The following is a 243,793-nucleotide window of genomic DNA, read 5'->3' as shown; positions in this document are numbered from 1 at the left end:
GCGGCGAGAGGAGGCCATCTCCCGCTCCGCCAGCACCCACAGGCCCAGCAGATGGGGCAGCATTCTCAGTTATAACTGGGTCGGGTGTCTCCTGGTTGGTGGTGGACTCCGGCTGGGAGGCCCGACCCTCCGGGGCCTCGCCCTCCCCTTCATTCAGGGCACCCGACCCAGTAGCAGTGGCGGAATGGGCGGTTTCCCCAGGCTCCCCCACCACAAGCAGGGCCCCACTTACTCCTTCAGGAGGGGCCTCATGTACCGGGGCCATCCCCTCCCCTCTATCCTGAGGAATAGTGTGCTCCTGCCCGGACTTTGCAGCCTTGGTGGTGGCAGTAGGGGGAACCTGAGGACCAGAAACAGGAGGCAGCTCCCCTCCAACAGATGGGCCCTGCACCTCAGGGCCCTGTGTTATTTCTGTGGAGGGGTGCCTTCTCCTCTTTCTCGCACTTGGGCGCGGAGACTCAGAGACCTCCATGTCATCAGAGGCCTCCACCTCCGCACCCTTTTTTCCCTTTTTAGTCACCCTGTGCCTGAGCCCAGCCCTGGGACAGGTGGATTCCATGGGAATGGGCTTTGGGCTGAGCTCAGGCTCGGGTTGAGTCAAAGTGTCCAGGGGACGCGCCTCATGATGTTTCTTTTTTCCCCGCGTCTTCCTTCCGCTCGGACGGACGCTCCCCTCCCCGCCAGAGGCTGTGAAAACCACAGCCTCCGGAACCGACTGAGCGGTGTCTGTTGGATTTGCGGGGGGAGTGGGAGGAGGTGCTGTGGAACCACTCTGGGCCGCCGAGGTGGAGCTGGCGGCCGGGAGGTTGGGGCAGTTCTTACGAACATGCCCCACCCCCTTGCAGACGTGGCACCGCGCTCCATCCGAGGTCCAGAAGACGCGGTAGGCCGTGCCCTGAAACTCTATACCGAAGTGGCCCTCCAAGACCTCCTCCCGTGCCAGCTGCATGAATAGCTGGCGGCGGAAGGAGTAGACATGTCGGAGGCTGTGCTCCCGAAGACCGAGCGGGACTGGGGTGATCCCTGACCTCACCTCCCCCAGATGGTGTAGATGGGGGAGGAGGGGCTCATCAGGAATAAAGGGTGGGACGTTCGACAAGGTTACCCGATGTGCAGTGGCCCCCAGAGGGTCCACTGGCAGGAAAATCCCACCCACTGTGAGCCCCGTACTTAGGGCGAGGGACACAGCCCGCTCGGTCTTCAGGAAGAACACAGCCTTCCCATACATCTTTGAGGCTGCAACAATGGCCGAGGGGCCGACAACCACGGCCATTGACTTAACACAAGCCTCAATAGTCATATTAGGATGGGTGTAACTCTTCACCCCATGCTTTGATGTTAAGATTTTAAATGGTGACGGGGCTACAGGAGCAGCTGTCGCAGCTGCTGCAGCATAGGAGGGCCCCGCCACCGGAGAGGACTGAGAAGTCATGGGGTGGAAGAGTTACAAGTACTTTGCTGAGAGAAAAAAAAGAAAAGAGCAAATACAATAAATCAAAAATGTAACACTTAAAGGATGTAGCACAGGGGAAGAGGCTGAGGGAGAGGAAGGCCAAGAGAAATCAGTCTTTGTTAGTATTGCACAAGTCTTGTAGCTGGTCTTCCAGTTGGGAGGGTGGGGTGATGTCTTCACCTGGGTCAGCTGTAAGCTGCCAAGGCACACGCCTCCTTTGATGTTCAGATAATAAGTCTCTTCACCTGGGCAGCTCCAGCTGTCCCAGGCTTAATAGTTGGGGTGGGGAGGGAGCTCCCTATCCAAAGATGTTAAACACAGGAGCTCCCTATTGAACAATACAGCCCCACCCAAGGTCTTCAGGTCTCTTCTTTCCCCACCCCCAACAATCAATGAAAAAGACTTTCAGTACCAAGCAAACTCACAAAAAGAGCTTCCAGTTTTTCCAGTTCTCTGCCTTCCTTCCTTTGTAGAAATTTGGAAAAACCTTTTGTTTCAGTCTCAGTCTCAGTCTCAGTCTCTCCCTCTTGCAGCAGTCACACAGCCTGCAGCCTCCAACCTCTGCACACAGCCACAGTCAGCTGCACCTCGTTGATGCACTCAGGCTCCCAAATCAGAGAGCAGCCAATCCCAGTGCTGTACCTGTCCTGAGAGTGTGTGATGGGGGACAGTGTCGAGGGAGCTTTACTCCATATCTAACACGTGCTGTACCTGCTCTGGGAATGTTTGATGGGGACAGTGTAGAGGGAGCTTTACTCTGTATCTAACTCATGCTGTATCTGCTCTGGGAATGTTTGCTGGGGACAGTGTAGAGGGAGCTTTAAATAACATAAGGAATAGGAGCAGGAGTAGACTATGCAGCCCCTCAAGCCTGCTCCGCTACTCAATATGATCACGGCCAATCTTCTGCCTCAACTCGACTTTCCCACCTGCTCACCATATACCTTGATTCTCTGAGAGACTAAATCTTCTATTCCAGCCTTAAATATATTCAATGATGGAGCATCCACACCCCTCTGGGGTAGAGAATTCCAAAGATTCACAACCCTTTCAGTGAAGAAATTTCTCCTCATCTCATTCCTAAATGATCAACCCCTTATCCTGAGGCTATGCCCCCATGTTGTAGATTCCCCAGCCGGGGAAACAACCTGTCAGTGTCTACCCTGTCAAGCCCTTTCAGAATCTTTTATGTTTCAATGAGATCACCTCTCATTCTTAAATTCAAGAGTATAGATTCAATTTACTCAGCCTCTTATCATAGGACAACCCTCTCATCCCAGGAACCAATCCAGTGAACCTTTGCTGTACGCCTCCAAGGTAAGTATATCCTTCCATAAATATGGAGACCAAGACTGCACACAGAACACCAGAAGTAGTCTCACCAAAACACTGCACAATTGTAACCAGATCTCCTTATTCTTGTACTCCAATCCCCTTGCAATAAAGGCCAACATGCCATTTGCCTTTGTAATTACTCGCTCTACCTGAATGCTAACTTTTTGTGCTCCTTGTATGAGTACACCCAAGTCCCCAAGAACACCAACACTTAGAAGTTTCACGCCTTTTCAAAAAATATTCTGCTTTTCTATCCTTACTACCAAAGTTAATAACTTCATATTCCCCACATGATTCTCCATCTGCCATCTTGTTGCCTACTCACTTAACCTATCTATATCTCTTTGCAGTCTCTGTGTTCTCCTCACAGTTTACATTTACACCTAGCTTTGTATCAACAAACTTAGATACATTACTCGTGGTCTCTATCGAAGTCACTGATAGAGATTGTAAATAGCTGAGGCATCAGCACTGATCATTGCGGCAATCCACTAGTCATTGCCTGACAATTTGAAAATGCCCCATTTATCCCACTCTTTGCTTTCTGTCCATTAACCAATCCTCTATCCATGCTAATATATTATCCCAAACTCCATGAGCTCTTATCTTGTACATTAACCTTCTGTGTGGCACCTTATCGAATGCCTTAATAATAGAGTCCAGCATTTTCCCTGACGACTGATGTCAGACTAACTGGCCTGCAGTGACCGGTTTTCTTTCTCCCTCGTTTCTTGAATTAGCGGTGTTAGATTTGCTAACTTCCAATCCACCGGGACAGTTCTAGAGTCCAGGGAATTTTGGGAAATAATAACCAATGCATCCACTCTTTCTGCAGCTACCTCTTTTAGAACCCTAGGATGTAGGCGATCAGGTCCTGGGGATTGCATGATTTTAGTCCCTTAAGTGTCTCCAATACCTTTTCTCTTATGATATTAATTACCTTAAATTCCTCACTCTGATTAGCCCCTTGGTTACCCTATATTTCTACTGTGAAGACAGACACAAAATATTTGTTCAACATCTCTGCCATTTCCTCGTTCCACATGATAATTTCTCATGTCTCTGCCTCTAAGGGACCAACGTCTACTTTAGCTACTCCCTTCCTTTTTATATACTTGCAACAACTCTTACAATCTGTTTTTACATTCCTGACTAGTTTCCTCTCATTCTATTTTTTCCCTTTTGATCAACCTTTTGGTGGCCCTTTGTGGTTTCTAAAACATTTCCATTCCTCAGGCTTACCACTATTCCTTGCAATATTATAAACCTCTTCTTTTAATCTAATATTGTCCTTAACTTTTCTATGAAGTCACGGATGGATCTTTTTTGCTGAGTTTTTTTTTTAATGAAATGTGTTTTTGTTGAACATTCTGTTTCTTGAAATGTTTCCCACTGTTTATGAACTGCCATACGTTTTAGTCTATTTACCCAATCAACCCCAGCCAGCTCTACCCTCATACCAATGTAATTGGCTTTGTTTAAGCTTAAGATTCTTGTTTGGGACTGAAGTACTGGGGTATGTCGCTTTCAAACTTAATATGGAATTCAATTTTATTATGATCACTTTTTCCCAGTGGATTTTTTACTATGATATTACTAATTAACCCTGCCTCATTACACAATACTAGATCTAAATTAGCTTTATCCTTAGCTGGTTCCACATTCCACAACATATTGTTCCAGGAAACTGGAATTCTACAAACTCATCTTCCAGCCTACCTTTGCCAATTTGATTTGTCCAGTCGATATGAAGATTAAAATCCCCCACAATTATGATATAGCATTGTTACAAGCTCCAATTATGTTTTGTAAAATGCTCTGTCCAATGGTATAACTGCTTAAGGGGCCTATAAACTACTGCCACCAGAACTTCCTGGCCCTTGTTATTTCTAATCTTCACCCGTACTGTTGGAACTTCCTGATCTTCTGAGCCAAGATCCTATTTCACTCCTGTCCTTATGCCATCATTTACTATCATGGCTACTCCTCCTTTTCCATTCTGCCTGTCTTTTCAAAATGTTTTACTCTGTGTCTAACCCATGCTAGTACCTGCCCTGGGAGTGTTTGATGGGACATCACAGAATCACAGAATCGTTACAGTGCAGAGGGAGGCTATTCGGCCCATCATGTCCACACTAGCTCTCCTAAAGAGTAATTCACTCAGTTCCATTCCCCGCCTTCTCCCCATAACCCTGCACATTCTTCCTTTTCATATAACTGTCTAATTCCCTTTTGAATACTTCAATTGAACCTGCCTCTGTGAATCTGAGTTCTTTTTGCCTTCAGTCTGGTTCAGTAAATATACCGAGTCGGATGTGTCGTTAAAATCAATTACTTTATTTGCGCAGTTGCCAGCGGACTTACTCTGAGAACAGCGGCACTGACTCCACCAGAGTCTGTCGGGTCCCCCCCCAGAGTAAGTAAAGTTTGTGATACAGGTACCACTGTTTATACATTAAGATTCATGCTACACCTCCTTGTTTAACCAATCAGTGCAGTACAATTCAACTTCACCCACGTGGTGACATGCAGTACATCTGTTACTGAGGTTACAATACACTCCATTCTCAATACATACTTGTTACTAATAAAATATTGTTTTGTACCAGCAAGATAAAACAAAGCTGATAAGCAAGCTAATTAGCAAGAGCATAGGAATCATCAATAACCATGCTGGTCTCACTCCCTACATGGATCATGAGTCTGTCTCTTCCCTGTGACAAGTAATTGCGGCGCATCCTGTGTACATTCCTGAGTGTTTCGTGCCGTCTGCAGCAACATCAACTAGTGGCAGTTCACGAAGATAAGAGGGGCCTAGCACTTCTTATCACTCACACAGGGATGGACATCCTTTGATTCATATGAGTCCATCTACTTCAAACCACAGGGAGTCATACACTCAGGCCATAAAGAACAGATGTCCTTGCAATTACCAGTGTCGGCTAGTCTTTACTGTCTCACACGCTCTGCCTTTACTTTTAACTATTTCATTGAGGTTTCTGCCACTTAAAATCAAAGCTCAGCAAAGCTACTATTCCTAACTTGGCTATATTTCCCATTAAGCATAGTGCCATACCTTTCTGCTCACTTCCACACCTCCACCATGTTCTCAGGCAGCGCATTCCAGACCTTAACCACTTGCTGTGTGAAGAAGTTTTTCCTCATGTCACTTTTACCAAATACTTTAAATCTGTGCCCTCTCGTTCTCGATCCTTTCACAAGTGGGAATAGTTTCTCTCTATCTACTCTGTCCAGACCCCTCATGACTTTGAATACCTCTATAAAATCACCTCTCAGCCTTCTCTTCTCCAAGGAAAACAGTCCTAACTTCTCCAATCTATCTTCATAACTGAAATTCCTCATCCCTGGAACCATTCTCGTGAATCTTTTCTGTACTCTCTCCAATGCCCTCACGTGTTTCCCAGAACTGGACACAATACTCCAGCTGAGGCCAAACTAGTGTCTTATACAAATTCAATATAACTTCCTTGTTCTTGTACTCTCTGCCCCTATTAATAAAGCCCAGTATACTGTATGCTTTATTAACCGCTCTCTCAACCTGTCCTGCCACCTTCAATAACTTATGCACATATATACCCAGGTCCCTCTGCTCCTGCACCCCATTTAGAATTATACCCTTTATTCTATATTGTCTCTCCATGTTCTTCCTATCAAAATGAATCTCTTCACATTTCTCTGCATTGAACTTCATCTGCCACCTGTCTGCCCATTCCACCAACTTGTCCATGTCCTTTTGAAGTTCTACACTATCCTCCTCACAGCTCACAATGCTTCCAAGTTTTGTATCATCTGCAAACTTTGAAATTGTGTCCAGTACACCAAGGTCCAGGTCATTAATAAATATCAGGAAAAGCAAGGGTCCCAACACTGATCCCTGGGGAACTCCACTATAAACCTTCCTCCAGCCCAAAAACATCTATTAACCAGTGCTCTTTGTTTCCTGTCACTCAGCCAATTCTGTATCCATGTACCTTTTATTCCATGAGCTGCAAGTTTTCTCACAAGTCTGTTATGTGGCACTGTATAAAACGCCTTTTGAAAGTCCATGTACACTACATCAACAGCATTGCCCTCATCAACCCTCTCTGTTACCTCCTCAAAAAACTCCAGTAAATTAGTTAAACATGATTTTCCCTTAAGAAATTCATGCTGGCTTTCCTTAATTAACCCGTATTTGTCCATGTGACTATTAATTTTGTCCTGAATTATTTTTTCTAGAAGCTTCCCCACCACCGAAATTAAACTGACTGGCCTGTAGTTGCTGGGCTTGTCTTTACACACTTTTCTGAACAAGAGTGTAACATTTGTAATTCTCCAGTCCCCTGGCACCACCCCGAGTCTAAGGAAGACTGAAACATTATGGCCAGTGCCTCTGTGATTTCCACCTCACTATCCTTGGATGCATCTCATCTAGTCCTGGTGCTTGTAGAGGGAGCTTTACTCTGTATCAAACCCTGTGCCTTACCTGCCCTGGGAGTGTTTGATCAGACAGTTTCGAGGAAGCTTTACTCTGTGTCTGAGCCATGCTGTACCTGCTGTGGGAGAAGTTGCTGTTCAGATTGAGTATACAGTATCAATATTCCACTCTCACATTGGCCTGCTTCACCTTGCTGGTCAGTTGGATCCTGGGCCTCCAGTGATGATGAAGGGCATTAGTAGAGAAATACGAAGACCGTTTTCCAGCCTGAAGAGTTTGCAGTGAAACTTGGTATTTGTGAAATTCCACTGTGCTGCTAACACTGTACCTGGGGTGTTTGTACAAACATCTGTTAGAGTTTGAACCCTGAAGCTTTACCCTCTGGGATGGAACAAACTGGTTTGTTTTATTTGTCGGTCATTGTATTCATGAAGTGTCAGTGGAAGGAGACAAGGATCATTTTCATCACAGATAAAAACACAATGCGGGAAATACACGGAGCGTTCGTGACAGAGATTCTTCCTTCAAAGGCGGTTAATAATTTCTTCCTCGTATATTTCTAGCTATTCTTTTTATCCTCCTCATTCAGTACGTTTTATGATCAGTGTTCAGTTCGTATGTAAAGAATGGTATTTGCTGTCTGTTCACTCGGGAAGCTGTTTAAAGCCCAATAATGTGCTTGTCCTGCTTTCATCTGCAAGAGGCACTGGTGTTGCATGTTGGTCACGGTTCCACGGTGCATATCCATGTGTTGGCAGTGCACCGCACCTCCTGCCATTAGGGCAAAGACCCCATCCTGCTCTGGCGCTACCTGCAGTACCTCCGCTGCCTGGCCTCTGTTCACCGGGCAGTACTAATGTGCAAGGATTTCTTGGTGTCTTTCTACAACAAGTGCGGTTTTAAGGAGCTGGGGCCCTCTCAGATCACCATGGGATCATTGACTTTTGTCGAAATGGAACACGCAATCTGAGGACATGCGCTGATGCGCCGCAACAGTGGCTGTTGCACCCTGCTTTTCAATGTTAGTGCGGCTTTCACTGGAGCTCACTCACTTCCCCTCTGTCCAAACCGCCTGTAGTTCCTAGGTTAAAATTTATGCTGCGTCTGGACAAAGCCCACAATCGATGATATCCTGGTGAGTGAGACAGCAACATGGAATAGGGTCACTCAGATTAAACTATGGATTCCAGCATTAAACTGTCATTTAGTTTGCTACCAGTTTTACTTTCAAGTTTAGAGTTTGAGTAGATGTCACACACACTCCAATATTATTAGGTAGGCTCCTGGTTATACTGTGCACTCAATCCTAGCGTAACTGCAGCCAGCACTGTGAACCTTTTATCAGCTCCCAGCTGTTTGCAGCCCAGTTCCATCCATTCGCTGCACCTTTAGCCACTGTTACCAGCAGTGGATACACAGGCCTCGTTTCTCTTTAAAGCATCGAGCCCGTATGCCTGTTGTTTGATCAGCTCAGAGCTTCATTGTATTTAGTGCTAAAATATTAAAGCATCAAAAGTGTTCTGTGCTCCTGCTGTTGTAATTTGAGTTTTGAGTCAATGCTGAATCTGATTGAGAAATTTAAGAATTGAATTTGGCATCGGGAGAGAGAGTAAAGTGAGCAGTCCATATCATTCTAGTGTAGGGAATGTAAACTAGTCCTGGTCTAAGCAGCTTCAGGCAACACTTGACTTCTTGAGGCTTCGTTCAAGAATTTTTTATGTTTAGCAAATAATTTTTTTTAACATTTATCGATATTCTGCTGATGGAGGTTCTCCTCTGCTGCTAATCCCACTCTTCAATTGTAAGTATTCCAGTGCAAGCCATTCATCCAGTCACAACTGTGCTCGGTCTTGAAGTACTCTAGCCTAATCCCCTTTCTCTGCCCTCCACCCATCATTTCACACTCTTCTGCTCCCAATATTTCTCCAAATCCTCTGTAAATGATTTATAGTCACAGTAGCCTCATGGTCAAGTGTTCGAATAACCCTCTGACAATATTTCCTATAACTTCCCCCTTCTTGTGAAAATCCTCAATCTATACATAACTACCCTCACAACTACAAAGCCCAAACCTTTATTAGATTTCCTACACTTTGGTTTTTCAAACTTTTATTCTTTCATGGGATATGGGCGTCACTGGCTAGGCCAGCATTTATTGCCTATCCCTAATTGCCCTTGAGAAGGTGGTGGTGAGCTGCCTTCTTGAACCACTGCAGTCCATGTGGGGTAGGTACACCCACAGTGCTATTAGGAAGGGAGTTCCAGGATTTTGACCCAGTGACAGTGAAGGAACGGCGATATAGTTCCAAGTCAGGATGGTGTGTGATTTGGTGGTGGTGGTGTTCCCATGCATCTTGAGTACTGTGTGCAGTTCTGGTCGCCTCATTATAGAAAGGATGTAATTGCACTAGGGAGGGTGCAGAAGAGATTTATGAGGATGTTGCCAGTACTGGAAAAATGCAGCTATGAGGGAAGATTGGATAGGCTGGGGTTGTTCTCCTTGGAACAGAGAAGGCTAAGGGGAGATCTGATTGAAATGTACAAAATTTTGAGGGGCCTGGATAGAGTGGAGGTGAAGGGTCTATTCACCATAGCTGAGAGGGCAGTAACGAGGGGGCATAGATTTAAAGTGATTGGTAGAAAGATTAGAGGGGAGATGAGGAAATGTTTTTTTCTCCCAGAGGGCGGTGGGGGTCTGGAACTCACTGCCTGAATGGGTAATTGAGGCAGAAACCCTCAACTCATTCAAAGGAGTCTGGATATGCACCTCAAGTGCCGTAATCTGCAGGGCTACGGACCAAATGCTGGAAGGTGGGATTAGACTGGGTGGATCGTTTTTCATCCGGCACAGACATGATGGGCCAAGTGGCCTCTTTCTGTGCCTTAAACTTTCTATAACTCTATGATCTGCTGCCCTTGTCCTTCTAGTTTAGTTTAGTTTAGTTTGGAGATACAGCACTGAAACAGGCCCTTCGGCCCACCGAGTCTGTGCTGACCATCAACCACCCATTTATACTAATCCTACACTAATCCCATATTCCTATCACATCCTCACCTGTCCCTATATTCCCCTACCACCTACCTATACTAGTGACAATTTATAATGGCCAATTTACCTACCAACCTGCAAGTCTTTTGGCTTGTGGGAGGAAACCGGAGCACCCGGAGAAAACCCACGTAGACACAGGGAGAACTTGCAAACTCCACACAGGCAGTACCCAGAATTGAATCGGGGTCGCTGGAGCTGTGAGGCTGCGGTGCTAACCACTGCGCCAGGTAGTACAGGTCACAGGTTTGGAAGGTGCTGTCGAAGGAGGCTTGGTGAGTTGTTACAGTGCATCTTGTAGATGGTACACACTGCTGCCACTGTGTGTCGCTGGTGGAGGGAGTGAATATTGAAGGTGGTGGATGGGGTGCCAATCAGGTGGACTGCTTTGTTCTGGATGGTGTCAAGCCTCTTGAGTGTTGTTGGAGCTGCACCCATCCAGGCAAGTGGAGAGTATTTCATCACACTCCTGACTTGTGCCAGGCTTTGGGGAGTCAGGAGTTGAGTTCATTGCTGCAGGATGCCCAGCCTCTGACCTGCTCTTGTATCCACGACTTGTATGGCTGGTCCAATTCAGTTTCTAGTCAATGGTAACCTCCAGGATATTCCTGGTACCCTTCGAGTAAACATTCGCTCTCCCTTTAAAACCTCCTGAACCTCCAGTAGAATCACAGAATCTTACAACACAGAATAAGGCCATTCAGCCCATCATGTCTGTGCAGGTTTTTGAAACAGCTGTTCAGTTCAATTTTCCCCATAGCCCGGCAAAGTAGGCCTCTTCATGTACAGGTCCAATTGCCTTTTAAAAGATCCTATAGAATCTGATTCCTCCATCCTTTAAGTAGTGTGTTCCCTTACATACCCCTCTGTGTGAACGAATTTCTCCTAATTTTCCCTCTAGCTCTTTTCCTAATTTTCCTTATTTGGGTGACCTTTGGTTACCAGTCCACTTGCCAGAAGAAACTGAACCTCTCCAATAATGCGGTGCCCAGAACATTTTTAAAATTCATTCATGGGATATGGGCATCACTGGCAAGGCCAGCATTTATTGCCCATCCTTAATTGCCTTTAAATGAGCAGCTTGCTAGGCCATTTCAGAGGATAGTTAAGAATCAACCACATTGCTTTGGGTCTGGAGTCACATGTCGGCCAGACCAGGTAAGGACAGCAGATTTCCTTCCCTAAAGGATATTAGTGAACCAGATGGGTTTTTACAACAATCCTGTAGTTTCATGATCACCGTTACTGATACTAACTTCTTAAAAATTCCATATTTATTTAATTAAATTTAAATTCCCCAACTGCCATGGTGGAATTTGAACTCAAGTTTCTGGGCCATAAGTCCAAGCCACTTCGTTAATAGTCCATTAACATAACCATACTGCTACCAACCCTACAACTAATCTCACTATTCCAGATGTGCTCGATCCAGTCTCTTGCTAAAGATGCAAAGCCAATTTTTAAAAAGTGAATATTTTATCCAGATTATGTAAAGGTGGGGAGCATTTTCTGTCTGTCTCTAGGCTGGAGTGGGGGTGGGGGTGGTGAGTGCTGTCTGTCTCTCTAGCCTGTGAATGTGGGCAGGGTGGGGAGCACTGTCTCTCTCGTGCAAGAATGTGAGTGTGTCAGTAGCATGTCTTGTGAGGTACCTGTCATGATTGAATAATGTTTAAGTATTGTGTAAGCGGTGTGAGGAAGGGAGGGATGAAAATAGTGGTGGAAGTAACAGGTGCAAAGTGTGTACATGAGTAGAAGGAGGTATGGTGAAATGTGATGCAGCAATTGTTGGAGAGTGAGGATTCTTACCTTGAAAACTCAGGTGAGGTCATTGAACTTTTTTTTACATTGCAGGAGTTTCCCGACAGCTGAGTTCAGGTATCGACCCCTCAGTGACCTCTTTCCATTGGTGATGGAGGGTTCGCTTGGAGGGTCTCTGCCCCTTCTCCATGAAAGAAATCCCCTTCCTCCCAGAATCGGAATCCCCCTCCTGTCCCTGAGAAGTTATGATGCAACAAAATCTGGACGAAAGACAGTGGGGCGTCAGGGAGCATAGGCTTTACACCTCAAACTAAATGAGCATTGTCCAAAATTCCTTCCACTGGTAACTCGACATATCCGTTGATGAAGATGTGAATATGGAACCGGGTATCAACCCTTCGAATGTCCTACACCTGAATGTGCATCTGAAAGAGAGCTGTAATCAGAGACAGCAATAGGGCAGAGTGAAAATCCCTGATACCAGCACCCACCAGGAACAAATCAATCGTGTGCCAACCAGCACACACACGGAACATAGGATCATAGGAACAGGAAGAGGTCATTTAGCCCCTTAAGCCTGATCTGCAAACTAGTTCCATATACCTGCCTTTGCCCCATATCCCTTAATACCCTTGGTTAACAAAAATGTCCCAATCTCAAATATAAAATTAGCAACTGTTTCCTAATTTCACTCCTGAATGGTCTGGCTCTTAAGCTTTAGACTCTGCCCCTTAGTCCTAGACTCCCCAACCAGCAGAAATAGTTTCTCTCTCTCTACCCTATCTGTTCCCCTTAATATCTTGAAAACTTCAATCCAATCACCCTGTAACTTTCTAAATTCCAGGGAATACAACCATAGTTTGTGTAATCTCTCCTCGAAATTTAATGCTTAAAAAAGTCCAGATATCTTTCTAATGAAACTAGGCTGCACTCCCTCCAATGCCAATATCTTCCTAAGTGGTGCCCAGAACTGCTCACAAATCAACCAATCAATCACATGCCAACCAGTCCAGCTGCATGTTACATCACTGACTTCTGTTGGCAATGTCAGTCTTGTACTCATGCTGGTGTTCAGAGCTTAAAGTGATCTTGCCAGAAACAACTCATTTTGGAAAAGAAATATTTAATTGTACCACCATGTATTTTCACAGTTCAAATGGACACAGTACAAGCCGCCTCTCCCTGCCACCCCCCCAACATGCTAGTACTGACTCCCCCTAGGCACAATGATCGTTTGAAACATCACTGACCTGTACAGTTACAACAGAAAAGATTCAGTCAAATCTTTGACATCACAAAAGATTATAATGTCCAGAAGTGGAATTTACAGGCAAATGCAGGTGTTTCATGTTTTATATTAGTTTCACCCTTTCAATGGTTTGTGGAGAAAAGATATTCAGTGGTGCAAAACAATAAATAAATCTGGTACAAACATTGTGTAGAATATTTGTGGAGCAGAGCAGTTGATTAGGCAGTAATTGAAATGATTTTCTCAAATATTCAGCATATAAAACCATTACACGGACGACAATAAATTCCATTTTTCAATTCTCCCGTCCAACAGCAATAAGATTTGATTATTTCTCCAATTCTCAGCTTCTGGCACACTGGGCTATGCTTCTGTAAAATTTACAAAGCCCCATAAACTGGTTCCATTCCCACTGCACAATGCCTTTTCCAGTAAGGCACATGGTCATTTATTCCAATAGAACATACACTGAATTCTTGCTCAGTGTATTATTTGATCAAGGTCGTACTTTTCACAGAACTTGCTGGTGAATGGGATGCAGGTGAGGTATTCACACCAGTGACAGTTAGTAGGATATATATACAACCAGATCACCAGAGATGCAGCGAGGCCAACAAAGACCAGGAGGGAGACAATGATCATTATTCTCTTTCTGTATTTATCACTTTGACCAAAGGTTATGTATGGTAAGAAGGCAAAGGATAGCAGGAAACCACTAATGAATCCAAAGATATGTGCAATATTGTCAATCCAAGGCAGCAAGCCAAAGACAAAGAGCAAAAATACAATTCCGATCAACTTCGTCAAGGCTTTCCATGGCTTCTCCAGAATCGGCCAACTCTGAAACAATTCTACAAAGAGACAGGCCAACAAACCAAACTGGGAGCCTGCAGGGCCAACCTGGTGTGAGAGAAAGACAAAACCATTGTGACAGTGCACTCCTCTAATTCTGGCCTCTTGACAACCCATGATTTTAATCGCTGCATCCTTAGCGGATGTAACTTCAGCTGCTTGGGCCCTAAGCTCCGGCATTCTCCGCCTTTCCACCTCTCTCTCTCCTCCTTTAAGACACTCCTTAAAACCTACCTCTTTGACCAAATTTTTGGTCACCGGTCCTAATATGTGGTTCCACGTGAGATTTTGTTTGATTACACTCCTCTGCCTTGGCACGTTTTACTATGTGAAAGATGCTATATGAATACAAGTTGTTGCTGTAATGATGCAGGAATAGGCTTTAGACACCAGTTTACTGTAATTCATTCTCTGGTTAGAAACAATTGATGGTTTCTTCTACAATCCTGGTCGGAGAGAACATTTGTCACATGGTGCTTGGGTCAACTTCATGTCTCTGTACCATCTGCTCTAAATCCTATTTTCATGTTCTTCGTTTCTTCAAATTTTAATTCTCTCAAACATGACAATAGACAGCTTCAAATCCACTTATGCTAAAGTATTCCACATTCTAATAACCTTTTGGGAATGTTTCAAACTCCTTTTATGTTTCTGGCATCACTGTTTAACCTTCTCAAACCCAGCACAGGTGCAATGGGCTGAATGGCCTCTTGCTGCACTGTGAGATTCTATGATAATAGCCGGAATTTTACATTGGGCGGAAGGCTCCGCCCACCATCCAAAAAGTGGGGGTGAGCCTGCCTCTGCCAGGCCTGGGGAGCCACACCAGGATTTCACGCTTCCCAGGCCCTTAATTGGACTTGGGTGGAACTTTGACATCTTTGAGGCAGGAAGTTCCGCCTCCAAGCTCTACTGGCCAATCCATGCTGGCTTTCCTTAATTAATCCACATTTGTCCAAATTAATGTTAATTTTGTCCTGGATTATCATTTCTAAAAGCTTTCCCACCAGCCTGTAGTTGCTGCATTTATCTTTACACCATTTTTTGAACAGATGTCTAACATTTGCTATTTTCCAATCCTCTGGCACCACTCCTGTATCTAAGGAAGATTGGAAGATTATGGCCAGTACCTCCTTACTTCCCTCAGTATCCTCAGATACATCCCATCCGGTCCTGGTGACTTATCAACTTTAAGTACAGACTGCCTTTCTAATACCTCCTCTTTATCAATTTTTAGCCCATCCAGCATCTCAACTACCTCTTCTTTCATTCGGACTTGGGCAGCATCTTCTTCCTTGGGCACTCACTTTGAACCTCAGCCATGCCCCGTGCCTCCATGTGCAGATTCCCATTTTGGTCCCTCATCAGCCTGACTCTTCCTCTTACTACCCTTTTAGTATTTCTATGCCTATACAGACTTTTGGATTGCCTTTTATGTTAGCTGTCGGTCTCTTCTCAAACTTCCACTTTATTTCTCTCATTTCCTTTTGCACTTCCCCTCTGAGCTTTCTATATTCAGCCAGGTTCTCACTTGTATTATCAACCTGACATCTATCATACACACCCTCTTTCTGCTTCATCTTACTCTCTATCCCTTTCATAATCCAGGGAGCTCTGGCTTTTGCTGCCCTACCTTTCCCCACATGGGAATGTACCTTAACTGTACCTGAATCATCTCCTCTTTAAAAGTGGCCCTTTAAAAGCACTGGTATTCCATAGGGTTCAGTGTTGGGTCCCTTGCTGGTTGTGATATATATTAATGATTTGGACTTAAATGTGGGAGGCATGATTGGGAAGTTTGCAGATGATACAAAAGTTGATAATGAAGTGGATAGCTGTAGACTCCAGAATGATATCAATGGTTTGGTTGAGTGGGCAGAAAAGTGGCAAATGGAATTCAATCTGGAGAAGTGTGAGGTAATGCATTTGGGGAGGGCAAACAAAGCAATCCCGGTTATTGAGGGGTGAGGATGTAATTGCGTGGTGACATCGGCGCGCACACTCATAAGGGCAAGCTGGCAAATGTTCGCACGCACAGATGATGTCCGCGATCACTCTGCGCATGCTCTGCATTGTCAGGAGTCACTCCATTCCCTAAATGTTCTGTCACTGACACCTGATCCACTTCATTCCCCAGAACCAGATCTGGCAATGTTGGGCCAGAAACACACAGATAAAGAACATCCTGAACATACTTCAGAAATTCTTTCCCCTCTCTGCCCTTTACACTACTACTATCCCAGTCTGTATTAGGATAATTAAAGTCTCCTACTATAACTGCTCTATAATTCTTGCACCTCTCTGTAATTTGCTCCTCTATATCTTTACCACAATTTTGTGCCTCTGCAATACACACAGCAATGTAATAGCATCACTATTGTTTCTTAGCTCTAACCAAATAGATTCTGTCCTTGACATCTCCAGGACATTCTCTCTCTCTAACACTGTGATATCCTTAATCAATACTGCCACCCTTCCTCCTTTATTTCTTTCCCTATTTTTCCGGAACACCTTGGAATATTTAGTCTCGAAAAATAGGCTCCAAAATCTGGATGAGGAGGAACCTTGGGCTGCTTTAAAAGAACATTTTTGGGGGGCTCCCACTTCAGTCTTCAGGGGAGAGGTAGACCCAATCTCATCACACTCCCACTCCTCACCCAACACCCCTTCCACTCCTCATCCCACTCCCGCTTCAGCAGGTGTGTACCTCAGCTCTATACGGCAGGAATATTGCACTCGCCAAGTTGCCCATAATTCCACTCAGGATGTAGATGATTGAAATGCGCAGCCAACCCGCCAACTTCTCCAGGTCCCGAAGAACACTCATTTGGAATAGCACGGAGACCAGGCAGTGAATAATCCTGCAGAACAAGTGTGAGGAGAAGGAGAAAGGATGTGAGGAGAAGGAGAAAGGATGGGAGGAGGGAGTAGAGAGAGGGATAGAGAGAGCGAGTAAAAGCAAGAGACAAAGAGACAGAGAGAAACAGAGAAAACGAGTTAAAAAGTGAAGATAGGGAGTGAGAGGAAGGCAGCAAGAAAGATAAAGGGTGAGAGAGAGAGAGAGAGAGAAAAATCTATTAGCCGGATACAATGTCATCGTCCTCTCACCAAGACAGCCCTGACATATAAACCATATCTGTATGAGATGAAATTTAATGTTTATATTAGGATTATTTTGTCAATTTATATTCTTTAAAAGAGATTCTAAATGTTCACATTACACAACAGGAATTGAACACGAGTACACAGTTATAAAGAATTTACAGCAGAGTAACAGGCCATTTAGTCCAACAGGTCCATACATACCAATATACATATGAATTCAGAGCAGGAGTAGGCCACTCACCCCCTGCTCCGCCATTCAATAAGATCATGGCTGATCTGATTGTAACCTCAACTCCACATTCCCGCCTACCCCCAATAACCTTTCACCCCCTTTCTCATCAAGAATCTATCTACCTCTGCCTTAAAAATATTCAAAGACTCTGCTTCCACTGCCTTTTGAGGAAGAGAATTCCAAAGACTCACGACCCTCTGAGAGAAAGAATTTCTCCTCATCTTTGTCTTAAATGGGCAACCCCATATTTTTAAACAGTGACCCCTAGTTCTAGATTCTTCCACAAGGGGAAACATCCTTTCCACATCCACCCTGTCAAGACCCCTCAGGATCTTATTTGTTTCAATCAAGTCGCCTCTTACTCTTTTAAGTTCCAGTGGGTACAAGCCTAGCCTGTCCAATCTTTCCTCATAAGACAACCTGCCCATTCCAGGTATTAATCCAGTAAACTTTCTCTGAACTGCTTCCAACGCATTTACATCTCACCAATTCCCTGTATAACTGAAACATACCCTTCCTACTTTTGTATCAAATTCTCCTCGCAATAAACAATAACATTCTATCTGACTCATAGTCATAGAGTCATACAGTATAGAAACAGGCCCTTTGGCCCACCGCGTCCATGCCGACCATAATGCCTATCTATACTAATCCCACCTGCCTGCATTAATTCCATATGCCTCTATGCCTTGCTCATTCAAGTACCTGTCCAGATGCCTCTTAAATGTTGCTACTGTTCCTGCCTCCACCACCTCCTCAGGCAGCTCATTCCAGATATCCACTATTCTTTGTGTGAAAAATTTACCCCTTTGATCCCCTTTAAACCTCCTCCCTCTCACCTTCAATCTATGCCCTCTAGTTTTAGTCACCCCTACCATGGGAAACAGACTCTGGCTATCTACCCTATCTATGCGTCTCATAATTTTATATACCTCTATCATGTCCCCTCTCAGCCTCCTTCGCTCCAGGGAAAACAGACCCAGCCTATCTAATCTCTATAACTCAAGCCCTCCAAACCAGGCAACATCATTGTGAATCTTTTCTGCACCCTCTCTAGCTTAATCACATCTTTCCTGTAGTGCGGTGACCAGAACTGCACACAGTACTCCAAATGCGGCCTAACCAACATTATGTACAACTGTAACATGACATCCCAACTCTTGTACTCAATGCCTCGACCGAAGAAGGCAAGCATGCCATACGCCTTCTTCACCACCCTGTCTACTTGTGTTGCCACTTTCAGGGAACTATGTACTTGCACCCCAAGGTCCCTCTGCTCAACAACACTCCCCAGGGCCCTGCCATTCACTGTATATGTCCTGCCCTGGTTTAACTTCCCAAAATGCATCACTTCGCACTTGTCTGCGTTAAATTCCATTTGCCACTCCCTTGCCCACTTTCCCAGTTGATCTATATCCTGTTGTAACCTTAGACAATCTTCTTCACTGTCCACTATACCACCAATTTTGGTGTCATCTGCAAACCTACTAATCATGCCCTCTACAGCTTTCCAGATTACGTGCTGTATCTGCATACTAACCTTTTGCGACTCATGCACTAGGACACCCAAAATCCCTCTGCATCTCTCACCATTTAGACAGACATGGTGGGCCAAAGGGCTTGTTTCTGTGCTGTATAACTCTATAACTCTATGTCAAAACCATATTGACTCTGCCTGATTATCTTGAATTTTTCTAAATGCCCTGCTATAACATCTTTAACAATAGCTTCTAACATTTTGCTGATGACAGATGTTAAGCTAACTGGCCTGTAGTTTCCTGCTTTCTGTCTCCTTCCTTTTTTGAATAAAGGAGTTATGTTTGCTATTTTCCAATCTGATGGAACTTTCCCCGAATCTAGGGAATTTTGGAAAATTAAAACCAATGCATCAACTATCTCACTCGCCACTTCTTTTAAGACCCTAAGATGACGTCCATCAGGACCCGGGGACTTGTCAGCCTGCAGCTCCAACAATTTGTTCAGTACCACTTCCTTGCTGATGGTAATTTTCTTAACTTCCTCCCTCTCTTCCATTTCCTGACTTACAGCTATTTCTGGAATGTTATTTGCATCCTCTATAGCAAAATATCTCTTTAGTTCATCTGCCATGTTCTTATTTTCCATTATTAATTCACTAGACTCACGTTCTATAGGACCAACACTCACTTTGTTAACTCTTTTCTTTTTAAAATATAGAAACTCTTACTATCTGTTTTTAATATTTCTAGTCAGCTTTCTCTTGTACTCTAATTTTACCTTCTTATTAATCTTATTCATTCTTTGCTGTTTTTATATTCTGTCCAATCTTCTGACCTGCCTCCCATCTTTGCGCAATTACCTGCTTTTTCTTTAAGTTTGAGACTATCTTTCACTTTTTTAGTTAATCACGTGGGATAGTGAGTCCCACCATTGGAATTTTTCTTTCTCGTTGGAATGTATCTATTCTGTGTATTCTGAAATATCCCCTTAAATGTCTGCCACTGCATCTCTATTGACCTATCCCTTAACCTGATTTGCCAGTTCACTCCAGCTAGCTCTGCTTTCATGCCCTCATAATTTCCCTTATTTAAGTTTAAAATATTCATCTTAGATCCACTCTTCTCTCCCTCAAACTGAATGTAAAATTCAATCATATTATTATCACTGCTGCCTAGGGGAGCCTTCACAGTGAGGTCAATAATTAATCCTATCTCTTTGCACAATACCAGGTCTAGTAAAGCCTGCTCTCTGGTTGACTCCAGAATGTGCTGTTCTAAGAAACTATTCCCAAAAACATTCTATGAACTCCTCATCTCGGCTACCTTTGCCCATCTGATTTTTCCAGTCTATATGGAGATTAAAATTCCCCATGATTATCACTGTATCTTTCTGACAAGCTCCCATTACTTCTTCCATTATACCCCGTCCTACCATGTGGTTACTGTTGTGGGGCCTGTACACTGCTCCCACAAGTGACTTCTTGCCTTTTTCATTTATCATCTGTACCCAAATCACTTCTACATCTTGGTTTCCTGAACTTAGGTCTTCCCTCTCTATTGCACTAATATCATTATTAAATTAACAGAGCTACCCCTCCACTGTTCCTGGCTTCCTGTCCTTCCTAAATGTCATGTACCCTTCAATATTCAGGTCCCAATCTATGTCGTCCTCCAGCCATGTCTCTGTAATGGCAATCAGATCGTACTTATTTATTTTTATTTGCGCTGTCAATTCATCTGCTTTGTTTCAAGTGCTGCATGCATTCAGATACAGAGCCTTTAGTTTTGTCCTTTTATTATTTTTGTAACCTCTAGCCTTGACTGCTGATTTACTGTTAGATTTGTACTCACTGTCCCGGTCTGTTTATTATTTTCCATATTAATATCTTCCTCTCTTGCCTTAACTCTACACTTTGATTTACCACCTCTTCCCAAATTTGATCTGTTGCCCCCACTATTTAGTTTAAATCCCTCTCTACTTCCCTAGTTTAGCAGCTCGCTAGAACACTGGTCCCAGCACGGTTCAGGTAAAGACCGTCCTGGTGTTTATGGTCTACATGAATCATCTCCCATCTTACTTCATCTCACCCTATCACCATATCCTTCTATTCCTTTCTCCCTCATGTGTTTTCCAGCTTCCCATTAAATGCATCTACGCTATTCACCTGAACTACTCCCTGTGGTAGCGAGTTCCACATTCTCATCAATTTCGGGATGAAGAAATTTCTCCTGAATTCCCTATTGGATTTATTAATGATTACCTTATAGTATGGCCCCTAGTTCTGGTCTCCGCACAAGTGGAGACATCTTCTCTACTGCTACTCTGTCAAACCCTTTCATAATTTTAAAGACCTCTACAAGATCACACCTCAGCCTTCTCTTTTCTAGAGAAAAAAGCCCCAGCCTGCTCAATCCTTCCTGATAGTATAATATCTCCGTTCTAGCATCATACTTGTAAATCTTCTTTGCACCTTCTCCAGTGCCTCTGTATCCTTTTTATAATATGAAGACCAGATCTGTGCACAGTGCTCCAAGTGTGGTCTAACCAAGAATCTATACAAGTATAACATAACTTCTCTGCTTTTCATTTCTATCCTTCTAGAAATGAACCCCAGTATTTTGTTTTTATGACCTTAATAAACAGCATTGCTAGTTTTTGTGATTTGCGTTTCTGTGCCCCTAGATCCTTCATTTCCTCTAGCCCATTTAGAATTTTGTTTTACAAGGAGTATTTCTTTTTTCTTATTCATTGTTTGGATGTGAGTATCGCTGGAAAGACCAGCATTTGTTGCCCATCCCTAATTGCGCGTGAGAAGGTGGTGGTGAACTGCCTTCTTGAACTGCTGCAATCCGTATGTTGTAGGTACACAGTGATATTAGGGAGGGAGTTCAGGATTTTGACCCAGTGACAGTGAAGGAAATGCAATATAATTCCAAGTCAGGATGGTGTGTGACTTAGAGGAGTGGTAGATTTTGTATATTTGGAAGGTGCTGTTGAAGGAGCCTTGGTGAGTTGCGGCATTGCATTTGTAGATGGTCCATTTGCTGCCAGTGGAGGGGGTGAATCATTAAGATGGTGGATGGGGTGCCGGTCAAGTGGGCTGCTTTGTCCTGGATGGTATCGAGCTTCTTGAGTGTTGTTGGAACTACATTCATCCAGGGAAGTGGAGAGTATTCCATCACTCTCCTGATTTGTACCTTGTAGATGGTGAACAGGTTTTGGGGAGTCAGGAGGAGGGCTATTTGCAACTCTTGTAGCCACAGTATTGATATGGCTGGTCCAGTTAAGTTTCTGCTCAATGGTAACCTCCAGGATATTGATGGTGGTGGATTCAACAAAGATAATGCCATTGAATTTCAAGGGATGGTTAGATTCGTTCTTGTTGGAGATGGTCATTGCCTGGCACATGTCTGGTGCAAATGTTACTTGCCACTTATTGGCCGAAGCGATATCCTTATTATTCCTACTGAAAGATACTACCTCTCACTTATCTTATGTTAAAGTTCATTTTCCATTTACATACCCATTCTGCAAGTTTATTAATGTCTTCCTGTATTCCATCACAGTTCTCCTCTGTTTTGATTATAATCCCAGTTTGGTATCAGATACACACAATTAACAAATAACTACTGTCCATAGAAATCTTAGTCTTACATTGGACATTGCTTGGCATCAAACGAATTAGTGATTAGCTTTTAAATATGAATGTGTGGATATTGCATCTTACCCGGCATGAAGGAAAAGGGAGAGCCAAAGCCTGTAGATCTGATCTGGAACATCTGGATTCAGGAATGGCAACAACCCACACACTTCATCCAGACAGTGAACCTGCAGCAAAGATATGTTATCAGTCACTGACCATGTCAAAAAATGAGCTTCACTGCAGGGTCATTGCTCACCCATAGCTCATTGTGCGCACCCCCGTTGGGGCAGAGCAGCTACCCCTTACACACCACAGCCTGTAAACTGTGGGCCAAGTTGTGTGTAGGCTTAATAGAAAACCAGTGGCATGGTTTCTACAGAGTGGATCAATGAAATCCACTGTTTGAGTATAAATGAAAGGTGATGTTAGCTGGTTCAGGTTCCTCACCTATAAACCCCATATTCATTCCTCTGGTGTGGTGCCGGAGGATTGGAGAACTGCTAATGTTGTGCCTCTGTTTAAAAAGGGAACAAGGGATAGACCGAATAATTCAGACCAATCAGTCTAACCTCAGCAGTGGGCAAATTATTGGAATCTATTCTGAGACAGGATAAACTGTCACTTAGAAAGGCACAGGTTAATCAAGGATAGTCAGCATGGATTTGTTTAGGGAAGATCTTGTTTGACCAACTTGATTGAATTTTTTGAAGTAATAACAAGGAAGATAGATGAGGGTAGTGCAGTTGATGTGATCTACATGGATTTTCGCAAGGCTTTTAACAAGGTCCCACATGGCAGACTGGTTAAAAAAAAAAATCCCATGGGATCCAGGGGAATGCAGCAAGGTGGATACAAAATTGGCTCAGTGGCAGGAAACAAAGGGTAATTGTTGATGGGTGTTTTTGCGACTGGAGGGCTGTTTCCAGAGGCGTTCCGCAGGGCTCAGTACTGGGCCCCCTGCTTTTTGTGGTGTATATTAACGATTTGGACATAAATGTAGGGGGCATGATCAAGTGGTTTGCAGATGACACAAAGATTGGCCATGTGGTAGATAGCGAGAAGGACAGCTGTAGGCTACAGGAAGATATAGATGGTCTGGTCAGATGGGCAGAAAAGTGGCAAATGGAATTCAACCTGGAGAAGTGTGAGGTGATGCATTTGGGGAGGTCAAACAAGGCAAAGGAATACACGATTAATGGGAAAAATACTGAGAGGTGTAGAGGAAGTGATCCTTGGAGTGAATGTCCACAGATCCCTGAAGGTAGCAGGACTATTCGATAAGGTGGTTAAGAAGGCATATGGAATCCTTTCCTTTATTAGCCAAGGTATAGAATATAAGAGCAGGGAGATTATGCTGGAACTGTATAACTCATTGGTTAGGCCACAACTTGAGTACTGTGTGCAGTTCTGGTCACCTCATTACAGAAAGGATGTAATTGCACTAGAGAGGGTACAGAGGAGATTTACGAGGATGTTGCCAGGACTGTAAAAATACAGCTATGAGGAAAGATTGGATAGGCTGGGGTTGTTCTCCTTGGAACAGAGAAGACTGAGGGGAGATCTGATTGAAATGGACAAAATTTTGAGGAGCCTGGATAGAGCGGAGGTGAAGGGTCTTAGCAGAGAGGTCAGTGACGAGGGGACATAGATTTAAAGTGATTGGTAGAAAAATTAGAGGGGAGATGAGGAAAATCCTTTTCACCCAGAGGGTGGTGGGGTTCTAGAACTCACTGCCTGAAAGGGTAATTGAGGCAGAAACCCTCAACTCATTCAAAAGAAGTCTGAATATGCACCTCAAGTGCCGTAATCTGCAGGGCTACAGACCAAATGCTGGAAGGTGGGATTAGAATAGGTGGATCGTTTTTCAGCTGGCACAGACACGATGGGCCAAGTGGCCTCTTTCTGTGCCTTAAACTTTCTATGATTTCTTTGGTGCATTCTGCAGATCTCAGGATTCACATTCCCGCAGATTCATATATTCTGGGAATCTTCCTGATCTTCAAACCCACGATGCTGGGACAGAATATTAGCCCAAAAATCCCGAGTATAAGATACAGTGAACATCAACGCAAGCTCGAGGAACAGCATCTCATCTACCGATTAGGCACACTACAGCCTGCCGGACTGAACATTGAGTTCAATAATTTCAGAGCATGACAGCCCCCCACTTTACTTTCATTTTTAGTCATTTTTAGTTATTTTTTCTTCCTTTTTTGTTACATTCCTTTTTACATTTTTTACAATCTTTTTTTGCATTTATTTCATTTCATCTTAGTTTGTTCAGTTTGCTTACCCACTGTTTTTTTCAGGTTGTTTTTCTTCAGGTTTGCACTTGCTGCTGTTCAATATTCAGTATATTCACACCTAATCTGTACTAATGCTTTGTCTTTCAACACACCATTAACATATTGTTTGCCTTTGCTCCGTGACCTTTTGGTCAGCTATGTGGCCTGGTCCAATCTGCACCTTCTCCTTTGTTATCTCTTGCCCAACCCCCACCTCACTTGTTTATAATCTGTGACTTTTCTAATATTTGTCAGTTCCGAAGAAGGGTCACTGACCCGAAACGTTAACTCTGCTTCTCTTTCCACAGATGCTGCCAGACCTGCTGAGTGATTCCAGCATTTCTTGTTTTTGATAAGATACACTGATCTGGGTCTGAGTGTAGACAACAGAATGTGGTTCATTACATTTCAATGTTACCTGTGAACACAAGGTTGATTCCTCATGGAAATATCCATTCTTAAACTGGCAGTACTCTCTGGTAGTGATTTCGCATCTACACAGTAGTTCAGAAATGGGAAATCAATGAGAAATTAATGGAAAATCAATAAGAAATTAATGGGAAATGATCTCCTCCCTAATGTAGACTGAGGGTCACTAACCTGCCCTTTGTCCCAATGCAACAGGGTCTGCCTTTGATGACACAGTCCAGGTGTTTCAGCCCCGTGTGATTCTTCTCTGGCTGGTAGGTGCAAATCTGTACAAAGAACATGAATTTAGTTATCATTCCATCTCACTCTCTAGATTTCTCCTAGTGATCATTTAAATCCTGTAGTTTTGTAGATGAGTTTGAGTGTGAACAAGGTATTTCTTGCTCCCAGTACAACAGCAGGAAGAATTGCAAGCCAGAAGTTAAGCTACATGTCAGTACCAACGACATAGAGAGAAAAGGTTTTGAGGTCCTAGGCCCAACCATCTTCAGCTGCTTCATCAATGACCTTCCTTCAGTCATAAGGTCAGAAGTGGGGATGTTCGCTGATGATTGCACAATGTTCAGCACCATTCGTGACTCCTCAGATACTGAAGCAGTCCGTGCAGAAATGCAGCAAGACCTGGAGAATATCCAGGCTTGGGTGATAAGTGGCAAGTAACATTCGCGCCACACAAGTGTCAGGCAATGACCATCACCAACAAGAGAGAATCTAACCATCTCCCCTTGACATTCAATGGCATTACCATCACTGAATCCCCCACTCTCAACATCCTGGGGACTACTATTGACCAGAAACAGAACTGGAGTAGCCATATAAATACCGTGGCTACAAGAGCAGGTCAGAGGCTAGGAGTCCTGCAGCAAGTAACTCACCTCCTGACTCCCCAAAGCTTGTCCAACATCGACAAGGCACAAGTTAGGAATGTGATGGAATACTCTCCACTTGCCTGGATGGGTGCAGCTCCAACAACACTCAAGAAGCTTAACACCACCCAGGACAAAGCAACCCGCTTGATTGGCACCCCATCTACAAACATTCACTCCCTTCACCACCAACACACAGTGGCAGCAGTGTGTACCATCTACAAGATGCACTGCAGCAACTCACCAAGGCTACTCAGGCAGCACCTTCCGAACCCGCAACCTCTATCACCTAGAAGGACAAGGGCAGCAGATGCGTGGGAACACCACCACCTGCAAGTTCCCCTCCAAGTCACACACCATCCTAACTTGGAACTATATCGCCGTTCCTTCACTGTCACTGGAACTCCCTTCCTAACAGCACTGTGGGTATACCTACCCCACATGGACTGCAGGGGTTCAGGAAGGCAGCTCACCACCACCTTCTCAAGGGCAATTAGGATGGGCAATAAATGCTGGCCTGGCCAACGATACCCACATCCCATGAAACAAATAAAAAAAAGGTCCTATGCTCAGAGTTTCAGGAGCTAGGAAGGAAGCTAAAAAGTTGTACTACCTTGAAGATAGTAATCTCTGGATTACTCCCAGTGCCATGCACTAGCAAGAGTAGAAATAGGAAGATGGGGTGATCAATGCATGGCTTGAGGCATGGTGCAGGAGGAAGGGTTTAGATTCTTGGACATTGGGATCAGTTCTGGGGCAGGAGGCACCTATTCAAAAGAGATGGGTTGCACCTCAACAGGACTGGGACCAATGTGCTCATGGGAGGTGCACTAGTGTGTTTGGGGAGGGTTTAAACTAAATTGGTAGGCAGGGTAGGCACCAGAATATAGAAGTAGAAAAGAAGAATAAGGTGCATACAGGAGTGAGAGTGATGGATAGTGCTAAAGAAGGACATCATGCCAGATTAGATAGGAGCAGACTAATGAGGAATGCAAAAACAGGGTTAGAATGCATGTATGCAAATGCACAAAGTGTGAATAAGGTTGGTGACTGACAACCGCAAATAGCTGAGAGGGAATATGATAAAGTGGCAATAATAGAAACGTGACTTAAAAATGGTGAGGATTCGGCACTTAATATTCATGGGTACAAGTGTTCAGAACAGTTTGGGAAGGTGAAAAGATCTGATGAAGGGTTATCAACCTGAAATGTTAACTCTGTTTCTCTCTTCACAGATGCTGCCAGACCTGATGAGTATTTCCAGCATTTTTTGTTTTTATTAAGGAAAAAGAGGAAGTGGGATGATTAGGGAGATGTTGTAATGTTGAAAAGAGAGGATATTCTTGAAGGGGTGAGGACAGAATCCATTTACTTAGAGCTGAGAAGCAAAAAGGGTTTGATCACAGAACTGGGGGGTATTCCATAGGCCTCCAAATAGTGAGAGAGATAGAGAAACAAATCTGCAGGGAAATCACTGAGATGTGCAAGCCTATACAGTGGTGATTTTGAGGGACTTTAATTACCCAAATATCGAGTGGGATAATATAGGAGTAAAGTTAGAATAAAGAGAAAGGAGGTGGAGGAATTTCTGAAATGTGTTCAGGAGACTTTCCTGGATCAGTATGTTTTTGACTAAACTAGGAAACAGACATTGCTGGATCTGGTGCTGGGGAATGAGGTGGGCCAAATGGACTGAGTGTCTTCGAGTCATAGAGAGATACAGCACTGAAACAGGCCCTTCGGCCCACCAAGTCTATGCTGACCATCAAGCACCCATTTATACTAATCCTACATTAATCCCATATTCCCTACCACATCCCACCTTCCCTCAATTATCCTACCACCTACCCACACTAGGGGCAATTTACAATGGCCAATTTACCTATCAACCTGCAAGTTTTTGGCTGTGGGAGGAAACTGGAGCATCCGGCGGAAACCCACACAGTCACAGGGAGAACTTGCAAACTCCGCACAGGCAGTACCCAGAACTGAACCCGGGTTGCTGGAGCTGTGAGGCTGCAGTGCTAACCACTGTGCCACTGTGTCTCTGGGAGAACACTTGGATAAGAGTGATCATTGTATCATAAGATTTATATTAGTAATGGAGAAGAGCAAGCAACATCTAAAGTAGAACTTCTAAATTGGAAGAGGGCTAACTTCAATGGGATGAGAGGGGATCTAGCCAGGTTAAAATAGAACCAAAGATGACTGGAAAAACTGTAACAAATCAACTGAGGATCTTTAAGGAGATGTTTCAGGTACAGGATAAGTACATTCCAACAAGAAGCAAAGGCAGAGGAACCAAAGCCAGGAATCCTTGGATGATGAAGGAGATAAAGAATATGATGAAACAAAAAAAAAGAGGGTGTATGTCAGGTGAATTCTTCAAGTGAGATTGAGGTCAAATACGATAGGTTAAGAGGGGAAGTGAAGAGGAAAATTAGACTGGCAAATAAAGAATATGATAATAGAATGACAGTTAACATCAAAGGTAACCCAAAATTTTTATATCGGCATGTGAATAGTAAGCGGGTAGTAAGAGGTGGATTGGGGCCTAATCAGGACAAAGAGGGTGATAGATGCTTTGAGGCGCAGGACAAGGCTAGAATACTTAATGAGTACTTTGTATCGGTGTTTACTGAAGAAGAGGATGCTGACAAAATATCGGTAGAAATTGAGATTGTAGAGGTAGTGGTTGGGGTGAAAATTGATAGTGTGAGAAACGTAGCCCACTTAATAATAATTTACACCAAGTCAAACTCTGAAGAAGTAAGTTTATTTAACGTTCTTGCAAGATCGGGTGTCCTGCAAGCAGGCACACCGATCAACATATTCAGTTCATGTTTATACAATACAAATCCATTTGTCCACGCCTTTATTTTACATTATTGGTTATAACGTATTATGACACTAACCTATCCTATGGTTGCTACAGTCTCCTCCTCTGTTTACTTCTCCCCCTACTCTAACTTTCTAGCCCCTAACTCTTGTTTTTGTTTTACCTTATTTGGCTCTCCATTGTGTGTTTTAACTTGCAGCTGTCAGCCTTTATCTTAGTGGGGCAGTTTCTTATTCACTACATCCTTTGTTCTAACTCTTGCTGTTTCTCTTTTATCTGCCTAAGCACAATTTTTAAGTGATGTACTGTCCCAAGGTCTGTACTTACATACCCTTATCAATTCTCTTTTTCAGTGATGTACTGTCTTAAGGTCTCCACTTACATACCCTTATCAGTTCTCTTTGTCAGTGATGTACTGTCTTAAGGTCTCCACTTACATATCCTTATCATTTCTCTTTTTCAGTGATTTCATTATGTTGTGCACAAATGACTTCTTGGTAACTTTCCACAAGCTGTAGAAACAACATTTCAGTATTTCTTATTCTCACAATAGGCAGGATGTACTGGAAAGGCTGGCTATGCTTAGAGTGGATAAGTTGCCTAGTCCAGGTGGCTTGCATCCCATGTTGCTGAAGGAAGTGGGATGGAGATAGCTAAAGGGCTTGCCATAATCTTCCATAGAATCACAGGATGGTTACAGCATAGGAAAAAAACCATTTGGTCCATCGTGTGTGTGCTGGCTCTCTGCAAGAGTAACTCACCTAGTCCCTCTCCCCCACCTTTTTCCCAAAGCCCCTAGATACAGGGGAGATGCTACAGGATTGGAGAGTGGCAAATGTGACACCCTTGTTCAAGAAAGGGTGTAAAGACATTCTCAGTAACTACAGGCTGGTCAGTTTAACATCAGTGGTGGGTAAGGTTTCAGAAACAATCATCAGGGGAAAAAAATCAACAGGCACTTGGATTTGTTTGAGTTAATTAAGGAGAGACAGCAAGGATTTGTAAAAGGCAGATCATGTTTGACTAATCCAATTGAATTTTTTGATGAAGTAACAGAGAAGATTGATGAAGGGAATGCAGTGCTTGTTGTCCATATGGATTTTAAGAAAGCATTTGACAAAATAGCACATAAAAAGCTGGCTAACAGAATTGAGGCTCATGGGTAAAAAAAAATTGGCTTAAGGACAGAAAACAGTGTGTTGTGGCAAATGGTTGTTTTTCAGCCTGGAGGATGGTACACAGTGGTGTTCCCAAAGGGTCAGTGCTAGGACCACTGCTTTATTGATATATAGATGACTTGGATATTGGAATACAGAGTAAAATTTCAAAATTTTCCAATGATACCAAACTTGGAGGTGTGATAAACAGTGAGGATGATACCAATTGACTGCAACAGGACATGTTAGCCTAGCAGAAATGGGCAGACAAGTGGCAGATGAGTTATACGTTTTTTTTCTCTAAACCAGGGTCGTAGTTTAAACAAAGACTGGGGAGATACAAGTATTGTATTAAATTTATAGCTTAACTAGTTAAACTACTTCATATAAATAATTCATTGAATAACATTTCAAAACTTGAAACCCTAATTCGCTAAATAAAATGAAATAGACATGGCAGAGACAGTGATGTGCTGGAGTTGGAACATGTGGGAAGCTGGTGAACACCCGTGTGTCTGCGGCTTGAGGAACTCTGGACACTGCGATGCATCAGGGAGGCAGGAAGTTACCTGGACACTTTGTTCCAGGAGGTGAACTACTCCAGAAGTGGCCCGTGGTTAGGGACAGGAGGGTGTGGCTACGAGTGAGGCAGGTATGGGGATCTGGAAGGTACTGTGCTTGCACTTGTTTAACAGGTAACAAGAGAAGGGACTGCAGGGAGGATGAGAAAACTGACAGCAGCACTGTGGTACAGGGGGCCATTCAAGTTGGGGAGTAAAAAGGACTGTAGTAGTAGTAGTATGGGACAGTATGGTTAGGGGGATAGATGCTGCTCTCTGCAGCCAGAAGTGTGAGTTCCAAAGTCTGTGTTGCCTGCCCGGTGCCAAAGTTATCGACATTTGCTCGGGGTTGGAGGGGAACTTGAAGAAGGAGGGGAAGGATTCAGTTGCCGTGGTCCATGTGGGTACCAAAGACATAGGCAGGACTAAGAAAGAGGTTCTACTAAGGGAGTATGAGCAGCTAGGGACTAAATTAAAAAGCAGAACCAGAAAGGTAATAATCTTTGGATTACAACCTATGCCACGAGCAAATTGGCCCAGGGTAAATAAGATCAGAGAGTTGAATGCGTGGCTGAAAGATTGGTGTGGGAGAAATGGGTTTCAATTCACGGGGCACTGGCACCAGTAGTGGGGAAAGAGGGAGCTGTTCTGTTGGGACGGGCTTCACTAGAACTGCGCTGTGACCAGTGTCCCAGTGAATCAAATAACTAGGGCTGTAGAGAGGGCTTTAAACTAAATAATGGTGGGGGGGGGGGGCCGCGGGGGAGGGTTCAGGTGAGGGGAAATTTAGAAAGTTAAAGAGAAATGACAAAGCAATAGTGCAGGGCAGGGATGTGTGAGGTGATGCATTTTGGGAGGACTAACAAGGCAAGGGAATATACAATGGATGGTAGGACCCTAGGAAGTACAGAAGGTCAGAGGGATCTTGGTGTACTTGCCCATAGATCACTGAAGGCAGCAGCACAGGTAGATAAGGTGGTTAGGAAGGCCTATGGGATACTTGTCTTTATTAGCCGAGGCATAGATTATAAGAGCAGGGAGGTTATGATGGAGCTATATAAAATGCTAGTTAGGCCACAGCTGGAGTACTGTGTACAGTTCTGGGCACCACACTATAGGAAGGATGTGATTGCACTGGAGAGGGTGCAGAGGAGATTCACCAGGATGTTGCCTGGACTGGAGCATTTCAGCTATGAAGAGAGACTGAAAAGGCTAGGGTTGTTTTCCTTAAAGCAGAGAAGGCTGAGGGGGGACATGATTGAGGTAAACAAAATTATGAGGGGCATAGATAGGTTAGATAGGAAGAAACGTTTTCCCTTAGCGGGGGGGGTCAATAACCAGGGGGCATAGATTTAAGGTAAGGGGCAGGAGGTTTAGAGGGGATTTGAGGAAAAAAAATTTCTCCCAGAATCTGGAATGCATTGCCTGAAGAGGTGGTAGAGGCAGGAACCCTCACAACATTTAAGAAGTATTTAGATGAGCACTTGAAACGCCATAGCATACAAGGCTATGGGCCAAGTGCTGGAAAATGGGATTAGAATAGACAGGCTTGATGGCCGGTGCAGACACGGTGGGCCGAAGGGCCTGTTTCTGTGCTGTATAACTCTATGACTCTATAAGAGTGCACCAGTTAATAAGGTCAGAGTAAATAAAAATGGTAAAAAGACAGAATTGAAGGCTCTTTATCTGAATGCATGCAGCACTGGTGACAAGATCGCTGAATTGATGGCACAAATAGAAATAAATGGATATGATCTGATAGCCATTACAGAGATTTGGTTGCAAGGTGACCAAAGCTGGGAACTGAATATTCAAGGATATTTGACATTTTGAAAGGATAGTGTGACGGAAATCACACCTGCCAAAATGAGGCATATTAATTTCATCAATTGGAACATTATTATTTGAACGTTTACTGGACATTGAAATAACTTGTTTTAAAAAAGACCACAGAACAGTGGCTGAAAACATGGCCGCACATTTATATTCACAAAGACAGTGGTACTGAGAGACAATGGGAGTACTCCCAGATTCAATTAGCCAGATGGGTTTTGTCAATAGTGATGATCAAGAGACTTTGAGAGTCATTGAATGTGTAAGAGCCAGCATTCCACCCCCCACTGAGACTGTCTGGTAAGCTTGGAGGAATCCAGAAACCTCGCAGGCGAGGCTGTCTCAAGCAAAAAGCTAGTCACATGACTAACCTGCTGGCCAACCTGGAGTTGATTGAATTGTGCTCACAGAACAGTTTTTGGAAGAGACTGCAATTGAACCTCAAGAACGAAGGTTTCCCTCTCTCTGTCTCTGTCTCTCACATGAAGTTCCAGGGACCCCTGGAAGTAACTTAAGCCTCGAAACAGAAGACCAGCGAAACAAGTTTGAAAGTGTGCACTGGGCTCCAACGAGAACTGCAAGACTTAACTTCAAATAAAGACTTTACATCCAACCCAAAACCAGTAACTGAACTCCATCTATTACTTCAAACCTTCCCCTTTAATTCTTTCTCCTCCTCTGTCTCTATTTGCATGTGTGTTTATTGCATATGCACACTTGCATGGTCATGTCATATTTTTAGCAGTTTTAACTGAGGTAGAGTTTTAAGGTTAATAAACTTACACCTTTCTTGTATAAATCTCAGAAAACCTGTCTGGTTGATTTCTTTGCAATTACAATTGGAGAGCAGTGTTTTAAAAGTTAAACCCAGTTAGGGCCAAACTAGGAAAAGGCAGAGAGGGGAGTCCTAGACCCCTTCATCACCTGTTCGTAACAATAGGAACAAAGGAAAAGGAGGTGGGGAAGCTCAGTTAATAAAGGATGAAATTAGTACAGTAGTGAGAAATGACTTTGGCTCGGAAGATCAAGATGTAGAATAAGTTTGGGTGAAGTCAAGAAACAGCAAAGGAAAGTCACTGATGGGAGTAATTTATAGACCCCCTAACAGAAGCTACACTGCAGGACAGAATATATATCAAGAAATATAATGGGGGCTTGTCGGAAAGGTACTCAATAATCATGGGTGATTTTAATCTTCATACAGATTGGACAAATCAAATTGGCAAAGGTAACGTGGAGGATGAGTTCATACAGCGTATTTATGACAGTTTCTTAGACCAATACATTGTGGAACAAACCAAGGAACAGGCTATTTTAGACCTGGTAATGCATAATGAGACAGGATTAATTCATGATCTCATAGTAAAGGATCCTCCAGGGAAGAACAATTATAACATGATAGAATTTCAAATTCAGTTTGTAGGTGAGAAACTTGAGTCCGAAACTAGTATTAAACTTAAATAAAGACAAGTACAAAGGTATGAAGTCAGAGTTGGCTAAAGTACACTGAGAAAATAGGTTAAAAGGCAAGCCGGTAGAGAAGCAACGGCAGACATTTAAGGAGATATTTCATAACTTTCAACAAAGATACATTCCATTGAGAAAGAAAGACTCGATGAGAAGGATGCACCATCCCTGGCTAAATAAGGAAGTTAAGGATGGTATCAAATTGCAAGAAAAGCCGCACAATGCTGCAAAGATTAGTGGTAGGCCAGAGAAACCAGCAGAGGATGATTTAAAGAGAGAAATTAGAGAATGAGAGTAAACTAGCAAGAAATATATAAACAGACAGGAAAAGCTTCTACAAATATATAAAAAGGAATAGAGTAGCTAAGGTAAGTGTTGGTCCCTTAGAGGATGAGACTGGGGAATTAATAATGGGAAACAAGGAAATGGCAGAGACTTTGAACAAGTATTTTATGTCTGTCTTCACAGTAGAAAACACAAAAAGCATCCCAAGAATAGTAGAAAATCAAGAGGCAAAAGAGGGAGGAAATTAAAACAAACAATCACTATCACGAGAGAAAAAGCACTAGGAAGACTGATGGGACTAAAGGTTGACAAGTCCTCTGGACCTGATGGCCTGCATCCTCGGGTCTTAAAAGAAGTGGCTGCAGAGATAGTGGATGCAATGGTTGGAAACTTCCAAAATTTTCTAGTCTCTGGAAAGTTCCCAATGGATTGAAAAACCACAGATGTTGCACCTCTATTGCTTGAGCTTTTTGGTGAAGTAACAGAGAGGGTTGATGAGGGCAATGTGGTTGATGTGATGTACATGGACTTCCAAAAGGCATTTGATAAAGAGCCACATAACAGGCTTGTGAGCAAAGTTAGAGCCCATGGAATAAAAGGGACAGTAGCAACATGGATACATAATTGGCTGAGTGACAGGAAATAGAGTGTAGTTGTGAATGATTGTTTTTCAAATTGGAGAAAGAAATATTGTGGAGTTCCCCAGGGTCGATGTTAGGACCCCTGCTTTTCGCGATGTATATTAATGACCTAGACTTGGGGTTGCAGGGCACAATTTCAAAGCCTGCAGATGAGACAAAACTTGGAAGTATTGTGAACTGTGAGGAGGATAGAGATAGACTTCAAAAGGACAGAGACAGGTTGGTGGAATAGGCGGACAAGTGACATATGAAATATAATGCAGAGAAGTGTGAAGTGATTCATCTTGGTAGGAAGAACAAGGAGAGACAATATAAATTAAAGGGTACAATTCTAAAGTGGGTGCAATAGCAGAGGGACCTGGGGGTATATCTGCACAAATCATTGAAGGATGCAGGGCAGGTTGAGAAAGCGGCTAATAAAGTATATGGGAACCGGGATTTTATTAAATAGGGGCATAGAGTACAAAAGCAAGGAAGTTATGGTGATCTTCATAAACACTGGTTTGGCCTCAGCTGAATAATTGTGTCCAGTTCTGGGCACCACACTTTAGGAAGGCTGTTAATGCATTCGAGAGGGTGCAGAAAGGATTCACAAGAATGGTTCCAGGGATGAGGAACTTCAGTTACGTGGATAGATTGAAGAAGCTGGGGCTGTTCTCCTTGGAGAAGGAAAGAATAAAAGGAGATTTGATAGAGGTGTTCAAAATAATGAGCAGTTTTGACATAGTAAATAGGGCGAAACTGTTCCCATTGGCAGAAGGATCCAGAAACCAATTTAAGGTAATTGGCAAAAGAAGTAATGGTGACATGAGGAAAAACGATTTTACATAGCAAGTGTTTAGGATCTGGAATGCACTGTCTGAGACTGAGGTGGAGGCAGGTTCAGTGTGTGTTTAGGATCTGGAATGCACTGCCTGAGAGTGTGGTGGAGGCAGGTTCAGTGAGTGTTTAGGATCTGGAATGCACTGTCTGAGAGTGTGGTGGAGGCAGGTTCAGTGTGTGTTTAGGATCTGGAATGCACTGCCTGAGAGTGTGGTGGAGGCAGGTTCAGTGAGTGTTTAGGATCTGGAATGCACTGTCTGAGAGTGTGGTGGAGGCAGGTTCAGTGTGTGTTTAGGATCTGGAATGCACTGTCTGAGACTGAGGTGGAGGCAGGTTCAGTGAGTGTTTAGGAACTGGAATGCACTGTCTGAGAGTGTGGTGGAGGCAGGTTCAGTGAGTGTTTAGGATCTGGAATGCACTGTCTGAGAGTGTGGTGGAGGCAGGTTCAGTGTGTGTTTAGGATCTGGAATGCACTGTCTGAGAGTGTGGTGGAGGCAGGTTCAGTGTGTGTTTAGGATCTGGAATGCACTGTCTGAGAGTCTGGTGGAGGCAGGTTCAGTGAGTGTTTAGGATCTGGAATGCACTGTCTGAGAGTCTGGTGGAGGCAGGTTCAGTGAGTGTTTAGGATCTGGAATGCACTGTCTGAGACTGAGGTGGAGGCAGGTTCAGTGAGTGTTTAGGATCTGGAATGCACTGTCTGAGACTGAGGTGGAGGCAGGTTCAGTGAGTATTTAGGATCTGGAATGCACTGCCTGAGAGTGTGGTGGAGGCAGGTTCAGTGAGTGTTTAGGATCTGGAATGCACTGTCTGAGAGTGTGGTGGAGGCAGGTTCAGTGAGTGTTTAGGATCTGGAATACACTGTCTCAGAGTGTGGTGGAGGCAAGTTCAGTGAGTGTTTAGGATGTGGAATGCACTGTCTGAGAGTGTGGTGGAGGCAGGTTCAGTGAGTGTTTAGGATCTGGAATGCACTGTCTGAGAGTGTGGTGGAGGCAGGTTCAGTGAGTGTTTAGGATCTGGAATGCACGGTCTGAGAGTGTGGTGGAGGCAGGTTCAGTGAGTGTTTCGGATCTGGAATACACTGTCTCAGAGTGTGGTGGAGGCAAGTTCAGTGAGTGTTTAGGATCTGGAATGCACTGTCTGAGAATGTGGTGGAGGCAGTTTCAGTGAGTGTTTAGGATGTGGAATGCACTGTCCGAGAGTGTGGTGGAGGCAGGTTAAGTGAGTGTTTAGGATCTGGAATGCACTGCCTGAGAGTGTGGTGGAGGCAGGTTAAGTGAGTGTTTAGGATCTGGAATGCACTGCCTGAGAGTGTGGTGGAGGCAGTTTCAGTGTGTGTTTAGGATCTGGAATGCACTGTCTGAGAGTGTGGTGGAGGCAGGTTCAGTGAGTGTTTAGGATCTGGAATGCACTGTCTGAGAGTGTGGTGGAGGCAGGTTCAGTGAGTGTTTAGGATCTGGAATGCACTGTCTGAGAGTGTGGTGGAGGCAGGTTCAGTGTGTGTTTAGGATCTGGAATGCACTGTCTGAGAGTGTGGTGGAGGCAGGTTCAGTGAGTGTTTAGGATCTGGAATGCACTGTCTGAGACTGAGGTGGAGGCAGGTTCAGTGAGTATTTAGGATCTGGAATGCACTGCCTGAGAGTGTGGTGGAGGCAGGTTCAGTGAGTGTTTAGGATCTGGAATGCACTGTCTGAGAGTGTGGTGGAGGCAGGTTCAGTGAGTGTTTAGGATCTGGAATACACTGTCTCAGAGTGTGGTGGAGGCAAGTTCAGTGAGTGTTTAGGATGTGGAATGCACTGTCTGAGAGTGTGGTGGAGGCAGGTTCAGTGAGTGTTTAGGATCTGGAATGCACTGTCTGAGAGTGTGGTGGAGGCAGGTTCAGTGAGTGTTTAGGATCTGGAATGCACTGTCTGAGAGTGTGGTGGAGGCAGGTTCAGTGAGTGTTTAGGATCTGGAATGCACTGTCTGAGAGTGTGGTGGAGGCAGGTTCAGTGAGTATTTAGGATCTGGAATGCACGGTCTGAGAGTGTGGTGGAGGCAGGTTCAGTGAGTGTTTCGGATCTGGAATACACTGTCTGAGAGTGTGGTGGAGGCAGGTTCAGTGAGTATTTAGTATCTGGAATGCACTGTCTGAGAGTGTGGTGGAGGCAGGTTCAGTGAGTATTTAGGATCTGGAATGCACTGTCTGAGAATGTGGTGGAGGCAGGTTCAGTGAGTATTTAGGATCTGGAATACACTGTCTCTGAGTGTGTGGTGGAGGCAGGTTCAGTGAGTGTTTAGGATGTGGAATGCACTGCCTGAGAGTGTGGTGGAGGCAGGTTAAGTGAGTGTTTAGGATCTGGAATGCACTGCCTGAGAGTGTGGTGGAGGCAGGTTAAGTGAGTGTTTAGGATCTGCAATGCACTGCCTGAGAGTGTGGTGGAGGCAGGTTAAGTGAGTGTTTAGGATGTGGAATGCACTGTCCGAGAGTGTGGTGGAGGCAGGTTAAGTGAGTGTTTAGGATGTGGAATGCACTGTCCGAGAGTGTGGTGGAGGCAGGTTAAGTGAGTGTTTAGGATGTGGAATGCACTGTCCGAGAGTGTGGTGGAGGCAGGTTAAGTGAGTGTTTAGGATGTGGAATGCACTGTCCGAGAGTGTGGTGGAGGCAGGTTCAGTGAGTGTTTAGGATCTGGAATGCACTGTCTGAGAGTGTGGTGGAGGCAGGTTCAGTGAGTGTTTAGGATCTGGAATGCACTGTCTGAGAGTGTGGTGGAGGCAGGTTCAGTGAGTGTTTAGGATCCGGAATGCACTGTCTGAGAGTGTGGTGGAGGCAGGTTCAGTGAGTGTTTAGGATCTGGAATGCACTGTCTGAGAGTGTGGTGGAGGCAGGTTCAGTGAGTGTTTAGGATCTGGAATGCACTGTCTGAGAGTGTGGTGGAGGCAGGTTTAGTGTGTGTTTAGGATCCGGAATGCACTGTCTGAGAGTGTGGTGGAGGCAGGGTCAGTGTGTGTTTAGGATCTGGAATGCACTGTCTGAGAGTGTGGTGGAGGCAGGTTAAGTGAGTGTTTAGGATCTGGAATGCACTGTCTGAGAGTGTGGTGGAGGCAGGTTCAGTGTGTGTTTAGGATCTGGAATGCACTGTCTGAGAGTGTGGTGGAGGCAGGTTCAGTGAGTGTTTAGGATCTGGAATGCACTGTCTGAGAGTGTGGTGGAGGCAGGTTTAGTGTGTGTTTAGGATCCGGAATGCACTGTCTGAGAGTGTGGTGGAGGCAGGTTAAGTGAGTGTTTAGGATCCGGCATGCACTGTCTGAGAGTGTGGTGGAGGCAGGTTCAGTGAGTGTTTAGGATCCGGCATGCACTGTCTGAGAGTGTGGTGGAGGCAGGTTTAGTGTGTGTTTAGGATCCGGAATGCACTGTCTGAGAGTGTGGTGGAGGCAGGTTCAGTGAGTGTTTAGGATCCGGCATGCACTGTCTGAGAGTGTGGTGGAGGCAGGTTCAGTGAGTGTTTAGGATCCGGAATGCACTGTCTGAGAGTGTGGTGGAGGCAGGTTTAGTGTGTGATTAGGATCCGGAATGCACTGTCTGAGAGTGTGGTGGAGGCAGGTTAAGTGAGTGTTTAGGATCCGGCATGCACTGTCTGAGAGTGTGGTGGAGGCAGGTTCAGTGAGTGTTTAGGATCTGGAATGCACTGTCTGAGAGTGTGGTGGAGGCAGGTTCAGTGAGTGTTTAGCATCTGGAATGCACTGCCTGAGAGTGTGGTGGAGGCAGGTTCAGTGAGTGTTTAGGATCTGGAATGTACTGCCTGAGAGTGTGGTGGAGGCAGGTTAAGTGAATGTTTAGGATCTGGAATGCACTGTCTGAGAGTGTGGTGGAGGCAGGTTCAGTGAGTGTTTAGGATCTGGAATGCACTGCCTGAGAGTGTGGTGGAGGCAGGTTCAGTGAGTGTTTAGCATCTGGAATGCACTGCCGGAGAGTGTGGTGGAGGCAGGTTCAGTGAGTGTTTAGGATCTGAAATGCTCATTCTGACAGTGTGGTGGAGGCAGAGTCAATTGAGGTCTTCAAAGGAGAATTAGATAATTATCTGAAGAGAGAAAATCTGCAAGGCTATGGGGAAAGGGCTGGGGAGCGGGTCAATTGTGAGTTGCTTTTGCAGAGAACTGGCACAGACATGACAGGCCAAAGGGCCTCGTTCTGTGCTGTAACTAATCTCTGATTCTGTGAAGTTATGCTGAACCTTTATTAAGCTCTGGTTAGGCCACAACTGGAGTATTGACTCCAGTTCTGGTCACCAAACTTTCGGACGGATGTGAGGGACCTTGAGAGGGTGCAGAGGAGATTTACCAGAATGGGTCCAGGGGTGAGAGATTTTAGTTACAAGGTTAGGTTGGAGAATCTGGGATTGTTCTCCTTGGAGCACAGGATGTTAAAGGGAGATCTTATAGATGTGTACAAGATTATAACAGGTTTAGATAACGTCGACAAAGAAAAGCAATTCCCTGATAGTACATGGACTACGGAACACAGATTTAAAGGTTTGGGCAAGAGATGTGTCAGGCTTTGGGGAGTCAGGAGGTGAGTTACTTGCCTCAGGATTCCTAGCCTCTGACCTGCTCTTGTAGCCATGGTATTTATATGGCTACTTCAGTTCAGTTTCTAGTCAATGGTAGCCCCTCGGGTGTTGATAGTGGGGTATTCAGCGATTGTAATGTCAAGGGGAGATGGTTAGATTCTCTTGTTGGGGATTGTCATTGCCTGTCACTTGTGTGGCACGAATGTTACTTGCCACTTATCAGCCCAAGCCTGGATATTGTCCAGGTCTTGCTGCATTTCTACACGGACTGTTTCAGAATCTGAGGAGTCACGAATGGTGCTGAACATTGTGCAATCATCAGCGAACATCCCCACTTCTGACCTTATGATTGAAGGAAGGCCATTGATGATGCAGCCGAAGATGGTTGGGCCTAGGACACTACCCTGAGGAACTCCTGCAGTGATGTCCTGGAGCTGAGATGATTGACCTCCAACAACCAGAACCTTCTTCCTTTGTGCTAGGTATGACTCCAACCAGCGGAGAGTTTTCCCCCTGATTCCCATTGACTTCAGTTTTCTTCGGGCTCCTTGATGCCATACTCGGTCAAATCCTGCCTTGATGTCAAGGGCAGTCACTCTCATCTCACCTCTGGAGTTCAGCTGTTTTGTTCATGTTTGAACCAAGGCTGTAATGAGGTCAGGAGCGGAGTGGCCCTGGCGGAACCCAAACTGAGCGTCACTGAGCAGGTTATTGCTAAGCAAGTGCCGCTTGATGACACTGTTGATGATGCCTTCCATCACTTTACTGATAATTGAGAGTAGACTGATGGGGCGGTAATTGGCCAGGTTGGACTTGTCCTGTTTTTTGTGTACAGGACATACCTGGGCAATTTACCACATTGCAGGGTAGATGCCAGTGTTGTAGCTTCACTGGAACAGCTTGGCTCGGGGCGCGGCAAGTTCTGGAGCACAGGTCTTCAGTACTATTGCCGGAATATTGTCAGGGCCTATAGCTTTTGCAGTATCCAGTGTCTTCAGTCATTTCTTGATATCACACGGAGTGAACGAATTGGCTGAAGTCTGGCATCTGTGATGCTGGGGACATCAGGAGGAGGCCGAGATGGATCATCAACTCAGCAATTCTGGCTAAAGATTGTTGCAAATGCTTCAGCCTTATCTTTCACACTGATGTGCTGGGCTCCCCCATCATTGAGGATGGGGATATTTGTGGAGACACCTCCTCCAGTTAGCTCCAGTGAGTTCTGAAGAAGGATCACTGACCTGAAACGTTAACTCTGCTTCTCTCTCCACAGACGCTGCCAGACCTGCTGAGTATTTCCAGCATTTCGTGTTTTTATTTTCTCCAGTTAGCTGTTTAATTGTCCACCAGACAGCAGAGCTTAGATCTGATCCATTGGTTATGGGATCGCTTAGCTCTCTCTATCGCATGCTGCTAATGCTGTTTGACACACAACTAGTCCTCTGTTGTAGCTTCACCAGGTTGACACCTCATTTTGAAGTTCACCTGGTGCTGCTCCTGGCATGCCCTCCTACACTCTTCATTGAACCAGGGTTGGTCTCCTGGCTTTATGGTAATGGTAGAGTGGGGGATATGCCGGGCCATGAGGTTACAGATTGTGGTTGAATACAATTCTCCTGCTGCTGATGGCCCACAGCGCCTCACGGATGTCCAGTTTTGCATTGCTAGATCTGTTCAAAATCTATCCCATTTAGCACGGTGGTAGTGCCACACAACACGATGGAGGGTATCCTCAATGTGAAGATAGGACTTGGTCTCCACAAGGACTGTGAGGTGGTCAGTCCTATCAATACTGTCATGGCAGATGCATCTGCGGCAGGCAGATTGGTGAGGACAAGGTCAAGTATGTTTTTCCCTCTTGTTGGTTCCCTTACCACCTGCCACATACCCAGTCGAGCAGCTATGTCCTTTAGGACTCGGCCAGCTCAGTCAGGAGTGGTGCTACAGAGCCACTCTTGGTGATAGACATTGAAGTCCCCCACCCAGAGTACATTCTGCGCCCTCGCCACCCTCAGTGCTTCCTCCAAGTGGTGTTCAACATGGTGGAGTACTGAGTCATCAGCTGAGGGAGGGCGGTAGGTGGTAATCAGCAGGAGGTTTCCTTGTCCATGTTTGACCTGATGCTATGAGACTTCATGGGGTCCAGAATCAATGTTGAGGACTACCAGGGCAGCTCCCTCCCAACTATATACCACTGTGCCATCACTTCTGCTGCCGGTGCGACAGGACATACCCGGGATGGCCATGGCAGTGTCTGGGACATTGTCTGTAAGGTATGATTCCATGAGTATGACTATGTCAGGCTGTTGCTTGACTAGTCTGTGGGACAACTCTCCCAACTTTGGCACAAGCCCCCAGATGTTAGTAAGGAGGACTTTGCAGGGTCGATCGGGCTGGGTTTGCGTTGTCGCTTCCAGTCCCTTGGTTGATACCGGGTGGTCTGTCCGGTTTCATTCCTTTCTATTGACTTCGTTGTGTTTAGATACAACTGAGTGGCTTGCTATGCCATTTCAGAGGACATGTAACAGTCAACCACATTGAGGAAGAACTTAACATTTTTACGCATCGAATGGTAATGACCTGAAACCCGCTGGCTATGAAGGTGATGGAAGTGGAGACAATCAATGATTTCAAAAAGAAATTGGATGGGCACTTGAGGGAAATAAACTTCCAAGGCTATAGGGAGAGAGCAGAGGAATGGGACTGACTGGATTGCTCTACAGAGGGTATGCATGGGCTCTATGGGCCAAATGGCCTCCATTGCTGCCATGTCGACTCTTTGATTTTATGATTTACAAAGTAGCCCAAACATTGAGGTGATTAATGCTGGGGTTCTGACCAAACCTCTTCTCGTGAGATTTGTGTAAAAGCTGGATTTTCAATACTCAAAGGTACACAGGAACCTATGCAACCTAACACCTGGCCCCCAATGCATGGGTCTTTAATTGTGTAGACAAAGCTATATGGGACCCACTCATGGAACGTGCATTAGCTTAGTGAATGCCTTCTCATTAAAAGACCATTTAAAATTGGTTTCCTGAATTTTAAAAAAATTTGTTCATAGGATGTGAGCATTGCTGGCAAGGACAGCATTTATTGCCCATCCCAATTGCCCTTGAGGAGGTGGTGGTGAACTGCCTTATTGAGACATTGCTGTCCATCTGGTGTAGGTACACCTACAGCGCTGTTAGGAAGGGAGTTCCAGGTTTTTGCTCCAGCAGCAGTGAAGGAACGGTGATATAGTCCCAAGTCAGGATGGTGTGTGGCTTGGGGAACTTGCAAATGGTGATATTCCCATGTGCCTCCTGCCCTTGTCCTTCTAGGTGGTAGAGGTCACGGGTTTGGAAGGTGCTGTCGAAGGAGGCTTGGCAAGTTGCTGCAGTGCATCTTGTAGATGGTACACACTGTTGCCACTTTGTGCCAGAGGTGGTGGGAGTGAATGTTTAAGTTGGTGGATGGGGTGCCAATCAAGCGGGCAGTTTCATTTTGGATGGTGTGGAGTTTCTTGAGTGTTGGAGCTGCATTCATCCAGGCAAAAAACAGTACAGCACAGGAACAGGCCATTCGGCCCTCCAAGCCTGCGCCGATCTTGATGCCTGCCTAAACTAAAACCTTCTGCACTTCCGGGGTCCGTATCCCTCTATTCCCATCCTATTCATGTATTTGTCAAGATGCCTCTTAAACGTCACTATCGTATTCCATCACACTCCTAACTACTGCCTTGTAGATGGTGGCTTTGGGGAGTCAGGAGGGGAGTTTCTTGCCACAGAATTCCCAGCCTTTGACTTGTTCTTATAGCCACGGTATTTATATGGCTACTCCAGTTACATTTCTGGTCAAGGGTAACATACGAACATAAGAAATAGGAGCAGGAGTAGGCCATTCGGCCCTTCGAGCCTGCTCCGCTATTCAACAAGATCATAGCTGATCTGATTGTGACCTCAGCTCCACTTTCCTGTCTGCCCCCATAACCCTTGACTCCCTTGTAGATCAAAAACTTGTCCAACTCAGCCTTGAATATATTCAATGACCCAGCCTCCACTACATGCTGGGGAAGAGAATTCCAAAGATTAACAACCCTCTGAGAGAAGAAATTCTTCCTCATCTCCATCTTAGAAGGGAGACCCCTTAATTTGAAACTTTGCCTCCTAGTTCTAGATTCCCCCACGAGGGGAAACATCCCCTCAGCATCTACCCTGTCAAGTCCCCTCAGAATCTAATACATTTCAATGATTACCTCTCATTCTTCTAAACTCCAGTGAAATTAGGCCCAAACTACTCAACATTTCCATCTTAAGACAAACCCCTCATCACAGGAATTAGCCTCGTGAACCTCTCTGAACTGCCTCCAATGCAAGTATGTCCCTCCTTAAGTAAGGAAACCAAAACTGACATAGTACTCTAGGTGTGGTCTCACCAATGCCCTGTACAGTTGTGGCAAGATTTCTCTACTTTTATACTTCATCCTTTTTGCAATAAATGCCATTTGCTTTCTGAATTACTTGCTGTACCTGCATTCTAACTTTTTGTGATTCTTATACAAGGACACCCAGATTCCTCTGCACTGCAGCATTCTGCAATCTCTCTCCAGGATAATATTCTGCTTTTCTACTCTTCCCAGCAAAGTGGACAAACTCACATTTCCCACACTATACACCATCTGTCAAATTTTTGCCCACTCACTTAACCTATCTATATCTCTTTGCAGGCATTTTGTGTCCTCCTCACAACTTGCTTTTAGAAACCAGCAAAAAGTTGATAAAAAGGGAAAAATTAGGATATGAGAATAAACTATCCAGCAATATTGTAAGAGCTTTTATAAGTACATAAAAAAGAAGAGAGTAGCTAAAGTAGATGTTGGTCCCTTCGAGGCAGAGACAGGAGAAATCATCATGGGGAATGAAGAAATGGCAGAGGAACTGAACAAATATTTTGTGTCTGTCTTCACAGTAGAAGACACAAGTTTCATACCAGTAATAGGCAGTAACCTAGGGGATAAAACATTGAGGAAATTAAGGAAATTAATATCAGCTGAGAAAGAGTATTGGAGAAACTTAAGGGACTAAAATGGGACAAGTCCCCAGGACCAGATGGCCTACATCCTCGGGTTCTAAAAGAGATAGCTGCAGAGATAGTGGATGCATCGGCTAGGACATTCCAGAGTTCCTTAGATTCAGGGATGGTCTCATCAGATTGGAAGTTGGCAAATGTTATGCCACTTTGCAAGAAAGGAGGGAGAGAGAAAACAGGGAATTACAAGCCAGTTAGCCCAACATCAGTCGTTGGGAAGTTGCTGGAAACTATTATTAAAGAAGTCTTAACAATGCACTTGGAAAAACATAGTATGATTAGAACAAGTGAGCATGGTTTTAGCTAAAGGTTTTTAAACCAGGACAGGACATATGCTGTGAATGGCAGGGCCCTGGGGAGTGTTGTTGAGCAGAGAGACCTTGGGGTGCAAGTACATAGTTCCCTGAAAGTGGCAACACAGGTAGACAGGGTGGTGAAGAAGGCATATGGCATGCTTGCCTTCATCGGCTGAGGCATTGAGTACAAGAGTTGGGACGTCATGTTACAGTTGTACATAACGTTGGTTAGGCCGCATTTGGAGTACTGTGTGCAGTTCTGGTCGCCGCACTACAGGAAAGATGTGATTAAGCTAGAGAGGGTGCGGAAAAGATTCACAAGGATGTTGCCTGGTTTGGAGGGCTTGAGTTATAAAGAGAGATTGGATAGGCTGGGTCTGTTTTCCTTGGAGCAAAGGAGGCTAAGAGGGGACATGATAGAGGTATATAAAATTATGAGAGGCATAGATAGGGTAGATAGCCAGAGTCTGTTTCCCATGGTAGGGGTGAGTAAAACTAGAGGGCATAGATTTAAGGTGAGAGGGAGGAGGTTTAAAGGGGATCAAAGGGGTAAATTTTTCACACAAAGAATAGTGGGTATCTGGAATGAGCTGCCTGAGGAGGTGGTGGAGGCAGGAACAGTAGCGACATTTAAGAGGCATCTGGACAGGTACTTGAATGAGCAAGGCATAGAGGGATATGGAATTAATGCAGGCAGGTGGGATTAGTATAGATAGGCATTATGGTCGGCATGGACGCGGTGGGCCGAAGGGCCTGTTTCTATGCTGTACAACTCTATGACTCTATAAAGGGAGATCTTGCTTGACAAATTTATTAGAATTTTTTGAGGATGTAACGAGTAGGGTAGATAAAGGGGAACCAGTAGATGTAGCATACCTGGATTTTCATAAGGCATTCGATGAATCACAGAAGGTTGGTCTGCAGGTACAGCAAGTAATTAGGAAGGCAAATGGAATTTTGTCCTTCATTGCTAAAGGGATTGAGTTTAAAAGCAGAGAGGTTATGTTGCAGCTGTATAAGGTACTGGTGAGGCCGCACCTGGAGTACTGTGTGCAGTTTTGGTCTCCTTACTTGAGAAAGGATGTACTGGCACTGGAGAGGGTGCAGAGGAGGTTCACTAGGTTGATTCCGGAGTTGAGGGGGTTGGCTTATGAGGAGAGACTGAGTAGATTGGGATTATATTTATTGGAATTCAGAAGAATTAGGGGGGATCTTATAGAAACATATAAAATTATGAAGGGAATAGATAAGATACAAGTAGAGAGGATGTTTCCACTGGCAGGTGAAGCTAGGACAAGAGGGCATAGCCTCAAGATTAGAGGGAGCAGATTTAGGACTGAATTAAGAAGGAACTTCTTCACCCAGAGGGTTGTTAATCTATGGAATTCCTTGCCCAGTGAAGTAGTTGACGCTTCTTCAGTAAACGTTTTTAAAGCTAAGGTAGATATCTTTTAGAACAATAATGGAATTAAGGGATACGGTGAGAGTGCGGGTAAGTGGATCTGAGTCCACGAAAAGATCAGCCATGATCTTATTGAATGGCGGAGCAGGCTCGAGGGGCCGGACGGCCTACTCCTGCTCCTAGTTCTTATGATCTTATGATCTTATGATGAGGTGCCACATAAAAGATTAATAGGCAAGATCAGGGTTCATGCTGTTGGGGGTAATATATTAGAGTGGATAGAGGATTGGTTAACAGACAGGAAGCAGAGAGTGGGCATAACTGGGACTTTTCAAGTTGGCAGGCAGTGAATAGTGGGGTGCTGCAAGGATCAGTGCTGGGGCCTCAGCTATTTAATGACTTGGATGAAGAGACAGCGAGTAATGTATCTAAGTTTGCTGATGATACAAAGCTCGGTGAAAAGGTAAGCTGCGGGGATGATGTAGAGAGGCTGCAAAGAAATATAGACAGGTCAAGTGAGTGGGCAACAAGATGGCAAATGGAGTATAATGTAGGGAAGTGTGAAGTTGTTCACTTTGGTGGTAAAAATAGAAAAGCAGAATATTTTTTAAAAGATGTGGAACTGGTAAGTGTTGATGTTCAGAGACATTTGTGGGTACTCGTACAAGGAACACGCAAAGTTAACTTGCAGGTGCAGCGGGTGATTAGAAAGACAAATGGCAGGTTGACCTTTATTGCAAGGGGATTGGAGTACAGGAATAAAGAAGTCTTACTAAAATTGTACAGGGCTTTGGTGAGACCACACCTGGAATACTGTGTGCAGTTTTGGTCTCCACATTTAAGAAAGGATATACTTGCACTGGAGGCAGTGCAGTGAAGATTTACTAAATTGGTCTCTGGGATGAGGGGGTTGTCCTGTGATGATAAGCTAAGTAAATTAGGCTTCTATTCTCTGGAGTTTCGAAGAATGAGAGGTGATCTAATTGAGATATACAAGATTCTGAAAGGGTTTGATAGGGTAGAAGCTGAGAGATTGTTCCCACTGGTCAGGGAATCTAGAACACGGGGACACAGTCTCAGGCTAAGGGGTCAATCATTCAGGACTGAGATGAGGAGAAATTACTTCACTTAAAAGGTTGTGAATCTTTGGAATTCTCTACCCCAGAGGGTTGTAGATGCTCCATCATTGAATATATTTAAGACTGGGATAGATAGATTTTTGGTCTTGCAGGGAATCAAGGGATATGGGGAGCAGGCAGGAAAGTGGAATTGAAGCCCAGGATCAGCCATGATCGTATTGAATGGCGGAGCAGGCTCGATGGGCCCTATGGTCTACTCCTGCTCCTATTTCTTGTGTTCTTGCTTTCCTACCTATCTTTGTATCATCTGCATATTTGGCTACAATGCACTCAGTCCCTTCATCCAAGTCATGAATATCGATCCTAAATAGTTGACGTCCCAGCACGGATCCCTGTAGCACTCCACCAGTTGCCAATCTGAAAATGCCCCATTTATCTTGTGCTCTGTTTCCTGTTAGTTAGTCAATCATCTATCCATGCTAATATATTACCCCTAATAACATGACCTCCTATCTTGTGCAGTAACCTTTTATGTCACACCTTGTCGAATGCCTTTTGGAAATCCAAATGCACTACTTTTTTGTATTTATTCATTTGGGGGATGTGGGCGACGCTGGCCAGGCCAGCATTTATTGCCCATCCCTAATTGCCTTGAGAAGGTGGTGGTGAGCTGCCTTCTTGAACCGCTGCAGTCCTAGGAGTGTCGGTACACCCACAGTGCTGTTAGGAAGGGAATTCCAGGATTTTGGCTCAGCGACAGTGAAGGAACGGTGATATAGTTCCAAGTCAGGATGGTGTGCGGCTTGAAGGAGAACTTGCAGGTGGTGGTGTTCCCATGCATTTGTTGCCCTTGTCCTTCTGGGTGGTAGAGGTCGAGGGTTTGGAAGGTGCTGTCAAAGGAGACTTGGTGAGTTGCTGCAGTGCATTGTGTAGATGGTACACACTACTGCCACTGTGCGTCGGTGGTGGAGGGAGTGAAATTTAGTGGATGGGGTGCCAATCAAGCGGGCTGCTTTGTCCTGGATGGTGTCGAACTTCTTGAGTGTTGTTGGAGCTGCACCCATCCAGGCAAGTGGAGAATATTCCATCACACTCCTGACTTGTGCCTTGTAGATGGTGGCCAGGCTTTGGGGAGGCAGGAGGTAAGTTACTCGCTACAGAATTCTCAGCCTCTGACCTGCTCTTGTAGCCATGGTATTTATATGGCTACTCCAGTTCTGTTTCTGGTCAATGGTAACCCCCAGGATGTTGATAGTGGGGGATTCAGCCATGGTAATGCCACTGAACACCAAGGGAAGAGGGTTAGATTCTCTCTTGTTGGAGTTGGTCATTGCCTGGCACTTGTGTGGCACGAATGTTCCTTGCCACTTATCAGGCCCAGCCTGGATATAGGCCAGGTCTTGCTGCATTTCTACACGGACTGCTTCAGTATCTGAGGAGTCGTGAATGGTGGTGAACATTGCGTAATCATCAGCGAACATCCCCATTTCTGACCTTATGATTGAAGGAAGGTCATTGATGAAGCAGTTGAAGATGGTTGGGCCTAGGACACTACCCTGAGGAACTCCTGCAGTGATGTCCTACAGCTGAGATGATTGACCTCCAACAACCACAACCATCTTCCTTTGCGCTAGGTACGACTCCAACCAGCGAAGAGTTTTCCTCCTGATTCCCATTGACTCCAGTTTTGATCGGGCTCCTTGATGCCATACTCGGTCAAATCCTGCCTTGATGTCAAGGGCAGTCACTCTCACCTTACCTCTGGAGTTCAGCTCTTTTGTCCATGTTTAGACCAAGGCTGTAATGAGTGCAGGAGCTGAGTGCCCCTGGTGGAACCGAAACTGAGCGTCAGTGAACAGGTGCCTCTTGATAGCACTGTTGACCACCCCTTCCATCTCTTTGCTGATGATCGAGAGTAGACTGATAGGACGCTAATTGACCGGGTCAGATTTGTCCTGCTTTTTGTGCACAGGACACACCTGGGCAATTTTCCACATTGCAGGTGAATGCCAGTGTTGTAGCTGTACTGGAACAGCTTGGCTAGTAGCACGGCTAGTTCAGGAGCACAATTCTTCAGTACTATTGCCGAATGTTGTCAGGGCCCAGAGCCTTTGCAGTATCCAGTGCCTTCAGCTGTTTCTTAATATTATGTGGTGTGAATCAGATTGGTTGAAGACTGGCATCTGTAATGCTGGGGACCTCAGGAAGAGGCTGAAATGGATCATCAACTCAGCACTTCTGGCTGAAGATGGATGCAAATGCTTCAGCCTTATCTTTTGCACTGATGTGCTGGGCTCCCCCTTTGTTGAGGATGGGGATATTTGTGGAGCATTCTCCTGTCAGTTGTTTAATTGTCCACCAACATTCACGACTGGATGTGGCAGGATGGCGGAGCTTAGATCTGATCCATTGGTTATGGGATCGCTTAGCTCTGTCTATTGTATGCTGCTTACACTGTTTGGCATGCAAGTAGTCCTGTGTTTTAGCTTCACCAGGTTGACACCTCATTTTGAGGGATGCCTGGTGCTGCTGCTGGCATGTCCTCCTGCACTCTTCATTGAACCAGGGGATCCCCTGGCTTGATGGTAATTGTAGAATGGGGGATATGAGGTTACAAATTGTGGTTGACTACAATTCTGCTGCTGCTGATGGCCCACAATGCCTCATGGATGCCCACTTTTCAATTGCTAGATCTGTTCGAAGTCAATCCCATTTAGCATGGTGGATATCCTCAGTGTGAAGACAGGACTGTGTGGTGGTCACTCCTATCAATACCGTCAGGCACAGATGCATCTGAGACAGGTAGATTGGTCAGGATGAGGTCGAGTAGATTTTGTCCCTCACCACGTGCCGTAGACCCAGTCTAGCAGCTATGTCCTTTAGGAGTCGGCCAGTAATGATGCTAAGGGGGGATGCTAGGTGGTAATCAGCAGGAGGTTTCCTTGTCCATGTTTGACCTGATGCTATGAGACTTCATGAAGTCCAGAATCAATGTTGAGGACTACCAGGGCAGCTCCCTCCCAACTATATACCACTGTGGCATCACTTCTGCTGCCAGTGCGACAGGACATACCCGGGATGGCCATGGGGGTGTCTGGGACATTGTCTGTAAGGTATGATTCCATGAGTATGACTATGTCAGGCTGTTGCTTGACTAATCTGTGGGACAACTCTCCCAACTTCGGCACAAGCCCCCAGATGTTAGTAAGGAGGACTTTGCAGGGTCGAAAGGACTGGGTTTGCGTTGTCATTTCTAGTACCTCGTTTGATACCGGGTGGTCCGTCCGGTTTCATTCCTTTTCTTAGGCTTTGTAGCAGTTTGATACAACTGAGTGTCTTGCTAGGCCATTTCAGAGGGCAGTTAAGAGTCAACCACATTGCTGTGGGTCTGGAGACACACGTAGGCCAGACCAGGTAAGGACAGCAGATTTTCTTCCCTAAAGGACATTAGTGAACCAGATGGGTTTTTACAGCAATTTTTTAATTGTTTTTTTTAAATTCCAGATTTATTAATTGAATTCTAGCATGGTGGAATTTGAACCCATATTCTAGTCTAGTGACATTCACTCTACTCCACCGCCTCTCCTGATCTACTGGTTCCCCTTTTCCACCTGCTGTTACATCCTCAAAGAACACTAATAGATTTGTCAAACACCATTTCCCTTTCATAAAACCATGTTGACTCTGCCTGACTGCATTATTATTTTCTAGATGTGCTGCTATGACTTCCTTTATAATGGATTCCAGCAGTTTTCCAATGACAGATGTTAGGCTAACTGGCCTATAGTTTCCTGCTTTCTGTTGCCTCCCTTTCTTGCACAGATGTTGATGGTGGAGGATTTACTAATGGTAATGCCATTGAATGTCAAGGGGAGATGTTTGGATTCCCTCTTGTTGAAAACCTAGAATGCTGTCATTGTGCTTTGAGGTACATAGATTCTCCCCACCATCAATCAAACATTATCACAGCAAAACTCACAGGCCACTGAGTGATGTCATCCTCCCAGATGTGTGGTTCAGCAGAGGCAGGCTCCTCACATGTCCTACACAAGACAGCACAGTTAGTCACACAGTCTGTTTTGAATTCATTCTCAGGTTATGGGCCTTGCTGGCAAGATCAACATTTATTCTCATCTTTGATGGTAACTGAGTAACTTGCTAGGCCATTTTAGGAGGCAATTAAGAGTCACCCAGATTGGTCTGGAATGGGAGTCACACACTGGGTATGGATGGTAGGTTTCCTTCACTGAAGAATCTTTGTGGACCAGATGGATTTTTATGACAAACTGATGGCTTCATGGTCACCATTACTGGTACCAATGTTTTAATCCAGATAAAATTGGGTAGGTATTGGGAAAACGTTAAAGAGGCATCGTGGCAATATTGGGGTGGTACCAGGAGGTGGTATGAGAGGGAGATATTGCCAACAAGTGCTGACTAATGGTAACTACCAGATATCAGGATTCACTTGCCTCGGATCCTGATGACAGACCGCCCCTGACGATCTACTCCGATTGGTGGACTCCAGGTAGGGAGCGTCAGCATTCGGCCATTTTACAAACATAGCGAGTGTTTCCTGTATTTGCAAATAGAAAAGGTCAGCAGGTCACAGGAATAATTTTGTGATTGGACAGCTGTACTCCTATGGTGAGGAAGCTAAAGTAACAAACTGTACAACAAGATGACCTGAGCTGGGTTTCTGACATCATACTTTGTCAAACTTGATCAAAAACACATCAACCATTGGAGAAACATTGTGGAAAGGAATCAAAGAGTTCACAAACAGCAAATGGATTGGAGTTATACACAACACATCACTCCAGTACACATGGAAGCAATGCTCTTCAACAAATAGATACCTCCAATGCAAGGGAGACAGTGGTAAATCAGCTTCCTGGTGACAAGGTCAGTTCCTGGGGTTTAGTCACTAATATTGGAATGAAAGGCAAGGTGTATGCAAATGACACAAGCTAGTCCAGGTGCTCAAACATACCGAACAATCTTCCTTCAATGTCTGCACACAGCCGGAATTATCATTCTGAATACAACAGCCAGAGTTCCTCTCCTGATCTCTCTCTTTCTCAATGAGTTTTGAGATGGATTGATCCCTCCGTAAGCAGGGAGAAAACTTTGCTCCAAGATGAATGAGAGCATCCTGCAAAGAGTCGAAAGTGTATAGTATCTAACTGTGTTGTATAGTAAATCAGATCAGTTGCAGCTTTTCACCTCATTACATACTCACCGAGCTGGGCCCTATCCAAAAGTTCTCTTGCTGCACATGTTCCACACTCTCATACGTCCCTTTATTCCTCAACACCTGCAAAAATTGAATGAACACAAAATTTTTGCTGCTATTGTTTCTCCTCTTTGTCATCTCTCTTTAATTTTAATTTATATTCACTAAAGCCCAAAGTTGTGGGAGAAAAATTGTCTTTGAGCACAACTGTAAAAACTGTAAACAGTTTAACAGCCTGACATCAAAGCTTGTTGGGTCAAAGATCTCTTGCCATTCTCCAAATAAACAGCTCAGAAAGGAAGAATCTTAAAGCAGCTCACACGTCTATTTCTCCCTTATAAAGTATATATTTTTTTAAACAGGCAATTAATTTTGGGTGAAGGGGAAAATAAAAAGTAACAAAATGCAGTGTTCAAGTTCCATCGCCTTGTCCGAGGGCTGCCGTCTGTAACAATCCTGGATAAGGACAGCTCCTCAGCTCCCTTGGAGAGACCATGGGTGACCCTCAGCTTCAAGGTACCTTATTGCAGGAAACCCTTAGTCAAATGTTCCTCTGTTTGACGGTCTCACCGCACTGAAATTGACAATCAGTAGGTTTGTTCCAGGATAGGAGGGGGATAGTGTTCAATTGCAGAATTAAAGGTAGTTACTAACGGGGTTGGTAGGAATGGATTTTGATGAGATATGTAGGATGCTTGAGTAAGCATTTGAGATCATCTCATAGCCTAAGCTCAGCCCATAGCTCACTGAAGTCTATCCCTCCAATCCGCTAAACTCGTATTGAAGCCCATTCCGACCGAAACATTATCCTAATTCTCTTAACTTTTTTTATTCATCCATGGGATGTGGGCATTGCTGGCGAGGCCAACATTTATTGCCCATCCCCAATTGCCCTCGAGAAGGTGGTGGTGCGCTGCCTAAGAGGAAGAGCAGGCAGGGAGATGTTGTGGAGCACAGCGGGACTGGTGGTCTGAAGTGCATTTGTTTCAATGCGAGAAGTATAACAGGTAAGGCAGATGAACTTAGAGCTTGGATTAGTACTTGGAACTATGATGTTGTTGCTATTACAGAGACTTGGTTGAGGGAAGGACAGGATTGGCAGCTAAATGTTCCAGGATTTAGAAGCTTCAGGCGGGATAGAGGGGGGATGTAAAAGGGGTGGGGGAGTTGCATTACTGGTGAAGGAGAATATCACAGCTGTACTGCGGGAGGATACCTCGGAGGGGTCGTGCAGCGAGGCAATATGGGTGGAGCTCAGGAATAGGAAGGGTTCAGTCACAATGTTGGGGGTTTTCTATAGGCCTCCCAACAGCCAGCGGGAGGTAGAGGAGCAGATATGTAGACAGATTTTGGAAAGATGTAAAGGTAACAGGGTTGTTGTGGTGGGTGATTTTAACTTCCCCTAGATTGACTGGGACTCATTTAGTGCTAGGGGCTTGGATGGGGCAGAATTTGTAAGGAGCATCCGGGAGGGCTTGTTGAAACAATATGTAGATAGTCCAACTAGGGATGGGGCCGTACTGGACCTGGTATTGGGGAATGAGCCCGGCCAGGTGGTCGAAGTTTCAGTAGGGGAGCATTTCGGGAACAGTGACCATAATTCCATAAGTTTTAAGGTACTTGTGGATAAGGATAAGAGTAGGCCTCGGGTGAAGGTGCTAAATTGGGGGGAGGCTAATTATAACAATATTAGACAGGAACTGAAGAATTTAGATTGGGGGCGGCTGTTTGAGGGTAAATCAACATCTGACATGTGGGAGTCTTTCAAATGTCAGTTGATTAGAATCCAGGACCAGCATGTTCCTGTGAGGAAGAAGGATAAGTTTGGCAAGTTTCGGGAACTTTGGATAATGCGGGATATTGTGAGCCTAGTCAAAAAGAAAAAGGAAGCATTCGTAAGGGCTGACGAATCCCTTGAGGAATATAAAGACAGTAGAAAGGAACTTAAGCAAGGAGTCAGGAGGGCTAAAAGGGGTCATGAAAAGTCATTGGCAAACAGGATTAAGGATAATCCCAAGGCTTTTTAAGAGGGTAACTAGGGATGTTGAGGTTAGGGATAGATGTTTGATTACTCTAGGTCAAGTCGGCATAAGGAGGGAGGAAGTGTTGGGTATTCTAAAAGGCATTAAGGTGGACAAGTCCCTAGGTCCGGATGGGATCTATCCCAGGTTACTGAGGGAAGCGAGAGAGGAAATAGCTGGGGCCTTAACAGATATCTTTGCAGCATCCTTAAACACGGGTAAGGTCCCGGAGGACTGGAGAATTGCTAATGTTGTCCCCTTGTTTAAGAAGGGTAGCAGGGATAATCCAGGTAATTATAGACCGGTGAGCCTGACGTCAGTGGTAGGGAAGCTGCTGGAGAAGATACTGAGGGATAGGATCTATTCCCATTTGGAAGAAAATGGGCTTATCAGTGATAGGCAACATGGTTTTGTGCAGGGAAGGTCATGTCTTACCAACTTAATAGAATTCTTTGAGGAAGTGACAAAGTTGATTGATGAGGGAAGGGCTGTAGATGTCATATACATAGACTTCAGTAAGGCGTTTGATAAGGTTCCCCATGGCAGGTTGATGGAGAAAGTGAAGTCGCATGGGGTCCAAGGTGTACTAGCTAGATGGATAAAGAACTGGCTGGGCAACAGGAGACACAGAGTAGCAGTGGAAGGGAGTTTCTCAAAATGGAGACATGTGACCAGTGGTGTTCCACAGGGATCCGTGCTGGGACCACTGTTGTTTGTGATATACATAAATGATTTGGAGGAAAGTATAGGTGGTCTGATTAGAATGTTTGCAGATGACACTAAGATTGGTGGAGTAGCAGATAGTGAAGGGGACTGTCAGAGAATACAGCAGAATATAGATAGATTGGAGAGTTGGGCAGAGAAATGGCAGATGGAGTTCAATCCGGGCAAATGCGAGGTGATGCATTTTGGAAGATCCAATTCAAGAGTGAACTATACAGTAAATGGAAAAGTCCTGGGGAAAATTGATGTACAGAGAGATTTGGGTGTTCAGGTCCATTGTTCCCTGAAGGTGGCAACGCAGGTCAATAGAGTGGTCAAGAAGGCATACGGCATGCTTTCCTTCATCGGACGGGGTATTGAGTACAAGAGTTGGCAGGTCATGTTACAGTTGTATAAGACTTTGGTTCGGCCACATTTGGAATACTGCGTGCAGTTCTGGTCGCCACATTACCAAAAGGATGTAGATGCTTTGGAGAGGGTGCAGAGGAGGTTCACCAGGATGTTGCCTGGTATGGAGGGCACGAGCTATGAAGAGAGGTTGAGTAGATTAGGATTATTTTCATTAGAAAGACGGAGGTTGAGGGGGGACCTGATTGAGGTGTACAAAATCATGAGAGGTATAGACAGGGTGGATAGCAAGAAGCTTTTTCCCAGAGTGGGGGATTCAATTACTAGGGGAAACGAGTTCAAAGTGAGAGGGGAAAAGTTTAGGGGGGATATGCGTGGTAAGTTCTTAACGCAGAGGGTGATGGGTGCCTGGAACGCGTTGCCAGCGGAGGTGATAGACGCGGGCACGATAGCATCTTTTAAGATGTATCTAGACAGATACATGAATGGGCAGGAAGCAAAGAGATACAGACCCTTAGAAAATAGGCGACAGGTTTAGATAGAGGATCTGGATCGGCGCAGGCTTGGAGGGCCGAAGGGCCTGTTCCTGTGTTGTAATTTTCTTTGTTCTTTGAAAGGGTTGGCCCGCTCAAGGACAGAGAAGGGAATCTATGTGTGGAGCCAGAAGAAATGGGCGAGGTACTAAATGAGTAGTTTGCATCAGTATTCACCAAAGAGAAGGACTTGGCGGATGATGAGCCGAGGGAAGGGAGTGTAGATAGTTTCAGTCATCTCATTATCAATAAGGAGGAGGTGTTGGGTGTCTTGCAAAGCATTAAGGTAGATAAATTCCCAGGGCCTGATGGGATCTACCCCAGAATACTAAGGGAGGCAAGGGAAGGAATTGCTGGGGCCTTGACAGAAATCTTTGCATCCTCATAGGCTACAGGTGAGGTCCCAGAGGACTGGAGAATAGCCAATGTTGTTCCTTTGTTTAAGAAGGGTAGCAAGGATAATCTAGGAAATTATAGACCGGTGAGCCTTACGTCAGTGGTAGGGAAATTATTAGAGAGAATTCTTTGGGACAGGATTTACTCCCATTTGGAAACAAATGAACTTATTAGCGAGAGACAGCATGGTTTTGTGAAGGGGAGGTCGTGTCTCACTAATTTGATTGAGTTTTTTGAGGAAGTGACGAAGATGATTGATGAAGGAAGGGCAGTGGATGTTATCTATATGGACTTCAGTAAAGCCTTTGACAAGGTCCCTCATGGCAGACTGGTACAAAAGGTGAAGCCACACGGAATCAGAGGTGAGTTGGCAAGATGGATACAGAACTGGCTCTGTCATAGAAGACAGAGGGTTGCAGTGGAAGGGTGCTTTTCTGAATGGAGGGATGTGACTAGTGGTGTTCCACAGGGATCAGTGCTGGGACCTTTGCTGTTTGTAGTATATATAAATGATTTGGAGGAAAATGTAGCTGGTCTGATTAGTAAGTTTGCGGACGACACAAAGGTTGGAGGAGTTGCGGATAGTGATGATATAGATCGGTTGGAGACTTGGGAGGAGAAATGGCAGATGGAGATTAATCCGGACAAATGTGAGGTAGGGCATTTTGGAAGATCTAATGCAGGTGGGAAGTATACAGTAAATGGCAGAACCCTTAGGAGTATTGACAGGCAGAGAGATCTGGGCGTACAGGTCCACAGGTCACTGAAAGTGGCAATGCAGGTGGATAAGGTAGTCAAGAAGGCATACGGCATGCTTGCCTTCATCGGTCGGGGCATAGAGTATAAAAATTGGCAAGTCATGTTGCAGCTGTACAGAACCTTAGTTAGGCCACACTTAGAATATTGCGTGCAATTCTGGTCGCCACACTACCAGAAGGACGTGGAGGCTTTGGAGAGGGTACAGAGGAGGTTTACCAGGATGTTGCCTGGTCTGGAGGGTATTAGCTATGAGGAGAGGTTGGATAAACTCGGATTGTTTTCACTGGAACGACGGAGGTGGAGGGGTGACATGATAGAGGTTTACAAAGTTATGAGCGGCACGGACAGAGTGGATAGTCAGAAGCTTTTTCCCAGGGTGGAAGAGTCAGTTACTAGGGGACATAGGTTTAAGGTGAGAGGGGCAAAGTTTAGAGGCAAGTTCTTTACACAGAGGGTGGTGAGTGCCTGGAACTTGCTGCCGGGGGAGGTGGCGGAAGCAGGTACGATAATGACGTTCAAGAGGCATCTTGACAAATACATGAATAGGATGGGAATAGAGGGATACGGTCCCCGGAATTGCAGAAGGTTTTAGTTTATGCAGGCATCAAGATCGGTGCAGGCTTGGAGGGCCGAATGGCCTGATCCTATGCTGTTCTGTTCTTTGTTCTTCGTTATTCTTGAACCGCTGCAGACCTTGTGAGGTTTGGTACACCCACAGTGTTCCCAGAGCAATACCCTGAGTCTCTGGGTTACTAATTCAATGACAACGCCACTACGCCACCACCTCCCCATCCTTCTTCTCTAATCCTCCTGTTACAGCATTATGCATCACATTGACCATCCCAAACAGGTGTGACTCGGCTCCCCGACTGACACATTACTCCGTGTATTGGTCACTCTCAGAGCAAAGCGGATGCTGATGCAAGCCTGAAATGTTCCTTTCGCAAATTTAATCCCTGCCCTATAGAACAACTTTCCTGACTTAATTTGAAGTAACATTCCGGAGTAAAAATGGATCTGACGGTTGGGAGGAGGTTTGTGTGAAACAAACACCGTCATAGAACAGTTGGTCTGAATGGCCGGTTTCTGTGCCGTACATTCTGTGTAACTGGGAATACACTTACTAGCTGTGTTTTCACATGTTGCGCAAATCCCACTGGTGCGATTCCATATATACCAATCGTTAGCAAGCTGATCAAAATATGAACGAATGTGATCCAGTAGGTGAAATAAGGCCTGGAAAATAAACAGCTATTAAACAGATAAATAGAGAGAGACACACACACACGCAAGCAAACTGACAAACAGAGCCCGAGCCAGAGCCAGCGAGACAAAACGAGCACGGCTGAGCCAGAGTAAGCAAGCCAGAGTGAGAGAGCCAAAGTGAGAGAGCCAGAGCAAGCGAGCCAGAGCGAGAGAGCCAGAGTGAGAGAGCCAGAGTGAGAGAGCCAGAGCGAGCGAGCCAGAGTGAGAGAGCCAGAGTAAGCGAGCCAGAGTGAGAGAGCCAGAGCAAGCGAGCCAGAGTGAGAGAGCCAGAGTGAGAGAGCCAGAGCGAGCGAGCCAGAGTGAGAGAGCCAGAGTGAGAGAGCCAGAGCGAGAGAGCCAGAGTGAGAGAGCCAGAGTAAGCGAGCCAGAGTGAGAGAGCCAGAGCAAGCGAGCCAGAGTGAGAGAGCCAGAGCAAGCGAGCCAGAGTGAGAGAGCCAGAGTGAGAGAGCCAGAGCAAGCGAGCCAGAGTGAGCAAGACAGAGCCAGAACCAGAAAGCGAAAGGGAGAGAGACAGACAGACAGACAGACAGAAACAGATTGATGAACCCCCTCCACCTGTGACTCCTGACATCCTGTAGTTTGATTTGGATACGGTGGCTCAGTGCCCGATATCTGCGGTTCAACCATTTCCCAACCACCCCCAGTCCGTATTGCCGCCTCCTCTTATCAAACGCAAAGTGCTTGACTTGTGACATGATGCGTTTTCCCCTTCTGTGCCCTGTGTCACAGCTCGAGGTGGGCGTCCAAACTTTCCTGGTGAAAGCACAACAGGCATTAGGAGTAAAAGAACTCTACTTGCAAACATTGTCTCAACCATTGTATTAATAAGAAAGGAGACCAGTAAGCAGGGTAAATATCACACACACAGCCTCAAACACAGTCACACTCACACACAGCCAACCCCACACACACAGAGTTTGAGAAAAAACTGGAAACTAATACAAAAGGAATCCAAAAGTCTTCTGATAGGCTTATAAATAGTAAAAGGGTAGTAAGAAGAGGAGTGCGGCCAACGAAGGACCAAAAAGGGAATCTATACATGGAGTCAGAGGGTATGGCTGAAGTATTAAATGAGTATTTTGCATCTGTAGCAAGGAAGAGAATGCTGTCAAGTTCACAGGAAAAGAGGAGGTAGTTGAGATACTGGATGTGCTAAAAATTGATAAAGAGGTATTAGAAAGGCTGGCTGAACTTATAGTTGATATGTCAACAGGACCGGATGAGATGCATCCAAGGATTCTGAGGGAAGTAAAGGTGGAAATTGCAGAGGCACTGGCCATAATTTTCCAATCCTCCTTAGACTTGGGGGTGTTGCCAGAGGATTGGAGAATTGTAAATACGACCATACGAACATACGATTTAGGAGCAGAAGGAGGCCATTCGGCCCATCGAGCCTGCGCCGCCATTCAATAAGATCATGGCTGATCTGTTTGTGTCTCGAATTCCACATCCCCATCTACCCCAATAACCTTTGATTCCCTTGCCTAACAAGAATCTATCTACCCCCGCCATAAAAATATTCAATGACCCCGCCTCCACCTCCTTCTGAGGCAGAGAGTTCCAAAGTCTCACAACCCTCTGAGAAAAGATTTCTCATCTCTGTCCTAACAGGGTGACCCCTAATTTTAAAACAGTGTCCCCTAGTTCTGGACTCACCCACAAGAGGAAACATCCTCGCCACATGCACCTGGTCAAGACTGTTCAGGAGCTTATAAACTTCAGTCAAGTCTCCCCTCACTCTTCTAAACTCCAGTGAAAACAAGCCCAATCTGTCCAACCTTTCCTCATAAAACAACCCGCTCATTCCAGGTATCAATCTATCCTTCCTGAAATAAGGAGACCAAAACTGCACACAGTATTCAAGATATGGTCTCACCAATGTCCTGTATAACTGAAGCATAACATCCTTACTTTTATTCTCTATTCCTCTCGTAATAAAGGATATCTTTCCATTCATAAAAATAAAAACAAGAAATGCTGGAAATACTCAGCAGGCCAGGCAGCATCTGTGGAGAAAGAAGCAGAGTTAATGTTTCAGGTCAGTGACCTTTCTTTTTGACTTGCTGTACCTGTATACTAACTTTGACTCATGCACTAGAACACCTAAATCTCTCTGCACCTCGGAATTTTGCAGTCATTCTCCGTTTAAGTAATACTCTGCTTTTTTATTCTTCCTGCCAAAGTGAACAACTTCACATTTTCCCACATTATACTCCATTTGTCAGATTTTTGCCTACTCACTCAACCTATCTATATTGGTCTGCAACCTTTTTCTGTCCTCTTCACAACATACTTTCCTACCTATCTTTGTGTTATCTGCAAATTTAGCTACTATGCCATCACTCCCCTCATCTAAGTCATTGATATAAATTGTAAAAAGTTGAGGCCCCAGCACAGACTCCTGCGGGACTCCACTCGTCACATCCTGCCAATCAGAAAAGGACCCATTTATACATACTCTCTGTTTTCTGCCAGCCAGCCAACCTTCTACCCATGCTAATATGTTACCCCCTACACTATGAGCTACTACTTTGCACAATAACCTTTTATGTGGCACCTTGTCAAATACCTTCTGGAAATCCAAGTACAGTAGGTCAACAGGCTCCCCTTTATCCACAGTGCATGTTACTCATAGAACATTACAGCGCAGTACAGGCCCTTCAGCCCTCGATGTTGCGCCGACCTGTGAAACCATCTGACCTACACAATCCCATTTTCATCCATATGTCTATCCGATGACCACTTAAATGCCCTTAAAGTTGGCGAGTCTACTACTGTTGCAGGCAGGGCGTTCCACGCCCCTACTACTCTCTGTGTAAAGAAACTACCTCTGACATCTGTCCTATATCTATCACCCCTCAACTTAAAGCTATGTCCCCTCGTGTTTGCCATCACCATCCGAGGAAAATTGGGAAATGAACCCGGCCAGGTGTTAGATTTAGATGTAGGTGAGCACTTTGGTGATAGTGATCACAATTCGGTTAGGTTTACCTTAGCGATGGGCAGGGACAGGTATATACCGCAGGGCAAGAATTATAACTGGGGGAAAGGAAATTATGATGCGATTAGGCAAGATTTAGGATGCGTAGGATGGGGAAGGAAACTGCAGGGGATGGGAACAATCGAAATGTGGAGCTTATTCAAGGAGCAGCTACTGCGTGTCCTTGATAAGTATGTACCTGTGAGGCAGGGAGGAAGTTGTCGTGCGAGGGAGCCGTGGTTTACTAAAGAAGTTGAAGCGCTTGTCAAGAGGAAGAAGGCGGCTTATGTTAGGATGAGACGTGAAGGCTCAGTTAGGGTGCTTGAGAGTTACAAGCTAGCCAGGAAGGATCTAAAGGGAGAGCTAAGAAGAGCAAGGAGAGGACACGAGAAGTCATTGGTGGATCGGATCAGGGAAAACCCTAAGGCTTTCTATCGGTATATCAGGAATAAAAGAATGACTAGAGTTAGATTAGGGCCAATCAAGGATAGTAGTGGGAAGTTGTGTGTGGAATCAGAGGAGATAGGGGAAGTGTTAAATGAATATTTTGCGTCAGTATTTACAGTAGAGAAAGAAAATGTTGTTGAGAATACTGAGATTCAGGCTACAAGGCTAGATGGGATTGAGGTTCACAAGGAGGAGGTGTTAGCAATTTTGGAAAGAGTGAAAATAGATAAGTCCCCTGGGCCAGATGGGATTTATCCTAGGATTCTCTGGGAAGCTAGGGAGGAGATTGCAGAGCCTTTGTCCTTGATCTTTATGTCGTCATTGTCGACAGGAATAGTGCCGGAAGACTGGAGGATTGCAAATGTTGTCCCCTTGTTCAAGAAGGGGAGTAGAGACAGCCCTGGTAATTATAGACCTGTGAGCCTTACTTCGGTTGTGGGTAAAATGTTGGAAAAGGTTATAAGAGACAGGATTTATAATCATCTTGAAAAGAATAAGTTCATTAGAGATAGTCAGCACGGTTTTGTGAAGGGTAGGTCGTGCCTCACAAACCTTATTGAGTTTTTCGAGAAGGTGACCAAACAGGTGGATGAGGGTAAAGCAGTGGATGTGGTGTATATGGATTTCAGTAAGGCGTTTGATAAGGTTCCCCACGGTAGGCTATTGCAGAAAATACGGAAGTATGGGGTTGAAGGTGATTTAGAGCTTTGGATCAGAAATTGGCTAGCTGAAAGAAGACAGAGGGTGGTGGTTGATGGTAAATGTTCATCCTGGAGTTTAGTTACTAGTGGTGTACCGCAAGGATCTGTTTTGGGGCCACTGCTGTTTGTCATTTTTATAAATGACCTGGAAGAGTGTGTAGAAGGGTGGGTTAGTAAATTTGCAGATGACACTAAGGTCGGTGGAGTTGTGGATAGCGCCGAAGGATGTTGTAGGGTACAGAGAGACATAGATAGGCTGCAGAGCTGGGCTGAGAGATGGCAAATGGAGTTTAATGCGGAAAAGTGTGAGGTGATTCACTTTGGAAGGAGTAACAGGAATGCAGAGTACTGGGCTAATGGGAAGATTCTTGGTAGTGTAGATGAACAGAGAGATCTTGGTGTCCAGGTGCATAAATCCCTGAAGGTTGCTAACCAGGTTAATAGGGCTGTTAAGAAGGCATATGGTGTGTTAGCTTTTATTAGTAGGGGGGTCGAGTGTCGGAGCCACGAGGTCATGCTGCAGCTGTACAAAACTCTGGTGAGACCGCACCTGGAGTATTGCGTGCAGTTCTGGTCACCGCATTATAGGAAGGATGTGGAAGCTATGGAAAGGGTGCAGAGGAGATTTACTAGGATGTTGCCTGGTATGGAGGGAAGGTCTTACGAGGAAAGGCTGAGGGACTTGAGGTTGTTTTCGTTGGAGAGAAGGAGGAGGAGAGGTGACTTAATAGAGACATATAAGATAATCAGAGGGTTAGATAGGGTGGATAATGAGCGTCTTTTTCCTTGGATGGTGATGGCAAACACGAGGGGACATAGCTTCAAGTTGAGGGGTGATAGATATAGGACAGATGTGAGAGGTAGTTTCTTTACTCAGAGAGTAGTAAGGGCGTGGAACGCCCTGCCTGCAGCAGTAGTAGATTCACCAACTTTAAGGGCATTTAAGTGGACATTGGATAGACACATGGATGAAAATGGAATAGTGTAGGTCAGATGGTTTCACAGGTCGGCGCAACATCGAGGGCCGAAGGGCCTGTACTGCGCTGTAATGTTCTAAAAAAAAAAGCTCTCACTATCCACCCTGTCCAACCCTCTGATTATCTTATATGTCTCTATTAAGTCACCTCTTCTCCTCCTTCTCTCTAACGAAAACGACCTCAAGTCCCTCAGCCTTTCCTCGTAAGACCTTCCCTCCATACCAGGCAACATCCTAGTAAATCTCCTCTGCACCTTTTCCAAAGCTTCCACATCCTTCCTGTAATGCGGTGACCAGAACTGCATGCAATACTCCAGGTGCGGCCGCACAAGAGTTCTGTACAGCTGCAGCATGACCTCGTGGCTCCTAAACTCGATCCCCCTACTAATAAAAGCTAACACACCATATGCCTTCTTAACAGCTCTATTAACCTGGGTGGCAACTTTCAGGGATTTATGTACCTGGACACCAAGATCTCTCTGCTCATCTACACTACCAAGAATCTTCCCATTAGCCCAGTATTCTGCAATCCTGTTACTCCTTCCGAAGTGAATCACCTCACACTTTTCCGCATTAAACTCCATTTGCCATCTCTCAGCCCAGCTCTGCAGCCTATCTATGTCCCTCTGTAACCTACAACATCCTTCGGCACTATCCACAACTCCACCGACCTTCGTGTCATCCGCAAATTTACTAACCCACCCTTCTACACCCTCATCCAGGTCATTTATAAAAATGACAAACAGCAGTGGCCCCAAAACAGATCCTTGCGGTACACCACTAGAAACTATACTCCAGGATGAACATTTACCATCAACCACCACCCTCTGTCTTCTTTCAGCTAGCCAATTTCTGATCCAAAGCACTAATTCACCTTCAATCCCATACTTCTGTATTTTCTGCAATAGCCGACCGTGGGGAACCTTATCAAACGTCTTGCTGAAATCCATATAGACCACATCCCCAGCTTTACCCTCATCCACCTGTTTGGTCACCTTGTCAAAAAACTCAATAAGGTTTGTGAGGCACGACCTACCCTTCACAAAACCGTGCTGACTATCTCTAATGAACTTATTCTTTTCAAGATGATTATAAATCCTATCTCTTATAACCTTTTCCAACATTTTACCCACAACCGAAGTAAGGCTCACAGGTCTATAATTACCAGGGCTGTCTCTACTCCCCTTCTTGAACAAGGGGACAACATTTGCTATCCTCCAGTCTTCCGGCACTATTCCTGTCGACAATGACGACATAAAAATCAAGGACTCCTTCAAAGAACTCCAATAAATTGGTTAAATATGATTTCCCTTTCACAAATCTGTGCTGACAATTCCTGATTACCTTGAGTTTTTCTAAGTGCCCTGCTGTAGCCTCCTTAATGATTGATTCGAACACCTTTCCCATGACAGACAGCAAGCCAACTGACCTATAGTTACCTGTTTTCTGCCTCTTGCTACTTTCCAGTCTGATGGAACCTTTCCTGAATCTAGAAAATTTTGAAAAATTAACACTGACACATCTACTATCTCATTAGCCACTTCTTTTAAGACCCTAGGATGAAGCCCATCAGGACCCAGTGACATGTCAGCTCGCAGCTCCATCAGTTTGCTCAGTACCACTTCCCTGATGTTGCACCCTTGTTCAAAAAAGGGAGTTAAGAATAAACCCAGCAAGTACAGGCCAGTCAGTTTAACATTGGTGGTGGGAGAGCTTTGAGACACAATAATCTGGGACAAAATTAGCAGTCATTTGGACAAGTGTGGATTAATGAAGGAAATTGATATGTTAAAGGCAAATCGTGTTTAACAAATTTGATTGAGTTTTTTGATGAAGTAACAAGGAGGATTGATGATGGTATTGCTGTTGATGTGCTGTATATGGACTTCCAAAAGGAATTTGATAAAGTGCCTCAAAATAGGATTTTCGACAAAGTTGAGGCCCATTTTTCTTTCATTCATTCCAGGGATGTGGGCATCACTGGCCAGGCCAGCATTCATTGCCCACCCCTAATTGCCCTTGAGAAGGTGGTGGTGAGCTGCCTTCTTGAACCGCTGCAGTCCATGTGGGGTAGGTACACCCACAGTGCTGTTAGGAAGGGAGTTCCAGGATTTTGACCCTGTGACAGTGAAGGAACGGCGATATAGTTCCAAGTCAGGATGGTGTGTGACTTGGAGGGGAACTTGCAGGTGGTGGTGTTCCCATGTATTTGCTGCCCTTGTCCTTCTAGTTGGTAGAGGTCGCGGGTTTGGAAGGTGCTGTCTAAGGAGCCTTGGTGCATTGCTGCAGTGCATCTTGTAGATGGTACACACTGCTGCCACTGTGCGTCGGTGGTGGAGGGAGTGAAATTTTGTGGATGGGGTGCCAGTCAAGCGGGCTGCTTTGTCCTGGATGGTGTTGAGCTTCTTGAGTGTTGTTTGAGCTGCACCCATCCAAGTAAGTGGAGAGTATTCCATCACACTCCTGACTTGTGCCTTGTAGATGGTGGACAGGCTTTGGGGAGGTAGGAGGTGAGTTACTCCCACAGGATTCCTAGCCTCTGACCTGCTCTTGTAGCCACAGTATTTATGTGGCTACTCCAGATCTGTTTCTGGTCGATTGTAACCCCTCGGATGTTGATAATGGGGGTTTCAGTGATTGTAATGCCATTGAATGTCAAGGGGAGATGGTTAGATTCTCTCTTGTTGGAGATGGTCATTGCCTGGCACAAATGTTTCTTGGCACTTATGAGCCCAAGCCTGGATATTGTCCAAGTCTTGCTGCATTTCTGCACGGACTCTTTCAATATCTGAGGAGTCGCGAATGGTGCTGAACATTGTGCAATCATCAGTGAACATCCCCACTTCTGACCTTATGATTGAAGGAAGGTCATTGATGAAGCAGCTGAAGATGGTTGGGCCCAGGACACTACCCTGAGGAACTCCTGCAGTGATGTCCGAGAACTGAGATGATTGACCTCCAACAACCACAACCTTCGTCCTTTGTGCTCGGTACGACTCCAAGCAGTGGAGAGTTTTCCCCGATTCCCATTGATCCCAGTTTTGCTAGGGCTGCTTGATGCCATACTCGGTCAAATGCTGCCTTGATGTCAAGGGCAGTCACTCTCACCTCCCCTCGAGTTCAGCTCTTTTGTCCATGTTTGAACCAAGGCTGTAATGAGGTCAGGAGCTGAGTGGCCCTGGCGGAACCCAAACTGAATGTCAGTGATGGCACCTTCCGTCACTTTACTGATGATTGAGAGTAGGCTGATGGGGCGGTAATTGGCTGGATTGGACTTGTCCTGCTTTTTGTGTACAGGACATATCTGGGAAATTTTCCACATTGCCGGGTAGATGCCAGTGTTGTAGCTATACTGGAACAGCTTGGCTAGGGGCGCGGCAAGTTCTGGAGCACAGGTCTTCAGTACTATTGGATTCCAACTGCATTTTCACCCATCATGTTTTGAATTCACCCAGGACTACAGGTATCTCCGAGAAATACAACGTTCCTCGGACCGTTATTCTAGCCGCATGCTGAGATCCACACTCAGTGCTATGCGCCGCCACATGCACACACTGAACCTCTCTCTCCAGCAGCACTGCCTCACCTTATCTCAAAGCTGTTCTACTCCGCAGTTTCATTTCATCTTTCATCTCATCCGACGCATTAACAAAAAACTTTTTTTCTTCCTTTCAGATGTCAAGGAACGCAAGCTCCAGCAGCCGATGGGGACGAATGCTCCTGCAGATCCTCCTTCCGCTTCACTTCCCTCTGACCCCACCCCTTCTGATCTGACCCCTTGCCGTGTGTTCACCATACCCTCTGAATTCCCCCTCTCTGATGCTGAGCGTTCTGTACTCAGCAAAGGTCTCAGTTTTATCCCGTTACGCCCCCACCTCAATGAATTTCGCGCTCGGCATGACGTTGAGCTCTTCTTCTGTCGCCTCCGTCTCCGGGCTCACTTCTTTCACCAGGAGTCCTCCCCTCGAACAGCACACCCATTCACCCGCCTCCAGCATTCTCCCTCTAGCTGGACCCCTCCCCCTGGCCTCTTACCCACTCATGATCTCTTCAATGAAAACTGTCGGCGAGACATTGGTCATCTCAATTTCTCTGCCCCCCTCACTCACTCTAACCTGTCCCCCTCTGAACTTGAGGCACTCCGTTCTCTCAGGTCTAACCCCGACATGGTCATCAAACCTGCAGACAAGGGTGGTGCTGTTGTTGTATGGCGTACCGACCGCTACCTTGCAGAAGCTCAACGCCAACTCACGGATACTTCTTCCTACCTCCCTCTGGACCATGACCCCACCACCGAACATCAGTCCAAAGGACTGTCACTGACCTCATCTCCTCTGGAGATCTTCCCTCTACAGCTTCCAACCTCATAGTCCCACAACCCCGGACAGCCCGCTTCTACCTCCTTCCCAAAATCCACAAACGGGACTGTCCCAGCAGACCCATTGTGTCAGCCTGCTCCTGCCCCACTGAACTTGTTTCTTCCTATCTTGACTCTATCTTTTCTCCGCTGGTCCAGTCTCTTCCCACCTACATCTGTGACTCTTCGGATGCCCTAAGTCATTTTGACAATTTCCAGTTTCCTGGTCCCAACCGCCTCCTCTTCACTATGGACGTCCAATCGCTCTACACCTCCATCCCCCACCAGGATGGTTTAAGGGCTCTCCACTTCTTCCTGGAACAGAGGCCCACCCAGTCCCCATCCACCACCACCCTCCTCCGCCTGGCTGAACTTGTTCTCACATTGAACAATTTCTCCTTCAACTCCGCTCACTTCCTTCAAGTAAAAGGTGTTGCTATGGGTACCCACATGGGTCCTAGTTATGCCTGTCTTTTTGTGGGATATGACAAACATTTCTTGTTCCAGTCCTCCTCAGGCCCCCTCCCCCAACTCTTTTTCCGGTACATTGATGACTGTATCGGTGCCGTTTCCTGCTCCCGCCCTGAACTGGAAAACTTTATCAACTTTGCTTCCAATTTCCACCCTTCTCTCACCTTTACATGGTCCATCTCTGACACTTCCCTTCCCTTCCTCGACTTCTCTGTCTCCATCTCTGGGGATAGGTTGTCTACTAATATCCATTATAAGCCCACCGACTCTCACAGCTACCTCGACTACACTTCTTCACACCCTACCTCCTGTAAGGACTCCATTCCATTCTGAAACAAAAACAAGAAATGCTGGATTCACTCAGCAGGTCTGGCAGCATCTGTGAAAAGAGAAGCAGAGTTAACGTTTCGGGTCAGTGACCCTTCTTCGGAACTGACAAATATTAGAAAAGTCACAGATTATAAACAAGTGAGGTGGGGGTTGGGCAAGAGATAACAAAGGAGAAGGTGCAGATTGGACCAGGCCACACAGCTGACCAAAAGGTCATGGAGCAAAGGCAAACAATATGTTAATGGTGTGTTGAAAGACAAAGCATCAGTAAAGATTAGGTGTGAAAAAGACAAAGCATTAGTACAGATTAGGTGTGAAGAAAGACAAAGCATGAGTACAGATTAGGTGTGAAGAAAGACAAAGCATTAGTACAGATTAGGTGTGAAGAAAGACAAAGCATTAGTATACACCATTAACATATTGTTTGACTTTGCTCCGTGACCTTTTGGTCAGCTATGTGGCCTGGTCCAATCTACACCTTCTCCTTTGTTATCTCTTGCCCAACCCCCACCTCACTTGTTTATAATCTGTGACTTTTCTAATATTTGTCAGTTCCGAAGAAGGGTCACTGACCCGAAACGTTAACTCTGCTTCTCTTTCCACAGATGCTGCCAGACCTGCTGAGTGAATCCAGCATTTCTTGTTTTTGTTTCAGATTTCCAGCATCCGCAGTATTTTGCTTTTACTCCATTCCATTCTCCCAGTTTCTCCGTCTCCGACGCATCTGCTCTGATGATGCTACCTTCCATGACGGTGCTTCTGATATGACCTCCTTTTTCTTCAACCGAGGATTTCCCCCCACTGTGGTTGACAGGGCCCTCAACCGTGTCCGGCTAATTTCTCGCACCTCTACCCTCACCCCTTCCCCTCCCTCCCAGAACCGTGACAGGGTTCCCCTTGTCCTCACTTTCCACCCCATCAGCCTCCATATCCAAAGGATCATCCTCTGCCATTTCCGTCACCTCCAGCGTGATGCCACGACCAAACGCATCTTCCCCTCCCTTCCCCTGTCAGCAATCCGAAGAGATCATTCCCTCCGCGACACCCTGGTCCACTCCTCCATTACCCCCACCACCTCGTCCCCGTCCCATGGCACCTTCCCCTGCAATCGCAGGAGGTGTAATACCTGCCCATTTACCTCCTCTCTCCTCACTATCCCAGGCCCCAAACACTCCTTTCAGGTGAAGCAGCGATTTACTTGTACTTCTTTCAATGTAGTATACTGTATTCGCTGCTCACAATGTGGTCTCCTCTATATTGGGGAGACCAAGCGCAGACCGGGTGACCGCTTTGCGGAACACCTCCGCTCAGTCCGCAAGCAGGACCCTGAGCTTCCGGTTGCTTGCCATTTCAACACTCCCCCCTGCTCTCATGCTCACATCTCTATCCTGGGCTTGCTGCAGCGTTACAGTGAACATCAACGCAAGCTCGAGGAACAGCATGTCATTTTCCGATTAGGCACACTACAGCCTGCCGGACTGAACATTGAGTTCAATCATTTCAGAGCATGATGGGCCCTCCTTTTTACTTTTATTTTTAGTTATTTTTTCTTTTTTCTTTTTTTACATTTTTTACAATTTTTTTCTTTGGTTTATTTCATTTCATTGTAGTTTGTTCAGTTTGCTTACCCACTGTTTTTTTTTTCATGTTTGTACTTGCTGCTGTTCAATCTTCAGTTCGTTAACACCCTATCTGTACTAATGCTTTGTCTTTCAACACACCATTAACATATTGTTTGTCTTTGCTCCATGGCTTCTTGGTCAGCTATGTGGCCTTGTCCAATCTACGCCTTCTTTGTTATCTCTTGCCCCACCCCCGGCTCACTTGCTTATAACCTTTGACATTTCTAATATTTACTAGTTCCGAAGATGGGTCACTGACCCGAAACGTTAACTCTGTTTCTCTTTCCACTGATGCTGCCAAACCTGCTGAGTGGTTCCAGCATTTCTTGTTTTTACTTCAGTACTATTGCTGGAATATTGTCAGGACCCATAGCCTTTGCAGTATCCAGTGCCTTCAGTCGTTTCTTGATATCACGTGGAGTGAATCGAATTGGCTGAAGTCTGGCATCTGTGATGCTGCGGACCTCAGGAGGAGGCTGAGATGGATCATCAACTCAGCACTTCTGGATAAAGATTGTTGCAAATGCTTCAGCCTTATCTTTCGCACTGATGTGCTGGGCTCCCCCATCATTGAGGATGGGGATATTTGTGGAGCCACCTCCTCCACTTAGTTGTTTAATTGTCCACCACCATTCACGGCTGGATGTGCAGGATTGCAGAGCTTAGATCTGATCCGTTGGTTATGGGATCGCTTAGCTCTGTCTATTGCATGCTGCTTACGCCGTTTGGTGTGCAAGTTGTCCTGGGTTGTAGCTTCAACAGGTTAACACCTCATTTTGAGGTCTGCCTGGTGCTGCTCCTGGCATGCCCTCCTGCACTCTTCATTGAACCAGGGTTGATCTCCCGGCTTGATGGTAAGGTAGAGTGGGGGATATGCCGGGCCATGAGGTTACAGATTGTGGTTGAGTACAATTCTGCTGCTGCTGATGGCCCACAGCGCCTCATGAATGCCCAGTTTTGCATTGCTAGATCTGTTCGAAATCTATCCCATTTAGCACGGTGATAATGCCACACAACATGATGGAGGGTATCCTCAATGTGAAGGCGGGAGTTCGTCTCCCCAAGGACTGTACGGTGGTCACTCCTACTGTCACGGACAGATGCATCTGCGACAGGTAGATTGGTGAGGAAGAGGTCAAGTATGTTTTTCCCTCTTGTTGGTTCCCTCACCACCTGCTGCAGACCCAGTCGAGCAGCTATGTCCTTTAGGACTTGGTCAGCTCGGTCAGTAGTGGTGCTACCGAGCCACTCTTGGTGATAGACATTGAAGTCCCCCACCCAGAGTACATTCTGCACCCTTGCCACCCTCATTGCTTCCTCCAAGTGCTGTTCAACCTGGAGGAGTACTGAGTCATCAGCTGAGGGAAGGCAGTCGGTGGTAATCAGTAGGAGGTTACCTTGTCCATATTTGACCCAATGCCATGAGACCTCATGGGGTCCGGAGTCGATGTTGAGGACTCCCAGGACAACTCTCTCCCGACTGTATACCACTGTGCTGCCACTTCTGCTGGGCCTATCCTGTAGGTGGGACAGGATGTACCCAGAGATGGCGATGGCGGTGTCTGGGACATTGTCTGTTAGGTATGATTCCGTGAGCATGACTATGTCAGGCTGTTGCTTGACTAGTCTGTGGGACAGCTCTCCCAACTTTGGCACAAGCCCCCAGATGTTAGTAAGGAGAACTTTGCAGGGTCGACAGGGCTGGGTTTGCCTTTGTCGTTTCCAGTACCTAGGTCGATGTTGGCTGGTCCATCCAGTTTCATTCCTTATTGACTTTGTAGCAGTTAGATACAACTGAATGGCTTGCTAGGTCATTTGAGAGGGCATTTAAGAGTCAATCACATGGCTGGTATAAACAGAAAGGATGTAATTGCACTAGAGATGGTGCAGAGTGAATTTACGAGAATGTCGCCAGGACTGGAAAAATACAGCTATGAGGAAAGATTGGATAGGCTGGGGTTGTTCTCCTTGGAACAGAGAAGACTAAGGGGAGATTTGATTGAAATATACAACATTTTGAGGGGCCTGGATTTCGAGAGAGATCAGTTGGGTACATAGATATAAAGTGATTGGTAGAAAAACTAGAGGGGAGATGAGGAAACATTTTTTCACCCAGAGGTGGTGGGGGTCTGGAACTCACTGGCTGAAAGAATGGTTGAGGCAGAGACCCTCAACTCATTTAAAAGGAGTCTGGATATGCACCTCAAGTGCTGCAACCTGCAGGGCTACGGACCAAATGCTGGAAGGTGGGATTAGGCTGGATGACTTGTTTTTCAGCCGGCACAGACACGATAGCCCAAGTGGCCTCTTTCTGTGCTGTAAGCTTTCTATGATTCTATAAAAGGAACAGTGACAACATGGATACAAAGTTGGATGACTAACAGGAAACAGATAGTAGTGATGAATGGTTGTTTTCAGACTGGAGGAATATAGATAGTGCTGTTCCCTGGAATTTGGTATTCGGACCATTGCTTTTCTTGATAATGACTCAGACTTGGGTGTGCAGGGCACAATTTCAAAATTTGCAGATGGCACAAAACTTGGAAGTACTGTGAACTGTGAGGAGGATAGTGATTACTTCAAGAGGACACAGGCTGGTGGAATGGGCAGACAGATGACAGATGAAACTTAATGCAGAGAAGTGTGAAGTGATACATTTTGGTATGAAGAACGAGGAGGGACAATGCAAAGTAAAGGGTAAAATTCTAAAGGGGGTGCAGGAACAGAGAGATCTGAGGGTATATGTGCACAAATCATTGTATGTGGCAGGGCAGGTTGAGAAAGTGGTTAAAGGTTATGCAGGATCCTAGGTTTTATAAATAGAGACATAGAGTACAAAAGCAAGGAAGTTATGTTGAACCTTTATAACACTCTGGTTTGGCCTCAACTGCAGTATTGTGTCCAATTATGGGCGGCACAGTGGCGCAGTGGTTAGCACCGCAGCCTCACAGCTCCAGCGACCCAGGTTCAATTCTGGGTACTGCCTGTGTGGAGTTTGCAAGTTCTCCCTGTGACTGCGTGGGTTTTCGCCGGGTGCTCTGGTTTCCTCCCACAACCAAAGACTTGCAGGTTGATAGGTAAATTGGCCATTGTAAATTGCCCCTAGTGTAGGTAGGTGGTAGGGAATATGGGATTACTGTAGGGTTAGTATAAATGGGTGGTTGTTGGTCGGCACAGACTCGGTGGGCCGAAGGGCCTGTTTCAGTGCTGTATCTCTAAATAAAATAAAATAAAGCATAAAAAGAAAGCTTATGACAGTCACAAAAAACTTAATACTTTAGAATAGCCATACACTGGAGTAGCCATATAAATACCATGGCTACAACAGCAGGTCAGAGGCTAGGAATCCTGCAGCAAGTAACTCACCTCCTGACTCCCCAAAGCCTGTCCACCATCTACAAGGCACAAGTCAGGAGTGTGATGGAATACTCTCCACTTGCCTGGATGGGTGCAGCTCCAACAACACTGAAGAAGCTTAGCACCATCCAGGACAAAGCAGCCCACTTGATTGGGGGGCTCTAGATTTGGCAGTACCACCCTTTATCTTTGTGGGGACATGTCTACACTGTGCCTGAAGAATCTCGCTTTTGAATGCCTCCCACTGCTTTGCCACTGATTTTCCTTCAAGATGATGTATCCAGTCCACTTTCACCAGACCACCTCCTAGTTTCGTAAAATTTGCCTTCCCCCAATTTAGAACATCTACTTTGGTCTAGCTTTGTCCTTTTCCATAATAATGGTAAATCTAACTATATTATGGTCACTATCTCCAAAATGGTCACCCACTGCTACTTCATCCACTTGCCCAGCTTCATTTCCTCAGACTAAATCTAGAATTGCACCCTCTCTTGTTGGGCTTGTTACGTGCTGGCTAAAAAAGTTCTCCTAAGCGCAGTTCAAGAATTTTGTGCCCTCTGCGCTCTTCACACTGTTTGTATCCCAGTTGATATTGGGGTAGTTGAAATCCCCAACTATTATTGCCCTATAGTTTTTACACTCTGAAATTTGCCTACATATTTGTTCTTCTATCTCCCTCTCACTATTTGGGGGTCTATAGTACACTCCAAGTGATGTGGCTGCCCCTTTTTTATTTCTCAGCTCAACCCATATGGCCTTGTTTGATGATTCATTTAGCATATCATCCCTCCTCAAAGCTGTTATCGATTCCTTAACTAATAATGTTACACCCCCTCCTTTTTTATCCCCCTCTCTATCCCGCCTGAAAACTCGATATCCAGGGATGTTGAGCTGCCATTTTTACTCCACTTTAAGCCATGCTGTCATGTGTCTATCTGTGCCCTCAGCTCATTGGCTTTATTTACTATACTCCTTCCATTTAAATAAATACCTTTTAACACTGCCAGATTCCTGTGCTGCACACTTTTTAACCTTTGCTTCTTCTGTCTTTCAGAGTCACTCGCTAATTTTCTGCCTCATGATCCCTGCCCTGAATCTGTCCTATCTAAGACTGCCCTCAGGTTCCCATCTCCCTGCCAAGCTAGTTTAAACCATCCCCAACAGCACTAGCAAACGTTCCTGCAAGGAAATTCGACCCAGTCCTATTCAGGTGTAGACTGTCTGGCTTGTACAGGTCCCACCTTCCCCAGAACCGGTCCCAATGCCCCAGAAATCTGAAGCCTTCCCTCCTGCACCATCTCTCCAGCCACGTATTCATCTGGTGTATTCTCCTATTTCTATACTCACTAGCACATGGCCTTGGGAGTTCTTCTTCTTCTTCTTTGGCCTCCTTGTCTCGAGAGTCAATGGGTAAGCGCCTGGAGGTGGTCAGTGGTTTGTGAAGCAGCGTCTGGAGTGGCTATAAAGACCAATAGTAGAGTGACAGACTCTTCCACAGGTGCTGCAGATAAAATTGGTTGTCGGGGCTGTTACACAGTTGGCTCTCCCCTTGCGCTTCTGTCTTTTTTCCTGCCAACTGCTAAGTCTCTTCGACTCGCCACACTTTAGCCCTGCCTTTATAGTTGCCCGCCAGCTCTGGCGAACGCTGGCAACTGACTCCCACGACTTGTGATCAATGTCACAGGACTTCATGTCGTGTTTGCAAACGTCTTTAAAGCGGAGACATGGATGGCCGGTGGGTCTGATACCAGTGATGAACTCGCTGTACAATGTGTCCTTGGTTATTCTGCCATCTTCCATGCGGCTCACATGGCCAAGCCATCTCAAGCGCCACTGACTCAGTAGGGTGTATATGCTGGGGATGTTGGCCGCCTTGAGGACTTCTGTGTTGGAGATACGGTCCTGCCACCTGATGCCAAGGATTCTCCGGAGGCCGCGAAGATGAAATGCGTTGAGACGTCGCTCTTGGCTGACATACGTTGTCCAGGCCTCGCTGACGTACAGCAAGGTACTGAGAAGACAGGCTTGGTACACTCGGACTTTTGTGTTCTGTGTCAGTGCGCCATTTTCCCACACTCTCTTGGCCAGTCTGGACATAGCAGTGGAAGCCTTTCCCATGCGCTTGTTGATTTCTGCATTGAGAGACAGGTTACTGGTGATAGTTGAGCCTAGGTAGGTGAACTCTTGAACCACTTCCAGAGTGTGGTCGCTGATATTGATGGATGGAGCATTTCTGACATCCTGTCCCATGATGTTCGTTTTCTTGAGGCTGATGGTTAGGCCAAATTCATTGCAGGCAGCCGCAATCCTGTCGATGAGTCTCTGCAGGCACTCTTCAGTGTGAGATATTAAAGCAGCATCGTCAGCAAAGAGGAGTTCCCTGATGAGGACTTTCCGTAATTTGGTCTTCGCTCTTAGACGGGCAAGGTTGAACAACCTGCCCCCTGATCTTGTGTGGAGGAAAATTCTTTCTACAGAAGACTTGAACACATGTGAGAGCAGTAGGGAGAAGAAGATCCCAAACAGTGTAGGTGCGAGAACACAGCCCTGTTTCACACCACTCAGGATAGGAAAGGGGTCTGATGAGGCACCGCTATGCTGAATTGTGCCTTTCATATTGTCATGGAATGAGGTGATGATACTTAGTAGCTTTGGTGGACATCCGGTCTTTTCTAGTAGTCTGAAGAGACCACGTCTGGTGATGAGGTCAAAGGCTTTGGTGAGATCTATGAAAGCAACGTAGAGGGGCATCTGTTGTTCGCGGCATTTCTCCTGTAGCTGGCGAAGGGAGAACAGCATGTCAATGGTGGATCTCTCTGCTCGAAAGCCACACTGTGCCTCAGGGTAGACGCGCTCAGCCAGCTTCTGGAGTCTGTTTAAAACGACTCTAGCGAAGACTTTCACCACTATGCTGAGCAGGGAGATTCCACGGTAGTTGTTGCAGTCACCACGGCCACCTTGTTCTTATAGAGGGTGATGATATTGGCATCGCGCATGTCCTGTGGTACTGCTCCCTCGTCCCAGCACAGGCAAAGCAGTTCATGGAGTGCTGAAAGTATAGCAGGCTTGGCACTCTTGATTATTTCAGGGGTAATGCCGTCCTTCCCAGGGGCTTTTCTGCCTGCTAGAGAATCAATGGCGTCACTGAGTTCCGATTTTGTTGGCTGTACGTCCAGCTCATCCATGACTGGCAGAGACTGGGCTGTATTGAGGGCGGTCTCAGTGACAACATTACTACCTTTGAGGTCCTGCTTGCTAATCTCTTTCCTAACTCCCTAAACTCAGCCTGCAGGACCTCATCCCTCTTTCTTCCTATATCGTTTGTACCAACGTGGACCACAACCTCTGGCTGTGCACCCTCGCCCTCCAGAATGCTCTGTAGTCGCTCGGTGATATCCATGACCCTTGCACCAGGGAGGCAACATACCATCCTGGAATCACATCTGCGACCACAGAAACACCTGCCTGTTCCCCTAACTATAGAATCCCCTACCACTATTGCTCTCCTTTCTTTTCTCCTCCCTCCTGCACAGCTGAGCCACCCATGGTGCTCTGGTCATGACTCTCGCTGCACTCTCCAGAGGAACCCTCTCTCCCATTACTACTCAGAACTGAATACGGTTAGAAAGTGGGATGCCCTCCAGGGACGACTGCACTATCTGCCTTGTCCTTCTTGTCTGTCTCTCAGCCACCCAGTCCCTCTCTGCCTGCGCTCTCTTAAGCTTTGGGGTGATCACCTCCTGAAACGTGCTATCTACCTATCTCTCATCCTCACGAATGCACTCAGTGACACCAGTTGCTCCTTGAGTTCCAAGGTTCGGCACTCAAGTTTTTGCATTTGGCACCTTATGCACATGTAGTTGTAGATGTTACATCTGCACTTTTTCAATCTGCTGGGACCTTTCCAGAATCTAGGGAATTTTGGAAGATTGCAACCAATGCATCCACTATCTCTGCAGCCACTTCTTTTATGACCCTAGGATGGAGGCCATCAGGTACAGAGGCCTCGTCAGCCTTTAGCTCTAATAGTTTTCCCAGTACCCTTTCCCTAGTGGTAGTGATTGTTTTAATTTCCTCCCTCGCTTTTGCCTCTTGATTTTCTGCTATCCTTGGGATGCTTTTAACAGATGCAAAATACTTGTTCAAAGTCTCTGCCATTTCCTTGTATCCCATTATTAATTCCCCAGTCTCATCCTCTAAGGGACAAACACTTACCTTAGCTATTATCTTCCTTTTTATATATTTGTAGAAGCTCTTACTGTCTGATTATATATTTCTTGCTAGTTTACTCTCATACTCTAATTTCTCTCTTTAAATCATCTTCTGCTGGTTTCTAAAATGTTCCAAAACTTCTGGTCTACCACTAATCTTTGCAGCATTGTTTGCTTTTTCTTTCAATCTGATACCATCCTTAACTTTCTTCATTAGCCACAGATGTTGCATCCTTTTCATAGTCTTTCTTTCCCAATGGAATATCTCTTTGTTGAGAGTTATGAAATATCTCCTTAGATGTCTGCCACTGCTTATCTACTGTCTTACCTTTTATTTAACTTATTTCCCAGTCTACGTTAGCCAACTCTGTCTTCATACCCTTGTAAATGACTTTATTTAAGTTCAAGACACTAGTTTCAGACCTAAACTTCTTACCCTCAAACTGAATGTGAAATTCTATCATGTTATGATCACTCTTGTCCAGAGGATTCTTTACTATGAGGTCATTTATTAATCCTGTTTCATTACACATTACCAGGTCTAAAATAGCCTGCTCCTGGGTTGGTTTCACAACGTACTGTTCTAAGAAACTGTCCCTAATACACTCTTATGAGCTCATCCTCCAGGCTACCTTTGCCAATTTGATTTGTCCAATCTCTATGAAGATTAAAATCACGCACGATTATGGCAATATCTTTCCTACAAGCCCCCATTATTTCTTGACTTATATTCTATCCGACAGTGTGGCTACTGTTCAGGAGTCTATAAACTACTCCCACTAGTGACTTCTTCCCATTGCTATTTCTTATCATCACCCAAACTGATTCAACATCTTGAGCCATGATCATTTCTCACTACTGTACTGATTTTATCCTTTATTAACAGGAGGTGACCCCACCTCCTTTTCCTTTTTTCCTATCCATCCGAAATGTCAAATACCGTTGATTATTTAGTTCCCAGCCTTGGTCACCTTGCAACCACGTCTCTGTAATAGCGATCATATCATACCCATTTATTTGTATTTGTGCTATCCCTAATTTCCTTCAGAAGGTGGTGGTGAGCCACCTTCTTGAACTGCTGCTACCTATGTGGTGTAGGTACACCCAAGTAGTGTTAGGGAGGGAGTTCCAGGATTTTGACCCAGTAACAGCAAAGGGACAGCAATGTAATTCCAAGTCAGGTTGGCATGTGACTTGCATCAGAGAATTGCACTCACTATTTTAGCACCTGCCCAAACAGTCAAACCAAACCTAATAAAAGGGACAATACATATTTTATCATGAGCATTAGGCATATCTGTGCTGTGTTAACACTTGCTTATTACACCATCCAGTGTCCCATCTAACATTCCCGGGGTAGGTACAGCATGAGTTAGACACAAGGTAAAGCTCCCTCTACACTGTCCCATCAAACACTCCCAGGACAGGTACAGCACGGGGGTTAGATACAGAGTAAAGCTCCCTCTACACTGTCCCACTGGCCCCATCAAACACTCCCAGGACAGATACAGCACTGGGATTGGCTGGGCAATTTGGAGCACTTCCTGTCAATCGGGGGAGCAGCTGCATCTGTGCTGCAGCAACTGCAGAGTGGAGACGGGAGACTGGAGACTGCAGCAACTGGAGAGAGGAGACTGGAGTAATTGGAGAAAGTGGAGAGAGGTGAATGCAGAGTGGAGAGAAACCATCAAGGAAGGCTGCAATTGTTTTGGAGAGGTGGGTGTCAGGGCAACTGAAGAACTCTTAAGTTTGGACTGTTTGGGGGAGGGAGAAGAGGCCGGAAGACTTAGGTGGGGCTGCCAAATCCAGGAGGGGGCCCCTGTATTTGTATTGGTGCTTGCACACAGGGAGCTCCTTCCCCACCCCAACTGCCTGCTCGGGACAGCTGGAGTTGCCTGGGTGAAGACTTTTTTTGTTAAAAGCAGAAGAGGAGAGTACCGGGCGGTTCCAGCCATTCCGGGCGAAAAAGCCTACCCCAACTGGAAGACAACAAACAGTTTTGGACTAATTGTTACAAAGATGCTCCAACTGGCAGTTGGATCAAATATCCCTTTCAGCCTTTCTCTCCCTTCTTCCACTCAGTCGCCTCAGTCACCTATTCTCCCCTTTTCCTTTACCTTCCTACCCCTATCCTCCTCCACTCCCACTCCACTTTGTTTAAAGTTTGTTTGTTTTTTGTTTCAATTGTGTAAATTTGCTTTGTTTCTTGGGGGTGGACGTGGCTCTTAGACACCATGGCAAGCCCTCCTTCGCCGGTGGCGGGGCCTTCCCGTACATATGCTGCTGCGGCTGCTGCAGCTGCACCTGTTGCCCCGTCACCGTTTGCTTTATTAACATCGGAGCATGGGATCAAGAGCTACATCCACCCGAACATGACTATAGAGGCATGTGTGAAAGCAATGGCCGAGGTTGTCAGCCCTTCGGCCATTGTTGCAGCCTCTAAAATGTACGGGAAGGCAGTGTTATTCCTGAGGACCGAGCGGGCAGTGTCCCGGGCTCTGAGCAAGGGGCTCACCGTGGGTGGGACCTTTCTGCCAGTGGACCCCCTGGAGGCCACTGCGCAAAGGCTCATTCTATCCAATGTCCCGCTGTGGTTTTCACGGCCTCCGGGAGGGAGGGGGGTGACCATCCAAGTGGAAGGAAGGCGCGGAGGAGAAATAAACGTCAAGAGGCGCGTCCCCTGGACATATTGACACAACCCGAGTCTGAGCTCAGCACAAAGCCCGATCTCGGGGAGTCAACTTGCCCCAGGGCTGGGCTCAGGCCCAGGGTGAATAAAAAAAAAGAGAGTGCGGAGGCGGAGGCCTCTGATGACATGGAGGTCTCTGAGCCTCCGCACCCAACTGGGAAAAAGAGGAGAAGGCACCCCTCCACAGAGGTAACAAGGGGCCCTGAGGCGCAGGGTCCACCTGTTGGAGGGGAGCTGTCTCCTGTTTTGGGTTCCCAGGTTTCCCCTACCGCCACCACCAAGGCTACAAAGTCCGGGCAGGAGCTCCCTATTCCTCAGGATGGAGGGGAGGGGGAGACACCTGTACATGTGGCCCCTCCAGGGGAAGCCAGTGGAGCCCTGCTTGTGGTGGGGGAGCCTGGGGACGCCGCCCATTCTGCCACTGCCACTGGGTCGGGCGCCCTGAGTAGAGGGGAGGGCAGGGCCCCAAAGGGTCGGCCCTCCCAGCCGGAGTCCACCACCAACCAGGAGACACCCGACCCGGTTATAACCGAGAATGCTGCCCCATCTGCTGGGCCTGTGGGTGCTGGCGGAGCGGGAGATGGCCTCCTCTCTCCGCCTCTGGTCTCGGCTCCGGCTGGATTTCCGGAGTCGGGAACTTCTGTCTCCCCTGGACCACTCATTGGCCTGGGGACGGAGGTGGAGGGGGGTCCTGAACTGCTGGCGCCCACAGGCTCCAGTTTCACAATAGAACCCAGAGAGGACTCCTCCGCCATCGATCCTGGGGTGGGATCGTGACGGAGGGGGGATCAGCTGGCGCGGCCGGGACTTCCGCCCCACAGTGTGTGGTGGATGTGTCAGCCGCTGGCGGTGATGACCCGGAGGAGGATGGGGATTCGGTGTGGGGCACGGAGGATGACCTTGATTCCAATCCCAGTGAGGTGGTGGAGCCCCTCGTGCCTCCCACCGAATCTCCTCTCATCCCCACGGCGGAACTCCGGGATTTCCTCGCGGCTTGCAGGGGTTGCCGCGATAAAGTTCAGCTGGCCCTCGGCCACTGGTCGAATCTGGTGCTGATCATACAGTCCGTCCGTGCCGCCCTGAAGAAAGCGGGCAAGCGTGCGGACGTGAAACTGGTTGAGAGGCGCCGTTTTAATGTGTTCCTCAATGGGTTGCTGGGGGAGTGGAGGGCCAGGTGCACTTCAACTCCCTCCTCACAGTGAGTTGTTGGTGACGGGTTTTAAGTACCTTTGACATGAAGATAACCATAGCCAGCCTCAACATCAACGGCAGCAGGGGGTCTCACCGCAGATTTCACAATCTCTCAGTCCTCAGGGAAGGGAGATACGCAGTGAGCTTTCTGCAGGAAACCCACACCGTTCCGGGAGACGAAGCCACCTGGCTCCTGGAGTGGCAGGGTGGGGTCTACATGAGTCACCTCACCCCTATTTCTAGTGGGGTGGCTATCTTGTTTGCCCCGACTTTTCAGCCGGAGATCTTGGGGGTCAAGGAGCTGGTGCCGGGCCGCTTGCTCCATCTCGCCGTTCGCCTGGGTAGCATGCCACTCCACTTTGTGAACGTGTACGCGCCCAGGCCCGGCGCGTTGCAAGCGCGCTTCTTTGAAGAAGTGTCCGCTCTCTTGAGCTCCATCGATAGCGGCGAGTGCATCATCCTTGGGGGGGATTTTAACTGCACCCTTGAGGTGGGGGATCGCTCCGGTTCCCAGCGCGGCCAAGCGTCGGTGGAGAAGTTGAGGGGACTGATCAGCTCCCTTAACTTGGTGGACGTCTGGCGGAACCTCCATCCCGACTCCAGCGCCTTCACGTGGAGGTCTGGAGGAGGAGGGTCACGACCGCCTCTACTTTTCACAGGCGTACGTCTCCCGCGTCTCGGCGGCCTCCATGCGGCTGGTGCCGTGCTCGGACCACCGCCTGGTGTGGGCGGAGTTCACTGCGCTCCGCACGCGGGCGGGGTCCGCGTACTGGCACTTTAACAACCGGCTGCTGGAGGACGAGCGATTTCGGGACTCGTTCTGTCGATTCTGGGCCGACTGGAGAAGGAAGCAGTGGGGCTTCCCCTCCGTGAGGCTATGGTGAGATGTGGGCAAGACTCACATCCGCGTCTTCTGTCAGGAGTACGCGAAGGGGTCGACCAAGAGGCGCGAAGCCTTGAGAGGGAGGTGCTCGACTTGAAGTCCCGCCTCGGTCATGCCGTCGTGGACCCTGTGGCAGGCGTACAAAGAGAAGAAGGGCGCGCTGAGGGACCTGCAGCTCATAGGGTCCCGAGGCGCGTATGTGAGGTCGCGGATCCAGATCCTGGAAGATTTGGACCGCGCCTCACCCTTCTGCTACTCGCTGGAACAATGGCGGGGTGGTCCGGAAGCAGCTCGTCGAGCTGCTGGCCGATAACGGATCCTCCATCACGGATCCGGAGGGAATGGGCCTCCTGGTCAATACTTATTACAGTGCGTTGTTCTCTCCGGATCCGTCCAGCGAGGATGCGCGCAGAGTTTTGTGGGAGGACCTGCCGCAGGTCAGCCCTGAGGGCGCCGAAGGTTTGGGGGCTCCGCTCACGTTGGCGGAGCTGACTGGCGCCCTCCACCAGCTCTCAAGGGGCAAATCCCCAGGGCTGGATGGGTTGACCATGGAGTCCCTCAGGGCGTTCTGGGACGTCCTGGGGGACGATTACGTGCGGGTCCTGGGGGAAAGCCTGGAGACCGGGGAGATGCCCATCTTGTGGCGCAGGGCGGTCATCGTCCTGCTGCCGAAGAGGGGCGATCTCCGCCTGCTTAAAAACTGGCGTCCGGACTCCCTCCTCAGCACGGATTATAAGATCTTTGCCCGGGCTATGTCTACCTGCCTGGGCTCCGTGCTGGCCCACATGATCCACCCCGACCAGTCCAACACGGTATCGGGCCGGTCCATCCAGGACAACATCCACCTGGTCCGGGACCTGATCCATCTTTCCCAGAGGACTGGTCAGTCGGTCGCCTTTCTCTCCCTCGATCAGGAGAAGGCGTTCGACAGGGTGGATCACGAATATCTTTTCGGGACTCTGCGCGCTTTCGGACTCGGGCCGCATTTCGTGGCCCGGGTCCGACTTTTATACGCCGCCGCAGAGTGTCTAGTCAAAGTTAACGGGTCCTTGACGGCGCCCCTTCGCTTTGGGAGAGGAGTGCGTCAGGGGTGCCCCATGTCCGGCCAATTGTACACCATCTGCGTGGAGCCCTTCCTGTGCCTGCTTCGCAGGAGGTTGACGGGATTGGCTCTGCGCGAGCCGGCCATGCGGGTCGTCCTCTCGGCTTACGCCGATGACGTGCTCCTCGCAATCACAGATCCCGTTGACTTGCGGAGGATGCGCGACTGCCAGCTGACCTTTTCGGCCGCGTCCTCCGCGAGGATCAATTGGGAGAAATGTTCCGGACTCCTGGTGGGTCAGTGGCGGGTGGACTCCCTGCCGGAGGAGATGACACCTTTTGCGTGGAGCACCACGCACCTCCTCTATCTGGGAGTTCACCTTAGCCCCGCTGAGGAAGCCTGGCTGGCAAACTGGCAGGAGTTGGAGGCGAAAGTCACCGCTCGGCTGGGGCGCTGGACAGGACTGCTCCGAGTGCTTTCCTACAGGGGCCGAGCGCTGGTCATAAACCAACTGGTGGCCTCCATGTTGTGGTACCGGTTGGTCACTTTGGCCCGCCCCCTGTATTTGCCTACAAGATCCAGAAGAAACTCATCGATTTCTTCTGGGGCAAGAGGAAACACTGGGTCTCTGCCGTGGTCCTGAGTCTCCCGATTGAGGAGGGTGGCCAGTCGCTGGTGTGCGTCCGCACCCAGGCTGCGGCTCTCCGCCTTCGGACCCTGCAGAGATACCTGTACGTCGAGCGTACTCCCAGATGGTGTGCGCTGGTGATGTATTTTTTCCGCCAGTGTCACTGCCTTCAAGACGACACGCAGCTCCCAGTGGAGTCTGTTAGCCGTGCCTCTCTGAGGGAGTTGCCTGTCTTTTACCGGGATCTATTCCGAGTCTGGAACATGGTCGCCTCCAGTCAGGGCGCTCCCCCACCGGCGGAGGAGAGCGCATCAGCTGTCCGGGCGGCCGACTCCGGGGACGGTCCGGCTGGCGGAGTAATAGCCGAAACCCCCGGGACGCCCCTCACTGCGGGTGGCGAGGGGGCTCGGGAGTGCGGAGCGATCCCGGCCGAGCGGGGGTCAGCTTGGCCGCAACTGCTCATCGGACCCAGGCCCCGAAACCCTCCTCGGGAGCCGGTCCCGCACAACCTGAGCTGCCTCTCGGAAATGCCCTCCGTGCCATTCCAATCGGAGCGGAGGGGCTTCCTGCACGGGCTGCTCCTGCACACTCTCCACTTCCTTGCCCTCGTCAGCCGGCCGGACACACCCTGGCGGTCCGCGTTGCCATCTGGTGGCGAGGGGAAACCCCAATGGAGGTCTCTCTACGCGGGAGTCTTCCCCCTTTACATCGGGGACCTGGGGTGGAGGGTGCTGCACAGAGCAGTCCCGTGCAATAGGCTTTTAAGTAGGTTCACGTACTCCCAGGCCGCCTGTACTTTCTGCGGCCTGGACGAGTCCGTGTTCCACATTTATACGGAGTGTGCGAGGTTGCAGCCCCTATTTGAGTATCTGAAGGGGCTGCTCCTCAAATTCTGGCTGCACTTCAGTCCCACACTCCTGATCTTTGGGCACCCGGTGCGGAGGGGCTTGGGCCGGGAGGAGGATCTCCCCGTCGGTCTGCTCCTGGGCCTGGCCAAGGTGGCAATTCACAGGTCCAGGTTGCGGGCCGTCGGGGGGTCCGTCCTCCCCGATTGCCTGCCCCTCTTCTGCGGTTACGTTCGCGCCCGGGTGTCCCTGGAGAAGGAGCATGCGGTGTCCGCCGGTACGCTTGAGGCCTTCCGCGACCGGTGGGCACCGCAGGGACTGGAGTGCATCGTTGACGCCGAGAATGGCATTTTAATTTGAGTTTTTTGTTTATTTATCTGGTTTTAATAAAGTTATTTTTTTTTAAAACGGGGTAGAAATAGAGAATGGAGTCTTGAACTCTTAGCTCAATTGTGAGAAACCAGTCTCAAACCCTCATTCATACTGTTATTACAATTAGGATTTGATGACCATGAGGTTCTGCCACAGGATGGGCTACGCCGAGGTCACTCATACAAAATCCCATCACCCAGGCAAGTGGTGAAACTGGAATTCAATAAATCTGGGAATTGATAGACTGGTATCAGCAAGATCATCAGGAAGTTTGTAAAAACACATCTGATTCACAATAGTTCTTAAGGGAAGTGATGCGCCACCCGATCTGGTCTGACCTATGTGTGACTCCAGTTCCAGTGCCACATGGTGTTCAGTGTAGCTGACTCTTACTGAAACCTCAGGGTGTTCAGTCTTGTCTGACTAATATCACCCCATCCCTTGTTCAATACTGCCAACACATCAAAAACTCTACAGTGAAACTTGTGGTGAAACAAAGCTTTTTACATACAATGACGATTGGAGCCTCTCAACATACTGGAGGTCCTGCATCGGCCAGGAAGCAGAAAGTGGTGGAGATTCAAACACATCATCCGGCATCGAGTATGTTTCTTCTGGGACATCCATCTGTGAGCAACAGTCACACAATGAGTCACTGGCAAACCTCATCAACTCATCTCATTCAGTTCCCCACGAAAAGTACGAGAATATTTCAGAAACATTCTTGCCTTACTAAAAAACGAGGAGTCCAGAGTATCTGGACCATCGACTGTATCTTCCTCAAAGTAACTAGGACGTACGAAGCTTCTTTTGATTCTGCTGTGTAGAGAACTTTTCAGAATAGGACGACCCTGGGACAGAAATCAGGTACAGGTTAATTCCTCCTCCAATTCTGCATTCCTGATTTTACTCGCTCCACCATTGGCGGCCGTGCCTTCAGCTGCCTGGGCCCTAAGCTCTGAAATTCCTTCCCTAAATCTCTTCCCCTCTCTCCTCCTTTAAGATGCTCCTTAAAAACTACCAGCTGAAGGTGCTATATAAATGCAAGTTGTTCTTGTTATTTGGCTTGGTGAGCTTGGGGAAGGGAGGGATGTGGCAGAGGCAGCTGAATAGATGACCTCAATCTTGGTGACATTGAAGTCCATGAGTTTCACAAACTTGTTTGAGATGAGGTTGGAGAGGGCAGAGGAGAGGAGTTTAAAATGACAGTGGGGAAGTGAATGCAGGGGTTATCTTTGCTTTCCAAGATGATCTTGGAATAGTGAGCAGTTTTGGCGGACAAGAGCAGGACCCGATAGTACTTGGCGAAATCAATTTTCTGTCATGAGCATTCAAGCCTGCGTGTCTCGGACTTAAGGAAATGGAGATGAGCGCTCTACTGGGGGAAGGGCCAGGGTAAAAGGGAGGAATGGTTTGAATGGGGACTCTGGCAAAGGTGAAGGTGAGGGTTAGTTGAATAAATCAGCAGCTGCAGAAATGTTACAGTGAACAGAGGGCTAAAGACTAGATATTTGGGATTTTGAAAGGACAGTTGTCACTGAATTGGGGCTAATTTTTTTCTGGGGCGGATACAGAAGGAGGTAGGGTAGGAGCATGGAAGGGGAATGTGGATAGAGAGTGATACAAGGAAGTGATGAGAGATGGTCTTACTATAATTGTTACAATGGGACTAGCAAGACCATGTGAGCTGGCAAGGTCAAGGAGGTGGCCAATGAATATGGGTTGGTGAGTTTACATGGAGGGAGAGATTTAGGAAGGATAAGAGGGAGTGAACTCAGAGGAGAGAGAGCATAAGTTGAGATGGAGGTTGAAATCTTCGAGGATGAGAAGTTGTGTGGTGCAGAGGTTGAGGGAGGACAGCAGTGAGGATATCGGTGAGAAACTTGGCATGGTACTTGGGTGAGTATTGGAGAATGTGGATTTTAAATGAGAGGTGTGGGTGGGGGGGGGGATGGTGGGCGGGGGGGTGTGGAACAAAATGCTCAAAGGAAGAGAAAGTGCCAGAGGAGTAAGGGGCTCAGGACAAGGTGTGATTTGGTGATAAGAGCTACACTCCCACCATGACAGTCTGGACAAGGGAAGTAGCGAAAGGTATAGCCAGGCGGGGAAGCTTCAAGTAGAGAGGTGTCATCACCCTTCAGCTAGGTTTCCGTCAAGCCCATGATGTCAATATAATCATCCACAAAAAAGCTCATGAATGGCAAAGGGCTTGTTCACAAATATGAAGGGAAATGCGGAGAGGGCTGGTGATGGTGAGATTCGCCTCCAGTGTGTGTGCTGCGCTGAAAGGGCAGTGAGAGAGTAGGATGGGGCAGGTGGGGTTGCTGCACATGAGCAAGCCATGACCAGGGCCTTGATGAGCCCTTCAGGAGAACAGACAATCGCACACAGCCCACCCTCCAGCTTCTGGCTCTTATTAAAGTCACAAATGAGATCCTAAGTGACTGTGACAAAGGCAAACTATCCCTGCTCACCCTTCTTGACCTGTCTGCAGCCTTTGACATGGTTGACTACACCATCCTCCTCCAACATCTCTCCACTGTTATCCAGCTGGGTGGGACTGCACTCACCTCGTTCCATTTTTAACTATTTAATTAGAGCCAAGAGCATCACTTGCAATGGTTTCTGTTCCTGCTTCCTCACCTTTACCTCTGGTATCCCCCAAGGATCTATCCTATGCCCTTTCCTATTTCTCATCTCATGCTGCCCCTCAGTGACATCATCCGAAATCACAGCATTAGTTTTCACAAATAAAAATAGAAAGTGCTGGAAATACTCAGCAGGTCTGGCAGTATCTGTGGAGAAAGAAGCAGAGTTAACGTTTCAGGTCAGTGACCTTTCAGGAGGAAGAGTTTCTAAAGGGTGTTCAGGAGAATTTTCTGTTTCTAGTCAAACGAGGAAGGAGGCATTGCTGGATCTGATTCTGGGGAATGAGGCCGGATCAAATGTTAGTAGGGGAATATTTAGGAGACAGTGGTCATAGTATCATAAGATTTAGGTTGACTACGGAAAAGAACAAAGAGCAATCCAGAGTAAAAAATAATTGGGGAGGGCCAACTTCATTGGGGTGAGAATGGATCTGGCCCAGGTAAATTGAAATCAAAGATTGGCAGGCAAAATTGTAATTGAACAATGAACTGACTTCAAAGAGGAAATAGTTTGGGTAAGTCTATGTACATTCCCATGATGGGAAAAGGTAGGACAAACAAATCCAGAGCTTCCTGGAAGATGAAAGAAATAGAGAGTAAGATAAAGCAGAAAAAGGGTATGTTTGACAGATGTCAAGTGGATAACATAAGTGAGAACCAGGCTGAAGATAGAAGGTTCAAAAGGAAAACCAAGAAAGTAATGAGAAGCAAAGAGAGATATGAGAAGATACTGGCAACCAACAGAAAAGGGAGAAGGGAATCCAAATGTCTTCTATAGGCAGATAAATAGTAAAAAGGTGGAAAAGGAGGAGTAGGGCCAATTCGGGACCAAAAAGGGGAATTATGCATGGAGGCAGAGGGCATAGCTGAGGTACTAAATGAGTACTTTGCACCTGTCTTTACCAAGGAAGAAGATGCTGCCAAAGTCATAGTTTAAGAGAAAGTAGTTGAGACACTGGATACAGGGGTGGTGCCATGGACTGGAGAATTGCAAATGTTATACTCTTGTACAAAAAAGAATGCAAGGATAAACCCAGCAACTATCGGCCAGTCAGTTTAACCTCGGTGGTGGGAAAGCTTTTAGAAACAATAGTCTGGGACAAAATTAACAGTCACTAGAGCTAGCACGCATTTGTTAAGGGCAAATCTGTTTAACTAGTTTGATTGAGTTTTTTGATGAAGTAACAGAGAAGTCAGATGAAGATAATACAGTTGAAGTGGTGAACATGGACTTCCAAAAGGCATTTGATAAAGTGCCAGATAACAGGCTTGTTAGCAAAGTTAAAGCCCATGAAATAAAAGGGACAGTGGCAGCATGGACACAAAATTGGCTGAGTAACAGGAAACAGAGAGTAGTGGTGGAATAAGGTGCATAAAATGAGACTATGGGATAGTACTAGAGAAGGAAGTTGTATCATATTAGATAGGAGCAGACTAAGAGGAATACAAAGACCGTTTAACAATGCATGTATGTAAACGCACAAAGTGTGGTGAATAAGGTTGGTGAGATACAAGCACAAATAGCCGTGTGGGAATATGATGTAGTGCAATAACAGAGACATGGCTTAAAACTGGTGAGGACTGGGTGCTCAATATTCAAGGACAAAAGGTTTTCAGAAAAGATAGAGAAGGAAAAGGAGGAGATGGGATGATGGTATTGTTCAGGGATGACTTTGTAGTGTTGGAAAGACAGGATGCCCTTGAGGGGGCAAAGACATTTGATTAGAGTTGAGAAGCAAGAAAGGTATGATCATGCTACCAGGGGTATTCTATAGACTTCCAAATAGTGAGAGGGAGATAGAGGAGCAAATCTGCAGGGAAATCACAGAGATGTGCAAGAATTATAGAGTGGTAATATTGGGGGACTTTAATTACCCAAATAATGATTAGATAATGTTAGAGTAAAGGAAAAGGAGGGGGAGGAATTTCTGAAATGTGTTCAGGAGAACTTCCTTGACCGGTTTGTTCTCGGTGCAACTAGGAAAGAGGCATTGCTGGATCTGGTGCTGGGGAATAAGGTGGGCCAAGTGGACCAAGTGTCTGTGGGGGAGCAATTGTGTAAGAGTGATCATTGTATCATAAGGTTTAGATTAGCAATGGAGAAGAGCAAGGAACAATCGAAGGTAGAACTCCTAAATTGAAAGAGGGCTAACTTCAGTGGGATGAGAGGAGATCTAGCCAGAGTAAAATGGAACCAAAGATTAATACGAAGAACTGTAACGGAGCAATGGGTGATTTTTAAGGAGGAGATGTGAAGATATCCACTTTCGTAGGAAAAACAGAAATACATAGTATTTCTTAAATGGTAAGAGATAGGGAAGTGTTGACGTCCAAAGGGACCTGCGTGTACGTGTTCATAAGTCACTGCAATCTAGTAGGCAGGTGCAGCAAGCAATTAGGAAGTCAAATGTTATGTTGACCTTTATTGCAAGAGGATTTAGGGAGGAGTAAAGAAGTCTTGCTGCAAATAGAACATAGAACATAGAACAACAATGTTGTGCCGAACCTTTAACCTACTCTAAGATCTAAGTAACTACCTACCCTTCATTCTACTATCATCCATGTACCTATCCAAGAGTCGCTTAAATGCCCCAAATGTATCTGCTTCTACTACCACCGCTGGCAGTGCATTCCACGCACCCACCACTCTCTGTGTAAAGAACCTACCTCTGACATCTCCCCGAAACCTTCCTCCAATCACCTTAAAATTATGCCCCCTGGTGATAGCCCTTTCCACCCTGGGAAAAAGTCTCTGGCTATCCACTCTATTTATGCCTCTCATCATCTTGTACCCCTCTATCAAGTCACCTCTCATCCTTCTTCGCTCCAATGAGAAAAGCCCTAGCTCCCTCAATCTTTCTTCGTAGGACATGCCCTCCAATCCAGGCAGCATCCTGGTAAATCTCCTCTACACCCTCTCTAAAGCTTCCACATCCTTCCTATAATGAGGCGACCAGAACTGAACACAATATTCTAAGTGTGGTTGAACCAGGGCCCTATAGAGCTGCAGCATAACCTCGCGGCTCTTAAACTCAATCCCCCTGTTAATGAAAGCCAACACACCATACGCCTTCTTAACAACCCTATCAACTTGGGTGGCAACTTTGAGCGATCTGCGGACATGGACCCCAAGATCCCTCTGTTCCTCCACACTACCAAGAATGTATAGAGCCTTGGTGAGACTGCACCTGGAGTGCAACAAAGGTTCACCAGAACGATCCCTGGGATGGTGGGATTGTCCTATGAGGAGAGATTGAGGAGATTGGGTCAATATTCTGTGGAGTTTAGAAGGATGAGGTGATCTCATAGAAGCATACAAAATTCTTACAGGGCTCGATAGGGTAGATGCAGGAAGGATGTTTCCCCTGGCTCGGGGGTGGGGGGGGGGGGGGTCTAGAACCAGGGGACATAGTTTCAGAATAAGGAGTAGGCCATTTAGAACTGAAATGATGAGGAATTTCTTCACTCAGACAGTGGTGAATCTTTGGAATTCTTTACCCCAGAGAGCTGTGGAGGGTCAGTCATTGAGTTCATTAAAGACAGAGATCGATAGATTTCTAGATATTAAAGATGTCAACAGATATGGGGATCTTGCGGGAAAATGGCGTTGAGGTAGAAGATCAGCCACGATCTAGTTGAATGGCCTACTCCTGTTGCTATTTCCTATGTTCCTATGAGACGTTTCAGGTACAGACCAGGTACATTCCAACAAGGGCAAAGGGTAAGGGAACTAAAGCCAGGGCTCCTTGGATGAGGAGGGCGATAGAGAATATGATGAAATAAAATAAAGAGGATGTACGATGCATGTCAGGTGAATTCTACAAGCGAGAATCAGGCCAAATACAATAAATTGAGAGGGATGTGACGAGGAAAATAAGACTGGTATGGAGAGAATATGAGAATAGAATGGCAGTTAAAATTAATGGAACAAAAATCTTCTAAATAATAAGTTGGTATAAGAGGCAGGGGTCCTATTAGGGACAAAGAAGGCGACATACGCTTAGGGTGCGGGGTAAGGCTAGAATACTTAATACACTTTGTAACGGTGTTTACTAAGGAAGAAGGTGCTGACAAAATATTGGTAGAAGCAGAGATGGTTGAGGTAATGAATGAGGTGAAAACTGTTAGGCAGGTTGTATTGGGAAGTCTGGCTCTGCTCAGAGTGGATAAGTCACCTGATCAAGGTGGCTTGCATCCCAGGTTGATAGAGAAATTGAGGATGGAGATAGCGGAAGGGCTTGCAATAATTTTCCACTCTACCCGAGATATGGGGGAGGTGCCAGAGGATTGGAGCATGGAAAATGAGACACCCTTATTCAAGAAAGGGAGTAAGGACAGTCCTAGCAACTACAGGCCACTTAGTTTATCAGTGATGGGTAAGGTTTTAGAAACAATAATCAGGGGGAAAAAATTAGCAGGCACATGAGGTTTGAGTTAATTAAGGAGAGCCAGCATGGATTTGTAAAAGGCAGATCATGCTTAACTAAACTAATTGATTTTTTTTTTGCTGAAGTAACAGGGAAGGTTGATGAAGGGAATGCAGTGGATGTTGTTTAAGAACAAAGAACAAAGATAATTACAGCACAGGAACAGGCCCTTCGGCCCTCCAAGCCTGCGCCAATCCAGATCCTCTCTCTAAACATGTTGCCTATTTTCTAAGGTTCTGTATCTCTTTTCTTCCTGCCCATTCCTGTATCTGTCTAGATACATCTTAAAAGACCCCATCGTGCCCGCATCTACCACCTCCGCTGGCAATGCGTTCCAGGTGCCCACCACCCTCTGCGTAAAGAACTTTCCACGCATATCCCCCCTAAACTTTTCCCCTTTCACTTTGAACTCGTGTCCTCTAGTAATTGAATCCCCCACTCTGGGAAAAAGCCTCGTGCTATCCACCCTGTCTATACCTCTCATGATTTTGTACACCTCAATCAGGTCCCCCCTCAACCTCCGTCTTTCTAATGAAAATAATCCTAATCTGCTCAACCTCTCTTCATAGCTAGCGCCCTCCATACCAGGCAACATCCTGGTGAACCTCCTCTGCACCCTCTCCAAAGCATCCACATCCTTTTGATAATGTGGCGACCAGAACTGTACGCAGTATTCCAAATGTGGCCGAACCAAAGTCCTATACAACTGTAACATGACCTGCCAACTCTTGTACTCAATACCCCGTCCGATGAAGGAAAGCATGCCGTATGCCTTCTTGACCACTCTATTTACCTGCGTTGCCACCTTCAGGGAACAGTGGACCTGAACACCCAAATCTCTCTGGACATCAATTTTCCCCAGGACTTTTCCATTTACTGTGTAGTTCACTCTTGAATTGGATCTTCCAAAATGCATCACCTCGCATTTGCCCAGATTGAACTCCATCTGCCATTTCTCTGCCCAACTCTCCAATCTATCTATATTCTGCTGTATTCTCTGACAGTCCCCTTCACTATCTGCTACTCCACCAATCTTAGTGTCGTCTGCAAACTTGCTAATCAGTCCACCTATACTTTCCTCCAAATCATTAATGTATATCACAAACAACAGTGGTCCCAGCACGGATCCCTGTGGAACACCACTGGTCACACGTCTCCATTTTGAGAAACTCCCTTCCACTGCTACTCTCTGTCTCCTGTTGCCCAGCCAGTTCTTTATCCATCTAGCTAGTACACCTTGGACCCCAAGCGCCTTCAGTTTCTCCATCAGCCTGCCATGGGGAACCTTATCAAACGCCTTACTGAAGTCCATGTATATGACATCGACAGCCCTTCCCTCATCAATCAACTTTGTCACTTCCTCAAAGAATTCTATTAAGTTGGTAAGACATGACCTTCCCTGCACAAAACCATGTTGCCTATCACTGATAAGCCCATTTTCTTCCAAATGGGAATAGATCCTATCCCTCAGTATCTTCTCCAGCAGCTTCCCTACCACTGACGTCAGGCTCACCGGTCTATAATTACCTGGATTATCCCTGCTACCCTTCTTAAACAAGGGGACAACATTAGCAATTCTCCAGTCCTCCGGGACCTCACCCGTGTTTAAGGATGCTGCAAAGATATCTGTTAAGGCCCCAGCTATTTCCTCTCTCGCTTCCCTCAGTAACCTGGGATAGATCCCATCCGGACCTGGGGACTTGTCCACCTTAATGCCCTTTAGAATACCCAACACTTCCTCCCTCCTTATGCCGACTTGACCTAGAGTAATCAAACATCTGTTCCTAACCTCAACATCCGTCATGTCCCTCTCCTCGGTGAATACCGATGCAAAGTACTCGTTTAGAATCTCACCCATTTTCTCTGAGTCCAAGCATAACATTCCTCCTTTGTTCTTTAGTGGGCCAATCCTTTCTCTAGTTACCCTCTTTCTCCTTATATATGAATAAAAGGCTTTGGGATTTTCTTTAACCCTGTTTGCTAAAGATATTTCATGACCCCTTTTAGCCCTCTTAATTCCTCGTTTAAGATTGGTCCTACATTCCCGATATTCTACCAAAGCTTCGTCTTTCTTCAGCCGCCTAGACCTTATGTATGCTTCCTTTTTCCTCTTAGCTATGGATTATATGGATTTTAAGAAAGCTTTTGACAAAGTATCACATAAAAGGCTGGTTAACAAAATTGAGGCTCATGGAATAGGAGAGTTAGTATTCAATTGCATAAAAAATTGGCTTAAGGAAACAGCGAGTCCTGGTAATTGGTTGTTTTTCCGACTGGAGGATGGTAGACAGTAGTGTTTCCCCAAGGGTCAATGCTGGGACTACTGCTTTTTTAAATATATAAATGACTTGGATCTTGGAATACAGAGTAACATTTCAAAATTTGCCAACGATATTAAACTTGGAGGTGTGGCAGTGAGGACGATACCCATCGACTGCTACAGGACATAGATAGGCTAGTAGAATGGGCAGAAATTGGCAGACGGAATTTAATGCAGAGAAGTGTCAGGTGATGCATTTTGGCAAAAGGGATAGGAAGAAGCAATATAGACTAAATGGTACAGTTCTAAAAAGTGTGCAGGGACAGAGGGACCTGGGGGTTTATGTTTAGAAATCTTTGAAGGTGGCAAGACATATTGAGAGAGTGGTTAGCAAAGCATAAAGAGAGGCATTGAGTACAAAATCAGGGAAGCTATGCTGAACCTTTACAAAGCTCCGGTTAGGCCACAACTAGAGTAGTTGTGACCAGTTCTGGTCACCACACTTTAGGAAGGATGTGAGGGTCCTTGAGAGGGTGCAGAGGAGATTTACCAGAATGGGTCCAGGGATGAGGGATTTTAGTGACAAGGTTAGGTTGGAGAATCTGGGGTTGTTCTCCTTGGAGCAAAGGAGATTGAGGGGAGATTTGATAGAGGTGTACAAGATTATGACAGGTTAGGATAGGGTAGACAAAGAAAAGCTGTTCCCATTAACTGATTGTACAATGACTAAGGGGCACAGATTTAAGGTTTTGGGCAAGAGATGCTGGGTGGATGTGAGGAAGAACTTTTTCTTTACACAGCGAGTGGTAATGACCTGGAACTCGCTGCCCACGAGGGTGGTGGAAGCGGAGACAATCAATGATTTCAAAAGGAAATTGGATGGACACTTGAGGGAAATAAACTTGCAGAGCTACGGGAATCGAGTAGGGCAGTGTGACTGACCGGATTAGATTATTAGATTAGAGATACAGCACTGAAACAGGCCCTTCGGCCCACCGAGTCTGTGCCGACCATCAACCACCCATTTATACTCTTTTGGGCCTCCTTATCTTGAGAGACAATGGATACGCGCCTGGAGGTGGTCAGTGGTTTGTGAAGCAGCGCCTGGAGTGGCTATAAAGGCCAATTCTGGAGTAACAGGCTCTTCCACAGGTGCTGCAGAGAAATTTGTTTGTTGGGGCTGTTGCACAGTTGGCTCTCCCCTTGCGCCTCTGTCTTTTTTCCTGCCAACTACTAAGTCTCTTCGACTCGCCACAATTTAGCCCTGTCTTTATGGCTGCCCGCCAGCTCTGGCGAATGCTGGCAACTGACTCCCACGACTTGTGATCAATGTCACACGATTTCATGTCGCGTTTGCAGACGTCTTTATAACGGAGACATGGACGGCCGGTGGGTCTGATACCAGTGGCGAGCTCGCTGTACAATGTGTCTTTGGGGATCCTGCCATCTTCCATGCGGCTCACATGGCCAAGCCATCTCAAGCGCCGCTGACTCAGTAGTGTGTATAAGCTGGGGATGTTGGCCGCTTCAAGGACTTCTGTGTTGGAGATATAGTCCTGCCACCTGATGCCAAGTATTCTCCGAAGGCAGCGAAGATGGAATGAATTGAGACGTCGCTCTTGGCTGGCATACGTTGTCCAGGCCTCGCTGCCGTAGAGCAAGGTACTGAGGACACAGGCCTGATACACTCGGACTTTTGTGTTCCGTGTCAGTGCGCCATTTTCCCACACTCTCTTGGCCAGTCTGAACATAGCAGTGGAAGCCTTACCCATGCGCTTGTTGATTTCTGCATCTAGAGACAGGTTACTGGTGATAGTTGAGCCTAGGTAGGTGAACTCTTGAACCACTTCCAGAGCGTGGTCGCCAATATTGATGGATGGAGCATTTCTGACATCCTGCCCCATGATGTTCGTTTTCTTGAGGCTGATGGTTAGGCCAAATTCATTGCAGGCAGACGCAAACCTGTCGATGAGACTCTGCAGGCATTCTTCAGTGTGAGATGTTAAAGCAGCATCGTCAGCAAAGAGGAGTTCTCTGATGAGGACTTTCCGTACTTTGGACTTCGCTCTTAGACGGGCAAGGTTGAACAACCTGCCCCCTGATCTTGTGTGGAGGAAAATTCCTTCTTCAGAGGATTTGAACGCATGTGAAAGCAGCAGGGAGAAGAAAATCCCAAAAAGTGTGGGTGCGAGAACACAGCCCTGTTTCACACCACTCAGGATAGGAAAGGGCTCTGATGAGGAGCCACCATGTTGAATTGTGCCTTTCATATTGTCATGGAATGAGGTGATGATACTTAGTAGCTTTGGTGGACATCCGATCTTTTCTAGTAGTCTGAAGAGACCACGTCTGCTGACGAGGTCAAAGGCTTTGGTGAGATCAATGAAAGCAATGTAGAGGGGCATCTGTTGTTCACGGCATTTCTCCTGTATCTGACGAAGGGAGAACAGCATGTCAATAGTCGATCTCTCTGCACGAAAGCCACACTGTGCCTCAGGGTAGACGCGCTCGGCCAGCTTCTGGAGCCTGTTCAGAGCGACTCGAGCAAAGACTTTCCCCACTATGCTGAGCAGGGAGATTCCACGGTAGTTGTTGCAGTCACCGCGGTCACCACATGTCCTGGGGTACTGCTCCCTCGTCCCAGCACAGGCATAGCAGTTCATGTAGTGCTGAGAGTATAGCAGGCTTGGCACTCTTGATTATTTCAGGGGTAATGCTGTCCTTCCCAGGGGCTTTTCCGCTGGCTAGGGAATCAATGGCATCACTGAGTTCCGATTTGGTTGGCTGTATGTCCAGCTCATCCATGACTGGTAGAGGCTGGGCTGCATTGAGGGCAGTCTCAGTGACAGCATTCTCCCTGGAGTACAGTTCTAGGTAGTGCTCAACCCAGCAGTCCATCTGTTTGCGTTGGTCAGTGATTATGTCCCCCGATTTAGATTTGAGGGGGGTGATCTTCTTGATGGTTGGCCCAAGAGCTCTCTTCATGCCATCATACATTCCTCTGATGTTTCCGGTGTCTGAGGCCAGCTGAATATGACTGCATAGGTGTTGCCAGTAGTCGTTTGCGCAACGCCTAGCTGTTCTTTGTGCAGTACTTCTGGCTGCTTTAAGTGCTGCGGATGTTAAATCGCTGGGGGCTTTCTTGTAGTTCAAAAGTGCAATGCGCTTAGCGGCTATGACAGGTTCCAGCTCTTCATTATGAGATTGAAACCAGTCTGCATTTCTCTTCGCACTTTTGCCGTAGGTGGTCAAAGCTGACTCATAGATGGCGTCTCTGATGTGGGCCCACTTGGTCTCAGCATCCCCTGTGGGAGTGTTTTGAAGGGCTGTTACAAGTGAATTTAGAAATTTTTGTAACAGCTGTGGGTGAGAAATTCTGCTCGTGTTGATGCGCGGGTGGCCCTTCTGCTTGGAATGATGCAACTTCTTTGGTCTGAGTCTAACCTTGCTGCACACCAGGGAGTGGTCGGTGTCGCAGTCCGCACTGTGGAAGCTGCGTGTGATTTGAACACTGTTTAAGGCGGCTCGCCTTGTGACAATGAGGTCTAGCTGGTGCCAACGACGTGATCTTGGGTGCCTCCATGAAACCTGGTGACAGGGTTTAGTGTGAAAGAACGAGTTGGTGATGCAGAGGTTATGATAGGTACACAACTCAAGCAGTCTCTGCCCGTTCTCATTCATCCTTCCAACGCCATAGCGCCCAAGGCAGGAGGGCCATGAGTCATGGTCGGCCCCAACCCTAATCCCATATTCCTACCAAACATCGCCACCTGTCCCTATATTTCCCTACCACCTACCTATACTAGTGACAATTTATAATGGCCAATTTACCTATCAACCTGCAAGTCTTTTGGCTTGTGGGAGGAAACCGGAGCACCCGGAGAAAACCCACGCAGACACAGGGAGAACTTGCAAACTCCACACAGGCAGTACCCAGAATCGAACCCGGGTCCCTGGAGCTGTGAGGCTGCAGTACTAACCACTGCGCCACTGTGCCGCCCAGTGCTCTGCAGTAGCCACCATGGACTGATAGGTCAAATGGCCTCCTTCTGTGACTCTATGAAAGATTGTTTTTTCGGACTGAAGGAAGGTATATGTATCTAGTGGGGTTTCCCAAGGGTTGGTACTCGGACCACGGCTTTTTTTGATTTATGTCATTACCACTCGCTGTGTGTAAAAAAGTTCTTCCTCACATCCACCCTGCATCTCTTGCTCAATACCTTAAATCTGTGCCCCTCAGTCCTCGTACAATCAGCTAATGGGAACAGCTTTTCTTTGTCTACCCAATCCTAACCTGTCATTAATGACCTAGACTTGAGTGTACAGGAAACAATTTCAAAATTTGCAGGTGACACAAACTTGGATTTTTTTATTCATTCATGGGATGTGGGCATCGCTGGCCAGGCCAGCATTTATTGCCCATCCCTTATTGCCCTTGAGAAGGTGGTGGTGAGCTGCCTTTTTAAACCGCTGCAGTCCATTTGAGGTTGTACACCCACAGTGCTGTTAGGAAGGGAGTTCCAGGATTTTAACCCAGCGACAGTGAAGGAACGGCGATATAGTTCCAAGTCAGGATGGTGTGTGGCTTGGAGGGGAACTTGCAGGTGGTGGTGTTCCCATGCATTTGCTGCCCTTGTCCTTCTCGGTGGAGAGGTCGTGGGTTTGGAAGGTGCTGACTAAGGAGTCTTGGTGCATTGCTGCAGTGCATCTTGTAGATGGTACACACTGCTGCTACTGTGCATCGGTGCTGGAGGGAGTGAATGTTTGTAGATGGGATGCCAATCAAGCGGGCTGCCGTGTCGAGTTTCTTGAGTGTTGTTGGAGCTGAACCATCCAGGCAAGTGGAGAGTATTCCATCACACTCCTGACTTGTGCCTTGTAGATGGTGGACAGGCTTTGGGGAGGCAGGAGGTGAGTTACTCGCCGCAGGATTCCTAGCCTCTAACCTGCTCTTGTAGCCACGGTATTTATATTATTATTTTTATTTATAGATACAGCACTGAAACAGACCCTTCGGCCCACCGAGTCTGTGCCGACCAAGATCCACCCATTTATACTAACCCTACAGTAATCCCATATTCCCTACCACCTACCTACACTAGGGGCAATTTACAATGGCCAATTTACCTATCACCTGCAAGTCTTTGGCGGTGGGAGGAAACCGGAGCACCCGGCGAAAACCCACGCGGTCACAGGGAGAACTTGCAAACTCCGCACAGGCAGTACCCAGAATTGAACCCATGTCCCTGGAGCTGTGAGGCTGCGGTGCTTACCACTCCGCCACTGTGCCGCCTTTCAGTTCAGTTTCTGGCCAATGGTAGCCCCTAGGATATTGATAGTGGGGGATTCAGCAATGGTAATGCCATTGAATGTCAAGGGGAGATGGTTAGATTCTCTTGTTGGAGATGGTCATTGCCTGGCACTTGTGTGGTGCAAATGTTACTTGCCATTTATCAGCCCAAGCCTGGATATTGTCCAGGTCTTGCTGCATTTCTACACGGACTGCTTCAGTATCTGAGGAGTCATGAATGTTGCTGAACTTTGTGCAATCATCAGCGAACCTCCCCACTTCTGTCCTAATGATTGAAGGAAGGTCATTGATGAAGCAGCTGAAGATGGTTGGGTCTAGGACACTACCCTGAGGAACTCCTGCAGTGATATCCTGGAGGTCAGAAGATTGACCTCAAACAACCACAACCATCTTCCTTTGCACTAGGTATGACTCCAGCCAGTGGAGGGTTTTCCCCTTGATTCCCACTGACCTCAGTTTTGCTAGGGCTCCTTGATGCCATACTTGTTCAATTGCTACCTTGATGTCAAGGGCAGTCACTCTCACCTCACCTCTTGAGTTCAGCGCTTTTGTCCATGTTTGAACCAAGGTTGTAATGAGGTCAGGAGCTGAGTGGCCCTGGCAGGACCCAAACTGAGCGTCACTGAGCAGGTTATTGCTAAGCAAGTGCTGCTTGATGGCACTGTTGATGACACCTTCCATCACTTTACTGATGATTGAGAGTAGACTGATGGGGCGATAATTGGCCAGGTTGGACTTGTCCTGCTTTTTGTGCACAGGATATACCTGGGCAATTTTCCACATTGCAGGGTAGATGCCAGTGTCGTAGCTGTACTGGAACAGCTTGGCTAGGAGCGCGGCAAGTTCTGGAGCACTGGTCTTCAGTACTATTGCCGGAATATTGTCAGGGCCCATAGCCTTTGCAGTATCCAGTGCCTTCAGCCATTTCTTGATATCACGCAGAGTGAATCGAATTGGCTGAAGTCTGGCATCTGTGATGCTGGGGACTTCAGGAGGAGGCCGAGATGGATCATCAACTCGGCACTTCTGGCTGAGGATTGATGCAAATGCTTCAGCCTTATCTTTCACACTGGTGTGATGGGCTGCCCCATCATTGAGGATGGGGATATTTGTGGAGCCTCCTCCTCTAGTTAGTTGTTTAATTGTCCGCCATTATTTACAGCTGGATGTGGCAGGACGGCAGAGCTTAGATCTGATCCGTTGGTTATGGGATCGCTTAGCTCTGTCTATCACATGCTGCTTATGCTGTTTGGCATCCAAGTAGTCCTCGGTTGTAGCTTCACCAGGTTGACACCTCATTTTGAGGTATGTCTGGTGCTGCTCCTGGCATGCCCTCCTGCACTCTTCATTGAACCAGGTTTGGTCTCCTGGCTTGATGGTAATGGTAGAGTGGGGGATATGCCGGGCCATGAGGTTACAGATTGTGGTTGAGTACAATTCTGCTGCTGCTGATGGCCCACAGCGCCTCATAGATGCCCAGTTTTGCATTGCTAGATCTGTTCAAAATCTATCCCATTTAGCACGGTGATAGTGCCACACAACACGATGGAGGGTATCCTCAATGTGAAGGCGGGATTTCGTCTCCACAAGGACTGTGCGGTGGTCACTCCTAACAATACTGTCATGGACAGATGCATCTGCGACAGGCAGATTGGTGAGGAAGAGGTCAAGTATGTTTTTCCCTCTTGTTGGTTCCCTCACCACTTGCCGCAGACCCAGACTAGCAGCTATGTCCTTTAGTACTCAACCAGCTCGGTCAGTAGTGGTGCTACCGAGCCACTCTTGGTGAAGTTCCCCACCCAGTGTACATTTTGTGCCCTTGCCACCCTCAGTGCTTCCTCCAAGTGGTGTCCAACATGGAGGAGTACTGACTCATCAGCTGAGGGAGGGCGGTAGGTGATAATCAGCAGGAGGTTTCCTTGTCCATGTTTGACCTGATGCCATGAGACTTCATGCGGTCCAGAGTCGATGTTGAGGACTCGAAGGGCAACTCCCTCCCGACTGTATACCACTGTGCCACCACCTCTGCTGGATCTGTCCTGCCAGTGGGACAGGACATACCTAGGGATAGTGATTGCAGTGTCTGGGACATTGTCTGTAAGGTATGATTCTGTGAGTATGACCATGTCAAGCTGTTGCTTGACTAGTCTGTGGGACAGCTCTCCCAACTTTGGCACAAGACCCCAGATGTTAGTAAGGAGGACTTTGCAGGGTTGACAGGGCTGGGTTTGTCATTGTCATTTCCGGTGCCTAGGTCGATGCTGGGTGGTCTGTTCGGTTTCATTCCTTTTTACTGACTTTGTAACGGTTAGATACAACTGAGTGGCTTGCTAGGCCAATTCAGAGGGAATGTAAGAGACAACCACATTGCTGTGGGTCTGGAGTCACATGTAGGATGTAGGCCAGACCAGGTAAGGACAGCAGATTTCCACCACAATCGACAATGGTTTCATGACCATCATTAGACTAGCTTTTTAATTCCGGAATTTTTATCAATTGAATTCAAATTCCACCTTCTGCTGTGGTGGGATTCGAAACCATGTCCCCAGAGCAATACCCTGGGTATCTGGTTTACCAGTCCATGGACAATACCACTACGCCACTGCCTCCCCCAATTGTGAACTGTAGGGAGGATAGTGATAGACTTCAAGTGGACATAGAGAGGCTGGTGGAATGGGCAGCCATGTGGCAGATGAAATTTAATGCAGAGAAGTGTGAAATGATATATTTTGGTAGGTAGAATAAGGAAAGGTAATAAAAATTAAAGTTTACAATTCTAAACCTATGTGCACAAATCATTGAAGGTGGCAGGGCAGATTGTGAAAGTGTTTAATAAGGCGTTTGGGAGCCTGGGTTGAAAAACAGAGGCAGAGAGTACAAAAGCAAGACATTATGGTGAACCTTTATAATGCACTGGTTCAGCCTCAACTGAAGTACTGTGTCCAATTATGGGCTTCCCACTTTAGGAAGGATGTGAAGGCATTGGAGCGGTTGCAGAAAAGATTTATGAGCATACTTCCTGTAATGAGAGACTTCAGTTAAGTGGATAGATTGGAGAAGCTGGGGCTCTTCGTCTTGGGAAGAGAAGGTTGAGAGAAGATTTTATCCAGGGTTCAAAATCATGATGACTCTAGACAGAGTAGATAGAGAGAAAGCTTTCCCATTGGTGGAAGGATCGAGAACCAGAGCACTCTGATTCAAGTTGATTGGCAAAAGAACCAGAGGCAACATAAGGAAAAACATTATTATGCAGCGAGATATCCTGTGGTGGAGGTAGGTTCAGTGAGTGTTTAGGATCTGGAATGCAATGTCTGAGAGTGTGGTGGAGGCAGGTTCAGTGAGTGTTTAGGATCTGGAATGCACTGTCTGAGAGTGTGGTGGAGGCAGGTTCAGTGAGTGTTTAGGATCTGGAATGCACTGTCTGAGAGTGTGGTGGAGGCAGGTTCAGTGTGTGTTTAGGATCTGGAATGCACTGTCTGAGTGTGTGGTGGAGGCAGGTTCAGTGAGTGTTTCGGATCTGGAATGCACTGTCTGAGAGTGTGGTGGAGGCAGGTTCAGTGAGTGTTTAGGATCTGGAATGCACTGTCTGAGTGTGTGGTGGAGGCAGGTTCAGTGAGTGTTTAGGATCTGGAATGCACTGTCTGAGAGTGTGGTGGAGGCAGGTTCAGTGAGTGTTTAGGATCTGGAATGCACTGTCTGAGTGTGTGGTGGAGGCAGGTTCAGTGAGTGTTTCGGATCTGGAATGCACTGTCTGAGAGTGTGGTGGAGGCAGGTTCAGTGAGTGTTTAGGATCTGGAATGCACTGTCTGAGTGTGTGGTGGAGGCAGGTTCAGTGAGTGTTTAGGATCTGGAATGCACTGTCGGAGAGTGTGGTGGAGGCAGGTTCAGTGAGTGTTTAGGATCTGGAATGCACTGTCTGAGAGTGTGGTGGAGGCAGGTTCAGAGAGTGTTTAGGATCTGGAATGCACTGTCGGAGAGTGTGGTGGAGGCAGGTTCGGTGAGTGTTTAGGATCTGGAATGCACTGTCTGAGAGTGTGGTGGAGGCAGGTTCAGTGAGTGTTTAGGATCTGGAATGCACTGTCTGAGTGTGATGGAGGCAGGTTCAGTGAGTGTTTCGGATCTGGAATGCACTGTCTGAGAGTGTGGTGGAGGCAGGTTCAGTGAGTGTTTAGGATCTGGAATGCACTGTCTGAGTGTGTGGTGGAGGCAGGTTCAGTGAGTGTTTAGGATCTGGAATGCACTGTCTGAGTGTGATAGAGGCAGGTTCAGTGAGTGTTTAGGATCTGGAATGCACTGTCTGAGAGTGTGGTGGAGGCAGGTTCAGTGAGTGTTTAGGATCTGGAATGCACTGTCTGAGAGTGTGGTGGAGGCAGGTTCAGTGAGTGTTTAGGATCTGGAATGCACTGTCTGAGAGTGTGGTGGAGTCAGGTTCAGTGAGTGTTCAGGATCTGGAATGCACTGTCTGAGAGTGTGGTGGAGGCAGGTTCAGTGAGTGTTTAGGATCTGGAATGCACTGTCTGAGAGTGTGATGGAGGCAGGTTCAGTGAGTGTTTAGGATCTGGAATGCATTGTCTGAGAGTGTGGTGGAGGCAGGTTCAGTGAGTGTTTAGGATCTGGAATGCACTGTCTGAGTATGATGGAGGCAGCTTCAGTGAGTGTTTAGGATCTGGAATGCACTGCCTGAGAGTGTGGTGGAGGCAGGTTCAGTGAGTGTTTAGGATCTGGAACGCACTGTCTGAGAGTGTGGTGGAGGCAGGTTCAGTGAGTGTTTAGGATCTGGAATGCACTGTCTGAGAGTGTGGTGGAGGCAGGTTCAGTGAGTGTTTAGGATCTGGAATGCACTGCCTGAGAGTGTGGTGGAGGCAGGTTCAGTGAGTGTTTAGGATCTGGAATGCACTGTCTGAGAGTGTGGTGGAGGCAGGTTCAGTGAATGTTTAGGATCTGGAACGCACTGTCTGAGAGTGTGGTGGAGGCAGGTTCAGTGAGTGTTTAGGATCTGGAATGCACTGTCTGAGAGTGTGGTGGAGGCAGATTCAATCGCAGCTTTCAAAAGGGAATTGGATATTTATATGAATTAGGAGCAGGAGTAGGCCTCTCAGCCTCTCGAGCCTGCTCCACCATTCAACAAGATCATGGCTGATCTGATTGTAACCTCAACTCCACATTCCGCCTACCCCCAATAACTTTTCACTCGCTTGCTTATCAAGAATCTATCTACCTCTGCCTTAAAAATATTCAAAGACTCTGCTTCCACTGCCTTTTGAGGAAGAGAATTCCAAAGACTTACGACCCTCTGAGAGAAAAAATTTCTCCTCATCTCTGTCTTAAATGGGCGACCCCTTATTTTGAAACAGTGACCCCCTAGTGCGAGATTCTCCCACAAGGGGAAACATCCTTTCCACATCCACCCTGTCAAGACCCCTCAAGATCTTATATGTTTCAATCAAGTCGCCTCTTACTCTTCTAAACTGCAGCGGATACAAGCCTAGCCTCTTCAACCTGTCCTCATAACACAACACACCCATTCCAGGTATCAGTCTGGTAAACCTTCTCTGAACAGCTTCCAATGCATTTACATCCTTCCTTAAATAAGGAGACCAATACTGTACACAGTAATCCAGATGTGGTCTCACCAATTGCCCTGTATAGCTGAAGCATAAGCTCCCAACCTTTGTATTCAATTTTCCTCACAATAAACGATAACATTCTATTAGCTTCCCTAATTACTTGCTGTACCTGCATACTAACCTTTTGCGATTCATGCACTAGGACACCCAGATCCCTCTGCATCTCAGAGCTCTGCAATCTCGCCATTTAAAGTCTTCCTGCCAAAATGGACAACTTCATATTTTCTGACATTATATTCCATTTGCCAGATCTTTGCCCACTCAGTAAACTTATCTATATCCCTTTGTAGCCTCCTTATGTCCTCTTCACAACTTACTTTCCTACCTATCTTTGTGTCATCATGTTTAACCATTAGTAACCATACCTTCAGTGCCTTTATCCAAGTCATTTATATAAGTTGTAAAACGTTGTGGTCCCAGCACTGATCCCTGTGGCGCACCACTTGTTACATCTTGCCAACCAGAAAATTACCCATTTATGCCTACTCTCTGTTTCCTGTTAGCTCACCAATCTTCTATCCATACCAATATGTTACCCCCTACACCATGAGCTTTTATTTTCTGCAATAACCTTTTATGTGGCACCTCATCAAATGCCTTCTGGAAATCTAAGTACAGTACATCCACTGGTTTCCCTTTATCCACAGCATATGAAACTCCCTCGAAGAACTCCAATAAATTGGTTAAACATGATTTCCATTTCACAAAACCAAATTGACTCTGCCTGATTACTGTGAATTTTTCTCAGTGCCCTGCCATAACATCTTTAATAATAGTTTCTAACATTTTCCCTATGACAGATGTTAAGCTAACTGCCCTGTAGTTTCCTGCTTTCTGTCTCCCTCCCTTTTAGAATAAAGAAGTTACATTCACTATTTTCCAATCTAATGGAACCTTCCCCAAATCTAGGAAATTTTGGAAAATTAAAACCAACACATCGACTATCTCACTAGTCACTTCGTTTTTCTTGAGTTCCTCCCTCCCTTCCATTTCCTGATTTACAGTTAATTCTGGGATGTTACTTGTATCCTCAATAGTGAAGACCAATGAAAAATACCTGTTCAATTCATCTACCATCTCCTTATTTTCCCTTATTAATTCCCCAGACTCACTTTCCGTAGGACCAATGCTCACTTTGTTAACTTTTCTTTTTTTAAGTATCTATAGAAACACTTCCTATCTCTTTTTATATTTCTAGCCAGCTTTCTCTTGTACTCTAATATTTCCCTCCTTATGAATCTTTTAGTCATTCTTTACTGCTTTTTATATTCTGTCCAATCTTCTGACCTGCCTCCCATCTTTGCGCAATTATATGCTTTTTCTTTAAGTTTGATACTATCTTTAACTCATTGAGTTAGCCACAGATGGTGGGTCCTCCCTTGGAATGTATCTATTCTGTGTATTCTGAAATATTCCCTTACATGTCTGCCACTGCATCTCTATTGACCTATTCCTTAACTTACTTTGCCAGTTCACTTTAGCTAGTTCTGCCTTTATTAAAGTTTAAAATACCAGTCTGAGACCCACTTCTCTCCCTCAAACTGAATGTAAAATTCAATGACAGTATGATTATTGCTGCCTAGGGGAGCCTTCACTGTGAGGTCATTAATTAATCCCATCTCATTGCACAATACCAGATCTAGTATAGCCTGCTCTCTGGCTCCAGAATGTGCTGTTCAAAGAAATTATCCCAAAAACATTCTATGTACTCCTCATTTAGGCTACCTCTGCCCATCTGATTTTTTCCAGTCTATATGTAGCTTAAAATACCCCATGATTATCACCGTACCTTTCTGACAAGCTCCCATTATTTCTTCCTTGATACCTCATCCTACCGTCTGGTTACTGTTAGAGGGCCTGTACACCACTCCGACAATTAACTTCCTGCCTTTATCATTTCTCATCTCAACCCAAACCACTTCGACATCCTGGTTTTCTGAACTTAGGTCATCCCTGTCTATTGTGCTAATATCATCATTAATTAACAGAGCCACCCCTCCACCTTTTCCTAGCTTCCTGTCCTTCCTAAATGTCATGTATCTTTCAATAATCTATGTCATCCTGCAGCCATGTCTCTGTAATGGCTATCAGATTGTACTTATTTATTTCTATTTGCACTTTCAGTTCATCTGTTTTGTTTTGAATGCTATGTGCATTCAGATACAGAACCTTTAGTTTTGTCCTTTCATTATTTTTGTAACCTCTAGGCTTGTCTGCTGATTTATTCTTAGATTTGTAATCACTATCCCTTCCTGTCACGGTCTGTTTATCTTTTCCCATATTTATACCTTTCTCTCTTGCCTTGTCTCCTTGATTTACCATATCTTCCCAAATTTGATCCTTACCCCCACTATTCAGTCTAAAACCTTCTCTAGTTCCCTCGTTATGTGGCTCACTAGAACACTGGTCCCAGGTATTGACCGGTGCAGCCCCCACTTTCCCCAGTACTGGTGCCAGTGCCCCATGAACCGGAACCCACTTCTACCACACCAGTCTTTGAGCCACACATTAATTTCTCTAATCTTTTTTGCCCTACTCCAATTTGCACGTGGCTCAGGTATTAATCCAGAGAGATTATTGAAAGAGAAAAAAAATTGCAGGCCTGGGGGAAAAGGCAAGGCACTGGGACTAGTTGAGTAGCTCTTACAGAGAGCTGGCAGAGACATGATGGGCCAAATGGCCTCCTTCAGTGCTGTAACTATTCTATGATCCTATTCAGTACTGGATGAGCAGAAATTTCCTCCAATTATATATTGGGAAGACTGTTTTCAGTCCCCACTCCAAACTCCATTCCCTAGCTACTGACTCCATCCCTCTCCCTGACAACTGTGAGGCTGAAGCACACTATTCGCAACCTTGGTGTCATATTTGACCCGACAATGAACTGCCGGCCACATATTGCACCATCACTGAGACCGTTTATTTCCACCTCCGTAACATTGTCTGACTTTGCCCCTGTCTCAGCTCGTCTGCTGTTGAAACCCTCGTTCGTGCTTTTGTTACCTCTAGACTTGACTATTCCAACATACTCCTGGCTAGTCTCCCACATTCTAGCCCTCCCATCATCCAAAGCCCAGCTGTCCTTGTCCTAACGCACACCAAGTCCCGTTCCCCTGTCACCCCTGTGCTCACTGACCCACAGTGGCTCCCAGTCAAGCAAGGCCTTGATTTTAAAATTCTCACCCTTGTTTTCAAATCCCTCCATGGTCTCACCCCTCCCAATCTCTGTAATCTCCTCCAGCCCCATAATCCTCTGAGATATTTGCATTCATCTAATTCTGGCCTCTTCAACATCCCTAATAAAAATCCCTCCACCATTGGTGGCCGTGCCTTCAGCTGCCTGGGCCCTAAGCTCTGGAATTCCCTCCCTAAACCTCTCCACCTCTCTAGTTCTCTTTTCTCTTTTAAGACATTCGTTAAAACCTACCTCTTTGACCAAGCTATTGGTCATCTGACCTACTATCTCCTCATGTGGCTGAGTGCCATATTTTGTTTTATAATGCTACTGTGCTTTAGGATGCTTTATTACATTAATTATAAAAATATTTATTACCGAACTATAAGATGTTGTCGTGACAGACAGCAAAATACACCACTCTCTCCACTGTTCACATGCTCCCCCGCTGCCCTCCAATTTGCTTCCCCTCTTTCCTTCCCGAGATTCCCCTCCCTACGCCATACTGTGACTCCATATGCCGCTACCCCCACTGTCCCACCCTGATATTCTCACTGTTATCAGGGCCGATGCTGCCCGAAGACTCATTCGGGCGACGGACTCCCTCTTCCTGGGGGTAATTCCCACATATCTGGATCGGGAGCTTCGAACTGACCCAAGCGAAGTTTGAGGAGGGTGAACTGGATGAGGAGTTTGAGGTTGATCCACGGCATCAGGACTTCGGAATGCACGGCTCCGCACAAAAGGATCAATGACCTGAGAATATAGAGAACATAGTATCAAAAGTGAGCCCCAGCCCCATGGAACCCCCGATATCCCCACCCACAATCACAGACCCCAACCACCCTCCCAATCACCCCTCACACATCTCTGGACTCCATTCACCTCCCGATCCCCCTTCCTGCACCCTCTAACCCCATCCACCTCCACCCCCCCATCAATTTCTCCAGTCCGCATCCTCAGACCACATCCACCTGCCCTCCTCCTGCACCATCAGATCCCACTCACCACTCCAAACCCCCCTCCCATGCCCTCATACTCCACCCACCCCCAGTACCCTCGAACTCCACCCACCACACCCCCTCCCCGATTCGCCACTCACGCGCCCTCGAACCCCAGCCATACCACCCAATACCCCCCTGCATCCCACCCACTCCACCAAACCCCCCTAACCACAAACACAGGCCGTACCCACCCCAAATCCACCCTCCTGGCACCCTCAGACCCCCCTCCCCCCACCAGCCCACCAATTCCCCCCTCCCATACCTGTGGACTCCATCCAGCCCAGAGTTCTGCTCCCAGGCCTTCAGACCCCACCCAGCCCCTGCTCCATTCCCACATCCCACCCACCACCTCCCTCCACCCTGGTCCCCCTGGCCGCACCCTCAGGCCCCACCCACCCCCTGATACATCCTCCATATCCCACCCACTACCCTCCTTCACCCTGGTCCCTCTCCAGCACCTTCTGACTCCACCCACATCTTGGGACCCACTCATATTCCCATCTTCCATATCCCTCAACCCATTTATCTTATTGTCGGAGGGAAACGGAAGAGAATATAAAGAATCACAAAATTATTATTCCAGGTGATTTGAATCACCTACTCACAGACTGGGAGCGCGAGACTGGGAGCACGAGTGGCTAAGCTGAAAAAAGGCAATTGATTTTCAGATACCAGTATAGACAGAACATCAATAATTAATAATGTGAGGTACCACCCACCTGACTACACACTACTACTCAAAGATTAGTGTGGCAGTAATGGGTTTCAATTCATGGGGTACTGGCACCAATACTGGGGAAAGTGAGAGCTGCACCATTGGGATGGTCTTCACCTAAACCGTGCTGGGTCCAGTGTTCTGGTGAGTCGTATAACTAAGGCAGAAGAGAGGGCTTTAAACTAAATAGTGGAGGCAAGGGAGTAAGAGAAATATGATAAATTAAAAGATGTGATAAATGGACACTTGGATAATAATGATCTGATTGGGCATAGTCAACATGGATTTATGAATGGGAAATCATGTTTGATGAACCTGTTGGAGTTTTTTTGAGGATGTTACTAAGAGAATTGATAAAGGGGAGTTGGTGGATGTGGTATACTTGGATTTTCAGAAGGCTTTTGATAAAGTCCCCACAGGAGGTTGGTTAGCAAAATTAAAGCATATGGGATAGGAGGTAATATACTGGCATGGATTAAGGATTGGTTAACGGGCAGAAAGCAGAGACTAGCTTTGGCAGGCTGTGACTAGTGGGGTACCGCAAGGATCGGTGCTTGGGTCCCAGCTGTTCACTATATATATCGGTGATTTGGATGTGGGGATTAAATATAATATTTCCAAGTTTGTGGATGACATAAAACTAGGTGGGAATGTGTGTTGTGAGGAAGATGCAAAGCGGCTTCAAGGGGATTTGGACGGACTTAGTGAGTGGGCAAAAACGTGGCAGATGGAATATAATGTGGAAAAATGTGTGGTTATCCACTTTGGTAGGAGGAATAGATGTGCAGAGTATTTCTTAAATGGTAAGAGATTAGAAAGTGTAGATGTACAAAGGGACCTGGGTGTCCTCGTCAATAAGTCACTGAAACCTAACATGCAGGTGCAGCAAGAAATTAAGAAGGCTAATGGTATGTTAACCTTTATCGCAAGAGGATTTGAGTACACCAGTAGTGAAGTCTTGCTTCAATTGTATAGAACCTTAGTTAGACCACACCTGGAGTACTGTGTGCAGTTTTGGTCCCCTTACCTTAGGAAGGATATTATTACCATAGAGGGAGTGCAATGAAGGTTCACCAGACTTGTTCCCAGGATGGCACGACTGTCTTATGAAGAGAGATTGGGGAAACTGGGCCTGTATCCTCTAGAGTTTCAAAGAATGAGAGGTGATCTCATTGAAACCTACAAAATACTTAAAGGGATAGGCTGGATAGATGCAGCTAAGATGTTTCTCCTGGTTGGGGAGTCTAGAACCAGGGGACACAATTTCAAAATAAGGGGAAGCCATTTAGGACTGAGATGAGGAGAAATTTCTTTACTCAGAGGGTTGTGAATCTTTGGAATTCTCTACCCCAGAGGGCTGTGGAAGCTCAGTCATTGAGTATGTTTAAAGCAGAGATTGACAGATTTCTAAATACAAATGACATAAGGGGATATGAGGATAGTGTGGGAAAAAGGCATTGAAGTGGATGATCAGCCATGATCGTATTGAATGGCGGAGCCGTCTCGATGGGCTGAATGGCCTACTCCCGCTCCTGTGTCCCTATGTTTCTATGTTTTTAGGACAAGGCAAGAGACCAAGGTAGAAATAAGAGAAATAATAATCAGAGCATGGCAGGAATGGGCAGAATGTACAAAATTAAGAGGCTAGAGGTTGCATAAAAAGTAAATAGACAGAACTAAAAGCTTTGTATTTGAATGCGCGTAGCATTCATAACAAAACAAATTAATTGCTAGCTCAAATAGAAATAAATATGTATGATCTGATCGCCATTACAGAGACATGGCTGCAAGATGACAAAGGCTGGGACCTGAATATTCAAGGGTACATGACATTTCAGAAGGACAGGAAACTAGGAAAGGGTGGAGGGGCAGCTCTGTTAATTAAGGATGACATTAGTACATTAAAGAGAGGTGACCTTAGTTCTAGAAATCAAGATGTAGAATCAATTTGGGTCGAGATAAGAAATAGTAAAGGTCGGAAGTCACTTGTGGGAGTAGTTTATAGGCCCCCTCACAGTAACCACACTGTAGGACGGGGTATACAGGAAGAAATAATGGGGGCTTATGAGGGGACGAATCAGATTGGAGGATGAGTTCATGGAGTGTTTTCGGGACAGTTTCTTAAAGCAGCACATTCTAGAGCCAATCAGAGAGCAGGCTACTCTCAATCTGGTAATCTGCAACAAGGCAGGATTAATTAATGACCTCATAGTGAAGACTCCCCTAGGTAGCAGTGATAACAACATGATTGAATTTCGCATTCAGTTTGAGGGTGAGAAGAGTGGATCCAAGACGAGTGTTTTAAACTTTAATAAGGGCAATTATGAGGGTTTGAAGATAGAGCTAGCTAAAGTAAACTGGGAAATTACGTTAAGGGATAGGTCAGTAGAGATGCAGTGGCAGACATTTAAGGAGATATTTCATAACACTCAGCAAAGATACATTCTAGTGAGAAAGAAAGACTCCAGGGAAGGATGCACCATCCGTAGTTAACTAAGGAAGTTAAAGATAGCAACAAATTGAAAGAAAAAGTGTACAATTCAGCAAAGAGTCATGGCAGGTCAGAAGATTGGACAGAATATACAAAACCGCAAAGGATGACAAAGAAAAATAAGGAGACAGAAATTAGATTATAATAGAAAGCTAGCTAGAAATATAAAAATGGATAGTAAGAGTTTCTACAACTATTTAAAAAGGAAAAGAGTAGGTGAAGTGAGTGTTGGTCCTCTAGAGAGTGAGTCTGCGAAGTTAATAATGGAAAATAAGGAAATGGCGGAGGAATTGAACAGATTTTTTGCATCTGTCTTCACTGTAGAGGATACAAATAACATCCCAGAAATAATTGAGATTCAAGATTTGAAAGGGAGGGAGAAACTCAAAACAATTACCATCACCAGGGAAAGGGTTCTGAGAAAATTATTAGAACTAAAAGCTGACAAGTCCCAGATCCTGATGGACGTCATCCTAGGGTCTTACAAGACGTGGCTGCTGAAATAGTGGATGCATTGGTTTTAATTTTCCAAAATTCCCTAGATTCTGGAAAGGTCCCATCAGATTGGAAAATAGCGAATGTAACTCCGCTATTCAAGAAAGGAAGAAGACAGAAAGCAGGAATGTACGGGCCACTTAGCTTAACATCCGTCATAGAGACAATGCTGGAATCTATTATTAAACCAGTTACAGCAGGTCGTTTAGAAAATCTCAATGCAGTCAGGCAGAGTCAACATGGTTTTATGAAAAGGAAATTGTTGGAGTTCTTTGAGGAAGTAACAAGCAACGTGGATAAAGGGGAACCTGTGGATGTGGTGTACTTGGATTTCCAGAAGGCATTTGACAAGCTGCCACATCAAAGGTTACCCCCATGGTATAAGAGGTAATATATGGTATAGAAAGAGAATTGGCTAGCTAATAAGAAACAGAGTAGGCATAAACAGGTTAGCAAGCAGTAACTAGTGGAGTGCCACAGGGATCCGTGCTGGGGCCTCAACTATTTACAATCTATATCAATGACTTAGATGAAGGGACAGAATGTATGGTTGCTAAATTTGCTGATGACATAAAGATAGGTAGGAGAGTAAGTTGTGAAGAGGACATAAAGAGTCTGCAAAGGGATATAGATAGGTTAAGTGAGTTGGCAAAGATTTGGCAGATGGAATATCATGTAGGAAAGTGTAAACTTGTCCACTTTGGCCAGAAGAATAGAATAGCAACATATCATTTAAATAGAGAGAGATTGCAGAACTCTGAAATTCAGAGGGATCTGGGTGTTCTAGTACACGAAACACAAAATGTGAGTATGCAGGTAAAGCAAGTGATTAAGAAGGCAAATGAAATGTTGTTGTTTATTGCAAGGGGAATGGAATATAAAAGTGAAGATGTTTTTGTACAGGGCATTGGTGAGACCACATCTAGAGGATTGTGTACTGTTTTGGTCTCCTTACTTAAGAAAGGATATAACTGCATTGGAACTGTTCAGAGAAGGGTTTACTTGACTGATTCCTGGGATGAGAAGGTTATCTTATGAGGAAAGGTTGGCAAAGTTGGGTCTGTATTCATTGGAGTTTAGAAGGATGAGAGGTGATCTTATTGAAACATGTAAGATCCTGAGGGGACTTGACCGGGTGGATGTTGAAAGGATGTCTCCCCTTGTGGGAGAGACTAAAACTAGGGGGCACAGTTTAAAAAAAATAAGGGTCTCCCATTTAAGACAAAGATCAGGAGAAACTGTTTTTCTCAGAGAGTTGTGAGTCTGTGGAACTCTCTTCCTCAGAGAGTGGTGGAGGCAGGTTCATGAATGTTTTTAAGGGAAAGGTAGACAGATTCTTGACAAACAAGGAGTCAAAGGATATCGGGGGTAGGCAGAAAAGTGGAGTTGAGTCCACAAACAGATCAGCCATGATCTTATAGACTGTTGAAGCAGGCTCAAGGAGCTGAATAGCCTACTGCTGCTCCTAGTTCGAATGTTTGTATAAACACTGAATTCCACAGGTTGCTCTTACCTTTTGCATATTACAGGGAGCTGGTGAATCCACTGCTGAGAATGAAGAGGCTGCCAGATTGGGAATTCCTACATCCCTCTGGTACTCTGCTTTCAGCTTCCCATACCTCTGGCTACAGTGTCTCCAGCTCTTACGCTGCCACTGGTGTTGCTGCAATTCACTATCAGCTCCCAAACCAAACCACTGAGCTGTTCCCCTGTAAGAAGCACAATTAATCACAAGCAGATCCTTGGTTAGACCACACTTGGAGTATTGCAAACAGTCCTGGCCTCCATATTATAAATAGTATACCGAAGCACTGAAGAAGGAGTAAAAGAGATTTCTTGAATGATACCAGAAATGACAAAATATACTGTCAGGAAATAATACATATACCGTTTTGGATACGGTTGGGGGGGACGACCTACCAGAGGAAAGCCACAGTGGCCAGGTCTCTGGCACTGAGCCTGGCTCAGTGGCTCAGAAAGGAAGGGGGGAGAATAGGAGAGCGATAGTGATAGGAGATTCAATGGTTAGAGGAACAGACAGGAGATTCTGTGGTCGCGAACGAGACTCCCGGATGGTATGTTGCCTCCCGGGTGCCAGGGTCAGGGATGTCTCAGATCGAGTCCACAGGATTCTTAAGGGGGAGGGGGAGCAGCCAGAGGTCGTGATATACATCGGTACCAATGACATAGCTAGGAAAAGGGATGAGGACCTGAAAAGTGAATATAGGGAGTTAGGTTGGAAGCTAAAAGGCAGGACGAGCAGAGTAGTAATCTCAGGATTGATACCGGTGCCACGTGCTAGTGAGGCTAGAAACAGAGAGCGAGTGCAGCTGAACACGTGGCTACAGAGCTGGTGTAGAAGGGAGGGATTCAGATATGTGGATCATTGGGATACATTCTGGGGAAGGTGGGACCTGTACAAGAAGGACAGGTTGCATCTGAACTGGAGGGGCACCAATATCCTGGGCGGGAGGTTTGCTAGAGCTCCTCGGGAGGGTTTAAACTAGTTTGGCAGGGGGATGGGAACCGGAGCTACGGATCAGTAGATGGGGCAGCTGTTGAACAGGCAGATACCGAGTGCAGAGAGTCTGTGAGGAAGGTTAGACAGTTGACAGGGCACAGTTGCAGCCAGTATGATGGGTTGAAGTGTGTCTATTTTAACGCAAGAAGTGTCAGGAATAAGGGTGATGAACTTAGAGCATGGATCAGTACTTGGAGTTACGATGTTGTGGCCATTACGGAGACTTGGATATCACAGGGGCAGGAATGGATGTTGGATGTTCCGGGGTTTAGATGTTTCAAAAGGAATAGGGAGGGAGGTAAAAGAGGTGGGGGAGTGGCATTGTTAATCAGGGATAGTATCACAGCTGCAGAAAGGGAGGTCGTCGAGGAGGGTTTGTCGACTGAGTCATTATGGGTGGAAGTCAGAAACAGGAAAGGAGCAGTCACTTTATTGGGAGTTTTCTATAGACCCCCCAATAGCAACAGAGACATGGAGGAACAGATTGGGAGGCAGATTTTGGAAAGGTGCAGCAGTAACAGGGTTGTTGTCATGCGTGACTTCAACTTCCCTAATATTGATTGGAACCTCCTTAGTGCAAATAGTTTGGATGGAGCAGATTTTGTCAGGTGTGTCCAGGAAGGTTTCCTGACTCAATATGTAGATAGGCCGACTAGAGGGGAGGCTATATTGGACTTGGTGCTTGGCAACAAACCAGGCCAGGTGGCAGATCTCTCGGTGGGAGAGCATTTCGGTGATAGTGATCACAACTCCCTGACATTTACGATAGTCATGGAGAGGGACAGGAGCAGATGGGATGGGAAAATATTTAATTGGGGGAGGGGCAATTACAATGCGATTAGGCAGGAACTGGGGAGCATAAATTGGGAACAGATGTTCTCAGGGAAATGCACGACAGAAATGTGGAGGGAGCACTTGCTGCGACTGCTGGATAGGTTTGTCCCGATGAGGCAAGGAAGGGATGGTAGGGTGAAGGAACCTTGGATGACAAGAGATGTGGAGCAGCTAGTCAAGAGGAAGAAGGAAGCTTACTTAAGGTTGAGGAAGCCAAGATCAGACAGGGCTCCAGAGGGTTACAAGGTAGCTAGGAAGGAACTGAAGAATGGACTTAGGAGAGCTAGAAGGGGACATGAAAAAGTCTTGGCGGGTAGGATTAAGGAAAATCCCAAGGCGTTCTACACTTATGTGAGGAACAAGAGGATGGCCAGAGTGAGGGTAGGGCCGATCAGGGATAATGGAGGGAACTTGTGCCTGGAGTCGGAGGAGGTAGGGGAGGTCCTAAATGAATACTTTGCTTCAGTATTCACTAGTGAGAGGGACCTGGTCGTTTGTGAGGACAGCGTGGAACAGGCTGATATGCTCGAACAGGTTGAGGTAAAGAGGGAGGATGTGCTGGAAATTTTGAATGAAATGAGGACAGATAAGTCCCTGGGGCCAGACGGGATATACCCAAGGATATTACGGGAAGCGAGGGAAGAGATTGCTGCGCCTTTGGCGATGATCTTTGCGTCTTCACTGTCCACTGGAGTAGTACCGGATGATTGGAGGGTGGCAAATGTTGTTCCCTTGTTCAAGAAAGGGAATAGGGATAACCCTGGGAATTATAGACTAGTCAGTCTTACATCGGTAGTGGGCAAATTATTGGAGAGGATTCTGAGAGACAGGATTTATGATTATTTGGAAAAGCATGGTTTGATTAGAGACAGTCAGCATGGTTTTGTGAGGGTCAGGTCATGCCTCACAAGCCTTATTGAATTCTTTGAAGATGTGACAAAACACATTGATGAAGGAAGAGCAGTGGATGTGGTGTATATGGATTTTAGCAAGGCGTTTGATAAGGTTCCCCATGGTAGGCTCATTCAGAAAGTAAGGAGGCATGGGATTCAGGGAAAGTTGGCTGTCTGGATACAAAATTGGCTGGCCCATAGAAGTCAGAGGGTGGTAGTAGATGGAAAGTATTCAGCCTGGAGCTCGGTGACCAGTGGTGTTCCACAAGGATCTGTTCTGGGACCTCTACTCTTTGTGATTTTTATAAATGACTTGGATGAGGAAGTGGAAGGCTGGGTTAGCAAGTTTGCCGATGACACGAAGGTTGCTGGAGTTGTGGATAGTGTGGAAGGCTGTTGTTGGTTGCAACGTGACATTGACAAGATGCAGAGCTGGGCTGAGAAGTGGCAGATGGAGTTCAACCTGGAGAAGTGTAAAGTGATTCATTTTTGAAGGTCGAATTTGAATGTGGAATACAGGCTTAAAGACAGGATTCTTGGTAGTGTGGAGGAACAGAGGGATCTTGGGGTTCATGTCCATAGATCCCTCAAAGTTGCCACCCAAGTTGATAGGGTTGTTAAGAAGGCGTATGGGGTGTTGGCTTTCATTAACAGGAGGATTGAGTTTAAGAGCTGCGAGGTTATGCTGCAGCTCTATAAAGCCCTGGTTAGACCACACTTGGAATATTGTGTTCAGTTCTGGTCGCCTCATTATAGGAAGGATGTGGAAGCTTTAGAGAGGGTGCAGAGGAGATTTACCAGGATGCTGCCTGGACTGGAGGGCATGTCTTATGAAGAAAGGTTGAGGGTGCTAGGGCTTTTCTCATTGGAGCGAAGAAGGATGAGAGGTGACTTGATAGAGGGGTACAAGATGATGAGAGGCATAGATAGAGTGGATAGTCAGAGACTTTTTCCCAGGGCAGAAAGGGCTATCACCAGGGGGCATAATTTTAAGGTGATTGGAGGAAGGTTTCAGGGAGGTGTCAGAGGTAGGTTCTTTACACAGAGAGTGGTGGGTGCGTGGAATGCACTGCCAGCGGTGGTAGTAGAAGCAGATACATTAGGGACATTTAAGCGACTCTTGGATAGGTACATGGACGATAGTAGAATGAAGGGTAGGTAGTTAGTTTGATCTTAGAGTAGGTTAAAGGTTCGGCACAACATCGTGGGCCGAAGGGCCTGTACTGTGCTGTACTGTTCTATGTTCTATGTTCTATGAAAGATGCAATCGGCTGGGGTTCTTTTCTCGAGAAAGGAGAAGACTGAGGGGTGACTTGTTGGAAGTTGTAGCATGATTAGCAGGTTTAATAGGGTAGATGTAGAGAAGAGTAGCAATAAATGGGTCATTCTCAGGATGGCAGGTTGTTACCAGTGAGGTACTGCAAGGATCAATGCTGGGGCCACAGCTGTTCTGTATCTATGTAAATGATTTGGATATGGTGACCAAATGTAACATTTCCAAATTTGCTGATGGCACAAAACTAGGAGGGAATGTAAGTTGTGAGGAGGATGCAAGGATGCTTCAAGGGGATTTGGACAGGCTAAGTGAACGGGCAACAACATGGCAGATGGATTTGCAATGTGAATTAGTGTGAAGTGATCCACTTTGGTAGAAAAAAACCAGAAAGACAGAGTATTTCTTAAATGGTGAGAGGTTGGGAAGTGTTGATGTCCAAAGAGACCTGGGTGTCCTTGTTCATGAGTCACTAAAAGTGAGCTTGCGAGTCACTTACCTTCCGCGAGCGGAGCGGAGAGCAGTCCAGGCATGCCAGAGTTTGAAAACAAAGTGAGCAGTGATGTCACAGGAAAGCTGCAAGGTGATTGGTTGGTGAGTAACTGCTGTTAGGGAATTACTCTAAATAGCTAGGTAAGTAACTAAAGTAAAGAGAAAAGTCTACAGTTTGCTTTTAATATAGTAGGTAGTGTTTTTTCTTAGAGAATCAAAGTCCCTAGTGTAAATAATCTAATTTTTGAGTAATTTAGGGGAGTAAATTAAGGATAAGTCATGGCAGAGCAGCTCGGGAGCATGGAGTGCTCCTCCTGTGCAATGTGGGAAGTCAGGGACACTTCCAGTGTCCAGGCGAACATGTGTGCAGGAATTGTCACCAGCTGTAGCTACTCGAAATCAGTGTTTCAGATCTGCAGCGGCGGTTGGGAACACTGTGAAGCATCTGTGAGGCTGAGATCATCGTGGATAGCATGTACAGGGAGGTGGTCACACCGCAAGTAAAGACTGCTCAGGCAGAAAGGGAATGGGTGACCACCAGGCAGAGTAGAAGAATTAGGCAGGTAGTGCAGGAGTCCCCTGGGTCCATCTCCCTCTCTAACAGATTTTCCGTTTTGGATACTGTTGGGGAAGATAGCTTCTCAGGGGAATGCAGCAAGAGCCAAGTCTGTGGCACCACGGGTGGCTCTGCTGCACAGGAGGGGAGGAAAAGGAGTGGGAGAGCTATAGTGATAGGGGATTCTATCGTAAGGGGTGCAGATAGGCGTTTCTGTGGCCGCAAACGTGACTCCAGGATGGTATGTTGCCTCCCTGCTGCTAGGTTCAAGGATGTCACAGAGCGGTTGCAGGACATTCTGAAGGATGTGGGTGAACAGTCAGAGGTCGTGGTAGATATTGGTACCAACGACATAGTTAGAAAGAGGGATGAGGTCCTGCAACAAGAATTTAGGAAGCTAGGTAGCAGATTAAAAAGCAGGACCTCAAAGGTTGTAATCTCTGGATTACTCCCAGTGCCACATGCCAGTGAGTATAGGAATAGGAGAACAGAGCAGATGAATGTGTGGCTGAGGAGATGGTGCAGGAGGGAGGGCTTTAGTTTCCTGGATCACTGGGTCTGTTTCTGGCAAAGGTGGGACCTGTACAAGTTGGATGGGTTGCACCTGAACGGGAATGGGACAAGCATTCCTGCTGGGGGGTTTGCTAGTGCTGTTGTGGGGGAGGGTTTAAACTAATTTGGCAGGGGGATGGGATACAGAGTGGAGGTACAGTAAGAGGTGATGCACAGTCAAATATAGAAGAGAAACTGAGTCAGTCTGGAAGGCAGAACAAATATAGACCTGTTAAGGCACAAGTGAAAAATACAAGGCTGGATTGTATCTATTTTAATGCAAGGAGTCTTACTAGTAAGGCAGATGAATTGAGGGCATTGATTAGCACATGGGATTATAATATTTGAGCTATCACAGAGACATGGTTGAGGGAGGGGCAGGACTAGCAGCTCAATGTTTCAGGGTACCGATGCTTCCAGCGTGACAGAGGTGGAGGTAAGAGAGGAGGGGGAGTTACACTATTGATTAGGGAGGACATCACGGCAGTACTTAGAGAGGATATCCCGGGGGGAATGTCCAGCAAGGCCATATGGGTAGAACTAAGAAATAAGAAAGGGGTGATCACTTTAATGGGATTATACTATAGGCCCCCCAGTAGTCATAGGGAAGTGGAGGAGCAGATATGTAGGGAAATCACAGATAGGTGTAGCAATTATAGGGTTGTAATAGTAGGTGATTTTAACTTCACTAATACTGACTGGGACTGCCTTAGTGCTGAGGGATCAGATGGGGAAGAATTTGTTAAGTGTGTCCAGGATAGTTTTCTGAAGCAGTACGTGGGTGGCCCTACTAGAGAAGGGGCTACACTCGACCTCCTCTTAGGAAATGAGGATGGGCAGGTGGTTGATGTGTCAGTGGGGGGCACTTTGGGACCAGTGACCATAACTCAATTAGCTTCAAGATAGTTATGGAAAAGGATAGGACTGGTCCTCAGGTTGAAGTCCTAAATTGGGGGAAGGCTAATTTCGATGGCATCAGACAGGAACTCTCAAAAGTTGAATGGGAGAGGCTGTTTACAGGTAAAGGGACGTCTGACAAGTGGGAGGCTTTTAAAAGTGAGATAGGAAGAGTTCAGGGCCGGCATGTTCCTGTTAGATGGAAGCGCAAGGCTGGCAAGTTTAGGGAACCTTGGTTGATGAGGGATATTGAGGGTGTGTTCAGGACAAAGAAGGAGGCATAGGTCAGGTATAGGCAGCTGGGATCAAGCGAGTCCCTCGAGAAGTATAGGGGATGTAGGACTACACTTAAGGAAATTAGGAGGGCAAAAAGGGGCCATGAGATTTCCCTGGCAGATAAGATAAAGGAGAATCCTAAAAGATTCTCTAAGTATATTAAGAGTAAAAGAGTAGCGAGGGAGAGAGTAGGTCCCTTTAAGGATCAGTGTGGCAATCAATGTGTGGAGCCACGGGAAATGGGCGAGGTCTTAAATGAATACTTCTTGTCTGTATTTACCGTGGAGAAGGTCATGGAAGCTAGTGAGTTCAAGGGAGGGAACACCGATATCCTGGAGCATATCAACATTACAAAGGAGGATGTGTCAGAGGTTTTGAAGCACATTAAGGTGGATAAATCCCCAGGGCCTGACCAGGTGCATCCTAGGATGCTCTGGAAAGCAAGGGAGGAGATTGCTGGGGCCCTGGCAGAGATTTTTGTATCATCGTTAGCCACAGGTGAGGTACCGGAAGACTGGAGGATAGCTAATGTTGTGCCTTTATTTAAGAAGGGCAGCAGGGATAAGCCAGGGAACTACAGGCCGGTGAGCCTTAAATCAGTGGTGGGAAAGTCATTGGAAGGGATTCTGAGAGACAGGATTTATATGCATTTGGAAAGGCATGGTCTGATTAGGGACAGTCAGCAAGGCTTTGTGCGTGGGAAATCATGTCTCACGAGTTTGATTGAGTTTTTTGAGGAGGTGACCAAGAGGATTGACGAGGGCAGGGCGGTGGACGTTGTCTACAAGGACTTTAGCAAGGTCTTTGACGAGGTCCCGCATGGTAGGCTGGTCCAGAAGGTTAGAACACATGGGATCCAGGGTGAGCTAGCAAATTGGATACAAAATTGTCTTGGTGACAGGAGGCAGAGGGTGGTAGTGGAGGGTTGTTTTTCAGATTGGAGGCCGGTGACCAGTGGTGTGCTGCAGGGATCAGTGCTGGGCCCTCTGTTGTTTGTCATATATATTAATGACTTGGATGTGAATTGTTAGTAAGTTTGCAGATGACGCCAAAATTGGTGGTATAGTGGACAGTGAAGAAGGTTGTCTAAGGTTACAACAGGATATAGATCAACTGGGAAAGTGGGCAAGGGATTGACAAATGGAATTTAACGCAGACAAGTGCGAAGTGATGCATTTTGGGAAGTTAAACCAGGGCAGGACATATACAGTGAATAGCAGGGCCCTGGGGAGTGTTCTTGAGCAGAGAGACCTTGGGGTGTCAGTACATAGTTCCCTGAAAGTGGCAACACAGGTAGACAGGGTGGTGAAGAAGGCATATGACATGCTTGCCTTCATCGGCCGAGGCACTGAGTACAAGAGTTGGGACGTCATGTTACAGTTGTACATAATGTTGGTTAGGCTGCATTTGGAGTACTGTGTGCAGTTCTGGTCGCCGCACTGCAGGAAAGATGTGATTCAGCTAGAGAGGGTGCAGAAAAGATTCACAAGGATGTTGCCTGGTTTGGAGGGCTTGAGTTATAAAGAGAGATTGGATAGGCTGGGTCTGTTTTCCCTGGAGCGAAGGAGGCTGAGAGGGGACATGATAGAGGTATATAAAATTATGAGAGGCATAGATAGGGTAGAAAGCCAGAGTCTGTTTCACTTGGTAGGGGTGAGTAAAACTTGAGGGCATAGATTTAAGGTGAGAGGGAGGAGGTTTAAAGGGGATCAAAGGGGTAAATTTCTCACACAAAGAATAGTGGGTATCTGGAATGAGCTGCCTGAGGAGGTGGTGGAGGCAGGAACAGTAGCGACATTTAAGAGGCATCTGGACAGGTACTTGAATGAGCAAGGCATAGAGGGATATGGAATTAATGCAGGCAGGTCGGATTAGTACAGATAGGCATTATGGTCGGCATGGACGCGGTGGGCCGAACGGCCTGTTTCTATGCTGTACGACTCTATGACTTGATGAGGACTGGCAACTCAATATTCCAGAGTATAGAATCTTCAGGCGAGACAGGGGAGGGGATAAAAGAGGAGGTGGCATTGCACTGTTGATCAAGCAGTCAATTACTGCAGTCAGGAGGGATGATATCTTAGAAGGTTCTTCAAATGAGGCCATATGGGTAGAACTTAAAAACAAAAAGGGGGCAGTCACTTGGCTGGGAGTGTACTACAGGCCTCCAAACAGTCAGGGAGAGATAGAGGAGCAGATATGTAGGCAAATCTCAGAGAGGTGTAAAAATAATAGGGTAATAATAGTAGGGGATTTCAACTTCCCCAATATCAGAAATTAGAAATTAGAAATTAGAACATTACAGCGCAGTACAGGCCCTTCGGCCCTCGATGTCGCGCCGACCTGTGAAACCATCTGACCTACACTATTCCATTTTCATCCATATGTCTATCCAATGACCACTTAAATGCCCTTAAAGTTGGCGAGTCTACTACTGTTGCAGGCAGGGCGTTCCACGCCCTTACTACTCTCTGAGTAAAGAAACTACCTCTCACATCTGTCCTATATCTATCACCCCTCAACTTGAAGCTATGTCCCCTCGTGTTTGCCATCACCATCCGAGGAAAAAGACGCTCACTATCTACCCTATCTAACCCTCTGATTATCTTATATGTCTCTATTAAGTCACCTCTCCTCCTCCTTCTCTCCAACGAAAACAACCTCAAGTCCCTCAGCCTTTCCTCGTAAGACCTTCCCTCCATACCAGGCAACATCCTAGTAAATCTCCTCTGCACCCTTTCCATAGCTTCCACATCCTTCCAATAATGCGGTGACCAGAACTGCACGCAATACTCCAGGTGCGGTCTCACCAGAGTTTTGTACAGCTGCAGCATGACCTCGTGGCTCCGAAACTCGACCCCCCTACTAATAAAAGCTAACACACCATATGCCTTCTTAACAGCCCTATTAACCTGGTTAGCAACCTTCAGGGATTTATGCACCTGGACACCAAGATCTCTCTGTTCATCTACACTACCAAGAATCTTCCCATTAGCCCAGTACTCTGCATTCCTGTTACTCCTTCCAAAGTGAATCACCTCACACTTTTCCGCATTAAACTCCATTTGCCATCTCTCAGCCCAGCTCTGCAGCCTATCTATGTCCCTCTGTACCCTACAACATCCTTCGGCACTATCCACAACTCCACCAACCTTAGTGTCATCTGCAAATTTACTAACCCACCCTTCTACACCCTCTTCCAGGTCATTTATAAAAATGACAAACAGCAGTGGCCCCAAAACAGATCCTTGCGGTACACCACTAGTAACTAAACTCCAGGATGAACATTTGCCATCAACCACCACCCTCTGTCTTCTTTCAGCTAGCCAATTTCTGATCCAAAGCTCTAAATCACCTTCAACCCCATACTTCCGTATTTTCTGCAATAGCCTACCGTGGGGAACCTTATCAAACGCCTTACTGAAATCCATATACACCACATCCACTGCTTTACCCTCATCCACCTGTTTGGTCACCTTCTCGAAAAACTCAATAAGGTTTGTGAGGCACGACCTACCCGTCACAAAACCGTGCTGACTATCTCTAATGAACTTATTCTTTTCAAGATGATTATAAATCCTGTCTCTGATAACCTTTTCCAACATTTTACCCACAACCGAAGTAAGGCTCACAGGTCTATAATTACCAGGGCTGTCTCTACTCCCCTTCTTGCTATCCTCCAGTCTTCCGGCACTATTCCTGTCGACAATGACGACATAAAGATCAAGGACAAAGGCTCTGCAATCTCCTCCCTAGCTTCCCAGAGAATCTTAGGATAAATCCCATCTGGCCCAGGGGACTTATCTATTTTCACACTTTCCAAAATTGCTAACACCTCCTCCTTGTGAACCTCAATCCCATCTAGCCTCGTAGCCTGAATCTCAGTATTCTCAACAACATTTTCTTTCTCTACTGTAAATACTGACGCAAAATATTCATTTAACACTTCCCCTATCTCCTCTGATTCCACACACAACTTCCCACTACTATCCTTGATTGGCCCTAATCTAACTCTAGTCATTCTTTTATTCCTGATATACCGATAGAAAGCCTTAGGGTTTTCCCTGATCCTATCCGCCAATGACTTCTCGTGTCCTCTCCTTGCTCTTCTTAGCTCTCCCTTTAGATCCTTCCTGGCTAGCTTGTAACTCTCAAGCGCCCTAACTGAGCCTTCACGTCTCATCCTAACATAAGCCGCCTTCTTCCTCTTGACAAGCGCTTCAACTTCTTTAGTAAACCACGGCTCCCTCGCACGACAACTTCCTCCCTGCCTCACAGGTACATACTTATCAAGGACACGCAGTAGCTGCTCCTTGAATAAGCTCCACATTTCGATTGTTCCCATCCCCTGCAGTTTCCTTCCCCATTCTACGCATCCTAAATCTTGCCTAATTGCATCATAATTTCCTTTCCCCCAGCTATAATTCTTGCCCTGCGGTATATACCTGTCCCTGCCCATCGCTAAGGTAAACCGAACCGAATTGTGATCACTATCACCAAAGTGCTCACCTCCATCTAAATCTAACACCTGGCCGGGTTCATTACCCAGTACCAAATCCAATGTGGCATCGCCCCTGGTTGGCCTGTCTACATACTGTGTCAGAAAACCCTCCTGCACACACTGGACAAAAACTGACCCATCTAAAGTACTCGAACTATAGTATTTCCAGTCGATATTTGGAAAGTTAAAGTCCCCCATAACAACTACCCTGTTACTCTCGCCCCTGTCGAGAATCATCTTCGCTATCCTTTCCTCTACATCTCTGGAACTATTCGGAGGTCTATAAAAGACTCCCAACAGGGTAACCTCACCTCTCCTCCTCCTTCTCTCTAACGAAAACAACCCCACGTCCCTCAGCCTTTCCTCGTAAGACCTTCCCTCCATACCAGGCAACATCCTAGTAAATCTCCTCTGCACCCTTTCCAAAGCTTCCACATCCTTCCTATAATGCGGTGACCAGAACTGCACGCAATACTCAAGGTGCGGTCTCACCAGAGTTTTGTACAGCTGCAGCATGACCTCGTGGCTCTGAAACTCGATCCCCCTACTAATAAAAGCTAACACACCATATGCCTTCTTAACAGCCCTATTAACCTGGGTGGCAACTTTCAGGGATTTATGTACCTGGACACCAAGATCTCTCTGCTCATCTGCACTACCAGGAATCTTCCCATTAGCCCAGTACTCTGCATTCCTGTTACTCCTTCCAAAGTGAATCACCTCACACTTTTCCGCACTAAACTCCATTTGCCATCTCTCAGCCCAGCTCTGCAGCCTATCTATGTCCCTCTGTAACCTACAACATCCTTCGGCACTATCCACAACTCCACCGACCTTCGTGTCATCCGCAAATTTACTAACCCACCCTTCGACACCCTCTTCCAGGTCATTTATAAAAATGACAAACAGCAGTGGCCCCAAAACAGATCCTTGCGGTACACCACTAGTAACTAAACTCCAGGATGAACATTTGCCATCAACCACCACCCTCTGTCTTCTTTCAGCTAGCCAATTTCTGATCCAAAGCTCTAAATCACCTTCAACCCCATACTTCCGTATTTTCTGCAATAGCCTACCGTGGGGAACCTTATCAAACGCCTTACTGAAATCCATATACACCACATCCACGGCTTTACCCTCATCCACCTGTTTGGTCACCTTCTCGAAAAACTCAATAAGTTTTGTGAGGCACGACCTACCTTTCACAAAACCGTGCTGACTATCGCAAATGAACTTATTCTTTTCAAGATGATTATAAATCCTATCTCTTATAACCTTTTCCAACACTTTACCCACAACCGAAGTAAGGCTCACAGGTCTATAATTACCAGGGCTGTCTCTACTCCCCTTCTTGAACAAGGGGACAACATTTGCTATCCTCCAGTCTTCCGGCACTACTCCTGTCGACAATGACGACATAAAGATCAACGACAACGGCTCTGCAATCTCCTCCCTGGCTTCCCAGAGAATCCTAGGATAAATCCCATCTGGCCCAGGGGACTTATCTATTTTCACACTTTCCAAAATTGCTAACACCTCCTCCTTGTGAATCTCAATCCCATCTAGCCTAGTAGTCTGAATCTCAGTATTCTCCTCGACAACATTTTCTTTCTCTACTGTAAATACTGACGAAAAATATTCATTTAACACTTCCCCTATCTCCTCTGATTCCACACACAACTTCCCACTACTATCCTTGATTGGCCCTACTCTAACTCTAGTCATTCTTTTATTCCTGATGTACCTATAGAAAGCCTTAGGGTTTTCTTTGATCCTATCCGCCAATGACTTCTCGTGTCCTCTCCTCGCTCTTCTTAGCTCTCCCTTTAGATCCTTCCTGGCTAGCTTGTAACTCTCAAGCGCCCTAACTGAGCCTTCACGTCTCATCCTAACATAAGCCGCCTTCTTCCTCTTGACAAGCGCTTCAACTTCTTTAATAAACCACGGCTCCCTCGCTCGACAACTTCCTCCCTGCCTGACAGGTACATACTTATCAAGGACACGCAGTAGTTGCTCCTTGAATAAGCTCCACATTTCGTTTGTGCCCATCCCCTGCAGTTTCCTTCCCCATCCTACACATCCTAAATCTTGCCTAATCGCGTCATAATTTCCTTTCCCCCAGCTATAATTCTTGCCCTGCGGTATATACCTGTCCCTGCCCATCGCTAAGGTAAACCTAACCGAATTGTGATCACTATCGCCAAAGTGCTCACCTACATCTAAATCTAACACCTGGCCGGGTTCATTACCCAGTACCAAATCCAATGTGGCATCGCCCCTGGTTGGCCTGTCAACATACTGTGTCAGAAAACCCTCCTGCACACACTGGACAAAAACAGACCCATCTAAAGTACTCGAACTGTAGTATTTCCAGTCAATATTTGGAAAGTTAAAGTCCCCCATAACCACTACCCTGTTACTCTCGCTCCTGTCGAGAATCATCTTCGCTATCCCTTCCTCTACATCTCTGGAACTATTCGGAGGTCTATAGAAAACTCCCAACAGGGTGACCTCTCCTCTCCTGTTTCTAACCTCGGCCCATACTACCTCAGTAGACAAGTCCTCAAACGTCCTTTCTGCCGCTGTAATACTTTCCTTGATTAACAATGCCACACCCACCCCCCCTCTTTTACCCTCTTCTCTGTTCTTACTGAAACATCTAAATCCCGGAACCTGCAACATCCATTCCTGCCCCTGCTCTACCCATGTCTCCGAAATGGCCACAATATCAGGATCCCAGGTACCAACCCATGCTGCAAGCTCACCCACCTTATTCCGGATGCTCCTGGCATTGAAGTAGACACACTTTAAACCAAGTTCTTCCTTGCCAGTGCCCTCTTGCGTCCCTGTAACCTTATCCCCTACCTCACTACTCTCAACAGCCTGTCCACTGGAACTACAATTTAGGTTCCCATTCCCCTGCTGATTTAGTTTAGGTTTGATCATTACGGTCACAGATAACACGAAAATTGGTGGTGTCGTTAATAGTGAGGAGGAAAACCTTAGATTACAGGGAGATATAGATGGGCTGGTAAGATGGGCAGAGCAGTGGCAAATGGAATTTAATCCTGAGAACTGTGAGGTGATGCATTTTGGGAGGACTAACAAGGCAAGGGAATATACAATGGATGGTAGGACCCTAGGAAGTAGATGAAGGTCAGAGGGACCTTGGTGTACTTGTCCATAGATCACTGAAGGCAGCAGCATTGGTTGAGAAGGTGGTTAGGAAGGCATATGGGATACTTGCCTTTATTAGCCGAGGCGTAGAATGTAAGAGCAGGGAGGTTATGATGGAGCTGTATAAAATGCTAGTTAGGTCACAGCTGGAGTACTGTGTTCAGTTCTGGACACCACACTATAGGAAGGATGTGATTGCACTGGAGAGGGTGCAGAGGAGATTCACCAGGATGTTGCCTGGGCTGGTGCATTTCAGCTATGAAGAGAGACTGAGAAGGCTAGGGTTGTTTTCCTTAGAGCAGAGAAGGCTGAGGGGGGGACATGATTGAAGTATACAAAATTATGAAGAGCATTGATAGGTTAGATAGGAAGAAACTTTTTCCTTTAGTGGAGGGGTCAATAACCAGGGGGCATAGATTTAAGGTAAGGGGCAGGAAGTTTAGAGGGGATTTGAAGAAAAAAATTATCACCCAGAGGGTGGTTGGAATCTGGAACACACTGCCTGAAGAGGGGGTGGAGGCAGGAACCCTCAACATTTAAGAAGTATTTAGATGAGCACTTGAAACGCCATAGCATACAAGGCTCTGGACCAAGTGCTGGAAAATGGGATTAGAATAGTTAGGTGCTTGATGGCTGGCACTGACATGATGGGCCGAAGGGCCTGTTTTTCTGCAGTATTACTCCATGGCTCTATGAGTGTAGCAAGTAGTTAGGAAGGCAAGTGGTATGTTGTCCTTCGTTACAAGAGGTGTTGAGTACTGGAGTAAAGAAAATCTTGCTGCAATTGTATGAGTGAGACTGCACCTGGACTGCTGTGTTCGGTTTTGGTCTCCTCAACTAAAGAATCACAGAATTGTTATAGCACAGAAGGAGGCCATTCAGCCCATCGTGTTTGCACTGGCTCTCCGAATGAGCAATTCACCTAGTGCCATTCTCCCACCTTCTCCCCATAATCCTGCACATTCTTCCTTTTCATACAGTGCAGAGGGAGGCTATTCAGCCCATCATGTCCGCACTGGCTCTCCTAAAGAGCAATTCCCTCAGTTCCATTCCCCGCCTTCTCCCCATAACCCTGCACATTCTTCCTTTTCATATCACTGTCTAATTCCCTTTTGAATGCTTCAGTTGAACCTGCCTCCACCACATTCTCAGGCAGCACATTCCAGACCTTAACCACTCGCTGTGTGAAAAAGTTTTTCCTCATGTCACTTTTGCTTCTCTTACCAAATACTTTAAATCTGTGCCCTCTCGTTCTCAATCCTTTCACGAGTGGGAATAGTTTCTCTCTATCTACTCTGTCCAGACTCCTCATGATTTTGAATACCTCTATCAAATCACCTCTCAGCCTTCTCTTCTCCAGTGAAAACAGTCCTAACTTCTCCAATCTATCTTCATTCCTGAAATTCCTCATCCCTGGAACCATTCTCGTGAATCTTTTCTGTACTCTCTCCAATGTCCTCACTTCTTCCTCAAGTGCGGTGCCCAGAACTGGACACAATACTCCAGCTGAGGCCGAACTAGTGTCTTATACAAGTTCAACATAACTTCCTTGCTCTTGTACTCTCTGCCCCTGTTAATAAAGCCCAGGATACTGTATACTTTATTAACCGCTCTCTCAACCTGTCCTGCCACCTTCAATAACTTATGCACATATACACCCAGGTTCCTCTGCTCCTACACCTCCTTTAATCAGCGTTCTTTTGATGACTGGGTCCAGGGGGCAATGGCACTCTCCTCATCCTCCACTTCCAGATTCTGATTCTCATCAGAGTTCAGCGCACCACCCAGTGGCAATCCATTTGACTCATTAATTACTTGCTCTTAACTTGGAAATCTCTGGGTAGGTGCAGTTACTGGCAACAGAAGAGGAATTGTAGATCTGGACGTAGCAGCAGATGAGCACATGATGTTGTCCAGATGTTCCTTAAAGAGGCCAACCTCCTCCTCCCAGGATGCATTATGGGAAAGACAGAGGACTTTGTTGTGCTGGACACAGTAGAGGTAAAATTGACTTTGTGCAATAGTGTTAAATGGACAGTAGTGACTCGCCAGCCGGTTTGACATCACTCCCTGTTTTTATTTTCATTAAGAGTGAGTGATTAATATGCTAATGAGCTTTGAAATTGCCGTCCCAAAGAATATGTATGTTTTGCTCGAGTTGTGATTGTAAATTGGAAGGTGGGAATAGACTGGATAGCACGGTTCTGCTGGTACAGACATGATGGGCCAAATGGCCTCCTTCTGTGCTTTAAATTTTTCTATGTTTCCATGATCCCAACAGGCTCTCTCCATAGTCAAAGCTTTATTTACCCTTCGTACTTTGGTTTTGGTTTTGTGGCGTTGGTATAATTTGTGTTGTTGTAGCATTTATTCCAGTCTCTGGAGACTGCCTTCCACATCTCGATGAAGTTTGTCATTTCCTCACTCTGTGCCCTGAGCTTTCCCTGGGCTTGTTTGAACAGGGGAGACTAGTATCATTGATCATTGGTTCTCTCTGGGATATAGAGAAGCTCCCTCAGGTATGGAGCAAAGCAAACAGTGCTGTTTCGACAATAATATGTTCTTCAATGATACTTAATACTGAACCTTCGATTACAACAACAATCTGACTCTAACTAGTTGATTTAATTCAAGGAAATTTTCCAACATACGTCTCAGGGGCATGATAGACACTGAGTCAAAGGAGCTTCTCTGAAAGGTGACCAAAGCTTGGCCAAAGAGGTGGGTTTTAAGGAGGTTCTGAAAGAAGAGGGAGATGCAAAGACCAAGGGGTTTAGGAAACATTTCAATTAGCAGCAAATAGGCTCTGCGCAGAAGCAAGAGGTGCAAACAGCCCGAGGAGCAGCAGGACCAGAGGTTTGTGTGGGAGAGAGACAGAGAGGAGCAGAGTCCGAGGAGCAGCAGGACCGGAGGTTTGTGTGGGAGAGAGACAGAGAGGAGCGGAGCCTGAGGAACAGCAGGACCAGAGGTTTGTGTGGGAGAGAGACAGAGAGGAGCGGAGCCTGAGCAGCAGCAGGACCGGAGGTTTGTGTGGGAGAGAGACGGAGAGGAGCAGAGCCCGAGGAGCAGCAGGAACTGAGGTTTGTGTGGGAGAGAGACAGAGAGGAGCGGAGCCCAAGGAGCAGCAGGAACGGAGGTTTGTGTGGGAGAGAGACAGAGAGGAGCAGAGCCCAAGGAGCAGCAGGACCGGAGGTTTGTGTGGGAAAGAGACAGAGAGGAGCGGAGCCTGAGGAACAGCAGGACCGGAGGTTTGTGTGGGAGAGAGACAGAGAGGAGCAGAGCCCGAGGAGCAGCAGGACCAGAGGTTTGTGTGGGAGAGAGACAGAGAGGAGCGGAGCCTGAGGAGCAGCAGGAACGGAGGTTTGTGTGGGAGAGAGACAGAGAGGAGCAGAGTCCGAGGAGCAGCAGGAACGGAGGTTTGTGTGGGAGAGAGACAGAGAGGAGCGGAGCCCGAGGAGCAGCAGGACCAGAGGTTTGTGTGGGAGAGAGACAGAGAAGAGCAGAGCCCGAGGAGCAGCAGGACCAGGGGTTTGTGTGGGAGAGAGACAGAAAGGAGCGGAGCCCGAGGAACAGCAGGAACGGAGGTTTGTGTGGGAGAGAGACAGAGAGGAGCGGAGCCTGAGGAGCAGCAGGACCGGAGGTTTGTGTGGGAGAGAGACAGAGAGGAGCGGAGCCCAAGGAGCAGCAGGAACGGAGGTTTGTGTGGGAGAGAGACAGAGAGGAGCAGAGCCCAAGGAGCAGCAGGACCGGAGGTTTGTGTGGGAGAGAGACAGAGAGGAGCGGAGCCTGAGGAACAGCAGGACCGGAGGTTTGTGTGGGAGAGAGACAGAGAGGAGCAGAGCCCGAGGAGCAGCAGGACCAGAGGTTTGTGTGGGAGAGAGACAGAGAGGAGCGGAGCCTGAGGAGCAGCAGGAACGGAGGTTTGTGTGGGAGAGAGACAGAGAGGAGAAGAGTCCGAGGAGCAGCAGGAACGGAGGTTTGTGTGGGAGACGGAGAGGAGCGGAGCCTGAGGAGCAGCAGGAACGGACGTTCGTGTGGGAGAGAGACAGAGAGGAGCGGAGGAGCCCAAGGATCAGCAGGAACGGAGGTTTGTGTGGGAGAGAGACAGAGAGGAGCGGAGCCCGAGGAGCAGCAGGAACGGAGGTTTGTGTGGGAGAGAGACAGAGAGGAGTAGAGCCCGAGGAGCAGCAGGACCAGAGGTTTGTGTGGGAGAGAGACAGAGAGGAGCGGAGCCCGAGGAGCAGCAGGACCAGAGGTTTGTGTGGGAGAGAGACAGAGAAGAGCAGAGCCCGAGGAGCAACAGGACCAGCGGTTTGTGTGGGAGAGAGACAGAGAGGAGCGGAGCCTGAGGAGCAGCAGGACCGGAGGTTTGTGTGGGAGAGAGACAGAGAGGAGTGGAGCCCGAGGAGCAGCAGGAACGGAGGTTTGTGTGGGAGAGAGACAGAGAGGAGCAGAGCCCGAGGAGCAGCAGGAGCAGAGGTTTGTGTGGGAGAGAGACAGAGAGGAGCGGAGCCCGAGGAGCAGCAGGACCAGAGGTTTGTGTGGGAGAGAGACAGAGAGGAGCAGAGCCCGAGGAGCAGCAGGACCAGGGGTTTGTGTGGGAGAGAGACAGAGAGGAGCGGAGCCCGAGGAACAGCAGGAACGGAGGTTTGTGTGGGAGAGAGACAGAGAGGAGCGGAGCCTGAGGAGCAGCAGGAACGGAGGTTTGTGTGGGAGAGAGACAGAGAGGAGTGGAGCCCGAGGATCAGCAAGACCAGAGGTTTGTGTGGGAGAGAGACAGAGAGGAGCAGAGCCCGAGGAGCAGCAGGAACGGAGGTTTGTGTGGGAGAGAGACAGAGAGGAGCGGAGCCCGAGGAGCAGCAGGAACGGAGGTTTGTGCGGGAGAGAGACAGAGAGGAGCGGAGCCCGAGGAGCAGCAGGAACGGAGGTTTGTGTGGGAGAGAGACAGAGAGGAGCGGAGCCCGAGGAGCAGCATGACCGGAGGTTTGTGTGGGAGAGAGACAGAGAGGAGAGGAGCCTGAGGAGCAGCAGGACCGGAGGTTTGTGTGGGAGAGAGACAGAGAGGAGCGGAGCCCGAGGAGCAGCAGGAACGGAGGTTTGTGTGGGAGAGAGACAGAGAGGAGCTGAGCCCAAGGAGCAGCAGGGCTGGAGGTTTGTGTGGGAGACGGAGAGGAGCGGAGCCCGAGGAGCAGCAGGAACGGAGGTTTGTGTGGGAGAGAGACAGAGAGGAGCAGAGCCCGAGGAGCAGCAGGACCAGGGGTTTGTGTGGGAGAGAGACAGAGAGGAGCGGAGCCCGAGGAACAGCAGGAACGGAGGTTTGTGTGGGAGAGAGACAGAGAGGAGCGGAGCCTGAGGAGCAGCAGGACCGGAGGTTTGTGTGGGAGAGAGACAGAGAGGAGTGGAGCCCGAGGAGCAGCAAGACCAGAGGTTTGTGTGGGAGAGAGACAGAGAGGAGCAGAGCCTGAGGAGCAGCAGGAACGGAGGTTTGTGTGGGAGAGAGACAGAGAGGAGTGGAGCCCGAGGAGCAGCAAGACCAGAGGTTTGTGTGGGAGAGAGACAGAGAGGAGCAGAGCCCGAGGAGCAGCAGGAACGGAGGTTTGTGTGGGAGAGAGACAGAGAGGAGCAGAGCCCGAGGAGCAGCAGGACCGGAGGTTTGTGTGGGTGAGAGACAGAGAGGAGCGGAGCCCGAGGAGCAGCAAGACCAGAGGTTTGTGTGGGAGAGAGACAGAGAGGAGTGGAGCCCGAGGAGCAGCAAGACCAGAGGTTTGTGTGGGAGAGAGACAGAGAGGAGCAGAGCCCGAGGAGCAGCAGGACCGGAGGTTTGTGTGGGAGAGAGACAGAGAGGAGCGGAGCCCGAGGAGCAGCATGACCGGAGGTTTGTGTGGGAGAGAGACAGAGAGGAGCGGAGCCCGAGGAGCAGCAAGACCAGAGGTTTGTGTGGGAGAGAGACAGAGAGGAGCAGAGCCCGAGGAGCAGCAGGAACGGAGGTTTGTGTGGGAGAGAGACAGAGAGGAGCAGAGCCCGAGGAGCAGCAGGACCGGAGGTTTGTGTGGGAGAGAGACAGAGAGGAGTGGAGCCCGAGGAGCAGCATGACCGGAGGTTTGTGTGGGAGAGAGACAGAGAGGAGCGGAGCCCGAGGAGCAGCAGGAACGGAGGTTTGTGTGGGAGAGAGACAGAGAGGAGCAGAGCCCGAGGAGCAGCAGGACCGGAGGTTTGTGTGGGAGAGAGACAGAGAGGAGCGGAGCCCGAGGAGCAGCATGACCGGAGGTTTGTGTGGGAGAGAGACAGAGAGGAGCGGTGCCCGAGGAGCAGCAGGAACGGAGGTTTGTGTGGGAGAGAGACAGAGGGGAGCAGAGCCCGAGGAACAGCAGGAACGGAGGTTTGTGTGGGAGAGAGACAGAGAGGAGCAGAGCCCGAGGAGCAGCAGGACCGGAGGTTTGTGTGGGAGACGGAGAGGAGCAGAGCCTGAGGAGCAGCAGGAACGGAGGTTTGTGTGGGAGAGAGACAAAGAGGAGCAGAGCCCAAGGAGCAGCAGAACCGGAGGTTTGTGTGGGAGAGAGACAGAGAGGAGCCCGAGGAGCAGCAGGAACGGAGGTTTGTGTGGGAGAGAGACAGAGAGGAGCAGAGCTCGAGGAGCAGCAGGAACGGAGGTTTGTGTGGGAGAGAGACAGAGAGGAGCAGAGCCCAAGGAGCAGCAGGACCGGAGGTTTGTGTGGGAGACGGAGAGGAGCAGAGCCTGAGGAGCAGCAGGAACGGAGGTTTGTGTGGGAGAGAGACAGAGAGGAGCGGAGCCTGAGGAGCAGCAGGAACGGAGGTTTGTGTGGGAGAGAGACAGAGAGGAGCAGAGCCCAAGGAGCAGCAGGACCGGAGGTTTGTGTGGGAGAGAGACAGAGAGGAGCAGAGCCCAAGGAGCAGCAGGAACGGAGGTTTGTGTGGGAGAGAGACAGAGAGGAGCGGAGCCCGAGGAGCAGCAGGAACGGAGGTTTGTGTGGGAGAGAGACAGAGAGGTGCAGAGCCCAAGGAGCAGCAGGACCGGAGGTTTGTGTGGGAGAGAGACAGAGAGGAGCAGAGCCCAAGGAGCAGCAGGACCGGAGGTTTGTGTGGGAGAGAGACAGAGAGGAGCGGAGCCCGAGGAGCAGCAGGAACGGAGGTTTGTGTGGGAGAGAGACAGAGAGGAGCGGAGCCCGAGGAGCAGCAGGACCAGAGGTTTGTGTGGGAGAGAGACAGAGAGGAGCAGAGCCCGAGGAGCAGCAGGACCGGAGGTTTGAGTGGGAGAGAGACAGAGAGGAGCGGAGCCCGAGGAGCAGCAGGACCGGAGGTTTGTGTGGGAGAGAGACAGAGAGGAGCTGAGCCCGAGGAACAGCAGGAACGGAGGTTTGTGTGGGAGAGAGACAGAGAGGAGCGGAGCCCGAGGAGCAGCAGGACCGGAGGTTTGTGTGGGAGAGAGACAGAGAGGAGCAGAGCCCAAGGAGCAGCAGGAACGGAGGTTTGTGTGGGAGAGAGACAGAGAGGAGCAGAGCCCGAGGAGCAGCAGGAACGGAGGTTTGTGTGGGAGAGAGACAGAGAGGAGCGGAGCCCGAGGAGCAGCAGGAACGGAGGTTTGTGTGGGAGAGAGACAGAGAGGTGCAGAGCCCAAGGAGCAGCAGGACCGGAGGTTTGTGTGGGAGAGAGACAGAGAGGAGCAGAGCCCGAGGAGCAGCAGGAACGGAGGTTTGTGTGGGAGAGAGACAGAGAGGAGCCCGAGGAGCAGCAGGACCGGAGGTTTGTGTGGGAGAGAGACAGAGAGGAGCAGAGCCCAAGGAGCAGCAGGACCGGAGGTTTGTGTGGGAGAGAGACAGAGAGGAGCGGAGCCCGAGGAGCAGCAGGAACGGAGGTTTGTGTGGGAGAGAGACAGAGAGGAGCGGAGCCCGAGGAGCAGCAGGACCAGAGGTTTGTGTGGGAGAGAGACAGAGAGGAGCAGAGCCCGAGGAGCAGCAGGACCGGAGGTTTGAGTGGGAGAGAGACAGAGAGGAGCGGAGCCCGAGGAGCAGCAGGACCGGAGGTTTGTGTGGGAGAGAGACAGAGAGGAGCTGAGCCCGAGGAACAGCAGGAACGGAGGTTTGTGTGGGAGAGAGACAGAGAGGAGCGGAGCCCGAGGAGCAGCAGGACCGGAGGTTTGTGTGGGAGAGAGACAGAGAGGAGCAGAGCCCAAGGAGCAGCAGGAACGGAGGTTTGTGTGGGAGAGAGACAGAGAGGAGCAGAGCCCGAGGAGCAGCAGGAACGGAGGTTTGTGTGGGAGAGAGACAGAGAGGAGCCCGAGGAGCAGCAGGACCGGAGGTTTGTGTGGGAGAGAGACAGAGAGGAGCGCAGCCCGAGGAGCAGCAGGAACGGAGGTTTGTGCGGGAGAGAGACAGAGAGGAGCGGAGCCCGAGGAGCAGCAGGACCGGAGGTTTGAGTGGGAGAGAGACAGAGAGGAGCAGAGCCCGAGGAGCAGCAGGACCAGAGGTTTGTGTGGGAGAGAGACAGAGAGGAGCAGAGCCCGTGGAGCAGCAGGAACGGAGGTTTGTGTGGGAGAGAGACAGAGAGGAGCGGAGCCCGAGGAGCAGCAGGAACGGAGGTTTGTGTGGGAGAGAGACAGAGAGGAGCGGAGCCCGAGGAGCAGCAGGAACGGAGGTTTGTGTGGGAGAGAGACAGAGAGGAGCGGAGCCCGAGGAGCAGCAGGAACGGAGGTTTGTGTGGGAGAGAGACAGAGAGGAGCGGAGCCCGAGGAGCAGCAGGAAGGGAGGTTTGTGTGGGAGAGAGACAGAGAGGAGCAGAGCCCGTGGAGCAGCAGGAACGGAGGTTTGTGTGGGAGAGAGACAGAGAGGAGCGGAGCCCGAGGAGCAGCAGGAACGGAGGTTTGTGTGGGAGAGAGACAGAGAGGAGCAGAGCCCGAGGAGCAGCAGGAACGGAGGTTTGTGTGGGAGAGAGACAGAGAGGAGCGGAGCCCGAGGAGCAGCAGGAACGGAGGTTTGTGTGGGAGAGAGACAGAGAGGAGCGGAGCCCGAGGAGCAGCAGGAACGGAGGTTTGTGTGGGAGAGAGACAGAGAGGAGCAGAGCCCGAGGAGCAGCAGGAACGGAGGTTTGTGTGGGGGAGAGACAGAGAGGAGCGGAGCCCGAGGAGCAGCAGGAACGGAGGTTTGTGTGGGAGAGAGACAGAGAGGAGCAGAGCCCGAGGAGCAGCAGGAACGGAGGTTTGTGTGGGAGAGAGACAGAGAGGAGCGGAGCCCGAGGAGCAGCAGGACTGGAGGTTTATGTGGGGGAGAGACAGAGAGGAGCGGAGCCCGAGGAGCAGCAGGACTGGAGGTTTGTGTGGGGGAGAGACAGAGAGGAGCGGAGCCCGAGGAGCAGCAGGAAAGGAGGTTTGTGTGGGAGAGAGACAGAGAGGAGCGGAGCCCGAGGAGCAGCAGGAAAGGAGGTTTGTGTGGGAGAGAGACAGAGAGGAGCGGAGCCCGAGGAGCAGCAGGAACGGAGGTTTGTGTGGGAGAGAGACAGAGAGGAGCAGAGCCCGAGGGGCAGCAGGACCAGAGGTTTGTGTAGGAGACGGAGAGGAGCAGAGCCTGAGGAGCAGCAGGAACGGAGGTTTGTGTGGGAGAGAGACAGAGAGGAGCAGAGCCCAAGGAGCAGCAGGACCGGAGGTTTGTGTGGGAGAGAGACAGAGAGGAGCCCGAGGAGCAGCAGGAACGGAGGTTTGTGTGGGAGAGAGACAGAGAGGAGCAGAGCCCAAGGAGCAGCAGGAACGGAGGTTTGTGTGGGAGAGAGACAGAGAGGAGCAGAGCTCGAGGAGCAGCAGGAACGGAGGTTTGTGTGGGAGAGAGACAGAGAGGAGCAGAGCCCAAGGAGCAGCAGGACCGGAGGTTTGTGTGGGAGAGAGACAGAGAGGAGCGGAGCCTGAGGAGCAGCAGGAACGGAGGTTTGTGTGGGAGAGAGACAGAGAGGAGCAGAGCCCAAGGAGCAGCAGGACCGGAGGTTTGTGTGGGAGAGAGACAGAGAGGAGCAGAGCCCAAGGAGCAGCAGGAACGGAGGTTTGTGTGGGAGAGAGACAGAGAGGAGCGGAGCCCGAGGAGCAGCAGGAACGGAGGTTTGTGTGGGAGAGAGACAGAGAGGTGCAGAGCCCAAGGAGCAGCAGGACCGGAGGTTTGTGTGGGAGAGAGACAGAGAGGAGCAGAGCCCAAGGAGCAGCAGGACCGGAGGTTTGTGTGGGAGAGAGACAGAGAGGAGCGGAGCCCGAGGAGCAGCAGGAACGGAGGTTTGTGTGGGAGAGAGACAGAGAGGAGCGGAGCCCGAGGAGCAGCAGGACCAGAGGTTTGTGTGGGAGAGAGACAGAGAGGAGCAGAGCCCGAGGAGCAGCAGGACCGGAGGTTTGAGTGGGAGAGAGACAGAGAGGAGCGGAGCCCGAGGAGCAGCAGGACCGGAGGTTTGTGTGGGAGAGAGACAGAGAGGAGCTGAGCCCGAGGAACAGCAGGAACGGAGGTTTGTGTGGGAGTGAGACAGAGAGGAGCGGAGCCCGAGGAGCAGCAGGACCGGAGGTTTGTGTGGGAGAGAGACAGAGAGGAGCAGAGCCCAAGGAGCAGCAGGAACGGAGGTTTGTGTGGGAGAGAGACAGAGAGGAGCAGAGCCCGAGGAGCAGCAGGAACGGAGGTTTGTGTGGGAGAGAGACAGAGAGGAGCGGAGCCCGAGGAGCAGCAGGAACGGAGGTTTGTGTGGGAGAGAGACAGAGAGGTGCAGAGCCCAAGGAGCAGCAGGACCGGAGGTTTGTGTGGGAGAGAGACAGAGAGGAGCAGAGCCCGAGGAGCAGCAGGAACGGAGGTTTGTGTGGGAGAGAGACAGAGAGGAGCCCGAGGAGCAGCAGGACCGGAGGTTTGTGTGGGAGAGAGACAGAGAGGAGCAGAGCCCAAGGAGCAGCAGGACCGGAGGTTTGTGTGGGAGAGAGACAGAGAGGAGCGGAGCCCGAGGAGCAGCAGGAACGGAGGTTTGTGTGGGAGAGAGACAGAGAGGAGCGGAGCCCGAGGAGCAGCAGGACCAGAGGTTTGTGTGGGAGAGAGACAGAGAGGAGCAGAGCCCGAGGAGCAGCAGGACCGGAGGTTTGAGTGGGAGAGAGACAGAGAGGAGCGGAGCCCGAGGAGCAGCAGGACCGGAGGTTTGTGTGGGAGAGAGACAGAGAGGAGCTGAGCCCGAGGAACAGCAGGAACGGAGGTTTGTGTGGGAGAGAGACAGAGAGGAGCGGAGCCCGAGGAGCAGCAGGACCGGAGGTTTGTGTGGGAGAGAGACAGAGAGGAGCAGAGCCCAAGGAGCAGCAGGAACGGAGGTTTGTGTGGGAGAGAGACAGAGAGGAGCAGAGCCCGAGGAGCAGCAGGAACGGAGGTTTGTGTGGGAGAGAGACAGAGAGGAGCCCGAGGAGCAGCAGGACCGGAGGTTTGTGTGGGAGAGAGACAGAGAGGAGCGGAGCCCGAGGAGCAGCAGGAACGGAGGTTTGTGCGGGAGAGAGACAGAGAGGAGCGGAGCCCGAGGAGCAGCAGGACCGGAGGTTTGAGTGGGAGAGAGACAGAGAGGAGCAGAGCCCGAGGAGCAGCAGGACCAGAGGTTTGTGTGGGAGAGAGACAGAGAGGAGCAGAGCCCGTGGAGCAGCAGGAACGGAGGTTTGTGTGGGAGAGAGACAGAGAGGAGCGGAGCCCGAGGAGCAGCAGGAACGGAGGTTTGTGTGGGAGAGAGACAGAGAGGAGCGGAGCCCGAGGAGCAGCAGGAACGGAGGTTTGTGTGGGAGAGAGACAGAGAGGAGCGGAGCCCGAGGAGCAGCAGGAACGGAGGTTTGTGTGGGAGAGAGACAGAGAGGAGCAGAGCCCGTGGAGCAGCAGGAACGGAGGTTTGTGTGGGAGAGAGACAGAGAGGAGCGGAGCCCGAGGAGCAGCAGGAACGGAGGTTTGTGTGGGAGAGAGACAGAGAGGAGCAGAGCCCGAGGAGCAGCAGGAACGGAGGTTTGTGTGGGAGAGAGACAGAGAGGAGCGGAGCCCGAGGAGCAGCAGGAACGGAGGTTTGTGTGGGAGAGAGACAGAGAGGAGCGGAGCCCGAGGAGCAGCAGGAACGGAGGTTTGTGTGGGAGAGAGACAGAGAGGAGCTGAGCCCGAGGAACAGCAGGAACGGAGGTTTGTGTGGGAGAGAGACAGAGAGGAGCGGAGCCCGAGGAGCAGCAGGACCGGAGGTTTGTGTGGGAGAGAGACAGAGAGGAGCAGAGCCCAAGGAGCAGCAGGAACGGAGGTTTGTGTGGGAGAGAGACAGAGAGGAGCAGAGCCCGAGGAGCAGCAGGAACGGAGGTTTGTGTGGGAGAGAGACAGAGAGGAGCCCGAGGAGCAGCAGGACCGGAGGTTTGTGTGGGAGAGAGACAGAGAGGAGCGGAGCCCGAGGAGCAGCAGGAACGGAGGTTTGTGCGGGAGAGAGACAGAGAGGAGCGGAGCCCGAGGAGCAGCAGGACCGGAGGTTTGAGTGGGAGAGAGACAGAGAGGAGCAGAGCCCGAGGAGCAGCAGGACCAGAGGTTTGTGTGGGAGAGAGACAGAGAGGAGCAGAGCCCGTGGAGCAGCAGGAACGGAGGTTTGTGTGGGAGAGAGACAGAGAGGAGCGGAGCCCGAGGAGCAGCAGGAACGGAGGTTTGTGTGGGAGAGAGACAGAGAGGAGCGGAGCCCGAGGAGCAGCAGGAACGGAGGTTTGTGTGGGAGAGAGACAGAGAGGAGCGGAGCCCGAGGAGCAGCAGGAACGGAGGTTTGTGTGGGAGAGAGACAGAGAGGAGCGGAGCCCGAGGAGCAGCAGGAACGGAGGTTTGTGTGGGAGAGAGACAGAGAGGAGCAGAGCCCGTGGAGCAGCAGGAACGGAGGTTTGTGTGGGAGAGAGACAGAGAGGAGCGGAGCCCGAGGAGCAGCAGGAACGGAGGTTTGTGTGGGAGAGAGACAGAGAGGAGCAGAGCCCGAGGAGCAGCAGGAACGGAGGTTTGTGTGGGAGAGAGACAGAGAGGAGCGGAGCCCGAGGAGCAGCAGGAACGGAGGTTTGTGTGGGAGAGAGACAGAGAGGAGCGGAGCCCGAGGAGCAGCAGGAACGGAGGTTTGTGTGGGAGAGAGACAGAGAGGAGCAGAGCCCGAGGAGCAGCAGGAACGGAGGTTTGTGTGGGGGAGAGACAGAGAGGAGCGGAGCCCGAGGAGCAGCAGGAACGGAGGTTTGTGTGGGAGAGAGACAGAGAGGAGCAGAGCCCGAGGAGCAGCAGGAACGGAGGTTTGTGTGGGAGAGAGACAGAGAGGAGCAGAGCCCGAGGAGCAGCAGGACTGGAGGTTTATGTGGGGGAGAGACAGAGAGGAGCGGAGCCCGAGGAGCAGCAGGACTGGAGGTTTGTGTGGGGGAGAGACAGAGAGGAGCGGAGCCCGAGGAGCAGCAGGAAAGGAGGTTTGTGTGGGAGAGAGACAGAGAGGAGCGGAGCCCGAGGAGCAGCAGGAAAGGAGGTTTGTGTGGGAGAGAGACAGAGAGGAGCGGAGCCCGAGGAGCAGCAGGAACGGAGGTTTGTGTGGGAGAGAGACAGAGAGGAGCAGAGCCCGAGGAGCAGCAGGAACGGAGGTTTGTGTGGGAGAGAGACAGAGAGGAGCGGAGCCCGAGGAGCAGCAGGAACGGAGGTTTGTGTGGGAGAGAGACAGAGAGGAGCAGAGCCCGAGGAGCAGCAGGAACGGAGGTTTGTGTGTGAGAGAGACAGAGAGGAGCCCGAGGAGCAGCAGGAACGGAGGTTTGTGTGGGAGAGAGACAGAGAGGAGCAGAGCCCGAGGAGCAGCAGGAACGGAGGTTTGTGTGGGAGACAGAGAGGAGCAGAGCCCGAGGAGCAGCAGGAACGGAGGTTTGTGTGGGAGAGAGACAGAGAGGAGCGGAGCCTGAGGAGCAGCAGGAAAGGAGGTTTGTGTGGGAGAGAGACAGAGAGCAGCGGAGCCCGAGGAGCAGCAGGAACGGAGGTTTGTGTGGGAGAGAGACAGAGAGGAGCAGAGCCCGAGGAGCAGCAGGAACGGAGGTTTGTGTGGGAGAGAGACAGAGAGGAGCAGAGCCCAAGGAGCAGCAGGACTGGAGGTTTGTGTGGGAGACGGAGAGGAGCGGAGCCTGAGGAGCAGCAGGAACGAAGGTTTGTGTGGGAGAGAGACAGAGAGGAGCGGAGCCCGAGGAGCAGCAGGAACGGAGGTTTGTGTGGGAGAGAGACAGACAGGAGCGGAGCCCGAGGAGCAGCAGGAACGGAGGTTTGTGTGGGAGAGAGACCGAGAGGAGCGGAGCCCGAGGAGCAGCAGGAACGGAGGTTTGTGTGGGAGAGAGACAGAGAGGAGCGGAGCTCGAGGAGCAGCAGGACCGGAGTTTTGTGTGGGAGAGAGACAGAGAGGAGCGGAGCCCGAGGAGCAGCAGGAACGGAGGTTTGTGTGGGAGAGAGACAGAGAGGAGCAGAGCCTGAGGAGCAGCAGGAACGGAGGTTTGTGTGGGAGAGAGACAGAGAGGAGCCCGAAGAGCAGCAGGAACGGAGGTTTGTGTGGGAGAGAGACAGAGAGGAGCAGAGCCCGAGGAGCAGCAGGAACGGAGGTTTGTGTGGGAGACAGAGAGGAGCAGAGCCCGAGGAGCAGCAGGACCGGAGGTTTGTGTGGGAGAGAGACAGAGAGGAGCGGAGCCTGAGGAGCAGCAGGAAAGGAGGTTTGTGTGGGAGAGAGACAGAGAGGAGCGGAGCCTGAGGAGCAGCAGGAAAGGAGGTTTGTGTGGGAGAGAGACAGAGAGGAGCGGAGCCCGAGGAGCAGCAGGAACGGAGGTTTGTGTGGGAGAGAGACAGAGAGGAGCGGAGCCTGAGGAGCAGCAGGAAAGGAGGTTTGTGTGGGAGAGAGACAGAGAGGAGCGGAGCCCGAGGAGCAGCAGGAACGGAGGTTTGTGTGGGAGAGAGACAGAGAGGAGCCCGAGGAGCAGCAGGAACGGAGGTTTGTGTGGGAGAGAGACAGAGAGGAGCGGAGCCCGAGGAGCAGCAGGAACGGAGGTTTGTGTGGGAGAGAGACAGAGAGGAGCAGAGCCCAAGGAGCAGCAGGACCGGAGGTTTGTGTGGGAGACGGAGAGGAGCGGAGCCTGAGGAGCAGCAGGAACGGAGGTTTGTGTGGGAGAGAGACAGAGAGGAGCGGAGCCCGAGGAGCAGCAGGAACGGAGGTTTGTGTGGGAGAGAGACAGAGAGGAGCGGAGCCCGAGGAGCAGCAGGAACGGAGGTTTGTGTGGGAGAGAGACCGAGAGGAGCGGAGCCCGAGGAGCAGCAGGAACGGAGGTTTGTGTGGGAGAGAGACAGAGAGGAGCGGAGCTCGAGGAGCAGCAGGACCGGAGTTTTGTGTGGGAGAGAGACAGAGAGGAGCAGAGCTCGAGGAGCAGCAGGAACGGAGGTTTGTGTGGGAGAGAGACAGAGATGAGCAGAGCCTGAGGAGCAGCAGGAACGGAGGTTTGTGTGGGAGAGAGACAGAGAGGAGCCCGAGGAGCAGCAGGAACGGAGGTTTGTGTGGGAGAGAGACAGAGAGGAGCCCGAGGAGCAGCAGGAACGGAGGTTTGTGTGGGAGAGAGACAGAGAGGAGCAGAGCTCGAGGAGCAGCAGGAACGGAGGTTTGTGTGGGAGAGAGACAGAGAGGAGCCCGAGGAGCAGCAGGAACGGAGGTTTGTGTGGGAGAGAGACAGAGAGGAGCAGAGCCCGAGGAGCAGCAGGACCGGAGGTTTGTGTGGGAGAGAGACAGAGAGGAGCGGAGCCTGAGGAACAGCAGGACCGGAGGTTTGTGTGGGAGAGAGACAGAGAGGAGCAGAGCCCGAGGAGCAGCAGGACCGGAGGTTTGTGTGGGAGAGAGACAGAGAGGAGCGGAGCCCGAGGAGCAGCATGACCGGAGGTTTGTGTGGGAGAGAGACAGAGAGGAGCGGTGCCCGAGGAGCAGCAGGAACGGAGGTTTGTGTGGGAGAGAGACAGAGGGGAGCAGAGCCCGAGGAACAGCAGGAACGGAGCTTTGTGTGGGAGAGAGACAGAGAGGAGCAGAGCCCGAGGAGCAGCAGGGACGGAGGTTTGTGTGGGAGAGAGACAGAGAGGAGCAGAGCCCAAGGAGCAGCAGGACCGGAGGTTTGTGTGGGAGAGAGACAGAGAGGAGCCCGAGGAGCAGCAGGAACGGAGGTTTGTGTGGGAGAGAGACAGAGAGGAGCAGAGCTCGAGGAGCAGCAGGAACGGAGGTTTGTGTGGGAGAGAGACAGAGAGGAGCGGAGCCCGAGGAGCAGTAGGAACGGAGGTTTGTGTGGGAGAGAGACAGAGGGGAGCAGAGCCCGAGGAACAGCAGGAACGGAGGTTTGTGTGGGAGAGAGACAGAGAGGAGCAGAGCCCGAGGAGCAGCAGGGACGGAGGTTTGTGTGGGAGAGAGACAGAGAGGAGCAGAGCCCAAGGAGCAGCAGGACCGGAGGTTTGTGTGGGAGAGAGACAGAGAGGAGCCCGAGGAGCAGCAGGAACGGAGGTTTGTGTGGGAGAGAGACAGAGAGGAGCAGAGCTCGAGGAGCAGCAGGAACGGAGGTTTGTGTGGGAGAGAGACAGAGAGGAGCGGAGCCCGAGGAGCAGTAGGAACGGAGGTTTGTGTGGGAGAGAGACAGAGAGGAGCAGAGCCCAAGGAGCAGCAGGACCGGAGGTTTGTGTGGGAGAGAGACAGAGAGGAGCAGAGCCCAAGGAGCAGCAGGACCGGAGGTTTGTGTGGGAGAGAGACCGAGAGGAGCGGAGCCCGAGGAGCAGCAGGAACGGAGGTTTGTGTGGGAGAGAGACAGAGAGGAGCAGAGCCTGAGGAGCAGCAGGAACGGAGGTTTGTGTGGGAGAGAGACAGAGAGGAGCGGAGCCTGAGGAGCAGCAGGAACGGAGGTTTGTGTGGGAGAGAGACAGAGAGGAGCAGAGCCCAAGGAGCAGCAGGACCGGAGGTTTGTGTGGGAGAGAGACAGAGAGGAGCAGAGCCCAAGGAGCATCAGGAACGGAGGTTTGTGTGGGAGAGAGACAGAGAGGAGCGGAGCCCGAGGAGCAGCAGGAACGGAGGTTTGTGTGGGTGAGAGACAGAGAGGAGCGGAGCCTGAGGAGCAGCAGGACCAGAGGTTTGTGTGGGAGAGAGACAGAGAGGAGCTGAGCCCGAGGAGCAGCAGGACCGGAGGTTTGTGTGGGAGAGAGACAGAGAGGAGCAGAGCTCGAGGAGCAGCAGGAACGGAGGTTTGTGTGGGAGAGAGACAGAGAGGAGCGGAGCCCGAGTAGCAGCAGGAACGGAGGTTTGTGTGGGAGAGAGACAGAGAGGAGCGGAGCCCGAGGAGCAGTAGGAACGGAGGTTTGTGTGGGAGAGACACAGAGAGGAGCAGAGCCCAAGGAGCAGCAGGACCGGAGGTTTGTGTGGGAGAGAGACAGAGAGGAGCAGAGCCCAAGGAGCAGCAGGAACGGAGGTTTGTGTGGGAGAGAGACAGAGAGGAGCAGAGCTCGAGGAGCAGCAGGAACGGAGGTTTGTGTGGGAGAGAGACAGAGAGGAGCGGAGCCCGAGGAGCAGCAGGAACGGAGGTTTGTGTGGGAGAGAGACAGAGAGGAGCGGAGCCCGAGGAGCAGTAGGAACGGAGGTTTGTGTGGGAGAGAGACAGAGAGGAGCAGAGCCCAAGGAGCAGCAGGACCGGAGGTTTGTGTGGGAGACGGAGAGGAGCAGAGCCTGAGGAGCAGCAGGAACGGAGGTTTGTGTGGGAGAGAGACAGAGAGGAGCGGAGCCTGAGGAGCAGCAGGAACGGAGGTTTGTGTGGGAGAGAGACAGAGAGGAGCAGAGCCCAAGGAGCAGCAGGACCGGAGGTTTGTGTGGGAGAGAGACAGAGAGGAGCAGAGCCCAAGGAGCAGCAGGAACGGAGGTTTGTGTGGGAGAGAGACAGAGAGGAGCAGAGCCCGAGGAGCAGCAGGAACGGAGGTTTGTGTGGGAGAGAGACAGAGAGGAGCGGAGCCCGAGGAGCAGCAGGACCAGAGGTTTGTGTGGGAGAGAGACAGAGAGGAGCTGAGCCCGAGGAGCAGCAGGACCGGAGGTTTGTGTGGGAGAGAGACAGAGAGGAGCAGAGCCCGAGGAGCAGCATGACCAGAGGTTTGTGTGGGAGAGAGACAGAGAGGAGCAGAGCCCAAGGAGCAGCAGGAACGGAGGTTTGTGTGGGAGAGAGACAGAGAGGAGCAGAGCCCGAGGAGCAGCAGGAACGGAGGTTTGTGTGGGAGAGAGACAGAGAGGAGCCCGAGGAGCAGCAGGAACGGAGGTTTGTGTGGGAGAGAGACAGAGAGGAGCGGAGCCCGAGGAGCAGCAGGACCGGAGGTTTGTGTGGGAGAGAGACAGAGAGGAGCAGAGCCCGAGGAGCAGCAGGAACGGAGGTTTGTGTGGGAGCGAGACAGAGAGGAGCGGAGCCCGAGGAGCAGCAGGAACGGAGGTTTGTGTGGGAGAGAGACAGAGAGGAGCAGAGCCCGAGGAGCAGCAGGAACGGAGGTTTGTGTGGGAGAGAGACAGAGAGGAGCGGAGCCCGAGGAGCAGCAGGAACGGAGGTTTGTGTGGGAGAGAGACAGAGAGGAGCGGAGCCCGAGGAGCAGCAGGAACGGAGGTTTGTGTGGGAGAGAGACAGAGAGGAGCAGAGCCCGAGGAGCAGCAGGACCGGAGGTTTGTGTGGGAGAGAGACAGAGAGGAGCAGAGCCCGAGGAGCAGCAGGAACGGAGGTTTGTGTGGGAGAGAGACAGAGAGGAGCGGAGCCTGAGGAGCAGCAGGAAAGGAGGTTTGTGTGGGAGACGGAGAGGAGCAGAGCCCGAGGAGCAGCAGGAACGGAGGTTTGTGTGGGAGAGAGACAGAGAGGAGCGGAGCCCGAGGAGCAGCAGGAACGGAGGTTTGTGTGGGAGAGAGACAGAGAGGAGCAGAGCCCGAGGAGCAGCAGGACTGGAGGTTTGTGTGGGGGAGAGACAGAGAGGAGCAGAGCCCGAGGAGCAGCAGGACTGGAGGTTTGTGTGGGGGAGAGACAGATAGGAGCAGAGCCCGAGGAGCAGCAGGACTGGAGGTTTGTGTGGGGGAGAGACAGAGAGGAGCGGAGCCCAAGGAGCAGCAGGAACGGAGGTTTGTGTGGGAGAGAGACAGAGAGGAGCAGAGCCCGAGGAGCAGCAGGAACGGAGGTTTGTGTGGGAGAGAGACAGAGAGGAGCAGAGCCCGAGGAGCAGCAGGACTGGAGGTTTGTGTGGGGGAGAGACAGAGAGGAGCAGAGCCCGAGGAGCAGCAGGACTGGAGGTTTGTGTGGGGGAGAGACAGAGAGGAGCGGAGCCCAAGGAGCAGCAGGAAAGGAGGTTTGTGTGGGAGAGAGACAGAGCGGAGCAGAGCCCGAGGAGCAGCAGGAACGGAGGTTTGTGTGGGAGTGAGACAGAGAGGAGCGGAGCCTGAGGAGCAGCAGGAACGGAGGTTTGTGTGGGAGAGAGACAGAGAGGAGCAGAGCCCGAGGAGCAGCAGGAACGGAGGTTTGTGTGGGAGAGAGACAGAGAGGAGCGGAGCCTGAGGAGCAGCAGGAAAGGAGGTTTGTGTGGGAGAGAGACAGAGAGGAGCGGAGCCTGAGGAGCAGCAGGAAAGGAGGTTTGTGTGGGAGAGAGACAGAGAGGAGCGGAGCCCGAGGAGCAGCAGGAACGGAGGTTTGTGTGGGAGAGAGACAGAGAGGAGCGGAGCCTGAGGAGCAGCAGGAAAGGAGGTTTGTGTGGGAGAGAGACAGAGAGGAGCGGAGCCCGAGGAGCAGCAGGAACGGAGGTTTGTGTGGGAGAGAGACAGAGAGGAGCCCGAGGAGCAGCAGGACCGGAGGTTTGTGTGGGGGAGAGACAGAGAGGAGCGGAGCCCGAGGAGCAGCAGGAAAGGAGGTTTGTGTGGGAGAGAGACAGAGAGGAGCGGAGCCCGAGGAGCAGCAGGAACGGAGGTTTGTGTGGGAGAGAGACAGAGCGGAGCAGAGCCCGAGGAGCAGCAGGAACGGAGGTTTGTGTGGGAGAGAGACAGAGAGGAGCGGAGCCTGAGGAGCAGCAGGAACGGAGGTTTGTGTGGGAGAGAGACAGAGAGGAGCAGAGCCCGAGGAGCAGCAGGAACGGAGGTTTGTGTGGGAGAGAGACAGAGAGGAGCGGAGCCTGAGGAGCAGCAGGAAAGGAGGTTTGTGTGGGAGAGAGACAGAGAGGAGCGGAGCCTGAGGAACAGCAGGAAAGGAGGTTTGTGTGGGAGAGAGACAGAGAGGAGCGGAGCCCGAGGAGCAGCAGGAACGGAGGTTTGTGTGGGAGAGAGACAGAGAGGAGCGGAGCCTGAGGAGCAGCAGGAAAGGAGGTTTGTGTGGGAGAGAGACAGAGAGGAGCGGAGCCCGAGGAGCAGCAGGAACGGAGGTTTGTGTGGGAGAGAGACAGAGAGGAGCCCGAGGATCAGCAGGAACGGAGGTTTGTGTGGGAGAGAGACAGAGAGGAGCAGAGCCCGAGGAGCAGCAGGAACGGAGGTTTGTGTGGGAGAGAGACAGAGAGGAGCAGAGCCCAAGGAGCAGCAGGACCGGAGGTTTGTGTGGGAGACGGAGAGGAGCGGAGCCTGAGGAGCAGCAGGAACGGAGGTTTGTGTGGGAGAGAGACAGAGAGGAGCGGAGCCCGAGGAGCAGCAGGAACGGAGGTTTGTGTGGGAGAGAGACCGAGAGGAGCGGAGCCCGAGGAGCAGCAGGAACGGAGGTTTGTGTGGGAGACAGACAGAGAGGAGCGGAGCTCGAGGAGCAGCAGGACCGGAGTTTTGTGTGGGAGAGAGACAGAGAGGAGCAGAGCTCGAGGAGCAGCAGGAACGGAGGTTTGTGTGGGAGAGAGACAGAGAGGAGCAGAGCCTGAGGAGCAGCAGGAACGGAGGTTTGTGTGGGAGAGAGACAGAGAGGAGCCCGAGGAGCAGCAGGAACGGAGGTTTGTGTGGGAGTGAGACAGAGAGGAGCGGAGCCCGAGGAGCAGCAGGACCGGAGGTTTGTGTGGGAGAGAGACAGAGAGGAGCGGAGCCTGAGGAACAGCAGGACCGGAGGTTTGTGTGGGAGAGAGACAGAGAGGAGCTCAGCCCGAGGAGCAGCAGGACCGGAGGTTTGTGTGGGAGAGAGACAGAGAGGAGCGGAGCCCGAGGAGCAGCAGGACCGGAGGTTTGTGTGGGAGAGAGACAGAGAGGAGCCCGAGGAGCAGCAGGAACGGAGGTTTGTGTGGGAGAGAGACAGAGAGGAGCGGAGCCTGAGGAGCAGCAGGAAAGGAGGTTTGTGTGGGAGAGAGACAGAGAGGAGCGGAGCCTGAGGAGCAGCAGGAAAGGAGGTTTGTGTGGGAGAGAGACAGAGAGGAGCGGAGCCCGAGGAGCAGCAGGAACGGAGGTTTGTGTGGGAGAGAGACAGAGAGGAGCGGAGCCTGAGGAGCAGCAGGAAAGGAGGTTTGTGTGGGACAGAGACAGAGAGGAGCGGAGCCCGAGGAGCAGCAGGAACGGAGGTTTGTGTGGGAGAGAGACAGAGAGGAGCCCGAGGAGCAGCAGGACCGGAGGTTTGTGTGGGGGAGAGACAGAGAGGAGCGGAGCCCGAGGAGCAGCAGGAAAGGAGGTTTGTGTGGGAGAGAGACAGAGAGGAGCGGAGCCCGAGGAGCAGCAGGAACGGAGGTTTGTGTGGGAGAGAGACAGAGCGGAGCAGAGCCCGAGGAGCAGCAGGAACGGAGGTTTGTGTGGGAGAGAGACAGAGAGGAGCGGAGCCTGAGGAGCAGCAGGAACGGAGGTTTGTGTGGGAGAGAGACAGAGAGGAGCAGAGCCCGAGGAGCAGCAGGAACGGAGGTTTGTGTGGGAGAGAGACAGAGAGGAGCGGAGCCTGAGGAGCAGCAGGAAAGGAGGTTTGTGTGGGAGAGAGACAGAGAGGAGCGGAGCCTGAGGAGCAGCAGGAAAGGAGGTTTGTGTGGGAGAGAGACAGAGAGGAGCGGAGCCCGAGGAGCAGCAGGAACGGAGGTTTGTGTGGGAGAGAGACAGAGAGGAGCGGAGCCTGAGGAGCAGCAGGAAAGGAGGTTTGTGTGGGAGAGAGACAGAGAGGAGCGGAGCCCGAGGAGCAGCAGGAACGGAGGTTTGTGTGGGAGAGAGACAGAGAGGAGCCCGAGGATCAGCAGGAACGGAGGTTTGTGTGGGAGAGAGACAGAGAGGAGCAGAGCCCGAGGAGCAGCAGGAACGGAGGTTTGTGTGGGAGAGAGACAGAGAGGAGCAGAGCCCAAGGAGCAGCAGGACCGGAGGTTTGTGTGGGAGACGGAGAGGAGCGGAGCCTGAGGAGCAGCAGGAACGGAGGTTTGTTTGGGAGAGAGACAGAGAGGAGCGGAGCCCGAGGAGCAGCAGGAACGGAGGTTTGTGTGGGAGAGAGACCGAGAGGAGCGGAGCCCGAGGAGCAGCAGGAACGGAGGTTTGTGTGGGAGACAGACAGAGAGGAGCGGAGCTCGAGGAGCAGCAGGACCGGAGTTTTGTGTGGGAGAGAGACAGTGAGGAGCAGAGCTCGAGGAGCAGCAGGAACGGAGGTTTGTGTGGGAGAGAGACAGAGAGGAGCAGAGCCTGAGGAGCAGCAGGAACGGAGGTTTGTGTGGGAGAGAGACAGAGAGGAGCCCGAGGAGCAGCAGGAACGGAGGTTTGTGTGGGAGAGAGACAGAGAGGAGCGGAGCCCGAGGAGCAGCAGGACCGGAGGTTTGTGTGGGAGAGAGACAGAGAGGAGCGGAGCCTGAGGAACAGCAGGACCGGAGGTTTGTGTGGGAGAGAGACAGAGAGGAGCTGAGCCCGAGGAGCAGCAGGACCGGAGGTTTGTGTGGGAGAGAGACAGAGAGGAGCTGAGCCCGAGGAGCAGCAGGACCGGAGGTTTGTGTGGGAGAGAGACAGAGAGGAGCGGAGCCCGAGTAGCAGCAGGAACGGAGGTTTGTGTGGGAGAGAGACAGAGAGGAGCGGAGCCTGAGGAACAGCAGGACCGGAGGTTTGTGTGGGAGAGAGACAGAGAGGAGCGGAGCTCGAGGAGCAGCAGGAACGGAGGTTTGTGTGGGAGAGAGACAGAGAGGAGCGGAGCCCGAGGAGCAGCAGGACCGGAGGTTTGTGTGGGAGAGAGACAGAGAGGAGCGGAGCCCGAGGAGCAGCAGGAACGGAGGTTTGTGTGGGAGAGAGACAGAGAGGAGCGGAGCCCGAGGAGCAGCAGGAACGGAGGTTTGTGTGGGAGAGAGACAGAGAGGAGCCCGAGGAGCAGCAGGACCGGAGGTTTGTGTGGGAGAGAGACAGAGAGCAGCGGAGCCCGAGGAGCAGCAGGAACGGAGGTTTGTGTGGGAGAGAGACAGAGAGGAGCCCGAGGAGCAGCAGGAACGGAGGTTTGTGTGGGAGAGAGACAGAGAGGAGCAGAGCCCGAGGAGCAGCAGGACCGGAGGTTTGTGTGGGAGAGAGACAGAGAGGAGCAGAGCCCGAGGAGCAGCAGGAACAGAGGTTTGTGTGGGAGAGAGACAGAGAGGAGCGGAGCCCAAGGAGCAGCAGGACCGGAGGTTTGTGTGGGAGAGAGACAGAGAGGAGCAGAGCCCGAGGAGCATCAGGAACGGAGGATTGTGTGGGAGAGAGACAGAGAGGAGCGGAGCCTGAGGAGCAGCAAGAACGGAGGTTTGTGTGGGAGAGAGACAGAGAGGAGCGGAGACCGAGGAGCAGCAGGAACGGAGGTTTGTGTGGGAGAGAGACAGAGAGGAGCGGAGCCCGAGGAGCAGCAGGAACGGAGGTTTGTGTGGGAGAGAGACAGAGAGGAGCAGAGCCCGAGGAGCAGCAGGAACGGAGGTTTGTGTGGGAGAGAGACAGAGAGGAGCGGAGCCCGAGGATCCGGGGGGGAAAAAAAAAACAAAAAGAGTGACGTCACATTGAAGAGTGAGAGCAATGAAACAGAGAGCAGCTGGGGTCCGTATTCAGGTAAGTTTTTAATTTAATTTAATTGAATCAACATAGAGTAAGGCCTGATTGATTTAAGTATATAAACTAAAGACTAAAGCGAATTTGAAAAAAACTAAAGACCAGTCGGAAATTTAAATAACAAATTTAAATCTAATTATATAAAATAGAGATGCAGGGCCAGGTGATGTGTTGTACCTGCATGATGTGGGTGCTGGTGGACCCCACTGTGATTCCAGGTGAACACATCTGTAGCAAGTGTTGGCTGCTCGAGGATCTCCGGCTCAGAGTTGTTGAGCTGGAGTCTGAGCTTCTGACACTGCGACACATCAGGGAAGGGGAGAGTTACCCCTTTGATTAACTACCTTGAATTTGGCCAGTGGTCAGGGACAGGAGGGTGTGACTATGAGTGAGGCAGGTAGAGGGATCCAGGAGGGAGTGCTACAGGAGCCTCAGCCATTGTCCTTGTCCAACAGGTTCGAGATTCTTGCCCCCTGTGTGGACGAGAGCAGGGACTGTAGGGAGGATGAGCAAACTGACCACAGCACCGTGGTACAGGGAGCCATTCAAGTGGGGGGAGAAAAGAGAAATGTAGTCGTAATCGGGGATAGTATAGTTAGGGGCATCGACACAGTTCTCTGTGGCCACGATCGAGAGTCCTGAAGACTGTGTTACCTCCCTGGTGCCAGGGTTCAGGATATCTCATCTGGGCTGCAGAGGAACTTGGAGTGGGAGGGGAAAGATCCAGTTGTCGTGGTCCAGGTAGGTACCAACGATATAGGTAGAACGAGGTTAGAGGTTCTGCTGAAGAAATGTGAGCAACTAGGGGCTAAATTAAAAAGCAGAACCAAAAAGTTAATCATCTCCGGATTACTACCTGAGCCACGAGCAAACTGGCAAAGGGTCAATAAGATTAAAGAGATAAATGTGTGGCTCAAAGATTGGTGTGGGAGAAATGGGTTCGAATTCTTGGGACATTGGCACCAGTACTGGGGAAGGAGGGAGCTGTTCCGATGGGACAGGCTCCACCTGAATCATGCTGGGACCAGAGTCCTGGCGAATCACATAACTAGGGCTGTAGATCGGACTTTAAACTAAATAGTGGGGGGGAGGGTTCAGTTGCATGGAAAAACAAGAAGTTAAAGGAGAAGGTAGGAGTGCAGGTAAGTGGTGAGGCTGATTATTACCAGAAAATAAAAGGGACAGAACGTGTGAACGTCATATTTCACCAAGGAATTGTACAAGAGTCGGGAAATTTAACAATAGAACAAACTTAATGGCTTTGTATCTGAACACACGAAGCATTCAGAATAAAATAAATGAGTTAACAGTGCAAATAGAGACAAATGGATATGATTTAGTGGCGATTACTGAGACGTGGTTGCAGGAAAACCAGGTTTGGGTAGTGAGTATCCAAGAGTACTCAGTATTTCGGAAGGAAAGGCAGGAAGGAAAAGGAGAAGGTGTAGCTTTGTTAGTAAAGGAAGAGTTCAGTGCTGTAGTGAGAAATGATATAGACACTGGAGATCAAGACGTAGAATCAGTCTGGGTAGAAATAAGAAATAGCAAGGGAAAGAAGTCACTGGTGGGAGTAATCTATAGGTCCCCAAATAGTAGTTCCGCAGTGGGGCACAGTATAAACCAGGAATTACTGGGGGCGTGTAAGAAAGGTACGGCACAGTAAGAAAGGGCGGCACAGTGGCGTAGTGGTTAGCACTGCAGCCTCACAGCTCCAGGGACCCGGGTTCGATTCTGGGTACTGCCTGTGTGGAGTTTGCAAGTTCTCCCTGTGTCTGCGTGGGTTTTCTCTGGGTGCTCCGGTTTCCTCCCACAAGCCAAAAGACTTGCAGGTTGGTAGGTAAATTGACCATTATAAATTGACACTAGTATAGGTAGGTGGTAGGGAAATATAGGGACAGGTGGGGATGTGGTAGGAATATGGGATTAGTGTAGGATTAGTATAAATGGGTGGTTGATGGTCGGCACAGACTCGGTGGGCCAAAGGGCCTGTTTCAGTGCTGTATCTCTAATCTAATCTAATAATCATGGGTGATTTTAATATGCATATAGACTGGATTAATCAAATTGGCAAGGGTAGCCTCGAGGGAGAGTTCATTGAATGTATTAGAGATTGTTTTATGGAGCAATGTGTTGTGGAACCAACCAGGGAGCAGGCTATTCTAGATTTGGTATTGTGTAATGAGGTGGGTTTAATAAATGATCTCATTGTTAAGGATCCTCTAGGGAAGAGTGATCATAGCATGCTAGAATTTCAAATTCAGTTTATGAGCGAGAAGCTGGAGTCCCACATGAGCGTTCTGGAGTTAAACAAAAGGTAATTAGATAGACACGAGGACAGATTTGGCCCTCGTGGACTGGGCAGGAAGACTAAAAGGTAAGACAGTTGCTGAGCAGTGGCAGATGTTTAAAGGAGATATTCAATTTATCCCAACTAAAATATATTCCAGACAGGAAGAAAGATTCTAGGAGGGGGAAAAACATCAATGGCTAAGCAAGGAAGTTAAGGATAACAAAGACAAAAACTAAGGCATACTATATTGCAAAGGTCAGTGGCAGGCTGGAAGATTGGAAAACTTTTAAATATCAACAAAGGGTTACTAAAAAAGTAATAAAAAGAGCAAATGTAAATTATGAAAGAAAACTAGCGCCAAATATAAAAACAGATAACAAAAGCTTCTATAAGTATATAAAAGGGAAGAGAGTAGCTAAAGTGAATGTTGGTCCATTGGAGGATGAGACTGGGGAGTTAATAGAAGGGGAGACAGAAATGGCGGAGACACTAAATCAGTATTTTGCCTCAGTTTTCACGGTGGAGGACACTAGTACCATCCCAATAGTATCAGGTAATGCAGAGGTTATAGAAAGGGAGGAACTTAGAACAATCATCATCACTAGAGAAAAAGTACTGAGCAAACTATTGGGATTGAAGTCAGACAAGTCCCCAGGGCCTGATGGCCTACATCCTAGGGTCTTAAAGGAAGTGGTAGTGGAGATAATGGATCCATTGGTTATAATATTCCAAAATTCTCTGGATACGGGAAAGATTCCAGTGGATTGGAAAAAAGCTAATGTAACGTCCTTATTCAAAAAGGGAGGGAGGCAGAAAGTAGGAAACTACAGACCAGTTAGTTTAACATCTGTCGTTGGGAAATTGTTAGAATCCATTATTAAGGAAGTAATAAAAGGACATTTCGAAAGTCAAAACGCAATCCATCAGAGTCAGCATGGTTTTATGAAGGGTAAATCGTGTTTGACTAATTTGCTAGAGTTCTTCAAAGCTGTAACAAGTAAAGTGGATAATGGGGATCCTGTAGATGCAGTGTATCTGGACTTCCAGAAGGCATTTGATAAGGTGCCACACCAAAGGTTAATAAACAAGGTAAGATCGCATGGGGTTAGGGGCAATTTATTAGCTTGGAAAGAGGATTGGCTAACCAACAGAAAACAGAGAGTCGGGATAAATGGGTCTTTTTCTGGTTGGCAAGATGTAACTAGTGGGGTGCCACAGGGTTCGGACCTTGGGCCCCAACTATTGACAATCTATATTAATGACTTGGATGCAGGGATAGAAGGTACTATAGCCAAGTTTGCAGATGACACTAAAATAGGTGCGACAGTAAGTTGCAATAAAGAAATAAGAAATTTACAAATGGATATGGATAGGTTAGATAAATGGGTCAAAATTTAGCAGATGGATTTTAACGTGGATAAGTGTGAGGTTATTCATTTTGGTCGGAAGAATAGAAACGCAAATTATCTAAATGGAGAGAAACTTCAGAGTGCTTCAGTGCAGAGGGATCTGGGTGTCCTCGTGCATGAATCACAGAAAACTAGTTTGCAGGTACAGCAGGTGATAAGGAAGGTAAATGGAATTTTGGCATTTATTGCTAAAGGAATAGAGTATAAAAGTAGGGAAGTGTTGCTGCAACTGTACAAGGCATTAGTGAGACCGCACCTGGAGTATTGCATACAGTTTTGGTTCCCTTACTTGGGAAAGGATGTAGTTGCATTGGAGGCAGTTCAGAGGAGGTTCACTAGATTGATTCCAGAGATAGGGGGCTTGTCTTATGAAGAGAGATTGAGCAGTTTGGGCCTTTACTCTCTGGAGTTTAGAAGAATGAGAGGAGATCTAATTGAGGTATATAAGATGATTAAGGGGATTGACAAAGTAGACATAGAGAGGATGTTTCCTCTTGTGGGGCAATCTAGAATGAGAGGTCATAGTTTTAGGATAAGGGGTAGCAGATTTAAAACAGAGATGAGGAGAAATTACTTCTCTCAAAGGGTCGTGAGTCTGTGGAATACACTACCCCAGAGTGCGGTGGATGCTGGGACATTGGGTAAATTTAAGGAGGAGATAGACAGATTTTTAATTAGAAATGGGTTGAAGCGTTATGGAGAACGGGCAGGGAAGTGGAGTTGAGGCACTCATGTTCTCGCATAAATTGAACTCAAGGTAACTAAATAGCAGGTCTGAGAGATCAAAATGTCACACTGATCCAATAAAGGGCACCCTTCTGAGCTTGAGGTTAAAACATATTCCGGCAACAAAGAAGGAGCTTTACTCTGTATCTAACTCATGCTGTGCCTGTCCTGGGAGTGTTTGATGGGGACAGTGTAGAGGGAGCTTTACTCTGTATCTAACCCCGTGCTGTACCTGTCCTGGGAGTGTTTGCTGGGGACAGTGTAGAGGGAGCTTTACTCTGTATCTAACCCATGCTGTACGTGTCCTGGGAGTGTTTGATGGGGGACAGTGTAGAGGGAGCTTTACTCTGTATCTAACCCCGTGCTGTACCTGTCCTGGGAGTGTTTGATGGGGACAGTGTAGAGGGAGCTTTACTCTGTATCTAACCCCGTGCTGTACCTGTCCTGGGAGTGTTTGATGGGGAACAGTGTAGAGGGAGCCTTACTCTGTATCTAACCCCCCGTACTGTACCTGTCCTGGGAGTGTTTGCTGGGGACAGTGTAGAGGGAGCTTTACTCTGTATCTAACCCCGTGCTGTACCTGTCCTGGGAGTGTTTGATGGGGGACAGTGTCGAGGGAGCTTTACTCTGTATCTAACCCCCCGTACTGTACCTGTCCTGGGAGTGTTTGCTGGGGACAGTGTAGAGGGAGCTTTACTCTGTATCTAACCCCGTGCTGTACCTGTCCTGGGAGTGTTTGATGGGGGACAGTGTCGAGGGAGCTTTACTCCATATCTAACACGTGCTGTACCTGCTCTGGGAATGTTTGATGGGGACAGTGTAGAGGGAGCTTTACTCTGTATCTACTCATGCTGTACCTGCTCTGGGAATGTTTGCTGGGGACAGTGTAGAGGGAGCTTTAAATAACATAAGGAATAGGAGCAGGAGTAGACTATGCAGCCCCTCAAGCCTGCTCCGCTACTCAATATGATCACGGCCAATCTTCTGCCTCAACTCGACTTTCCCACCTGCTCACCATATACCTTGATTCTCTGAGAGACTAAATCTTCTATTCCAGCCTTAAATATATTCAATGATGGAGCATCCACACCCCTCTGGGGTAGAGAATTCCAAAGATTCACAACCCTTTCAGTGAAGAAATTTCTCCTCATCTCATTCCTAAATGATCAACCCCTTATCCTGAGGCTATGCCCCCATGTTGTAGATTCCCCAGCCGGGGAAACAACCTGTCAGTGTCTACCCTGTCAAGCCCTTTCAGAATCTTTTATGTTTCAATGAGATCACCTCTCATTCTTAAATTCAAGAGTATAGATTCAATTTACTCAGCCTCTTATCATAGGACAACCCTCTCATCCCAGGAACCAATCCAGTGAACCTTTGCTGTACGCCTCCAAGGTAAGTATATCCTTCCATAAATATGGAGACCAAGACTGCACACAGAACACCAGAAGTAGTCTCACCAAAACACTGCACAATTGTAACCAGATCTCCTTATTCTTGTACTCCAATCCCCTTGCAATAAAGGCCAACATGCCATTTGCCTTTGTAATTACTCGCTCTACCTGAATGCTAACTTTTTGTGCTCCTTGTATGAGTACACCCAAGTCCCCAAGAACACCAACACTTAGAAGTTTCACGCCTTTTCAAAAAATATTCTGCTTTTCTATCCTTACTACCAAAGTTAATAACTTCATATTCCCCACATGATTCTCCATCTGCCATCTTGTTGCCTACTCACTTAACCTATCTATATCTCTTTGCAGTCTCTGTGTTCTCCTCACAGTTTACATTTACACCTAGCTTTGTATCAACAAACTTAGATACATTACTCGTGGTCTCTATCGAAGTCACTGATAGAGATTGTAAATAGCTGAGGCATCAGCACTGATCATTGCGGCAATCCACTAGTCATTGCCTGACAATTTGAAAATGCCCCATTTATCCCACTCTTTGCTTTCTGTCCATTAACCAATCCTCTATCCATGCTAATATATTATCCCAAACTCCATGAGCTCTTATCTTGTACATTAACCTTCTGTGTGGCACCTTATCGAATGCCTTAATAATAGAGTCCAGCATTTTCCCTGACGACTGATGTCAGACTAACTGGCCTGCAGTGACCGGTTTTCTTTCTCCCTCGTTTCTTGAATTAGCGGTGTTAGATTTGCTAACTTCCAATCCACCGGGACAGTTCTAGAGTCCAGGGAATTTTGGGAAATAATAACCAATGCATCCACTCTTTCTGCAGCTACCTCTTTTAGAACCCTAGGATGTAGGCGATCAGGTCCTGGGGATTGCATGATTTTAGTCCCTTAAGTGTCTCCAATACCTTTTCTCTTATGATATTAATTACCTTAAATTCCTCACTCTGATTAGCCCCTTGGTTACCCTATATTTCTACTGTGAAGACAGACACAAAATATTTGTTCAACATCTCTGCCATTTCCTCGTTCCACATGATAATTTCTCATGTCTCTGCCTCTAAGGGACCAACGTCTACTTTAGCTACTCCCTTCCTTTTTATATACTTGCAACAACTCTTACAATCTGTTTTTACATTCCTGACTAGTTTCCTCTCATTCTATTTTTTCCCTTTTGATCAACCTTTTGGTGGCCCTTTATGGTTTCTAAAACATTTCCATACCTCAGGCTTACCACTATTCTTTGCAATATTATAAACCTCTTCTTTTAATCTAATATTGTCCTTAACTTTTCTATGAAGTCACGGATGGATCTTTTTTGCTGAGTTTTTTTTTTAATGAAATGTGTTTTTGTTGAACATTTTGTTTCTTGAAATGTTTCCCACTGTTTATGAACTGCCATACTTTTTAGTCTATTTACCCAATCAACCCCAGCCAGCTCTACCCTCATACCAATGTAATTGGCTTTGTTTAAGCTTAAGATTCTTGTTTGGGACTGAAGTACTGGGGTATGTCGCTTTCAAACTTAATATGGAATTCAATTTTATTATGATCACTTTTTCCCAGTGGATTTTTTACTATGATATTACTAATTAACCCTGCCTCATTACACAATACTAGATCTAAATTAGCTTTATCCTTAGCTGGTTCCACATTCCACAACATATTGTTCCAGGAAACTGGAATTCTACAAACTCATCTTCCAGCCTACCTTTGCCAATTTGATTTGTCCAGTCAATATGAAGATTAAAATCCCCCACAATTATGATATAGCATTGTTACAAGCTCCAATTATGTTTTGTAAAATGCTCTGTCCAATGGTATAACTGCTTAAGGGGCCTATAAACTACTGCCACCAGAACTTCCTGGCCCTTGTTATTTCTAATCTTCACCCGTACTGTTGGAACTTCCTGATCTTCTGAGCCAAGATCCTATTTCACTCCTGTCCTTATGCCATCATTTACTATCATGGCTACTCCTCCTTTTCCATTCTGCCTGTCTTTTCAAAATGTTTTACTCTGTGTCTAACCCATGCTAGTACCTGCCCTGGGAGTGTTTGATGGGACATCACAGAATCACAGAATCATTACAGTGCAGAGGGAGGCTATTCGGCCCATCATGTCCACACTAGCTCTCCTAAAGAGTAATTCACTCAGTTCCATTCCCCGCCTTCTCCCCATAACCCTGCACATTCTTCCTTTTCATATAACTGTCTAATTCCCTTTTGAATGCTTCAATTGAACCTGCCTCCACCACGTTCTCAGGCAGCGCATTCCAGACCTTAACCACTTGCTGTGTGAAGAAGTTTTTCCTCATGTCACTTTTACCAAATACTTTAAATCTGTGCCCTCTCGTTCTCGATCCTTTCACAAGTGGGAATAGTTTCTCTCTATCTACTCTGTCCAGACCCCTCATGACTTTGAATACCTCTATAAAATCACCTCTCAGCCTTCTCTTCTCCAAGGAAAACAGTCCTAACTTCTCCAATCTATCTTCATAACTGAAATTCCTCATCCCTGGAACCATTCTCGTGAATCTTTTCTGTACTCTCTCCAATGCCCTCACGTGTTTCCCAGAACTGGACACAATACTCCAGCTGAGGCCAAACTAGTGTCTTATACAAATTCAATATAACTTCCTTGTTCTTGTACTCTGTGCCCCTATTAATAAAGCCCAGGATACTGTATGCTTTATTAACCGCTCTCTCAACCTGTCCTGCCACCTTCAATAACTTATGCACATATATACCCAGGTCCCTCTGCTCCTGCACCCCATTTAGAATTATACCCTTTATTCTATATTGTCTCTCCATTTTCTTCCTATCAAAATGAATCTCTTCACATTTCTCTGCATTGAACTTCATCTGCCACCTGTCTGCCCATTCCACCAACTTGTCTATGTCCTTTTGAAGTTCTACACTATCCTCCTCACAGCTCACAATGCTTCCAAGTTTTGTATCATGTGCAAACTTTGAAATTGTGTCCAGTACACCAAGGTCCAGGTCATTAATAAATATCAGGAAAAGCAAGGGTCCCAACACTGATCCCTGGGGAACTCCACTATAAACCTTCCTCCAGCCCAAAAACATCTATTAACCAGTGCTCTTTGTTTCCTGTCACTCAGCCAATTCTGTATCCATGTACCTTTTATTCCATGAGCTGCAAGTTTTCTCACAAGTCTGTTATGTGGCACTGTATAAAACGCCTTTTGAAAGTCCATGTACACTACATCAACAGCATTGCCCTCATCAACCCTCTCTGTTACCTCCTCAAAAAACTCCAGTAAATTAGTTAAACATGATTTTCCCTTAAGAAATTCATGCTGGCTTTCCTTAATTAACCCGTATTTGTCCATGTGACTATTAATTTTGTCCTGAATTATTTTTTCTAGAAGCTTCCCCACCACCGAAATTAAACTGACTGGCCTGTAGTTGCTGGGCTTATCTTTACACACTTTTCTGAACAAGAGTGTAACATTTGTAATTCTCCAGTCCCCTGGCACCACCCCGAGTCTAAGGAAGACTGAAACATTATGGCCAGTGCCTCTGTGATTTCCACCTCACTATCCTTGGATGCATCTCATCTGGTCCTGGTGCTTGTAGAGGGAGCTTTACTCTGTATCAAACCCTGTGCCTTACCTGCCCTGGGAGTGTTTGATCAGACAGTTTCGAGGAAGCTTTACTCTGTGTCTGAGCCATGCTGTACCTGCTGTGGGAGAAGTTGCTGTTCAGATTGAGTATACAGTATCAATATTCCACTCTCACATTGGCCTGCTTCACCTTGCTGGTCAGTTGGATCCTGGGCCTCCAGTGATGATGAAGGGCATTAGTAGAGAAATACGAAGACCGTTTTCCAGCCTGAAGAGTTTGCAGTGAAACTTGGTATTTGTGAAATTCCACTGTGCTGCTAACACTGTACCTGGGGTGTTTGTACAAACATCTGTTAGAGTTTGAACCCTGAAGCTTTACCCTCTGGGATGGAACAAACTGGTTTGTTTTATTTGTCGGTCATTGTATTCATGAAGTGTCAGTGGAAGGAGACAAGGATCATTTTCATCACAGATAAAAACACAATGCTGGAAATACACGGTAATATACTTGCCATCGAGGGAATGCAACAGAGATTCACCAGACTAATCCCTGGAATGACAGGATTGTTTCATGAGGAGAGATTGAGGAAACTCGGCCTGTAATCGCTGGAGTTTCAAAGAATGAGAGGTGATCTCATTGAAACTTACAAAATTCTTACAGGGTGTATGTCTCCTGTGGCTGGTGAGTCTAGAACCAGGAGACGCAGTCTCAGAATAAGGGGTGGGCCATTTAAGACTGAGATGAGGAGGAATTTCTTTACTCAGAGGGTGTTGAATCTGTGGAATTCTCTACCCCAGAGGGCTGTGGAAGCTCAATCATTGAGCATGTTCAAGACAGAAATCCATAGATATCTGGATATTAATGACATCAAGGGATATGGGAATAACGTGGGAAAGTGGCATTGAGGTAGATGATCAACCATGACCTAATTGAATGGCAGAGCAGGCTCAACGGGATGAATGGCCTACTCTTGCTCATATGTCCCCAAGAGGTTTCCACTTGTTTATTTATTTAGAGATACAACACTGAAACAGGCCCTTCGGCCCAACGAGTCTGTGCCGACCAACAACCACCCATTTATACTAACCCTCCAGTAATCCTATTCCCTACCACCTACCTACACTCGGGGCAATTTACAATGGCCAATTTACCTATCACCTGCAAGTCTTTTGGCTGTGGGAGGAAACCGGAGCACCCGGCGAAAACCCACGCAGTCACAGGGAGAACTTGCAAACTCCGCACAGGCAGTACCCAGAATCGAACCCGGGTCCCTGGAGCTGTGAGGCTGCAGTGCTAACCACTGCGCCACTGTGCCGCCCTTGCGGTGGTGACCCCCAGAATTTAGGAGCCATAAATATAAGAGTCACAGAACAATGGGTTATCTTTAAAGAGATGCTTCAGTTACAGATTAGGCACATTCCAACAAAGGTAAAAGGTAAAACAGGGCTCTTTGGATGATGAGGGAGATGGAGATGATGATGAAACAAAAAAGAGGGTGTATGATGCCTGTCAGGTGAATTCTTTAAGTGAGAACCAGGCAAAGACAATAAGTTGAGAGGGAAGGTGAAGAGGAATACAAGACTCTCAGAGAGAATATATGAGAATAGATTGGCAGTCAACATATAAGGGAACACAAAAATCTTCTGCTGCTGTTGGCATTCTTTCATCGATGAAAAATGATAGACACACACAATCCATTTCGGTGGGGTGTCGTCTCCTGGTGCACCTTTGCTGATGGCTGTGAGGGCAATCGTTGAGAAGCAGGTTCTGCCACAAGTGCTGCAGGTGAATCTGCCAAGTGACTGAGTTGTTGTTTTTGACATTGCTGCCTGTTACCAAGTTGCTGTAGCCACTGGTCATTGTGGTAATGCACACCAGTCCACAAGATGTGTCGCCATTTCCCTCTTTCACCAGCTAGCGACTCCCAGGTGCAATAGTTGACATTTAGGGCCTTCATATCAGACTTGCCAGCATCTTTGATGCAGAGCTTTAAGCGCTCCTCTGGTTGTCTGGCCACCATACAGACGGTCCTTGGGTATGCAACCATCTTTCATCTTGTGGACATGGCCGATCCACTGAAGCTGCCTCTGTTTGATTAGTGCCAACACTCATGGGAGCTCTGCCTTTGAGAGGACTGCCACATTTGTGATTTTGTTCTGCCAGATATACCCATAATGCACCACAGACAGCCAACATGGAAATTATTGAACTTTTTCTCCTGGTAGCTGTAAGTCACTCATGTTTCACAACCATACAGCAAGGTGCTGAGAACACAGGCCTTATAAACCATTAGCTTGGTCCTAAGAGTCAGCTTGGTGTTATCCCATGTGTGTTTTGTGAATCAGCCAAAGGTGCTAGCTGTTTTCCCTATGCGTGTATCAAGCTCTGCTTCAAGGGACAGATTGTCTGTCACCGTGGACCCAAGGTAGCAGAATTTGCTAACCATTTCCAGTGGGGTGTTATGTAGTGTGATCAGGGGCAGAGATGCAACACCTTGTCCCTTGACCACGGTTTTCTTGACACTTAAAATCAAGGAGAACAAGTTACAGGCATGGAAAAGACAGTGCCTGGGTTTTTGTAGCTGAGTTTCTGTGTGAGCGATTAGCGCAGCATTCAGTGTAGAGGAGTTCTCTGATCAGAACAGTGTTTTTATCTTCACTTTCAGACTTGATTAATTGTAGAGCTTGCCGTCTGACCTAGAGTGCAAGTAGACTCCTATATCTTCAGGGAAGGCAAAGGTCAAAGCAGGGAGAAGATGCCAAACAGAGTGGGGGAGAGGACAAACCCTGTTTCACTCCATTCTTCACTCAAACTGTTGGAGGTGAAGCCATCAAACTGTAAAGTGCAGTGCAAGTTGTCATGGAAGGAGTGGATGAGACTGAGGAGCTCCAGTAGACATATTTTTTCCCCAAATCACCAAAGTTGCTTCCCTGAAGTTGGCAGATAATAAAGTCGTCACTGACAGAAGTAAACAGATGTTCCGCTGGGCTGAACATTATTGTGAGCTGTACTCCTGAGAGTCAGACAACTCCCAGTCTACGTTCAATGCTGTCTCGCAACTTCCTGTCATGGATGAGTCAGATGAAGAATCTTCATCACTGGAGCTTGAGAAGGCCATAGACCGCCGAGTGGATAGAAGGATGGAATCCCAGCTGAACTGCTCAAACACAGAAAGTCCCATCTATTGCCACACCTTTATGCCCTTCTCCTTCTCTGCTGGAAAGTAGGCTGTGTTCCAGAAGAGATGCGTGATGCCAAAATCATCACAATATACAAAAACAAAGGCGACAGAGGAGACTGCATCAAATACAGGGGCATCTCATTCCTTCACATTACGGGGAAGGCCTTTGCTAGGGTCATACTTAAAAGACTCCATTTACTTGCTGACCGAGTGTACCCAGAAGCGCAGTGTGGTTTCCGTGCTGGCAGACGTGGACGTGATCTTCTCCATACGCCAGCTACAAGAGAAATGTAGGGAACAGAGTATACCCCTTTACCTTACTTTCGTAGATCTGGCTAAGGCATTCAACACCATCAGCAGAGCAGGATTCCACAAAAATCTTCTAACAACATTTAAATAGTAAGCAGATAGTAAGAGGGGAACTTGTTCCCATCAGGGACAAAAAGGGTGATATATACTTAGAGGTGCAGGACGAGGCTAGAATACTTAATGAGTGCTTTGTATCTGTGTTTACTAAAGAGGATGCTGACAGAATGTCGGTAGAAATGCAGAGAGTAGAGGTAATGGATAGGGTAAATATTGAGAGGGAGGATGTACTGGAAAGGCTGGCTACTCTAAGGGTAGATAAGTCATCTGATCTGGAAGGCTTGTATCCCAGGTTGCTAAAGGAAGTGGGGATGGAGATAGCAGAAAGGCTTTCCAGAATCTTCCCTGGAAACAGGGGAGGTGCCAGAGGATTGGAGAGTGCCAAATATGACACCCTTATTCAAGAAAGGGTGTAAGGACAGTCCTAGCAACTACAGGCCAGTTAGTTTATCAGTGGTGAGTAATCAGGGGGAAAAAATCAGCAGGAGAGGTTTGAATTAATTAAGGATAGCCCACAGATTTGTAAAAGGCAGATCATGCTTGACGAATCTAATTAAATTTTTAGTTGATGAAGGGAATGCAGTAGATGTTGTTTATACGGATTTTAAGAAAGCATTTGTTAAAGTATCACATAAAAGGCTGGTTAACAAAATTGAGGCTCTCATGGAATAGGAGGGTCAGTGTCCAATTAGGGAAAAAAATTGGCTTCAGGACAGAAAATAGCGAGTCAGGGTAAATGGTAGACAGTGGTGTTCCCCAAGGGTCAGCGTTAGGACCACTGCTTTTGTGATATATATAAATAACTTGGATCTTGGAATACAGAGTGGAATTTCAAAATTTGCAGATGATACCAAATTTGGAGGTGTGGCAAACCGTGAGGATGATACAAACCACATATTACAGGACACAGATAGGCTAGCAGATTGGGCAGACAACTGGCAGATGGAATTTAATACAGAGAAGTGTGAGGTGATGCATTTTGGTAGAAGGGATAGGGAGAGGCAATATATACTGAATGGGACAGTTCGAAAGAGTGTGCAGGAACAGAGGTCCCTGGCGGTGCATGTGCATCGATCTTTGAAGGTGGCAGGAGAAAGTGGTTAGTAAAGCATACTGATCTTGGGCTTCATAAATAGAGGTATTGAGTACCAAAGCGTGGAAGTTATGCTGAACCTTTATAAAGCTCTGATTAGGCCCCAACTAGAGTATTGCGTACAGTTCTGGTCACCACACTTTGGGAAGGATACGAGGGTCCTTGAGAGGGTGCAGAGGAGATTTACCAGAATGGTTCTAGGGATGGAGGATTTTAGTTACAAGGTTAGGTTGGAGACGCTGGGTTTGTTCTCCCTGGAGCAAAGGAGACTGAGGGGAGATTTGATAGAGGTGTACAAGATTATGACAGGTATAGATAAGTTAGACAAGGAATAACTGTTCCTATTAACTGAGTGTACAAGGACTATGGGACACAGATTGAAGGTTTTGGGGAAGAGATGCAGGGGGAATGTGAAGAAGAGCATTTTTTTTAAACGCAGCAGGTGGTAATGACCTGGAACTAGCTGCCCACAAGGGTTCTGGAAGCAAAGACAATCAATGACTTCAAAAGGAAATCAGATGGGCACTTGAAGGAAATATAATTGCAGGGCTACGGGGATTGAGCAGGGGGGTGGGACTGACTGGGTTGCCTCGTGGAGAGCCAGCATGGACTCAATGAGCCAAATGGCCTCCTTTTGTGCTGTAAATGATTCTATGACCCTGTGACTGATATATCCAATGGGGGATTCAGGAGAAATATCTTTACACAGAGAGTGCTGAGAATGTGGAACTCGCTATTGGAACATAGGAGCGAGAGTAGGCCATTCAGCCCATCGAGCCTGCTCTGCCATTCAATACAATCATGGCTGATCATCCACTTCAATGCCTTTTCCCCACACTATCCCCATATCCCTTTATGTCATTGGTATTTAGAAATCTGTCAATCTCTGCTTTAAACATACTCAATGACTGAGCTTCCACAGCCCTCTGGGGTAGAGAATTCCAAAGATTCACAACCCTCTGAGTGAAGAAATTTCTCCTCATCTCTGTCCTAAGTGGCTTCCCCCTTATTTTGAAAATGTGTCCCCTGGTTCTAGACTCCCCAACCAGGAGAAACATCTTAGCTGCATCTACCCTGTCTACCCCTTTAGGTATTTTGTCGACTTCACTGAGATCACCTCTCATTCTAGGAAACTCTAGAGAATACAGGCCCAGTTTCCCCAATCTCTCTTCATAGGACAGTCCCGCCATCCTGGGAACAAGTCTGGTGAACCTGCGTTGCCCTCCCTCTATGGCAATAATATCCTTCTGAAGGTAAGGGGACCAAAACTGCACACAGTACTCCAGGTGCGGTCTAACCAAGGTTCTATACAATTGAAGCAAGACTTCACTACTCCTGTACTCAAATCCTCTTGCAATAAAGGCTAACATACCATTAGCCTTCTTAATTTCTTGCTGCACCTGCATCCTAGCTTTGTGACTTATTGACGAGGACACCCAGGTCCCTTTGTACATCTACACTTTCTAATCTCTTACCATTTAAGAAATACTTTGCACATCTGTTTCTGCTACAAAAGTGGATAACCTCACATTTTTCCACATTCTATTCCAATTGTCACATTCTTTTCCACTCACTAAGTCCGTCCAAATCCCCTTGAAGCCACTTTGCATCTTCCTCACAACACACGCTCCCACCTAGTTTTGTGTCATCTGCAAACTTGGAATTATTACATTTGGTCGCCACATCCAAACCATTGATATATATTGTGAACAGCTGGGGCCCCAAGTACTGATTCCTGCCGTACTCCACTAGTCACAGACTGCCAACATGAGAATAACCCGTTTATTCCTACTCTATTTTCTGCCTGTTAACCAATCCTTAATCCATGCCAGTATATTACCTCCTATCCCATGTGCTTTAATTTTGCTAACTAACCTCCTGTGGGGGACTTTATCAAAAGCCTTCTGAAAATCCAAGTATACACCATCCATCGACTCCCCTTTATCAATTCTGTTAGTAACATCCTCAAAAAACTCCAACAGGTTCGTCAAACATGATTTCCCATTCATAAATCCATGTTGACTCTGCCCAATCAGATCATTATTATCCAAGTGTCCATTTATCACTTCCTTTCGAATAGATTCCAGCATTTTCCCTGCTACTGATGTAAGGCTAACAGGTCTGTAATTCCCTACTTTATCTCTCCCTCCCTTCTTAAATAGTGGGGGGTGACATTTGCTACCTTCCAATCTGCAGGAACCATTACAGAATCTATAGAGATTTGGAAAATGATCACCAATGCATCCACTATCTCCATAGCTACCTCTTTCAACACTCTGGGATGTAGAATATCAGGTCCTGGGGACTTATCAACCTTCAGCCCCATTAATTTCTCCAATATAACCTTCTGACTAATACTAATTTCCTTCAATTCCTCAGACCTCCTAATCCCTTGGATCTCTAATTCTGGGAGATTTCTTGTATCTTCCTCAGTGAGGAAGTAATCCTCAAGCACAAAGTAATCATTTAGCTTCTCTGCCATTTCTCTATTCCCCATTATAAATTCTCCTGACTCTGCCTGTAATGGATCCACATTTGTCTTAGCCAAATGTTTCCTTTTTATGAATCTATAGAAGCTTTTACAGTCCGTTTTTATATTTTTTGCTAGCTTACATTCCTCTTCTATTCTCCCTTTCTTTATCAGTTTCTTGGTCCTCCTTTGCTGTATTCTAAAATCCTCCCAATCCTCAGGTTTACTACTATTTCTGGCAACTTTATACGCCTTTTCTTTTAATCTTATACAATCCTCAACTTCCTTTGTTAGCCACGGTTGTCTGCCTTTACTTTTGGAGTTTTTGTGCCTTGAAGGAATGTATAGTTGCTGTAAACTATGTAATATTTCTTTAAAGACTATCCATTGCCTATGTACTGTCATAACTTTTAATGTATTTTCCCAATCCACCTCGGCCAATTTGCCCCCCATACCTTCATAATTTCCTTTGTTTAAATTTAACACCCTGACTTCAGATTGAACTACCTCACTTTCAAACATAATGTAAAATTCTATCATATTATGGTCACTCATCCCTAAAGGTTTTTTTACAACAAGATTATTAATTAGCCCTTTCTCATTATATAATACTAGATCTAAAATAGCCTGTTCTCTAGTTGGTTCCTCAACATACTGCTCTAGAAAACCACCCCTAGCACACTCCAGAAACTCTTTCTCCACAGCCTTAGTGCTCATTAGGTTTAACCAGTCTAGATTTAAGTCACCCATGATTACTGTATTTCCCATGCTGCATGCTTCTCTAATCTCCTGATTAATGCCATGCCCCACACTCCCACTACTGTTTGGCAGCCTATAAACAACTCCTACCAATGTTTGCTGCTCCTTGCTGTTTCTTAGCTCCACCCAAACTGATTCCACATTTTGTTCTTCCGACTGGAGATCCTCCCTTACTAATGTACTGATCCCATCCCTTATTATCAGCGCAACATCACCTCCTTTTCCTTTTTTCCTCTCCTTCCTATCACAAGAGGGAAGCTCGATAAAGACAATGATGGAGAAAGGAATAGAAAGATATGTTGATAGCGTTCAATGAAGAGGAGTGGGAGGAGGCTCGTGTAGAGCATAACACCAGCCTGGACCAGTAGGGCCAAATGGCCTGTTTCTGTGCTGCAAATACTGTGTAACATTTCTAAATATAGCACATAACACAATTAATGACAGGCAACAGTAAGCACTGGGACTGGACCATTCTCATACTCAATCAACACTGGAGTGCCAGTCAAATCACCATCATAAACTGGTAAAAGTGACTTGTAGAGGGACAGTAAGACACCTGGGTGGGGGTGGGTGTGAGGTGGGTGGGGCTGTATTTTTATCTAAACTGAAAGCTGTGCGTCTCGGGAAGATTCTGACATTTAAAATCTGAAATGTTTACAGCCAACTAGACTAGACGGAAGCTGGGAAACACTCCCACTTTATCAGACAACAATCTGAAGACCTAAACTATGGAGATTTCAACTGCAATTAAATACTGGGTTGGGGAGTGGAGGCGGGGGGTGACATAAGAGGGACAAAGCGTCTCACCAGACCCCTCACTCCACTCTCTCTGCAGAATTTGTTCCACCCCCGGCCCCTCCTGGAACACAGGGTGGCCCCCACCCCACCAATGTAGAGAGATGTTACCTGCGGATGCTCTTTGAGATGGAGCTCTGTCGCTGGAACACTTCCTGTCTCCTCACCAATATCCCCTCAAGAGCGGAGACCCTAGGATCTGGCATACTGACACTTTTGAAGAAAGCTGGTCTCAGTGTCTAGAAGAGAAAGTAATTGTTAATTGCTTCATAATTCCAACTGACATCAAACTACCTCAGCATTCAGTCACACACAGATCAAAGGCATGGAGAACAGCAGACAGCTTCATGGACCCATGGAGAATATTCCAGTCACAGATGATGCTCTGATTAGTGACAGGTATACTCCAACGCATCCAGTAACCCCAACCCTGCTGGCTGTAGACTCTGTCCCCTCTCCACATCTCCTCAAACACCACATTGCCCCATCTCTCCATGAACCCCACACATTGTCCTGTCTGCCTTTCTCCCTATCACTGGCCACTGGCTCCCTAGTACCAGCCACTACGTGCTGAAGGCTCAGGAGAATGTTTTGAATTGGATTAAGACATGTTAAAGTATTGTTCAGTCTCAGTCCCTCACTGGGAATATCATTCCCCATCTAGCAGAGCTACAGGGAGTCAGAATTACAAACTTAGAGAGGGAAACACTGAAGGGCTACCTCAGATCCATCTCTAGGTTCCTGCTGTGCCTGGGAGGGAAAGGAAAGCTCTGACAACTTCCTGATGTGCAGCCGAGTCCCAGCAGCCTCCGTATCCTTCTGCTGGTCCAATGACATTGTTCCCCAAATTCAGCTCAGGACCTAGAACATAAACATGTTGACGGGTTAGTGGAGTTAACGGGGCCTAAAGTCACAGTCCACAGTGGACATGCTGTCCCTCATACTGTCTAAGCTTTGATTTGATTTAGATTTAGAGATACAGCACTGAAATAGGCCCTTCGGCCCACCGAGTCTGTGCCGACCATTAACCACCCATTTATGCTAATCCTACACTAATCCCACATTCCTACCACATCCTCACCTGTCCCTATATTCCCCGACCACCTACCTAGACTAGGGGCAATTTATAATGACCAATTTACCTATCAACCTGCAAGTCTTTTGGCTGTGGGAGAAAACCGGAGGAAACCCACGCAGACACAGGGAGAACTTGCAAACTCCACACAGGCAGTACCCAGAATTGAACCCGGGTCGCTGGAGCTGTGAGGCTGCGGTGCTAACCACTGCGCCACTGTGCCGCCCTAGCTTCAGCATTAGTGTGATGGACAGAAGACTTTGGCTCTCCACTTCACATAGGCTCCATCAGAACGGATTCCCTGCCTTCAAAACAGCATAAAGGAACAGGAAAACATTTTACATATTGGGTTAATCACAGACTGGTTAGCTTTAACATCGGTGGCAGGGAAAGTTTGAGTCTTTAAGGCTGAAATTTCCTTTTTTTTATTATTCATTTCTGGGATGTGGGCGTCACTGGCTAGGCCTACATTTATTGCCATCCCTAATTGCCCTTGAGAAGGTGGTGGTGAGCTGCCTTCTTGAACCGCTGCAGTCCATGTGGGGTAGGTACACCCACAGTGCTGTTAGGAAGGGAGTTCCAGGATTTTGACCCAGTGACAGTGAAGGAACGGTGATATAGTTCCAAGTCAGGATGATGTGTGACTTGGAGGGGAACTTGCAGGTAGTGGTGTTCCCATGCATCTGCTGCCCTTGTCCTTTTAGAATCATAGAATCACAAAGTTTAAGGCACAGAAAGAGGCCACTTGGCCCATCGTGTCTGTGCTGGCCGAAAAACAATCCACCCAGTCTAATCCCACCTTCCAGTATTTGGTCCGTAGCCCTGCAGATTACAGCACTTGAGGTGCATATCCAGACTCCTTTTGAATGAGATGAGGGTTTAATGGCTCAACTACCCTTTCAGGCAGTGAGTTCCAGACCCCCACCACCCTCTGGGTGAAAAGGATTTTCCTCATCTCCCTTCTAATTTTTCTACCAATCACTTTAAATCTTGCCCCTCTCGTCATTGACCTCCCTGCTAAGGTGAATAGACCCTTCACCTCCACTCTATCCAGGCCCCTCCCAATTTTGTATATTTCAATCAGATCTTTCCTCATAACTGCATTTTTCCTGTCCTGGCAACATCCTCGTAAATCTCCTCTGTACCCTCTCTAGTGCAATTACATCCTTTCTGTAATGAGGTGACCAGAGCTGTACACAGTACTCAAGTTGTGGTCGAACCAATGGGTTATACAGTTCCAGCATAACCTCCCTGCTCTGATATTCTATACCTCAGCTAATAAAGGAAAGGATTCTATATGCCTTCTTAACCACCTTAGCAAACTGTCCTGCTACCTTCAGGGATCTGTGGACATTCACTCCAAGGTCCCTCACTTCCTCTACACCTCTCAGTATTTTCCCATTTATCATGTATTCCTTTGCCTTGTTTGACCTCCCCAAATGCATCACCTCACACTTCTCCAAGTTGAATTCCATTTGCCACTTTTCTGCCCATCTGACCAGACCATCAATATTTTCCTGCAGCCGACAGCTATCCTCCTCGCTATCTACCACATGGCCAATCTTTGTGTGGTCCACAAACTTCTTGATCATGCCCTCTACATTTATGTCCAAATCGTTAATAGACACCACAAAAAGCAGGGGATCCAGTACTGAGCCCTGTGAAATGCCACTGGAAACAGCCCTCCAGTCGCTAAAACACCAGTCAACAATTACCCTTTGTTTTCTGCCACTGAGCCAATTTTGTATCCACCTTGCTGCATTTCCCTGGATCCCATGGTTTTTTTTTAAAGTCTGCCATGACAAAAGCCTTGCTCAAATCCATGGATCCATGGAGACCATATTGACTGCACTACCTTCATATATCTTCCTTGTTACATCTTCAAAACATTCGATCAAGTTGGGCAGACAAGATCTTCCTTTGACAGTGCCTAAGTGACAGTTTATCCTGTCTCTCAGAATAGATTCCAATAAATTGCCCAGAATTGAGGTTAGACTGACTGGCCTGTAATTATTTGGTCTTCCCTCACTCCCTTTTTAAACAAAGAACAAAGAACAGTACAGCACAGGAACAGGCCATTCGGCCCTCCAAGCCTGCGCCGATCTTGATGCCTGCCTAAACTAAAACCTTCTGCACTTCTAGGGTCCGTATCCCTCTATTCCCATCCTATTCATGTATTTGTCAAGATGCCTCTTAAACGTCTCGATGGGACCTGCTTCCACCACCTCCCCCAGCAACAAGTTCCAGGCACTCACCACCCTCTGTGTAAAGAACTTGCCTCGCACATCCCCTCTAAACTTTGCCCCTCTCACCTTAAACCTATGTCCCCTAGTAACTGACTCTTCCACCATGGGAAAAAGCTTCTGACTATCCACTCTGTCCATGCCGCTCATAACTTTGTAAACCTCTATCATGTCGCCCCTCCACCTCCGTCTTTCCGGTGAAAACAATCCGAGTTTATCCGACCTCTCCTCATAGCTAATGCCCTCCAGACCAGGCAACATCCTGGTAAACCTCTTCTGTACCCTCTTCAAAGCCTCCACGTCCTTCTGGTAGTGTGGTGACCAGAATTGCACACAATATTCTAAGTGTGGCCGAACTAAGGTTCTGTACAGCTGCAACATGACTTGCCAATTTTTATACTCTATGCCCTGACCGATGAAGGCAAGCATGCCGAATGCCTTCTTGACTACCTTATCCACCTGCGTTGCCACTTTCAGTGACCTGTGGACCTGTACGCCCAGATCTCTCTGCCTGTCAATACTCGTAAGGGTTCTGCCATTTACTGTATACTTCCCACCTGCATTAGACCTTGCAAAATGCATTACCTCACATTTTTCTGGATTAAACTCCATCTGCCATTTCTCCACCCAAGTCTCCAACCGATCTATATCCTGCTGTATCCTCTGACAATCCTCATCACTATCCACAACTCCACCAACCTTTGTGTCGTCCGCAAATTTACTAATCAGACCAGCTACATTTTCCTCCAAATCATTTATATATACTACAAACAGCAAAGGTCCCAGCACTGATCCCTGCGGAACACCACCAGTCACATCCCTCCATTCAGAAAAGCACCCTTCCACTTCTGCCCTCTGTCTTCTACGACCGAGCCGGTTCTGTATCCATCTTGCCAGCTCCCCACTGATCCCATGTGACTTCACCTTTTGTACCAGTCTGCCATGCGGGACCTTGTCAAAGGCTTGACTGAAGTCCATATAGATAACTGCCCTTCCTTCCTCACAGAACATAGAACAGTACAGCACAGTACAGGCCCTTCGGCCCACGATGTTGTGCCGAACCTTTAACCTACTCAAAGATCAAACTAACTACCTACCCTTCATTCTACTATCATCCATGTACCTATCCAAGAATCACTTAAATGCCCCAAATGTATCTGCTTCTACTACCACCGCTGGCAGTGCATTCCACGCACCCACCACTCTCTGTGTAAAGAACCTACCTCTGACATCTCCCCGAAACCTTCCTCCAATCACCTTAAAATTATGCCCCCTGGTGATAGCCCTTTCCACCCTGGGAAAAAGTATCTGACTATCCACTCTATCTATGCCTCTCATCATCTTGTACACCTCTATCAAGTCACCTCTCATCCTTCTTCGCTCCAATGAGAAGAGCCCTAGCTCCCTCAATCTTTCTTCGTAGAACATGCCCTCCAGTCCAGGCAGCATCCTGGTAAATCTCCTCTGCACCATCTCTAAAGCTTCCACATCCTTCCAATAATGAGGCGACCAGAACTGAACACAATATTCCAAGTGTGGTCTAACCAGGGCTTAAAGAGCTGCAGCATAACCTCGCTGCTCTTAAACTCAATCCCCCTGTTAATGAAAGCCAACACACCATACGCCTTCTTAACAACCCTATCAACTTGGGTGGCAACTTTGAGCGATCTATGGACATGGACCCCAAGATCCCTCTGTTCCTCCACACTGCCAAGAATCCTGTCTTTAAGCCTGTATTCTGCATTCAAATTCGACCTTCCAAAATGAATCACTTCACACTTTTCCAGGTTGAACTCCATCTGCCACCTCTCAGCCCAGCTCTGCATCCTGTCAATGTCCTGTTGCAACCTACAACAGCCCTCCAACTATCCACTACTCCAGCAACCTTCATGTCATCGGCAAACTTACTAACCCAGCCTTCCACTTCCTCATCCAAGTCATTTATAAAAATCACAAAGAGCAGAGGTCCCAGAACAGATCCCTGCAGAACACCACTGGTCACCGAGCTCCAAGCTGAATACTTTCCATCTACTACCACCCTCTGTCTTCTATGGGCCAGCTAATTCTGTATCCAGACAGCCAAATTCCCCTGCATCCCATGCCTCCTTACTTTCTGAATGAGCCTACCATGGGGAACCTTATCAAACGCCTTGCTAAAATCCATATACACCACATCCACTGCTCTTCCTTCATCAATGTGTTTTGTCACATCCTCAAAGAATTCAATAAGGCTTGTGAGGCATGACCTTCCCCTCATAAAGCCATGCTGACTGTCTCTAATCAAACTATGCTTTTCCAAATAGTCATAAATCCTGTCTCTCAGAATCCTCTCCAATAATTTGCCCACCACCGACGTAAGACTGACTGGTCTATAATTCCCAGGGTTATCCTTATTCCCTTTCTTGAACAAGGGAATAATATTTGCCACCCTCCAATCATCTGGTACTACTCCAGTGGACATTGAGGACACAAAGATCATCGCCAAAGGCACGGCAATCTCTTCCCTCGCTTCCCGTAATATCCTTGGGTATATCCCGTCTGGCCCCGGGGACTTATCTATCCTCATGGCTTTCAAAATTTCCAGCACATCCTCCTTCTTAACATCAACCTGTTCGAACATATCAGCCTGTTCCACGCTGTCCTCACAAACGTCCAGGTCCCTCTCACTAGTGAATACTGAAGCAAAGTATTCATTAAGGACCTCCCCTACCTCCTCCGACTCCAGGCACAAGTTCCCTCCACTATCCCTGATCGGCCCTACCCTCACTCTGGCCATCCTCTTGTTCCTCACATAAGTGTAGAACGCCTTGGGATTTTCCTTAATCCTACCCGCCAAGACTTTTTCATGTCCCCTTCTCGCTCTCCTAAGTCCATTCTTCAGTTCCTTCCTGGCTACCTTGTAACCCTCTGGAGCCCTGTCTGATCCTTGCTTACTCAACCTTAAGTAAGTTTCCTTCTTCCTCTTGACTAGCTGTTCCACATCTCTTGTCATCCAAGGTTCCTTCACCCTACCATCCCTTCCCTGCCTCATCGGGACAAACCTATCCAGCAGTCGCAGCAAGTGCTCCCTAAACAACTTCTACATTTCTGTCGTGCATTTCCCTGAGAACATCTGTTCCCAATTTAAGCTCCCCAGTTCCTGCCTAATAGCATTGTAATTCCCCCTCCCCCAATTAAATATTTTCCCATCCCGTCTGCTTCTATCCCTCTCCATGACTATAGTAAAGGTCAGGGAGTTGTGATCACTATCACCGAAATGCTCTCCCACCGAGAGATCTGCCACCTGGCCTGGTTCGTTGCCAAGCACCAAATCCAATATAGCCTCCCCTCTAGTCGGCCTATCTACATATTGAGTCAGGAAACCTTCCTGGACACACCTGACAAAATCTGCCCCATCCAAACTATTTGCACTAAGGAGGTTCCAATCAATATTAGGGAAGTTGAAGTCACCCATGACAACAACCCTGTTACTGCTGCACCTTTCCAAAATCTGCCTCCCAATCTGTTCCTCCGTGTCTCTGTTGCTATTGGGGGGTCTATAGAAAACTCCCAATAAAGTGACTGCTCCTTTCCTGTTTCTGACTTCCACCCATACTGACTCAGTAGACAAACCCTCCTCGACGACCTCCCTTTCTGCAGCTGTGATACTATCCCTGATTAGCAATGCCACTCCCCCACCTCTTTTACCTCCCTCCCTATTTCTTTTGAAACATCTAAACCCCGGAACATCCAACATCCATTCCTGCCCCTGTGATATCCACGTCTCCATAATGGCCACAACATCGTAGCTCCAAGTACTGATCCATGCTCTAAGTTCATCACCCTTATTCCTGACACTTCTTGCGTTAAAATAGACACACTTCAACCCATCATACTGGCTGCAACTGTGCCCTGTCAACTGTCTAACCTTCCTCACAGACTCTCTGCACTCGGTATCTGCCTGTTCAACAGCTACCCCATCTACTGATCCGTAGCTCCGGTTCCCATCCCCCTGCCAAACTAGTTTAAACCCTCCCGAGGAGCTCTAGCAAACCTCCCGCCCAGGATATTGGTGCCCCTCCAGTTCAGATGCAACCCGTCCTTCTTGTACAGGTCCCACCTTCCCCAGAATGTATCCCAATGATCCACATATCTGAAGCCCTCCCTCCTACACCAGCTCTGTAGCCACGTGTTCAGCTGCACTCGCTCTCTGTTTCTAGCCTCACTAGCACGTGGCACCGGTATCAATCCTGAGATTACTACTCTGCTCGTCCTGCCTTTCAGCTTCCAACCTAACTCCCTATATTCGCTTTTCAGGTCCTCATCCCTTTTCCTAGCTATGTCATTGGTGCCGATATGTACCACGACTTCTGGCTGCTCCCCCTCCCCCTTAAGAATCCTGTGGACTCGATCTGAGACATCCCTGACCCTGGCACCCGGGAGGCAACATACCATCCGGGAGTCTCGTTCGCGACCACAGAATCTCCTGTCTGTTCCTCTAACCATTGAATCTCCTATCACTATCGCTCTCCTATTCTCCCCCCTTTCCTTCTGAGCCACTGAGTCAGGCTCAGTGCCAGAGACCTGGCCACTGGGGCTTTCCTCTGGTAGGTCCCCCCCACCAACAGTATCCAAAACGGTATACGTATTATTGAGGGGAACGGCCACAGGGGATCCCTGCACAGTGTGCCTATTCCTTTTCCCTTCCCTGACGGTCACCCAGCTACCTTTATCCTGTAACTTTGGTGTCACTACTTCCCTATAACTGCTCTCTATCACCCCCTCAGCCTCCTGAATGATCCGAAGTTCATCCAGCTCCAGCTCCAGTTCCCTAACGCGGTCTGTGAGGAGCTGGAGTTGGGTGCACTTCTCACAGGTGAAGTCAGCAGGGACACAAGTGGTGACTCTTACCTCCCACATCCTGCAAGAAGAGCATGCATACGTATAAAAAGCCTTGGGATTTTCCTTAATCCTGTTTGCCAATGACTTTTCATGACCACTTTAGCCCTCCTGACTCCTTACTTAAGTTCCTTCCTCCTGTCTTTATATTCCTCAAGGGATTCGTCTGTTCCTAGCCTTTCAGCCCTCACGAATGCTGCCTTTTTCTTTTTGACGAGGCTCACAATATCCCGCGTTATCCAAGGTTCCCGAAACTTGCCAAACTTATCCTTCTTCTTCACAGGAACATCCCAGTCCTGGATTCAAACTGACGTTTGAAGGACTCCCACATGTCAGATGTTGATTTACCCTCAAACAGCCGCCCCCAATCTAAATTCTTCAGTTCCTGCCTAATATTGTTATAATTAGCCTTCCCCCAATTTAGCACCTTCACCCGAGGACTACTCTTATCCTTATCCACAAGTACCTTAAAACCTATGGAATTATGGTCACTGTTCCCGAAATGCTCCCCTACTGAAACTTCGACCACCTGGCCGGGCTCATTCCCCAATACCAGGTCCAGTACGGCCCCATCCCTAGTTGGACTATCTACATATTGTTTCAACAAGCCCTCCTGGATGGTCCTTACAAATTCTGCCCCATCCAAGCCCCTAGCACTAAGTGAGTCCCAGTCAATACAGGGGAAGTTAAAATCACCCACCACTACAACCCTGTTACCTTTACATCTTTCCAAAATCTGTCTACATATCTGCTCCTCTACCTCCTACTGGCTGTTGGGTGGCCTATAGAAAACCCTCAACATCGTGACTGCACCCTTCCTATTCCTGAGCTCCACCCATATTGCCTTGCTGCACGACCCCTCCGAGGTGTCCTCCCGCAGTACAGCTGTGATATTCTCCTTAACCAGTAATGCAACTCCCCCACCCCTTTTACATTCCCCTCTATCCCGCCTGAAGCTTCTAAATCCTGGAACATTTAGCTGCCAATCCTGACCTTCCCTCAACCAAGTCTCTGTAATAGCAACAACATCATAGTTCCAAGTACTAATCCAAGCTCTAAGTTCATCTGCCTTACCTGTTATACTTCTCGCATTGAAACAGAGGTACAACGTTAGCAGTTCTCCAATCCTCCAGCACCACACCAGTATCCAGTGAGGACTGGAAAATGATGGTCAGACCTTCTGCTATTTCCTCTCTTGCTTCTTTTAACAGCCTGGGGTACATTTCATCCGGTCCTGGTGATTTATCAACTTTCAAGGATGCCAATCCCATTAATACTTCCTCTCTCCCTATGTTTATCACATCCAATACTTCACACCCCTCTTCCTTAACTACAATATCTGCATCGTCCCCCTCTTATGAAGACAGATGCAAAGTATTCATTAAGAACAATACCAATATCTTCCTCCCCTACACATATGTTACCTCTTTGGTATTTTATGGGCCCTACTCTCTCCTTAGTTATTCTCTTACTCTTAATGTATTGATGAAACATCTTTGGGTTCACCTTGATTTTGCTTGCCAATATTCTTTCATGTCCTTTCTTTGCTTTCCTAATTTCCTTTCTGATTTCACCCCTCCACTTTCTCTACTCCTCTCGGCTTTATGTAGTATTGAGTTCTCGGTGTCGGACCTAAGTTTTTCTTTTCTTGTAGGTGGTAGAGGTCGTGGAATTGGAAGGTGCTGACAAAGGAACCTTGGTGAGTTGCTGCAGTGCGTCGTGTAGATGGTACACACTGCTGCCACTGTGCGTCAGTAGTGGAGGGAATGATGATGAAGGTGGTGGATGGGGTGCCAATCAAATTTCTATGTATCTAGATAACCAGAAAATAAGAGTAGGCAACAAAGATTTCAAAAGAAACAATTACGCTCAAGAAACCTCATCAATTTTTTTGAGGAGATAACAACAGATATGGAAGATGGGGAAATGTAGTGGAGAGTGTGTTCATGGACTTTAGAAAATCCTTTCTCTCATGGAAGTTTACTAGAGAAGACTTTGGGGTATGGAATTAAGACAAGGACAGCAAACTGGATTGAAGCCAGTAAGAATGAAGAAAACAAATTGTGGGAGTTAAGGGCAGTCTTGCATGGAGGTTGGAAGTGGACAGTGGGATACCAAAGGGGTGTTCTGGTCTGGGACCACTTCCATTTACTGTAAACTTAAATGATTTGGTTTAGGGCTGAGGGAGTGGGTCCAAGTTAATCCAAAAATAGGTGGTTTAGTTAATTCTTTAGAAGATCCAAGAAACTGCACAGCAATATAAATAAGATCGGGAATTGGCTACAAATGTGGTAGATGGAAATCACTGTCAGTAGGTTTGAGGTGATACATTTGGCAAACAATGGTTAATATTCAGAATGGCAGTGATGAGGTTTTACAGTTAAAGGTTTAAAAAGGATTATCGTTCAAGGAGTTATTTGCTAGGCATCACCCGTGGCTCAATGTGCTGCACTCTCACCTGAGTGAGTAAGTTGTGGGGACAAATTCCACTCCAGAGATTGGAACACAAACTCCAGGCTGACACTCCCAGAGTAGTACTGAGGGAATGCTGCACGGTCAGAGGGCCAGGACTGAGGGCATGCTGCACAGTCAGAGGGCCAGTACTAAGGGAATGCTGCACTGTCAGAGGGCCAGTACTGAGGGAATGCTGCACTATCAGAGGGGCTGTACTGAGGGAATGCTGCACTATCAGAGGGTCAGTACTGAGGGAATGCTGCACTATCAGAGGGTCAGTACTGAGGGAATGCTGCACGGTCAGAGGGCCAGTACTAAGGGAATGCTGCACTGTCAGAGGGCCAGTACTGAGGGAATGCTGCACTGTCAGAGGGTCAGTACTGAGGAAGTGCTGCACTATCAGAGGGGCTATACTGAGGGAATGCTGCACTGTCAGAGGGTCAGTACTGAGGGAATGCTGCACTGTCAGAGGGTCAGTACTGAGGGAATGCTGTACTGTCAGAGGGCCAGTACTGAGGGAATGCTGCACGGTCAGAGGGCCAGTACTGAGGGAATGCTGCACTATCAGAGGGGCAGTACTGAGGGAATGCTGCACTGTCAGAGGGCCAGTACTGAGGGTGTGCTGCACTGTCAGAGGGTCAGTACTGAGGAAGTGCTGCACTATCAGAGGGTCAGTACTGAGGGAATGCTGCACTATCAGAGGGGCTGTACTGAGGGAATGCTGCACTATCAGAGGGTCAGTACTGAGGGAATGCTGCACTATCAGAGGGCCAGTACTGAGGGAATGCTGCACGGTCAGAGGGCCAGTACTAAGGGAATGCTGCACTGTCAGAGGGCCAGTACTGAGGGAATGCTGCACTGTCAGAGGGTCAGTACTGAGGAAGTGCTGCACTATCAGAGGGGCTATACTGAGGGAATGCTGCACTGTCAGAGGGTCAGTACTGAGGGAATGCTGCACTGTCAGAGGGTCAGTACTGAGGGAATGCTGTACTGTCAGAGGGCCAGTACTGAGGGAATGCTGCACGGTCAGAGGGCCAGTACTGAGGGAATGCTGCACTGTCAGAGGGTCAGTACTGAGGGAGTGCTGCACTGTCAGAGGGCCAGTACTGAGAGAATGCTGCACTATCAGAGGGTCAGTACTGAGGGAATGCTGCACTATCAGAGGGTCAGAACTGAGGGAATGCTGCACTATCAGAGGGTCAGAACTGAGGGAATGCTGCACTATCAAAGGGCCAGTACTGAGGGAGTGCTGCACTGTCAGAGGATCAGTACTGAGGGAATGCTGCACTATCAGAGGGTCAGTACTGAGGGAGTGCTGCATTATCAGAGGGTCAGTACTGAGGGAATGCTGCACTATCAGAGGGTCAGTACTGAGGGAATGCTGCACTGTCAAAGGGGCTGTACTGAGGGAATGCTGCACTGTCAGAGGGGCTGTACTGAGGGAATGCTGCACTGTCAAAGGGGCTGTACTGAGGGAATGCTGCACTATCAGAGGGTCAGTACTGAGGGAATGCTGCACTATCAGAGGGTCAGTACTGAGGGAATGCTGCACTATCAGAGGGGCTGTACTGAGGGAATGCTGCACTGTCAAAGGGGCTGTACTGAGGGAATGCTGCACTATCAGAGGGTCAGTACTGAGGGAATGCTGCACTATCAGAGGGTCAGTACTGAGGGAATGCTGCACTATCAGAGGGGCTGTACTGAGGGAATGCTGCACTGTCAAAGGGTCAGTACTGAGGGAATGCTGCACTGTCAGAGGGGCTGCTTTTTGGATGAGATGTTAAACTGAAGCCCCATCTGCCCTCTCAGGTGGATGTAAAAGATCCCACATCACTATTGGAAGAGAAGCAGGGGAGTTCACCCCAATATTCTGGCCAATATTTATCCCTCAAACAACATCTCGTCATGCCTCTGAACTTGCTGCATTCTGTGCTCTCAGGTCTAACCCTGACATTGTTATCAAACCTGCTGACAAGGGTGGTGCTGTTGTTGTTGGCATACCGACCTCTACCTTGCAGAGGCTCAGCGCCAATTGTCAGACATTTCTTCCTACCTCCCCCGAACCATGACCCCACCACCAAACATCAAGCTACTGTCCACAGGACTGTCACTGACCTCATCTCCTCTGGAGATCTTCCCTCTACAGCTTCCAACCTCATAGTCCCACAATCCCGGACAACCCGCTTCTACCTCCTTCCCAAAATCCACTAACAGGACTGTCCCGGCAGACCCATTGTGTCAGCCTGCTCCTGCTCCACTGAACATATTTCTTCCTCTCTTGACTGTATCTTTTCTCTGCTGGTCTAGTCTCTTCCCACCTACATCCGTGACTCTTCTGACACCCTACGTCATTTTGACAATTTCCAGTTTCCTGGCCCTAACCGCCTCCTCTTCGCTATGGACGTCCAATCTCTCTACACCTCCATACCCCACCAGGATGGTTTGAGGGCTCTCCGCTTCTTCCTGGAACAGAGGCCCAACCAGTCCCCATCCACCACCACCCTCCTCCGCCTGGCTGAATTTGTTCTCACATTGAACAACTTCTCCTTCAACTCCACTCACTTCCTTCAAGTAAAAGGCGTTGCTATGGGTACCCACATGTGTCCTAGTTATGCCTGTCTTTTTGTGGGGTATGTTGAGCATTCTTTGTTCCAGTCCTACTCAGGCCCCCTCACCCAACACTTTTCCCAGTACAATGATGACTATCAGTGGAGTTTCCTGCTCTCGCCCCGAACTGGAAAACTTCATTAACTTTGTTTCCAATTTCCCCCCTTCTCTCACCTTTACAAGGCTCATCTCCGACACTTCCCTTCCCTTCCTCGACTTCTCTGTCTCCATCTATGGGGATAGGCTAATATTCATTATAAGCCAACTGACTCACACAGCTACCTTGACTACACTTCTTCGTACCCTGCTTCCTGCAAAGACTCCATTCCATTCTCCCAGTTTCTCCGTCTCTGACGCATCTGTTCTTCCACAACATTGCTTCTGATATGTTTTCCCTTTTTCCTTAACTGAGGATTCCCCCCACTGTGGTTGACAGGGCCCTCAACCATGTCCGGCCCACTGCCCGCACCTCTACCCTAACCCCTTCCCCTCCCTCCCAGAACTACGACAGGGTTCCCCTTGCCCTCACTTTCCACCCCACCAGCCTCCAGATCCAAAGGATCATCCTCCACCATTTCCATCACTGCCAGTGTGATGCCACTGCCAAACACATCTTCCCCTCTCTTCCCCTCCTTTGTCAGCATTCCGAAGGGATTGTTCTCTCCACAACACTCTGGTCCACTCCTCCATTACCCCCACCACCTCATCCCCTTCCCACGGCACCTTCCCCTGCAATCGCAGGAGGTGTAATACCTGCCCATTTACCTCCTCTCTCCTCACTATCCAAGGCCCCAAACACACCTTTCAGGTGAAGCAGCGATTTACTTGTATTTCTTTCAAGTTAGTATACTGTATTCGCTGCTCACAGTGTGGTCTCCTCTACATTGGGGAGACCTAACGCAGATTGGGCGACCGCTTTGCAGAACACCTCCGCTCAGTCCGAAAGCATGACCCTGAGCTTCCGGTTGCTTATCATTTCAATTCAGCACCCTGTTCACACCCACATTTCTGTCCTTGGTCTGCAATGTTCCAATGAACACAACATAAGCTCGAGGAACAGCAACTCATCTTCTGATTAGGCCTTCTGGACTGGACATTGAGTTCAACAATTTCAGAGCATGACTAGCCTTTTTTATTATGATTTTATTTTATTTTTTAAGCACGTGCCTGCCTTAAACTTGGTTTTTCATGTTTGTGCTTACAGACATGTTCATATTCTGTCATTAACACTCTCTCTGCACTAATGCTTTGTCACCACACCATTATCACACCCTTTGCCTTTGCCCCATGACCTCGTCAGTTAATCTCTCCTGCCCTCTGCCCTATCACATACCTTCCCTTTTGTTCTCTTCCCCACCCCCACCCCAGCTTCACTTCTTTAAAACCTATTACATTTCTAAACTTTGCCAATTCTGATGAAAGATCACAGACCTGAAACATTAATTCTGTTTCACTCTCCATAGATGCTGCCAGACCTGCTGAGTATTTCCAGCACTTTGTTTTTATTTCCGATTTCCTGCATCTGCAGTATTTTGCTTTTATCTTGTCATCATCACTTTGCTGTTTATGGAATCTTGCTGTGTGTAAGTTGGCTGTTGTGTTTCCTACATTACAACAGTAATGCATTCCTTTTTACATTTTTTGCATTTATTTCATTTCATCTTAGTTTGTTCAGTTTGCTTACCCACTGTTTTTTTCAGGTTGTTTTTCTTCAGGTTTGCACTTGCTGATGTTCTATATTCAGTATATTCACACCTAATCTGTACTAATGCTTTGTCTTTCAAAACACCATTAACATATTGTTTGCCTTTGCTCCGTGACCTTTTGGTCAGCTATGTGGCCTGGTCCAATCTGCACCTTCTCCTTTGTTATCTCTTGCCCAACCCCCACCTCACTTGTTTATAATCTGTGACTTTTCTAATATTTGTCAGTTCCGAAGAAGGGTCACTGACCCGAAACGTTAACTCTGCTTCTCTTTCCACAGATGCTGTCAGACCTGCTGAGTGGTTCCAGCATTTCTTGTTTTTGTTTCAAAAGTACTTCATTGGCTGCAATTGCTCTGGGACAAAGGAGACAGACATCGGAGGAATTTGGACAAGCTTGCAGGACCTGGCTCACTGGAATGTGAGCGGTATCCATTTGGTTACATTTGAATATGCGGGTGTGTTAATGATCACTCCTGGATGCTTTTCATTAATGTGAAACTCTCAATGAAATGTAGGACTTACTTTCAAGGACATTTGATTAAAAAAAACTTGCATTCCTATACTGCCTTTCACGAGTTCAGGATGTTCCAAAGCACTTTATAGCCAATGAAGTACTTTTGAAGTGTTGTCATTGTTGTAATGCAGGAAACGTATCCAATTTGAGCACAGCAAGATCCCACAAACAGCAATGTCATAATGACCAGAAAATCTGTTTTTGTGATGTTGATTAAAGGATAAATATTTATTGTGACACAAAGTAAAACAATTCATCTTAAACATGTGCTTCTGACTCATGAGGGCATTTGGACGACTGACTCAGTTTGGTTTATGGTCATTGACCATCGCAATCAATGCAATGGAACATCATGTTTGAACTGGCACCTAGTTCAAGAAACAAAAACAAGAAATGCTGGATTCACTCAGTAGGTCTGGCAGCATCTGTGGAAAGAGAAGCAGAGTTAACGTTTCGGGTCAGTGACCCTTCTTCGGAACCTAGTTCAAGATCCTGTTTCTCCTAGGCTCAATAAAAATAATCGTTTTCTGGGCTGTATTTTGAGGACCTTAAGGACATCCGGTTAGGCTGCTCAGCCCCTTGTACAGTCTGGGCAGGGCCTGTGTCTGTATTCGAGTGCAGCAGCATCTGGACACAGAGTTCTTCAAGTTTAAAGACTAAGCCCGAGAACTAGCATGCAGTTATAAAAGGAAAGATGGTTTTGTCCCTTATATGGTGGTGACTGAGAGGAACTTTTGTGCAGGTGTAAAGATGGTAAATAGGTTCAGGGTCAGTGAATGAAGACAGTGTCACAGATCAGGATGGTTTACAATAATCCTTTCCACAGTAAAGAAATATTTACTAAAGATAGGGCTTCATGTCATCAAACGGACAAAGAACATCACTCAGCAACTCAAACAGAAAAATCATCTCACAGTCGACAAATCTGAATCCTTCTGTGTGTAGAACAGGAAGCAGCAACAATTAGAAATGTTTTTCAAACCTGGAGACATAGGAAGAGATAGTGAGCCTGTGATATACATTTGACAGCACAAGAGGAGGTCATTCAACCTATGGCACCTGTCTGCCTCTGAGCAGAAACAGTCTGTTCCCATATCCTGTTAAAATCAGCAATTTCAAAATCTTTATCAAATTCCCTTTTAAATAAATGTACTGTCTCTGCTACCATTATCATTTGTGCTGAAGAATTCCATTTACTAATAACCCTCATAAACTTCCCTCTTTCTGATAGTGATCTCAGCACTCACTGTTTCCATTGCAAATGTGGAATTAATCTTTCATTAGTTACATTCCCAATCCAGTTCAAAATTTTGAACATGTTGATTTGATCTCTTCATTAACATTCTCCTCTCACTGTTCCTCCCCAAAAAGACTTACATTTATATAGCACCTTTCACGATCACCGGACACCTCAAAATGCTCTACAGCCAATGAAGTACTTTTTGAAGTGTTGTAATGCAGGAAACACAGCAGCCAATTTGCACACAGCAAGCTCCCACAAACAGCAATGTGATAATGACTAGATCATCTGTTTTTAGGTGTTAGGTTGAAGGGTAAATATTGGCCAGGACACTGGGGAGAACTCCCCTGCTCTTCTTCGAAATAGTGCCATGGGATCTTTCACATTCACCTGAGCAGGCAGATGGGGCCTTAGTTTAACATCTCATCCGAAAGAGGACACCTCCAACTTTGCAGCGCTCCTTCAGCACTGCACTGGAGTGTCAAACATGTATCCCTCACTATTATCAGCATTAAACTTTCTGTCACTTGTATGCCCCTCCTGCCAAACTGCACCTCCTGAAACATTCACATTTCCCTCCCTCAGTCGGATTCATTCCTTTTAAAATGCTCTAATTGTCTTAAATGACACTTCATCAAATGCTTTTTGAAAATCCATAAATACAACATCTAGGCAGTGAACTCCTCAAAATATTCTATCAAACCTATTTACATTCTGAAGGGGGAGGGTGAACAGCCAGAGGTTGTGGTACACATCGGTACCAATGACATAGGCAGGAAGAGTGACGAGGTCCTGCAGGGGGGGGTTTAGGGAGTTAGGTAGAAAGTTAAAAGACAGGACCTCTAGGGTTGTAATCTCGGGATTACTCCCTGTGCCATGTGCCAGTGAGGCTAGAAATAGGAAGATAGTGCAGCTAAACACGTGGCTGAGCAGCTGGTGTAGAAGGGAGGGTTTCAGATATCTGGACCATTGGGCTCTCTTCAGGGACAGATGGGACCTGTACAAGAAGGACGGGTTGCATCTAAACTGGAGGGGCACAAATATCCTGGCTGCGAGGTTTGCTAGCGTCACTCGGGAGGGTTTAAACTAGTGTGGCAGGGGGGTGCGAACCAGAGCAGTAGGACAGCAGGTGAAATTAATGTGGGGGTACTAGTAAATAAGGCCAGTAAGACTAAGAGGAAGAGCAGGCAGGGAGATGTTGCTGAGCACAGCGGGACTGGTAGTCTGAAGTGCATTTGTTTCAATGCGAGAAGTATAACAGGTAAGGCAGATGAACTTAAAGCTTGAATTAGTACTTGGAACGATGATGTTGTTGCTATTACAGAGACTTGGTTGAGGGAAGGACAGGATTGGCAGCTAAATGTTCCAGGATTTGGAGAGGGATGTAAAAGGGGTGGGGGAGTTGCATTACTGGTTAAGGAGAATATCACAGCTGTACTGTGGGAGGACACCTCGGAGGGGTCATGCAGCGAGGCAATATGGGTGGAGCTCAGGAATAGGAAGGGTTCAGTCACGATGTTGGGGGTTTTCTACAGGCCTCCCAACAGCCAGCGGGAGGTAGAGGAGCAGATATGTAGACAGATTTTGGAAAGATGTAAAGGTAACAGGGTTGTAGTGGTGGGTTATTTTAACTTCCCCTATATTGACTGGGACTTACTTAGTGCTCGGGGCTTGGATGGGGCAGAATTTGTGAGGAGCATCCAGGAGGACTTCCTGAAACAATATTTAGATAGTCCAACTAGAGATGGGGCCATTCTGGACCTGGTATTGGGGAATGAGCCCGGCCAGGTGGTCGAAGTTTCAGTAGGGGAGCATTTCGGGAGCAGTGACCATAATTCCATAAGTTTTAAGGTACTTGTGGATAAGGATAAGAGTAGTCCTCGGGTGAAGGTGCTAAATTGGGGGAAGGCTAATTATAACAATATTAGGCAGGAACTGAAGAATTTAGATTGGGGGCGGCTATTTGAGGGTAAATCAACATCTGACATGTGGGAGTCTTTCAAACGTCAGCTGATTAGAATCCAGAACCAGCATGTTCCTGTGAGGAAGAAAGACAAGTTTTGCAAGTTTCGGGAAGCTTGGATAACGTGGGATATTGTGAGCCTCGTCAAAAAGAAAAAGGAAGCATTTGTAAGGGCTGGAAGGCTAGGAACAGACGAATCCCTTGAGGAATATAAAGACAATAGGAAGGAACTTAAGCAAGGAGTTAGGAGGGCTAAAAGGGGTCATGAAAAGTCATTGGCAAACAGGATTAAGGAAAATCCCAAGGCTTTTTATACGTATATAAAGAGCAAGAGGGTAACTAGGGAACGGGTTGGCCCACTCAAGGACAGAGATGGGAATCTATGTGTGGAGCCAGAGGAAATGGGCGAGGTACTAAATGAGTACTTTGCATCAGTATTCACCAAAGAGAAGGACTTGGTGGATGATGAGCCAAGGGAAGGGAGTGCAGATAGTCTTAGTCATCTCATTATCAAAAAGGAGGAGGTGTTGGGTGTCTTGCAAAGCATTAGGGTAGATAAGTCCCCAGGGCCTGATGGGATCTACCCCAGAATACTGAGGGAGGCAAGGGAGGAAATTGCTGGAGCCTTGGCAGAAATCTTTGCATCCTCACTGGCTACAGGTGAGGTCCCAGAGGACTGGATAATAGCCAATGTTGTTCCTTTGTTTAAGAAGGGTAGCAAGGATAATCCAGGAAATTATAGGCCGGTGAGCCTTACATCAGTGGTAGGGAAATTATTAGAGAGGATTCTTCGGGACAGGATTTGCTCCCATTTGGAAACAAACAAACTTATTAACGAGAGGCAGCATGGTTTTGTGAAAGGGAGGTCGTGCCTTACTAATTTGATTGAGTTTTTTGAGGAAGTGACGAAGATGATTGATGAAGGAAGGGCAGTGGATGTTATCTATATGGACTTCAGGAAAGCCTTTGACAAGGTCCCTCATGGCAGACTGGTACAAAAGGTGAAGTCACACGGGATCAAAGGTGAGCTGGCAAGATGGATACAGAACTGGCTGGGTCATAGAAGACAGAGGGTATCAGTGGATGGGTGTTTTTCTGAATGGAGGGATGTGACTAGTGGTGTTCCGCAGGGATCAGTGCTGGGACCTTTGCTGTTTGTAGTATATATAAATGATTTGGAGGAAAATGTAGCTGGTCTGATTAGTAAGTTTGCGGACGACACAGACTTGGGTGGAGAAATGGCAGATGGAGTTTAATCCGGGCAAATGTGAGATAATGCATTTTGGAAGGTCTAATGCAGGTGGGAAGTATACAGTAAATGGCAGAACCCTTAGGAGTATTGACAGGCAGAGAGATCTGGCTGTACAGGTCCACAGGTCACTGAAAGTGGCAACGCAGGTGGATAAGGTAGTCAAGAAGGCATATGGCATGCTTGCCTTCATCGGTCGGGGCATAGAGTATAAAAATTGGCAAGTCATGTTGCAGCTGTACAGAACCTTAGTTAGGCCACACTTAGAATATTGCATGCAATTCTGGTCGCCACACTATCAGAAGGACGTGGAGGCTTTGGAGAGGGTACAGAGGATGTTTACCAGGATGTTGCCTGGTCTGGAGGGCATTAGCTATGAGGAGAGGTTGGAAAAACTCGGATTTTTTTCACTGGAACGACGGAGGTGGAGGGGCGACATGATAGAGGTTTACAAAGTTATGAGCGGCGTGGATAGTCAGAAGCTTTTTCCCAGGGTGAAAGAGTCAGTTACTAGGGGACATAGGTTTAAGGTGAGAGGGGCAAAGTTTAGAGGGGATGTGCAAGGCAAGTTTTTTACACAGAGGGTGGTGAGTGCCTGGAACTTGCTGCCAGGGGAGGTGGTGGAAGCAGGTACGATAGAGACGTTTAAGAGACATCTTGACAAATACATGAATAGGATGGGAATAGATGGATATGGGCCCCGGAAGTGCAGAAGGTGTTAGTTTGGGCAGGCATCAAGATCGGCGCAGGCTTGGAGGGCCGAATGGCCTGTTCCTGTGCTGTACTGTTCTTTATTCTTGTTCTTTGTACTATGAAGTGCTCTCACATCTACTTCACTGACTCAGTGGCACAATAGCTTCCAAATACTCACCAATTCCACCCTGTAATCAAGACCCTTTACTAATATAAAAGCAAAATACTGCGGATGCTGGAAATCTGAAATAAAAACAAGAAATGCTGGAACCACTCAGCAGGTCTGGCAGCATCTGTGGAAAGAGAAGCAGAGTTAACGTTTCGGGTCAGTGACCCTTTACTCCTGGGTCCATCTTATTTAGCCACCACCTAGTAGTCAACCCATAAAAATGAAGTAAAGTCCAGTGCATTAACACCAAAGTCCTCTCTTACTCCATCCAGTTTCTACATGAATCTGTTTAGGTTCTTGGTCACGATTTCCCTTGTCATTTCCCAGAGATCCAGTCTGTATCAGGCCTTGGGTCAAACAGCCCAGATCACAAACCAAAACCCATTTTCTCTGCTTTATGGGTAGAGGAGTGTTGCTTGTTAATTCTGATTACATCCAAACAGTAATTAACTTGTCTCCCCATCTCCTTTTCCAGATTCTGACCAATCAGTGCCTGCTGCCCTCTGGTGTCAGAGGAGAGAAGCACTCCTGAAAACCCCATTGGTTTGAACAGCAGCAACTGCCGATAGCAAGATTGCAAAGGCACAGACTAAGAATATCATTAAACAGACAATAAACTGTCAGTTTCACAACGCCACGGATAAATAAAGAGGTTAGAAAACAATTAAAATAGCAGAGGCCCATGAGAACTAGACAAGCAGTAAGTAATAAAATAGTGAAAGGAGAATTAAGAATAGCATCAGGAACCCATGAGGGAAACAAACTAAGAACATGGTGAGGACTGAGCATTTAATATTCAGAGATACAAAGTGTTCAGAAAAGATAGGGAAGGAAACAAGAGAGGTGGTACATAGTACAGATTAGGGAAGACATAGAGAGGATGTCCTTGAGGGGGCAAAGACAGAATCAGTTTGGTTAGAGTTGAGAAGCAAGAAAGGTTTGATCCACAGACTAGTCAAGCAATATAGTCATATTCACTGAATCATACCTTAAAGACAATGTCCCAGACACCGCCATCACCATCCCTGGGTAAGTCCTGTCCCACCAGCAGGACAGACCCAGCAGACGTGGTGGCAGTGGTATACAGTAGGGAGGGAGTGGCCCCGAGAGTCCTCAACATTGACTCCGGACCCCATGAAGTCTCATGGCATCAGGTCAAACATGGGGGAAGGATACCTCCTGATGATTACCATCTACTGTCCCCCCTCAGCTGATGTCCTCCATGTTGAACAGCACTTGGATGAAGCACTGAGGGTGGCAAGGGTGCAGAATGTACTCTGGGAGGGAGACTTCAATATCCATAAGAGTGGCTTGGTAGCACCACTACTGACCGAGCTGGCTGAGTCCTAAAGGACATAGCTGCTAGACTGGGTCTGCGGCAGGTAGTGAGGGAGCCAACAAGAGGGAAAAACCTACTTGACCTCATCCTCACCAATCTACCTATGACAGTATTGGTAGGAGTGACCATCATACAGTCCTTGTGGAGATGAAGTCCCGTCTTCACGTTGTCAGGAAAACCCTATATGCTAAATGGGAAATATTAATTTCATTGGTTGAAAACTTACATCAGACTTCTAATGAGAAAAAAAACTCTACAGTAACTTTTTAAAAACTAGCAGCCAAGATGGCCACTGCCATTTACATCTGAAATACCAGGAGGTCAAACTGGAGACAAAAAGTCTAACAAGAAGCCCAGCCAGGTGAATGGCGTGTTCCAAATGACTGAATTACCTAAAATGGCTTCATTCACATAGCAGTCAAGGCCATCCTCACACATTGACTTTGAAAGAACCAACCTCCTCCAAGTGTGAATAGGCATCCTGGGGCATGCAGAACTAGAAAATTCCAGAAAACCCTCATTAGAAACAGAGGGGATTGAGAGATAGTGAGGGAATCAACAAGAGGGGAAAACATACTTGACCTCGTCCTCACCAATCTGCCTGCCGCAGATGCATCTGTCTGTGACAGTATTGGTAAGAGTGGCCATCGCACAGTCCTTGTGGAGATGAAGTCCCACCTTCACATTGAGGATACCCTCCATCGTGTTGTGTGGCACTATCACCGTGCTAAATGGGATAGATTTCGAACAGATCTAGCAATGCAAAATTGGGCATCCATGAGGTGCTGTGGGCCATCAGCAGCAGCAGAATTGTACTCAACCACAATCTGTAACCTCATGGCCCGGCACATCCCCCACTCTACCATTACTATCAAGCCAGGAGACCAACCCTGGTTCAATGAAAGGTGCAGGAGGGCATGCCAGGAGCAGTGCCAGGCATACCTCAAAATGAGGTATCAACCTGGTGAAGCTACAACACAGGACTACTTGCATGTCAAACAGAAGAAGCAGCATGTGATCGAAAGTGCTAAGGTTTGGACCGAGAGCTGCTGAGCCTGGTAAGTCTGGTGAGAAGGAGTTTTAAGGGTTAACTTCTATCTAAAGTCTTGTTTCTTTTCTTCAATTTAGCAGTTAACTAAAATTACTCCTTGAGTAAAGAGAAGTTAAGTTTTATTGCAGCCTTAAAACAGGATATACAAGCTGTCTGGGAGCAGCTGCAGCTAGTTTCTTAAGAACTGGCTTAAACTGGTTTTCAGAAGCCTGAATCAGTTGTTTTCCAGAAAGTATAAAGCAGGGCTTTCTCAGTGCTACTTCGTCTGCATTGAGTGCACAGAGTGTAAAGTGGAAGTTTGGTGAGTGAGGGAATCAGTGAGGGAGGGGCTCCTTTCTTTTTCTCTCTCTATCTTTTTTCAGCCACCAGTAGCTGGCTATTTCTTCGGTGCAGGGGAAGAAGCTGATTGGTGAGTAACTGGTATTCCAACTGTAATAAATAGTTTTTAACATTGCAGTATGGCATGGCAGCTCGGCCAAGTGGAATGTACATCCTGAGGTATGTGGGAAGTCATGGACGCACCATGTGTTCTAGATGAACACATCTGCAGGAAGTGTCACCGGCTGCAGAAGCTTGAGCTCCGGGTTTCAGAATTCGAACTGCAGCTGGAGTCACTGTTGTGCGTCCGCGAGGCAGAGGACTACGTGGATAGTGCATTTAGGGGGGTGGTCATACTGCAGGTTAGGAGCATGCAGGCAGAGGGAATGGGTGACCACCAGGCAGTCTAAGAGAACTAGGCAGGCAGTGCAGGAGTCCCCTGAGTATCTTGCTTGCTAATTGGTTTTTCATTTTGGATACTGGTGAGGATGATGGTTCCTCAGCCACAGGTGGCTCAGCTGCACAGGAGGGCAGGAAGAAGAGTGGAAGAGCAGTAGTGATAGGGAATTCGTTAGTCGGGATCAGACAGGCATTTCTGCGGCAGTAAACGTGACTCCAGGATGGTGTGTTGCCTCCCTGGTGCCAGGGTCAAGGATGTCACAGAGTGGCTGCAGGACATGCTTCTGGGGGAAGGTGAACAGCCAGAGGTCATGGTCTACATTGGTACCAATGACATAGGTAGGAAGTGGGATGAGGTCCTGAAAGCAGATTTTAGGGAGTTAGGAAGGAAATTAAAAAGCAGGACCTCAAGAGCAGTATTTTTTATTTTTTTATTTTTTTTTATTTATAGATACAGCACAACAGGCCCTTCGGCCCACCGAGTCTGTGCCGACCAAGAACCACCCATTTATACTAACCCTACAGTAATCCCATATTCCCTACACTAGGGGCAATTTATATGGCCAATTTACCTATCACCTGCAAGTCTTTTTTTTGGCGGTGGGAGGAAACCGGAGCACCCGGCGAAAACTCACGCGGTCACAGGGAGAAGTTGCAAACTCCACACAGGCAGTACCCAGAATTGAACCCGGGTCCCTGGAGCTGTGAGGCTGCGGTGCTAACCACTGCACCACTGCTCCCAATCCAACGTGCCAGTGAGCACAGGAATGGGAGGATTGATCGATTGAACACGTTGCTAGAGAATTGGTGTTGGAGGGAGGGCATCAGATTTCTGAGGCATTGGGACCAGTTCTGGGGCAGGTGGGACCTGTACAATATGGACGGGCTATACCTTAACAGGACAGGAACTAACATCCTCGCAGGGAGAGTAACAGGAGGTAGAAAAGTAGCAAGTGACATTAGAAGGCAGGCGAAACAAAGGCGAGCATCAACTAGGATTAGAATGCAGAATAATGTCAAGACGACAAGGTTAAGGGCACTCTACCTGAATGCAGCCAGCATTCACAACAAGGTAGATGATTTAAAGGCACAAATAGAGGTAAATGGGTATGATCTAATTGCCATAACGGAAACGTGGCTACAGGGTGACCAAGTCTGGGAACTGAATATTCAAGGATATTCGACCTTTAGGAAGGACGGGCAAAAAGGAAAAGGAGGTGGTGTTGCACTGATAATAAAGGATGGGATCAGTACATTAGTCAGGGAGGACCTCAGATCAGAAGAACAAAATGTGGACTCTGTTTGGGTGGAGCTAAGAAACAGCAAGGAGCAGCAAACATTGGTGGGAGTTGTTTATAGACCAAACAGTAGTGGTAATGTGGGGCATGGCATTAATCAGGAGATTAGAGAAGCATGCAGCATGGGAAATATAGTAATCAGGGTGACTTCAATCTGCATAAAGACTGGGTAAACATAATGAGCACTAATGCTTTGGAGGATGTGTTTCTGGAGTGTGTTAGGAATGGTTTTCTAGAGCAGTCTGTTGAGGAACTGACTAGAGAACAGGTTATTTTAGATCTAGTATTATGTAATGAGAAAGGACTAATTAATAATCTTGTTGTAAAGGAACCTTTAGGGACAACTGATCATAATATGATAGAATTTTACATTATGTTTGAAAGTGAGGTAGTTCAATCTGAAGTCAGGGTGTTAAATCTGAACAAAGGAAATTATGAAGGTATGAGGGGCAAATTGGCCGAGGTGGATTGGGAAAATACATTAAAAGTTATGACAGTACATAGGCAATGGATAGTCTTTAAAGAAATATTACATAGTTTACAGAAACTATACATTCCTTCAAGGCACAAAAACTCCAAAAGAAAAGGCAGACAACCGTGGCTAACAAAGGAAGTTAAAGATTGGATAAAAGAAAAGGCCTATAAAATTGCCAGAAATAGTAGTAAACTGGAGGATTAGGAGGATTTTAGAATACAGCAAAGGAGGATCAAGAAACTGATAAAGAAAGGGAGAATAGAATATGAATGTAAACTACCAAGAAACATAAAAATGAACTGTAAAAACTTCTATAGATTCATAAAAAGGAAACATTTGGCTCAGACAAACGTGGGTCCATTACAGGCAGAGTCAGGAGAATTTATAATGGGGAATAGAGAAATGGCAGAGAAGCTAAATGATTACTTTGTGTCTGTCTTCACTGAGGAAGATTCAAGAAATCTCCCAGAATTAGAGATCCAAGGGAGAATGAGGAATTGAAGGAAATTATTAGTAAGAAGGTTGTATTGGAGAAATTAATGGGGCTGAAGGTTGATAAGTCCCCAGGACCTGATATTCTACATCCCAGAATGTTGAAAGAGGTAGCTATGGAGATAGTGGTTGCATTGGTGATCATCTTCCAAATTTCTATAGATTCTGAAACAGATCCTGCAGATTGGAAGTTAGCAAATGTGACCCCACTATTTAAGAAGGGAGGGAGAGTGAAAACAGGGAATAACAAACAGGAGTAGGGAAAATGCTAGAATCTGTTCTAAAGGATGTGATAAATGGACACCAGAATAATAATCTGATTGGGCAGAGTCAACATGGAATTATGAATGAGAAATCATGTTTGATGAACCTGTTGGAGTTTGTTTTGAGGATGTTACTATCAGAATTGATAAAGGGGAGTTGGTGGACATTGTATACTTGGATTTTCAGAAGGCTTTTGATAAAGTCCCCCATAAGAGGTTGGTTAGCAAAATTAAAGCACATGGGATAGGAGGTAATATACTGGCATGGATTAAGGATTGGTTAACGGGCAGAAAGCAGAGTAGGAATAAACGGGTCATTCCCGAGTTGACAGGCTGTGACTAGTGGGGTACCGCAGGGATCAGTGCTTGTGCCTCAGCTGTTCACAATATATATCAATGATTTGGATGTGGGGACCAAATGTAATATTTCCAAGTTCGAGGATGACAGAAAAATGGTGGGAATGTGTGTTGTGAGGAAGATTCAAAGTGGCTTCAAGGAGATTTGGACAGACTTGGTGAGTGGACAAGAACATGGCAGATGGAATATAATGTGGAAAAATGTGAGGTTATCCACTTTGGTAGGAGGAATAGATGTGCAGAGTATTTCTTAAATGGTAAGAGATTATAAAGTGTAGATGTACAAAGGGACCTGGGTGTCCTCGTCAATATGTTACTGAAAGCTAACATGCAGGTGCAGCAAGCAATTAAGAAGGCTAATAGTATGTTAGCCTTTATTGCAAGAGGATTTGAGTACAGGAGTAGTGAAGTCTTGCTTTAATTGTATAGAACCTTGGTTAGACCACACCTGGAGTAGTGTGTGCAGTTTTGGTCCCCTTATCTTAGGAAGGATATTATAACCATCGAGGGAGTGCAACAAAGGTTCACCAGATTTGTTCCTGGGATGGCGGGACTGTCCTATGAAGAGAGATTGGGGAAACTGGGCCTGTATTCTCTAAAGTTTGAAGAATGAGAGGTGATCTCATTGAAACCTACAAAATACTTAAAGGGATAGACAGGGTAGATGCAGGTAAGATGTTTCCCTTGGTTGGGGAGTCTACAACCAGGGGACACAATTTCAAAATAAGGGGGAAGCCATTTAGGACAGAGATGAGGAGAGATTTCTTTACTCAGAGGGTTGTGTACCTTTGGAATTCTCTACCCCAGAGGGCTGTGGAAGCTCAGTCATTGAGTATGTTTGAAGCGAAGATTGACAGATTTCTAAATACCAATGAAATAAAGGGATATCAGGATAGTGTGGGAAAAAGGCATTGAAGTGGATGATCAGCCATGATCGTATTGAATGGCAGAGCAGGCTTGATGGGCTGAATGGCCTACACCTGCTCCTATATTCCTATCCCACAACCAACGGATTAGATCTGACCTCTGCAGTCCTACAACGTCCAGTTGTGAACGATGGTGGACAGTTAAACGGGAGGAGGCGGCTCCACAAATATCCCCATCCTCAATGATGGGGGAGCCCAGCCCATCAGTGCAAAAGACAAGGCTGAAGCGTTTGCAACCATCTTCAGCCAGAAGTACCAAGTGGATGATCCATCTCGGCCTCCTCCTGAGGTCCCCAGCATCACAGATGCCAGTCTTCAGCCAATTCAATTCACTCCACGTGAATGTTCCCGATGGCGGGGGAGTCCAGGACAAGGGGTCACAGTCTAAGGAAAGGGGTAAGCCATTTAGGACTGAGATGAGGAGGGATTTCTTCACCCAGAGAGTGGTTAACCTGTGGAATTCTCTACCACAGAAAGCAGTTGAGGCCAAATCATTAAATATATTCAAGAAAAATTTAGATATAGTTCTTGGGGCTAATGGGATCAAGGGATACGGGGAGAAAGTGGGAACAGGTTACTGAGTTTGGATGATCAGCCATGATCGTATTGAATGGCGGAGCAGGCTCGAAGGGCTGAATGGCCTATTCCTGCTCTTATTTTTCTATGTTTCTATATTTCTACATCAAGAAACGACTGAAGGCACTGGATACTGCAAAGGCTATGTGCCCTGATAACATTTCAGCAATAGGACTGAAGACTTGTGCTCTGGAACTAGCCATGCCCCAAGCCAAGCTGTTCCAGTACAGCTATAACACTGGCATCTGCCCAGCAATGTGGAAAATTGCCCAGGTCTGTCCTGTACACAAAAAGCAGGACAATTCCAACCCGGCCAATTACCGCCCCAACAGTCTGCTCTCGATCATCAGTAAAGTGATGGAAGGTGTCATCAACAGTGCCATCAAGCGGCACTTGCTTAGCAATAATCTGCTCACTGACACTTAGTTTGGATTCCGCCAGGGCCACTCAGCTCTTGACCTCATCACAGCCTTGGTCCAAACATGGACAAAAGAGATGAACTCGAGAGGTGAGGTGAGAGTGACTGCCCTTGATATCAAGGCAGCATTTGACCGAGTACGGCATCAAGGAGCCCTAGCGAAATTGGAGTCAATGGGAATCAGGGGAAAACTCCACTGGTTGGTGTCAATACCTAGCACAAAGGAAGATGGTTGTGGTTGTTGGAGGCCAATCATCTCAACCCCAGGACACTGTTGCAGGAGTTCCTCAGGGTAGTGTCCGAGGCACAACCATCTTCAGCTGCTTCATCAATGACCTTCCTTCAATCATAAGGTCAGAAGTGGGGATGTTCGCTAATGATTGCACAATGTTCACCACCATTCACAACTGCTCAGATACTGAAGCAGTCCGTGTCCAGATTCAGCAAGACCTCGACAACATTCAGGCTTGGGCTGAAAAGTGGCAAGTTACACTCACGCCTCACAAGTGCCAGGCAATGGCCGTCTCAAGCAAGAGAGAATCTAACCATCTCCCCTTGACATTCAATGGCATTGCCACCGCTGAATCCCTCACTATCTACATTCTGGGATTACTAATGACCAGAAACTGAACTGGAGTAGACATATAAATACTGTGGCTAGAAGAGCAGAGGATGAGAATTCTGTGGCATGTAATTCACCTCCTGACTCCCCAATGCCTGTCCAGTGTCTACAAACCACACGTCAGGAGTGTGATGGAATAATCTCCACTTGCCTGGATGAGTGCAGCTCCAACAAAGTTCAAGAAGCTCAACACTATCTAAGTCAAAGCAGCCCGCTTGATTGGCACCCCAACCGTCACCTTCAACATTCATTCCCTTCATCACCGATGCACAGTGGCAGCTGTGTGTACCATCTACAAGATGCACTGCAGTAACTCACCAAGGCTCCTTCAACAGCACCTTCCAAACCCGCAACCTCTACCACCTAGAAGGACAAGGACAGAAGATGCATGGGAACACTACAATCTGGAAGTTCCCCTCCAAGCCATCCTGACTTGGAACTGTATCGCCGTTCCTTCACTGGCGCCAGGTCAAAATCTTGGCACTCCCTTCCTAACAGCACTGTGAGTGTACCTACACCACATGGACTGCAGTGGTTCAAGAAGGCAGCTCACCACCACCTTCTCAAGGGCAATTAGGGATGGGTAATAAATGCTGGCCTACATCCCGTGAACAAAAGAGAGAGACAGAGAGAGAGAGGCAGAGAGAGACAGAGACAGACAGAGAGAGAGAATCACTGATCTGCAAGAATTAGGGAGTGGTGATATTGAGGGACTTTATTTACCTAAATCTCGATGGGATAATGTTGCATGTCATGCCCAGTTAAGGCAAGTCTATTCTTAACTTTAAACATGGACTGTATTCAGCATAGAATCTTCTGGAACCGAATTTTCTTTTTAAATGAACTGCAATGGATATTAAAATACTGCAGTCAGATGGCTGCTGAGAGTCAGGTGACTTTTGCAATTTCAGCCCAGACTCAGAAGTATCTCAAGCCTCCGGAAAGTTCCTAATTGAATGACCATGGATGGAGCGCCTCCCTTGAATGGACATTCCAAGACGATGGTTGCTTTTCAGACTGAAGGATAGTAGACAGTTGCTCAGTGCTAGGACCACTGCTATTTTTGATATATAGATATTGGAATACAGAGTAACATTTCAATTTGCCAATGATACCAAACAATGATGTGGCAAACAGTGAGGATGATAAAAATTATCTGCAACACGACATAGGCTAGCAGAATGGGCAGACAAGTTGCAGGTGGAATGTAATATAGAGAAGTGTCAGGTGATGCAGTTTGGCAAAAGGGATAGGGAGAGACAATATAGACTTAAAAGCACAGTTTTGAAGATTTTGCAAGGATAGACCTGGAGGCCCATCTGCAGAGATCCTTGAAGGTGACAGGACATAGTGAGAGTGTGGTTAGGAAAGCATATGGCTTCATAAATAGAGGCCTGGAGTACAAAAGCAGCAAAGTTATGCTGAACCTTTAGAAAGTGCTGGTATGTCAGCCAAGAGCAACATCTCAATGCATTCCATCTTCGCTGCCTCCGGAGAATCCTTGCCATCAGGTGCCAGGACCGTATCTCCAATGCAGAAGTCCTCGATGCAGCCAACATCCCCAACATATACACCCTACTGAGCCAGCGGCGCTTGAGATGGCTTGGCCATGTGATCTGCATGGAAGATGGCAGGATCCTCAAGGACACATTGTACAGCGAGCTCGCCACTGGTATCAGACCCACCAGCCGTCCAAGTCTCCGCTTTAAAGACGTCAGCAAACGTGACATGAAGTCCTGCGACATTGACCACAAGTCCTGGGAGCCAGTTGCCAGTGATCGCCAGAGCAGGCAGGCAGCCATAAAGGCGGGGCTAAAGAGAGGCGAGTCAAAGACTCAGCAGTTGGCAGGAAAAGAGACAGAAGTGTAAGGAGAGAGCCAACTGTGTAACAGCCCTGACCACCAACTGTACCTGCAGCACCTGTGGAAGAGTCTGTCACTCTAGAATTGGCCTTTATAGCCACTCCAGGCGCTACTCCACAAACCACTGACCACCTCTAGGCGCTTACCCATTGTCTCAACTCAAGGAGGCCAAAAAGGGGGAAAAAAAGGAAAGGTTAAGGCCACAAATAGAGTATTGTGTCCAGTTCTGGTCACCACACTTTAGGAAGGATGTGAGGGTCCTTGAGAGGGTGCAGAGGAGATTTACCAGAATGGTTCCAGGGATGAGGGATTTTAGTTACAAGGTTAGGCTGGAGAAGCTGAGGTTGTTTTCCTTGGAGTAAAGGAGTTTGAGGGGAGATTTGATAGAGGTGTACAAGATTGACATGCTTAGATAGGTAGACAAGAAAAGCTGTTCCCATTAGCTGATGGTACAAGGACTAGGGGACACAGATTGAAGGTTTTGGTCAGCAGTCACAGGGCAGATGTGAGGAAGAATTTTTTTTTTTTACACAGCGAGTGGTAGTGACCTAGAACTTACTGTCTATGAGGGTGGTGGAAGCGGAGATGATCGATTTCAAAAGGAAATTGGATGAGCGCATGAAGGGATTAAACTTGCAGGGCTACGGGGATAAAGTAGGGGAGTGGGACTGACTGGATTGCTCTACAGAGAGCTGGCATGGACTCGATGAACAGAATGGCCTCCTTCTGTTCAATAATGATTTTATCAACAAGGACAGTAATGTATTACAAATATATCAGTAAAATAGGATAACACCATCTATACACAGGATACAAAGTATTGCAAAGCATTTACAGAACAGAAGGCAGCCATTCAGCCCGTCAACTCCATGCTGGGGTTTCTGCTCCACACGAACCTCCTCCTACCCTACTTCATCTCACCCGATCACCATATCCTTCTATTCTTTTCTCCCTCATGTGTTCATCCAGCTTCCCCTTAAATGCATCCATGCTATTCTCCACAACCACTCCCTGTGGTAGCGAGTTCCACATTCTCTCCACTCACTGGGTAAAGAAGTTTCTCCTGAATTCCCTCTTGGATTTATTAGTGAATATCTTACATTTAATGTTCCCACTTCTGGTCTCACCCACAAGTGGAAACATCTTCTCTATGTCAGGCCCTTTCAGAATCTAAGGTACCTCTATCAGATCACCACTTCAGTCTTTTCTAGGGAAAAGAGCCACAGCCTGTTTGATGTATGCTGATAATATAATTTCTCAGTTCCTGTATCCTCCTAGTAAATCCTTTCAGCACCCTTTCCAGTACCGCTATGTATAATAGAGACCAAAACAGTTCATAGTATTCCAAATGTAGTCTAATTAAAGTTCTATACAAGTTTAACATAATGTAGAATGTGTACATTATCCCTTTACTCCTGATAACATTGCCTGTACACAATATAGAATATGTACATTACCCCTTTATTCATGATTTACGGTTGCAGGACATGTACAGTCCAGACTGTCAGGCATGTCTGAACCAATCTATAGTACAAATAACACTGCCATTCGGAGTTACCTGGTCTCACTGTGATCAAGTTAGAAACAGTCTCTGGTGAGTGAAGGACCCTGACTCTCAGCCCTGCTTTTCCCATTTCACACAAACGCTTACCTGGAGCAGAACTGACTGGTTGTTGTAGCAGTGTGTGTGTTTATTTGAGCCTCCCTGCTACATGGATCTTATTCACTGGTGTTGGGATTCCATTCCCAGCCAGGCAAGTCTCAACATGTGTGGGAAAAGTGGTGACATCATTCAAAATAACAGCAGAAGAGGTGGAGGCAACACTCCGAGTCTTAGCAGGAAAGAGTTAAATGATGAGGACAGGCTGTATAAACTTGGTTTGTATTCCTTCAAGTCTGAATGGTGATTCGAATGATAAAATAACTTGACAGGGTAGAGAAATGATTTCCTCTCATGGGGGATCCAGAACAAGGGGGCAGAACCTTCAAATTCAAGCCAGGCTGTTTAGGGGTGATGTCAGGAAGCACTTCTTCACACAAAGGGAAGTGGAAATCTGGAACTCTCTCCCCCAAAAAGCTGTGGATGCTGGAGGTCAACTAGAGCTTTCAAGACTGAGATCAATAGATCTTTATATGTAAGTGTATCAAAGCTGGGTAAATGGAGTTATTTTTAATTTATAAATACATTCTTAGGATGTGAGCATCGCTGACAAGACCAGCATTTTTTGCCCGTCCCTAATTGCCCTTGAGAAGGTGGTAGTGAGCTGTCTTCTTGAACCACTGCAGTCCTTGGGGTGTAGGTACACCCACAGTGCTGCTGGGAAGGGAGTAAAGGCCGGCTCGGGTCTGCAAATGAAACCCGACAGAACCACGCCCGACCCGGCCTGAGTCCTTCCATTTCTTCCCTCGCCCAACCCGACCTGACCATCAGTTAACCTACCTTTCGTTTTTCACTTTGTTGCTGATCTGCACAAGCTGAAAATAACTGGAACAAAACCACCTTTCTAGTCCAAAAATTACATTAACAGCGAAGCCACTTACCTGAGATTGTGACAGAGCATGCCCAACCCAAGCCCAAATGCCGGACCCAGAAGTGCGACCCGACACGTCGTTGGGTCCCATCCGGCTCGGGTCAGGTAGCCGGCCTTTAGAAGGGAGTTCCAGGATTTTGACCCAGTGACAGTGAAGGAACAGCAATATAGTTCAAAGTCAGGATGGTCATAGAGTCATACAGCATAGAAGCAGGCCCTTCGGCCCACCGCGTCCATGCCGACCATAATGCCTATCTATACTAATCCCACCTGCCTGCATTAATTCCATGTCCCTCTACGCCTTGCCTCTTAAATGTCGCTACTGTTCCTGCCTCCACCGCCTCCTCTGGCAGCTCATTCCAGATACCCACTATTCTTTATGTGAATGGTGTGTGGTTTGGAGGGGAACTTGCAGGTGGTGGTGTTCCCATGCATTTGCTGCCCTTGTCCTTCTAGGTGGTAGAGGTCACGAGTTGGAAGGTGCTGTCGAAGGAGCCTTGGTGCAATACTGCAGTGCATCTTGTAGATGGTACACACTGCTGCCATTGTGCATCGGTGGTGGAGGGAGTGAATGTTTAGGACAGTGGATGAGGTACCAATCAAGCAATTTGTCCTGGATTATGAGGTCCAAATCTGCCATGATCTAATGGATTAGTGGACAGCCTCGAGGGGTTGAATTGCCTCCTCCTGTTCCTGTAGCAGTGGGCTCCAGCTCTTGGTTGTTAAATCTCGGGGGAATTCAACTTCAAGGTTGGAATGTGTGAAGTGAATCCAGAAGTAGTGACACCAAGTTTGTGTTTTCAAAGCCTGAGAATTGAAGAATGGAAGATAGAGGGAAGCAGGGAGGAGGTCCTGACAGCAAAGCAGTGGAAAGAAGAAAAGGACCGTCTGTTAAAACCTCTTCTACAACCAGGAAAAGTTCCTAAGAGTCGAGGAAAAGTTGAAGTTCCATCACTTGAATTCATCCTGCAGATCTCCTTATCATAAATCCACTATAAACTCACCATAAATCCACCGTAAACTCACCGACCCCCTCACCATAAGCCACCGATATCTCCCTTCACCTTAACCTCACCCTCCCTCCCTCACCGTAAACTCCCCACAGCCGCCCATTGACCTGGTGTTCTCTTGCTGGAGTCTGTTAGTCTCTCACCTGTCCACCTTCGATCACAGTAACTGCTGTTACCTGTTTTATATATGCAGATTATACCCAGTGCCTTGGGTCATTCACTCTTCACTGTATTAAACAGACGCATTACAGTAGTGTTAATTACTTGATACATACTCGACAAACCGAAGCAGGCAGCACAATTATTAGCCAAGGAGAGCTCACAGAAACATATTTACCTGAAGCATGCCTTATATTCTGAAACAGAGCAAGGCTGTTTATCACTCTCTCCTCCCAGGAGGCGATTGGAAAGATAAGGGGAATTTTAACAGGAAGTTTGCTACACCCAAATATCCTTCCGGCAGTCTGTCAGCAAACCACCAGCGAAAGACAACTCTATGTAATTAACTCCCAATACACTTGCCGGTCCTTTACACCACTCAGTGATATCCACTCTCTCACTCCACTCCAGGTAGCAGTAGACACCTCACATCACCTAAACGTAACTACTTCAAAACACCTAGAGATGCCATTCTGAATGCAGTCCTTAATCACTCTCTCTGCACATTTCATTTATTGTCTAAAACCTACTCTGAAATAAGTACTCTGAATTAAGGAAGGCCAGCATGAATTTAAGGTCAAATTGTGTTGATCAAACTTGATTGAGTTTTTTGATAAGGTAACAGAAAGGGTTGATGGGGGCAAAGCAGTTGATATGGTGTACATTAACTTCCAAATGGCAAAGAACAAAGAACAGTACAGCACAGGAACAGGCCATTCAGCCCTCCAAGCCTGCGCCGATCTTGATGCCTGTCTAAAGTAAAACCTTCTGCACTTCCGGGGTCCGTATCCCTCTATTCTCATCCTATTCATGTATTTGTCAAGATGCCTCTTAAATGTCTCTATGGTACCTGCTTCCACCACCTCCCCCGACAGCAAGTTCCAGGCACTCACCACCCTCTGTGTAAAGAACTTGCCTCGCACATCCCCTCTAAACTTTGCCCCTCTCACCTTAAACCTATGTCCCCTAGGCATTTGATAAAGTGTCACATAACAGGCTTGTCAGCAAAGTAGAGCCCATGGAATGAAAGGGACAGTAGCAGCATGGATATGAAGTTAGCTAAGTGACAGGAAACAGTAGTTGTGAATGGTTTTTTTTGGACTAGAGGAAGGTATATATTGGGTTCCCCAGGGGTCGATCTTAGGACCACAGCTTTTCTTGATCTTTATTAGTGCCCTAGACTTGGGGGCACAATTTCAAAATTTGCAGATGACACATAACTTGGAAGTTTTGTGAACTGTGAGGAGGATATAGATAGGCTTCAAGAGGACACAGCCAGGCTGGTGGAATGGGTGGGCACATGGTAGATTAAATTTAACGCAGAGGACTGTGAAGTGATACATTTTGGTAGGAAGAATGAGGAGAGGCAATATAAAATAAAGGATACAGTTCTAAAGGGGGCACACGAGCAGACAGACCCGGAGTGTGGGACCTTAATTTGTGCAAATTGGTTGCTGCATTTAACTACATGACAGTGACTGCTCTTCAAAAGTAATTTATTGGCAGTGAAGCATTTGTTTATGAAAGGTGCTACCTAAATGCAGTCTCCCCCTCTCAAATCCCATGTTACATTTTATCTCCAGATGTCTCCCTCAGCAAATGCAATAGTTCACCAAACTCCCTAATTCAAAGGCAATTCCACGGAAATACCAATCACCAAAGGAAAAAGGGCACGACTTTCATAACATGGGAATGCAGGGCCAGAAAAGATCCTTCAGCCCATCTGCCCCATACCAGCTCGTTCCTGGACATTCTCCACTCAGCACGTCTTGAGCAACCATTCTGCTGTTGTTAACAAAGGAAGTTACACCATTTGAACTTTGAACATGTTCAGCATTGCCCAACCCATAAAAACTGAAATAACAACAGATTCACAACTGCTCATTAACCCTTTGTTCAGTGTAATTGGGAGACTTCCTAACTCTTTATTTACAATGTTTGCTCTACACAGCCTGCCATCAGTCAGCACATCTTTCCAACTACAAACTATTAAAAAAAAACTACAATCAATGATCAAATAAACTGTAATTAAACTCATCAAATCTAACAAATAGCTTATGGATTCTTGTTGGACTCAGGAAGAAAGATTAGAACAGGAGGAGGCCATTCAGCCCCTGAGGTCTCTTCTACTATTCAATAGAATTGTGGCTGATCTGAATCTTAACTCCATTTACCTGCCTTTGTTCTGTAATCTTTAACACCTTTACCCAACAAAAATCTGCCCATCTCAGTTTTGACCTCTCCTATTGTCTCCCAACATCCATAGCTTTTTGGGGGCGAGAGAGAGGGTTCCAGATTTCCACTACTCTTTGTGTGAAGAAGTGCTTCCTGACATCACCCCTGAACAGCCAGGCTCTGATTTAATGTCTCCTTGCTCGGGCCACCCACCCCCACACACCAGAGGAAATAATTGTGCTATATCTACCCTATCAACTCCTTTCGTCAACTTAAACACCTCAAACAAATCACCCTTGAATCTTCTAAACTCGATAATACTAGCCTAGTCTGTGCAACCTAGCCTCGTAATTTAACTCTTTTATCTCCAGTATCATTCTGGTGAATCTGTGCTGCACTCTATATTAATGACTTGGATGAAGAGACAGAGAGTAATGTATCTAAGTTGGCTGAAGATACAAAGCTTGGTGGAAAGGTAAGCTGCGGGGATGATGTAGAGAGGCTGCAAAGAGATATTAGACAGGTTAAATGAGTGGGCAACAAGATGGCAAATGGAGTATGATGTAGGAAAGTGTGAAGTTGTTCACTTTGGTGGTAAAAATAGAAAAGCAGAATATTTTTTAAAAGGTGTGTAACTGGTAAGTGTTGATGTTCAGAGAGACTTGGGTGTACTCGTACAAGGAATGCACAAAGTTAACATACAGGTGCAGCAGGCTATTAGAAAGACAAATGGCAGGTTGACCTTTATTGCAAGGGGATTGGAGTACAGGAATAAAGAAGTCTTACTAAAATTGTACAGGGCTTTGGTGAGACCACACCTGGAATACTGTGTGCAGTTTTGGTCTCCACATTTAAGAAAGGATATACTTGCACTGGAGGTAGTACAGTGAAGATTTACTAAATTGGTCTCTGGGATGAGGGGGTTGTCCTATGATGAGAGGCTGAGTAAATTGGGCTGATATTCTCGAGTTTAGAAGAATGAGAGGTGATCTAATTGAGACATACAAGATTCTGAAAGGGTTTGATAGGGTAGAAGCTGAGAGATTGTTCCCACTGGTCAGGGAATCTAGAACACGGGGACACAGTCTCAGGATAAGGGGTCAATCATTCAGGACTGAGATGAGGAGAAATTACTTCACTCAAAGTGTTGTGAATCTTTGGAATTCTCTACCCCAGAGGGTTGTAGATGCTCCATCATTGAATATATTTCAGGCTGAGATAGATTTTTGGTCTCTCAGGGAATCGAGGGATATGGGGAGCAGGCAGGAAAGTGGAATTGAAGCCCAAGATCAGCCATGAATGTATTGAATGGTGGAGCAAGCTTGATGGGCTGAATGGTCTATTCCTGCTCCTGTTTTTTGTGTTCTTGAGCACCCGCTCCAAAACCAATATCACTTTCCTGAGGTGCAGTTCCCAAAACTGAATGCAGTTTCCAGATGGGGCTAGACCAGAGATTTATAAAGCTGTAGAATAACTACCTTCCCTTTGTATTCCAGCCCTCTTGAGAAAAAGGCCAACATAGTCATAGAATCATTACAGCACAGAAGAAGGCCATTTGGCCCATCGAGTCTGTGCCAGCTCACTTTAGAGCAGTCCAACCAGTCGCAGTCCTCTGCTCTTTCCCCATAGCCCCGTAGGTTAGTTACCCTCAAATACCCATCCAATTTCCTTTTGAAATCCTTCATTCTCTCTCTGTTTCCACCACCCTTGTAGATAGCAAGTTCCAGGTCATTACCACTCTCTACATCAAATGTTCTTCCTCACATCCCCCCTGCATCTCTTGCCCAAAACCTTAAATCTGTGTGACTTAGTCCTTGTAACATAAGCTATTCGGAACATCTTTCCTTTGTCTACCTTGTCTAAATGTGTCATAATCTGGTACAGCTCTATCAAATCTCCCCTCAATCTCCTTTTCACCAAGGAGAATCGGGGATGTGGGCATCGCTGGCTAGGGCAACATTTATTGCCCATCCCTAATCGCCCTTCAGACGGTGCCACGTGTTAGTGAGTATAGGGACAGGAGAATAGACCAGATGAATGCATGGCTGGAGAAATGGTGCAGGAGGGACGGATTTGGATTCCTGGGACATCGGGACCAGTTCTGGGGAAGGTGGGACCTGTACAAGTGGTACTGGTTACACCCAGGCAGGACCAGAACCGATGACCTCGCAGGGGCATTTGCAAGTGCTGTTGGGGAGGATTTAAACTAGAACGGCAGGGGGATGGGAACCTGAACGGGGAGACTGAGGAGGAGGAAACAAGGAAAGAAACAAAAGACTGGAAACAAAAACGCAAAGATGGAAGGCATAGAAATCAAGGGCAAGAAACAAATAGGGCCATAGTGTGAAATAATGCTAAGATAACTAAGAATGTTAAAAAGACAAGCCTAAAGGCATTGTGTCTCAATGCACTAAGATAGGTGAATTAACCGCACAAATAGATGTAAATGGATGCAATATAGTTGCGATTAGGGAGACATGGCTGCAGGGTGACCAAGGATGGGAACTGAACATCCAAGTGTATTCAATATTTAGGAAGGACAGGCAAAAAGGGAAAGGAGGTGGAGTAGCGTTGTTATTAAAAGAGGAAATCAATACAATAGTGAGGAAGGATATTAACTCAGAGAATCTTGATGTGGAATCTGTATGGGTGGAGCTAAGAAACACCAAGGGGCAGAAAACATTGGTGGGGGTTGTATATAGACCCCGAAACAGCAATGGTGTTGTAGAGAATGGCACTAAACAGGAAATTAGAGATGCACGCAATAAGGGTACAACTGTAATTATGGGTGAGTCTAATCTACATATAAATTGGGCAAACCAAATTAGCAATAATACTTAGAGGAGGAATTCCTGTAGTGCGTACATGATGGTTTTTTGGACCAATACGTTGAAGAACCAACTAGAGAACAGGCCATCCTAGACTGGGTATTGTTAACTAATCCTTTCTCATAACACAATCTTGTTGTGCAGGGTCCCTTGGGGAAGAGCGACCATAACATGATAGAATTCTCCATTAAGATGGAGAGTGAGAGAGTTGATTCTGAGACTAGGGTCCTGAATCAAAATAAAGGAAACTTTTTTTTTATTTATTCATGGGATGTGGGCGTCACTGGCTATGCCAGCATTTATTGTCCATCTCTAATTGCCCCTGAGAAGGTGGTGGTGAGCTGCCTTCTTGAACCACTGTAGTCCATTTGGGGTAGGTATACCCACAGTGCTGTTAGGAAAGGAGTTCCGGGATTCTGACCCAGTGACAGTGAAGGAATGGCGATATCGTTCCAAGTCAGGATGGTGTGTGACTTGGAGGGGAACTTGCAGGTGGTGGTGTTCCCATGTATTTGCTGCCCTTGTCCTTCTAGTTGGTAGAGTTCACGGGTTTGGAAGGTGCTGTCTAAAGAGCCTTGGTGCATTGCTGCAGTGCATTTTGTAGATGGTACTCACTGCTGCTACTGTGCGTCGGTGGTGGAGGGAGTGAATGTTTGTAGATGGGGTGCCAATCAAGCGGACTGCTTTGTCCTGGATGGTGTCGAGCATCTTGAGTGTTGTTGGAGCTGCACCCATCCAGGCAAGTGGAGAGTATTCCATCACACTCCTGACTTGTGCCTTGTCGATGGTGGACAGGCTTTGGGGAGTCAGGAGGTGAGTTACTTGCCTCAGGATTCCTAGCCTCTGATCTGCTCTTGTAGCCACGGTATTTATATGGCTACTCCAGTTCAGTTTCTGGTTAATGGTAGCCCCTAGGATGTTGATAGTGGGGGATTCAGCAATGGTAATACCATTGAATGTCAAGGGAGATGGTTAGATTCTCTCTTGTTGGAGATGGTCATTGCCTGGCACTTGTGTGGCACAAATGTTACTTGCCACTTATCAGCCCAAGCCTGCATATTGTCCAGGTCTTGCTGCATTTCTACATGGACTGCTTCAGTATCTGAGGAGTCACGAATGGTGCTGAACATTGTGCAATCATCAGCGAACATCCCCACTTCTGACCTTATGATTGAAGGAAGGCCATTGATGAAGCAGCTGAAGATGGTTGGGCCCAGGACACCACCCTGAGGAACTCCTGCAGAGATGTCCTGGAGCTCAGATGATTGACCTCCAACAACCACAACCATCTTCCTTTGCGCTAGGTATGACTCCAGCCTGCGGAGGGTTTTCCCCCTGATTCCCATTGACCTCAGTTTTGCTAGGGCTCCTTGATGCCATATTTGGTCAAATGCTGCCTTGATGTCAAGGGCAATCACTCTCACCTCTCCTCTTTAGTTCAGCTCTTTTGTCCATGTTTGAACCAAGGCTGTAATGAGGTCAGGAGCTGAGTGGCCCTGGCGGAACCCAAATTGAGCGTCACTGAGCAGGTTATTGCTAAGCAAGTGCCGCTTGATGGCACTGTTGATGACACCTTCCATCACTTTACTGATGATTGAGAGTAGGCTGATGGGGCGGTAATTGGCCGGGTTGGACTAGTCCTACTTTTTGTGTACAGGACGTACCTGGGTAATTTTCCACATTGCAGGGTAGATGCCAGTGTTGTAGCTGGACTGGAACTGCTTGGCTAGGGGCGCCGCAAGTTCTGGAGCACAGGTCTTCAGTACTATTGCCGGAATATTGTCAGGGCCCATAGCTTTTGCAGTATCCAGTGCCTTCAGTTGTTTCTTGATATCACGCGGAGTGAATCGGATTGGCTGAAGTCTGGCATCTGTGATGCTGGGGACTTCAGGAGGAGGCCGAGATGGATCATCGACTCGGCACTTCTGGCTGAAGATTGTTGCAAATGCTTCAGCCTTATCTTTCACACTGATGTGATGGGCTTCCACATCATTGAGGATGGGGATATTTGTGGAGCCACCTCCTCCAGTTAGTTGTTTAATTGTCCACCACCATTCACGGCTGGATGTGGCAGGACTGCAGAGCTTAGATCTGATCCGTTGGTTATGGGATCGCTTAGCTCTGTCTATCGCATGCTGCTTACGCAGTTTGGCATGCAGATAGTCCTGTGTTGTAGCTTCATCAGGTTGACACCTCATTTTGACGTATGCCTGGTGCTGCTCCTGGCATGCCCTCCTGCACTCTTCATTGAACCAGGGTTGGTCTCCTGGCTTGATGGTAATGGTAGAGTGGGGGATATTCTGGGCCATGAGGTTACAGATTGTGGTTGAGTCCAATTCTGCTGCTGCTGATGGCCCACAGCGCCTCATGGATGCCCAATTTTGCATTGCTGCATCTGTTTGAAATCTATCCCATTTAGCACGGTGATAGTGCCACACAACACGATGGATGGACACCATCCAGGACAAAGCAGCCCGCTTGATTGGCACCCCATCTACAAACATGCACTCCCTACACCGCCGACGCACAGTGGCAGCAGTGTGTACCATCCACAAGATGCACTGCAGCAACGCACCAAGGCTCTTTAGACAGCATCTTCCAAACCCGTGACCTCTACCACCTAGAAGGACAAGGGCAGCAGACACATGGGAACACCACCACCTGCAAGTTCCCCTCCAAGTCACACACCATCCTGACTTGGAACTATATCGTCGTTCCTTCACTGTCGCTGGGTCAAAATCCTGGCACTCCCTTCCAAACAGCACTGTGGGTGTACCTACCCCACATGGACTGCAGCGGTTCAAGAAGGCAGCTCACCACCACCTTCTCAAGGGCAATTAGGGATGGGCAATAAATGCTGGCCTGGCCAGCGACGCCCACATCCCATGAATTTTTAAAAAATGGCTAGGCAATGGCTAGCATTTAAAGAGCGCATGGATGAATTACAACAATTATTCATTCCTGTCTGGTGCAAAAATTAAACAGGAAGGGTGGCTCAACTGTGGCTTACAAAAGAAATTAGGGATAGTATTAGATCCAAGGAGGAAAAATATTAAATGGCCAGAACAAGCAGCAAACCTGAAGATTGGGAGCAGTTTAGAATTCAGCAAAGGAGGACAAAGGGGTTGATTAAGAAGGGGAAAATAGAATATGAGAGTAAGCTTGTAGAGAACATAAAAACTGACTGTAAAAGCTTCTATAGATATGTGAAGAGAAAAAGATTAGTGAAGACAAATGTGGGTCCCTTACAGTCAGAAACGTGGGAATTTATAATGGGGAACAAAGAAATAGCAGATTAATTAAATACATACTTTGCTTCTGTCTTCACAAATTACCTCCCAGAAATGTTGGGGAACACAGGGTCTCGTGAAAAGGAGGAACTGTATGAAATCAGTATTAGTAGCGAAATGGTGTTAGGGAAATTGACGGGATTGAAGGCTGATAAATCCTAGGGCCTGATAATCTACATCCCAGAGTACTTAAGGAAGTGGCCCTAGAAATAGTAGATGCATTGCTGGTCATTTTTCAAAATTCTATGGACTCTGGAACAGTTCCAACAGATTGGAGGGTAGCTAATCTAACCCCACTAGTTAAAAAAGGAGGCAGAGAGAAAACAGGGAATTATAGACCGGTTAGCCTGACATCAGTAGTGGAGAAAACGCTAGAGTCCATTATAAAAGATGTAATATCAGAGCACTTGGAAAACAGTGACAGGATCGGACAAAGTCAACATGGATTTACGAAAGGGAAATCATGCTGGTCAAATCTACTGGAATTTTTTGAGGATGTAACTAGTAGAATAGATAAGGGAGAACCAGTGGATGTGGCGTATTTGGACTTTCAGAAAGCTTTCGATAAGGTCCCACATAAGAGATTAGCATGAAAAATTAAAGCACATGGGATTGGGGGTAAGGTACTGACATGGATAGAGAACTGGTTGGCAGACAGGACACAAAGAGTAGGAATAAACAGGTCTTTTTCTGAGTGGCAGGCAGTGACTAGTGGGGTACCGCAGGGATCAGTGCTGGGACCCCAGCTATTCACAATATATATTAATGATATAGATGAGGGAATTAAATGTAATATAACCAAGTTTGCAGATGACACAAAGCTGGGTGGGAGTGTGAGCTGTGAGGAGGATGCAGAGAAGCTCCAGTGTGATTTGGACAGGTTGAGTGAGTGGGCAAATACATGGCAGATGTAGTATCATGTGGATAAATGTGAGGTTATCCACATTAGAGGCAAAAGCAGAAAGGCAGATTATTATCTGAACGGCGATAGATTGGGAAAGGGGGAGGTGCAGCAAGATCTGGGTGTCCTTGTGCACCAGTCGCTGAAAGTAAACATTCAGATGCAGCAGTTAGTTAAGAAGGAAAATGGTATGTTGGCCTTCATAGCGAGAGGATTCGAGTACAGGAGCAAGGATGTCTTGCTGCAGTTATACAAGGCCTTGGTGAGACCACATCTGGAATATTGTGTGCAGTTTTGGTCTCCTTGTCTGAGGAAGGATGTTATTGCTATAGAGGGAGTGCAGTGAAGGTTCACCAGACTGATTCCTGGGATGGCAGGACTGACGCATGGAGAGAGATTGGGTCGATTAGGCTTGTATTTGCTAGAGTTTAGAAGAATGAGAGGGTATCTCATAGAAACCTACAAAATTCTAACAGGACTGGACAGACTAGATGCAGGAAGGATGTTCCCGATGGCGGGGGAGTCCAGGTCCAGGGGTCAGAGTCTAAGGATAAGGGGTAAACCATTTAGGACTGAGATGAGGAGAGGTTTCTTCACCCAGAGAGTGGTGAACCTTTGGAATTCTCTACCACAGAAAGCAGTTGAGGCCAAATCATTAAATATATTCAAGAAAGAGTTAGATATAGTTCTTGGGGCTAATGGGATCAAGGGATACGGGGAGAAAGCGGGAACAGGTTACTGAGTTTGGATGATCAGCCATGATCGTATTGAATGGCGGTGCAGGCTCGAAGGGCTGAATGGCCTACTCCTGCTCCTATTTTCTATGTTTCTATGTAAGGGTATCGAAGGATATGGAGCAAAAGTGGGTAAATGGAATTGTTATAAATCCGTTTGAGGGAGAGAAGAGTGAGTCCAAGTCTAATATTTTAAGGTTAAATAAGGACAATTATGAGGGCATGAAAGCAGAGCTAGCTACAGTGAACTGGCAAATTAGGTTAAGAAATAGGTCAATAGAGATGCAGTGGCAGACATGTAAGGGGATATTTCAGAATACACAGAATAGATACATTCCAACGAGAAAGAAAAATTCCAAGGGGCGGACCCACCATCTGTGGTTAACTGAAAAAGTTAAAGATATATCCGACTTAAAGAAAAAGCATATAATTGCACAAAAATTGGTAGCAGGTCAAGATGATTGGACAGAATATAAAGAACAGCAAAGAATGAATAAAAGATTGATAAGGAGGGAAAAATTAGTGTACGAGAGAAAACTAGCTAGAAATATAAAAACACATAGTAAGGGTTTCTATAGATATTTTAAAAAGAGTTAACAAAGTGAGCATTGGTCGTATAGAAACTAAACAAACTAAAATAAAATAACACATAAAAAAGAGAAAAGAATAGATAACTAAAAATAAAAATGGGGGGCTCGTCATGCTCTGAAATTATTGAACTCAATGTTCAGTCCGGCACGCTGTAGTGTGCCTACTCGGTAAATGAGATGCTGTTCCTCGAGCTTGCGCTGATGTTCACTGGAACACTGCAGCAATCCCAGGTCAGAGATGTGAGCATGAGAGCAGGGGGAGTGTCTGGTTTACTAGACTAATACCTGGAATGGGCGGGTTGTCTTATGAGGAAAGGTTGGACAGGCTAGGCTTGTACCCACTGGAGTTTAGAAGAGTAAGAGATGACTTGATTGAAACATATAAGATCCTGAGGGGTCTTGACAGGATGGATGTGGAAAGGATGTTTCCCCTTGTGGGAGAATCTAGAACTAGGGGTCACTGTTTAAAAATAAGGGGTTGCCCATTTAAGACAGAGATGAGGAGAAATTCTTTCTGTCAGAGGGTTGTGAGTCTTTGGAATTCTCTTCCTCAAAAGGCAGTGGAAGCAGAGTCTTCGAATATTTTTAAGGCAGAGGTAGATAGATTCTTGATAAGCAAGTGGGTGAAAGGTTATTGGTGATAGGCGGGAATGTGGAGTCGAGGTTACAATCAGATCAGCCATGATCCTAATGAATGGTGGAGCAGGCTCGAGGGGCCGAGTGGCCTACTCCTGCTCCTTATTCGTATATTCGCAGCTAATTGAATATTAGAACAGGCTCGAGGGACTAAACGGCCTCCTCATGTTCCTATGCAACAGACCCAAGAGGCTTAATGCCTCCTCCTCTTCTTGTGGAACAGGCTGAAAAATATCACAGCTCATCTTCCAATGAGATTAAAAGGTTTGTTGGAGCAGAGTGGGTGTGAGCTCTGTATGGAAGATATAATCAATGCAGCATTGCACACAGGGGACAGCACTGATCCCACAACTGAGCTTCCTCTCCACCTCTCTCACAACAGCAGCAAAGTGAATTATAGAAAGCACCTCATCTTTGACAAATCTAATCAATCTCTTGAGGAGACGGAAGACCAGACAAGTGAAGGTGAAAAGAGGTCGAGGTGGGGTACCATCGGATGGAAGGGGAAATTGCCAGGGCACTGATGGGGTTTTGAATAAGACAGTGATGTTAGTCTTTAAGATTGGCTCTGGTGTACAGGTAGTTCTGAAGGTGGTGCTGGGTTAGAAAGGTGTGGGATTGGGCAGTGACTGATGCTCACAGCCCCATATTTCACACATAGTAGATTTTTCAAGTTGGTTCCTAGAACTAATCTGAGAAACAGCAATTACTTTTAATGTGATAAGAGGCTGTAAAGCAAATTATACATAAACTGCTACTTCCCAAATGAATTCTAGGAAGCAGGGAAGAGGAGAGCTGGGTCCAGGCTGGAACATTGGCTGAAGAAAGGATCAAAGACCAGGCTAAAGAAGGCATCTTGTGACAGTGCTGTTGGGAGCAGTCATGAGAGGTTTGGTAGCTCAGGAAGTATTGGGGCCAACATGCAACCAGAACAAATGTGTGGTGAGGAAAAGTGACACAGCAATGGAAATGGAGCCTGCATCCAATTGAGCACAAAAGAGTGGGTAGAGACACATGGAGCGGGAACAGAGGGAGTTGGGGATGGTTAGTGTATCCAACATCAGCAGGACAGGAGCAGTGAGGTAAGATTAGGAGAGACAGAGGAATGAGGAAATTGTTCAGGCCCAGGTTGATGACAGAGCAAAACTGAACAGGACGAATAAATCAAAGTAAGCTCATAGAAGAAAAATGAGAGAGAGAAAATTGAAAGCACCATGAAAATACAACGAAAAGGAACTATAGTAGACAGTTTGGAGTCTTGATTATTGATCCAGCCAGTGACATGCCTGAATTGTGACAGGAAATGTGTGTCAGCCATGAAAGGAAGGAGGTTGATTATGACACATTGAATGAGCACAAGACACTTGATGTTGGAGTTCACAGAACAGACTTTATTCATGTACAACAAAGGCATCAGTCTATACCCTACAAAAAAACAGCTTTTCATTTCTCTATCTTTTAAGGTCTCCCACTAACTCTGGAAAATCATGCTCCTTTATAATCCTCAGTTTGTCTACATTAAAAAAAGATACCATGTCACTGATAAAACATCATGATTTATCTACTCTTGAACCCTCTTAACAAGTCTATTTACATAAACAGTCTTAGTTGTTTAAGTTATATGTATTGTATGTAGGGATACAGCACTGAAACAGGCCCTTCGGCCCACCGAGTCTGTGCCGACCATCAACCACCCATTTTTATACTAATCCTACACTAATTCCATATTCCTACCACATCCCCACCTGTCCCTATATATTTCCCTACCACCTACCTATACTAGGGGCAATTTATAATGGCCAATTAACCTATCAACCTGCAAGTCTTTGGCATGTGGGAGGAAACCCACGCAGACACAGGGAGAACTTGCAAACTCCACACAGGCAGTACCCAGAATTGAACCCGGGTCGCTGGAGCTGTGAGGCTGCGGTGCTAACCACTGCGCCACTGTGCCAACCACTGCGCCACTGTGCCACCCAAAGATATCTGCCCAAGATATGTGAGCTCCTCTAATTCTGACCTCCTGAGCATCCCTAATTGCAATCACTCCACCATTGATGGCCACGCCTTCAGTTGCCTAGGCCCCAAGCTCTGGAATACCCTCCCTAAACCTCTCCACCTTGCTTTCCTCCTTTAAGACACTCCTTAAAACCAATCTCTTTGAGCAAGCTCTTTGGATAACAAAAGAGAAAGAGAGTAAGATGAAGCAGAAAAAGGTATATATGATAGATGTCAGGTGGATAATGCAATTAAGAACCAGGCTGAATAAGGAAGGTTCAGAGGGAAGTGAAAGAACAAATTAGAGAAGCAAAGAGAGAGCATGAGAAGATACTGGCAGCTAATATAAAGAAGAATCTAAGCATCTTTATAGGCACATAAATAGTAAAAGGGTGGTAAAAGGAGCAGTGGGGCTGATTAAGGACCTAAAAGGCATGGAAACAGAGGCATGGCTGAGGTACTAAATGAGTACTTTGCATCTGTCTTTACCAAGGAAGAAGATGCTGCCCAAGTCATAGTGAAAGAGGAGGTAGTGGAGACACTGGATGGGCTAAAAGTTGATAAAAAGTAGGTATTAAAAAAGGCTGGCTGTACTTCAAGTTGTTAAGTCACCAGGACCAAATCAGATGCAACCAAGGATGCAGAGGGAAATAAGGATGGAAATTATGGAGGCACTGGCCATAATCTTCCAATACTCTTTAGATACAGGAGTGATGCCAGAGGATTGGAGAATTACAAATGTTACACCCTTATTCAAATAAGGGTGTAAGAACAAGCCCAGCAACTGCAGGCCAGTCAGTTTAACCTCAGTGGGGGAAAGCTTGTCGAAATGATAATTTGGGACAAAATTAATAGTCACTTGGACAAATATAGATTAATAAAGGAAAGCCAGTACGGATATTTAAGGGCAAATCGTGTTTAACTAACTTGCTTGAATTCTTTGATGAGGTAACAGAGAGGGTCAGGAACATAGGAAGGAACATAGGATCAGGACTAGGCCATTCAGCCTTTCAAACCTGCTCCGCCATTCCAGATCACAGCTGATCACCTACTTCAATGCCATATTCCTACACTATCCCCATATCCCTTGATGTCATTAAACAACTAGAAATCTATCGATCTCTGTCTTGAACTTACTCAGTGACTGAGCTTCCATCACTCTCTGGGGCAGAGAATTCCAAAGATTCACCAACCTCTGAATGAAGAAGTTCCTCCTCATCTCTGTCCTAAATGGCTTGTCCTTTATTCTGAGGTTGTGCCCCCTGGTTCTAGACCTCTCAGGGGTCTAGCAGGTAACGCAGTTGATGTGGTGTACCTGGACTTCCAAAAGGCATTTGATAAAGTGCCAGATAGCAGGCTTGTCAGCAAATTTAGAGCCAATGGAATAAATGGGACAGTAGCAGCATTGATACGAAATTGACTGAGTAACAGGAAACAGAGAGTAGTTGTGAACAGTTATTTTTCGGATTGGGGGAAGGGTTATCAATGCTGGACTTTGAAACATGATTATGATTCAACAACTGTGATTTTTAATGCAGTTTAAGATGGAGTCAGAAAAGTCAGGTGACTTCACATCAACTCTGCCGAAAGACCAGACAGGGATCTTGGTTACCAGGGCAACAAAAAACCCAAATCAAAGACCTTTTTAAAAGCAGAGACTGCAGGGGTGTAACATCTGAAGAACAATGGGTTTCACCACCCACCAACTGCACCCCCCCCCCCCCCAAATTTCAGATCATAAAGAAGGAGTCAATGATAGAACACAGAACATTACAGCGCAGTACAGGCCCTTCGGCCCTCGATGTTGCGCCGACCTGTGAAACCATCTGACCTAAACTATTCCATTTTCATCCATATGTCTATCCAATGACCACTTAAATGTCCTTAAAGTTGGCGAGTCTACTACAGTTGCAGGCAGGGCGTTCCACGCCCCTACTACTCTCTGAGTAAAGAAACGACCTCTGACATCTGTCCTAGATCTATCACCCCTCAACTTAAAGCTATGTCCCCTCATGTTTGCCATCACCATCCGAGGAAAAAGACTCTCACTATCCACCCTATCTAACCCTCTGATTATCTTATACGTTTCTATTAAGTCACCTCTCCTCCTCCTTCTCTCGAACAAAAACAACCTCAAGTCCCTCAGCCTTTCCTCGTAAGACCTTCCCTCCATACCAGGCAACATCCTAGTAAATCTCCTCTGCACCCTTTCCATAGCTTCCACATCCTTCCTATAATGCGGTGACCAGAACTGCATGCAATACTCCAGGTGCGGCCGCACCAGAGTTTTGTACAGCTGCAGCATGACCTCGTGGCTCCGAAACTCGATCCCCCTACTAATAAAAGCTAACACACCATATGCCTTCTTATCAGGCCTATTAACCTGGGTGGCAACTTTCAGGGATTTATGCACCTGGACACCAAGATCTCTCTGCTCATCTACACTACCAAGAATCTTCCCATTAGCCCAGTACTCTGCATTCCTGTTACTCCTTCCAAAGTGAATCACCTCACACTTTTCCGAATTAAACTCCATTTGCCATCTCTCAGTCCAGCTCTGCAACCTATCTATGTCCCCCTGTAACCTACAACATCCTTCGGCACTATCCACAACTCCACCGACCTTCATGTCATCCGCAAATTTACTAACCCACCCTTCTATACCCTCTTCCAGGTCATTTATAAAAATGACAAACAGCAGTGGCCCCAAAACAGATCCTTGCGGTACACCACTAGTAACTAAACTCCAGGATGAACATTTGCCATCAACCACCACCCTCTGTCTTCTTTCAGCTAGCCAATTTCTGATCCAAAGCACTAAATCACCTTCAATCCCATACTTCCGTATTTTCTGTAATAGCCTACCGTGGGGAACCTTATCAAACGCCTTACTGAAATCCATATACACCACATCCACTGCTTTACCCTCATCCACCTGTTTGGTCACCTTCTCAAAAAACTCAATAAGGTTTGTGAGGCACGACCTACCCTTCTCAAAACCGTGCTGACTATCTCTAATGAACTTATTCTTTTCAAGATGATTATAAATCCTGTCTCTTATAACCTTTTCCAACATTTTACCCACAACCGAAGTAATGCTCACAGGTCTATAATTACCAGGGCTGTCTCTACTCCCCTTCTTGAACAAGGGGACAACATTTGCTATCCTCCAGTCTTCCGGCACTATTCCTGTCGACAATGACGACATAAAGATCAAGGACAAAGGCTCTGCAATCTCCTCCCTAGCTTCCCAGAGAATCCTAGGATAAATCCCATCTGGCCCAGGGGACTTATCTATTTTCACACTTTCCAAAATTGCTAACACCTCCTCCTTGTGAACCTCAATCCCATCTAGCCTAGTAGTCTGTATCTCAGTATTCTCCTCGACAACATTTTCTTTCTCCACTGTAAATACTGACGAAAAATATTCATTTAACGCTTCCCCTATCTCCTCTGATTCCACACACAACTTCCCACTACTATCCTTGATTGGCCCTAATCTAACTCTAGTCATTCTTTTATTCCTGATATACCTATAGAAAGCCTTAGGGTTTTCTTTGATCCTATCCGCCAATGACTTCTCGTGTCCTCTCCTCGCTCTTCTTAGCTCTCCCTTTAGATCCTTCCCGGCTAGCTTGTAACTCTCAAGCGCCCTAACTGAGCCTTCACGTCTCATCGTAACATAAGCCTTCTTCTTCCTCTTGACAAGCGCTTCAACTTCTTTAGTAAACCACGGCTCCCTCGCTCGACAACTTCCTCCCTGCCTGACAGGTACATACTTATCAAGGACACGCAGTAGCTGCTCCTTGAATAAGCTCCACATTTCGATTGTGCCCATCCCCTTTCCTTCCCCATCCTACGCATCCTAAATCTTGCCTAATCGCATCATAATTTCCTTTCCCCCAGCTATAATTCTTGCCCTGCGGTATATACCTGTCCCTGCCCATCGCTAAGGTAAACCTAACCGAATTGTGATCACTATCACAATTGTGAATTGTGATCACTATTGTGATCCTGAGAATGTAAATGTGAATTGCCTTTGCTAACACCTGGAAACAATGGAAAGCCCGGGTGGCCCTGCTGTAGCCAGACTTGTGGACTTTGCATATTGGGAAAGACAATTGGCTATGACTTTTGATTCCAGATAAATTCAGCAGATTTTTCAGAAGGCAGACAGGCTGTAAGGAAGACTGGGAAGAAGGCATTGGTGGCAACCTCAGAGAGGAGAGAGAGAGAGAGAACACCCTCTCTCAGGAGACTGACACAGCAAAAGGCTGCAAAAACTTAAACCTGTTTTGAAAGTTGAGGTTTGCAGAGAAGTAAAAGACCCAACAGGATCACCAGGGATCACCTTATTCACGGAAGTTCAGGTCGAAAGTGCTCAGAAGAAGTGAGCAAAGAGGACATTGACTTTGAGAAAGGTCTGGGAGATCCAACCCATTGCAACTGGGAGGAGTTTGGGCCTTTTAGCTGTAAGGATTTCACCATCGAGGAGGGCTGTGTAACGTATAAGTGTGGTGTGAGGTTTTTTCAACTGTTTTGATAAGTGAAGAAAATACCTTTCTCTGTAATTTGGGGTATCAGCTATTTACAAAGTAATATTTAACTAATGGAGATTTTTAGTTGAGTTGTTATTATAAATTTTAAAATGTGAAACCTTTAAATTGGTCTGGGGAGTTCCCATCTCATGTAAGCTTTAATGTTAACAGTCTCACTGAGGTCATAACAGGAAGGTCTATAATTGAATTCCCCAGGAATCAGTGTTGGAAGCCCTGATGTTGTTTATCTATGTGCAGAGTTTGCAAGTTGTCCCTGTGACTGTGTGGGTTTTCGCCGGGTGCTCTGGTTTCCTCCCACAGCCAAAGACTTGCAGGTTGGTAGATAAATTGGCCATTGTAAATTGCCCCTAGTGTAGGTAGGTGGTAGGAGAATGGTGGGGATGTGGTAGAAAATATGGGATTAATGTAGGATTAGTATAAATGGGTGGTTGTTGGTCGGCACAGACTCGGTGGGCCGAAGGGCCTGTTTGAGTGCTGTATCTCTAAATAAATAAATAAATAATGACCGAGACTTGGGGAAACTGTACAGGGCACAGTTTCAAAATTTTCAGATAACACAAAACTTGGAAGCATTGTGAACTACTTACGAATATAGGAACATACAGATGAGGAACAGGAGTCAGCCACTCGACCCCTTGAGCTGCTCCACCATTCAACAAGATCATGGCTGATCTTACTGTAACCTCAAAACCACATTCCTGTCTACCCCTGATAACCTTTCACCCCCTTACTCATCAAGAATCTATCTACCACTGCCTTAAAAATATTCAAAGACTCTGCTTCCATCACCTTTTGAGGAAAAGAATTCCAAAGACTCACAAACCTCTGAGGGAAAAAAAATTCTCCTCATCTCTGTCTTAAATGGGTGACTCCTTATTTCTAAACAGTGACCTCTTGTTCTAGATTCTCCCACAAGGGGAAACATCCTTTCCACATCCATTGAGTGGCGCAGTGGTTAGCACCGCAGCCTCACAGCTCCAGGGACCCGGGTTCGATTCTGGGTACTGCCTGTGTGGAGTTTGCAAGTTCTCCCTGTGACCGCGTGGGTTTCCGCCAGATGCTCCAGTTTCCTCCCACAGCCAAAGACTTGCAGGTTGCTAGGTAAATTGGCCATTGTAAATTGCCCCTAGTGTAGGTAGGTGGTAGGAGAATCGTGGGGATGTGGTAGGGAATGTGGGGTTAATGTAGATTAGTATAAATGGGTGGCTGATGGTCAGCACAGACTTGGTGGGCTGAAGGGCCTGTTTCAGTGCTGTATCTCTCTATGACACCCTGTCAACACTCCTCAGGATCTTATATGTTTCAATCAAGTCGCCTCTTACTCTTCTAAACTCCAGTGGATGCAAGCCGAGCCTGATCAACCTTTCCTCATAAGACAACCCACCCATTCCAGGTATTAGTCTCAAACCTTCTCTGAACTGCTTCCAACACATTTACATACTTCCTTAAATAAGGAGACCAGTACTGGACACAGTACTCCAGATGTGGTCTCACCAATGCCCTATATAACTGAAGCATGACCTCACCACTTTTGTATTCAATTCCCCTCGAAAGAAACAGTAACATTCTATTAGCTTTCCTAATTACTTGCTGTACCTGCAGACTAAACTTTTGTGCTTCATGCACTCGGACACCCAGATCCCTCTGCATCTCAGAGCTCTGCAATCTCTCACTATTTAGATAATATGCTTTTTTGTTCTTTCTGCCAAAATGGACAATTTCACATTTTCCCACATTATACTCCATTTGCCAGATCGTTGCCCACTAATTTAACCTATCTATATCCCTCTTCCTTATGTCCTCTTCATAACTTGCTTTCCTACCTATCTTTGTGTCATCAGCAAATTTAGCAACTGTGAGGAGGATAGTGATAAACTTCGAGAGGACATAGACAATCTGGTGGAATGGGCGGACAAGTGGCAGATGCAATTTAATGCAGAAAAGTATGAAGTAATTCATTTTGGCAGGAAGAACAAAGAGAGGCAATATAAATTAGAGGGGTCCAGGAGCAGAGGGACCTGGGGATATATGTGCAGAAATCGTTGACGGTTTCAGGGCTGCTTGAGAAAGCAGTTTATAAAGCATACGGGATCCAGGGCTTTACTAAAAGGGGTATAGAGTACAAAAACAACAAGTTATGATACACCTGAATAAAACACCGGTTTGGCCTCAGCTGGATAATTGTGTCCAGTTCTGGGCACCACACTTTAGGAAGGATGATAAAACATTCGAGAGGGTGCAGAAAAGATTCACAAGAATGGTTCCAGGGATGAGGAACTTCAGTTACGTGGATAGATTGGAGAAGCTGGGGCTGTTCTCCTTGGAGAAGAGAAGATTAAAAGGAGATTTGACAGAGGTGTTCAAAATTATGAGGGGTCTGGACCGGGTAGAAGGGGAGAAACTGTTCATATTGGTGGAATGATCCAGAACCAGAGGACACTGATCTATGTGATTGACAAAAGAAGTAACGGACACATGAGGAAAAACATTTTTATTCAGTAAGTGTTTAGGATCTGAAATGCCCCACCTGAGAGTGTGGTGGAGGGAGGTTCAGTGAGTGTTTAGGATCTGGAATGCACTGTCTGAGAGTGTGGTGGAGGGAGGTTCAGGGAGTGTTTAGGATCTGGAATGCACTGTCTGAGTGTGGTGGAGGCAGGTTCAGTGAGTGTTTAGGATCTGGAATGCACTGTCTGAGAGTGTGGTGGAGGCAGGTTCAGTGAGTGTTTAGGATCTGGAATGCACTGTCTGAGAGTGTGGTGGAGGCAGGTTCAGTGAGTGTTTAGGATCTGGAATGCACTGTCTGAGAGTGTGGTGGAGGCAGGTTCAGTGAGTGTTTAGGATGTGGAATGCACTGTCTGAGAGTGTGGTGGAGGCAGGTTCAGTGAGTGTTTAGGATCTGGAATGCACTGTCTGAGAGTGTGGTGGAGGCCGGGTCAGTGAGTGTTTAGGATCTGGAATGCACTGTCTGAGAGTGTGATGGAGGCCGGGTCAGTGAGTGTTTAGGATCTGGAATGCACTGTCTGAGAGTGTGATGGAGGCAGGTTCAGTGAGTGTGTAGGATCTGGAATGCACAGTCTGAGAGTGTGGTGGAGGCAGGTTCAGTGAGTGTTTATGATCTGGAATGCACTGTCTGAGAGTGTGGTGGAGGCAGGTTCAGTGAGTGTTCAGGATGTGGAATGCACTGCCTGAGAGTGTGGTGGAGGCAGCTTCAGTGAGTGTTTAGGATGTGGAATGCACTGCCTGAGAGTGTGTTGGAGGCAGGTTCAGTGAGTGTTTCGGATCTGGAATGCACTGCCTGAGAGTGTGGTGGAGGCAGGTTCAGTGAGTGTTTAGGATCTGGAATGCACTGCCTGAGAGTGTGGTGGAGGCAGGTTCAGTGAGTGTTTAGGATCTGGAATACACTGTCTGAGAGTGTGGTGGAGGCAGGTTCAGTGAGTGTTTCGGATCTGGAATGCACTGCCTGAGAGTGTGGTGGAGGCAGGTTCAGTGAGTGTTTAGGATCTGGAATACACTGTCTGAGAGTGTGGTGGAGGCAGGTTCAGTGAGTGTTTCGGATCTGGAATGCACTGTCTGAGAGTGTGGTGGAGGCAGGTTCAGTGAGTGTTTAGGATCTGGAATGCACTGTCTGAGAGAGTGGTGGAGGCAGGTTCAGTGTGTCTTTAGGATCTGGAATGCACAGTCTGAGAGTGTGGTGGAGGCAGGTTCAGTGTGTGTTTAGGATCTGGAATGCACTGCCTGAGAGTGTGTTGGAGGCAGCTTCAGTGAGTGTTTAGGATCTGGAATGCACTGCCGGAGAGAGTGGTGGGGGGAGCTTCAGTGAGTTTTTAGGATGTGGAATGCACTGCCTGAGAGTGTGGTGGAGGCAGGTTCAGTGAGTGTTTAGGATGTGGAATGCACTGTCTGAGAGTGTGGTGGAGGCAGGTTCAGTGAGTGTTCAGGATCTGGAATGCACTGCCTGAGAGTGTGGTGGAGGCAGGTTCAGTGAGTGTTTAGGATCTGGAATGCACTGCCTGAGAGTGTGGTGGAGGCAGGTTCAGTGAGTGTTTAGGATGTGGATTGCACTGCCTGAGAGTGTGGTGGAGGCAGGTTCAGTGAGTGGTTAGGATCTGGAATGCACTGTCTGAGAGTGTGGTGGAGGCAGGCTCAGTGAGTGTTCAGGATCTGGAATGCACAGCCTGAGAGTGTGGTGGAGGCAGGTTCAGTGAGTGTTTAGGATCTGGAATTCACTGTCTGAGAGTACGGGGGAGGCAGGTTCTGTGAGTGTTTAGGATCTGGAATGCACTGTCTGAGAGAGTGGTGGAGGCAGGTTCAGTGAGTGTTCAGGATCTGGAATGTACTGCCTGAGAGTGTGGTGGAGGCAGGTTCAGTGAGTGTTTAGGATCTGGAATGCACTGTCTGATAGTGTGGTGGAGGCAGGTTCAGTGAGTGTTTAGGATCTGGAATGTACTGTCTGAGAGTGTGGTGGAGGCAGGTTCAGTGAGTTTTCATGATCTGGAATGCACTGTCTGAGAGTGTGGTGGAGGCAAGTTCAGTGAGTGTTTAGGATCTGGAATGCACTGTCTGATAGTGTGGTGGAGGCAGGTTCAGTGAGTTTTCATGATCTGGAATGCACTGTCTGAGAGTGTGGTGGAGGCAGGTTCAGTGAGTGTTCAGGATCTGGAATGCACTGTCTGATAGTGTGGTGGAGGCAGGTTCAGTGAGTTTTCATGATCTGGAATGCACTGTCTGAGAGTGTGGTGGAGGCAGTTTCAGTGTGTGTTTAGGATCTGGAATGCACTGCCTGAGAGTGTGGTGGAGGCAGGTTCTGTGAGTGTTTAGGATCTGGAATGCACTGTCTGAGAGTGTGGTGGAGGCAGTTTCAGTGTGTGTTTAGGATCTGGAATGCACTGTCTGAGAGTGTGGTGGAGGCAGGTTCAGTGAGTGTTTAGGATCTGGAATGCACTGTCTGAGAGTGTGGTGGAGGCAGGTTCAGTGTGTGTTTGGGATCTGGAATGCACTGCCTGAGAGTGTGGTGGAGGCAGGTTCAGTGAGTGTTTAGGATGTGGAATGCACTGTCTGAGAGTACGGGGGAGGCACTTTCAGTGAGTGTTTAGGATCTGGAATGCAGTGTCTGAGAGAGCGGTGGAGGCAGGTTCAGTGAGTGTTTAGGATCTGGAATGCACTGTCTGAGAGTGTGGTGGAGGCAGGTTTAGTGAGTTTTGTGGATCTGGAATGCACTGTCTGAGAGTGTGATGGAGGCAGGTTCAGTGAGTGTTCAGGATCTGGAATGCACTGTCTGATAGTGTGGTGGAGGCAGGTTCAGTGAGTGTTTAGGATCTGGAATGCACTGTCTGAGAGTGTGGTGGAGGCAGGTTTAGTGAGTTTTGTGGATCTGGAATGCACTGTCTGAGAGTGTGGTGGATGCAGTTTCAGTGTGTGTTTCGGATCTGGAATGCACTGTCCGAGGGTGTGGTGGAGGCAGGTTCAGTGAGTGTTCATGATCTGGAATGCACTGTCTGAGAGTGTGGTGGAGGCAGGTTCAGTGTGTGTTTGGGATCTGGAATGCACTGTCCGAGGGTGTGGTGGAGGCAGGTTCAGTGAGTGTTCATGATCTGGAATGCACTGTCCGAGGGTGTGGTGGAGGCAGGTTCAGTGAGTGTTCATGATCTGGAATGCACTGTCTGAGAGTGTGGTGGAGGCAGGTTCAGTGTGTGTTTGGGATCTGGAATGCACTGCCTGAGAGTGTGGTGGAGGCAGGTTCAGTGAGTATTTAGGATCTGGAATGCACTGTCTGAGAGTGTGGTGGAGGCAGGTTCAGTGAGTGTTTAGGATCTGGAATGCACTGTCTGAGAGTGTGGTGGAGGCAGGTTCAGTGAGTGTTTAGGATCTGGAATGCACTGCCGGAGAGTGTGGTGGAGGCAGCTTCAGTGAGTGTTTAGGATGTGGAATGCACTGCCTGAGAGTGTGTTGGAGGCAGGTTCAGTGAGTGTTTCGGATCTGGAATGCACTGCCTGAGAGTGTGGTGGAGGCAGGTTCAGTGAGTGTTTAGGATCTGGAATGCACTGCCTGAGAGTGTGGTGGAGGCAGGTTCAGTGAGTGTTTAGGATCTGGAATACACTGTCTGAGAGTGTGGTGGAGGCAGGTTCAGTGAGTGTTTCGGATCTGGAATGCACTGCCTGAGAGTGTGGTGGAGGCAGGTTCAGTGAGTGTTTAGGATCTGGAATACACTGTCTGAGAGTGTGGTGGAGGCAGGTTCAGTGAGTGTTTCGGATCTGGAATGCACTGTCTGAGAGTGTGGTGGAGGCAGGTTCAGTGAGTGTTTAGGATCTGGAATGCACTGTCTGAGAGAGTGGTGGAGGCAGGTTCAGTGTGTCTTTAGGATCTGGAATGCACAGTCTGAGAGTGTGGTGGAGGCAGGTTCAGTGTGTGTTTAGGATCTGGAATGCACTGCCTGAGAGTGTGTTGGAGGCAGCTTCAGTGAGTGTTTAGGATCTGGAATGCACTGCCGGAGAGAGTGGTGGGGGGAGCTTCAGTGAGTTTTTAGGATGTGGAATGCACTGCCTGAGAGTGTGGTGGAGGCAGGTTCAGTGAGTGTTTAGGATGTGGAATGCACTGTCTGAGAGTGTGGTGGAGGCAGGTTCAGTGAGTGTTCAGGATCTGGAATGCACTGCCTGAGAGTGTGGTGGAGGCAGGTTCAGTGAGTGTTTAGGATCTGGAATGCACTGCCTGAGAGTGTGGTGGAGGCAGGTTCAGTGAGTGTTTAGGATGTGGATTGCACTGCCTGAGAGTGTGGTGGAGGCAGGTTCAGTGAGTGGTTAGGATCTGGAATGCACTGTCTGAGAGTGTGGTGGAGGCAGGCTCAGTGAGTGTTCAGGATCTGGAATGCACAGCCTGAGAGTGTGGTGGAGGCAGGTTCAGTGAGTGTTTAGGATCTGGAATTCACTGTCTGAGAGTACGGGGGAGGCAGGTTCTGTGAGTGTTTAGGATCTGGAATGCACTGTCTGAGAGAGTGGTGGAGGCAGGTTCAGTGAGTGTTCAGGATCTGGAATGTACTGCCTGAGAGTGTGGTGGAGGCAGGTTCAGTGAGTGTTTAGGATCTGGAATGCACTGTCTGATAGTGTGGTGGAGGCAGGTTCAGTGAGTGTTTAGGATCTGGAATGTACTGTCTGAGAGTGTGGTGGAGGCAGGTTCAGTGAGTTTTCATGATCTGGAATGCACTGTCTGAGAGTGTGGTGGAGGCAAGTTCAGTGAGTGTTTAGGATCTGGAATGCACTGTCTGATAGTGTGGTGGAGGCAGGTTCAGTGAGTTTTCATGATCTGGAATGCACTGTCTGAGAGTGTGGTGGAGGCAGGTTCAGTGAGTGTTCAGGATCTGGAATGCACTGTCTGATAGTGTGGTGGAGGCAGGTTCAGTGAGTTTTCATGATCTGGAATGCACTGTCTGAGAGTGTGGTGGAGGCAGTTTCAGTGTGTGTTTAGGATCTGGAATGCACTGCCTGAGAGTGTGGTGGAGGCAGGTTCTGTGAGTGTTTAGGATCTGGAATGCACTGTCTGAGAGTGTGGTGGAGGCAGTTTCAGTGTGTGTTTAGGATCTGGAATGCACTGTCTGAGAGTGTGGTGGAGGCAGGTTCAGTGAGTGTTTAGGATCTGGAATGCACTGTCTGAGAGTGTGGTGGAGGCAGGTTCAGTGTGTGTTTGGGATCTGGAATGCACTGCCTGAGAGTGTGGTGGAGGCAGGTTCAGTGAGTGTTTAGGATGTGGAATGCACTGTCTGAGAGTACGGGGGAGGCACTTTCAGTGAGTGTTTAGGATCTGGAATGCAGTGTCTGAGAGAGCGGTGGAGGCAGGTTCAGTGAGTGTTTAGGATCTGGAATGCACTGTCTGAGAGTGTGGTGGAGGCAGGTTTAGTGAGTTTTGTGGATCTGGAATGCACTGTCTGAGAGTGTGATGGAGGCAGGTTCAGTGAGTGTTCAGGATCTGGAATGCACTGTCTGATAGTGTGGTGGAGGCAGGTTCAGTGAGTGTTTAGGATCTGGAATGCACTGTCTGAGAGTGTGGTGGAGGCAGGTTTAGTGAGTTTTGTGGATCTGGAATGCACTGTCTGAGAGTGTGGTGGATGCAGTTTCAGTGTGTGTTTCGGATCTGGAATGCACTGTCCGAGGGTGTGGTGGAGGCAGGTTCAGTGAGTGTTCATGATCTGGAATGCACTGTCTGAGAGTGTGGTGGAGGCAGGTTCAGTGTGTGTTTGGGATCTGGAATGCACTGTCCGAGGGTGTGGTGGAGGCAGGTTCAGTGAGTGTTCATGATCTGGAATGCACTGTCCGAGGGTGTGGTGGAGGCAGGTTCAGTGAGTGTTCATGATCTGGAATGCACTGTCTGAGAGTGTGGTGGAGGCAGGTTCAGTGTGTGTTTGGGATCTGGAATGCACTGCCTGAGAGTGTGGTGGAGGCAGGTTCAGTGAGTATTTAGGATCTGGAATGCACTGTCTGAGAGTGTGGTGGAGGCAGGTTCAGTGAGTGTTTAGGATCTGGAATGCACTGTCTGAGAGTGTGGTGGAGGCAGGTTCAGTGAGTGTTTAGGATCTGGAATGCACTGCCGGAGAGTGTGGTGGAGGCAGGTTCAGTGAGTGTTTAGGATCTGGAGTGCACTGCCTGAGAGTGTGGTGGAGGCAGCTTCAGTGAGTGTTTAGGATCTGGAATGCACTGTCTGAGAGAGCGGTGGAGGCAGGTTCAGTGAGTGTTTAGGATCTGGAATGCACTGTCTGAGAGAGTGGTGGAGGCAGGTTCAGTGAGTATTTAGGATCTGGAATGCACTGTCTGAGAGTGTGGTGGAGGCAGGTTCAGTGAGTATTTAGGATCTGGAATGCACTGTCTGAGAGTGTGGTGGAGGCAGGTTCAGTGAGTGTTTAGGATCTGGAATGCACTGTCTGAGAGTGTGGTGGAGGCAGGTTCAGTGAGTGTTTAGGATCTGGAATGCACTGCCGGAGAGTGTGGTGGAGGCAGGTTCAGTGAGTGTTTAGGATCTGGAGGGCACTGCCTGAGAGTGTGGTGGAGGCAGCTTCAGTGAGTGTTTAGGATCTGGAATGCACTGTCTGAGAGAGCGGTGGAGGCAGGTTCAGTGAGTGTTTAGGATCTGGAATGCACTGTCTGAGAGTACGGGGGAGGCACTTTCAGTGAGTGTTTAGGATCTGGAATGCACTGTCTGAGAGTACGGGGGAGGCACTTTCAGTGAGTGTTTAGGATCTGGAATGCACTGTCTGAGAGAGCGGTAGAGGCAGGTTCAGTGAGTGTTTAGGATCTGGAATGCACTGTCTGAGAGTGTGGTGGAGGCAGGTTCAGTGAGTGTTCAGGATCTGGAATGCACTGTCTGATAGTGTGGTGGAGGCAGGTTCAGTGAGTGTTTAGGATCTGGAATGCACTGTCTGAGAGTGTGGTGGAGGCAGGTTCAGTGAGTGTTCATGATCTGGAATGCACTGTCTGAGAATGTGGTGGAGGCAGGTTCAGTGAGTGTTTAGGATCTGGAGTGCACTGTCTGAGACTGTACTGGAGGCAGGTTCAGTGAGTGTTTAGGATCTGGAATGCACTGTCTGAGACTGTGGTGGAGGCAGGTTCAGTGAGTTTTATGGATCTGGAATGCACTGTCTGAGAGAGCGGCGGAGGCACTTTCAGTGAGTGTTTAGGATCTGGAATGCACTGTCTGAGAGAGCGGTGGAGGCAGGTTCAGTGAGTGTTCAGGATCTGGAATGCACTGTCTGATAGTGTGGTGGAGGCAGGTTCAGTGAGTGTTTAGGATCTGGAATGCACTGTCTGAGAGTGGGATGGTGGCCGGATCAGTGAGTGTTTAGGATCTGGAATGCACTGTCTGAGAGTGTGATGGAGGCAGGTTCAGTGAGTGTTCATGATCTGGAATGCACTGTCTGAGAATGTGGTGGAGGCAGGTTCAGTGAGTGTTTAGGATCTGGAGTGCACTGTCTGAGACTGTACTGGAGGCAGGTTCAGTGAGTGTTTAGGATCTGGAATGCACTGTCTGAGAGTGTGGTGGAGGCAGGTTCAGTGAGTGTTTAGGATCTGGAATGCACTGTCTGAGAGTGTGGTGGAGGCAGGTTCAGTGAGTGTTCAGGATCTGGAATGCACTGTCTGAGAGTGGGATGGAGGCAGGTTCAGTGAGTGTTTAGGATCTGGAATGCACTGTCTGAGAGTGTGGTGGAGGCAGGTTCAGTGAGTGTTCATGATCTGGAATGCACTGTCTGAGAATGTGGTGGAGGCAGGTTCAGTGAGTGTTTAGGATCTGGAGTGCACTGTCTGAGACTGTACTGGAGGCAGGTTCAGTGAGTGTTTAGGATCTGGAATGCACTGTCTGAGACTGTGGTGGAGGCAGGTTCAGTGAGTTTTATGGATCTGGAATGCACTGTCTGAGAGAGCGGCGGAGGCACTTTCAGTGAGTGTTTAGGATCTGGAATGCACTGTCTGAGAGAGCGGTGGAGGCAGGTTCAGTGAGTGTTCAGGATCTGGAATGCACTGTCTGAGAGTGTGGTGGAGGCAGGTTCAATGAGTGTTTAGGATCTGGAATGCACTGCCGGAGACTGTGGTGGAGGCAGGTTCAGTGTGTGTGTAGGATCTGGAATTCACTGTCTGAGAGTGTGGTGGAGGCAGGTTCAGTGAGTGTTTAGGATCTGGAATGCACTGTCTGAGAGTGTGGTGGAGGCAGGTTCAGTGAGTGTTTAGGATCTGGAATTCACTGTCTGAGAGTGTGGTGGAGGCAGTTTCAGTGTGTGTTTGGGATCTGGAATGCACTGTCTGAGAGTGTGGTGGAGGCAGTTTCAGTGAGTGTTTAGGATCTGGAATGCACTGTCTGAGAGTGTGGTGGAGGCAGGTTCAGTGAGTGTTTAGGATCTGGAATGCACTGTCTGAGAGTGTGGTGGAGGCAGGTTCAGTGAGTGTTTAGGATCTGGAATACACTGTCTGAGAGTGTGGTGGAGGCAGGTTCAGTGAGTGTTTAGGATCTGGAATGCACTGTCTGAGAGTGTGGTGGAGGCAGGTTCAGTGAGTGTTTAGGATCTGGAATTCACTGTCTGAGAGTGTGGTGGAGGCAGTTTCAGTGAGTGTTTAGGATCTGGAATGCACTGTCTGAGAGTGTGGTGGAGGCAAGTTCAGTGAGTGTTTGGGATCTGGAGTGCACTGTCTGAGAGTGTGGTGGAGGCAGGTTCAGTGAGTGTTCAGGATCTGGAATGCACTGTCTGATAGTGTGGTGGAGGCAGGTTCAGTGAGTATTTAGGATCTGGAATGCACTGTCGGAGAGTGTGTTGGAGGCAGTTTCAGTGTGTGTTTCGTATCTGGAACGCACTGTCTGAGAGTGTGGTGGAGGCAGGTTCTGTGAGTGTTTAGGATCTGGAATGCACTGTCTGATAGTGTGGTGGAGGCAGGTTCAGTGAGTGTTTAGGATCTGGAATGCACTGTCTGAGAGTGTGGTGGAGGCTGTTTCAGTGTGTGTTTAGGATCTGGAATGTACTGTCTGAGAGTGTGGTGGAGGCAGTTTCAGTGAGTGTTTAGGATCTGGAATGCACTGTCTGAGAATGTGGTGGAGGCAGGTTCAGTGAGTGTTTAGGATCTGGAATGCACTGTCTGAGAGTGTGGTGGTGGCAGTTTCAGTGTGTGTTTAGGATCTGGAATGTACTGTCTGAGAGTGTGGTGGAGGCAGTTTCAGTGAGTGTTTAGGATCTGGAATGCACTGTCTGAGAATGTGGTGGAGGCAGGTTCAGTGAGTGTTTAGTATCTGGAATGCACTGTCTGAGAGTGTGGTGGAGGCAGTTTCAGTGTGTGTTTCGGATCTGGAATGTACTGTCTGATAGTGTGGTGGAGGCAGGTTCAGTGAGTGTTTAGGATCTGGAATGCACTGTCTGAGCGTGTGGTGGAGGCAGGTTCAGTGAGTGTTCAGGATCTGGAATGCACTGTCTGATAGTGTGGTGGAGGCAGGTTCAGTGAGTGTTTAGGATCTGGAATGCACTGTCTGAGAGTGTGGTGGAGCCAGGTTCAGTGAGTGTTTAGGATCTGGAATGCACTGTCTGAGAGTGTGGTGGAGGCAGGTTTAGTGAGTTTTGTGGATCTGGAATGCACTGTCTGAGAGTGTGGTGGATGCAGTTTCAGTGTGTGTTTCGGATCTGGAATGCACTGTCCGAGGGTGTGGTGGAGGCAGGTTCAGTGAGTGTTCATGATCTGGAATGCACTGTCTGAGCGTGTGGTGGAGGCAGGTTCAGTGTGTGTTTGGGATCTGGAATGCACTGCCTGAGAGTGTGGTGGAGGCAGGTTCAGTGAGTATTTAGGATCTGGAATACACTGTCTGAGAGTGTGGTGGAGGCAGGTTCAGTGAGTGTTTAGGATCTGGAATGCACTGTCTGAGAGTGTGGTGGAGGCAGGTTCAGTGAGTGTTTAGGATCTGGAATGCACTGCCGGAGAGTGTGGTGGAGGCAGGTTCAGTGAGTGTTTAGGATCTGGAGTGCACTGCCTGAGAGTGTGGTGGAGGCAGCTTCAGTGAGTGTTTAGGATCTGGAATGCACTGTCTGAGAGAGCGGTGGAGGCAGGTTCAGTGAGTGTTTAGGATCTGGAATGCACTGTCTGAGAGTGTGGTGGAGGCAGGTTCAGTGAGTATTTAGGATCTGGAATGCACTGTCTGAGAGTGTGGTGGAGGCAGGTTCAGTGAGTATTTAGGATCTGGAATGCACTGTCTGAGAGTGTGGTGGAGGCAGGTTCAGTGAGTGTTTAGGATCTGGAATGCACTGTCTGAGAGTGTGGTGGAGGCAGGTTCAGTGAGTGTTTAGGATCTGGAATGCACTGTCTGAGAGAGCGGTGGAGGCAGGTTCAGTGAGTGTTTAGGATCTGGAATGCACTGTCTGAGAGTACGGGGGAGGCACTTTCAGTGAGTGTTTAGGATCTGGAATGCACTGTCTGAGAGAGCGGTGGAGGCAGCTTCAGTGAGTGTTTAGGATCTGGAATGCACTGTCTGAGAGAGCGGTGGAGGCAGGTTCAGTGAGTGTTTAGGATCTGGAATGCACTGTCTGAGAGTGCGGGGGAGGCACTTTCAGTGAGTGTTTAGGATCTGGAATGCACTGTCTGAGAGTACGGGGGAGGCACTTTCAGTGAGTGTTTAGGATCTGGAATGCACTGTCTGAGAGTGTGGTGGAGGCAGGTTTAGTGAGTTTTGTGGATCTGGAATGCACTGTCTGAGAGTGTGGTGGATGCAGTTTCAGTGTGTGTTTCGGATCTGGAATGCACTGTCCGAGGGTGTGGTGGAGGCAGGTTCAGTGAGTGTTCATGATCTGGAATGCACTGTCTGAGCGTGTGGTGGAGGCAGGTTCAGTGTGTGTTTGGGATCTGGAATGCACTGCCTGAGAGTGTGGTGGAGGCAGGTTCAGTGAGTATTTAGGATCTGGAATACACTGTCTGAGAGTGTGGTGGAGGCAGGTTCAGTGAGTGTTTAGGATCTGGAATGCACTGTCTGAGAGTGTGGTGGAGGCAGGTTCAGTGAGTGTTTAGGATCTGGAATGCACTGCCGGAGAGTGTGGTGGAGGCAGGTTCAGTGAGTGTTTAGGATCTGGAGTGCACTGCCTGAGAGTGTGGTGGAGGCAGCTTCAGTGAGTGTTTAGGATCTGGAATGCACTGTCTGAGAGAGCGGTGGAGGCAGGTTCAGTGAGTGTTTAGGATCTGGAATGCACTGTCTGAGAGTGTGGTGGAGGCAGGTTCAGTGAGTATTTAGGATCTGGAATGCACTGTCTGAGAGTGTGGTGGAGGCAGGTTCAGTGAGTATTTAGGATCTGGAATGCACTGTCTGAGAGTGTGGTGGAGGCAGGTTCAGTGAGTGTTTAGGATCTGGAATGCACTGTCTGAGAGTGTGGTGGAGGCAGGTTCAGTGAGTGTTTAGGATCTGGAATGCACTGTCTGAGAGAGCGGTGGAGGCAGGTTCAGTGAGTGTTTAGGATCTGGAATGCACTGTCTGAGAGTACGGGGGAGGCACTTTCAGTGAGTGTTTAGGATCTGGAATGCACTGTCTGAGAGAGCGGTGGAGGCAGCTTCAGTGAGTGTTTAGGATCTGGAATGCACTGTCTGAGAGAGCGGTGGAGGCAGGTTCAGTGAGTGTTTAGGATCTGGAATGCACTGTCTGAGAGTGCGGGGGAGGCACTTTCAGTGAGTGTTTAGGATCTGGAATGCACTGTCTGAGAGTACGGGGGAGGCACTTTCAGTGAGTGTTTAGGATCTGGAATGCACTGTCTGAGAGAGCGGTGGAGGCAGGTTCAGTGAGTGTTTAGGATCTGGAATGCACTGTCTGAGAGTGTGGTGGAGGCAGGTTCAGTGAGTGTTTTGGATCTGGAATACACTGTCTCAGAGTGTGGTGGAGGCAGGTTCAGTGAGTGTTTAGGATGTGGAATGCACTGTCTGAGAGTGTGGTGGAGGCAGGTTCAGTGAGTGTTTAGGATCTGGAATGCACTGTCTGAGAGTACGGGGGAGGCACTTTCAGTGAGTGTTTAGGATCTGGAATGCACTGTCTGAGAGAGCGGTGGAGGCAGGTTCAGTGAGTGTTCAGGATCTGGAATGCACTGTCTGATAGTGTGGTGGAGGCAGGTTCAGTGAGTGTTCAGGATCTGGAATGCACTGTCTGAGAGTGGGATGGTGGCCGGATCAGTGAGTGTTTAGGATCTGGAATGCACTGTCTGAGAGTGTGGTGGAGGCAGGTTCAGTGAGTGTTCAGGATCTGGAATGCACTGTCTGATAGTGTGGTGGAGGCAGGTTCTGTGAGTGTTTAGGATCTGGAATGCACTGTCTGAGAGTGTGGTGGAGGCAGTTTCAGTGTGTGTTTAGGATCTGGAATGCACTGTCTGAGAGTGTGATGGAGGCAGGTTCAGTGAGTGTTCATGATCTGGAATGCACTGTCTGAGAATGTGGTGGAGGCAGGTTCAGTGAGTGTTTAGGATCTGGAGTGCACTGTCTGAGACTGTACTGGAGGCAGGTTCAGTGAGTGTTTAGGATCTGGAATGCACTGTCTAAGAGTGTGGTGGAGGCAGGTTCAGTGAGTGTTTAGGATCTGGAATGCACTGTCTGAGAGTGTGGTGGAGGCAGGTTCAGTGAGTTTTGTGGATCTGGAATGCACTGTCTGAGAGAGCGGTGGAGGCAGGTTCAGTGAGTGTTTAGGATCTGGAATTCACTGTCTGAGAGTACGGGGGAGGCAGGTTCAGTGAGTGTTTGGGATCTGGAATGCACTGCCTGAGAGTGTGGTGGAGGCAGGTTCAGTGAGTATTTAGGATCTGGAATGCACTATCTGAGAGTGTGGTGGAGGCAGGTTCAGTGAGTGTTTAGGATCTGGAATGCACTGTCTGAGAGTGTGGTGGAGGCAGGTTCAGTGAGTGTTTAGGATCTGGAATGCACTGTCTGAGAGTGTGGTGGAGGCAGGTTCAGTGAGTGTTTAGGATCTGGAGTGCACTGCCTGAGAGTGTGGTGGAGGCAGCTTCAGTGAGTGTTTAGGATCTGGAATGCACTGTCTGAGAGAGCGGTGAAGGCAGGTTCAGTGAGTGTTTAGGATCTGGAATGCACTGTCTGAGAGTGTGATGGAGGCAGGTTCAGTGTCTGTTTTGGATCTGGAATGCACTGTGAGAGTGTGATGGTGGCCGGTTCAGTGAGTGTTTAGTATCTGGACTGCACTGTCTGAGAGTACGGGGGAGGCACTTTCAGTGAGTGTTTAGGATCTGGAATGCACTGTCTGAGAGAGCGGTGGAGGCAGGTTCAGTGAGTGTTTAGGATCTGGAATGCACTGTCTGAGAGTGTGATGGAGGCAGGTTCAGTGAGTGTTCAGGATCTGGAATGCACTGTCTGAGAGTACGGGGGAGGCACTTTCAGTGAGTGTTTAGGATCTGGAATGCACTGTCTGAGAGAGCGGTGGAGGCAGGTTCAGTGAGTGTTCAGGATCTGGAATGCACTGTCTGATAGTGTGGTGGAGGCAGGTTCAGTGAGTGTTTAGGATCTGGAATGCACTGTCTGAGAGTGTGGTGGAGGCAGGTTCAGTGAGTGTTCAGGATCTGGAATGCACTGTCTGAGAGTGGGATGGTGTCCGGATCAGTGAGTGTTTAGGATCTGGAATGCACTGTCTGAGAGTGTGGTGGAGGCAGGTTCTGTGAGTGTTTAGGATCTGGAATGCACTGTCTGAGAGTGTGATGGAGGCAGGTTCAGTGAGTGTTCATGATCTGGAATGCACTGTCTGAGAATGTGGTGGAGGCAGGTTCAGTGAGTGTTTAGGATCTGGAGTGCACTGTCTGAGACTGTACTGGAGGCAGGTTCAGTGAGTGTTTAGGATCTGGAATGCACTGTCTGAGAGTGTGATGGAGGCAGGTTCAGTGAGTGTTCATGATCTGGAATGCACTGTCTGAGAATGTGGTGGAGGCAGGTTCAGTGAGTGTTTAGGATCTGGAGTGCACTGTCTGAGACTGTACTGGAGGCAGGTTCAGTGAGTGTTTAGGATCTGGAATGCACTGTCTGAGAGTGTGGTGGAGGCAGGTTCAGTGAGTTTTGTGGATCTGGAATGCACTGTCTGAGAGAGCGGTGGAGGCAGGTTCAGTGAGTGTTTAGGATCTGGAATTCACTGTCTGAGAGTACGGGGGAGGCAGGTTCAGTGAGTGTTTGGGATCTGGAATGCACTGCCTGAGAGTGTGGTGGAGGCAGGTTCAGTGAGTATTTAGGATCTGGAATGCACTGTCTGAGAGTGTGGTGGAGGCAGGTTCAGTGAGTGTTTAGGATCTGGAATGCACTGTCTGAGAGTGTGGTGGAGGCAGGTTCAGTGAGTGTTTAGGATCTGGAATGCACTGTCTGAGAGTGTGGTGGAGGCAGGTTCAGTGAGTGTTTAGGATCTGGAGTGCACTGCCTGAGAGTGTGGTGGAGGCAGCTTCAGTGAGTGTTTAGGATCTGGAATGCACTGTCTGAGAGAGCGGTGAAGGCAGGTTCAGTGAGTGTTTAGGATCTGGAATGCACTGTCTGAGAGTGTGATGGAGGCAGGTTCAGTGTCTGTTTTGGATCTGGAATGCACTGTGAGAGTGTGATGGTGGCCGGTTCAGTGAGTGTTTAGTATCTGGACTGCACTGTCTGAGAGTACGGGGGAGGCACTTTCAGTGAGTGTTTAGGATCTGGAATGCACTGTCTGAGAGAGCGGTGGAGGCAGGTTCAGTGAGTGTTTAGGATCTGGAATGCACTGTCTGAGAGTGTGATGGAGGCAGGTTCAGTGAGTGTTCAGGATCTGGAATGCACTGTCTGATAGTGTGGTGGAGGCAGGTTCAGTGAGTGTTTAGGATCTGGAATGCACTGTCTGAGAGTGTGGTGGAGGCAGGTTCAGTGAGTGTTCAGGATCTGGAATGCACTGTCTGAGAGTGGGATGGTGGCCGGATCAGTGAGTGTTTAGGATCTGGAATGCACTGTCTGAGAATGTGGTGGAGGCAGGTTCAGTGAGTGTTTAGGATCTGGAGTGCACTGTCTGAGACTGTACTGGAGGCAGGTTCAGTGAGTGTTTAGGATCTGGAATGCACTGTCTAAGAGTATGGTGGAGGCAGGTTCAGTGAGTGTTTAGGATCTGGAATGCACTGTCTGAGAGTGTGGTGGAGGCAGGTTCAGTGAGTGTTTAGGATCTGGAATGCACTGTCTGAGAGTGGGATGGTGGCCGGATCAGTGAGTGTTTAGGATATGGACTGCACTGTCTGAGAGTGTGGTGGAGGCAGGTTCAGTGAGTGTTTAGGATCTGGAGTGCACTGTCTGAGACTGTACTGGAGGCAGGTTCAGTGAGTGTTTAGGATCTGGAATGCACTGTCTAAGAGTATGGTGGAGGCAGGTTCAGTGAGTGTTTAGGATCTGGAATGCACTGTCTGAGAGTGTGGTGGAGGCAGGTTCAGTGAGTGTTTAGGATCTGGAATGCACTGTCTGAGAGTGGGATGGTGGCCGGATCAGTGAGTGTTTAGGATATGGACTGCACTGTCTGAGAGTGTGGTGGAGGCAGGTTCAGTGAGTGTTTAGGATCTGGAATGCACTGTCTGAGAGTGGGATGGTGGCCGGATCAGTGAGTGTTTAGGATATGGAATGCACTGTCTGAGAGTGTGGTGGAGGCAGGTTCAGTGAGTGTTTAGGATCTGGAATGCACTGTCTGAGAGTGGGATGGTGGCCGGATCAGTGAGTGTTTAGGATATGGACTGCACTGTCTGAGAGTGTGGTGCAGACAGGTTCAGTGAGTGTTTAGGATATGGACTGCACTGTCTGAGAGTGTGGTGGAGGCAGGTTCAGTGAGTGTTTAGGATGTGGAATGCACTGTCTGAGAGTGTGCTGGAGGCAGGTTCAGTGAGTGTTTAGGATCTGGAATGCACTGTCTGAGAGTGTGGTGGAGGCAGGTTCAGTGAGTGTTTAGGATCTGGAATGCACTGTCTGAGAGTGTGGTGGAGGCAGTTT

At 47.5% G+C, this 243,793-nt stretch overlaps 1 protein-coding gene across 7 annotated transcripts; it reads right to left on the bottom strand.

Moving 5' to 3' along the window:
• Positions 1 to 13,136: 13,136 nt before the first annotated feature.
• On the bottom strand, positions 13,137 to 207,893 carry LOC137363985 (inactive rhomboid protein 2-like). 7 transcript variants are annotated; one of them, XM_068027476.1, is made up of 20 exons: positions 207,821 to 207,865; positions 193,556 to 193,670; positions 189,147 to 189,214; positions 173,476 to 173,616; positions 172,867 to 172,994; positions 116,219 to 116,414; positions 110,556 to 110,756; positions 87,281 to 87,403; positions 87,064 to 87,179; positions 60,006 to 60,203; positions 59,309 to 59,420; positions 53,411 to 53,485; positions 53,162 to 53,323; positions 52,641 to 52,744; positions 52,148 to 52,211; positions 25,476 to 25,570; positions 25,294 to 25,369; positions 22,675 to 22,775; positions 16,839 to 16,992; positions 13,137 to 14,179 (listed from the first exon to the last, which is right to left on the bottom strand). In XM_068027476.1, the coding sequence occupies exons 4-20, from the start codon at positions 173,590 to 173,592 to the stop codon at positions 13,760 to 13,762; spliced, it is 2,442 nt and encodes an 813-aa protein (XP_067883577.1). In that variant the 5' UTR covers positions 173,593 to 173,616; positions 189,147 to 189,214; positions 193,556 to 193,670; positions 207,821 to 207,865; the 3' UTR covers positions 13,137 to 13,759. The 7 variants fall into 7 exon arrangements, with proteins under 7 accessions (XP_067883577.1, XP_067883576.1, XP_067883578.1 ...); XM_068027475.1 differs by lacking the exon at positions 193,556 to 193,670 and having other exon boundaries at positions 207,821 to 207,866; XM_068027477.1 differs by lacking the exon at positions 189,147 to 189,214.
• Between the last annotated feature and the right edge of the window lie 35,900 nt (positions 207,894 to 243,793).

This window comes from Heterodontus francisci, unplaced genomic scaffold (genome assembly GCF_036365525.1).
Source record: "Heterodontus francisci isolate sHetFra1 unplaced genomic scaffold, sHetFra1.hap1 HAP1_SCAFFOLD_598, whole genome shotgun sequence".
NCBI classification, from domain to species: domain Eukaryota; kingdom Metazoa; phylum Chordata; class Chondrichthyes; order Heterodontiformes; family Heterodontidae; genus Heterodontus; species Heterodontus francisci.
The sequence above is the reverse complement of the archived record's forward strand: the minus strand, read 5'-3'. Positions and strand labels throughout refer to the sequence as shown.

What these genes read in the sequence shown, in the direction of transcription:
- LOC137363985 (XM_068027474.1), bottom strand. Translation starts at nt 173,592, where the DNA reads ATGTCATTGGACCAGCAGAAGGATACGGAGGCTGCTGGGACTCGGCTG. An exon ending in CTCCCTGTAATATGCAAAAG is followed by an intron (nt 110,757 to 116,218) that starts GTAAGAGCAACC and finishes CTATATTCTCAG; the next exon opens with GTCATTGATCCTTTTGTGCG. An exon ending in ACTCCTCGTTTTTTAGTAAG is followed by an intron (nt 87,180 to 87,280) that starts GCAAGAATGTTT and finishes TGTTGCTCACAG; the next exon opens with ATGGATGTCCCAGAAGAAAC.